Source organism: Accipiter gentilis, chromosome 3, assembly GCF_929443795.1.
Source record: "Accipiter gentilis chromosome 3, bAccGen1.1, whole genome shotgun sequence".
NCBI lineage: Eukaryota > Metazoa > Chordata > Aves > Accipitriformes > Accipitridae > Astur > Astur gentilis.
Window position 1 is genome coordinate 39657468 of NC_064882.1, and position 264389 is coordinate 39921856.

General features: G+C 41.6%; 4 protein-coding genes and 1 non-coding gene across 12 annotated transcripts; 3 read left to right on the top strand and 2 right to left on the bottom strand.

The window, feature by feature from the left end:
* The first annotated feature begins 3487 nt into the window (after positions 1 to 3487).
* NELFA (negative elongation factor complex member A) lies at positions 3488 to 28711 on the top strand. The gene is made up of 11 exons (XM_049797472.1): positions 3488 to 3871; positions 11359 to 11530; positions 12697 to 12858; positions 13786 to 13875; positions 15775 to 15905; positions 16091 to 16160; positions 17010 to 17098; positions 20590 to 20701; positions 23000 to 23256; positions 24341 to 24440; positions 25959 to 28711. Exons 1-11 carry the CDS (start codon positions 3620 to 3622, stop codon positions 26141 to 26143), a joined length of 1620 nt encoding a protein of 539 aa, XP_049653429.1. The 5' UTR covers positions 3488 to 3619; the 3' UTR covers positions 26144 to 28711.
* A 7244-nt stretch (positions 28712 to 35955) lies between these two features.
* On the top strand, positions 35956 to 53228 carry LOC126037215 (multiple epidermal growth factor-like domains protein 9). Of its 3 annotated transcripts, XM_049797489.1 has the most exons (11): positions 35956 to 36199; positions 36742 to 37060; positions 37158 to 37218; positions 40943 to 41428; positions 42811 to 42946; positions 45306 to 45394; positions 47188 to 47251; positions 48336 to 48424; positions 49530 to 49642; positions 50105 to 50261; positions 52449 to 53228. In XM_049797489.1, exons 3-11 carry the CDS (start codon positions 37164 to 37166, stop codon positions 52598 to 52600), a joined length of 1341 nt encoding a protein of 446 aa, XP_049653446.1. In that variant the 5' UTR covers positions 35956 to 36199; positions 36742 to 37060; positions 37158 to 37163; the 3' UTR covers positions 52601 to 53228. The 3 variants fall into 3 exon arrangements, with proteins under 3 accessions (XP_049653446.1, XP_049653450.1, XP_049653440.1); XM_049797483.1 differs by having other exon boundaries at positions 35957 to 36199; positions 36742 to 37218; XM_049797493.1 differs by lacking the exons at positions 47188 to 47251; positions 48336 to 48424 and having other exon boundaries at positions 36742 to 37218.
* Positions 53229 to 55172: 1944 nt separating this feature from the next.
* On the bottom strand, positions 55173 to 160197 carry NSD2 (nuclear receptor binding SET domain protein 2). Of its 5 annotated transcripts, XM_049797427.1 has the most exons (24): positions 124885 to 125126; positions 124482 to 124670; positions 119549 to 120174; positions 103867 to 104032; positions 98210 to 98376; positions 97349 to 97840; positions 92225 to 92369; positions 91125 to 91202; positions 89528 to 89646; positions 86319 to 86400; positions 85179 to 85303; positions 71963 to 72094; positions 70789 to 70912; positions 69535 to 69735; positions 68661 to 68840; positions 67425 to 67581; positions 65901 to 66106; positions 65347 to 65450; positions 64809 to 65078; positions 64597 to 64713; positions 62646 to 62787; positions 61813 to 61919; positions 59986 to 60190; positions 55173 to 59066 (listed from the first exon to the last, which is right to left on the bottom strand). In XM_049797427.1, exons 3-24 carry the CDS (start codon positions 120143 to 120145, stop codon positions 58798 to 58800), a joined length of 4185 nt encoding a protein of 1394 aa, XP_049653384.1. In that variant the 5' UTR covers positions 120146 to 120174; positions 124482 to 124670; positions 124885 to 125126; the 3' UTR covers positions 55173 to 58797. The 5 variants fall into 5 exon arrangements, with proteins under 5 accessions (XP_049653384.1, XP_049653393.1, XP_049653378.1 ...); XM_049797436.1 differs by lacking the exons at positions 124482 to 124670; positions 124885 to 125126 and adding an exon at positions 160178 to 160197; XM_049797421.1 differs by lacking the exons at positions 124482 to 124670; positions 124885 to 125126 and adding an exon at positions 134557 to 134674.
* On the bottom strand, positions 62932 to 63062 carry LOC126037570 (small Cajal body-specific RNA 23). Its single transcript, XR_007505751.1, has one exon. It is a non-coding gene; the product is annotated as a small Cajal body-specific RNA 23 (non-coding RNA).
* A 19-nt stretch (positions 160198 to 160216) lies between the features above and the next one.
* Positions 160217 to 191728, top strand: LETM1 (leucine zipper and EF-hand containing transmembrane protein 1). 2 transcript variants are annotated; one of them, XM_049797453.1, is made up of 14 exons: positions 160217 to 160463; positions 164982 to 165039; positions 167672 to 168128; positions 172947 to 173090; positions 174089 to 174226; positions 177268 to 177471; positions 177967 to 178086; positions 178693 to 178824; positions 179447 to 179626; positions 180255 to 180410; positions 183267 to 183401; positions 183973 to 184163; positions 186183 to 186321; positions 187739 to 191728. In XM_049797453.1, the coding sequence occupies exons 1-14, from the start codon at positions 160385 to 160387 to the stop codon at positions 187886 to 187888; spliced, it is 2283 nt and encodes a 760-aa protein (XP_049653410.1). In that variant the 5' UTR covers positions 160217 to 160384; the 3' UTR covers positions 187889 to 191728. The 2 variants fall into 2 exon arrangements, with proteins under 2 accessions (XP_049653410.1, XP_049653418.1); XM_049797461.1 differs by lacking the exon at positions 160217 to 160463 and having other exon boundaries at positions 167784 to 168128.
* Positions 191729 to 264389: the final 72661 nt, after the last annotated feature.

A 264389-nucleotide genomic window follows, 5' to 3' on the forward strand; every position in this document is an offset into this window, starting at 1 on the left:
CAGGCTCTACCCCGGCAGTGTCCTTCTGAGTGTACGCAATTATTCTGAGACTGACAGGTAACACAGCACACTGCCCTCAGTAGTGCAGGACTAATTCGCCCAAGCATATATATTTTTCAACAGGTAATGAGGCAAACTGCAGGTTGGGAAATTCCTGGAGCAGTGGTTTTAGTGTAAGATAAAGTAATCTCTCTCTTAAAACAATTATAAAGTGGATTCAAAGAGATGAATCCTTGCCTATGTCTGTTTTTTATTTGAATACTGTCACAACTGGACCAGTGAATCTAGAGTGTCTCTCCCCAGTCTATCTTGCAGCATGCTCCAGCTTTTCTCAACAATTTGATATTCAACATCACCAACTTTGAAAAAGGTACTTGCAACTTAAGAGGACAAAAGATCTGCAGACAGTTAACTGTGGAATGCAACATCATGTGGGATATAAAGCACGTCCAGAGAAATCAAGTATACCTTTTCTAGCTCCAGGAATCCACGAGGAATGAGCACTTTTATATTTGCCATATTACTCTGAAAATTAGTACTCAAGCTAAACAAAGTGTAGGTAAAAAAAATAAATAAAGCTTTATTATATTCAAACAGAAAGTTAAAGTACTAGTAACTAGACAGGACAAAACCATGCTCTTACAGCTAGCTGGCACTTTGTCTTAATCTCTACAATGTCTGCATGCCCATTCAGTTAACAGCTGATAGGGACAAATTTCCAGGTGATAGGACTGGAGCCAAATTGACTAAGCAAAACCTTATTTTCCAGATACATATCACAGAATAGGCTCCCTTTTCAAGTCACGCTTCAGATAAGAACATAGAAGTGATTACAGTAGCTCAGACTAGACTGCCATGTGGCTCAGTGTCCAAAACAGTGTCCAAAAATAGATGCCTCAAGGAAGGCATAGGAACAAAGAAAGTATGTAATAATACTCCCTTAGCTTCCATCAGTGGGCAGTAGGCATTGCCTGAGAAAGTCTACCTAATCCCACACAAAGTTTACCGGAACAAAGTTACCACTTTGAACCATGGAGTTGTAGAGCATTTATCAGGTCTGATGCTTAAAAACCATTTGTGCCATGTTATGGAGCCAGGTTAACTCTCTGTGTTAGCTATTGCTTGAAAACAACCATCTGGGCAAACCGTTGCATGTTCTCTGATTTACTTCCTCCAACCCACCTTTAAAAGGCGTTTACTTTTCTCCTCACATTTGAAGGTGAGAACACTGCTAGTTTTCCTTGCTTCACTAGATTTTTTTGTAATTTTTTGTAAGGTCGTGGATGGTGCATTTTCAAAAGTAGCTGACAGCAGAAAGCAGAGTTAAGTGCAAAATACTAAGCTATGCCTCACCAACAGGTTTGGGGAATTTTGTCACAATTGTGCCACTTTGCACTTTTTTATTTTCAGAACACTTTCTTACAGCAGAGTCCATACCCTTAAGTGAAATCAGACCTAAATCTATCAGGGGCTACATAAGGTACAGGAACACATGCTCTCTGCCCCAGGTAACCTGCAATCCAAAGCTCAATCCTCTGCCATGAAACAAATAGTTCCAGTGAATTCAAGGGGATTTTGCACTAGTTAAGCACATACCTAAGTCTTACCAATATTGGTGCCTACTTTAAACAGCTGGGTACAATTAATGGAAGGTAAAGGTTATTAGTGAGAGTGACGTGTTCATTATATGTCTAAAATAATATGATTCCTTTACAGCTGTTTTTAAACCTTTTGCTTTAATTAATTTCCTATTCTGTTTCCAATTTAATCATTTATCCCAGTCTCTTATTTACAATTTTTTTTTCTGTACAAACTGACAGATAAATAGTTACTTGTGGATAAATAATTCTCCCACAACTATGTACTGAACTAACATTCTAGATAGAGGTCAACTGGAGTTCTGGACAGAACAATTTATGTGCTAGACAAACTGTCTCAACTCCGATTTTGCTGTTCTAAAATGTCAGCTGACTCTATACACAAGTTTTGTCTTAAATCACATTTGTTTTGAGTATGCATTGATAGTACCAACAAAGTGCATTTGTGTGCATTTGCACACCCATTTTAAATGATTAGCTGTGGGAAAAAAATCCCAATGTACTAATATATAATTTATTCACATAGGAACTCTTCGCTCTTAAAACACTTCCACACTGATAAAAGTCAGTGTTTCACAGCACCCGCGAGCTACAGGCACTCAGCATTTTGGGTATCAGTAAAAGTTGGGAACAAGAATAAAATGTAACACTCCACAACACCACATTGAGGAAATATAGAGCACCTCAGCAACAATTGCTCTGCTCTCCTGAAGAAGTCAGGTTGTAAACAACCTCCTTTAAAGAAAGAATGTTGTAAAGGAAACGTTTTCATTCAAAAGCTTCGAGGAAGAGAGAAGGTGAATTTGCTCGGCACTCCTACAACTGCCGCGCTTTAATTTCCATTGGAAAGACACTAAAATGAACCGTTTATGCCGCACTTGAGAAACCCCGAGTCTTCTGGGATTTAGGCAATTGATTAATTTTTCATATTTAAATAACAATGAGCTGAATCACGAGGGAATATCAATGTATGCCTACCAACCCCCAATTCCTGAGTGCCTACCGCTAGCGTTACAGACACTGAGGCAACCTCCCACATCTCTGAAGCACCCAGCACAAAAAATCTCTGGGGAAAACGATGAAAAAGACACTCGTGTCAAATCACAGCACTACCGGGGGTGGTGGGGTGTCACCATCTAGCACGGCGTCGGCAAGCTGCCCCAGAGCAGAGGAAAGCCAAGGGCTGACAGGACCTGAGGAAACCACGGACGCGGGTGCTCTTTAAGGTGCTATTAGCTCTAATAAGCTCCCCATGGTGGTGGGTAGGCAACAGGGACTGCCTTTTCAACGCAGGCCGACCAGAGAGAGAAAGAGAGAGCAGAATGGGTGCTGGGGGGGGCCCTGCTGTGCCCGAGCAGCCGCCGCTGAGGGAACCGGGTTACCCGCCTCCTCCGCCCCGGGCAGGCGGGGGCCGTGAGGAAAGGAGACGTGGTGCTCCGCCAAACGCCGTGTCGGGAGGCCCGGGGGTTGGCCCAGCCCTGGGGAGGCAGGGCGGGCTGGCAGCGGGGCCCTCAGCCCTTCTCCTCCCGCCTTCAGCGGCAGCCGCTCGGGGCGCCGGGCAGGGAGGGAACGCGGGAGCCGCCGGCTGGGGGAGGTCCAGCGTTCTCGGAAGGGAGGGGTGGGCTACGGCATGCCTCCGAGTTGTGCCGCCCGGCCCCGCGGTGGCTCGGCACCCCGCTCCTGCTTCTCGGGCCTTTTCTGCCCAGGAAAGCCCCGGAGAAGTTAGGGGGAACTGTGAGAAACAACGAGTCGGCATTGACAGAGAAGCTGCTCTGCGGTGTGGCGGCGCCATCTTGCAGTACGGCAGAAAGGCTGTGGCGGGCGCCATTTTGCACCTGAACGAGAGATGAGAGGAGCCCCGCTGTTTTTCGCCGATTGGGCGCCGCCATTTTAGGTTACGGCGGAATCTCCGCCTTCCCTAGCGGAACCTGATAGGGCGCCGCCATTTTGGCTTACGAACAGGACGGCGACCGGCAGGGGTCCTCACCCCCTCCCTTCCTCCCTTTAGGTGTCTTCATAAAATGCCCGTGGAGAATCCCCTCTTTTTTCGCCCCGCTCCCAAGATGGCGTCGATGCGGGAGAGTGACACTGGCCTGTGGCTGCACAACAAACTGGGCTCCACAGACGAGCTGTGGGCGCCGCCGAGCATTGCCTCGCTGCTCACGGCTTCGGTGATCGACAACATCCGCCTCTGTTTCCACGGCCTCTCCTCGGCCGTCAAGCTCAAGCTACTCCTGGGGATGCTGCACCTGCCCCGCCGGGCGGTGGATGAGGTGAGAGCTGGGCAGGAGCTCGCGCGGGAAGCTTAACCGAAGCGGGGTGCGTGTGTGTGAGGGGGGAGAGGTCGGTCGGAGATGGCGTGAGGGGAGAAAGGGGGGTGGGGGGGGCAGCGCCAGCCCACACCACCACCACCCCTCCGCCCTTTTCTTTTCACATGGAGTCTGTGGGGAGGGCAGACCCCGGGGCGAAGCGCTGTGCGGCCTCGCGTTGCCCCCTCCCGCCCGGCGGGCGGCTGGAGCGGCAGCTCTCGGGGTGGGTGGGGGGGGAAGAGAAGCAGCGGCTGCTCCTCAAGGGCAGGTGCCCCCCCGCACTCGGCGCGGGGTGTATAGCGAGGCCGGTCCCCCCCCCAGACATCCCCGCTTCTCCCTTGCAGCCTTTCTTGGACGGGGAGGGGGAGGAAGGTCTCGGCTGGCTGAGCGGTCCGTTTAGGCCCGGCTCGGAGGACTGGGTCCTTGGTGTGGGGAAAAGCGATCGGATTCCCCGTGATAAGGGAGTGGAGTAGAAGCTTTGCTGCTCCTCCTCCTGCTCTTTGGGGAATCTCTGGCTGGCGCTGGTCTTCTGAAAGCAGTTTTGACCCGAAACCCATCTTGCACATCCACATGGACTTGTAGTTGTAGGGCTGTGTTTTGATACGGTTTGGGTGCCTTTGGGGAAGAGGGCTTTTCTGAGGCAGTGGTCCTTCTAGGATTAGGACGGAGAGGCAGGATTGTTTAGGAACAGTTGTGTGTGTTAGGCTTCATTCACTCTCCTTCCTTAATACTGGCAGCTGTGTAGGTGTCCCAAGTCAAACATCTCGCCTTTAGGAAGGACAGCAGCAAGTGCTGAAACTTTGGGAATGGAAGATCTGGGGTCTGCACTGAACAGTGCTTTTCCCCACTTTCTTGCAGTCAGGTCTTGCTTGAGGAAAATTGCCATGCTTTTTTTTTTTTTTTTCTTTCTTCTCTTTACCTTTTTGGGAACAGCTGGTGCTTTTCTTTATTTTCCTACCCTAGCTAATAAGCTGGCTGGCTCTGAAAGCTTATTCACTTGGCCCTGGACCATACCTCATCTGCAGCTGGCTTATTCTTACCAGTAGGTGGCTACTGATGTTTGGGGCAGTAGTTAGAGAATGACTGGGAAACATTTAAGTTTCTTCAGCCAGGCTCAAGGAATTCCTTTCCTACTTCCACCATGTATGGTATTGGTTCCTGGTAACAATCTTGGAAGTGGTGCGTAGTTAATCCTTAGCTTTTTGTGTAGAGAATCCTCAGCTGTGCTTACACCAGTTTCTTTCTTGGTTAGGGCACAGCTGCTGCTTAGGCTTAATGTACATATATACTAGGCAGGGTTTGGGGAGATGGTATGTAACTTTGATTATTGTATGCTCAGTTTCTGTTTACTTCTAAGCTGAAAATGCACAAGCATCACACTTAAGCAATAGTTTAGTGCATGTCAGTGTCTGTCTTGCCACATGCAACTGTATGATTGTTCACTGTGTTACATGTAATTGGTGTCACTTTAAAAAAAAAATTCTTGTTCAGCACGCTTGCTGTAATTTTTAAAACATTATATTCATGTTTAGTGCCTGTTCAGTGCACAAGCTGTCTTCCTTGTGTGTGACAAATGCAGTTGTGTTTTGGACAAACAAAATAACCAAGGCCAGAAAGGGGGATGGGGAACTACGCATAAGCTCATGTGAACTCTTGAGTAAGCAAAATTCTTCTGAAGTTGTGTGAAAATCCAAGTAGCCTGGAAGAAATGAGTATTGCAATGTTTAGAAAAAGCTAACAAATTGGTGATGTTTTTAGATTGAAAAGAGCTTAAAAAAGCTTAGGGACCTTCATAAATAACACTCATGCCAGCTTATTGAGGGAGCAGAATTCAGGCTGGCTGAAATAATTTGTTGAAATGCTGTGAGAGTGTTCACTGGGCGGGTAAAAGAACTTTTTAAACTGATTCTGAGGAAGATGGTAACCAGTGACTTTACTTGATTAGTACTTTTGTTAGCCATGGAGATAAAGTGTATGTAAAGAAGAGCAAGTCAGTTGCTGTGCCTTTTAATATATTGTTAAAGTGATCAGTTGTGTTCCAAATATAAAGCTCTTGTTACTGCTGTAACAAAATTATTGTGGGATTTTTCACTTCTCTGGCAGAGTTTATGAATTCAATCAAACTTAATCTTTCATTGTAAACAGAGCACACTTCATCAAGATCTAGGGATTTAGCATATTTTCAGTCCTTTGCAAAGTACCTGTAACAGTTTAATTATTTCAGGGACTTGTGATTTATTTTTTTTTTTAACTGACAGAAAGGGCTTAAAAAAATGGTTAAAAATGAAACACTTATGAGGCAGACACCCTTAACACTGCAAGTAGGTCTGCTATTATCATTATAGACTTCCTTCTATAAATGGTAAAAATAGCCAGTGTAACCAAACAGCTGAGAGAAAGGGATGTTGTCTTATGAGATACTCATCATTTGTGGCAAGTTTGCTAACATAGGTTGTATTTGTGAAGATTTGTTAATGTAACTTACTGTAGAGATTTCAGATATTTTAACTGGCATTTGGCATCTTACATGTGATACCCAGAACATTTTTTATATATATTTAGTTATGTTCAATATATCTGCACTGTGCTGTGTACTTCTCTACAGTATTCTCTGCTCAGTGTTTTGTGGAGTGCTGAACATGGTGTCTTTTTGCTAGTGGAAATACACCAGTACAGGATACCTGTAGCTTCTTGGAAGTAAAATTCATCATTTGGAAATCACTCCTGTATCTGAAAACGATTAAACTTAACTGAAAGTCCTTCATTAGTCTCTTTGGAAAGTCATATCAGTGTTTTCCATGCCATGTGCCAGTCTGTATTGATCATGTATGAGAAGCACTGAGTTGGCATTTGGAAACTTAATAGTATTGGAAAATATATTGCATTAGCTCTGTAAAGCTTTGGGAATCTCGATAGTGGGTGCAGGATATGTTACTGGTTTGTTAAGTAACATGTTAAATGATATGCCCCTCTCTAGATAACAGATTGGACTTAGTTATTTTATCTTAAATTTTTTTTCCCCCATGTTTTCTGTATAATACCACTTTCACTGAGGCGTAGAATAAAATGGAAACTATTTGGGAGCAGACATCTGAGTAAAACGTTATGTGGGAATCAAGAAGTGTGGTGGTATTTGGTTTAGAACGGGTTTAATTGGCTGCTGGCCCTTTCTAAATCTCTGTGAAAGCTTCAGTCTAGACAAGTCAATCTTCAACGAGCCCTCTTGAAAGCTCAGTCCTTTGCTTAAGTGTTTTTTTTCTCAGATGTAATATCCTTCAATTTTCATAATGTTTTCATTCAACACTCCAAATATTGTATAGATATAAGTGACTTAATCCTCATAATACTCCTGTGGGATAGGTAATAAACCTAATTTTTTATCATGCTGTGAACCTCATTAGTACTTGTTTGTTCCCGCTGACTAATAAGAATAATTGGCTCCCATTTTCATTTTAAGTTGTGTGATTTGTAAGCAGTTATCAAAAATACCCTTTCCCGCTGTAATTCTCTGGACAGAACTTGCTAACTTTTGAATCTCCCTGCCCCCCAGCTTTTCATCTGCTAAATTTTTTCTAGATAATTGCACTTACTTGAAATGATGCCGAAAGCTCTGTGTCGTGCTGACCGGAGTTTCAGTTGTGATTTGGCAGAACAATTACTTCTGTTTATTTTGTGTGTTAAATTCTTGTTAACCTGATTCACAATGGCAAGTGCAAGTTTTCTTTTTGTGCCAATGTTTAATTTATTTGTTCAGGGTTAGACTGTGATGTTACAACCAAGTCTGTAATGAGGACTGTGTGCTTCTGTGCTCTCTGAATTATCTTGAGAGGAAGATGCTGCCTATCCTCGTGGTGGCCTGCCCTTTTATTACAGTAGCTGCAAGAGAGTGAAAGTCAATACTGTTTCTTCTTGCTTGTTTATGTGAAACAGGAGTCCTCTACTCATGCAAGTGTCAATTGTGGAGTACTAGTGCAAAGGAATAAAGAGAGCACCTGACACTTGCCTTTCCCTCTGTGTTCAGAACAGGCGGACTGCTATGCATCTTTCTGGCCTGCATTTAGTGTTCTTAATTTTTGTGATGTAATATGGTACATTTCAATCTAATATTACTCTTGGCCACTTCTACTCTTTTTCATGATTAAAATATAAAACATATACAATGGCGATATTTGATCCATCCTAGTTTTGTATCATGTAAATATTGATACTGTACTTTAAATCCAGTGCTTTTAGCTTAATGAAAATGCTCTATAAGAATACAGATACCTATTCAATATCACCTTCTGTATTGCCCCTGAAAGTCTGAAACTTGATTGGGTTTATTAGCCAACTGTTGATGCAATTGTCTAAAGGTATAGTAATGGATATTATTTATTTAGGCATACTATAAAGCAAATGAATGGGAATTCTTTGCAAGAAGTCATCTTGGAGCTATCACTTTGTGTGTTTCTAGTAACGTTTCCTTTTTTTACCCCTTCCCACGGTGCTGTTTGTGTATTCTTCCTGCACAACCATTATTAATCTCCTTTGTCTCTGTTCCCAGACTTTTTCCATCCTGCCTGATCCTTTCTTGTTAGATGTTTCTAGTTGTGCCCTATGCTTTTTTTTTTGTGCCAGTAGGCTGAGAAGAATACTTAAGATCTTTAAGTTTTACAAGAACCAGAACATGTTGCATCAGATTGACATTCATGCTTAACGAGACACTGGTTGGAGTGATGGGACTCTTACCCAGTGTTGCAATCTTATACAATTAAGAGCTCGGGATTATGGCTGTGCTCTGTAAAGTAACAGAAAAACTGTATGTAGGATTCTCTTGTTATTTTGAGTTGCATTTCATGCATTCTCAAACCACAAATGAAATTTTTTTTCAGCTGCCAGTTCAACAGTGAACTGGGAACATATATTTAAATTGCCATTCAAAGACAAACCTGAGTCAAAACTCAAATCCAGGCTTGTTAAATGCAAACCCGTATTCAGGCAAGGTCTCTGGTTAGCTTGCAGTACATGTTAGTGTGCTTCTCTTTCCTGTGTGTGACAGTGACTATTCTTTCACCATGTTCTTTCTGCCATGAGACCTTGTGATAATGTTATTTGCCTAGTGCTAGGCAAACAAGTTGTTTCTGGGCTCCTTTCTTGAAGGAACAAAAGTCATGTGAATCAGTGGGTTGTGGCATAAGTAGGTTGCCTGAACTCTAGCTGCCCTGAGAACAGTGTGGATGTGACATGCCCAGAAAAGAGCTCCATAGGAAAATACATAGTACACATATGTAGGTCTGAATTTTTGGGACAAATAGGAGTTTTGTGGAGCAGATATGAAGGGTAAATTTGGAGGATACAGGAGGCATCTTTCCTTCAACTATTGCCTGAGCTTGCTTTGATGGAGGAAATTGTATTCTATACGCTTAGGTGCATTATTGGTGTCTAGATAAAAGCTTGTAAAAGAGCTATAAATAAACCATAGCTTCATCAGCTTTCATGGCATGTTTTAAATTTTCAGGTGTTTTATGTAAATCGGTAGTGTAATTACTGTAGGATAAATAGAAGAATAAAGGACTTTGTTTCGATAGTATTCACGCTTGTCCTTATCCACTGTTGAAGTGACTTCTGATGAGCAGTTTAGGGTTAGAAGAGAGAGATTGACAGGTCTGTGTGGAGTCTAGGTGGGTTTGAAATGAGCAATAGAGAATAATAAAGACTAGAACCTTAGAAATTGAGTCTCTCCATTGGGTGAATGTTGGTTAAATTTGACACCACCTTAAACAATGTGTGGTCATGGTTATGTGGCCAGTTTAATCCAAAGCAAATCAATAGCGCTGCTGAAGATGCTTAAATGACTGTTGTAGTGTCTCCTTTCGGCTCCACTCCTTCTGTGGTTCTAGTGTTTGTGTGACTAGTCAGCCACACCAAGGGGCTGATCAAGCTTAAAGCTGTACAGAGATGCTAGTTTTAGGTTAGATGAGCTGATTCGGTTTGTTTCACAAGTACACTATGTGAGCGCTAAAACATGCAAGGGCTAAAGGACAAACTGCCCCCTATAGTGCACTTGTAAACCTTTCTAAAGTGAGAGGGTGATAACATTGTGTGGGTGAAAGGAATTGAGAAATGTCAATGTTTGTCTGCCTCTGAGCTTTAAAAGTGCTTGGGGAGAAAAATGGAGAGCAGAAATTTAACTTTTATTTCTTGGAGTTGCATGAGTAGAGTAAGCTTATTTTGTTAAACTTTTTCATATAAGAAAAGACTGGTTCTAAATAAAGGGAAAGAAATACAGCATAAAGGTGAAGATGGGTCTCTTGCTTGTCCCCCTGTGTTCAGAAACATGTAGACTGTAACTAAACTGTATGTGCCACTATGGGTTGTAAAAAATCATAATTCGAGTATTTCCTTATAGTTGTTTGTAAATTCCTGAGTGTTAATACCATACAGATAGAGTATGTCTGAAGACATAATTTTACTGTTACATTTTGTGGCTTGATAGATGAACAGTACACCTCAAATGTCTTAGTTCTGTGAAGTTAATGCTTTAATGGTTCCATGAAAGTTTACTTAGGAAAAAAAAAAGCAAGTGTTGAGTCTTATTTGGGGGATTTAAGCTTATCTGTGAATGAAGTAAAACAACTAATTTAAGAGATTCACTGTGTAAACCCCTGACTGTAGTCACCTTGATTTTTATTTCATAGTGCCAACAGACATGTTGATCAGTAACTAAAAAAAATTACTGTGACGATGAAATTTTTTAAGTTAATCTCATGCATTATTTCCCCATTTTCAAGATAGGTGCTTAAAGAAAAATAACTTTTTTCTGACTACAGAACCTTTGGGTAGATGGAAAATCTTGTTACTTGTGCCATATTAGAGGGCTGGGTCTACTTCTGTAATATGTAGTTTTTGTCAAACAATACAGTATTGATTAGCATGAAACACATTATTTTGGCCTAAGCTTAAGTAAAATTTTGAGGACTTGGTTTATGTTAATGTGATGCAGGTATGGTCTGTCTGCTTTATTATTCTGTAGCCCAGAAAGGGGCACATCTTCACTTAGATGCCTGTACTAAATAACTTGTATTCTAGTTGCATATTCTTATCACTGAATACAAGGTGTGGGTACACTGGGAGTATAACTGTAGAATGTAAGGAGACAGTAACGTAAGAATCTGGCCTGTTGCTTTTAGCAAAAATGTTCAGTGCTAAACAAAGCTTTGAGTTGCCAAAAGCTCAAAACAAACTTGGGTTAGATTGACCGAAAGCAATGTAAAAAAAATGTATCTTGGTTCATTCTTTACTTAGTCCTAGAGTTAATGTGTAACTGTATTGAAGCAGTCTCCCTCTTCCCTTCCCCAATAGTAAAATGTTGTGCATGTTTATGCTAGTGTCTTTTTAAAATAAAAATATCCAACTATAAGATGTTTAAAACTGTTTCCAATTGGCTGATTTTCTTTTTCTTTTTTTATTAGATGAAAGGGGCACTGACTGAAATTATCCAGCTCGCTACCTTGGATTCAGACCCCTGGGTCTTAATGGTAGCTGATATTTTAAAATCCTTTCCAGATACTGGGTCCCTTAACCTTGATCTTGAAGAACAGAATCCCAATGTTCAAGATATTTTAGGAGAGCTTAGAGAAAAAGGTAAGCCTTTTCTGTTGGTGAAAATTACAGAAATATGATGCCTGTTTTCAGAAATAACCTGTCATTTCACAGACAGTCTTGTTGTCTTGATAGTATTGGTATCAGGACAAGCAGTATGTCTTAACTACCACAGTTCATGACTTGGCATATTACTGGACTGGGAACTGTGATATTTGAGGAATAGTAACTTCTTAAATTATCTTTTCACACATCATCAGAACTTACATGTCAGGTATTACCCTGAATGTGAAGGGCAACCCATAAGTTAATGTGGATTCATCAGTATCGTAGACAGGCTGTATGTGCACTGATAGGTAATAACTGACTTACTGCATCTTAGTAAGTTGAGGTTTTTCATATATTGCTCTGTCTTCTATGTTGTAGTACCAAAGAAGACAGTAAGGCTCTGTTTCTGCAGTGCTTGTGTGAACAGCCTCGTGTGTGTGGAAGCACCACTGTTGTATCGGGCAGGTGGGGTGCATCTCTGCTGGAAGTTCTCTAGGCAGCAAATGATAGGTGCTGTGGGGGAGACTGATCACAAGAAGAGTTATGCTGCTGATGTTTGACTAGCTATGGATTGCCTAGAAGCTGAAAATACTGGCTCAGGCACTTGTACAGTTGCTGCTTTCAACAATGTAGTAAATGGTGATGCAAAGCTACTCCTACTTCAGTGGATTTGATTTAACACATTGCCTAGAAAAAGCCCTTGGGCATCAATGGACAGACATGGTCTTGGAGTTAGGATTGCAGCGGACCAATAATGAAATGACTTGGAGGTGGAAGCATTTTGTTTTCTTACAATAAACAAATGATCATTTGACTGTTCACGCTTTTGGTTTGGACTTTGGTTTAGTAGTTTCTTTTTTATGTGTAATTTTTTAAGGAATCTGAGAATTCAATCATTTTTATCTTCTTTGACAATAGTAGCATCTTTAAGATTCCTATGATTTGATTAGGTGTAATCAACATGGAAGCTGTTATGAAGCTAATGTAAAAAAACAAACATCTTAACAAAAATCCTAATAATTAGAACTAAGTTAGTCTTGGTGTTTAAACAAGTAATCTAAAGTTTTAAAACACCTGTACAGTCTAGTTGTAAAATGTTTTGTAATTAGCTATCAAAGAGGTGCTAATACCTGTCTGTACTGTGTTAACTCTTTATGCAGTTAGTGAATGTGAAACTTCAGCAATGTTGCCGTTGGAATGCCAATACTTAAACAAAAATGCCTTGACAACACTAGCTGGGCCACTTACTCCCCCAGTAAAACACTTCCAGCTGAAAAGGAAACCTAAAAGTGCCACACTCAGAGCTGAACTCTTGCAGAAGTGTAAGTAGTATTACAGCTAGTTGGTAGGATTGAGTAACAAATTAAATGGTGAAAGGAAACTTATATTCAGTCTTATTCTCTAGTATGTGGATATACATTAAAATTTTCTGTTATAAGAGCTTTGCTGGCTGATTTTTTTCTTTGATAGACTGATATGTGTGGAAAAGCAGGTACAAGTCATTCTGGCCATGATTACATTAAAATGCTAATTTTGTTTTAAATGCTGTTCAGATTTCAAGACATACAAAAAGCTGTAGCTTTTTAAAGCACAGATACATTCTCTCATGGGTATATTTAACAGTCAGTTGTGAAGACTTGTGAGGGACAGCTTTGGTTAAAGCTCCTGAAACAAAACTGAAATGAGAACCTAGTTTTATTTTGCCATATGTTTTTGCAACAGGGAGCAAGAGCTGCTAATTAATGCTCTCTTTTGCTCAGTATGGCTATATAGGGTGTTAAAGCCAAGAGGGTTTTTGCTAACAAAAGGCAACATGTATATATATGTATTAGTAGCTGCTTGAACTAAGCAATCTTAAAATAGTTTACTGTACCTGCTGTTCTGTTGCAGCAGCTTGCTTCTTTCTTGCATGTGACTTAAGTAGTTGGTCTGGTTAAATACAAGATTTGTAAAATTTTATGGTGTTCTATAGAACTTTAATTCAATCTCTATTGAGTAGACTGTCTACTCTGATAATTTCTTTTAGCTTAGACCATCTTATCAGTTGCATAGTCATCTTGATTTTGCATTTTCTCCAAATACTGTGTTTACATTGCATAAATGACCTGGATTTTAATTAAAATATAATTCGTTCTTTGTTGCTATTCCCATCTTTTTATGTATTAGTTAATAACATTTTATATAAGAAGCAATGTGTTGTATTTTTCCAGCACAGATTCTTTAATAACTAAAGCCCTTTTTCTTTTTAGCAACAGAAACTGCACAACAACTCAAGAAGACTGCAGGAGTGCCTTTCCATGCCAAAGGCAGGGGACTGGTCAAAAAGATAGATACGACAAGTATGACTCACTTTCATCACTTCCCAGAAAGAAAATCTGATTAAGTAGCCTTGATGAAGAATAAAATTACAGTCTAGTTTTTACAAAAACTTAATTTTTTTTTAAAGCAAAGTATTTCTTCCTTTCTGCCTCTTCTCTCCTGATATTTAAATGTTTCTGACATGTCTTGTCAGAAAGAACAAGAGTGTGGGGTTTTTCTTAAATGACAAGTATATCTGCTGTGCTTCTAAAATGTACACAGCTAGATCATGCTTATAGACTTCGGTAAGAATTTAATTTGCATCACTCCAGGAATAACTTCTGACTAAGCTGTGCTGCTCCAAAAGGGAGCAGAGTGGATCACAGTAATCTGCTGTGCTCTTTCAAGTGCTGTGAAGTAGACAAACTGTTGTGTATTTGTGTAATTTTGTGTGGAGAAAGAAGAGGGGACAGCATGCTCTCCACAGCCAAGGCTGTGCAGTGACTTCTAGTCAATGGGCATGATAAAGATGTATAATCATTCTTCAACTTTGCATTAGTAGATTTCACCTGTTTGCTGAAGTTCCTGAACTGCTTGAATTTTCAAATAAGTTTTTGACTAGGAGCAAGAGGAGGGTTCAAAATTAGTTACTTATTTTAAATCGCTGCACAGGTATAACTTTTCTGACCACCAGCATGATGCTGAGGTGTAAAACTTGAGTGATTTCTTGGTGTGGTGGCTAGAAGCTATGAAGTACTTTGATGCTATTTAAGATGTGGTTTTGAGCACCAAAGTTTGGCCAGATGTTCATGCAGGAAATGCAAAAAGTGTAGTTGTAATTTGAACTAAAAATTGTGCCAGTATAGAAATTGACCATTAAGTCTTCTTGGCATTCTTTTTAGCCATTGAACTAATAAAGCAAATTTTTAGACTTGGCCTTTAGAACCAGGTGGTCTCTAGAAATAGGAGTTATGGGACCAGCTGATGTTTACTCTGCTGAAACTTACTCACTGCTCAGAGAGGATTGTCCTATGGTGAAAAGGTTTTCAGTACAACATCTAGAGGGATACAGAGTATCTAACCTCAAAGTAAAATTCCGTGTTTATCTTCAAATTGTAGGGTATGATGAGATTGTCAGGAGGCTAAAAGACCTGATAGATAATGTATAGGTATCCCTAATTTTTTAGCAATTGGTGAAAGAATGCGGTCTTCAGCACTTTCATTAAGTGTGAAGTAGAAGGATAACAGTGTAAAGTTGGGGGAAAACAGCCTCTTACAGGTGTAACAGTTTCTACTGAGTACTGAGACAGCAGGTTTTCTGTTTGTAACAGTTTCTACTGAGTATTGAGACAGCAGGTTTTCTGTTTGCAATATGGACCCAAATTGGACCCTCCTCCTTGTGCAAACAGCAGCTCCACAATTTCAAGCCCCTTTGTGAAGCAGTAATTTACCTTTCCAGTAGATTGAGCCCTTAGCCCTGCAGGAGCTTGTCTAAGAATCTTTGATTGAATACAGTTTTACCAAGTAACTAGATTTTAAAGTTCAACGAGCAACTTTGGCAATAATTGGATTCAGAACATTCATGCCCAATACCTTTTTATGTGGTCAGAGTTTATGTGTTATAAGTAAGGAAAGCATCAATCTATATAGCAAAACATTATTTTGATAGCAGTGCACCTGTTTGATTACTTTGTGTAGAATAGGGTTGCAAGCATTAGCCTAGAGATTGGCTCTTACTCCTTGTTTGAAGGGTAAAACCTAATCTGACTTTTCAGGGACATGTTGTGTATTATAGACAGTTCCACATTATAAACATTTGAAGCTAAAGTGGAAGGGGTATGTGTGTTAAAAAGAGGAGAAACTGAAGAATTCCTTATTATTGTTTTTCATAACTAATTAAATGTATGTTACATTTGTTGCCTTTTTTGATCTTCCCTAAGCACCACTCAAAGGAATACCAAAACAAGCTCCATTCAGGAGTACTTCAGCACCTAGTGTGTTTAGTCCTTCTGGAAACAGAACTCCTATTCCTCCTTCAAGAACACCTTTGCGCAAAGAAAGAGGAGTGAAGGTGGGTACACTCTCTTGTAGTCTGTTGCTTTTCTGCTCGGTTCTCCTCCCTGATCTAAAGTGAATTTCTGATTCTGTTTTGAATCAAGTATCAATATATGAAAGAAAAAATAAAGGACAATATTTAGAGATCAACTACATAAATTTAACAACGGCTAGTAAGTTCTCTATGGTCTTTCTTTTTAGCTTCTTGATATCTCTGAGCTGGATATGGTGGGTGCTGGCCGTGAAGCAAAGAGAAGAAGAAAGACATTAGGTTAGTATAGCATGCTACTTACAAAGGCTGTTAATATACCTCTAGATAGGATCTAGATTTTTAGTACCATTTTGTTCTTTGTTTGTTAAAACTTACCTTCAGCTAAACTTTAAAAAATGAAAAGGTGGGGGGAACACAAACCAAAAATGCTTTAGTGCTCCTAATTGTATTGCCATGTACCTAGGTAATAACTTGACTCAGTTGCATAAAAGGATTGAACTAGTCAGTTGTGCTTTGGGCAGCACACAGGTGTGTGAGTGGCTTCAGTAGTGGAATTGTTCTGACATATTTTGGTATGCTTATTTCTACTGGCTCTATGGCCAAGTAAATTAATTGAAAGTAATGTTGAAAATATTTATAGTGCTCTCCAAAATTCTGACTGAGAGATCTTAACAAGTGAATAATATCTGATATACTGCTCTTAAGTCAAGTGACAGTGCAGTGTCTACTTAACTGTCTCTTGAAGATACACTAGGCAGCATATATGCCCCAAACCAACCTCTTTGTATTTGTCACCACAAAAATAAGTACCATTTCAGAACAAAATCATAATTGCAATTATATTTTTGCTTGGGTTTTGATGCTTTCTAATATCAAAAAATTAGCCAGTTCACCTAATTACTTGGTTACTGTGTCTTGATGGATATACATTGTAGTTCAGTTTGTAATTGGGTTGATTATAAACTTGTGTATGAAGATTACTGTATCTACCAACCTTTCAGCATATACCTCTTTAAGCATGTTTTAGTGGACTTTGAGAAATGCATTTTTATATCTTTGTTTGAAAAAGTATATCTAATTCAATATTTTAAAAACTTCCTTGAACTGACTTCTACTTTTATGCAATAGATACAGAAGTTGTGGAAAAGCAAGCCAAAGAAGAAACAGTAGTAGAAAATGCTACCCCAGATTATGCTGCTGGCCTTGTGTCTACACAGGTAAGACCAAACAAAACCAAAACAAACAAAACCCAACCAACCAAACAAACAAAAGGTAATGAAATCATTGTGTGTGATTATTCTAAAACACTTAAACATTGTAATGATATTTTATTAACTTGTTGAAACATGCCTCTTAATTTAAAAATCTTACATAATTACTTCAAAATTCCATTATATTTTCACCAAACTAGATAAAAAATTCAAAGCAGGATGGAAGTAAAGTTTTTGATTGTTTTCTTGTTGCTATTTTAAGTTTTTTATGGGGTATGACATTTCTGTAACTGAGGATTGTAGTCTTATGTCAGAGATGAAAAGGGTAGGAGGGCTTTCTGACTCTAGAGAGGTAGAATCATTTTTGGGAGTTTCTGCAGGTTTCACTCTGTGCCTGTGCATCCTTTGTGACTCTAGTGGAATAGTGTCCACAGAAGTCTCAGTGAGAAGCACCTATCATTGGCCTATTTCCAAGAGGGATAGCTGAATATAAGCAGCCAAGTAAGAAAGAAGTCTTTACAGTTCATCTGTCTTCTGACTTGAGAAAAGAACCTACATGCTAGTTCCCTTCTGTGATTCTTTCCTCCATTTTTAGCTTGTAATCTTTGAGAATTGGTGCTTAATCCAGAAGGCAGCTTTTTCTGAGGTCTCCAAACCTGTCTGTCACTAGGCTTAGCCAGTCTCATTACTATGGAAAGAGGAGGAGAAATACAGTGGAATTGATCTCTGTCGAAATTACTCCATGGCTTATAAATTTGTGCTTTTTAAAACTGTTGTGGTTTAACCCCAGCCACCAACTAAGCACCACGCAGCCGCTCACTCACTCCACCCCAACCCCCCCCATCCAGTGGGATGGGGGAGAAAATCGGGAAAAAGAAGTAAAAATCATGGGTTGAGATAAGAACGGTTTAATAGAACAGAAAAGAAGAAACTAATAATGATAACACTAATAAAATGACAACAGTAGTAATAAAAGGCTTGGAATGTACAAATGATGTACAGGGCAATTGCTCATCACCCGCCAACCGACACCCCGCCAGTCCCCGAGCGGTGATTCCCTGCCCCCCCTTCCCAGTTCCTATACTAGATGGGACGTCCCATGGTATGGAATACACCGTTGGCCAGTTTGGGTCAGGTGCCCTGGCTGTGTCCTGTGCCAACTTCTTGTGCCCTGGCTGGGCGTGAGAAGCTGAAAAATCCTTGACTATAGTCTAAGCGCTACTGAGCAACAACTGAAAACATCAGTGTTATCAACATTCTTCACATGCTGAACTCAAAACATAGCACTGTACCAGCTACTAGGAAGACAGTTAACTCTATCCCAGCTGAAACCAGGACAAAAACCTGTAAAGTTCAGAGGTGGCCTCTCCTTCTCTTAACAGTCTTTTTTTTTTTTTTTTTTGTGATATCCAAAATTGTTTAAGATCCTATGGAAAAAGCTAACCTGTTGCTAGAGGTAGTTCAGTTGGGGGCTGGGGGGGAGGGAAGGAGTTGTGTGTAGTGTTTTCTTCCTATTCTTTCAGATAGGGTGCATTGGAAAAGCTGTGATGCATCTTTGTTTTCTCAGTCAGGACATAGCTTTTACAAGAATGTTAGGTCCTGCCCCACTTCTGAATTAGAAACTGTCTGTTCTATTCCAGCAAGCCTTGGCCTGGAATTAATTTGGACAACTGGGTTCTTTAGATACTAACAGATAATTTGAGGCTGCTGCACCCAGTGTTTGCAAGCCTCTCAAGATGATAGAAATCCATCTCAAATCTTAACTGTCTTCTCTTGTTCCAAATTTAAAGTAGTCACAATTACTTCTGCCTCTTTAAGTGCATGTGTTGATATGCAACGCTTGCCTTTGGAGAGCGCTCAATTTAAGACCTGTGGTTTGATTGGTGAGCCAGGCATTTTTTCCTCTAGAGCCTAATGGTAAGCACACGCAATATTGGTCCCATGGTTATGGGGGTAGCAATCTATGGCATATGTGCTAAAAACAACATAGAGGCAGATGTTGGTGGGCCTGTGTCAGGAGTGAAGGTCATTGCCTATCTTTCTGCAGGATGCCGAGTACCTCTTTTGGCAAGCTCCACATTTTAAAGAATATCCATCTTGCTTTTGTCTAGTAAGGCTACCTGGCCTGGTTTCAGCTGGGATAGAGTTAATTGTGTCCCTAGTAGCTGGTACAGTGCTGTTTTGAGTTCAGTACGAGAAGAATGTTGATAACACTGATGTTTTCAGTTGTTGCTCAGTAGTGCTTAGACTATAGTCAAGGATTTTTCAGCTTCTCATGCCCAGCCAGTGAGAAAGCTGGAGGGGCACAAGAAGTTGAGACGGGACACAGCCAGGGCAGCTGACCCAAACTGGCCAACAGGGTATTCCATACCATGTGATGTCATGCCCAGTATTATTAACTGGGGGTAGTGGGGGTGGGGAATTGCTGCCTGGGGACTAACTGGGTGTTGGTCTGCAGGTGGTGAGCACTTGCACTGTGCATCATTTGTATATTCCAGTCCTTTTATTACTACTGTTGTCATTTTATTAGTATTATCATTATTAGTTTCTTCTTTTCTGTTCTATTAAACTGTTCTTATCTCAACCCATGAGTTTTACTTCTTTTCCTGATTTCCTCCCCCATCCCACTGGGTAGGAGGAGAGTGAGTGAGCGGCTGCGTGGTGCTTAGTTGCTGGCTGGGGTTAAACCATGACACTACCTTAAATAATTTGTCTTCTAGACTTATTCCCTCAAAACTTCTTTCCTTTGTCAACCCCTTATGTTTATAAGGCTGAATTGGACTAAAGTGAAGATGTTCACAGAGATACTAAGTTGTCTTTATGCTGTGTGTGCAATATTATGTATAGTTAAGTACAAAATGTGGCATTTTCTTTGGCTTGATTCTAGATGACATCCGTCATGTTGGTGTTAACTGCCTGTTTCAGTGGAAACCTGTGCTTTTACTGCTGCCTTCTGTGTGTTTGTCGCAGACACCTTTGTATTCCTCTGGGTGATATTTTAGTAGGCCTTTTGCCCATGGATGAACACAGGTTTCTGCTTGCTAATAGTGAAGAGCATGTTTGCTCAGGCAGAAGATCACTTATTTCTATAGTGTAGTTTTTCGGAGAGCACTATCTGTGCAAATTTCATCATCTGGTCTCCATGCTACCGGCTAAGGAATGAGACAAAGGAACAGCAGCTTGACTCTCTCCTTGCAGAAGTAGTACATTCTCCATAATAGTATTTTTCCCTGGCTTAGACTGTGCCTTTGGATGCAACTTTGATCTGAATTAGGGGAAATAAAGCTGCTTTTTCTCTCCTAGGCTAACTCTAACATCTGAAGTTTGTATAGGGAGTTAGGGTTGAAAGGGCAAACTTGCCCTAACAAAAGGAGACCATAATTAAGTTCCCAAAAGGAATATTGTAGCAGAACTAATGTTGAAATTGTATTTAAAATGCAGAAACAGCATACGAATATATGCAGTATGTCTATAACACTTTCTTTTCTGTTTTACAGAAGCTTGGCTCATTGAACAATGAGCCTGCACTACCTTCTACAAGTTATTTACCTGCTACCCCCAGTGTGGTGCCATCTTCCTCGTATATCCCAAGCTCTGAAACACAGCCAGGTAAAAGACACTTTTTTGCTTTTGGGACCTAATACCTCCCATTTCTATAGTTTTACTGTCTAGCTCTTCTTTTATTTGCAAACCTACTATCCCTCAACTGTAGTGAAAGAACCTTAGCAGTCTAAAAATCCATTGCAGGAACCCAGCCTTTGGGTTTGGGGTAACCAGACATGTCATTTAACCTAAATAAAGAAAATCCTTGTCGGTTTTCAGTCTTAAAATGACTGCTAGTTAAGTCAAGCAAGCAAGGCAATTTACTGGTGTGTTTTTTCTTACTCTGTAATAGAAAATCCAGTGGTTTTTTAAAGAGACACCAGTAACACACAGAAGTCTAGAGTATGTACTCCATACACACATCCATATGCATGCACTTACAAAACAGTTGCTTTCAAGAGTCAGATACATTTCTAGAGGCAAGTACATATTAGCTTTCACACAGGCTGGGATCAAGCTATCCCATTTTCCTTTTACCTTTTTATAACAGTCTGACAGATAATAGCTGAGCTTCTGCATATTTTGAAAAGTGCTACATTATTTTCAATTCTAGAAAATCTCCTATAGTAAAAAATAGCGTTTGTACAAATCCTTTCTTTCTACAGGTTTTATTTTAACACACTTGGTTTTACTTTTCCTTCTTTGCTGCATGTAAAGTCTTAAAGGAATGTAGCAGTTTGCACTAACAGATGTGCATGACTGGGATTCATTACCAGACCTCGTAGTTAACAGAGAACTAATGTTTCAGTTTAGTGCATTATTTTTATTCTTGCTTGTTGTGATTTGGTACTGTAAATGTTTGTCTTTATGTATGTGAGCTTTGGCATGTTGGTCACTATAGAAAAATGCATATGCAAAACCTGATCACTTGGCCCTGAAACAGTTCAGAATCTCTCTAAAGGTCCATGCAAATCTTTTTCTGGCAGAAAATTGGCATCCTTAGAAGGAACGCAGCCAAGAGCACATCAGTGTTAGCGGCTAGTATTATTTTCCAGAGCCTTGGCATTGTATTCAACAGCAGGAAAAGCCTAGTTTAGAATTCTCTATTGTCTTTGTTCTCTATTTTTTTCTAACTTATTTTTTCATTTTGGAGTATGGGGTATCTAGCTTTTCTTATGGACAAGGAATATAACACTTTCCTTAATACAAGATGCACACAGAAGATCCACAGATTTGGTGTCTCATAACCTGGGGTCACATAATTAAGACATGTTACTTTATGCAGGTCAATTATTCTGATGCGAGGAAGCCAGTAATAAAACTTAAGGGTTTTGTACAAATTAAGGGCTAAATAGTTACAAATGTTTGTCCTCCCGAGTGTTTACTGTCCTGTTCCACATCTTACTGAGTAATAGCCATGTTGTTAAAACCAGTGCTGTCTGTGCCTAGATGGAGAGTGGTAGACCTGTCATTCTCTAAAATCTGATCTGAAAGGCATCAGCATAGCTCTCATCTGTATCTACCTTTTAGTCTACTGTGAACACAATGTGAATAGATTAGCTTGAACCTCATGAGATTTGTGAAAGGTGCTTAAGCAGCTGTGCCTGCGTCTAAGAGCTACAAAAGAGTGTAACTGGCTAGAGTGTGTACTGGGTAATGACTTGTTTGCTGGACAGATGGTAACTTACGAAATCACAGTAACTTGATCATATGTGTAACCTCCACCTGCAGCCAGGTTTGGAATAGTAACTCCCTTAAGTGCAGGTGAATGGATCAACTTTGAGAAATAACAGAGTTAGGACTTGTCAATATTGTCGGGTTTTAACTCTCTTAGCAGTTAGTGTTTAAATACTGAGTGATTTGTAAAGACTGCATTTAATTCTGTCATCTGTTTAAGTATTTGTGTATTTTCAGTATTTGTTACTGGCTGAGACTTAATTACCATTTCCTTTGGAAGCTGCTGCTACATTAGGTAAAAACTGACGAAAATTTTTATGGTTTTGGCTTCTACTTAACAGTACAGCAATAATCCTGGTAGGGTCAGAGTACAGTTGTTATAGCAGTATGAGCTAAAAAGTAAATAGAACAGTTTCAATTTAATAAATCTGATATCCATTAAACATAAAACTTGATGCTAAATATGGTGTAATCCATATTGAACAGCTAGTCACTCATTTGTCTAATTATTGGTAAAGATAATTTGATAAAGCATTAGCTCTTCAGTTTTTCATATAGATATTAGATGGCATATTGAGTCATGGTGCTAAAATGGAATAATCAGAATTTTTAGTTTTCTTTAAAGGCCATTGGTGATGCTAAACCCTGTTTGTGGATTATGTTTTTAATCCTGATTGTTTTTTGCAGCTGGCTCTGCACGAGAGGCCTTGCAGACTAACAGACAGACTGAAGAGCCTGCAGCTCCAAATGCTACTACAACTCTGCCTGCACAATTCAAACAAAGAACACCCATGTACAATAGTAACTCTAATCCACCTGCAGCTACACCTACCTCACCCCTAACACCTACCACACCTCCTGCCATTTCACCTGCGGCACAAGCACCGCAAGTGGCCCCCCAAACTCAGCAACAGCCACCACCGAAAAAAAGCCTCTCTCTCACAGTAAGTAACTGTGACTGCTGGTTTTGATGTGGATTGGAAAACGCAAACTTTTATTATTGATCTCATTTAGTATGTTGGCAGTTCCTGGCCTTTGGATCATGGAGTGGTTGAGGCTGCTTTTTTTTTTTTTTTTTAATGACCAAAGATAATGGAAATGTTTTGTGGCTTTGTTGGCATTGCTGTCTTAATGTTAATCCCAACCTTTTAAGTTAAGTGTTAATGACACAGTAAGATGTCTCTTTTTAATACAGCAGTGTTTTACATAACAAATAGCAGTACTCATTATAAAGAATTTGGGAGAAAGGTGTATTTACAGCAGAGCTGTTGCCCAGCCAATTGCATTATAATGTAAGCTGCTAAAAACGATTCTGTCATTGCTGTGGTAGGAGAAAAGATATCTATATGTTATTTTAAGGCAAAAGCCTTTCTTGATCCCATCACCCCTCCATTACACATCTTGTTAAAGCCTGAGAGTGGGGAAGAAACTAAACTCAACATCAATTATATATGTCCTGAAGCTTCTTATTGCTGGTATGTTGGTATATATTATGTGCATGCTTGAAGTTAAGCAGGTAACTAATTCAAGATGCAACTGATTTGAAGACTTTGCTAAGCACATCTGTAAGCTTGACTTGCAAGATCTGAACTTTAAGAAGCTGGGTGACACTTTCTTTTCAGTACCTCTACTTCATTTATTAAAAAAAAAAAAAAAAATCCTCTGAAATTATTGCAAGCCTGGGTTTGTTGGACTGTAGAGGAAGCGTTGGGTTTTTTCTTCTGTCTTCCTAATGTCATAAAGAACACTAAATTGGTAATGTGCACATTAAGTCTTTTAGCACATGTTTCTGTAACTATTTAAAGGTGGGGTGTTTTTTTCTCTAGTTTCAGAATTCAGTTGTCACTGCTGTAAGTGTTAGGTGTAAGCATTAAAGAGGGAAAGCCTTGAGGTTAAGGCTATTTTTGTTACTTTTTGTAGGTCTACAAACTTCCACCTTACTCTTGTATGCTTGTCTGTGAGTACTAATGTGGTATCTGTTGGCACTGCTTCCTCCACTGGAATTTGTATTTGCTCTATCTATTGCAGAGGGAGCAAATGTATGCTGCACAGGAAATGTTCAAGACTGCAAACAAAGTTACAAGGCCAGAAAAGGCTCTTATACTTGGATTCATGGCAGGATCCAGAGGTATGTATTGAGATTAATTTAGCATGCTTTTGAATACCCAAATCTGAAATACAGCCTAGTGTTTATAAATGTGCATACGTGACTGCAAGACTCTTGCTTTAGATTTGCTCTGGATGTATTGCACTCTTTGCTTTACTCTGGACCTGGAAACGTGTCTTAAGGGTCTATTTCCAGTAAGTCAAGCATTCTGTCAGAACAGCTGCTAAGCACGATATATACGTAACTGAAAACATGTAATATCTTGGCTTAGGGGTTGAAGAGAAACAAGGCAGCCAGTTAGAACAGTGAACAGACTGGTTAGGTCCTAGTAGTCTCTCTAGAAGACCAATGAATGTAAGTTCTTTCATGGCAACTCGAGGTACAAGTTGGGTAGTACAGAGCCTCTTCGCTAACTCCCTTAGCCTTAGAAATGTAGCAACTGTTGTCTTGGAGACTTTTGGTAACTACAGGTGCTTGTGAATCACAGGGCGATAAGTTGTCTCATAGCTAGATTTGGTCACATATTGGCCTTGATAGACCAAGGCTGTTTTACCCAGAAGATTATCAGATGTAAGATGAGAAGGGGCTTAAGAGTCCTTAAGTGAACTCTCATCTGCACTAGCTCTGGTTTCTAATTTGGTATTTGAGGGCTCTTATCACTTAAGTGCTGGGGCCTAAATGTGGCTCATGCATTTGGATTAATGCAATACATTATTGAAGACAAACAGGGTGAAGTTACTGTGATGATCCCTGGGCTTTAAGAAAGTTTTGTGTATCTTGCATTAATGATGGTGCTCTTTATACTAGATGCTACTTCAAATTGCAGTAGGAGGGTGTACTTTAATATCTACACGGACAGTTTCTTGTAATGCAAAGTAAAATACTATTTTGGAAGCGTGTGTGTGTTCTATATATTCAGATATACATATATAGATAAGTATATAACAATATGAATTCCTTCAGTAATAATGTCAGCAACTTCTGGAGGTTGAGCAAATAACTTCCAACTGTGATATTCTTGAGCTTCTTCAGTGCCAATTCCAGGACCTTGATATGTAACATTTAATAATTTTACTGGCATGGAACTGAGTCTTGGATGAGTGATTTCAGTGAAGCTGTTTGGGCTTCCAGAACAGCTGAAAACTATTGAGGCTTTTAACTACAAAATGTATCCCAAATAAAGTAACTCTGGTCGTTCAAGTTTACCAACTCACATTTAAATATAAGCTTCTCTTAAGGCTCTTGAGGCAGACAGAAATGACACTGGTGTGCTTTACTCCCCCTTCTGTTACTCTTCCAGTTACTTTAGCCTTAAGGCTCATCTTTTTGAGGTCTGGTTTTGTTATGCTCAAAACTCTGTGATATATGGAGGGAGGAAGATCGTTGTGTGGCTATGTGTATTAGGGACATTACTTGCTCAGTTTTGGGTTTGGGATTTGTTTATTGTTTTTTTCAGCATAAGAATCTCCATCAAGTGTTCTTTACCTTTTCTAATACAGTGTTGAAATGTATAATTTGTTCCTATTCTTGTTTTCACAGAGAATCCTTGCCAAGAGCAAGGTGACATCATCCAAATTAAACTTAGTGAGCATACAGAAGATTTACCAAAGGCAGATGGCACTGGCAGCACCACTATGTTGGTTGATACGGTCTTCGAAATGAACTATGCTACTGGTGAATGGACCAGATTCAAGAAGTACAAACCTATAACTAATGTTTCCTAAGAGATGCAGCAACAGCAGACTGGACCAAATCAAGCTTTGAGTCAACCAGCTCATAGAGTATGTCAACTGTACAAAATGGCATTCATGTGTACATTTCTTATTACCCTCCAAAGTAGAAGTTGTGGCTCTTCAACCTAACTGGGCTCAGTGAACGCAGGAGATGATGGTGTCAAACTTGCTTTTTTTTTCTTTTTTTTTAAATCTTGGGAGAGGGAAAGGTGATCTTGGGGAAAGTTGTTGGTGTGTTTTTGTTTTCCCACAGTTCAAGATTCTGGAAAAGGAGATCACAACTGAAATATTACAGATGGGAGCAGTTTACTTCTGAGTACCAGAAGACAAGACTAATGCACAGTCATTCACGGTTTACCATTAAATGAGGGCACAGATCTTTATTGTAAAAATATTTTCTTTGGCTACATGGGTTCTATTGTAAGAATGGACATTTAAAGCACCACAAGTTGGTGCTTGATTATTTTGTAATTCAGCTGCAGTATAACTAAATATTGCAGCTGGTAGATGTCCAGTGTCTAATGGTACCCACTGTATGTTTAGCTTATTTATGCTTGGGTCATAGGATGAGATTGAGCAGCTTTGTTAACTCACTATATTGTCAGTGTCCATGCCCAGCATGAGTTAATCTATATTTGGCATTATTTGAGATAGAGAGAGACTGAGTATCATAACTTTGTGAAGAAAAAAACCCCATCAAAATCAAGAAAAAGTAATGGTGGCTTGTCACTGCCTGGAAGTGATAGCTCTTTGCCATATAAGTCTTAGGGTAGAAGTTGATCAACGGCTCTTGCATAGCAAGCCCTTTGAACAGCATAACTTACCTGGGAGGAAGTGAAACTATTACATCTCAAGATCAATCGCAGCTTAATTTAAAAATGGCCCTAGAAATGGTTGAGTGACACATATCTGAATATAGATGGTTGGGAAGATTTGTTGTCTTGAGGCAGTGTTAATTTTATGTTTGGTTGAGCAGTCATAACGCATTTGATTGCCAAGCCCTGATCCAAAAAGTTTTGAATGACTGTAGCTGTGGTTCTTACCAGTGTAGTTATATTAGTATAATCACTACTGTGGCCACAATTATACTGGCATATGAATGTGCCTTATACTTGTCCCCTTCTAGTAGAAGCACATTTTTATCTTTATAACTGTGTTCACATCACTGGTATAATCTGGCTTTAATAGTATAAATACAGCTTATATTTATTGAGAGCTTATGTACATAGTTCAGGATTCATCCTTTGGAGACTCGGTTTCATCATTTGAACAAGACTTGGATTAAACATCTGGTGTCTGCCAGTACTTGTGGAGCTGTGCTTGGTTGGGAATGGTTCTTAGAAGGAAGAAATACAAAGATGAGTAGCACAATTGTTGGCTGGAGGTACCTTGGGCAGACTAGAGGTTCATGTTAAAGTGGAGCTCTTAGGACAAAATGAGGCTTTTTCTTTTTTTCTGAAAAGAAAGCAGACCAAATCCCATAAGTACAGTTACATGCTAACAAAGACGTTTAGATGATGCATTAGAGCCCTTTTGTATTGGGAAATTTTTATTGCATTTTATTTTTAGTTTTTCAAACAAATTATCCAACAGGACAGGGCAAGTATAAATAGTAAGAAAATCTGTGTTCTACAGTGTTTTAAGATGTGACCAAAAATGTAAATTTCTTACCTTTATTTAAGCAAATATACACACTGTTCTAGGTCCTGTAGTGGGCAAGTAATTTGATGGTACCTGCTACTGTTATGGAGTGTTGTGCATGTATTAGTGTGAAAGTTACTTACGTTAACTGTCACACTGGGGGCTCTCCTCCACATAATTATCCCATTTCAGCAGCAATGTAGATTGTGATTCTGATTGCAATTTTTCTTTGAACAGCTAGAAACCAGCCTGGCAAGTGAGGATGAGTAGTGGGTTTTAGTTTTTAGGAGTTCAGTAGGATGCGTTTTCATGGTTAAAACTTATCTGATTATAGTATGTTACACAGTAAGGGCTAACAATAGAATATGAAAATATTCATCTTTTAAAAGAAACGTTTAAAGAAAAGTGACATTCCTTTTCTTGTCTGCATTCAGATTTTTAAAGTTTTCTTGTGATGACCAGTTTTCTGTAAACATGTATGATACTTCTGTCTTAACTGTTCCTGCTTGCTAGATGAGCTGCAAGTACCAAATGTAATTTTTAAGAAAGAACTTGTAGAAAATTGGCTGACTTGAGGGGTGTGTACTGTCACTATAAATTCTTGATGCAAGACTCTGCAATTCAGTAGTGATCAGGAGCTGCAATGTGATGGCTCTTTTGGCTTACTCGAGGTTAATGGGGGTCCCTCACTAAATTTCTTAGTCTGCAGAAGTCTGTATTTTGGACCTGTGCTGTTGGGATGGAGACAGCTGTACCTCTTCAAGAAGTCCTTCTAGAATGCAGTGGAGTCATTTGAGAGCAGTAGTGTGTAGGAAGCTTAACCATGCTGCTATTTGTATTTGCTGCATAACAAAGTTGGTCTCCAGGCCTGTTTGTGTACAGTCAGTCATATGCAATAAATTGAAATTTTAAGTAGAAGCAGAGTATATTTTTAATTCTCTTAAGTCATTAGGATGAGACAATTTAACACTGCAAAAATAATTTATTTTTTAAAGTGACTTTATGACCCTCAATACCAGAGCATTACTTCAACTTGATCTGTGAATCTAGAAAGCTTTTAAGATGCCTAAAGAAAGGGAAGTTTTTGCAACATTGTTAAAATGATAGGGTAAGAAGTAAAAACTACATTGAGCTCTCTCCTTCAGAGAACGAAATCAAGTCAGTGGACTGAAAGTAGGGACAATGCCAGACAATTCAGAAAGGGCAACTTCAACATTTAAATTCCAATATAATGGAATTGTTGCATACAGAACAAAAGCTGGCCTTGGAACTTGATATTTTTTGTCTTGAATATTCAGTCACTTGGATGCTAGCTGGATTCTATTCAGTGAGGCTCAATGTGTGCTGTAAGATTAAACAAAAACATTTGTTGACTCTAGAATGACTTGCAGATGTACTGACAGATTGACCAGAGAAGTAGTTCAGAGTTTTCTTAAAGCTTTGTTTGTGTCCTTTCCTCTTTCCCTTTATCCAAGCATGAAGTTTTAGGAAATGGCAGGCCCAAACTTCCAAAGTGTGTTATGGCACCTCAGCTGTCCCAGCTTCTCTTGCCCTTGCTTGTACAGAAGCACCTGTCTGTGCAAGCCTAGGCGTGATGCGAATTAGCTTTTCTTCATTTTTAGAGTATAGAATACTGGAGAAAGAAGTAATGAAAGTAGCTTGTGTTTTCCCTGTCCTGTCCAAACTTTTTATTCTTAGGGGGGAGAAAGAACACATACGTGCATACCCAGGCTTCTTTAACAATTTGCCCTACAGCAAAGTGCTGTGTTTCTTTAGGCTCCATTTTCTGTCATGAGTGCCATGAGGACCAGAAAGAGTGAAATGAGTGTAATGAAGCAGGTGAGCCCAAGGAGGATGCTGAGCAAGAGTTCGGATTGTAGATTCCATCTTCCTTTTTGACAGAACATTTTTTTTCCTACTCAAGTGCTCTGTAGTTATCTCTACAAAACAGTCTAGGGTTGCTATGGTTAACACTCCAGTATTGGGCCAGTATGTTGTGGGTTAACTTGATTTTCACTGGTGGCTTTGCCATTTAATCTTTCAGTTAATACCGTAGGATGCTGGATGCAATGGGGAGGAGCCTTTGGTAGTTACTTGACATCTCCATGTGAAATTGGTCACTTCTCTCACTAAGTTGTGTCAAAGTGCAGACCACTTGTCTAGATGAAAGAAGCTTGAGACTTTGACATTACACAGTTCAAGAGTGAATCACATTTTCATAGTAAGATCTGACTGGGAAAAAAAAGACTAAAAAATGTTAAGCCAGAGCCCTCTGGGAATCTGGTGCCTTTAACAAGAACTGTCATTTTGTAAAATGTTTCATCTATAGCATAGCCCGTATGTTTTCTATTGTTTTTTGTACAGTTGTAAATTCAAAATATTCTGTCTTTGGGTACGTATTTTCAGTGTAATACAGTATGTATAATAAAAATTTAGATTTTCTAAGGAAATGGACTGATACTCTTTTTAATAACCAAGTTGTGTTGTGTACTAACAGTTGAATTGGTAATGAGTACCACTAGCTTGAGACCAAACAGCCAAATTGCATGATAACGTGTATCCATTTTAGATTCATGTCACATTGCTTCTGTAGATGCATTTCAAAGTTGACATTTCAAAGTTGACATGTGCTAGTTTTGCTGGTTAAGATATTTGTGAGTAGGAGGCTTACCAAAATACCTGCGCTTGCTTTCTGGGTGGATTTGCTGAAAGGTGATTAACCTTGTGTGATGTGTCTCCACAATGTGTGGGCATGCATATACTTGAAGCACTCAAGTCACAGTCTAGACCTGATGGTACGAGGAAGGTATGCCAAGCATGGGTTCTGTGGATGGCCCACATCGTATGAAAGTGTGGAATAAACCCTGTTTGGTTTTGGTTTTTTTGTTTGTTTGGTTGGGTTTTTTAATGCTGCCTTTAGCTGAATTTATAGCAATGGTGGTTTCTCTCAATTTTATAGTGCTGTGGAAGGTGGGTGTTTTTTGGTTTGGGGTTGGTGTTGGGGTTTGGTTCTTTTTGTGGGTTGGTTTGTTTTAGAAACTATTTTTATGCTCTGAGATATCGTTTCTGTGGTCTAGTTTATCCTGTGATAAACATTAAGGCTTATCTTACAATGTTGAGTTACATGGATGTGTGTGGCTGGCCTCCTTCCAATTTTTTTATGTACAGCCGTGTGACATGGTTCTGTTACACTTGCCTGTGCTGGTGCAGTGCCAGACATAGTCTGAGGGGTTTTTTTTCCTGTGTTGGATCGACCTTATCAAATAGCTGGGAAGGGAATTCTGTTCCAGGTCAACTGCTCTGGTAGAATGCTGGGGACAAAACTTTGAGAATAGGTTGAGACACACATTTTGTTTGTTATTTCATAGGGCACTTGCTCTGTCAGAGAGATTTCCTGGTGCCCAAATGAGTGACTCACTGATACATTTTATATGAGTAAGTATGTGCTAGTTTGCATGTCTTCTGAGAATGGCCTATGCAGAAACAGGCCCACCTATTTTTAGCGATCTCTGTGTCACTGGACATTTTGGTCGGGCTTAGCTGGTACAAGCACATACACACATGGGTTTTTTTTTAAATGTTCAGGGTGCTGCTCTAATACTAACTCCCGTGACTAATGATTAACCAAACATTGACCTCTTTTAAGACTCACACAAACTAGTGTTAGATACCGTCCTAAAGCTGTCCTGTATTCCTAATGCCTTTAGACAGAACCTAAAACATCTCACATGTCGCTCTTCTCACTGCCCCTGTGCATGCAGGTGTGCAGGTGTGCATATATATATGGGTGCTGAGAGCAGGAAAGGAAAAATAAGGCAAGAAGCAAAAACCCAATTGTTCTAAAGTAGATGAGGTAACTTTTCCTTTCAGAACCTGCCATGTTTCAAGGTACTTGCATGGCAGTAGACCTTATTCCGAGGAACTTGGAGATTCCTTCATCTGGCTCTCAGAACGTAGTTCTTGAGTAGCACAGTATTAAAATACACTTACTCCTTTCACGTAGAAATTTCATGAACAACAGAAAACAATCCATTTCTCTGAGTTGTGGATTCAAACCCTCAGTAGCATGTATGTTTGGTTCTAGTGTCTGATCCATCATTTGGTGTCATTAAAGTCCACAGTCTCTCTTATTTTTCCTCTTCATCTTTTAGTAAAAATTATTTTATTATTGGCTGTTTCTTCATGTAGGACAGTAGAGCTGGAGCGCTGTAGAAAGGCCCCATCCTTTTATTCATGCTGGTTTTTCATGAAGGAGGCAGGTTGTGGGCATTCCCTGGGAGTTGCTGCTAGAAAACCTGACATCTTCAGCTTGGATCTTCAGGGGTTTAAATCCCCACAGGACCTACAAAAATACAGGCGGTGTGTTACAGGTTCTCTGGTTGCTGATGAGTGACCTTCATGACTTGGTGATGCTCTTGGTGTCCCAGCTGTGTTTGATCCTAGAAAGTTGCATTTCAGATAACCACACTTACTCCTTTTTACCTTTATTTCATAAATCATGCTTTTCTACTGTGTATTCTGCTCTAAGGGAGCTGAGCAATTTGTGTAATTTTCCTGCCTGAAGCATTAGATGGGTTTGACCTGGATCCTTAACACTGTAAGACCCTCTTCTTAACTCATGGGGACTAATTAAGAATTAGATGGTCAGTGCTGCTTGTGAGAAAATAAACTTCTGGACTCAGTTCATATATTATCATGCCTTTGGCTGGATAAACCATCAGATCTCTGCTGCAGTACCACACCTTTACTTTGGTTAACTCTACTTTTTTTAATTATTATTCCTTCTAAATCCAAGGCCAGACAAAGCACATTTTTATAAAGAGTTTTTGAGTTATTTGTTTCAAAGTGACTGTAATAACTTTTTATTACTTAAGTTCCTTCAGTTCCCTTTTGTGGGTTTTGTTACTCCATCTACATAATACTGATGATGGAGGTTTCTGTTGGTGCAGTTTGACAAGAGCAGCACTAGCTTTTTTTGGTGAAGAGGGTTTTAGTCTTGACTCTGAAGTGTAGTGATGTGTCATCGCTCCCCAAAGCTGTGGTGCCACCATGTGGCCGTTTGGTCAGGTACAGGTTTTAACACGCACATTTTTGTGCTCTGAATGGACGTTTCTTCAGGAGCGCTGACGGCTTTGCCTTGCTTGCTTTTCTTCTTTCTCACCTGTGTAGAAGTGTCTTGGTCCTCCTCTTGGGCACAGAGCTGGTTTCAGTATCGTTCAGGAACAGCAACAGTATGGCAGAACTTCTCTCCTTTACCTGAAATGAAGGAAACTTGTGGTGGTCTCCTTCCTGCTCATGGAGTTCAACATCTACCTAGAGCTGTTGAGTCGTCTGGTCATAATTCTGTAGCAGAGGTCCTCCTCTTTGGGTGGCTCATCCACTGCATATGCTCGTAATGGTTTTGCAGGTAAGCTGCTGTAGAGCCTTCAGAAGAGAAGCTGCATTTACATTGCTGACTTGCAGACTGTTGGCTGGCTGTTGGACTTGTTTTCCTAAAGCCCGAGCTCCCGTGCTGTTTTATGAGAGTCAATTTATATACCAGGGACTTGGAAGAACCTTGCATCTGAAAGGGCATTCTGGGTTCCCGGTTGCTTCCCAACCCAGCCCATGGGGTAGCGCATCCCATGGGTGTTAGGGATCTTCAGTGCTTTTTTTTTTTCATCTGCAAAGGAGGAAGTGGTACCTGCTGGCTGGTACCTCTTCTATATGCAGCTCGGTTTTGGTATGACTTGCAAGCTGCATTGCTTGAAGAAAGGTTGTTTTCCAAGAAAAGTACCTGTCAGAAGCCAGCCTGCAGTTTTAATATCTTTCAAATATTCTGAATATTCATTCCCAGGCAATAGGTGCAGCCTAGCTGCAGCCCAGCCCCCCAGGTACTAGCTCAGTAATAGGGTGCAAATCAGGAACACACAGCCAAAGGACCGCAGTCGTCTTAAATAGCTGGATATGCAGTACATCGAGGACCATAGTTTCCACTGGTGTAACAAGATAGTTTTGCAGTAGCTTGCTTGGCTTGGAGTGTGACAGTCATTTGGCACTAGAAGAAGTGTCTGTTAAGCCTAGGACCCTAGCAGTAACAGTGGAGTGGTGGATAATCATAGGAAGAGCCTAAGGATACAACAATAAAGTGACTTTTCTGTTTTTATCTGCTGGCAGTTAATAGGGACTTTCTGACCTTAGAGGTTCAACCAGTGACTGTTAACATTTTCAGGCTGATGGATATGTCCATCTACCCTCAGCTTATGTGTACCTCTCCTTTTTACTATCCTCGCTGTAGGTGGGACCTCACCTGGGGATTGTCACCTCCACAGCACTTACTGTTGCATCCCAGTTAACAAAAGCGGAGGTGATGGCAGCTGATGCTTGATATTGTAAAGAGGGCTGCTGTTTGAGAGATTTTTTTCATGCTTGGTGTTTCTAATTAAATAAGTAGCTCTCCTTGTAAACAGACAGGTCACTTGGCTATCTAACACCCAGGTGACTTGCAGCCAATTGATGCACGGTCCTGTGGTGGCCCTCAGGTTTGTAATGCCTGGGTAGCTCAGAAAACCAAGTCTTCCCTCAGCAGATGAAATCTCTAATAGCACTTCCTTTACTTGCCCAGCTTGGCCAGAGGTGTGGTTCCAGGCAGCCGTGGACAACAGCCGTCCTCTCCAGGATAGGCAACACGTGAGCGCTGATACGAACTGCTGGCGTGTTTGAGCAGGATGCTGTGTTCTCGGGAGAAACGCCACCGCTGCTGCCTCTGCCCCGTAAGGAGCCAGCCAAGGTTTGAGGGTGGAGAGCAGTGTCTGGTTTATTTGGGGACACAAGGTTCACCACCCATGGAGGAGTAACCGAACTGACAAGAAGAGGCCCCTCTGCTAGCCTAGGACATTGCTTTTGATCAGCCATGACACTGGTTTTTATTCTCTGTGAACCAACTAGCAAAAGCGTTTAATCTCAACAGAGACAAGCCACGGCAGGTCAGGAGTTTATACATTAACCTATTTGTACTTCTTTGCCCTGAAGTGGCATCAGACTTTTCCTGTTGGAAGAGTATTTCCAACTCGCCCAGTTGCTAAAACAATTGAGAGAAAAGCAGCCTGCCTCAGCTCCCAGCTGGGCTCTGAAAGCTCATCCAAAAAGGGAGCTTTGAGGGCACAGGAAGGGGTTTAAGATGCAATTTCCCCTTCTCCATGCATTAGGCTGAAACTCAAAAGTGAAAGTCCTGTCACAGTGGTGAGTGTCAACATCCAGTTCTTAAGTGCTTTTCTGGGGGGGGGGGTGTGTGTGTGTGTGTGTGTACGTGTGTGCTGTAGCTGCTCAGGAAACGTGTGACTTGCTCCTGGGACTTGGGGGTGTAGGGAAGGCTCTTCCCAAATGAGGGGTGCCGTTCATGGTATGGAGGGGACTGATCTGCCATCAGCTCCTCTAACAGAGTAAATCTCGGTGGGTAGTTGCTGGCAGGGTTTTATCAGCGCACAGGGCTGCTTCATCCCGCAAAGCTGCTTGTGCAGAAGTTGTCTGCCACTGCAGATCCTCAGCCCCCTGGCTGGGCTGCTGAACGAATGGCCCCATACAGGTCTGAGTGGACCAGGTTGTCTTTCCTACACAGACGGAGATCAAACGTCCTGCGCTGAGACTTGTAAAACCTATAAAACCAAAGTGAGAAACGTCACGTTGAGAGCTTGCCCACCTGCAGGGAAAGGGCAGACCTCCGTTGCTGCCTTGCCCTGAGTGGTTGGGCAGCGTCTCTGTGAGGGGCTGCTGGGGCTGAGCGCTGGGCCTGGGGCTGTGTCTTTAAGTCTGATATTTTGCTTGCTAGCTGTAAGCAATTCGGGTTAAGGTTCTATTTGGCTGTGGGAAGCCAGCTGGCCACTGACTGACCCTATACCCACCCAAACTGGTGATACCAGAGTTGGGGAAACTGCCCTGTGTCCCTGCAGCTACCATGAGGCATGTTGGCATCAACAGACTGTTGCTGCTGGAGACAGGAGGACAAGGGAGAGTCCCCAGCAGAGCCATGGGTATCGGAGACTGGTGGGTGCTTGCGTCTCCCATAGCAGGGGCTGTGCAGCTCGTGCAGGAGGCACTGCTGGGCTGCGGTGGCTGGGATTGCGTGAGAAGTTTCCCCTCGTGCAACCTCCCAGCCCCTGCGGCGGCCACGCAACACGGGGGAGCAACCACCCGTGCAGCACGGTGCTGTCAGGGCACTACGTCTGATGCCAAACTGACCCTACCTGGGCCACTGTGGGCCAAGCTTGGGGGTTTGGGTTTAGAGCGCGTTAACTGTTGGCTCGCCGTGTAGAGCTCTGTGGAAGATCTTGCAGTACAAAAGACACGGACAGCATGTGACAGTGCCTGGTCTGCTCACTGGACACGTGGCTGGGGGCGTCTCTGCATGTGAAGCATCCTCAGTCCTGCGTGAGTAGCCAGCTGTTCCCTGAATTTGGGGGAAGATGTGACGTACGCGAGATGTGGCATTCAGCTGTACGCAAAAGGAAATCCTCTATCGCAGTGGAGGGTCGGCAATGCTGATTGCTAACCGAAGGGGGCAGAGGGAAATGGGGGGGGATCTTTCGAAGCAGGGCTGCAAGGTGAGGAAACCCTGGGGACATCGGTGTCCTTTGGCAGCATGGGCACAGGCAGGAGGACCTGGCCTCAGGGCACGAACAGCAAGCAGGATAGTCACCGGATAACATGTGGAAAATGGGATGGGGCCTCGCTGGACTTAACGCCCTCACCTCCAAGTCATCATCAGGATTGTCGAGTTTGGTCCTGATCACAACAACCACATTTGACACCTTGGGGGCAACGAGGGAGGAGTTAAACGCTGACTGGGAAAGCTCCAGACTCACTAGAGGGTGAATTTTGGTTACGGCATGGTTGGTCTCAGTTAAAGTGGAAGCTGCTTTGAACAATGGACTCTTCTGGGGTTATTTTTCTTCTTGTTTTTCTTCTTGCAGGAAATCCTGGGTGTCTAAAAAATGAAGTCCTTTCACTCGATGAGGTCACGGGGGGCTGGCCAGCAGCCAGGCACAGGGCTCCCAGTGCGGCTCTGCCCGTTCCTCTCTACGAGCTCGTCGCTTCCTCCGGGACGCTTCTCCTGTGTGTATTTCTGCACGCCACGAGAAGAGGCTTAGATTTGCTTTTCTGCTCAGTATTTAGTTTGCGCTACGCTTTGAGAAGGCCAGTAACGTCTTAAGACCTGTTGCAGCCTCCGAATATAAGCCACCCCTTTGCTGGGAGGAGGTTGACTTGACTGAGCCGCATGATCAGAGTCAGGTGACAATATTGGGCACAAAACCGGAGGAGAATAAACAGTCGGGTGTAGGAGATTAGCTGCTGATCTTGCCTTCTGACAAGCTGTGTTATTCCTCAGGGAAAAATGGGTGCATGGCCCTCTCCTCTGCTTTGGAGCTTAACCACAGCGTGTTTAACAGGTAAGTCCTCCTGAAGCGGCGTTTCTCTTCGCTGGCTGAGCACAGAGGTGGGTAAAGCTGTAATGGGCTTGTGAAAGCACTGGGCTCCACCATCTCAGGGTGCTGCAGAAGGGCAGGGGGAAGGCAGGAAAGGATGTAAGTGTTGGAAGATAGGCAGCGTTGGAAGTGGGCTGAATAAGGTAAATATAAAACCAGGTTTTTACAAGAAAAAAAAAAAAAAAGGGAGGAAAAGTAGAGCCCTATTACTCTGCATATTGAAGATTTGTAGTGACCTCTTCGTGGCTTTATCTTAAACCCCAAGGAACAGGATGCCCCAGTATGTTTGCTTCCTTGGGGTGTTTTGGTAACTGGGTCTTTATAAGAGAAAGAGCTTATATAAAAATGCCTGAACATTTTTGTAATCATGCCTCTATCTGCTCCTATCCTTGTTCTTCTCGTCCTTTTGTCCTGCTTAGCTATCGAGAAAAAAATCCGCGTTCTTATAGTTAATATTTTTGCTATGTGGGATCTGCAAAACTTGTTGCACTTCAGATCGTGCGCCTTCCAGGGCAAGTCTGGCCACGTGCAAGTGAAAGCTCCTTGGGGTGAGGTGCTGCCCTGCTCTCCTCTCACTGTGGTCCACCTGCATTCGGGGGGTCAGAGGCTGCCAGGGGCCCTGTGGCCGCCTCCAGTTTTGGAGTATGAACCCATTAGCCCTGCTAGAACAATTTGCATTTTACAGAGTTCCTTGGCAAGGGGCAAAACCGCTCAGAGCAATTACCTGCCGAGCCTCATCTTAGGTGCATGCATCCAGGGCAGCCTAAGCACGTAACAAGTTATGAGCCGTGGTCTGGCACTCTCATGAAATTAAGCGGTTTGGGGAAACTCTCCATTTCAGGAGCCAATTATTTACCTGTTGAATTCGCCAAAGATTATTATCTTCACCTAGGTCTATAACTGTTGACTTGGTTGTGTTTTGTTTGGCTTGAAGGGTTAGTTTTTCAGAATGGCAGGCTGCGCAGTTGTGCAAGGTGAAAGGGAAGAAAAATAAGGGAGTGTCCACCCTATTTCTGCATTTTGTGAGTTCCTGGCCAATGTCCGTGTGCCACCCAAGTCAGCAGGGCTGCCTGCCTTGTCAGGAAGGATTAGCACTGTAGATAAGACTCCAGTAACCTTCCCTGACATCCTTAAGGCTTTTGGAGTGCAACATCATGCCAGGGCATCACACAAAATGACCCATCCTTGAAGTGTCCCTGGAGATACTTTTGTTGACTCACAGTGCCCCTAAAAAAAGCGAAAGCGAAATCCTTGGTATAGGCAGCGTAAGTGCAGTGCAGAAGAGAAAATGCTCTGATGAAGCTAAGGGTATTTGAGTATTGTTTTTTCACACTTGTGATGTTTTAGCTGGTAAAACAAAACGTCACCCATTTTTTACTAGATGCTCAAAACTATTTTTTTCCAGCCTGCCTACTTCTGTTTGTTTGTTGGTTTTTTTTCCAGAAGTTGTTTAAATGAATTTATGAAGTACTGGCTACTGAAGGCTGTTGATGGCTACTGAAGTTTTGCAAGCAACTCTTCAATGACTGTTTTAGTTACATGTTATGAAAAGATATTTTCCATTAAAAAGAAAAAAATCCATCTTAACAATACTATCATTTAACACCAGAACCAACCAACCAATGAAAGGTTACAAAGAGGCAATATTCAACTAAAACCATACTGTTAAAAAACAACAAAACCAAACCAAACCAACAAAATTCATCCAGTTGTGTGCAGTCCAAAGTGTTTAAATCCCCTGCAGTGTCTCTGGCTGGCAGAACTGAGCAAATGCTGGGGACAGGCTGCCCCGTGGGAGACCAGACTCTGATCCCAGTGGTCCTTCTGAGAGCTTTTCCCACGAGAACCTGATGGTGCCCTTGACTTGCTGCTCGTGTTTACTTTGCGATCAGTTTAATAAAACTCTGGACTGACTCGGCTCGTTGCCAGACGTGGGGAAAGAGAAGCAGACTGACTTCAGCCCTTAAGGCAGGTGAATCAGACAAGGGCAACTGTGCATCTCGGTCCCGGGTTGAGGCATGGCCAAGGTAGCAGTGTCCTCTGTGGGTACTGCCGAGCCGCTCTCCCTGCCTAGGACCAACGCTGCTGTCTCCAGTCGCTTGCATTTGGGCCTGGGGCAAACAAATATGCCACAAAATGATCACTGTTAAATTCAGCGTCTCCGTTTTGGGGGCCACAGCAAGAAAATGTGGGCAGTGGCCCAGACGGCTGGGTGCTCATCTGCTGCTTTACTCAAGAGTTACAGAAAGATGGGTTTTTCGCAGGCAGTGGAGTACAAAGCAGGCAGTATGGAGTAGGAGGGAGCACTCCCAGCCAGCTCTCTCCATGTGATCGCAACTTTCTATGGACTCTTTTATTCAGTGTCCTGATCTTGCTGTAGAAATTTAACTAGAGTTACTAGTCAGCTTGGTCTGCATATTGTTGTTGTTCGTACCGTGGCGGTGCTAAGCACTGGTACCCGTGGTGCCCAGCCTCGCGTAGTGTAGCCAAAATTGAGAGAGAAGTCAAAGGCTGGGGGAAAAGCGGGCTTGGGAAAAAGCCTGCAGGGACCCGTGGGTCTGCAGCCGCCTGGCCCTCGTGCTGTCGCCATTCCCAGCTTCTCATCCTCCTCCTGTCCTTCCTCATCCACGTTCCACCGTCAGGTGTCAGCTGCGCTCTTTGGGCTCCTTAAAACCCATAAAGCGCCTTCTTAAAATAGTCCTTTCACTTTCCATGCCAATGGCCAGTTGATTTTGGCAGGCCCTCTTGCTGTGATGGCTTAGCAGATGTGTGATGGTTGGAAGAGCGTGTAAACACCACGTTATCAGCCACAGTTGCATACTGATGCTGTATGAACTTTTCAGAAGCTGCAGTTATTTTAGAGTAAATCCCTGCCCTCCCTTTCTGACCCAAGCTGCTGCAGCAGGAGCTGGCTCTTTTGTTTTTGCTTTGCTTAGTACCACACTGCTAAATTAAAACCAACTAGCTACTTTTCGTGTTTAGTTTTACTGATGTCACCTGTGTTCAGACTGGAAGACAACCCCTGTGCTTGTGTGCTGAGAGATGGCTTTCATCAGCAGGCAACGTTTCAGTCCACTACGTATCGCAGCAGAATGACGTGAACTGCAGTAATACCCTTTTTCCCTGAAGATTACAGCTGTCTCCGCTCTGATGGGGGGATTTCAGAATCAAAGCAAATCTTGGCCTGCAGGTTCCCTTCTGGTTACTGGATGTAACTTCAGAACAGCTTAAAAAAAAATCCCAAATCTATGACTTTTCTTTGCTGATCCCTTTAACGGAGATGGCATAAAACTGCCAGCTACTTGACACGCATCTTAAATCAGGTTGTTGTGAGATCTCAGGGTAAACCGTCTCAAGAAGCTGTCGCTGACAAAATTGAGTGTTTCAGGCAATTCTCACACCCTTTTATCTAGGAGAGTCAGACCTCCTGGACCTTGGCATCTACTGAGTTATGGCCTTGTGAACCTGCTTATTTCCTTGATAAGTCTCTTGTGTGCCAGGGATGCTCAGATGCTGCCAACGTTTGCCTCTTTGCTTCTGTATTGCTCTGTAGTGGAACATAGCGGGAGGGAGTTTCTGGACATCAAACAAGGATACACAGGTTAAGCAGTTGATAAAGACCTAATGGGAAGCCTCCGTTAAAGGGAGAACACTACCTGGCCACTAATGATGTTTTTTCTTCTCTTAGGTATTGCTTTAGGTCAGACAACCACCACCCAGGTCCCCATTGCATCAACCCCAGCACCTCCCAGCGCAACCACCACCCGGATCCCCATCGTATCAACCCCAGCACCTCCCAGCGCAACCACTACCGCTGCCTCTGCTCCCCCGAGTGCCGCTGCAACACGCTCAGCTGGAGCGGTGTCAACCACCGCAAACCTTGCCGTGTCCACAGCAGCACCGTCTGCCGATCCAAGCACAAAAAACCCCGCTCAGACTCTGCCCACCACCACAGACGTGACCGTCCTCGCCTCTGGCAGCACGGCCACCTCTCAAGCGTCTACAGGAGCGATGGCCGCATCCACCGGTGCCCCACCATCCCCTTCAGGTGTGACCACGTCTCCTGGGGTTCCGTCAGCAGCTCCGTTCCTCACCACTGCCAAGCCCTCGAACTGCAGCGGAGTGAACGTGACGGCCTGTGCCCGCTGCTCACCGGGGACGTTTCCCAACGAAGGTGAGTCCCTGCTCGACCCAGCTCTCGTGCTAGATGGAAAAGTGACTTGTCGAGGGAGGTGAAACCAGCACACGTCCTCATGTTGGAGGCTTGGACAGGCAGCAGGAGTGGGAGTTAATTTGTTGCACCCTTCTGAAGTTAAAGGCTTGGCCTTTGCTGGCCTCGTGCTGTGTATTGGTCTTCCCGAGGCTTCGCCAGTAGGATAAAGCAGCAGTAGGGTTGTGGCACAAAGCATAACACAAGTGCAACCCGATTTATTGGCAGGAGGTTGTTCTGAGGTACACTGCCAAATAAAAGAACAGCTTCCATCTATCTGTCTCGAGTGTTTGAAAGAGAATCTCTGCTGTAGAAACAACCTTTTTAGTTGGGCTTGAGAAACTACTCGATCAACCCCTGTTGTGGTCAGGAGGGCATAATATTACCTTTTCCAGGAGTTAGTTATGTTGTAAATATAACTGGCTGCTTTTGGTTTGGGTGTTGGTGGGTGTTTTTGTTTGTGGTTTTTTGGGGGGTTTTCTGTTTGTGGGTTGTTTTTTTTTTTTTTTTTTTATAAACACCACTACCCTACCCCCTAAAAAATCCCAAATAAAAAAAAAACCCTAAAACACAAGCCATGTACTTTTTGCTTACTCCCATCACTGCAGGGCACTTTTAAAAAGAAGACTAAGCAGCTCTGATGTTTCAGGGTAAATCTGCAGAGGACAGGATTTAATTCCCACCTCCCTCATGTGCAGGATGATCATCCGCAGGGTCTTTTCCTCTTGCCTGTGCTTGGTTGCTGCAGCACCAAGGACTGGTTCCTGCAAGCAGTGGGATGGCAGGTCTGATGTGTGCAGCTACAGCAAATCCCACATACTTACTCTGCGTAGCTCGGATTTGTTTTGTGGAGTAGAGAGGGCTAGAGCTTGTGTCTGGTGGGAATGCCACAGTACCCACGCTCAAAGAAAAGCTGTTGCTGCTTAAGGCAGATCCTCTGCTCTGGGGTTTTGCTTTTCAGTTCTGATTCCTGTAAGCCTAAATTATCAGTAATCCAAAGGACTATGTTGGGTCTTTTTTCTTTTTTGTGTGTGTTGGAGGGAAAACAAGGAAAATCCTCCTGGCCCCTCAAATTAAAAGTGAAAAAAGCAGTCATCTTAATTACCAGAAATCCACATTGATAGACTTGAGACCTTAGATCATCTTATGGAGGTTCTTCAGCTTGCTAACGGTGCACAGCAGCATAATTAGCATTAAAATTACAGTTTCTACCCTTTGAGACTGTCTTGCTGGAGGGATTGCATCCCAACGCTTCTGCATTCGTGGTAGTGACCTGTCCTGACAAGCACAGCGGTTTAAGTCGAGTCTTGCAATCCCGATCCTGACTTTTTTTTGTTCCAATTTAGGCACCTTGAGCTGCTCGTGCTGTGCGGGGGGCTCGTGCACAGACCCCAGTGCCTGCACCTCCTGCCCGCTGGGCCAGTACCAGCCCGAAAGTGGGCAACCGTCGTGCCTGCCTTGTGCGGAGGGGCGTTATGCCAAGTAAGTGACTGAGCTCCTGGGCATGGGGTGGTGGATGCTTTTCCTCAAAACTCTTCCCAGCTGGCAAAATCTCCTCCTTTGGGCTATAGGAAAAGTGCTGCTGGGGTTGTTTCTCAGTGGGAAATGTAGGATTTTGCCTCCCTGAGGGAAAAAGGGCAGCTCAGGGCTCGCTGCCCCAGCACCCACCCATGGTGCAAAACACTCAGGGGTGGCAGCAGCGAGAGGCCGTGTGCTCCCTGGCTTCTTGCAGGGCTTTGTGGCAAATTGGGTCAGGGAGCTCTTTCACTGCAAAGCCGAAATAGCTATGTGCCTGCTAAACTAACCTACAAACAGTCCAACCTCTGGAGAAAAACCCAGACTGCCTTTGGTCTGCGCTTCAAACGAGCTTCCCGTGGGGCAGGCGGAGGCGTGAAGGTGTGTGCCTCTTCAGCACTGCTAAATTCTTCTCACCAGGAGTGGATATCCTTGTGCCGAGGGCTTCCCGGTGGCAGCTCCAGCTCCCTGTGGGCTGCCCTTTTTTTTTTTAATCCCGTGGTCTTTTTTATGTATTAGGGGGGGAACAGGGCTTCTTTTGTGACGGGGGACACTTGGGAGTGAGGTGTGGGTTCATCTCCTCAGCTTTTCTCTAGGATACCTCTGGCCAACTGGGTTCATCTCTGTGCTTTGCCCAATTACTTTCTCAATCCCTCTTTTGTTGCCTCCAAGGGATCTCACTACATTTAAGTCGCTGGCATCTAAAGCAATATACTTAGCTGATACAGCGTGCAAAAGCGAACAAGACATCCCAGCCAGAAGCCCAGCCTTACAATTTCACCAGGCTGCCTCATCCCGGGGACGCTGCACAAGCGTCCTCCGGCAGCGGGGACACACGCCTGTGCCGCTCTCACCATTTCCCACTGGGTTTTTCCCTTGCGGTATCCGACGGGGGCTTTGTCCCTTGGGTGACTGCAAGGACAGGAGGGGTGGCGGCAGCTTCCCAGGACCGTGTCCCTCGCAGAGCGGCTCCGTTTGGACCAGCCTGGGGAGAGGGGAAAAAACCCCACCTGGCCGTGAAGAAGGTTTTGTTTGCAGCAGCCCCTGAATTTGAGGGGCTGCCGGCTTCTTCTTCCATGCTCCCCCCTTGCTGTTTGTGCTGTGAGGACCTGCCTTGCCTTATTTACCCCTACAAGGACTTTAAAAGAAGATCGGGGAGCAGTCTCGAGGGCACCACACAAATACTGCTGTTGGGATGTAGGAGAGGGCAACGCAGAGCCGGGTACCAGCAAGAACCAGAGAACAGCGGCTGGTTTACGTACGCGTGCTGGAGGGGGGACCAGAAGAAGGGGGGGTCCGCAGGGAAGCGGGTCCGGCGGGAGCAGCGTGTGCGTGGCCATCTCCATGGCAGCTGCCAGGCCCCAGGGCTCTGATGGGATCATTTAAGATTTTTGTGGTATTTGGAGAATCCATCATGCCCTGAGCTTTGAGCGGCTCTGGCTGGCGCAGGCTCTGTATTGGTTTGTTTTAAGCAAAGCTTTTGCTATGTTTCCAATTGATTTTTTTTTTTATTATTTTTTTTTCCCCACAAATCTTGCTCAGCCCTGGGGTTTCCAGAGGAATTACAGAGCGTGTCCTTGTTTTCCTCCGAATCATCCCCAAGTATGTTAACAAATTCTTATGCCCACATGCTTGTTGTTGGGGATTTGGCTCTGTTGGCGATGAATGCAATAGCTTTCCTTTTTCTGTGCCTTTCCCTCCTTTCCTCTCCTTCTTCCTGGAGGTCTAACATATTACATCCCCTTTCCCACAGTCCCAGTTATTTAAGGTCAGGACTCTCACACATCAGTGCCTTTTTTCAACTCCTAAGTGACCTGACTTTCAACAATGGAGCAGCTCCTTTTAAAATTACTGATGGATGCTGAACATCAAACACCTCTCCAATTCCATTCAATTTCCAAGTGTGGATTTAAAAGCCTGACTTGTAGCCAGGCTTATTGGTTTAAACACATTTTTCAAGACCCAGATTTCAGACTCGGAAACCTGTCCGTTTCCATATAGCCCACAGGCACAGGATATCTTTAGTGTTAACCATAGAATCATTTAGGTTGGAAAAGACCTTTAAGATCATTGAGTCCAACCGTAAACGTAACACTGCCATGTCCACTAGAGTTCTGTAATAATACAGAAATTCTATTTTTTTTCACTGGACCCTTAACATTCAGGCGAGTTCAAGTTGTTTTTCTGCCTGAACTCTTTCATTATAATTATGCTATTTCTAGACTTGTTAGTGAAACAAAGAGTTGTGCTCTGCCCCCTCCTCTTAAAGCCGGTAGAGGCTTGGGTGACCTAAAATAGCACTCGCCTCTGCTCCCTTCTCTCCTAGCTTCACAAGGAGCACCACATGCCTTCCCTGCCCGCCTGGCCATTACGCTAATGAATCTGGGGCTGCAGTCTGCAGAGCATGTGACAAAGGTAGGTTTTGATTTGTATTCAACCCAAATGCATTTTCATCAGACTATGCGAGGCTTTTTTTTTTTCCCCGTGGCCAGATGCAATTACCAGGTAACTCAAAAGCACCGAGGAGTAAACAGGTTATTTTGTTCAGGCTAAAAATAGAATAGCAGATCTCTTCCCACTCTGTTATTGACATTTTTATTAAAATGAAAAGAACAGATCTCCGAGTCACGCTTCTGTTTGCAACAAGCTAATACTAACGCTGCAATGAAAGCCTTTTCCAGAAAGTCAGGAAAGAAGGTTTATGAAATTCAGTTATAGCACAAGGGGGAGGATGGTGTCAGGAAAATAAAGTATTCCCCTATTTTTGATGGCAAAAATGTGTCTAAACCATCCTTGTTTTCAGTTAGACAGTCTTCTGCAGTCTGAATATTAAGTGTAATACTCTCCTCGTTCCCCAGACATTAAAAACTGGGTTTTCAGGGAGCTACTTTGCACCTGGCTAATGCAATATAAGCCTGGTACAATGTGTTCACAGACAGTGTGACAACATGTTCAAAACAGACTAGCATTTACTTATGCAAAAACCTAATTAACACATGCAATGCAGCAACTATTCTGTACACAAATTAAGTGCTCCTCATACGTGCACAACTGTTCTTTTGAAAATCCGCCCACCAAACTGTTTGGCTGGTCCCTAAATCTTGGCTATCACTTGCTAAGTTTGGGAGGAAAAAAGTCTAACTGGTGACAGCGCTGTGGCATGTCACTCCCTTTACTGAGCAAATTTGAACACCGTGTTAGACCACAGAGGAGTCTGTGGGGGTGGCCCTTAAATCACGCAATTATAAATCTAAAAAGTTCCTTTTTCCTTGCAGGGAGGGGGAGGTTGTTTTGTTTTCATCCTGCTCTGCCGCAGCCTCTGCTGCCCGTTGCAAATCTCGGCCGGTTTGAAGGGCGTAAGGCAGATCTTACCCACACCGCTTCCAGCTCCTCTCTGAACACAGGCACCGTAATTCTGTCCCACGCGGACCCACGGCAGTGCCCAGTGTCGTGCATCCTCAGGCACCTTCCCAAAACCACCTGAACTCCCAAGTCTTGTTCTCCTGCCTTTAGAGGCTCCTGTTGGGGTGGCAGGGACTCGCAAGCCGGGTCCTGCCTGTCCCCCTGCCCACGCCGTGGGCATCTCGGGGCGTTTCGCTCCTTGTTGGGCTTTGGGGAAGGGTCTGCACGTGTCCTCCTGCCCTTCGTGGTCCTGGTGGTGCAGGGAGGGAGAGCGGACAGCAGATTGCTGTTGTCAGAGCCGTCCTGGTTGGCAGGTCTTGTGTCCTTCTCTTTGGGGGAAGGAGATGGACCCCAGAATTAATTCCTGAGGTGGGGGAACCCCAGGAGGGGCTGGGGGTGACCGCAAGGGTTTCCCCTGGCCAGAGACCTGCTCCAGCTGAATAAACCCAGGAGTCGGCACTAGGATCACCTATTTCGGCTTCATTCCAGTTCAACCCGTTGTGCTGGGAAGGTTGACGTGTCTGTCTGTCACCCTGGCAGGATTTCGGATGCAAGAGTGACACCAGGGAAATCTGCCCGAGCGCCCCACGCTTCCCTCAGCATGGCAGAGGTCATTAGGAAACTTCTATTGCTCTTTCAAGGCTTTTGACAAGTAGAAAACAAACATCCTGAATTAGCCCCTGAAATGCCACCCGAAGCGTGTTGTGGAGAGTTGATTTGGTTGTAAAGAGATGAGTAAATATACAGTGATGTGGGGCAGTGACAGTGGAGGAAAGATCCTGAAGCCTTGCTCTTCTTTCTTTCAGGCTATTTTAGCCCCAAGCAAAATGCAGCTTTTTGTGTGCCTTGCCTGCCTGGATCATTTTGCAAGTAAGAAGTCTACTTGTGATGCTGGCCGTCAGGCAGTCGCGGGGGGGGGGTGGTGGTGGTGGTGTGGTTTTCTTTTAGCCCCAGAGCTAGAAGACCCAATGTAGCGGCCAAAGGCAAGTCACCTGCCATTTCAACTGTAGGGACGTCGGTGCCGAGCCCTGGCGAGAGAGGGATGGTATGGTGGAGGGGAGGATCCTGGTGGGATGTGGAGGTACCCTGGGATGAGGTGGGAAGAGCATCAGCTCGCAGCCCACCTCTGCCATCCCCTCTCGCCGACGTCGCGGCGTTGCACGCCACTGATAAACAGATGCCGACACGGGGATCGAGCTGAGCGTTGCTCCGTGTTTTGTAGAGTTAAGCTGAGCTGATGGTTTGTTTATCCTGAGTTGAGATGTGCGGAAAGCAGTAGTTTAACTTCCCTGGCTGAGCTGTCACCCCTGGGGTGGGGAAGAGGGCCTGGGAGAGGTGCTGGGGGGGTACCTTGGGATGGGCTCTGCACCCTGCCGTGTAGGGATGCCTGCACAGAGGTTGTGGGGTTTATATCCAAAGCAGGTGAATTGGCACGTTAATACTCACCTTCCTTCTCACCTCGCCTTGAGGCTCGTTAGTCCCACGTTATGCAGCAGATCTCTGCTGAACCTTGATTAAGTTGCAACAAGACTGGACCCAGGACTTACCCGGCTGTATCGCGGGTGTCTCTCTCGACTCCCTTCAGTATCCATTGACCAGTTCCAGCCAAGTTCGTTAAGGAACAGCGACTTCTGGGATAGCTAGTTCTGACAGGTTTCATGCAAATAAGCAACCAAAGAGAGGTCAGAAATGCCATCACGTGCCCAGCCCCAATCAGACATGTGAGAAACCACACTCGAGAAAGACACGGTGAATAGCCACCGAATGGCAAAAGCTTCGTTCCTGGTAGACCCTGGAGACTTCAGTCTGTGCATACGTGAGAGAGCTGCCTTTTGGTGGGCTGGGCTGGTGTCCCGGTTTTGGCTGGGATAGCGTTTATTTTCTTTCCAGAAGCTGGTACAGTGTTGTGTTTTGGATTTAGTGCTTGTCCTACAGCGTTGTCTCCCTTCCCCAGCACCACCGCCTGCACGGCGTGTCTGCCTTGCCCTGGGGGGCAAGAGTCTCTTCAGGAGGGTTCGGAGGAGTGCGTGCCCTGCCTGCCAGGTAAATTCTGCAGCGGAGGGGGGGGGGGGTCTGCGATAGCCCGGCTGGGAACGCACGGCTTCAGCACCAGCAGGAATGATTCATTCCTGAGACTCGTCTCATCTGACCCAGAGGATGCTGCTCCCTGCCAGCACGAATGCCCTGGCTGACACCTGCAGAGCAAACCATCGCCCTCACCGTGATGGGAAGGTGCTGGGGGTTTTTGGCCCTTGCTAGTTTGCTAGGACCTGCTGTTGGAGGCTGTGCCTATGCCATACCTTCTTGCCAGCATGGTTAATGGCTTGGAGGAAGGCTGGTCACCTGCGTGCCAGGGCTGCCGAAAGCCGTGGCTAGACACAGTTCTAGCAAAAAAGCATCTCCATCAGTGGTGGCTGCTTTGCTGATGAAACCACAGGCTGACCAGCAGAGGCAGGGGATGCTCTGTACCCGGCAAGAGTTAGCCTGAAGCAAAAGGGACAGTCATGAGGGGAAGCGAGGAAATTACTCTGCTCCTTGCATCGCCGACTTAAATAACATCAAACGGCAGTGGGTGAGTCAGTGGGAAGGCAGAGTGCTCCAGCCGCCCCCACAAGCATCGCTGGCGAGACTCCTCTCCGGAGACAGCACCAGGGATTTCTCGGCGTCAAGTTGCATTTTAAACATGCAGAAAAGAATTTACCACTTCGAGACCTGGGACTTCTGTGGCCCATCGTTCCCACAAAGCTTAGGAAAGTGAGCCGTGCTTTAAACTTTGCTCAGCAAGTTTCAAGCAGCTGGAAAAGGTGTTTGAATTCGGAATTAGAGAGGATGAAACGCTGCTGACCTCCGGCTCCAACCTTCTCTCTGCTTTAAAGCCAGAGCTCACTACTAAACCCATCTCCCACCGCACTCCTACTCGTACTTCTGTTTGCTAAGATCTAACCCCAGATACCCTGTAGTCCCTCTGTCCTGCCCCTCTGCCACAGAGCAAGGACCAAAGTCCAGGCTCAGCTTTTGTTATGCACATGAAGTATTTAATGGTCTTTCTCCTTGTGGCTTTGACAGCCGAACCATCCCTATGTGCTTGCAAAGACCCTCCACGGAGTCTAGTGCCAGATCTTAATTTTGTGCTTATTTGCTATTTTAGGTATGTTCAAAGGTCCCAGCGACAACAAATGCAAGCTCTGCAGGACAGGAGAATACCAATTACAGCGAGGCAAGGAGAGCTGTGACCTGTGCCCAGAAAATCACTACTGCCCTGTGAGTCTCCATCAGCTGGTTTGACAGCCTGGATGAACAAATATAGCTGTCTCATGACGGGCTACATACGCTTCAATTAACACCATTTTTAGCTGAGCTTCTTTCCTTTTCTTAAACGTAGAGCTCTGATGGAGGGAGATGGTTAAAGTTACGACACCAGGAGCCTGGGGAGCTTCAGCCTTGGAGCTGCCCGGTCTCACTGGGCCATCAGGGGAACATCAGAGGATGGGGTGTCCATTAATGAGGGGGTTTGATATATGGACATGCTGTATAACGACACCTTCTGCTCTTCCCCCTCCTCTGAGCAACACCATAGGGGCAGACAGGGCCGATTTAATGATGGCAGCTTCACTTCTTGGTTATTTTTCTTCTGATGCTGAAGCGTCACCTCCCTTTGCACTAGTTACCTTCCGCAGTCCTCTCCCCGTTTGCTGGTGCTGAGTTACTTCTTCTCTTGGGCAGAGCCCAGATGTGAGCCCGGTCAAGTGCCCTCCCGATGCCTTCTGCCCGGCGGGCAGCGCTGAGCCGGCGTACTGCATGGAGGCCTTTCTGTACAAGGCGGGGGATTCCTGCCAGCTGACTCCCCTGATGGTCATTCTCCTGGCTGTCCTCTCAGCAGGTAAGTGTCGGTCTTCTCTGGTAAAACTAGACACCCCTCTGCAGCTGGGCGCCTTCACGTTAAGCCAACAGCCTTCTCTGGATGGTGTATTTTACGTTTCCGGAAACCTGGACTTCTAATAAAGGTCTTTCTGGCTGCTTTCAATGCAAATCACGATCCGTTCCCCATTTGTAATTAGGGATACTGCTGTATTTGCTCTGACAGAAGGCTACTGTAATGCTGAATGTTTATTGTTTGTCCTTGGGAAGCAGGTGTGCCTATGGACCCCAAACCAGGAATTTTTTTGGCTGCTGAAAAGTAGGAAAAAGGACAATTTCCTTTTGATATGAGACTGCAAGTTTCCTAAAAGCATTTCCCCCCTGTAACTCTTGCTGCAGCAGCCAGCAGGACAGGGTGCAGTGTTGGCTGTATTGATGCTGTAGTGCACCTTGTAGCCAACAGAATAGACAACCAGCACCTACTATGTGGAGCATCCTTCATCCCGGGTGCTGCCTGCTGTAATTAGCTCATTAGGCAAGCCAATGGGTGGGTGAGCTTTGCCACCTGGAAGCTACACCGTGCATACTCATTCCAAAACAATGAATGTGAATTTGTAGCCTCGGCAAAGGGAAAAATGAGTTCTGTAGCTTTTAGACGAAGTTTGGAGTAGGTTTAATCAGAGAGAACAGTTATGATGCAAACGAGCAACTGTTACTGCTGTGGATTGCAAAGGCAGCAGACGAGCAAGGTGGGAGGAGGGACTTGTCTCCTGTGCCCAGGCAGATGAACAGAAACCCCACTGTAAGTGCCACTTCTGCTACCAGCTCTCTTGGACACAGGATTTTCATCTCTAAGTCACAGAGATAACTAAATCATCAGAGGATAAGGAATTTTAGCCTCAGATCCCTGGGTTTCTGTGTTTTAAGCACAACAGTTACGTGCCTCCTTGAAGACCCATTCTCCAGTCCGGCTCACTGTTGTTAAAAGACAGAGGGGAGATAAAAATAGATGTGTTGGTCCCCGCAACGAACCAGAGAGAGCAGAGCTGCTTCTCCAACAACAAAGCAGGGCCAGTCGTTCCCACGAAACTCTCCTCTCGGCACCTGAGGACTCCAGGGATACACAGGAGGGGAAAAGGGCAGCAGGGCTGGAGAAGCCGTAGCTCTGGCAGGGCTGGTTGGTGGCTTGTCCCAGAGGGCTGAAGGGTCCTGGTGGGAGCAGACGAGGGTTGTTCTCACAAGCTGTGGCTTGGAACCGCATGAAAGCTCCTCCGCTGGCCCATATCCCCTTGTGCCAGGCTGTAGGCCAAAAATCTGCCAAAACAGATGCCATCTGAAGCGGGTATTAATTAGAAAAACGTAGATTAAAATGAAGTGTATGAAAAGCCTGTCCATGCAGGGACAACACCGGCCCATTAGCCAGCATTTCTGATAAAACAAGTCTGGGGTCACAGGACAGCATTCCTCAGCGAAGTCCTGCCTGTCACAGAGCTTGCTACGAAGAGGGGTAAAGGAAAATGGCCCACACGGGAACCTGCGAGTATTTCACGGCTGGTCTAACAGATCAACTGTTTTACCATGAGACTGTCTGCTCATGCAACCTAAATTTGGATGTATTTGTCTGGCCATATTGCATCACAGCGACAGATTTGTGCTCTTCTGTTAAGATCAATTTTCCCCGATTACGCTTCTGCCAGAAACAAACAAACAGAATGTCGCAGTCCTTGATATTTGCCAATTATTTCCATGTCTATGCTCAATCTAAAAGTAATTTTTCCTGACAGCCCTGATCTCAGTCTAGACTCAAAGTTAACCTAGGTCAGTTACTTCTTGTGCTTCAGTGTAAAAGCTGCACAGAGCAAACTCGTTGCTCAACAAGAACCTTGGGTGGGGTCTGCAATGGATAAGATGCCAAGTGGAAGATAATAGTTCCACAGAGCAGAGAGTAAATGGGAGTAGGAAAGTGAGTTACTGAATTATTTCATTAAAACCTGCTGTTATTCTCCACAGCTTCCAGAGTAAAGTTGAAAGGCTGGGGTATTTATTATTATAGCTAGCCAACCCTTTTTTTTTTTTTGTGCAGAGTATGTAGAATACCCCCCCCTTTATTTTACCAGAAGAGAATACTTCAGTTAGGAAGTTCTAGAGCAAACAGCACCTGATACTTTACCTTCCCATCTGAAAATAACTACCCTTCCTTACCTTCCAGGTGGAATCCTTGCTGTCTTTCTAATAATTCTGAGAAGAAGGCAAGAATATAGCAAGAAATCGTTAAAGTCTCTATTGCTCCCCAGAGGCTCAGGACGACACACAACTTACGGGGGGACTGAACACACAGAACCAGTCTATGCTGGCTGGTAACACAGGACACGCTATCAGCAAGCACCCTCTTCTTTTTCCCCGTGTGTGTGTATGGGGAAAATGTTTAACCACGTGCAACCTATTTCTGTATAGCTGAAATAAGTGCTGAGACTTTAAACTCAATTTTTGAGCTGTGGCTACTTGTGCTAACCAACCGAGCTACTTGCTGTACTAAAATGGACTGATGGAAAAAGTCTTCCCCTTTCAATTCCTGGCTTCGTTTGCAAGTAAATACTTTTCTCCTTTCCTCGGGGGGGGGGGGGAAGACACCAGCAAACAATTACGTGCCTCTCCATTTCAGCAGTCAGCTCAACAAACCGAGTGAGGATTGATGACTGCTCCAGTTAGTGAGGTTCCTGTGATACAACAGTCACTTCCACCTGAGCAGGAACTAACATAAATGTGTGTCTTTTTAAGACTATGCCTTCCCCCCACCCTCTTCTCAAAACTTTACCATTACTCTAAGTAAGTCAAGGGAAGGGATCCCAAAGCTTCCCCCTTCCTCTCAGCTGTGGGAAAACACGTGCAACTAAAATAATGGTTGATTCCTGGACAAATATGTCCCGTTTGCTTCCTGCTATAAGGTGGTGCTTCATACTAGAGCTACAAAAGCAACTCAAAACTTCTAGCAAACCTCACAGGAATTGTTTCTTTCTCTACCGAGCCACACCAGTAAGACACAAAACTGGAGCAATCCTTTGGAGCCAAACAGAACAGCACACCACAGCAGATGTCTTGCATGTTTTTGCATGCTTAGGAGATGTGCCCGTACTAGACCCGTTGCTTAAATGTCCGTGCAAAGTTCTTGCCCTGATCCCTGACACTTGATTCATCTCCCACCCCTGAGAGGAGTATGTGTGGTTTGTACCTGAGCGCCCTGCGTGGAGCTGGGGCACTCCTGCTTTTCCCTGTACAGCTGGTCCAGTTTAACCGTCTGGTTAAAAAGATGTGATTTCTATTTTATAGGTATTATTTCAAATTGTGTAGGTGTTTGTAGTTGACTCTTCTCTTTCTAAACTCATTGTTTGCTGTATTTTCCCTATCACGTTTTTTTCTCACAGTGATGTTTAGCTTTTTGCACCTAGTCCTCATGGCCATTTGAGGTCTCGCCAGCATACCAGGCACTCAGAAACGCCCATCAACCGCACTGGAGCCAGCTTCAACTGCTCCATGAAATCAGTACCTGTGGTCTCTTAACCTTCCCACGTTGTTGCCTTCCTCCTTCTCCTACAGTGACATTCATACACATAGTAGGTGTGCTGTGTTGTAAGCCCAGACGGACCAGCCAACTGTGACCCTTCATCACAGCACTGTGCTTTACCAGCTCTACCAGTGCTAGTAAAAATAGTATTTAGTGTTAAAAGACCTATGCTTTTAAATGAATGTGCACTGAGGTGGAAGCAGGTGTTACTCCTCCCCTTAGTTCTTCCCCCGGGGTAGTGCAGCAGCAGAGTCAGCTGAAGTAATCCAACTGGTGGGGGGTTAAGTGGTTACTGCCCCCAGCTGCTCATTCTTCTCTCCCCAGGGGAGGTGTAATAATATATAAAAATAATAAAATGTATCAGTTCTCTGATCTCTCTCAACTATGTCAGGTGAATAAACGCACGGGGAGCGAGGTACATCATCCTCTGTGGTCAGACAGGTCGGCCAGAGAGGTTGTGGATGCCCCAGCCCTGGCAGTGTTCAAGGCCAGGTTGGACGGGGCTTTGAGCGACCTGGTGTAGTGGAAGGTGTCCCTGCCCACGGTGGGGCAGGGGGAGCATGGACTAGATGATCTTTACGGTCCCTTCCAACCCAAACCATTCTAGGACTACTACTCTGGGTCAGCAGCAACACGGACAGCACCTCTAACCATACCCAACCACAACCCTACTGCACAGCACGGGCAGAGCTCCCCCCATCCTCCCCACTAGTCTCTCTTACGTTGTCGTTTAGTAGACAGGCATTAAGTAGGTTTCTCAACTGGCAAAACCCTGTGGCTTTTCACAGGAGCAGCGAAAGGACACAATCCCGATGCAGAGCACGAGAGGATCTCAGCAGAACAGTAATCCATTCGTATCAAAGCAATTTTCTGAAATGCTCTTAAAAAAAAATTAATAATAAGGTAGCTGCTGTCAGACATAGGAGATTCCACCCATGAAGTCAAACCAGACCCAAAGAAAAACCCATCTGGAAAAGCAAAACACAGTCAAATTCAGACCTGACCAAGCAGGAACAGCACCAGTGACAGCTGAACGAACCCAAGGGAACAGAACTGGTAGGACTGCATGACTCCAGCTCAAAGTCGTTAAAGCCTGTAAAATTACAAGCAACAGAAAACAGCGCTGTAACAGGAAAAGCCGTGCTGCAAAAAAAGTCCGTATTTTCGCGAGAAGCAATGCTGTGAAAACAAGCCAAAGCACAATTGTTATCACCTCCATATAAGCCTAAAACATCATTTCCACGGGGTCTCTTAGGAAGTCTTGGAGTGTAAGTTTTCACTATGGAAGAACAACATACCCAGTTCCCTCGCTGCCAAACCACTCTTCCTTAGTATGTCTCATTTCACTTTTTTTCTTTAAAGAAAAAAAATTGTCCCCAAAATAACTATATAGAGCTGTTTTACAAAAAAAGAATTAGCAACTTTTTAAATAACTAGGAATAAATTTTAATATTTAATAAGACACTGAAGTTTCTCAAGCAGTCAGACATGGAATAATGTGACTCAACAATGTGGAAAAATCCCATTAATACTTCTTTCAAGATACTTCGCTTTTCCAAATAATTAAAAAAAACCAACTAAAAACTGACCATGAACACAAAGCTATTGAACAAAACAGACATTTAATTTGATTATTCTTCCTAGATTGTATGAAAATACATCTAACATATTCAACTGAAAATTGTTTCCATGCTTGCTCATGTGATAAAACAACAACAAATTCTGAATTTGGCTATTGTGTACCAGCTTTGAAGAGTTTGCTGGAAAAGGAAAGACATCTTTCTACTTCGACGGGCAAGCACTAAGTACATAATTTAATGCCACATAATATGCCATACTTAGATGTTATTTAGATGAATTTATAACAGAAAATTTTTCAAGCTGCTGAATGCTAAAAAGTATTGAGTTGCACCATGAGAAAGCTTAATTTTTCAAGATTGTTTTCCCTTCTATTTGAACAGTGGGAGAAGGAAAACCGTGAAACAACCTTCCTTTTGTTGTCTTTTTTTTTTTAACAAAACTTCAGCCTATATTCCCAGTGCTGCGGAGAAAGGTACAGAAGCCTTCATTGAAAAAAACACGTAAACCCCACCTTTCCTGACTCAGATACTAAAATTCTACCAGATCACCACCTGCGTGACTTAGCTGAGCTCATGGGGTTACATGGTCAGTACATATTAAGGGAGAACATGATCCACATTTCTTTTAAAGATCAATCTCCGAGGTATGCGATCAGCAGAAGAAATGAATTCCTAGCAACTCAAAAGCAAACTCCCAGTTTGCAGTCTCACTGATGCAAGCCTTCACTGGCCCAAAGAGTTGAGCAGTAAAAAGCAGAGAAGAGGTAGAAGGAAGCAGAAAGTCCAACAGCCACTTGCTAAGATCTGTTTGTGTAAGTTTAACGTTACGAAAAGAGCGCCGAGAGGGATTGCTTTGAACGCCGAAGTCTTTATTTACCCACAGACAGATATAAAACGGGTGGCTGTCCTGCATCCTGCCATACTAAATGTGCTTGTGAGCCCACCCGAGAGGCAGGCAGGGAGTTGTAGGCTCCGCGACCGATCTTAAAACGCATGGTGTTACTGCAGCAGTACCGACCAGTAACTATTGGAGATGGTGGCTTCTGGAAGTGGGTATCTGCCTCTTAGGACCTGGGGCATAACTGTTCCAGGGTGCCAGAGCTGTTACACCTATATATGAAGAGGGAAAAGCAACAAAACAACTAAAAAAATTAACAAATTATAAAAGCAATGGAATGTAAAGGTAAAATTTTATAATAACTTATTTAAAGGTATTCTTATAAAGCCTTCCTTACATGGTATAGTATTCAAAGAATGGTCCCAATGACATCAAATTCCTTCATTTTGTTTAAAAGCAATGAGGAAAATCTTTCTGCTTTACTACCTGATTCTCACTTTCCTCCCCTCACAAACGAATATTAGAGAAACATACATAATATCGTATTTTGGTTTTGATTTTAGGCACAGGCCTATGCTTAAGTCCTGGTATAACAAGTATCCAGAGCAGAGGGAAAGTTTCCCTCAAAATCAATTAAAAAAATCTTGATTTTTAGCTCGAGTGCAAGGCTTGGCATACCACTTCAAAAAATGCAAACATGTAACACTTCCCCCTATTTTGAACTGTGCTATTTTTTCAAAATTATTTGAAAAAAATTAACCTTCCAACAGTGTTTATAAAAATTGACTAGAAGAACAAAGCAGTTTGGTCACAAAATGGAAACCAAGGAGTTCAGGATAAGGCAATGCTACATTTAGAACCTCTTTAAATTAATATCTTCTAATAAAACCAAAGTTTTTACGCGTTGGGAACAAATGGGGATTTCGATAATTCAAAAAACTAAATCTGCAATCAAATCCTGAAGAAATATTTTGGAAAAAAACATACACTCTCATGATAATAGCAAGGCTTCATTTTCAAAAGGGCTACACAGAGTTTCTGCACTATTAAAGGCAAACTAAGCTAGAACATACACAAATTACTAAATGGACATGAAGGCGCACATTGTGTTTACATAGGCTAGATAACAATGGCACAAGTCAAAACTTACTTGTAACACTGCCTAATCACACACCAATGACATGCACTGGGAAGAAAACAGGTAAAGACATTTTTCTTTACCGTTTTTTCCTAGTTCTAATATTATTTCCATCAATACTAAATCTTGTATAATTATCTCACTGCAAGTGTGAGAACCTAACGGGAGCAAAGAATTCAAAACAGCTTTGCTGACACAACACAGTGGCAATAAGAGAGTCGAGAGCAGAGCTCCTAAAAAAGTAAAGAATAATTTCAGTCTGCCAAGTCGAGTAGCCAGTTTCATACAAACTTTATCAAAAGGAAGAGAGTCAGGCTAAATTTCACATTAAAATTGTTCCTTACATGCTGCTTAAAAAAATCTATTTAACTTTTAATTAGTTGTTTTGAATTAGTTTTTGCACTTTAGTCAAGTTTCACCTTCTGTTTCATTCATGGTGGGTTTTTTTTGTTCCTTGTTGGGCATTTTTTGCATTCTCACAAAGTTGTAACGCTTGGACTCCAAGCATTCCAAAGAAATGTTTGCCTCTGTGTTTTGCTTGACATTAAGGGGAAAAAAAAAAAAATCGAGTAATTTTTTCAAATGATCGGTTTTGTAAGATTTATTTTTATTAAGACACAAAAATCCTGGAGTATTGGGCCTAGATTGCAAGACAATATCCCCTTTAAATCCGGACTTGTACAGCTCTGCAAGATCAAGCGACTTTGATTTTGCTGGAATGAAATACAGGAAAAAACAGTATAGAAAAAAATCTCTTACAAAGTAAGATTTCCCCTCTCTGATACAGGGTGTGCCTCTCCCACCATGCACTATATTTCTTGGTGGAAGGATATTTAAAAACATGTTTGTTTAAGAATCATTGGAGAGCTATTTTATAAGAGCACAAACAAATCGTTATGTGTGTGGTTATAGTGAGATACGCACCTGGATCATGAATGGCATTCAAGCACTTGCTCAAAAACACACAAGGCAAGCAAATCTCATTGGGACCACAGATGAAGCCATTTCTTACTTAAAAGGACTCGAGAGCTAATAACTTCTTTCAAGGATATACTTACTATTTTAAACATCTGTTGGTTGACAAATACTACCTCAAAAACCTATGGTTACGCCTACCTGGTTTGATTTTACCCTACCTCCAACGTGAAAGTATTTTGGAGGGAACCTTTTACATTCGTAACAATTCAAGTGTAACTGTAATGCTGAGTAATAAGTTTGGTTTGTCCTGAAATATTCTGAACTATGCAGTTCGTTATCAGTGCAGAAGCAGCAGAAGACTGCTGTGGTTGGCTCAGTGGATTTATAAAAACAAAACAAAACAAAACAAAACAATCCCCCCCATGTAACCTTTACAGAATATATGTAAAATTGTGTCCTTCCCTGGTCATATTCACAACTTATCTACAAGATAGTGTTGGCAGTAGAAACTGCAGTCCATGACTATTTGCATTCAGCTCTCATCCATCTGTTCCTCTGCTTTCTCTTAGGCTTCAACTTGTTCAGTTTTTTGCGGGGTCTCTCAGTCTTCTGAGTTTCAACAGAATCCACCCCGAGAACATGTTCAGAGCAGCATAACTGTCCATTCAACATAGAATTTAGTACTGTCCCGTCTTGGTGTTCCTTGCAGAAAGAATTTGGGCAGAAGTGGCAGAAAGAAACAGACGGTTTGCCACACACATCACAGTGGTGCCAAGGACACTCCCACTTTCCTGCCATCAAAAACAAAGAGCGCATTAGCGGGGAGGAAAACTCGTCACCGTCTTTTAAAGAAGTTTTGTGTTACGGCAGCTGAACCACGCGTGACTTTCCTGACAAAGGAAGATGAGACAGCAACTACTGGGGCTAATCTCAAAATCAAAATGCTACAACATACTTCTAGAGCTCAACTGACAGCAGTAAGTAGCAGACTTGACATCCTCTCATTTAAGTACAGCAGTCAAGTCCAGCTAGAAGAAATTATTCAGGCTTTACTCAATAGCTTTTTACAGAACTTGTAGGCTGGTAGAGTATCCAAACACCCAGGCAACTGCTGCCTACCATTACAACGCTCACCTGTTTGTTGCAAGTTTTGCTCAGGGACGGCTGGTGTGCTTTACCTGTGGACGCTCATTTGTCCCAGCATATCTTACCAGTCATTGTTTCGCTTGTTTCTGGGATAACAGGCTTTGCCTGCTTCACTTCTTCATATCCCACCTGACATGACTGACTGGAACCAGGTATCTCCTGTGGTATCTGGAACTGCAGCAATGTGTGCTGCCTTTAACATTTTCCTGCTCGCCTTGTTCCAGATGCCACTGCTATTCTTTTGGCTTGAACTCAACTGGCTTCATGCGTTTCTTAGATATAATCAACTTTACTGTGACAGGGCCACAGTGCTCTTACGGAGTGGTGTGCTCAATTACCTACATTTGTAAAACAAAAGGCTCATTTTGCCAGAGAGGCAGGAGGAAGGCTATAATTTTCTCTCCATACTCAAGAAGAGCTCCTACATGATGCACGAACGAAGTTTTCACCATACGAAAACAATGTTTTCAAGATGGCACTCTTGACAAGGTTTCAGTGCAATAAGAAGTGAGGTACCTGCACAAGTTATTTATTTACGTAAGTTTAAGCGGCAAGCTGACTCACCAAAAGGACGTTTCACCAAACCAAGACAGGAGAGATGATAAGCTTTAGTACAAGACTTCCTGTCGCACAATACCAGCTGGCCTCCATCACCACAACGGAAACAATCATCTTCAGATTCTTTCTTCCCTTCATTTTTCGTTCTGCGTCTCCGTGTTCTCTTTTTGGTCTTTTTGCCTTTTTCTTCTGAGGCATTAGTGGAAGAATTCTAAAAGAGTAAGATGCAAATCTGTAAATGCCAGTTTTGCAATGGAAAAAAATTGGACAGCCTAGCAAAACTGCTGGCATGTCTGGCAGACTGTGCCAGGCAAAAATTTGACTTGGTGCAGCCATGTCCAATGCCTCACCACACCTATCTGTGTTGACAATGAAACCACACTGCCCCTTGGGAATAGTCATCTGAAACCAGATCTTGTCCCTACAATCCCTTCCTACTGAAAAGCTCTTCTACTTTCTTAGCACTGAGAAAAGGTTTTCCAATTTCCAGTCTAATCTACTTGTGGCCAATTTACCCTCATTTTGTTTTTGCACCACCAATCACTTCACTTCAACATCCATTTTTCTCTTCCAGTTGTGTATACTCATGCTGGAATTACTAAAACCAGCCTCTACTTCTCTTTGAGGAACAGACAGCAGAATTTCAGGAACTGTAGCTGTGCCCATAATGCTAGAAAAAAAATATACCAAACCTTATCCCTATTTCAGTCTGACATTCTGCTGCTTGCACTTCCAACTCTCCTTCACCAAATTATATAAAATTCATTCTGGGTGTTTTTTCAACATCCCTACCATCATTCCCTCCCCCTTACCCCAGTGATCATTGCCTACTTTCTTTAAAATTAGCCCATTCTATCTACCAATGCAGACAGCTCTGCAAAACTGAACTGTAACATTTCATTTCTTCATGGCTGTCTGCGGAAATTGATCACCAGCTTATGTGAAACCTCACTGAGCCCATCCCTTAACAAAAACCTGCTATGCGAATTCTGGAAATTTTAAGTCTACCCTCTGAAGTGCCTGATACTGAGCAGTGTGAAAGACAGCATGAAGGTGCAGCCTTTCTACATCCACAGGTGAGATTTTTTTTCTCTTGGCAATGTACTTGTGCCTTCCCTCACACTCCCATGCCAGCCCTTCAGGAAGCCCCATCAACTTCTGCTGGATTATGGGTTTTACATTAACCTGACATGAATCATACAGGTCATTTCTTGATGTAATTTGGTATCATTCAAAACTCACCATTTTTTATTCTTCAGTTCAACTGATTTTTTTTTAACAAATCTTAACGAAAGAATCATACTTTACGGTTTAGATGGGGGAAATATAAACTGCAATGTCAGAACAATCTCACTGACTATAGTTAGGCTCGTTATTAGTCAGTTCCTAGCTCCTGTGACCCTTCCCCCTCCCCATACTTCAAACAGGACAGGGAAGGTTATTCCTTCTGCAACCCCTTTTTTAATACGCTTTTGATTCCAGAAGCTAGCACCAGTAGCTAGCAGTATTTCTTATTCAGGACCCAAAGTAATTAATTTCTCATAGGAGAAAGCGGGAGAAAATATTTTAGGGTGTTCCCAAACCCAGTATCACCTGCTTACTATTACAGCATAAAAATGTATTGTTTAGCACCGAGGTTATATTTGGCAAAAGAATGTTTCCATCTTCCCAGCAAGGCAAACAGTAAGCTTTTTCCTCAGAGGACAGCTAGCCTCCGTTCAAGCAGCATTAACCCTTATCATAACATAAAACTGGTCCACCAACACATACTCCAAAAGAAAAAACAAGGCTAGTCGACAAGACACCTTCAAAATCTCTTGATATATTACTTGCCTTTGGTCTGTCCCCAAGAAATCCACTGCAGTTTGGGGCACCACATTTGCAGACTGTTTTTTCATTGCCCAGACAGTCGAGGTTGTAATTAAAAGTCAGCTCTGTCCCTGAGTGAGAGAAGACATACCCTTTCATTATGAAGGACAAGGTAACAAAGTCTATCAAAATTATTACAGACAAAAAAAGGTTTCATTATCTGTCTTCTGGTTTTGTACTTGCTTGCTGATCTATTATCGTAAGATTTTCCCCCTCCCCTCTTTACTGCTCATAAGCACCGACAATGATAAACTAGATGCCAGCACAGCATGATGTCTATGCAATTACATTTTAAAATAAATTGGTTTGACTTCACAAAGCTGTGCATGTGTCTGGTCTACACACACATGTTATATATATATCTATGTATCTATACAGCTAGAAAGAGCTACAGATAGATAGATACATGTGTGTGCATGTGTGTACACAAACCAGAACATACATACTTTTAAACAGCCTCCTACATCCACTCCTTAAGCTTATTATCTTCACTTGAAAAGATGCATTAGCACTATTAGAGATCTCTAAACCAAAAACTATGCTCTACAACATGAAGTGAATGCAAGGATACTAACTAAGGGGCTCTTTGGTGTTCCCTTAGAAGCAAGCAAGAAAAAGCAGCCATGGGACTCACTATTAAGAAACATTAAAGGCAGATCACAAAGCATCTCTTCCGTGTGCTGAGTTCTCTACAAAAATATTTGCACTGAATCAGTTAATCCATGACCATCCCACTCATAACTGTGCAAAAGGTTTAACTTAGGGTATTAAACCAAAACCAACATAAGCTGATATACCTGCAGGAATATCGCACACAGCAAACAGGCCGACACGAGTGTCTCCATTTACTGTCCATTTTAGAGTTTCACAATTTGGTTGGCAGCTGTGATTCATAAATCGAGAATAGTTTCCTTTGGGGCCAGCATCAATAATACGGTCCTGGGGATCAAACGAGCAACAGAATGAATGTTTTTTCTCCCCCTCTCACACACACACAAAAATTTCCATAAATTCTTTCAGTGGTTGCGTTCAAAACAGACATGGTGTTGCTACCCAGAAGCACACAAGCAAACCGATGGTATATGTTGTATTGAAAACTGTAGTGTCTCATGTGGCCTGGAATGTGACACTCCCAAAGCAATACTTGTGCTCTAGCTCACATTTTCCCAGAACCCATCGTAGCCACACGGCAGGATAAGTGTTCTTGTGAGCACTGTGGTGGTCATATTAAAGAACCCCCTCCCTCCAGAAAGCCTCAGAACTCAAACTCAGTCCATTTACCTTTTACTTTGCATTCACAAAGCTGTGACGCATTTACAAATACCGTGCTTTACAATATTTACCAAGTCACTGCATGATTACTTGCAGATATTACCAGTTTCTCACCAGCTTGCTTTCCCCAAATCAGCCTGGTTTAAACAAAAACAAGCTCTTGGTAAACTAAAAAATCCCATCCCTACACACAATTGCCTTTTAATTTCTATCTCCATTAAACATATCAGACATTAACAAAATAAAATAAAGTCTTGAAATAGCCAGAACTGCGTTCCTTTGCAGAGCTGCTTAAGAAAGCTTTGCTTATTTATGAAATAGTATCATAGTTTCCTTCTAACTCATTTTTATAACGCACATGTATGATTGTCATGACTATGTGGACATACATCTAGCCACTCTAACTGCACGTGCAGCTCAGCCTCATAATTTTTGCAAGATAGAACCACAATGAGCATTTATTAACTACGGCAAGTCAAACACGTTCAGTTCAGATATTTAACGCACTGACATTGTATGTCAGTTTAGCAGAGGGGTGAGAAACTTAAGTATTCAGAGGAACACGGTTTCATCATTCTCAGGTGATAACTCCTGTGCAGGAGCTCCCGTGTTACAGGACTAATGAAAACAGTAGCTGTGGAAATACGGAGCAGTACAGTCTCAGGCAAAAGAAAGGTGATTAGGACTGAAAAAATATGCAGGACTGACAGCCAACTCTTGTTTTTCTCCTAAGTAGCTGTTTGGGGAATGAAGCAATATAATATATATTATCAATACCCCCTGCTGTCTGGGTTCTCCCCTTTCTTCCCCTTCTCAGGAACAAAATACTCAGAGGTGTGCACACAGAACCACAGATGCTGGATTAATATGCTGCATTAATTAATGTGCTGGATTAATTTGCTGCAGAATCAATTTGTGGAGTACTGGCTGGCTACTAATGCAGACAGTGCTTTCAGAAAAGAGTTTCTACAAAAGCACAAGCCCAGTCTTGCAGTAAAACAAAGAAAGGGACAGATAGTTGCAAAAAAGATTAAATGCCCAATGTAGGACACAGCCTCACAACTACATTCCACACCACTCTCAAGTGACAATTGTTTTGTTGTTGTTGAAATTTTAGTAAAAGGACTGCTAACAGTAATTCCTTCACCTGTATCATTACCATTTCCCAAAACTTCATACTTCCTTTTAAGACTAGGCAGTTAAATACTTTTGCCGTACTTGATTTCAAGCAACAAAGCACAATTTATAGGCCTTAATATATACTTTATTACGTCACGCAGTTAGAACTAATAAGAGGCATTTTATATATATATATATATAGAATGGAGCAAGCAGGCACAGAAGATACAACAATGCGAATATTTAAAACTGGAATTTCAAAGGTAGCAGAGTGTCATACAAAGGTGATCAACAGAAGGAAAAGAGATCAAAATAATGTTATAATTAAACAATGGGGAAAAAAGTAACATACTCTACCTTATCAATAGTAAGCATATAGAAGTGGGTAATGTCATTTTCATGTGCATATTTGATTCTTGCCATACATTCCTCTTCATCAATCAGCTCACCAACATACTCATTCACAAACTCTCCCTGAAAGATACCAGGTATCACTAGTAAAGTATATACCAAACCCACAAACAACATCACAAGTCACCAATTCTTTTCTAGGCAAGAATGATTCATACCTTTTTAATGTCCCTCTTAGCGACCAGACCCCAACCTTTCCCATCAGTTTTGATGATCTTTGTCTCAGGGTATTGACGTTTTGTAAAGCACTGATTTTGGCACCGTTCTCCCGCTGGACAAACTTGTGGATGGCATTCGTACATCAGCATCCTATTTAGGCACTCAGAATCAAAGCCACAAGGGTTTTCATCCGTGGGTTTGCAGTTGCACTTGGGAATCTCAGAAATGTCAGCAGTATATATCTGCACTTTACCACAAGGTTTGTTCACCTGCACAATACGTTAAAATTGTTCAAATATCACTTTAAAACATTTGAATTTATTCTAAGAGTTAGTGCAGTGGTTACTGTAATACTGTTAATTTGTTTTTGCAACGCTAGATGTTCCAATGGAAGCAAAATTTCATCATCTCATGCCTGTAAAAGCACAGTCACCAGCACATCATTACAACCTCTCCTCCCCATCTCACCACTCGGCTCTTCCTCTCCAGTGCTGGCTTAGACCTTTGAGTATCCAATGTAATTTCCTCAAACTTTACCTTAATATGCTTGTATGGTGGAGGTTTACGTTCACTTTCTTGGGTTTCTTTGGCTTCTCGCTGTAGCTTTATTTCTCGAAATCGAGCTTCAGCTTCTTGCAAAGCTAAAAAAGATTGTTGTATCAACAGAAATTCTAGCAAGAGGATTACTTCCTCAAGTTGACTTGCTCATTCCCATGTGTGTTAAACAAAGAATAGCCTTCTACCTCCTAGTCCCACCATTCAATTTTCTTGCAAAGAATGCTTCTGGAGTGTTAATGCTCTTAACAAATGTATCAATCCTACCCTTTCTGTCTCCCAGTTACACCCATCATTTCCTTTCTGGAAATGAAAAAGCATCAGAAATAATTCCCATTAGATGCTAGGCTTCTACAAGCCATGAAAATAATGCTTTCATTCGAAGTTAGTAATAGTGACTGCTGCCCAGGACACCAAAACATTTTTTTAAGTTCAATCTTGTAAAACAAATGTACAAAACCAGACCCAAGGCTATGTGTGAAGAAAGTAAAGCATGCATATCACAAGATTATTTTTGTTTACTTATAGCTACGTACCATTTTTGAAGACTTTTCCAATTCCTTTGATCCCCTGGTATCTACTCCCTCTGTCTCCCTCCATATAAGGGAACACCCGTGCTTGGTGCGTCCAATAGTAATCCTTAGAACCAAAGAAAAACACAGGAAATTCTCCGATTTCATGCTTCATTTTCTGGATATTTGGGGGAACGTTTTTCGGATGGCAAACTTCTGCAGGCCACCATCTAGCACAGAAGTACAAATAAAAAAAATACAGCGTTTCAGTCAAGCTCTTTTTGCAAGAGGGACTTTAACAAAATCACCCTAAATAGCTGTTCTGGTTCCAACTGGGATAGAGTTAATTGTTCCCTAGTAGCTGGTACAGTGCTATGTTTTTGAGCTAGGTATGAGAAGAATGTTGATAACACACTGACGTTTTCAGTTGTTGCCAAGTAGTGTTTAGATTAAGGGATTTTTCAGCTTCTGATGCCCAGCCAGCGAGAAGGCTGGAGGGGCACAAGAAGCTGGGAGGGGACACAGCCAGGGCAGCTGACCCCAACTGGCCAAAGGGGTATTCCATACCATGGGATGTCATGCCCAGTATATAAACTGGGGGGAGTGGGGGCGGGGGGATCGCTGCTTGGGGACTAACTGGGTGTCAGTCGGCGGGTGGTGAGCAATGGCACTGTGCATCATTTGCATATTCCAATCCTTTTATTATTACTGCTGTCATTTTATTAGTGATATCATTATTAGTTTCTTCTTTTCTTATTAAACTGTTCTTATCTCAACCCAGAGTTTTACTTCTTTTCCTGATTTTCTCCTCCATCCCACTGGGTGGGGGGGAAGTGAGCGAGCGGCTGCGTGGTGCTTAGTTGCTGGCTGGGGTTAAACCATGACAACAGCAGTAACTGATTATTATTTCCAAGACCCAAGTGGATTTAAAATCCTTTCCTCCCCCCACTCACTAGACAATGCGAGAAGACAGGACTAGGAAAGGAAAGCCTGACACTCAAATCTGTGGGACTTTTGACAGCCTGCAAAATAAGCACAGACATAAAGCTCCTTGCATCTGGTTAGCAAAAACATCTTTAACAAGGCCTGCAATCACTGTAATCGTCAAAGATCAAGAGACAGCAGATAATAGCTATTAATGCTTTCTAGGGTAAACCCCACCCACCTTTATCTCACTCAAATCTCAATGAAGTGTAAAACACTGACAACCTGAGTGACTTATCTCCCAGCCTGCAAGGTAGTAATTTAGCCAATTACAAGTTATACCAGCTTAATTATTTGAAGAGATCTCTGAAACAAAAGGGGTTGAAGGCTCACACACTGGAAGCAGATGTCAGAAGACTAGGAGGAGTCCTGTATGGGTAATGCCTTGGCCGAAAGCAACAGTGAAGCTATGAGTCTTTGAACCTGAATTTTGCAAGGGGTCCCTAGTTCACAGAGGAATGAGAAATATACGTGCAGCAGGAAGGGCCGACAGAAGAAACCAATTGTATGATCCTTAATTAAACATGTCAGTATCGTAAAACAGAATAAATCCCTTCATCAGACCTGTAATTTCCCAGTTTAACCCAAATAATATCCTGGAAATGGAGCTTCTTTCCCGCCCTGCAGTCATTGCAGTACCAGCTCCCATCTGGCATTTCAATGTTTAAACAGTCTGGGTGAAACGCTGCAGGACATGACTCGCAGCATAACAAGCTTCCTCCTTCAGAGAAAAAAAAAAGAAAGAAAAAAAGAAAGAAAGAAAAAAAAGGTTGAAAAACATCAAGACAAAAATAAAAGTTTTGCATTCCAACCAGGTTCAAAGCAGTGCGATACACATGTGGTAGGTTCAGTTAGAAAATAAATAGTTAAAACATGCTGGCCTGCAACAAATACATGTCGTTTCATTGTGTACAAAACCCAAAAGATCCTTACTAATTTGAATGCCTGGCAGACTCAGATTAGTAATACATACAACATAACAAGCAAGCTAGCGATAAAAAAGCCAGAATAGTGCACCGCAAATTATAATTACTTTGTTTTACTTTAATGACTACAATATATTTAACATAGTTTAATATATATTAATATTTCACTGTATGCAAAATTTTAACAGCAGATTTCTCTTTTTTTTTTTTTTTTTTTTTTTTTTTCCTGGAGGGAGAAGGAATGAGGCTGTTGGTTTGTTCCATGAATTACCAAGTGGAATGTTTGCTGCAGCTTAAAAGCTGCTATGCTGCATGTTAATTTGTTAACAAATCAGGTAAACTTTCACTGCTACAGTTTAATCAGCACTATGCATTTTGTGGTTCTCAGTAAGAAATAAATTTATTGTACAATATAAACCAAAACACCCTTAATTAGTGGCACTCCCAGCAACAACTAATACTGATTCAATTTACTGTCTGCTGCTAAACTAAAAGCAACTCTTAAAATATTTATGTTTTAATATTATGTATTAACAATAAAGAAATACAAAAAGCTTCAGTATATTCAACATGGGAAAGAATAGAGAAATGCTTCTCATTACTTGTCTCTGGTAAAGAATTAAATCAGGCTTCTGGTTGCTGGACAAAGTCCAAGTAAAAACGTTTCTTAATAAATTATATCTGCAAAAAAAGGATACTCAAAAACTTGAAGCAGCAGGAGCCAACCTGAAGTTATTTCTATATCTAACAGAATCTGACTTAATATGCCACATTTCTAATTATTTTCTATAAACAGATTAGTAAAATAAAATGTAAATTGAAGAATAAAACGTTTTGATGCTGCATTTATGAAAAGAGTTTTACATCAGTTTACCTTTTGAACACACAAAGCACCAGCTCACATTGACATGCGCATGATGACTTTTTCCTTTCATGGCAGTGAAATGATTCGTACAAACAATGCTGTTGGAAGCGATGACTGCACATCCCGCAGCAATGCAAACGTCTCCAGCATGGTATGCAACAGGACAGCGAACACAACGCATCATCTTTCCTAGCAAAAGCAGAACACTGCCATGTTATTTTTGAACAAAACTGATTTATTATTTGACCTAAAAAATGGTAGTACTGCCTGAGGTAGCCTATAAACACTCAAAAATATATCAATTATGTTTTCAGTCTGCATATATGCATTTAGCAACAACACTGAATTAACAAAGGTTTTTAAAGAACCCTACGCTGAATTTAAAGCACTATAGTATTTATAATAAGAATATTTATATAATATAATGTGAAGGCTTTAACTATGTACACCGGGGTAGACAAGCTTTCCTCAGTCATGCAATTTTGTCTACAGATGTTGCCCAAAGCTAAAAATATGCACAGAATCAAATGTCTCCACATTCGGCGAGCTTTGCTGCAGTATTTGTACATTCACAGGTCTTGCCCTCACTGTGCTCAGCCCGTCTCTCCTCATCATACATGCATTTGAGATTTCATCCTCTTTGGAGAAGAAAACATGGTTAACTATAGGTAATTGAAAGCTAGTTAAAAAACAAGAACACAAGTAAATACTAATGTTGACTAAAATGATTCAATTATTATTTTTTTAAAAATTCTGAATCAATCAGTAGTCCATGCATGCCTGAAAAATTGCAGCTAGCAGCTATTAAATGGACAGATTCCTTACCTTAACATATCATACACAGACTTAATTGATCAGTCATAGAAACGTAAAATGAAACTACCTTTTGAAATTCGTGGATGTGAGGGGTTACTGACATGACAACTTAGGCAGCTGTGGAGAGGACATCGAAACCCCCTGTTCTCAAACACAGTAAGATGAAATTTTTTCACACAAGCTTCATGGTAGAATTTTCCGCAGTGGGATACGACACAGCGTTTCACATCTGCCTTTCTCTCTTTACACACAAAACACGTATGCACACCTAGTGGCAAAAAGTAATAAAAATAATGTAACTGATTTTTCATCCAAACACGTGAATTTAAAATGCTTCTCTTGTGAGTTTTTATTATGCATGGGGGAGTTGCTTTTGTTGTGTTTTTGGGTTTTTTTGAAACAAACTCAAATCAGATTCTATGATTTGATGCAGCAATCTTTTTTGCTTTAACTCTTTAGTGTCACATACTAATCTGCTCAGATACAGATGAAATAAAGTTACAATGCAAACCCATTGCAGTTGAAGTGTACACAACACCCAAAGCCTCACTGATCTGCTTTTACGTTCTTATTTATAAGCCTCAGTACGCCAGGATGACTCTGAATTTCTTCTTTTTTTTTTTTTTTTTTTAAAGCAATGAAATGGGGTGACGGGTTGTCTGTGATCCTGTGAAATTTGAAGTAGGTCCACAAACCAAAGACAAGCATCCTCTAATCTTCTCTCTGGACCGCTTGGAACAGCTTTACTTTGAAGCAGCCTTGCTCCAACAAGGTCTACCACGTGTACTGGACCGAGCTTATAAGCAAGAACGCAAATCTTTTATGTAAAGTTTTAAGATGAAGAACTTCCAAGCAGTTATTATAGGATTAAAAGCAAATGAAATTAATAGCAATAAGGTAGTCTTTTAATAGGAAAAGCAAAAGATTGATACAGACACACAAAGGACGGAAAAAGGACTTAAACGTTTCAGTTGCTGTTTTTTTTCCCTAGGATTTCTTAATTCTTTGTGACGGACTTAAAATCTAATCTGTAATTGTACTCAGAGAACAAATATTCTGCAATTATTAAGGCAATGGAATTCAGACTAAATCAGCCAAGTTGCAAGAGAGTTCTCACTGAAAACAGAGTCAGCTTTCTAAAACATGGCACGCTTAATAGTACTACATGAACTCCCACCCTGCCAGGCACCATAGGATAAACATGGTTTCTCCAAAGATAAATACTTTGTCCAGGAGGATCTTCTAGAATAACGTATGGGAAAACTACAACTTTTTTTGTTTTTTTTTTTTTTTTTTTATTAATAGAAAGCGACAAACTTGCCTGATGTACATTCACTACAAATGAATTTTCCTGCAGGTCTTCCAGAGAGCCCAAGGCAGCTTACATGAAATGCTCGATAGCAAAGTCCTTCACACAGCAGGAGATCACCTGTTTTTTCACACAGCTTTTACAACACAAAGGCATTGAATGTTAAAGAAAAGTTCATATGTGGAAAAAACTGTTTTCTTTATTCCTTTTCATATATTGCTCCTCAAAATCTCTTTTCCCGTTGTTGAAATCAAATTTAACAAGATAATTTTACGAACACCATCACACGCCCTAGCTTCCAGTCGAAACAGGTAATAAGAATCATTAAACCGCTAGAAATATCACTCATAGAACCACCGTTCTTGAGTAAATACAATCTGACAGAAAAAAAGGAAAAGAAAAAAGCTTTAAGAAATTTTCCCTGAGCACACTGATGCATCTGAGTAGGGTTAAAAAGCATCCTTATTTTCCTTTTCCTTGGCAAACGGGAATTAATCTAGGTGGCACAATGATACTTCTGAGTGGTTAGCAATGACACATGCATAACTAAAAACGAACCAAACAATAATGCTGGCGGAATTTAAGGGATTAGCCAACATTTAAAGATAGACATAACCTCATCATCACTATGTACAAGAAATGGAAATATAACTGCTCACCCAGCCTCATGGAAACAAATCTGATCTGTCCATTTGTACTGTGTTATCATTTCATAATCTAAGAAATCTTCTAGAATAGTTTGAGAAAGCTTTTTGCTTTCAGTTAGCATGCCACACGCACGCTGCTACCAATGCACCCCTGCAATCTCTGCGGCACGCAGAAGCACAAAACCCACTGGGTTTTACTTCCTGCTCTTTATTAACAGATAAGCGAGCAGCTCTGCTCAATCATTTAACTAGTTACCTGGCAACACTCATGCACTTAATTCTGAGGTACAAATTCTGCTTGTCTTGGAGATCTAGAAACTCAAGCAGAAAGGCTAAGTCACTTATTGGAGGTCAAGGAAAAAAATAATTAGGAATGAAGAATTCCATTTACTGGCATCGCACCCTCATCGCTAACGGACACCTCAGACACACACGAGAAACCTGTTTCTGGCCTAATACTGCCATTTTCATATTTAAAAAGACCTTTTACTAGGAAACCTCAGAAAACATGGCTTGCTGCCCCAGCTAACATCTCTCACCTGACACACATATTCTTTTTTTGTTCCTGCTCCTCGCTCAGATTTTTTGGATGATATAGACACTTCAGTCTGAGTTTCATCAGCACTTTCATAGGGAGACTCTGACCGCTCATCTCCTTGGCCATCGGAGATCTGAAGATTAAACATACGTGTTAGAGAAAGCAGTCATGTATGGTCAATTTTGTACAGAATAGCAACTGAAGGAAGCAAACAGACTGCAATTCAGACTAGCAGATTTAGGCACGCTCTTTCGGTTTTGTTTCGCCCACCTTTAAAAAAAGCTTGGTTAAAACCAGAGTATGCATTTGTGGAAGTCTCATCAAAAAGACTAGATAACAATCAGCCACACCAACTCAACAACAGCCAAACCAAAACACCAGAATTTTGTAATGTGGCGTTTTATTTCTACTCAGTTCTGTAATGCAGTTAGCTAGAAGTGCCTAGCCAGTCACACAGGGATATCCTCAAATCCCTTGATTAAAGTTTGAATATGTGTTTTATGAGAGACTAACAGTTAGTATTGGAAAGAAATTTGGTAAACGTCAAGCTGCATATGAAAGCCTCTGACCCAAATATTCTCCAAGAAAGTGGAAACAGTACATAGAAGAGAGGAAGAAAGAAAAATGTGGCTTTCTGATTATGTTTAAGGAACATTATAGCCAACAATGAATTCAAAATACTACAGAAGATAGCCCTGTTATGGATAAATCTTATATAACAGATCTAGATGTATGGAAGAGGGAGGATTTTTTAAAAGATTCATAATTTACTTTAAAAAACCCAACCCAAGTAACATATTTAAAGGAAAATACAGGGCAGTTTTCAGTTCAATAGAATTTAGGGAGGGAATACACAATGGAGTCATTTATCTTATCTCATGTTACACCAGAAGATGCAGAATTTCATATTGTTGCCCCCAGCTGTGTTTCACTAAGTACATTCTCCAGGAAAGCATCACAATTCAGAATTGCAAAAGAAACCCTTCACTTCTCTTTGAGCTTGTTCTAATGGTTATTCACATGTACCATCAAAAATACTGCCTTATGTCCCTTTGAATTGTCTAGCTGCAGCTCACAGTTGATGTTGCATTCTCCAGGTATTTCAGCTATATTAAAAGTCCTCTGGAATCAGACATTTTCCTCCTGTGGAAGCATGCTGCAATTAAGCCCGTTACAATCCTTTCTGGTAAGCAAGAACGTCCTCTAATTTTCTCCCTAAGGAACTTTTTCCAGCATCAAGAGAATTTTGGTGGGTTTTCTCTAAACCTTATCTGTACTTTAAAAAGGTTGTTTAAAAATCAGGGATGAGAACTGGAGGCAATAGCCCTTTACAAGTCTCATAATTACAATAGCCAAAGCAAAGCAAACCAACGTGGTGCTCTTCTTCACCGCTTCTGTTCCGCCGTGTAAGGATCTCCCTAAGTCTTTTCAATACAGCACGGAAAGTCACTGTAAATTGCCGCAATACTCAAGAGATCATTTTGCCAACAGCTGTTTGTCAGGGTACAGACACCCCACTTTATATGAAGAATTTGCTTTCTGTTTTCAGACATACGATCTCATATTTATCTACAGTAAAACATATTTCACTAAAAATGGCCCAGCTTACCAAGTAATGGAGACTGCTACGTGCAACCTCCCTATCAGCCAATCTCCACGTAATGTGCACAGTTATTAGAATGGATTTATTTTGAAATCAGAAAGAAAAATGTAAAGCCGAACCAGGCCTAGCATTAGTCTTTAAAAAATCCCTTTAGAAACACTGGTTTTGAGCGATTACTTCTCATTGTTGCTGCCAGCTAACTTGCATTCCTCCATTTAACATTTGCTTCCCTTGACCATGTCTAAAAATATTTTGTAAATTGGATCAGATTGACAGCTGTTGGCTGCTTGGGGTTTTTCTTCCAGATTATTTGCAAGGGTGTAAATGCATTTCCTCTGTGCAAATGCATACTATCAAAGTGATTTGTACCTACAATTCACATATGAATATTCCTACAACTGGAGTGATTTGGAGGTTCGGCCCAACTGTTTTAGAAGTGATTAAAAGAAACTGCATGCAAAATCATTGCTTTGTTCAGGTACCAGGAAATCTGTCCCCTGGAAGGAGCTGTGAAATAGTAAACTGCAAATGCAACCTGAGTGCATGGCCAGGAGCAGCCAGTTCTTGCTGGGAAGGGGCAGATAAAGAAAGGTACTGTGGGAGTTTGGCAAACACACAAAAACATTTTCCCTTATGGCTTAAGTAGACTTACACACATGCTTATTTCTGTTTAAACTATTCCCACAGAAACATTAATTAGTATAAGCAGCACGCTGCTCTAACATTTTTTTTGTACCTCATTATGTTCCTGTTTCAACTAGCCAAAATTAGTCATGTTTAGAAAAGAAAGAAAGAAAAAAATAAGCAGGAAGGCCTTAGATCATTATTTCTTTTCTACTTAAGCAGCCTTATGTTAACTTGACACTACGGTTGTCCCCCATCTTTTCCCCACACCAAAAGTACACCTAAAATCCTGAGAAAAACTATCTGTGCGGTACGCCTGAAGAGCTAAGATAGCCTTCTTTCCAGCAGCAAAACTATCCAGTCTTGCCCTTGAGGAAAGCACTCTTCTTCCCCCAGCTCACTACTTTTGAAGGCAGAGCAGAGAAACGGAACGTATCCCGTGACAAATACATTCAGTCACAAGAGAATCAGGTTTGTTTCAAAGCAATGGTTTCCTAGCTTTTCTTGGGTTTATATACTTGTAAAATGTTCAAAGGAAGGATGCAGGCCTCTATATGGAAAGGTAACCCTATTGGCAGATGACAATTTTTCAGAAACCCCCTAGATATAGGTCACAAAATCCCAGCCATTTGTGAACCACAGGTTGACAGCCATTTTCCTACAGAACTGAGATTTTACTGCCTCGGAATTAATGCACCAGCCATTCATTCAAATTAAACGGTTACTGAGCCAAAAAGGAGCAGCGCTGGCAAGAATCAAACTCTACATCACAAATGCAACCGCAAAACCCAAATTCTATCAGCCCATTCAAGATAAAACTTGGCAATTTACACCCACCTATAGATTAATGCCAGATTTCAAGCATGAATACCAACACACATAGCGTGAACGAAATACCTTTAGTTCATCAACCGTATGGCTACCAGACTGAGAGCATCTTTCAAGATCTCTCCTTCACGGCTGTCAGAAGCCTCGCACACTTCACAAATCAAATGCTCTATTAACCACCGGTTTTGTGCTAGACAGACGAGCCTGGATACCCGCCGACGGCGGCTGCGACTCCCAAGAATCAATACGTTTGTAGGAAGCTCAGCGATACGCTTCTACTGCCTGATGGAGGCTGCTGCCCGCTGCAGACCGCATCTCCCGACCCCTGCCACCGCCACCAAGGTTTAGCCATCCCGTCCAACAGCCGTGTCACGGGTAACTCGCGCACGGCTCCCATCCGCTCCGCCACCACCTGGGATTTCACACTGGCTAATTTTAGGGGGCTAATAAAGGGGGAGGCTAGCAGATTACCTCTTACAAGAGAGGGAAGCCTTTCTTCAGGATAATGCAAAGTTTGACCCTAATCTTCTCTTATTTTTATCTTGCAGAAGGCAAGACACTCTCCACCAGCCATCTCCCTTTGCAAATAACCCCTGTTCTACGCAGCCATCTTTTGGGAAAGCTCCCCTCTGTGAAGAGGGCCAGAATTCAACACCTCAGCTCCTGAAGTTATCCCAGAACAGCTGATGGAAACACCAGGGAAGCAAAACGAACGTCCGTCCCTTCAGGCCCGTGTAGAAGAGGCGGGAGACAACCTTCATCTAACGTTTCTCAGAGAGGACTTACAACCTAATGACAGGTACAGCACGAGACGGTTGGGAAAACTCTATTTGTACCCCAAGCAAGCTGTAGCGGCACGAACAGGTTCTGATTCACCAAGGGGACAGTTGAGTTCTGCAATAAAAATACCTTTTAACAGTCACTAACTAAAGATGATTTACAAGACGATTGCTAGAAATCAGTTCATGCTGACGTGAAACACAGCCACCTCTAAAATTAAACATAACGCTTCTGTGGTTTAACACAACTTTCCATAATGGAAGGTCTAATACTTCACATACAAGTGCCCAAATCACAGCATTCAATAAAAATCAGCACAGGTTCTTGGGGGCTTTTTTTCCTTAATTCTTAAGTTACAGACATAAACCTTTCCCTTGTGATCGTGCCAGAGCTTGTCTTGTCCTTTTGTAATATAATCTCCATAGCAAAGTAAATTGCATGTAATTAACTCTTCTGATATTCAGGCCAAGGTTCAAAGTAATCAACATTTAGATTAGTGGCAAAACCTGTTAATTTGCAATTTGCAGCGACTGCCCATTTGCTATTTTATTCTGTTTTACATTTTGAGTAATTTCTTATTTCTCATAAAGGCAAAGTACTATTTTTAAGAGTGCAAAGTTAGGGGAAAAAAAGCAAGGCTTCAGATTTATAGCAAGTGACAAGTTTCTGCAACGAAATGGTACCCAAACTCTATAATCACTTCCACTTTTCATTAGCAATTACCAATGCATGGAAGATACCCTTCTTCTGCTGAAGTTAGTATCATTGCAAGCACCATCAAACTTTACATTTTGCACATCAGTCAGGCTTTCCTTCCCATTTCCTGCAATTATTGAACGTCAACATTATTTGGCGAGTACTTGCCTGTAGAGGCTTTCACAACGCACTGCCTGAGCACTGAGCAACCGGGTGGTATTTCAGAAATCAAATCCAGCTCTTTTTACTGGAAACGGCACATCTGCATACACAAGTGAAAGGGAAAAAAACTGGCCTAAAAACCAAAGCACGAGGAGCTTTGCTCTTCACTTGGGCTGGGCCAGAATTTACTTCAGGGATTAATGAGGTTTAGAATACAGTTGCTCGCAGAAGCGACAACTTTATGGGCAGATTCCCAAGGCAACCTTTCCTTTCCCACAGGTACCAGTTATTATTCACTACTCGCACATGTACGACTTGAAGGGAACATGTAAGGACATGTGACTGCATTTTTCCAAGTTCTCTGTAGCTTTGTTATTGGAAAACCAGTTAGTGAGTCAAACTGGGACAAAATTTTGGCATCTCTGTAAATTCTTTGCGTTCAGTATTATATTTTTACCTGTGAAAAGATACAAATCGTGGCAATGTGTCATTAGTTTAAGAATTGGGTCTACTCATCTCAACGTATTTTGATCATACATCTTATGCTACTACAACTTTTTTTTGGCAATAGTTACTCAGACCCACAATGGTACAGGAATCAGCATATCGAGACTTCATATCCCCAAAGTATTTTTAATTTTCTTTTGAACTATATGATAAAATTCCCTGTTCACAGTAACAAAAAAGAGCGTTTAACGGGTTCTTTCAAACATTGACCTATTTTTAGAAAGACTATGTAAGAACGCTTATAAAAGCAATCTTCAGCATTAATTCTTAACTGAATGAAGATGCTTTGCATACTGCAATACTTGACGTATAAAGCCAGATTACACCAGCAACCACCACTGAATACTGGGTAATTGTTTATTTGCTAAATATAAGGATGAGATTTACTTTTTTTTTTTACTGCTTCCTAAACTACTTCCACCTGTTTTGTGTAAAAGGGATATACAATGTGCAAACAGATGCAAGGACTGTTTGTGGAATAATGGAGTTTCCTTCTCATGATTATGTTGAGTAAATAAGAATTTGGTTTTGATGGAGGCTGCTAGGCAGTCTAAGAAAAGAGGAGGAAATGTGTGCAACTCCATACATTTAAAATAAGACTTAAGACACTAGAGTATTAAAAGGAATTAAATTGAGTCAGCTATGTGCATTTTGTAAGTTTATATATTCTTAATTTTGTCTTTTGATTGAAGCTCTCAAAAGATTAAGTGGGGGGCAGGAAGATGATTTGACAGAAGCATCGTGTACAAAAGCTCTTCTCAGATGTTTTTCTTACTGCAAGATTTTCCTCAGCTGTAACACTGTGTTTCAGTTAACTGCATAGTTCACTGCACCACCAGTTCAAGCATTCAAAGGGGAAAGGATAAGCACTAACATAGGGAAACATTTCTCATGCCATTTAGTACATCTAAATGTTGAGTTCAAGTCTGCAACTTTTTAAGCATTTTTTTGCAACCAGGTACCTGATTCCAGTCTCAGCCACACACCTCAGCAGAAATGCGAGCCAATTCTTCATTCCCTCTGGCTTAAAAAAAAAAAAAAAAAAAAAAAAAAAAATTCGATGCAAGCTGGTACGTACCCTCAGCTTGCGTATTTCTAGAACCACGTGGGTGAACTTTGCAAATGGTATTGTTAGTTCCACATATGGATGGTTGAAATTTCACTTATAACAACAACAAAAAAGATAGGTACTGACATATTCTCAGTTGGCATCCAATCATACTGATGCACAATACAAGATAGGATAACCTGGAATTTAAAAATTCAAATGATGCTGTGTTTCAAAGAAGTAGGTGAAGATGAAGTGAAATACTTATGTGGACATTTGCTCCATCCACTCACCCACTTGAGGAAAGTATTTTTTTTTCCATTTAAAATTTTCTACTTCCTTTCAGACAGCTCTGAAATCAAATAGTAAATACCAGTGCCAGCAAAACCATTACAATTCCAAGGAAAAAGAGGTTCAGAAAATCTAGGTCCAAAAATAAATGGCTGTACTCATCCAATCTGCAGCCCATGAATTGAAGAAATTACCACAGTAAAAACATAAAATGCAACTGTTCTCCTTGTCAAGACTGGCACTCGATCAGCTGTTGACCTGGCCATTAAGCATGCTTTTTGTTTTAGGCTTTTAGGATTAAGTCTACACTTTTAAAAGATGATCTATAAAAGGATCTTTGCTGGCTCAATGTTATCCTGGGGGTGGGGTGGCAGTGTCTTCTTCCTTCCCTGTAAGTACCTCCTGGCTAAAGGATGTCCTAAAGGACTAGAACATCAGTATTTGTTACGGCAAAAACTCACGCCTCATGGAGCAGAAGCAAGCTTCAAATACTATTCACTGTGTGTTAGCAATTGCAGTGAACAACATTCACGCTTCTGTGCTTATCAGCTTCGCTAGGACTTCTCCTCTCCTAGATCCAATTCAGACAAGCTTTCCCTGCCCAGTGTTGGAAGGTTCAAAATGAGTTTGGAAATTTTGAGTGAAAAAGTTGCTAATATTTATGCATCTACGGTGCTCACACTGGAATGGGCTCCAACAGTTACTACTCCACCAGTCGCATACCTTTTCAGACTTTTCTGGCTACCAAAGTGCTATTTTCATTAAAAAAAATTTCTTCCTCAGAAAACTCACTGTATTAACTAATTCAGTCTTATAAAACCATGTCTTATATATGCTTGCTTAACAGCACTTCTTAAGCATTAAGAATACAACCTTTGGTCTTAGTCATATTCAAGACAATGGTGTTCTTCTGTCACATCGTGCTTAAACAGTTATAAAAACAACTAAAGGGCAAATTTTTCCAGAGACAAAAAAATTAACCCTCCCTCTTCCCCTGTTTTACTCAAGCATCTCGTTTTATAATCCCAGCTGTAGAACATCAAATTGAAACAAAATCCACTAAGTATACTTATTTTAAAGCTAGCAGTAAATACAATGAAAACAAAGCATGGCAAAAAATTATTTTGTTCTGCTCTTTTGTGTGGTAGGCAAGTCACCTCCACAGCAGGATCAGTGGGATCCATAAAAGAAAGGGCCCACAAAGAGTGACCTACCACCTTTTCAGTTGTCATAAGACACTCACTGGTAAGGTAGCATCCTCTCTCAGGTCATCCGCTATCTTTAACAGATACATTGCACCTTTTTAGAAGCATTTCAGAAGCATGTTTCCATGACTTCTGAATGCTGTCGGCTGTTGAGTTCCACTTTGCTTAAAACTAAGGACACTGCTACAAGCTCAGACTTCCTGACATGACTTCAGAGTCAGTGATTGCTACACCACCGTCATCCAGGAGGAAGTGGTCTGGTCTGGCTAAGAGCTTTCTCTAGAAACCTTGGAGTATGCACGTTCTGATAAGCAAACTCTTCAGTCTTTCCACAAACCCCAACTGCATTTTTTTTTCTTATTAACAAAATCTCAGCGGCTAGAGCGCTGTGTGTTTTTTTTTTTTTTTTTTTTTTTTTTTTTTTTTTTTTTTTTTTTTTAATCTAAGCACAACTTATGTAAGAGTAAGTCAATAAGCAACATACAAACAACAGATCAGACTGTATTCAAAAGACAATCTATCGTGCACCCACACGGAGACAGAAAAACTGACAGAGCCAATTGAGTTACAGTTAACATTTCCTTTATTTCAGTATAAGAATTCCTGAACTGAATGAAGAATGATATTTTGGCCCATACTGCTAGACTAGATAAATTCTTTAAGTATGCGGTGCCACAAGTGTACACAGTACTATAATAGCAAAAAAGACGGCCTGGGACAAGTTTCATTTTTATTATTAGCAGGAGTTAGACGTTTCAGATAAGGTTATTATGCATTTCTGAATTTGCCTGGAAAGTTAATTAAAACTCTGAGAACATTTTAAAACATTATAAAATTGCCTACAGAAACTCACGATAGTTTGGTAGGGGATCTGGAATAAAAACCTACATCATGTAAACATTCAGTAAACAGATTCTCTGCACTCTGAAGCCTAAGTAATACACAAGATGAGAATCATTACATAAGAAACTTAATTTTCTACACAGAACGTGCTGCCAAAGAACAAGAGTCAAGCCTAGAACTTTCTTCCATGTGAAAGTAGAAGCATCGTGACAAAACTGTATGATCTGGTGGGCAATGCAGGTCATTTCAATTGTTAGAGGCTTTAGCAGAGATTTAACAAGAAACGAGTCCAATTACTTGCAGTGATCCACAAAAATGTACCCCTGACTGCTTACTGGTGCTTTGAAACAGGAAAAAACCCCCACCCAACCAAAAAACCAAAAAATCCCCTATAGGCATACAGAAAGAAACACAGGAAACAACTGTCTGCTAAGTCAGAGGATTTAAAGTGGCACTATGTATTATATTATCCGTAAGTATTGTTTTGAAGAGAAAATTACCTTCGAAGAAAGCTAGAATAAAACACTAGAAACACACTGATTTTGTTTAACAACCTGCAAGGTTAGCTTCAACTGTTTTTTCTTTAGGGCAGTAGTTTGTTTAAAATAACGTGAATTCCTTTCTTCCTTCCTGTTCCTAGGATCTCAAAGACAGTTATTTTTACCTTCAGTAAGCGTGTCTATAATATTTTGGTTGTATACTGTAGGACAACTAGACTCCAGGGTCGATAAGTGGAGCTGATGTACTTTTTTAGTTGCACGTTGTATGTGTCTCATGGCTGCCTTCTCAATCAAATACCTTACCTTTTAAGAATTGTATGTGTTTTCTCCACTGTGTATACATGCTAATACCCATTAAAAAATGCAGATAAAACAAATCTGCCTCAAATCGGTAATGAGAAAAAAATATACTGTTTAATATGCAGAAAAAGAGCAAAACTTAAGGCTTGCATTATTATAACTTGCATTATTAGGCCTTGGAAACACAAGAACTTGTAGCTATAACCAGCAACTGAGCTTGTTTTGACACTGGATGTTACAGAAAGAATTCCCTCTAGGGAAGATACAAGGAACTTACGATAAAAGCAACACCTTCAAAATCTTTCACAGGCTTCTTTAAACTGCCATCTGCTGGTCAGCTCATGCTTCATGAGGATATGATGAATGACAGGCTAGCTAAGAATTTAGAGTATTACATGTTCTTTATTTTGTCCTCTCTCAGAAAAAAAAATTACAGTTTCTTTCACAAAGTTCAGAAGTAGTATCTAGACTCTGCAGGATACTATGACACTTATCTGCTGTCAACAAATCCATCCAATTTAATGAAGCCAGCCAAAACCCACAAAAATTGATAGAAAAGCTAAAGCAGATATGTTTCATGCAAACACGCGAAGTGTGCCAATAATCCAGCAGTAATGGTAATGCCTCTTTTATTTATTAAAGAAATACTGGTTACACTCTACTGGCACCTACTACATTATTGGGGGGTGGAGGGCCAAGGTAAAAAAAGAAACAAGAATAGACCACTTGTATCTCTTCTCACAAATATAATGAGCTTTTGGATGGTTACATCAAGTCTTACACAGGCAGTAAAAAAACTGCTCCAAGCTTTTCCAGACTCCAAAGTGTTGAGTATCTTTCTCACATCTGGCCCTACCAGTTGCTCATTAAGAATTTGATTTTAAACAAAATCATATTTCACATGAAGTACTGGAGAATATGACTACTGATGTCAAGTGCCTAGAAGTAAAATTAAGTACTTTGTTTCAAGATTAAATGCAGGTATAGAATTTATTTATTCACGTATAAACAACTTGCTGCTTCTCTCTATCCATCTTAAAACAACTTCAAAGCCCAATTTTTTGAAGGGAGTGAAAGCCTATCTTTTAGTCTCTGATATGTCAGGTCTATAAATGCTTGTTTGTTCTTAAGGCAGAAGTCCATACCCCCACCCCTATCTCTTTCCCCTGTAAATTACATACCCGAAGTAACTTATCAATTGAAAATTTGGCCTCGACTAATTTTAGATTTCAAGTAAACCCCATTAAAAAAAATACCCCCAATAGCAACAAAAAGCATCCAAAATCTTTTTTAAAAATGTCAAGTAAGATGCATCTTTCGAACAAGAAACTGAGCACACCCCTCATACTGAACACACCTTTCCTAGAACTTAGTTGCAATGGACTGACATTTAAGAGGTGTGCAGCTAGCAACAGTCCTTGAGAAATAACAGTCATATCCAGGTTCCATTCTGGAACCAGCTGTCCACAAATGGCAGGGGTGGGGGGAGGTGGGGGGCACGGCATGGAAAGAAAGGAGAGAAAAAAACAAAAAGGCCAGAATCCACTTAGTATTGCTTGTGGAGGTGTATGTGCTTGTGAAATATAGAGAACTTTTTCTATCTTTGTTAAGACAGCAACTAAGCCAACATTTAGAAGTATTATAGTGAACACAGAAATATAAAAGTTAATCACGTAAATGTATTTAATGTTGAGAAGAATTACATCCTATTCAATTAGCTGTGCAAGGCTTTCATCATTGCATGACTGTGTTTATTTTTTAAACTCTTTCCCTTAACACTCTGGAGAAGGTTTCTCTTTGGATGAACGTTCCCTGGGCAAACACATATTTAGCCATTTAGACAAATGCTAAGTAATAATAAAAAAGGGAAAAAAGTTTTTAAAGCCACCCACACAATCCAAAATTTATATCTTTCCTTGTTTTGTAGAATAGATCAATAGTAAGTTCAGAAACACAGGCCTGCCATTTTTGTTTTATTTAAAGGCAAAATATATCTGATATCATAGGAATCAAACTGAGTCCAATCCTTAGTTGGTACAAGTTCAGGTCAGCATAGCTTTAAACCATCTAAGGATCTATCCCACTAATCTACTCCCCCCCCCTGCACCCAGCCCCGCAAAATCTCTGTTACTTGACAGGGTGTATTTTCTCTTATGTTGATTGGGATTGATTTGATATTTTAAAACCTTTTAAACCCTTGAAAACAATTAATTCACTTTCTAGTTTGTGTATCTGTGTTCTGTGAGCAGTGTATGATGTTAATTTTTCTCACATCTGCTGTTTAGCAGTAGCTGAGTACAATAAAGTTTTAATTAAATTAAAATTAAGTTTGGAAACTTCCATCTCAGCCTATATAACATACGCTTTTTTTACATGTGAACTGTTAAGTCACAACCCAAAAATCCTATAAAAATGAGCCTTTTGTCAAGAAAGATTTATCGAGATCTCATTTTATAAACACAGTATCTAGAAATAGAAGAAATCTTTCTCCTGAGATTACAACATTTAGAGATGCATATTTAGAGCCCAAATGACAGTATGTTCCTTACACTAATCTGGCTGAATAGATGGTCCCAAACACAAACAGCCATTACACAGCAAGTCCCAGCAGTAAAGCCAAAACAACAGAAGCTGGTAAGCCAATAGATGGGAGTCTCTCAATTGAGAGAACAAAAAGAGAACAAGTATTACTTTACTTGACTGCTGCTATGGACATTATTTCCTGTGGGACTTCCTTTGCTTGTTTTATTGGGGTACAGGAGGCAGAATTTGTTGGGGTTTTTTGTTAAAATATTTTTCCAGTTACAGTAAGATATACAGTCATTAACATGCAATCTTTTTTCCCCAACCAAAGGTAAACCATTTACTGAACATTGTCTAGATATTTATTTTAACTGCATTCATTATAGTGTCTAAGCACCTCATGCGTTTGTTAGGGGAGATGAAAGAGTCTCTAGGATAGCTGGAAGCCCTACTCCCTTGTTAGCAGGCAAGTATTTTCTCTACAGCTTTTGTAATACAAACTGCTTGAAGCTGTTTGTCTATGGATATTTTACTAAATCCTACCAACTACATTTCTGAATCCACCTGCAAAACAGCATGCATACTTCACCCTCATGCTGCCACTCTTTGGCTGATAGGTTTTAACAGTGTAGATGACTTGGGGAATGGTTTAATGGATTGTATGAATACAATTGTGGTACATACATTTCATTTATTGTATGTCAATTGAGAAGAATTACAGTTCCAAATATGCAGAGCTAAGACTATGATTAGTAAGTATCAAAAAGATACACCCTTCACTGCCTGTTTAATTCTACTGGGGATGAAGCTATTTGCATCACAGAGAAATAGCACTTAAACAGCCTGAAAACTAATTGAGCTTAAAGGGGCTCTGCTCAGAAAACTGTCCAGTTCTAGATCAAACAGAGGATTAGGAAACTTGCTTCAATATAAAAGCTATGGCAACATGACAATATTGAGTTACATAATGTAACTAATGTAGTACACTTACATAAAGTCTGTAGAAGAAAATACAGAACACACTGGCATTTTACTTTGTCTCTAATAGAAGGTTACAATTCTAAAACTTTGTTGGTAAATACATTAAAAACCACAATAATATCTCGACGTCCCCAAATCAGACGTTCGTATTACAATAAATGAATTTGCAATGCACACATTAACAGGTTTCACAGAGGCCAAAACTGTAACTTGTCTAGAGCACCAACGTTAGAGAATTCGCCTTTGATTTTTGTTTTTTAAACAAGATTCACACCTGAAAATTTCTGTAATTAAATGGCTGTGTGCAAACACCACTTTTTTTTTACCTCATTCTCAGTTAAGGAAGCTGAAGGAGATGAACTCTTGCTAAAAGCAAGAGTTGAAGATTCTGCTGCTGAAGCCCGATTTCGCTTCTTCAGAGGTTTACATGCATCAGACAGATTTTTCGTTGCTGTAAAATAATTTTGGTTTACAAAGTGAAGTTTGGAACTTTAAAACGTTATCTCCCTGAAGCCATTTAAAATATTCCTTCAAATAAAGGAAGGAATGATTTAGGTAGGTCTTCTGGGCACCTACGTAGGGCTGAGAGAACACGAAGTAAGTTTCTGAAACCATGTGTTCTGGATAAAAATAAAGAGGTTTCTATTAAATCCAATACGTACTACAAACAGCTAAGAAATGCTTTCCCAGTGTTTTTTGGCTCATTTCTATTAAAATCAAAGTATCTTGTCACTTATGACCTCTTTAAAGCAGAGGTAACAGTTATCTCCTCAGATAAACATTAGAAGGCCTAAGTGATCTCATCACAATCTGAGTACCACTAACACTTTGTTAAGAGAAAGGTTATATACAGGAGCCAGGTGCCAGACATTATCTATGTTATGTCACCACTTCTGCATTGCGCAGAACTTGCTGAAGCTTACTTGTCTTTGGCATATCATTATAATACCTAAAGAGACATGCTGCTACAGAAGTTACCTTAAACTTGAGCATCATTAACAAGTCTGACTTTTGGATTTTGGTCCATGGTTATTTAGAATTCCCTCCCACGGTCCACACTGCCTCCCATCAAGCATCATTTAGAAGGACTAAAATCACATAGTAACTGATTACATTGATGGTCACTGCACTTGTTTTATTGGGCTAATGCACAATGACAAATTGGAGCAGTAGGATTTGTATCACTGCTCGCCAAGATCACAGGGCAATAGCTTTAATTTGGTGCCATCAAATGGTGAACTTGTGAACTGCTGCTCTAAATCAGCAATACACAATTTCAGTCAAGTATAATGTTGCAAAATGGTGGTAGTGAAGGAAGAGGGCATGCTCCCCCCCCCAGTCTGTGGCATAGTGGCTGTAACTGGTTATTGCGTCAGCAAAATTTAACTGGCTGCCTCAGACAACCTGTTTATTTTAAAATTATTTAATTGAAAAAGTTACATTAAAACTTATTCTGACCACATTACCTGACTGGTTCTTTTGTGAAGAGGAGGTTTCTGTGACCTTAGAAGAGTTTGTTTTTGCTGTTTTGTCATTGCTTGTCTCCCTCTGTCACAAAAAAAAATATGAAAAAATAAAAAAACTCCTAATTTATGAGTGGTTGGATAAAACTGGCAATTACTTCTGGATTTATGTTATTAAAAAGAAAGTGTCTTTACAAATATCTGAATGGTAATGTAGTTAAGCTAGCCCCATTTAAGTGATTTTTAAAACTCATTTACAGCACAGGGTACAAACCCATAAACAAATGAGAAAAATTAAAGAACACAGTATTCCAGCATCCCACTTATCCATCCCAAACTCAGCATATCAAAAAGGGGAGCTCTAAATGAACAGAAAACATGTAAATTATCCTTACTATTCTTTGTCTAAACTGGTCAAATTAAAACCTTTAATTATTAAAGGTAAACTGCAGAATTAGTATATAAATTTGAGAATAAACCCTGTGCAGAATTTTAAGTCTCAGAAAGGCTTGCTTTCAACTCCACAACTTATAGCAGTGCCACTTTTTAAATTACTATGGTTAAGATTGTTTCAGCATTTCCAAAATAAAACCACTATTTTCAAGGGAGCACAAACAACACATAAATCTGCTCTGGATTGAGAATTTCTCATTAAAAGTTTAGGCCGAAAACTGGGGAAGTTTTCGTCAAACCTTTCTCAAAATTAGACACTGTTCCTTACACATGCCGCTACTTTTTTTTCTTTTTCTATGTTACAAATTCATTCAAGTAATAAGTCACTAAAATTGCAGCCAAGAATGCTTAACCCTGACAAATGCTCACCTGACCAATAAGAACAATTCTACTGAACAGAAGGTTTTACATACTTTTTCATATTCTTCATTCAGTTTTACAAAAGATGTGCAGGTGAACACCTCAAAGGCCAGAGAACTGGTTTCCTTTGTAAAAATAAATATGAATGGCTACTGCACTACAGATGTGCTACACCATGCTTTTACTGACTTCTAATTGAACTAAGATGCCCTACCACTAATGCCACTGGAGGCTCCCAATACCAGTTTTGTAATGTTACGCTTCTGTGTAAAAATGAAAGAAAATGTACAGTACAGTTCACTCTTAAATTTAAAGCATGCTTTACAGAACCCCCATTTTGTTAATGTGCATGTTATATATAAATCATGAAAGCACTGATGAATAAATTAGTTTTTCAAAACTTCCATATGGGTACTTGTGACTTAAGTTACTTTGTGCAAAAACATTCAGATTTCGTAAATAAGAATTAAGGACAAAAAGGAAAGGAAAATGCACAACACTCATGCAAGAAACAAAATGTCATGAAAGAAGGTCATTAAAGCTCCTCCTATCCAAAATGATCGTAACAAAAGCCTGCAGGTAAACTGGGAATAGCAGAAGGAAGGTATATGGTTAGTGTTTGGTTTTTTTTTAATCATTACATAGACATTTTCACTGTCGTTCATTAAATGCTTTGCTAAGCAGCATTACATACAGCTAGAAGTACCCTGGGCTGGTGAAGGCAGGAAAAAGACTAAGAGGTAATTCATAAAAGAAACCACAAAGCAACCATTCTACAATATCTGGCCCTTCTGTGAAGAGAAGGACAAACATTGCTATATGCATTTAGAGTTTCAATTACCTAATATTTACACACACCAGATTCCTCGTAACTAGTTCTGATAAACGGATCAGATAGAGGACACCACTTTTTAAATGCACACTACTAAGTCAGCGTTATTAGTGGTATGTACCTTATGGGAATCATTCATCTCATTTCTTTATTTTCCTGTTAGTATTCACATCTGCAACGGTGTCAAAGATACCAGAACCTCCTCTGCACGAACTATACTGCAACCACCTTTCATTCTACTTGTGATAATGTAGGCTAATTGTAGTGTCTAAATGCTGGTGAGACAGTAAAGCAGCAACTTTAGGGACAGTCAAAACAAGGACTTCATAGCAGGAATTAATTACATTAAGTAAACTTAATTATTCCATGGATCTAGTGTATTATAGTGAATTCAAATCAATTACACAACTTTTTAAAGGGTCTAAAAACTTCTCCTATAATGTAAGACGAATATTCAACAACTAACCCGTTAGAGCAAGAAGTGCAAAAACCAGTTTTGCCCTTCTTTCCACAAAGGTAACAATATTTCTCCAAGAACTATCTTTACCCTTTGCTAATAAGCTCATTAAGCCTGGCTATCTGAAATTCTATTTATTTTTTATATTGAACTCTAAACAAGTTGTCTGAATATCCACAGTATCAAGACATACTAGAATAACCAGCCTACCAAACTGACATCTACAAATGTGACCTCCATAATTCATTTAAAAAATATATCCACTACCTTTCCTTATATTAGGTTGTCCCATTTAATTGCCATACCACTGAATTCCTGAGATGAGGTCTGTGATACTCACACTACAGTATGATACTATAATAACATATCTGGAAACACTTGTGAGCTACACTTTCCACACAAGTAAAACCCATGAAGTTCACTGGTCTACGTGCACAACTAAGTAAACCTATGCTTACGAATCTGCAAGATTTGGGCTGTAATCATATACGTAGTTTTAGTGACCTATGTAAGGAAATTCCTCATTCTCACAAGCAAATTAAACTGAAAAGAAGTCTGTGATTTTTGCAATAAATATACTGTAATATTTACTGCCGTTTCCTAACTTAAGAAATGGGTCAGCATGCCACTCTAAAACGTCCTATAGGCTTCCAGTTCTTGACAAGTAGTTTTTTCTGTTTTGCTTTACTTGCTTTCCTCTCTCCCCACACTTTTGTCTAAATTAAGTATTGACTAAAGGTATTTTTTTTTACATTATTGTATACATCTATGAACTCCAATTCAGGAGGAAAGAAAAGGAACTACAAAGTGTAACAACATGGAAAGGTCATGCCTCTGCACATTCCTTTGGGAAACAGATTTTCTCAGCATACATTTTCACCACAATTTAAGTAGCAAGTGCAACTTGTCATACCTCCATCCTCAAAACCAAAGGGAAAAAACCCCCCACAGCAATAAGGTCACATGTATCTCTGAATATTTACAACAGTTTGGTTTGATATACAGACATTACTTTTTTAATCCTGAAAACGGAAATGCTGACAAACTTAACTACAGCAATGTGATTGGTGCTGCTATAAATCAACCCAAACAAACCAACGACATAATTACCTTCCGATTATTCTGTTTATCCATCCTGAGTCTTTTCCTAGGTGCTTCCTGAACTTCAAAATCTTCTGTAGGTTCCTTTGTCCTCTTTTTTTGGTTTCTTTTATTTCCATGTAAGTTACCTTGGGATGGGGGATGGGGGAAACTTACATGAAAAATAATCTAAAACCCACTTTCAAATTATTTTGAACTGATCTAGTTAAGTTACTTTTCTTTCAGTCATTATTTTTAAAACATGGTTAAACATTAACACAGTTTGATGACCTCTTAATGCATAAGGTCTGGTTTCTGGTGCTGAAGACCAACTCTAGAACATATCCAAATCAACTGCTTCATACTCAAGTTATTTTAGAAAGATGAGACTACCTGTATAAGCACTAGTTTAAGATCTGAGTATTACTGCTCAACATTTGTTTCATATGGTCAGACTGCACGATTGATCTATACAGCTTTAAACTCTCCTGACATTTTGTAACAGTGTCTTATCACTGAAATGAATTTTTAAGTCTCCTCCTTAAGTCTCCTTTAAGTTTTCCAAATGATACAGATGAAGATACTGGTGACATCTATTAAGGGGCCTCTGGAAAAGACAAGATATCACCAACCATACAGATTAATACTCTCTTTCTGGTATGGCAGTTCCAGACTCTCTCGAACATGCTTACTTACATTTTACAGGAGACCATAAGATCCCCTTCCTTTGTGAACCAAAATCCCAAGAACAGAATCACATTGGTCATTTTAAACCAACAGACTTATTCATGTATTTAGATGATCATTCACTGTAAAGTTCAAGCAGCTGCTAAGTTATAAAAAGGTCAGTGACTAACCTACACACCCCTTTCACAGGTTCAGCTATTGTTTGCACTTGCTCTACCTCAAAAAGATAGATGAAGGTTTAGGATGTGGTCTGTTTCATCAGGATGAAATAACAACATTATTACACTCTCCAGTACTCTCTAGTTTATGAAGCTACAGAGTATTATTAGTATGCAGATTGCAAGCTCCAGGGGCACAAATATGTTAACTGAAATCACCCTACAGCTACAAGCATTCTATTCCAGTGGGAACAAATAGCTGTGAATATTAAAAAAAAAATAGTAACTTGAAAATATGGATAATTTTCAAATTAATGTTCTTATCTAAACAATCTAGGACATATTCTATTATCAGACTCTGAATCCACAAAGCAGACTGAAATGGCTCCAGGAGAACCTGCTACTTAAAAAAAGCCAGCAAAAGAAATCCCACAATATTCTTCCAACTTTAAGATAAGAGGATTTGGGTAGGGGAACGATTGAACTGACATGTTTTCATCTGTAGATAACTATAAATGTACACAATATATGTACTAGAAACACCTGGTACAGGTACAATTTCAATTACATTTCTTGCAATATGACACTGAGGAAGGTGAACAAAATTCAGCACTACAGTGTTTAGATATTTAATTTGGGATCCATTAAAATTCTAATGTCAAGGAAGACAACATCTGAGATAAAATAAAGAGATTATGATACGTGGGCGATTACATAAAAAAATACACTCAATAGCTACTTATAATGATGAACTATTTGCACACAACACAAATTTCAATTACTTCTGGATCTTGATCTCCTTTTAGGTGAGTCTTGAAACACTTTACGTTTGGCCTCTCCAATATTCTTCAATGATGAACCTTGAGAGATACAGAATGTGTTTTTTTTTTAAACTGATATCCAAATATTTGACACTTAAAATTTAAAGTTAAAAACTTTTCAATTTTCCACAAAATGATGTTATTTCACACACACACAGATAGTTAACAAAACTGACTGCCATTTTTATACAAGTTTTTCCAAGTCTCACAAACTTTCAAACACTCCCTCTCATTCTTGTCATTGCCCAAAGCAGCACCTGTTGGCTTCTAGTACTTTCATAATAAGTCTTTTTACAGTGCTGTAAAGCTATTTAAATTTGAAAAATGATAGCTCATTAAATTTGATAAAGTTCATGCAAATGCCAAACTATCTTCCTCCTCCTTTCTCAAATAGGTGACTCCAAAACCCCTCAAATATTTTGCAAAATAATTGAGACTGTTTACGAAACCCAAACGCTAGACAACAGCAATAAAAACATAAAAGGAGAAAAAAAAGAAAAAGTATTTGCAATCTTGTACAATGTCCTAAAAACTTTTGAGTAGCACAATAAAATGCCAAATGGATGAAAGTTTCAGAATAAAGTTTGGAATACTTCTTCCTGAGTTGATGATGATATGAGGTATATACTTTAGGTATATATAAAGAAAAGGTGTAGCACTGATTAAACTTTTTAAACCACTTCCTAACTATTCTTAAAAAAACCCCTAAAATTTTACTAGTAGTAACACTTTTGTCTTCCCTTCCCACCATCCACTCATAACAGGCAGTGGATGCAATGGCAGCTGCTTATGGGCAGAAGAAGAATGAGAAATTGGCAATCTCTAAACAGTAGAAGGTTTACATATAACAACTTTTCAGAACAATGAGCAAGAAATGTAGACTTCATGGGTTGCGTTTATTGTAACCATTGGCATTCCTTTGCTATTGGCACAAACACCAAGAATTAAAACTGGAAAACAGTGAAAGCTGTTTTCCCTACAGGTCTCAAATATGTGCTTAGTTTAACACCACTATGTATATCAAATTTAGTTAGAGTACACTAGCACAGTTTTACGTTTACCAGAGTCTTCTTCAGATTTGGGAGAGGTCACTATGGCAAACTTTGTGTTATAGCGAGCTTTCTGTTTTTCACTAAGCATGTTCCACTGCGATTCGAGCAATTCTTCGATCTCCTCACTTGAAGCATCTGGATGTTCAGCAACCACCTATACATGCAGAAATAGGGTTGTATTAAAAAAAGTAACCATTGAAAAGAATGGCGTACATACTTCTATTGCTTTGGAAAACTGGATACAAACAAGTTATCTAACATTTCTGCTGCAGACAGAACTAGATTAAAACCTTCTGTATCCAGTTTTTCTTTGAATAACCTCTTCTCTCTCTGTGTGTCTCTCTCAAAAAAAAAATATCTATTAGCATATTCAGAAGTATTAAGAATAATTTTGGAATTATCTATTTGCCTTTTAACATTCAAAAAAATGGAGTAAATTTAAATCTTGTCTTGTGGTCATTCAAAAAAGTTTGTATTATTTCTTCATGAAGTTTAAACCTATACCACAAAAGACAGACAAGCAATATTAGAATATATGCTCACCTACAAAGACATCCATCAATTCATAGGAGAACTCATTAAACACAGAACTCATCACACCTATCTTAGCAGAGAGATTTACACAAGCTAGCACCTGATGCAACATCTTCCTGTATTAATTAATCATTTTATACTATGTATATGAATTATTAGGAACTCAAAAAGCTGTGCATCTTTTCTTAATAAATACGAGCATGACACATAATAGCCATCAACATGGAATTTAAGAGAGTTTCTAAAAGTTTATTCAACACAAACAGAAAATCCAGTATTAAAAACAAAGAAAAAATCCTCCCAAACTCCTTCAGTATTCCCATACTTCTAGTTAAGGAAAACCAGATTTAATTAATCATAGAAGTCAAAAAGCTCTAAGATTGTACAGTCTACAGAAATGGAAGAGTAGCTTTAAAAACAAGCCCTCTCATCTCATTACCCAGCATTCTCCAAAATCCTTTTACTGGAGTGATGCAACCAATACCCCAAAATTCTGGAGCAAAATAAAAACTAGGCCAACAAAGCCAAGCGTTCCAACAGTAACACCATTCGGCAGAACAGAAATACAAATTTTCTGTGGTAAGTGGAAATGATTAAACCTAATTTCTTAGGACTCAGTGTCTTAAAATTGCATTTCTTGTTGTCAAACAGGGTACAAGTGTGACTGAAGCTTCTCCAGGGGTTAGAACAGTTGTACTACCTTCCTTCCATTAGGATTATTCAGTGTCTACTAGGGAAATTCATGCTGTAATTTTTCCCCTAGTAGAGTACTGAGAGTTCTCTTGCTTCTGTCTGGCGTAACCCATCTGCATAAAGCTTGGAGAATACAGCTACCTTTGGAGGCCCCTACTCAAAGCTTGATTAAAATCCCACAATGTCAAAAAAGTTATTGAGAGTTATCTCACTTCTTTAGGAAAAGAAATTAGCATCAATTTTGACCATTGCCACTAAGTGTATATAGTTCATTGTGCCAAACTAGGGCACAGAGTTATTTAATTCTCTAAGAAATAACTAGCTTTGCTCACACAAATGAGATAGTTTAACAACACCTCCACTCCCACCAAAATACAAATAAAAACAAATTTCAACTAACTAGGAGCGCTGTGAAATGACAAGGAAAAAATAGTCATGGTTCTTAACAGTTGAAGGATCCTTGCAAAGAAGGCCTCTAAGGAAAATGCCCAGCAGTCTTCTCCGAAGTCTTCACACCGTAATACTCAATCCTGACATACATACTGGAAATGATGTATCGGGTATCTTGATGTACATGAAAATCATGCACCTCTCCCAGGTACTTAACTCTAAGTCTAACTATGCTACAGAACGCATGGAAGATCTTTTCTTGGATGCGGGAATAAATATCACTATAGGTGTGGAAAACATGGTAATTAGACCAGGCATGTCTTAGCTCATCCAAGCAAAGTGTATTACCTTCACTCTTATTTGTTTTGATGTTCAACAACTTATGCATGCAGAAATCTTCAATTGTAAACCCTACTAGTGAAATTATTTCTTAATTTACCTCAAAACACACTCAAGGCCCAAATCAATGCATTAGTATTAGCAATATAGCTATCTGCCTCTCATTGAATGATACCTTTACCTCAAGTCAGACGCTCCCTTCTAATGATTACTATGGTTATGTTTCACAGAGGAAGCACATAAGAATGCCAATAGTACAAAATATATCTTTACTCCTTTGGTAACAGCACAAAATACTTAAAGTGTCTCTACAACCATGAAAGTGGTCCAAGCTTTCAATGCCTCCCTCAGGGAAGCATGCCTCTTAAATCATTAAAAACATTTTCCAGCAGTTCACCCAGTCTTCCAGCAGGCATGATTCATTTCTAAAAATTTAACTATTCCTCATGCTCCTATGCCCAGAAAAAGTAAGACAAAAAGTAGTAATTAATAAAACCAAACCAAGATATGAATCCTACTACTGTACAAAGCTGGACTCCAAGCAAGACACAGCAGAAACGGCTATACTTTTAGGAGAAGCCATGATTATTAGAGGCCCCAGAAGAGAAGTCTTTGGTCATTCCTTTCCATTCACTTCTATCCCTTCCCAAGTCTGGGGACCAGAGATCCTCTTCTGGATCCATAGTATTCCTTTCTTCTAAGTTTCTACATGCAAATACTAAAGTAGCCATACACTAAACTCTCAGATGCCACCAAACCAAGTAGCTCAAAACCACGTCTGGTTTTTTAGCCAACATTAGCACTCCTTCTAAAGCATCAGAATATCTGCAACAGCAACAAACCAAAAGCAAACCATGCAAGTTGAACCAGATAAGACTAACAGAAGGGGAAACTCCGAGTACTCCTTTGGATGCGATCTCCCACCTTCCACCAAAGGCATAAAACTGCCATTTTAAAAGTGACATGACAGGCTGGAAGTGGTAACTAAACTCAGGTAACTTAGGTTCTGAGCAAGAAGCATGAATATCTGAAGTGGTATTTCCCCATTTTGCCAGTTAACTTCAAATCAAGAGAAAGGAAAGACAGGTTCTACTGTCCTGATCAGTTAGATGGACTGTTATCTGCAGTTTTCGTAACCTAGTTCTGTTCTACACACAGAAGTGCTTCTGTACATATTAGAATGGATCACACAGACAGATGGATTTGGGTTTTCATGATCTTATTAAAAGGTATCCTAGTCAGAAATGGTAGGATGTCCTCTCTCTAATTATATGCAATATTTTGAAACTTACTTCCTTCTACTTAGAACTCTGTGCAACATTAGCTGCTATCATCAGTGTGATTTTCAAGTTTACGCAAGTTTTTCAGTTTCCCGAAATGACTCCAAAGACAAAGCAATTCCTCAGAGTCAAATATTGTAATAGTCTTCATATTTTCCATCTATTAATTTGAGAATTACAGTATAACTGTAGTATGAAAGGAAGCTTGATAACTGGCATAGAAAATAGAAATTTAACATCAGAGACTCAGCATGTCTCCTCTGTGGTAAGATGTTTGGCTAAGAGTCCATAACACCAGTCATAATAATCTCATTTCTTCCAGAGAAATAATTCCATGTCCCTCAATACTGCACAAGACTTCTTGCTACCTATGTTAAAGGCCAAGGAAATTCCCCCTTGCCACTATACAAGACACAAGGTTACTTACAGAAGACCTAGAAATACAGCTCAGGTCTCTCTAAAATGAGACACATGATTTATCCATACAGCTTTTCATAATGAATATGTCAAAATCTATATTTAATAGTCTGGCTACGAAACCCTTTCCTTTCTGGAGGCAGCAAACTGAACTGCCAATGCTTTTCTCAATTTAACCAAAGGTACATGTAATGCTGTGTTCCTTTTCCTTCTTGATATTAGTTTAAGTTGCAATGATCTAAAAAGGTCCCAAGTTGAACCACAACTAATTAACTTCCATACAACAGAATCTGTTTTTCAATTTTTCTTTATGAAGTTCATATCTATTAATGTTTTCTAACACAAATATCCTATAACAAAGCCAACCATTCAGTGGCTCAACAGTGTGACAAAGTCACCACTAGCTTTCTGATCCTTTTATGGGTGTTATAGAATAGTACAACTACAAGAAAACATGAAGACTCATGCTTCTATGGGATGAGAAGAGATGGCCTCAAGTTGCGCCAGGGGAGGTTCAGACTGGGTATTAGAAAAAAATTTCTCTACTGAAAGGGTTGTCAGGCATTGGAACAGGCTGCCCAGGGAAGTGGTGGAGTCACCATCCCTGGAGGTGTTCAAAAAACATGTAGACATAGCACTTCAGGACATAAGTTTAGTGGGCACGGTGGTGTTGGGTTGATGGTTGGACTCGATGATCTTAAAGGTCTTTTCCAACCTAAATGATTCTATGATTCTTTCAGTGCATGGAATAGCACTGCAAATGGAGCAGAGGGTTGTAAGGAGGAAAAGTGATGGTCACGATTTTAAAGTAATGAGCTATAACAGCAGTACTGCTTTTATACTTCTAGCAGTCTTCCTAAGAAATGTTGATATTAAGTTATTTATTTATTCTACCTTGTCTTGAAGTGTAATCCTCTCAAGAGTACCTAGTTTCTGTCCCAGCAGATTGCACACTGACAGTGATTTTCACAAGCTTGGTTGGTAACTAGGCTCTTTTGAAGCTCAGCAAAAAGATTCTAGGTAGGTAAATGGAGTTTTTGAGGAGTTCAAAGATAAAGGAACACACCTAAGGAACTGAGTCACATCTTCAGAAAGAATGTACAAGCTAACTACAAGTAGATTGCCATAAACAGCATACCCTTTGTCATATTTTCCTGAGCATACGTGTACATGTCTACTATATTTTACATACATCAAAAAAAGTTATGGCTATTACAAAGGACTATTAGATTATGTAGGAAGACATTAACACAACTTATGCTTAAAGTACAATGACATTATTGCTATCTTGTTTATACTGCTCATCTACATTCCCTTTTTCTCTGTTCCTGTCTGGACAAAGATTTGATGCAGGCATACTTTGTCAAGCCCAGAAGATTATGGATTCTACAGTAACAACTAGTTTTTGTCAACTAAAGAAGTTTCTTTAAGTATAGAAATGAGAAGGGGCAATCAACTGTAACAGCTAAAAGAGACTAACCTCATCTCTGTGCTTCTGACAAAAGACCAAAAACTGAGATACTGCATCGCCCTTTCTGCTTCGTGGAGTAGATGCTGGAGTTTTCTTTCTATTGAGAGGGGAGCCTATCCCTCTTTTGGATTCTGCCTGTTCAGATGACTTTTGAGGAGTAGTATTCTTAGTCCCCGACTGACTGCTTTCTTGTGTATCATCAGCGGCAGACAATTTTGATGTCCTTCTCCTCCTCTTGTTAGGAATGCCAGACTCCTTCATTGATTTCAGATTTTGAGTGGTTTCTTCGTTTGAGTAGGATGACTCATCTATCTCCTCTAACGGTTCCACAGCAATGCCAACTTCCTTTGCCACTCGAGGATTAAGATGAGGTCTGTCCCTAACATAGATGAAGGTGTACTTGGCCTTCCGTTCTTCCACTGTCATGCCTACTGCTTCACTTGCTTGCTTAACACCCATCTCCCACTGTGGCCGCAGCTTCCCTGAAACAGGCTTTAACATCTGCAAGATAAGATGACAGTGTAAGAAATTTGCCCACTTTTGATTTCAAAATGCCAACATTAACACGAAACAATTCCAAGAGACTAAGTGTAATGCATAATTATAGTTCAGACTTTCAAATGGAATTGTATTTGATCATACTGATACCGTGGATGAATCAATGACAAAACAGAAGAGTACTGATTTTTAATAAGTAACAAACAGTGGTAAATCATCCCATTCTTGGCATCTCTAAGTGAAATATAAGACTACAAGCATCTGTAAAACAAGCTGTCTTTAAAGCTTTCTAGAATATCTATTCATGTCTGTACATACCTGTAACAGTAAAACAAAAAGCTGCACATCTTGTCTGACTTGGTAGCCTCTTACCTTTATTTTCTCTGCTTTAGTGAGGGCTTGTTTTGCACTTTCCTGGCATAATTGTTCAAACTGGTCTTTTTCTTTGAAGGGCACAAGGCTCTTCTCAAATATCCAGGCTCGCTCTGGGGCATCTCCAAAAAACTGAACATGATATTGACGAAAACTCTTTTTCTGTCCTGAAAATTAAAAACAAATGTATTTAAGATACAACTTAGGTTGTTCTCTGCACTTTCAGACTTGAAGTCTTTTGTAAGCTTCTATAACTACCATGACAAAAGCACAATACAATTGGTTAACCTTTTGAAAAACCACTTAATTGGCTTGTAAGTCTCTGCACTATAATCTGTGAAGTTTGACACAAAAGCCCAATAGTTTAATTCCAAACTAGAATATGCTTTGCTAAAGTAACTTAAGGTTACAATCAGTGCTTTCCATGTATATTCACTTACATGTAGGCCTAGATGTTTCTGAAAATGCTACATTTGAAAAAGTTTCCAAAGCTTCGATAGCTTGTGCACTCAGCCTCATCTCTGATTTGCCTAAACTTTATTTTTTAATATTCTTGAACAGAAACACATACTTCAGCTAGTTTTAACATCTGCAATCACAATTGCATCTTAACCAAGCTTTTAAGGAATCAAAGCAAGAAATGAAAAGGATTTGGGTGGTGGAAGGGAGAGCAGGAAGATGAGAGGACAATTCTGAAACGTAGACAAGAAACACTCATTCTTTTAAGATTGTAAAGAGGAATACTGTCTCACTGTAGTAAGATATAGGCATACATCCTTCCCCTTCTAAAGATCTCAGCTACGCTACAGTAAAGGGGGAAGACACCACCTTCAAAATTCACCAAGAAGTTCACAATTAACAACAAACTTTAAAAGGTAGAGGCAAGAGAATCAGACTTAAGACATCCTCTAGCATCTCCTTCATTAAAACTTGTAGATTTGTTGTCCAAGTGTTCAAATCAAGGTCTTATTTAAAAATAGAAAAGGTTTTAACTGTGATGACCTACACTTCTGTGTTTGTAAATTCAATCCTGCTAGAAAAGGATCAGTTAACCCCCCTACAGTATCTATGGTTTTTCAAGGTGTCACCACATTAGTACGTCTAACATGTAGTCTAGGAGGAAATCAGGTAACGATGTCTACACAGTAAGAACAAATAACAGTCACAGTTCTCCATTACAGATGTACCCAAACTAGGTCTAGATTTTGCTATGCTATTCATACACTGCAGGTCTTCTATCTTAATCAGCAAATACGTCTAGTTGATTGCTTCATGCACTATTATTACTGGGGTTTCTAGACTTAGAAAGAACTTTCTTTTTGCAATTACTCAGCCAATAGTTATTTTTAAAGGGGCTTGATTTTGTCTCAAGATGTGGTATCTGGAATGGTAATATGAAATCAACCTAATTAATGGTATGTGCCTAAGTTTTATTAGCCATTACATATATATATTTATTAACCATTACATACATACATATATACAAAACATACATGACAGCTACAAGAACAATAGTGACTCATTTGAGATCAGATATGAGAATCTAGAGGAATGGCATAGGGAAGGGTCTTGGGACTGTATGCATCACACTGGAACATGTATTAGACTACTGGATTGGATATGTGATGCATACAGTCCCAAGACCCTTCCCTGTGCCACACCATCAAATAAAATTTGTCTGTTGCACAGACAAAATAATTACTGTGCCAGAGAATTGCTCCTGAGACTGTTTTGTCCTCATCAAGAAAATGTTGCTTAACTAGGGACTACTGAGATCCAATGACTTAATCTGTCTATGATGAAATAAAGGATAGTTTTTGTATTTTGACCAGGACGTCCTAGCTGCAGACAGAGGGATGGCAAAGACTACATTTACAACCACCTGTAAAGATCTGCCTCTGAGCAGCCAGCAGACCAGTTCCAAACAGACACTCTATTCCTTTTACAATATAATGCAGGAAAGCTGTAACTGCCTAATTAAGGAGTCTAAATAATAGTGCCTACCACTAGAATCATTGAACTTATTTGTGAATCTTCAGATATCTTCTGTGGGCTGAATTCATATCAATACTCCTGGATAAAATAATGGAATTCATTAAGCATTGTTATATACAAAGACATAATTTTTGGCTCACAAAATCCTGGAACCCCTAATTATTGAAGGTTTAGGGGAGTGTTCTGGGCACCTACCACTATTACTTGCCTTTTTCTGTCTCTTAGCATCTGTGGTTGACCACAGTTAGAGACAGGATATTGAATGAGGTAGAACTTTAGTCTGACTCAGGATGCGCCTGCTTACACACATGTATGCATCCTGCAAGTTGAAGTTACAAGCTTTTCTGAAGCCTAACCAGCTGGAATGATGAAATCAGCTATTAGCATCCAGAAATTCAGATTGTTTATAAACACTGTTGATCCTAATCCTAGAAATGAGAAATACAGAGACCTAGCTGACTATTTCTACAACTCCCAGATAAAAGAACTCTTCTGTTTGGAACAGGAGACTTTTGACAGTGCCTCAATAGTAAACCGTAGGTAGAAGATAATACAAGACTGAAAATACGTACAGATGGGAATATGCACATCAGTGTGCATTTATCAGTTATGATGGCTGTCCAGACTTAGTCAAACCTCCTGAAGGAAAAGGCAACCCCAAAGCCAACTCCAGAGCAAACATCAGAAAAGACCATCATCCACATAACTTCAAAGAGATGGAAGTTAACATCTATAAGCACTTTGGCCCTTCTTTCTGTTAGAGGTCCACAGATTGCATTCAGACATGACACTGGTTTTTGCTAGACCCATTTCTATAGTTTCTTATAAAGAGCTAGCATAGAGATTCTTGATAACGAAGCATAAACCTTGCTCCTTTCGAGGAGCACAGTAATTCAGTTATGAACACATAAACAGCTTTATTTCTCTCAAAATCCAGCTCTATCTCATAATAGACTGAATAATACAAAGATTAAAATCACAGGGACTACCTGATCAAAACTCTGAAAGACTGCTACAAGAACAATTTGTCTGAGGAGTCTATAATAATCATTCTAGCAATTGTATGAATGCTTGAAAGGGTTCTCAAGAAGCCATTTTCTTTACTACCAACACTGAGTCTAGCTGTAATCCTACAGATCCTCATTCAATTTGTTCTTAAAAACCTCCTATGAATGAGATCACACCATTTCTCCAAGGCAATCCATCCCAGTGCTTCACTATCTTTATCCCTCCCAAGTTCTTCTTAATGTGTAGTCTAAATATTCATTGCCACTAAGTTGTCTTCGTCCCAGAACAAGAAGAGTTTATGCCTTTTCTTCTTTGCATGTAAATAACTGAAGTTATTAAAGGCCAGTTACTGGGTTCTCCTTTAGCTCCTCCTTGTCAGATTAAACAGCCCCAGTTCCTTCAGTCTGCCCATGCAGGTAGACTCGCAGATTTCTGTTCATGCTGTCCCCAGAACCCTCTCTCTTTGGTCCATGTTTCTTGAAATGAGATGGCCCTAACAGGATGAAATGAACAAAGTGCTCCCGCTGAGGCCATGCTACCATTGGAAAAGCAAAGAATCTCCTTCATGTTTTTTATAAGTAGCACCATTAACTTATGTCAGTGTGACTTTGGTCCTTCTGCAGAGAAAACTACAATGAGTTATTACAGCTCTCAGGTTCCTTTCCGTGAAAATGCAGCTTTCCACTCATTTCCCAGCTTGATCACCTACCATGGTAAAAATCTAACACTTACTCTCCTACTCAACTGCATTTTTTTTTTCAGACCACACCTCCAAAGCATCAAGATTACTCTGATTTCCAATCCTACATGTTTACAGTTCCTCCACATTGGAAATCTGTAATTCCAATGCAGATTTTAGATGTATATTCCAAGTTCTCACTGCAATCCCTGAAAAATACACAAAACCAAACCAACAAAACCACTGCTTTCCCAGGCTTGGAAATACGTAGTTCAAAGTTACTGAAATCTCTAGTGACAACTAAATGCCCTGCTCTGTTCATAACAACAGAAGCCAATACTTTTGCCTGATCTAATAAAATATATGAAAGTATTTAGAAGCATAAATATCAAAACATTAAGTTATGTGCTCTTACTTTGGGTTTGATATTCCTATTAACTTCTTCCTTTTCTCCTTAATCTGCAAGTTTTCTGGAGTCCGTTTTCATGTTTTTTTAAACTTTCAGTACAGTTTGGCATAAACATAGTAAAAAATAGTTTATAGTGCTCAGATTGAGTTAAAACTAGTGAGTGATGCAATGTGCAGCAAGAACATTTTCTGCCAATAGCAAAAGGAAGGCTAAGGAATGCTCACTGGAACAGGAGATTGAGTGACAAAGGACACAGGCTGGGGTACTCTATGCCTTCTCTGTCTCAGGGTTTTGTTTGTTTGTTTTTTAAACTGTAACATCTGCCCCCAAGGCTTCAGGTCCCTTAGCCTAGCAGTAACGGCTGCAAGACTGAGACACTACACACAGTGTATTAAGAAAAAGTCAGGGAGCACTTAATCAAATTGGACATCTATGAGATTATGGGATCAGAAGGGATGCCTCAGAAGGAGCTGAAGGTGTTGGCCAATGTGATAGCAAGAGTGATCTTTATAGTTTTTGAAAGGTCACAACCATCAGGGGAGATACCCAGTGACTGGAAAAAGGCAAACATCACACCTATCTTCAAGAAAAACAAGAACAACCTGGGGAACTACAAGCTAGGCTGACTACTGACTACATTACTCTCAATGCCTACAAAATTATGGGGCAAATTCTCCTGAAAGGTATATCCAAGCACATGAAAGACAAGAAGGTGTCTGGGAATAGACAGCACAGACTCACCAAGGGCAAATTGTACCTAATCGATCTGATTCATACAGTGCTAATACAAAAGGCAATGGACATAGGTTGAAACAAAGGAAATTTCAACTGGATGAAGGGAAGGGTCTTATTGCCATAATGGCTGCCAGTCACTGGAACAAGTTGCCCTGAAAGGCTGTAAAGCCTCCATCCTTGAAGACACTAAATATGTGACTGGACAAGACTCTGAGCAACCTGCTCTAACTTGGAGACCATATGACTTGTAGAGGTCCTTTCCAACCTACATACTTTATCATTCTACAACCAGTATAGGTTCTCAAAAGTTTCAGTTATCAGAACAGAGAACAAAGCTGCACATGAGATTCAGAAATTGTACAGATTCCTAGTCCTTGCATCTAGAATCAACTAATGTTTTCTGTAGATAACAGTATTGATTCTATGAATCACAGAAGATTTAGCTGCCTGAATTACAGATTGCTTTTGTAAAGCATAATCATCAGTATTTAATTCCTATTAGCTTTCAATGAAGTTTTTAGCCCATATCACTTCTCCAAGCATCTCCATAAAGACAATGGAAAGTGCCATCAGATAATCTTTTTAATAAGACTCCACAGTTTCATAGACCACAATTTTGATATCTTTTGGAGAATGTTCAGAGAGAAAAAAAGCTCTGTCTGCTATACGCCAAAGAATAGTGTTTACATGATTTTAACATTCCTCTTGACAACAAGGAGCTGATTCAGTTACTGATACAACTGAATAGATAAAACGAAGAACAGAATTTTCCCAAAATAACGGTTATGTATACCTTAAAAAACCTGGATGTTTGTAGTATCACTGACATACCTTTTAGTTTAGTGTAGGAATGGAGAACAGGATCAGCAGAAACCATACATGGCCACCATGGAAAACCAGATACTTTTGACCACACTAGATCTCCTATATTATACTTCAACAGATGGACTTTGTCTTCTTTGATGGTACTTTGAGTTGGATCTCTCTTAGCAGGAGCCTTAAAAGATAAAAAAAAAAGAAGAAAAAACCACCAAACTATCACCATATTTCTTCAGATAAGCACTAGGATTACTAAATAGCACACAAAAATAAACAACAAAACTACAGTTCGTATTAACATTCTCATTATATGTAAAAACACAGAGTGGTAATGGAAGGAGGGAAATAAATAGTTCAGAATAAAGAGCTATCATGTTTGCTAAAAAACAGTAATTATAGTTCATGCATAATAAAAACTTCAAGTCATAATTTTTGTTCTCTCACAGAAAAAAAAATTCCAAGTTCCGTTTATGTTTTTGTTTTTAGTTCGAAATATTGGCAAGTAAGCTGTGGTTTGCCTTTATCTTTTCAAATAACTGCTGGGAGACCATCAGGAAGGCTTACTTTCATTTCAAACACATTAACTGAGCAGTGGGTGTAGATGTGGAAGAGCTAACCTCCCTCTGTATTGATTATTATTAATCAAGTTAAGCACTACACACACAAATGTGTTCATAGATTTAAAAATATAAAATAAAAAAAAATACTGAACTAGAATAGACTGAAATACTGTCTTTATGTCCAAATAGAAACTGCATAAATAACCAGTTAAAAAACCCAAACTCTGCATCTTTCAGCTGTCTTTTTACATACTGAGAGTTTGTGACATGATCCCTTCCCCACACCCTTCTGCAAGATTTTTTTTCTGTTCCAGTTCTAGCAGTAAAAGTTTGTGAGAGCCCAGCTGGTGCTCTAAAGCTATTTTAGCTATTGAAAAACAATTACAGAACTATTTCCAGTTCAAAGGACAGATTTAACTAAAAGGGAGTTTTGTGCTCCCCTGTGATAGACACACGTTTTTACTGCATCGTAACAAAATTCAGCAACACAGACATTTATTCACCAACTAAACCCATTTCACAAAGTTAGTTACATTTTGTCTTTTTGGCTTAATCTGTTCTATTTGATATAAATAATGAACGCCTTAATCTAGGTAAGGACCTACTCTGGATGTAAGAAAGCACAGAATGTGTATCATTACAGATACCTGTGGACAAAAAATTTTTTTTTTTAATTTGCTTTTTTGTTTTGCTAGTACTAAATTTATATGCAACGTTATATTGTTCATCTTGTGTTCATCAGCTCAACATACAGAAGGCAGACTGGAGCTTCAGGCTTTCACTGAATTTAATGTTAGAGCTGGAGCAAAATTCTGTTTTAATTAATGGAAAGTGGCAAGAGGAAAGAAAGAACACTGTTTAGAAATTGTAACTCCAGAATGCAAAAACAAGTATTTGGAGCATTCTGTTGAATCAGAATAGATAAGGTTACCTTGTACAGATTTTTAAATCCAGAGAATACTACCATAACTAATAACATGTTATTTTCCAAACACAAACAACAAAAATCTTTGACGTGCTGCAACAGCATAGAGATTTTTTTGCAAATCAAACATACAGGTACATCCAATCAAAAAAAATAAAGCTTAATGTACTCAGAAACTCCTTTCCTCAAAGCTTTTAAAGCGATGTCTGGTAAACACACATGATGCTGTATCATCTGATTGTTAGGGACAGTTACTCATCCAGTGATTCAGCTTTTCTGATGAATTCAGACTTGGTTTATGAGCCTCCAGCTAGAGCCATGTTCCCATATCTCAAGGTTTTTGGCTCTCCAAGGATTCTATAAGACTGTCAGAAGAAAACCTGTCCCGCTGAGCTTGCCTCAAGTCCAGCACTTTTAATTGACCTAAAAGATTCCAAGTAGATGTGAAAAATCAAATGCTTCTTCTAGCAGTTAAACATGACATGAAAAGTTATGCTTAAAAGCTAAAAATTAAGAAATACATATGCCGAGAACAGATCCGGAAAAACATTAATCCTAACACACACAAACTGACTTCAGCCTTTAAACTAAATAGGTAGGCTGAAAATATTTTTCAGCGAGTTAACTTTTCAGAAATATGAAAGTTACTCAGCATTCTGAATCTCATTTTTAATTTATAAGTCCCTGTATTTTTCAGAAAGTGCACCTAAGCTACAAAGATTTACAACTACAGTCTGAGAAGGAGCTGGCTGGAATAATGAAAAGGCTCTAGCAGTGTTTTATTCCAGCATAATCTAAAAGGGGTGGCAGTACAGGGGTGAATATCACATTTCAATATATCTACAAGCACTTTGCAAATTTTAAAAATGCCCAGAATTCTTTTACTATACTGGATCATGATAAAAAACTTGAAAACGACACGCTCTGATAAAACCTGCAAGGTTTATCTATACAACGCTTGTTGTATTTATGTTTTCTTCTATGGATAAAGTGTGCATACTTTAAAAGAATGGCAAAATACAGCACTGAATTCTATATACATAGTTTTTTTAAGAGCTGTCATATGAGGTTATTTAAAAACCTATAGAAAATATCACCATGAACTCGCTCACTTCCATCTTACTTTCCCACATCATACTGGTTTAGTTTTATTTTCTCATTCTAGGAATTACTCGATCTATTTAATAGGTATCTCAACAGTAAACAGTGAGGTGAAATTCCTGGCATGTACTTCTGAGACAAACAGCTGTAGGCCATCAACAGTCTCTTCAATACTTCCTCTCAAAAACATTTTTGCAAACTGCCAGCATAGCATTAAATGTTTTTAAACAATTTAAATATTTAAGCATCAGAAAATGGTAAATACTGCAAGGCAGTCATATGCATAGATTTTACTTAAGTATCCAGGTTGGGTTTTTTAATTATTGGTGGGATGGGATGACCATTTCTAAACAAATTTGCCACCCAGTCCCCTGATGGCATCCATGTTCTCATGCAATGAGAGCTGGAGACACTTTATGAGACACTTGTACACTGCAATTTTTAAGAATAGGAAATCACCATTCAAGTTACTAAGTAGTATAGAAGAAAGTAATTTGACTTGCAGGTTTTTTTCCTCCAGAAGAAAACAGGAATTGTTGTTTAGGCAAATTTTGATTCCTAACAATATGTAGGCAGGCAACAGGGCATCTGACAGTGCACCCATGGAAGATGGAGAGGCAGGACTGGAAGCACACTTCTGGTGGTCTGGGTGAATGCACCAGAAGACAGGGAATACCTCCTCCTGCAATAGCTGATCAATTCTTTCTGTGATGATACTTAAGAAAGCAAATTAAGATGGGAGACTACTGGTTTAGGGCACAACTATAAAGCAAGGGAAGATCACACAAAATCAAACTATTTTAAAATATCTTCCCCTCATTTTTTGACCGTGTCTTTTGATGACTTTTTATTTCTTGAAATTGTTCTCATTTCTAATTAGATCTCCTACCCATAAATGTCAACAAAGTAAAGCCTGTCAGGCTTTCTGTGCTGCAGGGGAACATAGAACAGTCTGTGCTTGCCGTCATTACTAAATAAGTCTGGACTGCTCTGTGTATGCCCCATCCCACTACTTTTTACTGCAGTTTTGACAGAAGTAAACACATACACATTTAGTAGCATAATTTCCCCTCCCTCTCCTTCCTTAATTACAGGCAAGCTCTGCAGCCTCTGAGATAACTACCACCTCAATCACCTTAGCCCCAAACTTTAAACCAGTTATGCTAAAGAGAAGAAGGAAACAGCTTGTGATCGTATTTCTTTTCTACTTTGGGAAGGAATTCCAGGTGTTTGGTTTTTTTCCCCTTCAAACACTAGACTACAGAGAAGTTACGTAAATGGAATCAAAGCCTGCGTGAGGAGGTGATGACTCCCACACAGACCAGTCCTGACCCTGAATAAGCAGGCCATTTGACAGGCTCTGCACTACTCAGCATGGCAAACATCGAAATTCCCGACTTTCTGCATTAGTATCCTAATGAAAGACTTGCTCTGAAAGGCAGCTAGATGAATTTTAAGTTTATTTTGTCCAGGGGGGCACAGAGTGTGGAATGGAGTTATTCCCTTATTGCAACTGATTTTTTCTGTGAGAAATTTGCCTTGAAGCTTACCAGCATCCTTAAAAACTCATCTGGGCCAGCAGCTGCAATAGGCTGAAAAGGACCAAAAGAAGAAAATAATATTTAACATGCCTTTCCTCTTCCCTTAACATTTCACAGATTTGTCATTTCTCTCAACACTTTCATAGGCAATGAGTGACAGGCAGATTGACAAGAATTTATGACACTGCTGTCAGCATTCTACCAGCCCAAAGAAGTGGTTGGGCCATAGAAAACATCGGTATTTAATTAACTTTGCCTACACCTGATCAAAAGAATCCAATCAGTTTCCATTTAGTTCTGGTCTGACTAATGAATATCACAAGACAAGAACACACCATGAGTGACGGGTAATTTCAAAGCTTAAAACTATCTTAAAATGACCAAAGAAAAATGCATTTGAGGGCAGCATCTTTACTGCACTGAGAGCTTTAGGTTTGTTTGTAGACTCTGTTATGAAAACACCATGATGAGTGTTTAGTAAACAAGGGACAAAGGTATTTTTTAGAAAACACCTGGAAGAGTTACTAGGTAGTGTCAGACTGAGATAACTATCACTTTAAAGCGATCTCTGGTAGAGATACTAATATTATCATTATCTATTTTGTGTATATATGCACGTGTGCATACGTGTGCAAGGAATTATAGCCCCTCAAAATTATTGCAAATTACCTTAAGCGTCATAAAGCTACTATTTCACTATACAAATTTGGAAAGCTTTAGAAGTCATTAAAAAACCCTTCGTCTAACTGTAAATTGCCAAAAAGGGATTAGACAAAGAACAATGTTGAGAATTGGTGAAGAATATACCACCAGAATTTAGTATTGGACAAAAAAACCAAAAGAGAACAACTAAGACAAGCTAAGACAGTAAATGCTCTCCTCTGTGTAACATAATGGGGAAGTACATACTGAACAACTTGCAGATACCTGATATCTCCCTTTCTGTTCTCATTTTCAATTCAGTTCCATCCTGGATGAAAGAACTTCCACTGGACTGCACTATAACAGAAGGCCATGCTACAAAGACAGACTGCTAAAGGTCTGCTTGCACTCCAGAATAAAAAACACAACCTACTAGCATTACAAAGGAATTAAAACAGAATAATCAAGGCCCCAAACATAATATATGCAATTAAAATGTACTTTGAATCAGAGTCAGAACACACAAACTTCAGACAAATGCGTTTCTTTACTATGGAAAAGATAACATTGCTTGTTGAACAAAACCGTATATTTTTCTGGTCCTGCTATCTACTGGGGCTGTGTTTCATCCACTAATACTGCTATTTTCTATCATGGACTTGTGTAATAAAAATAAAAGCAAAAATGTTTCATCTCCTCTCGTCCATCAGGAAAGATAGAGAACTACGGAAGTGGCTGCAGAACAAACTTTATTCCTTTCAGAGGTTCAGGAGAGGTGGTAGATTTGTCTGGAGAAAAAAGGAGCAACAGAACAAAAAAGATTATTTTTGTAATGTTGTTCTGTCACTTGAATTCATCAATGATTAAGGACACTATAAACAAGCAAACAAACAAACCACACAATCAGACAATGGTTCCAAACGTTTCTTCCTTGAAAATACACCATCACAATTATGTTCTTAGGAAAGCTCTTACTTCCTGAAAAATTCAGGAATTTCACTCGATAAAAGGCAAATCACCATTCAGTCTTCAGGCAAAGAAATGGAGGGATGCAGCTATTTTCCCAATGAGTGATGCCCTATCACTCAGGACAGAGAAATGGCTTCTTCCCACTTGTGATTGAGGACAAAAATCTCATTAAGTCAAATCACTTCAAAACCGAAAATTACAACTACAGCCAATTAAAATCTATGCAAAACCCTCAATATACACTATTGCTTCAAATGAAAAGGGTGACAACTTAAGACTGTGAAGAAATGGCTAGCACTCATTCTAAATGATTCTGTCTGTAAAAATACAGTATCCTCACAAACGTAACTGCCTTAGTGCTGTGTTCTTTTTATTATTTTAAGTTTATAATTCATATGTTATAGTAAATCTGTTTATCCCAGAAGAACAAGTCCTTAGAGGCCCTATGCTTATCCAAATAGCTCCCACCTGCTGGGATGTGGGGGAGTACACTTAGATAGTAAGCCACAAGTAACTGAATGTATCATGATGAAAGATAAGTTCTTCCACTCTGTACTGTTATATTCTGTTTATTGTCTAATGGAAGAATGCTGTGTAATTACATATTCGGCAAACCACTGCCTACAGAGAATTTTTAAAGCAGAAGACTAAAGAGTAAACCAGACCCTTGCAAGAAGAGTAAGAGAAAATGCTGGATTATTACTACAAAATAGAGAAGGATGAGGAAACATGAAGAAAAAAGCAATGAGTTGGCAAAGTGTTCTATCTTCAGTAAAACAGAAGGGGACACTTCAGTAGAGCATCCAAAGACTACAGCCCTCAAAAAGCCATTGCATCAACCTCTGCACAATTAAATCCGCAACACCCTTGTAAAACATACATTATACGGTGCAGTACCGTAAAGACTGAGGGGAAAGTGGACATGAAAAGTCCAGATCAAAACAAAACAAAAAGAAAAAACTATACTGAGGGTTGGTTTGTTAGTTTTTCAGATTTCTAATTGTTTTATACCAAGCCAGAGATTTAACTAAAACCTTCCAAATTCAACTTCGAGAACAATTACATTAAATGTATTTCGTCAAGTTACCTTTTCTCTTCTTCTATTACTAACCACTAACTTCTTTTCTTCTATTACTAAAAAGGGGTCAAATCTGGCAGTGTGAAGAATTACATTTGCAGAAGACACTAAGTTTGAATCTTCCTGTCACAACCAGGATTTATTTATTTTTCTTCACGGTGCTTAGATGCTAATGCTATAAAACAAGAGGACAAAAAAGGCTGAAGAAAATCACTACTCACAGATCCCCTGAAAACTTTTCTTTTCTGTGCTGGCTGAGGCTCTTTGAAAGCAAATATAAATTTTGTTACAATAGGTTTGTTTCCTCCATTTCTTTCCACAGACTCATCTAAAGCAGCTCGTGGACAGCATGTTGAATATCACCACGCAGGACCCACCCCTCCAAGAGGGAAAGCAAGCTGAAGATAATAAAAATCAATTTAAGTTTAGACAGGGATTCATAATGTAGATCATGGATTTTAAAACATGATAAAAGCTCAAATTTGTATTTCAAATCAACCACTAAACTCCTGGTTACATTTCAATTCTTTTTTCTGGCTTTGGTTCCCTCATTAGCAAGTCTCCAGCTGATGAGAAATTTTTTGAAGATGCTTTTACATTTAAAAACAAATCTGTCTATCCAAATCCGCAATCTTCCTTTACACAAACACTATATGAGCAAGTATTTTAGAAATAAGCTTAACATGGTATTTTAGTAACTAGGATACAACCCTTTTTTCAGTGTAAAGAGTTGAAGAGAAACAGATTCAATCATTCACAGATAAATCCAGTAAGATGCGAGTTCTGGAACACTTCCCAACCCTCGATCTTTCTTAAAAATATGTAGAGCAGTTTCTTTCAGCTGCTTTACTGAATTTCTGCATTTACATTTAGATGACCTCTTAAATTGTAAGTTACTGGCTTATTATTGAAAGGTTCCATGTTTCAGAAATAGGTATTTAAATTAGATAAGGTTTGATCAGAATGAATGAAACCTTTTATACTGAGTATTAGAAAAAGATTTCTGCCTACATCCAACTTCTCTAACCTTTACCCACTCTCAAAAGTCTAAACTTTTGATGTAGTATCCTGGTATAGAAGACAGTGTGGATATGAGATGCTACAGAAGTCTGGAAAAGCAGAACTGTAGAGCCATTTGGCACAGGAAACAGTTATTTCTGAATAATTTCCATATGAATTTCACATAGGATAACAGAATGAAAGCTAAATCATCTCAGCATACCTACAGATTTTCAGAATGCCATATCCATATGTATTTTATCTGCATGTACAATGGTCTCACATACTTTCAAGATCAGAATCTTTATCAGGGCCTTACTTGCAGCACTCTCCTACACCCTTATAAAGTTCAGTAGGAAAAGGGTTTTCCTGAAACATTTTCTTAACAAATATCCTCTTCTTGGTAGCTCACAAACATCCAAGATAGCATGGGTAGATGTTCTGAATCCTAATATTCTTGATAGAAAACAGAAAAAAACAAGCCCAGATAATACTACCAACAGGCAACTAGATTTACAGAACATTGTCTTCTGGTGAAGGCAGATACTTATCACTATGCTTTTTTGCAACAAAAATGCTACTGAAAGAAGCTGTCTAGGCTTAAATAGAACAAATGCTGATTTGGCATAAAGGGGCTCTGTTAGTTAACTAATAATTCGACATAGTCCAAGTACTACTTTGCCTTTGAGATTAGACCTTTAAAATTAATCTCCATACCTAAAAGCAGGCACAAAAGGTTTCCATCCAGGTTGTGTTGTTACACATACCTGGTAGGTCCTCCTCTTCTAGAGATGAAATGAAAGAAACAGTATTAGTGATTAATCAGCCTAGGGACAAGTGGGGGACACACACAACACGACCCCCAAAACCTAAACAGAGAGACATTACCTTGATTTGGCAATGCTGAAGCATATTCCTGAAACATTCCTTATTTTCAGCAATAAGGATGTACAGAAAACCTGGGAAACCCCTACCAGAATTACCCCAACCCCAAATGAATAGGGCAGTTGTCGCAGTAAAACATCATGAAGCACATGATCAAAGTGGTACCAATTCCACAAGAACTAAGATACCAAGTTATTTTACTTCTTCACAAGCATCCTCAATGTACACTCGAGTTGACATATATTTACCAAAACAAACAAAACAACAACAAAAAAACCAACCCCAAGCTTTTCTAGCATTAGTTGCTGCTATGAGGCCACAGATTCACTTCCCTTCTTCATACAAGTGCAGCAGGTCTTCTTTAACAATGGTCTGTGCAAGATCCACTTTTCCCTCTTGCACTGAGCTTCCAAAGTAAAAGCATTTTTATGGACTGTCTTTCTGAGAAGGGAATTAATTCCTTATTATTAACAATTTACACTTTTAGCTACTGCCCATTTTATGATGCACAAGAGAACAACTCCTGTAGGTACTTCGAGTATTTGCAAAAAGCAGAAATATAAATGTTAGCCTGGTTGGACCTATTTATTTATAATAGGAGGATAACAAAACATGGTAATAGACAAACATAAAATTTGTGTCTGTGAACAAAGACCTCTTTTGGAGGTCCTAAAGTTCATGCGCTCTACATGAAATCCACGCCAGAACAAGGAAACTTGTAAAGGAGGCTGATAGCACTGTTCCAAGACAGATCAAAATATTTTGCTTTCGCTACTTTGCCTAAGGGTTACTACAAAGCATCTTTCTTTCTTGACAACAGGGGGCTTTAAGGGCCAGAAATGACATCTGGTACAGATCACTAAAGTTTCCCAAAAATCTGCCTGTAAATCCATCCAAGTAACATAACGCTGAACTGTAGATCTAACTCTCAGCTAAATACAAAAGTTAGAGATGCTTTACTTTGGTCAAGCAGAACACTGAGCAGAGCAACAGGAAGGTCTCCCCATATCTTGGACAGAAAAGCAGTGAGAACAAGCAAATTTCTTTCCACACCAACCAGTAATGGTCAATAAAATGTGAAGAGGAGATGCCAAGATGACAGTATTCATTTAAGTCATGACACTATCAGTGCAATGACTGAGAATAAGTCTGGTCAACATAAAAAACAATTAAACTAAAAATGTGTCATTAGCCTCTCAACTGTGTTATGGCACACAGTCTGTTGTTGAGATGTAAAGGGAAGCTAGTCCTTCCCAAAGATGGCCTGCTCACCACTTTATTTGATCTGTCATGTCCACCATAGTGCCCAAAAGACCCAATTAAAATTAGAGAAGTCCTGGAATGCACAAACCAAAGATGAGTATGAAACAAAGCAACAGTTGCTGACATTCTTTCAATTTGAGTTACATTACATCTGGTCAGCTCTTTTCCACAGAAAACTGGCTCAGTGTTCAGAAGCAGTCATGAATCAATCAAATGCTATGGATTTACAATGAAAAAAAGAATGAAATTGAGAATAATATAGAAAATCATTAACATGCCACTGTACGTATCCACAAGACATCTGTATCTTGAATGTCATGTATAGTTCTGGTCTCATTCTCAAAAAGACACAGCAGAACCCAAAGGTCATCACAGTTCAGATAAACGATGGTAACAAGAAATAACATTCTGGAATGGCTCCTGTATGTAGAACAATGCATGAGGACTCTTCAAGCTGAAATTAAAAACTGCACAGGTTTGTGAGAAATCTATAAAACTATCAGTAATAGAGAAGTTTGTTCATGATCCCTACTTCTAGTATTATGAGAAACTCAAATGAAACAAGTAGGTGGCAAATTGAAAAGAAAAAAGAGCTGCTCTGTTGCTCTGAGGTTGTCTTCCATTAATTTAGCCATCTACAGCTATTAAATACAAAGTCACCAGCTCTAGAAACCTCTGAGTCACAAACTGCTGGAGGCTGAATGTATTCAAAAAGAGCATCATTCCATGATTTACCATGTCTATACTCTCCATGATGCATCCTCTGCCGAACCTCACCCCTGAGCTGAGGTGCTGAGCTGAATCAAATGGCTCCTTGATTCAACTTAGTAGAGCTATTCTTATAGAGCGTTTTTTGTCATCACATCAAGATATTATTTCATATTTAATTTGGGTTCTTCCACCAATGTGTTTATGAAGAAGGAAAAAAAAATAATGTATTTACATATTACATGTTGAGACGACAGATTTACGCAGAAAGTGTACTTAATTCAGCCACTTTTACATACAAGAACAGGAAGTCTGGTATGGAGAGCCTTCAACAAATACTTAAGCTTTCTGTAATTAATTTTGTAGCCACTCTGAGAATAGTCATAGCTTCTAATCTCACCCCAAACCAGCATACTCTTGACGCTGTATGCTTTTTGGTGCTTCTTAACCTACAAGTAGCTCTTTAAGATACTTTTCCAATGAGGCGTTAAGAACAAACAATTTAAAGTTCCAAAGTAGCAATTACTGCTGCACATTGTGATCTGCTTAGCACAAACAAGTTTTCAAGGCGTAGCTAAACATAATCCTTTACTAATGGCTAACGCAAAACAGTAGCTCAGGAACCCTTCCAAAAAGGATAAGAAGTTATTTCTCTTGTTCCTGAAGGGATCACCCAGAAGAGATTTTTAGGGTTACTCCCACTCCTTTGGGATTCTGACAACATCAGCCAGACTGCCTGTGTTATCACTGACCTGAAATCAGGATCAGATACCTCAAGAACAGCCTATTAAAAAAGTAATCAAGTTCATTTTACCCTACAACTACAGATCCTGACTCACGTGGTAGCTTAGCTGCACATTTTATGACAAGTTCAGTAACCATACTTGACCACAAATTCCTAATAACTGATGATGCAAAACAATCAAGCAAGACCTCTTCCTGAAGAAGACACATTTGACTTTATTTTTTCTTTTTACTTTTTTGGAAATTAAAACAAAACAAGTCACCTCAGGATCTGGCTGTAACAGCTATAACAGGATAATCAAACATTTGATAAGCACAGCTTTCCAACCTTACAGAGGGAACTTGTTGGTTTCTGCTTATCTCCACCTTCCTGTATTTAGTTAGCACAGAAGCATAAAAAGCAGCAGATAATCCTCAGACTGCTTCTGTTCTACCCTTACTGGGTTTCCAAATCTTTGCCATTCACTGGGAAGGGCACTAGAACATTATTACGTAGATATCGGACATAATGGAGTTGGCCAGAACAGTTTTTCTGTGTGAAGACAAAACTGCAGCATAAATGCATGACAAGGACTAGTAGAGTTTCTCCAGTAACTTAAATTGCCCCACAGGTAGCTGCTGCAAAGTCATTATAAACTCAACTGAGCAGAAAGAGTACCAAACAGCCAAGTTTCTGGTGTAATATGAAAAGAGGGCTACAAGAAAACTGGACAGGAAGCTATGTGGAAGGTACATTTTGGATCATGTACATCTGACACAGCTGGAATCCCCAACTAGCAAGTATAACAGTGTGTGGACTTCCAGGTTTGTTCTGGACACAGCACTGCTGCTTTTCTGAGCTACTGCACCTGTGCTAGGAAGTCATGCCAGTAAGCCATGCCAAAAGGGCAAACTGCCACTTGTAGGCCCAAACCAGCTTATGTAGAACAAGCTCAAATGTGCCCATATCACATACTGAGCTGTTCTTAGGGTTACAGAGCTCAGACCTACTCTGGGACCACCGGTGTAAGAGCTGCAGATATATGTGCTCTCTATTTCCCATACAGAAACTCTGGATTGCTCTAGGCATCAAACTTGGATTACTTCATATTAGTATATGAAGTAAACCTCTACCATTCTCCTCCAAACAGGATTGTTCCACTTCTAACAAAAGCACTGAGTGAGAAAAATCTAGGAAAGTCCTCATTCCTAACTGGTCGTGTTGCAAGAAGTGACAAAAACAATTACTCAAAAAGCAGCCACCACAAAAACTAGTACTGAAGCATACTGCCCTCTCATGAGCAGCAATATCAAGTGGGCAGCTATCGGAGTCCATGGGTTTGGCATCGATTCAGACATCCAACACGTGATACCCACCACCTACCACCAATAGCAGAACATTCAGAGGTGGTGTCAGACCACTATCAGCGTGGTGCCTTGGCAAAAAAGTTGCTAAACCAGGCCTTATCAGAAGAGCCCTGGATTTGAAAGTTAATTCCTCAGGTGGAGAGATACCAGTGGTGAGGGGAAGAAGGGTGAAATGCAGGAGGGGAGAGAGCAAAAAGCCATAAGCTTACCCCACCCTTCCTCTCCTTTACCTTGGGAAAATGAAAGCAGTGCAGCTGTTTCTCTAAGGCCTGGAAAAGGTGGTGGTTATCAACAACAGAAATGTAACTCACGTCAGAGCTAGGCAGATCAAGTTTTGTCCCACTTGAAAACTGACTTGCAGATAAAGTTTTAAACAGCCTTCCTTTATGTTAACAAAAAACGCCCAAACAACAAGAAAACCCAACAACAGAGTACGGGAATATTTGTTAAACGATATGCCTCTCACCTCAGCAAGATAGTAATCTGCTATGTCCATCAAACAGAGATATAATTACCTTACACAAAAGGCAGTATTTGAAACATGGCGATTTTTGCTAAATCAAAAGAGTAAGAGCTTGGACAACAAGAAATTGAGAAAGAAACCGGACCAGAAATAAAACCAGACAAACAGGTTCTACATTAACTTGTAACCTACAATAAATAGATAGCCAAGTGCAAAATTAATCAGCTTTTACTCCAGTGATTTTTCTCTAACTTCCACTTTGCAGCCACAATCAGCTACATAAAACCACAGTATGATGCACTAACATTAAGGCTTTGGATGTTGGTGATGAAATAACAGCTAGAGCAGGGGCCTGAAACCAAAGAACACTGATATTAAGATAATTACAGTTATGGCCACAGAGAACACATATCACTAGTCTGCATGTGAACAAACATTTGAAAAATCTTCAGCGTGTTCCCTAGCATTATGTTTTTCTTCTTTTATTTTAAACCTGCACAGTTGCAAACCCTCCCTGTGAGAGAAAGAAAAGCCCCAGACTTTCTACAGTCAAGGAGTTATATCATAAACCAACACCTTGTGACCTTCAAATGCTTTTCCTTCTGCCCTTTGTGCTTAAAATGCAACTATGCAAGAAAAAAAAAAGCGAGAAGCATGACCCCCAGTTCCAAATGGTCTGAAAAGAATAGGGTTATAATATTGCAAAGTCTGAGATCAAGCAGGTGGTTGTCATGATTTGGTCGTTTGGTAGCTCACTGGTTTGGCAAATAAATAACCCTACCACTCTCCAGCCATCAAGTCTCAATCACTCTGGGAAACAGTGTAGACATGGTTTTCTCCTGACCATTTTTGGACAAAAAAACAACTCAGAGAAGCCAGACTAACCTTTCTTTTAATCTTAAATGAACCCATCACCAGGAAAAATTAAAGGCCACCCTTGACAACTGATGTGAAAGGCCTCAGAATAAACTGTGTAGATGGGCATAGTAAATATTTCCTCCTCTTTCTTAAAAAAAAAAAAAAAAAAAAAAAAAACCACACAAATATGCTAGAGTTGTTGATGCTAATAAATATACCAACTTTTAGTCCAATTTATCCTCATTAACAATGAGACAAAGCATTACTCCAACTATAGACCATGCCCATACTTTTTACCTCTGGGTAGTGATTCGGCAAAGTCTGAACCAATTAGTGTTAAAACATTCTGTTAAAATTAAAGAAAACAAAACTCTTTAATAAAATTCCTGAAAACATCAGTATTGATCATTCTAGGATGAATAATATATTCGAATCATAAATAAATTATAAGTATTTCTGGTACTTGGAAGAACGTTTACACAGTTCTGTAAACTCCTTCATTAAGCAGTTTTAATGAAAATAAGGGTAAATAAAATCAGTAATGCACCAGCTATATGTGTGGTTCTTCTCTGCACGCGTGACCCTGGAAGAAACTAAGAATCAACATTAACTAGTAAACCTACAGTTGACAGAAAACTGTAACATACATTTTACATTTAAGGTGTGTAAAAACAGGACCTGTTCACTAGCCAATGCATTCACTAATGTTTACCATTGTTATACAAGACTATTCTGAATCACTCACTGAGAAACATGATATACTTAGTAGTATCCCTGCTATGCACGTTTCTTCCTCGAAGAGAAAACGATTGCAAACCACATTCCTTTAAAAAGAGTCTAGCAACGAAATCTAGACGAAGGGGGAAAAGGGCTCCCAGCAGCATCCTTATTTACAATCTGGTAAAGCAAATTAAAAAAGGTGAAATTTCCATTTCTGCCCATGTTTAAAAGAAGCAAAAAGCAGATGAGCTTGACCACAAAAGTTAATGACATTTAACACAAGTATCTAGACCTTTTCAATGAATACAACTCATTAGGTTAGAGCAAGCAAAACCAGCTCTTTTCAGATGACAAAGAAGGGTAGGGACTATATTCCAACTGCCAAAATCTGAAGGTAAAGAGTCTAGTTTATCAGCCAACTGACAGCTGAGTACATTTTCTTTAATTCAGAACCGGGAATACAGAAATAATTATTTTTTTAAGAAACATCTGGTTATTAAGAAGCCAGAATACCTCATGCTCCAAGGCCATCTCTAATTTCAGAGGCCTCCCCAGCCACCTTGCCCAGGTGCACATCCTGGCTAGGTCTTGGCTGCATGTCTGGATGAAGTTTCTGTTTCATACATCCCATACTACCACATGCCCTGATTTGCTCTGGAGACTTACTTTACTTTACATGGAAACAGAATTTATGGGGTACTCCTAGCCTAGGCAAGAAACACAGACCAGAACTAGAGTGCATCTGTCCTTTGTTGAGACAAAGACAGAGTATCATAGAAAGTGTGGGAATCATCTACTGAAATACCTGAAATGAAGATTAACATTTTAACAAATGAAATCTCAGTATGAGTAACAGACCTAACAAAAGAAAGAATGTTAAAAAAGTACTACCTTCTTTTCAGTGGGGCTTGAAGTCTTTGATACCAATGCTGCTTCAACAAGACCCTGCTCAAGTAAGGAGTCATATTTTATGCTTCTTTTTCTGTTTCTCCTCTCTTTGTTTGCTGGCTTTTGTTCATTTTCCTCTGACTGAGACACATCTGCACCATTGTCTCCACAAATGGAAGATTCAAAAAGAGGCTTTCCATTCATGTAGGTTTTAGTGATTTTCAGCTTAATTTCTGGAGAGCCATTCTTGATAGGAGTAGTGTTGGGTGGTGTTCCAACTCCCTTTATTTCCTGGGGTTCAAAGCGCAGCTTGGCATCTTGGGCCCCAGACTCACCATTAAACACACGAGAGGTTAGATCTTTCAATTTATCAGCTGGAATAAATGGAAGAGCCTCATGGCCATTATATTTTTGCATGACACCTTCTTGTAGAGTGGCAGAAAGTTGTGCTTTGCCCAAGTAGACTGAACACTCACGATTCACTTCACAATTCTGAGTTTTCCCATTGGTATTTCCAAGGATCTCTGGTACCTGCTTCATTTTGATGTAGTTAATTTTTCGAGTTAACAGTTGAGAACTTCTTTTGATGCTAAAGTCCATTCAGCCCAGATGTTTCCAGTCTTACACTGCTATATTAAGACAAAAAGACAGAGAATGTTTTTTATAATACAGAAGTGTCAAAAGCTATCAAGTATTCAGATAGATATGTCCCCACTAATATAAACACTCAATGTACTTCATTCAAGTTTTACTAAAAAAAGTGTTGCTTACAATCTTCATAACCAAAATACTTCAATATCTATTAATATGCATTATGAAAAAGTCCTAGAAGAATAAATTAATGAATCATCAATTTTATTAAAACAAAAGTAGAGAGCAAAATTACAGCTTTCATTTTACCAATCTACAGCTGAGTCTTGCCCACACTAATTACTTAAAGGTATTGCACTGTTTAACACAAGTAAGAGTTAGACCTAAGATAATATCATTAATAACAATGTTAAAACAGATGAGTTTATGTCTAAGAGGTTGTGCCAGCATAAAAACCCCACAGGCTGTGTTACTATAGCACCTACACCATGGACAGCAGCATCAAGTTTCTCTTCCTCACTCTACAAACAGGCCCTCAATCTTCCAATAAAGCACACCTCCTGAGGAAACAACACAGCTCAGTGTTCAGACATATCCCAAAGCATTCTGGCTATGAGAACAAATAAAAGGTGAGCATTCTGTATCATGAACACCAGCCCACTGGGAAACAGCTGATCCTTCAGGCCTGTGCAAACTTTAAATGGTCAAAACAACTGCTGAAGCTTCAGCTTTTTAATAACAATAACATCACCTAACACTCGTTTTTCATACAGAAATTTGAAAACATCCAACAAGCTAAAACTGCACTATTATCTGCCCTAGACAGGTTTTCTGAGGCTTCTAAAAGCTAACCCTGCCCATTTCAACATTATACTATGGTACCAAAGAAATGAATCTGGCAGAATGACTCCTTTGTGCTCCTAGACCAGGCAAGATGACCATTTTCATTTTTAAAATTCATATGCATAGATTCTTCATATTACTAGGTCCAGTGTATACATGACAGAGAAATACACCTTCATAAATATTATGAAAGCTCAGCACAATAATCATCATATCTATGACCAAGGCAACCAATTTCATATATGATTAAGTCCAAGAACTGTCACATCGCATCAAAAATTCATCAAATCTAGTCTCCCATGCTTCCAAAAAAGTGCAGTAAAAACCATGATGAATAACTATTGAATTATCAGTTGCTATGGAAGAAATTTCTTCTGAATCTCTCCACCTTGTTTATTAATGTACACAGTTACAATGCTTACAACCAGCATATTCCTGAAACTTGCACATTTGCTACCTCTACATCAGAAGTAGCAATGTACAAATGCTTGTTACTGAACATTACCCTAGCCTGGCAAAGCTTCTTAAGGGTGTCAAGCCTGAACTCAAAGCAATTGGAAAACACGATACCTTTTCATGTACAAATATTGGGGGGGGGGGGGGGGGGGCGGAATCTAAAAATCATAACTCCATCACTCCTTAGCAAATGCTCCCATCTCCCTAACATGCTGCTCTAAGGTACCTACGAGATAAAAAGGTATCTCTCCATACAAGCTATATAGACTCATTTGAGAGATGAAAACCATTCTCCAGGGCCAAACAGCAGCCTGAAAAGCTGGCATTAAACAAGGTAAGAAGAGCAAGCATACCTGAACTCCAAGTTAATCTGCGACAGGGAAGGTTCTAATATTTCTTTATCCAGATGAAGTCTGAATTACCAATAAAATCTCTGATAAAATGAGTGGAAACCAGCCAACTGTATTAACCCTTTTGAAGAGGAGTCAGAGGTAAAACGAAACTCAAGTTTCCACCAGAACACAACAAAGAACTCGCTAAACCAAAAGAAAACTCATGTACTTTCACAAGATCTTCTCTGAAAATGTGGACATGACACAGACTCTCAACCCAATTAATAATATGACAATGTTTCAAGCTGTGATTCAGCAGATTTAACTGAAATCATATTTTAAGAAACAACTGATGACAAATTCTATAAATCTCTAGGCAAAAGGCAATCCCATTACAGAACACGTGATGCTTATGGTTACAGAGATGACACCAAAATTCCTTAAAAAAAACCCAAGCCACTGAACTGTTGCAAAATCTGTACTTCCTTTCCACAGATTCTCAACAGATTAAACTAGAATGCAAAACACAAGATCTGATTTGGGCATTTAAATTCCCTCTACCTAAAAATAAGCCTAAAAGCGGGCAGCTTTTCTGCGGCTGCACACGCCCTCCAGTGGTTGCCTGAACCAGCCAGAGCAGCAAACACCACAGCTCCCCACTTCCCTACATGACAGACTGCTGCTAACCACAGCTTCTCACAAGAGGACCAGCACGAAAAATGCCTTGTGTGACTTCCTCCTGTGCATCAACTACATGGTTAAGTTGAAAAACATTTTTTAATATGGCTCCATTAGCTGTTTATTAGAGTCTGGATTTCTGGATCAAGACATCTACATTTTGTAACTCTGTTTTAATCTGTAATTCTACTAGTATTTTTTTTGCAGCTTAATAATAACTCTTACTCTCATCACTTATTTCTTTAAGCTAGAAAGCCATCAAGCTTGACGCAGACCAGGACAACTCAAAAAAAGCAACAAATAATCAAATTAGACTATGCTACTGATGTACTCAATCTCAAAACACTGGATGCATTAAAGAAGTGATAGCTTTAGAGTTTCAAAACACAAAAATCATCTTAAGAGTCACAGAATAACTTCCTGAGATCATCTATTCCAGCCCCCTGCTTAAATCAGGGCCAATGCAGATCAGGCTGCTCAGGCCCTTGTCTGCACAATGACCAATAAATAAGTGAAAAGACATGGCTTAAAGAAATCAAGTTACTCTCTTTGTAGCTAATAAACCTAAGGGTAGTAATTCCATATCACAAAAATATGAAGATGAGTAAGACTATACAGTGAAAGACTCTGAACTTTAGGAGTTACCTTGATTTGCCTAATATGTCTGAAGATACACAGCATACAGATTTTAGAACTTCGGTGAGCAAAAGTTCAATTCATGATTCTCGCTAATACAAGTCACTAAAAACAGCTGAAACCACTGAAAAAGGCCCCTCAAATTGCTAGAGCCTAGAGAGACAACAAATCCTGCAGTATTACTGGTAAAAGGAAGTCAGTGTAGTCAGGCCAATAGTAAATGGGAAGATGAAGACAAAGGCAGTAACTTGAGACAGTAAGAGTATCAGAACCAGTACATACAGATTACAGAATATGGAAAATAGACCATGGTTGTACGAAGATTTAACGGAGCCAAATGAGAAGAGGCTTAAAGTAAGAGGCAGAATAACGGGCAAAGATAACAGATGTGAGTACCTATAAGCAAATATTGTCCCACTGGGGAGATGAGACTTGTAGAGAGCAATTTGCAGGTTAGTCACCATCTCTAGGACAACTAATGGAAGGAAATTGTCGATACGCATCTCAGTGCTCCTCATAAAAAATAAGCTATGTTGTGAGGTCCGGTTAAACGGAAGAAGCTAGCAAGTCTACCCATCGGAATAACAAAGGGTTTCAAGAAAGAAGGGCAAAATTGACACTAGTTAAAATTTCGCACAATCTTTGCTATCTAAAATTCATGGTAGCACAATACCGTAAGCAAGAAAAAGGACTAGGCTCTTTGTCAGAAGAGGACAATAGTGCAGAAAAGAAGAAAAGGGGCAAGGAAAGAAAATGGTCAGCAACAGATAACCAAGCAGTACTGTGAGCTTAGAATTGATGCAAGGAGGTCTAGAAGACAGGACGTGAAAGAATGAAGCGAGATAGAACACTGCCAAGATCTGGTTGATCAGAGTTGCAAGAGCAAGGTCCTGAAGCAGCTGAGCATATGATTAGATTTGGTAGTTAAATTAAGTGCACTCATGCCAGACCACCATATCACATAGAAGCAAAAGCAATCCCTTATCTTTTTCTAGATGACTCTCTATCTATAGAAAAGGAAACCGGGGGGGCGGGGGTGGTTAGGGGAAGGAAGGGGACAAAAGCACCATACACTAGTAGCAGCTAATAAACTTAAGCTAGTATCGTCCCATATTGACTGTCCGGTGACCCAACAAGTACCATTTTCACTTACAAAGAGGAAAAAACATGATAGCCAAGGAGTCTGCTGAATAAACATGATATTTTGGCTGGAGAACAAATAGCTTTCAGTAAGCAAAAGAAGATTTGCCTTACCAGAGAAAGGTCTCTAGATATTTTAATCGGACAATGACAATCGGACAATCCTTGCAATACCTTTGTACACATTTTCATACTAAAAAAACCAGGTTCTACATAAGGCAAATTATTTTGCGGACATTTTAAATAATGTTATTAATTACTTGAAGGTCCATCATCTGACAGGAGTCATGAGCCAAATACAGTTAGTCTGCATGTCAGATTCCTCCTTCACTGTCCAGGCCACTATCACTTATGTGATATTTATTATTCATTTCTTCCACATCTGCTGCAATTTCAGAGATGCTTTTCTTGTGTGTCAGAAATAATGGAGTAGTCCATTCCTTCCAATTCTGCCAAAGGGAGTGAACAGAGTAAGTAATCAACAAGCGTCACTATTAAAATACCACTTTTGTTTTCTCTAAGGGTTTTCTTAAAGCCATTTCTCAGGTGAATAACTTGGGATTGGGGTGGACGGGGCAGGGGGATGGGAAGAGGGGGAAGATGTCACACCTAAATACAAATTCACAGTAAGAGAACTTTATCCACAAAAGCTATTTTTATTACCTACAAATCAGGCTTTCAGCTGGCACTGAAAAAGCTAATAGATGGCTGCTGCTTTTTTCTGTAAAGATAGTTTTCAGATAAGTCTTCTCCATTCTCTCATCAATTTTAAGACCAAAGGTTATTCCTATTTTCAGATCAGAATGAGACAAAATACTTACAGAGATTAGTAAAGTTATAACACATTCTTGCTAATACATTTGAAAACCTGAGTATACTTATTCACATTATCTTGTACAAACCCCCTAAAATACAGGTAGAGACGAGACATGTTGACTATCATGCAGTACTGTTCTTCATTATATTAAAATGATGAAAAATTACTACAGGATGCAACCAGAATTTACTTTTAGAAGAAAACACATAACTGAAAATTGCATTCTGGATTTGCCAAAAATTCTTTTACAAACCAGCTCTAGCCAGCAAATTCAAAAACATTATCTCTCATGAAGAAAACCATTACTGTAGTAGCTGACAGAAAAGTGAAAATAATTATACCAAAACTTTCTAACAGTTTACCACTAGTCTTCAAAAAGACTTAGGAAAGGGGGGGGGGGGGGGGGGGGGGGGGGGGGGGGAAGGAAACTTTAGTCCAAAGGCACCAATTTTGAGTTTAAAAGCACCTGAAGTAGAGACTTCACTAGTCTTGCAGTAGATACACAATGATTTCAATTAACCAGTCAGCTGGCAAGGCTGACCTACAAAGTATTTTTAAGTGAGTAAATGAAAGTTTCCTTACAGTTATAGTACATAATAATGTTTATATGGAGACATAATAAACATTTGCACAAAAAGATCAAGCATATTTTGAAAAATGTGTGAAAAGGGTTAGTGTACTTACAGTTGCACTTATGCTTATTTGCCACCCAATTATTTTTGAAAAAAATTAGTATCAATCTTTTCTAATTTGTTCTGGGGTTGCTTTTTTTTTTTTGCCGCACTGGATAAAATTTTAGAACTTAATTGTTACAGCCTATTTTCATCAACTGAAACAATTATTTATTGCCTTCTCATGAAGGCAATAGGCAACACCAGCTTGTACAGCTAAGAACTGTAGAATGGCAAGCAAAGAATTTCTTCACTTTAAATATTACTTGCTACTGCAGAAAGCAAGCTTACAAAACTTATGGACTTGACTTTTTGTTCCTCCTCAGGAAAGGCTTTTGCAGCCAACCCTCGCTGCTGAGGATAAGGCTAGAAGATTCTGTAACAGGACTCCTCCCCATTAATTCATTTTCTTCAAAATCAGAAGAAATATTCTTCTCCACTGCTGCAGAAATTTAATTTTGTCAGTTCCACTCCTGCAGCTGAAGGTGGGTGGTGAAGAAAGGAGACAGATTTGAGTAAATTCAAATTCTTGCAAAACATTGTATTTCTGTCTGAAGACAGAATACAGATACTACTGTGGTGGGACCACAAATCAAATAGAAAAGAATTGCTTCTGCTCTGCAGATAAGCAGAGAGAAACACTGGTGCCTAAAATGGTAGGAATGACTGGATTTACCACCAGTATTTAATAAACACTGAAAGGTAGCCCTCAACAGTTGCTTAACAAATGGCTGAAAGTAAATTAAAAAAAGTTATGTTTTCAAATGCAAACCTGAGACTTTTCTGTCTCCTGGAGAGTTCCAAATGGTTCAGCTGAAGGGAATGGCCCCTTTCTAGCAAAACAGGACTCGACAATTCAGTACAGCCAGAATACTCATTCGGTCTAGGTCTTTACTCGCCAATGAAATGATGTCTGTCTTTCAGGTGGGCCAGAGTTGTGCATCTGGCTTCTACTTAGCTTGGGAATGAAGAACCAAATGCAAACTCAACTAGCTCAGCACTTAGGTGCAGAGTTCCTTCCTTATTTACGCTGCTTTTTCACCTGGTCCAAGCCTACTTCAATTTCCCACCCCTTCTTTAATCCCACTACTTTTTCTTTTCAGCATCCTACCTCCACTCCTTGCACATATCTTCAGGACCTGGATCCTCTGGTTCTACATAATACTCACTGCAGTAGATAAACGCACTATAATCTGTTTGTTTCCTCTTCACTGTGGCAAATGATTCTGCCCTTATTCCCGCATGTAGTCATGACAGCATAGCAATTGCCTGAAGCTTCACCGAGAGTATCATGAAAATTTCCGATCGTGCTAATTCTGAGAAGTGAAGATCAAATCTGGGATGACACCACAAAATAAGTTATCAATATAAGTAATAAATCAAAGTGTATTATTAACAAAACATTATCCGCTACACCTCTACAGAAATAAACAATGTTGCCCAGATCAGACCAGACAGCAACTAATTTTAATAGAGGATACAATCAGTTTGCCTAGACCCTTAAAACTCTGCTATCTTTTGTCTATCGTGACATTAAAACCTGTTCACCCAAGTGAGTGGATTTAGATTCCAGAAGCACACTTGGTGCACTGGAATCATTCTAAAAACCAGCGTTGTGACGTTGGTGATATATGAGGCCTTGTCAATTGTATGAAAGCCTAGCTATATGCATACATAGAAGAGTATCATAGTCTTTATCACAGAGCAGTATTTGGCCGTGTCTTCACATTGGACTGGTAACGTACCTCTCTAATGTGGACAGGTAACATGTAAAAAATATATATTTCTTTCACCCAGTACATTCAACTTCACATCCCAAAACATTAAGTAAAGAACTGGAAGGTAAAGTTCAGAGGTCATTAATACTGACTCAACAGCACTATGAAATTTTACTTATAGACTTGCACCTTTCATCAAGAACTGTATATATCCCTATCTGACCAATAACTATATCTAGAATGTAATCCTGCCCATACTGTGCTAATTCTCGTCTACTTTACACGTAGACTGTAACTATATACGTGAGACTATGTTAATTATTCCATCAATGTATTACCTTGAAACAAAACACACACACAACTGATGTATGCCAGGAACACTCAAACAGGGCTCAAGACTTGGAACACTAGACGCTCCCCAAACAAATCCAAACACTTGCTATTAAGTGGTCTTTCTGGTTCGGACATTATTTGAAGTATTTCCCTGGGCTGGGGCTTTAACATGCTCTTGCCAAAATGCATTACCACCATTTTCATGGTTCTTAACTCCCTTTCTGTTTCTTTTGCTATGTCTACATCAAGAATCTCTCCAGAAGAGCGATTAGCATAACTGTTACAGGTAAAAGGTCTGGAATCTGAGGCAAGTTTTAGGTTTCTGCAGATATAGTGTAGCTCACCCATTTAACTTGGAGACAGAAAGATAAAACACATTCCTGTCCAACAAACCAATTCCTTCTTGTCCACTTTCCAAAACTTCTGTGTTGAGAGGTTTCCAATGGGTATCTCTTACCATTTTTGCTGTCCTTTCTCTCAGCATAGCACTAGCTCTGTGGATTACTTCACTGCCTTATCAAATTTAGCTCTTCAGACAAATGCTGTTGTACCTACTTCTTATGGGAAAATCTAAAAAGTTTTGACTGTAGGAATAAGTCGCGTTAAGCAACTGTAGTTCCTATCCTTACTTGCAGAGTTTCTGAAGGCTCAGCTATCACTACCACTTTTGAACCAAGCATTCAGCTGATGAATTGATATTGTATGCACACTTTCTACTACACTTTTTAAGCCTAATACTTGTTTTTTGCACAATTGTTGAATTTCAGTCATGTTTCATATTTAATCACAGCATTTGTTTTTGTTCAGGAGTGCTACTATAAAACAGCTTCTGATGGTCTGCATTTTGCATCCACAGAAAAATCACAACATTAATTTCATTCCGAAGTACCTGATTGAAAGTTCTTGGCAACTACTCCATCCAGCAAAATGATCCATATTCATATCTTTCATCCTACACTGCTCTCCAAGGTTCATACTTTGGCTTAAATCCCTCTGGCTTTATTATCAGACTAGAATCTGTGCATTCTTTACTACAGAGATAACTCACCAATTTAGATGTTTCTGAGTGCCAGTGCAGTCAGGTTCTTTGCTCCAATGGCATCCCACCAAGGCTGGCAAGTTCCACGATTGATTTATCTGATACACGATCTTGGGAACCTCAGCTCCACAGACTAACCCATGCCACAGCACAAACATTTATTCAACCTCAACTTATTATAATGAATAAATAAACAAAATGGGTCCCAAACGCTATGCTAGGAGGCTGCATTAGTGCATCTCCTCCCTACCGCTTTTTTTATTCTTTTATCAGTAGCTTTTCAAAATATTTCAAATGGCATTTAGCTCATACTTCTAATAAAATCTTCCCTAACCTCAACCTTCTTTCTTGAAAATATTTTTGTCACAAAATATTTAATCTTCTGCTCCTTGATGTATCTCTTATTTAGTAAGGCAGAACTCAGAGAGCAAGCCAAGATTCACTCTCTATTATGTTTTTGACTATGGCAAAGAAAACATGGAATTCTGATGTTAGCCCTCAAGGCCAAATATGTTTAAAGATTATTATTATTTTAAAACACAGATTTTTTTAATGTGCGTTTTAGCACAGATGTGAGATATCAGTATTTTAGTATTTTGATATGAGGCACAGGCTAGAAGAAGTTTCACAAAAGACAGTTAAATGGCCAACTCTGCCAGCCAACAGAACAAGACCGCCCTGTGCTTCCCCAAAGAGCCACACAGAAAACTGACAGTATCCTTCACAGACAACAGAAGAAAAACGTTAAAGCTTCCATGAAAGTCTATTTCAAAAGCATATCATGCTATAGTTTTCCAGTCATTTGCCACATATGTATCCTTACCCCAAATATGGATGAATATAAAATAGCTCCAATTTGTACTAGGGAGCTGAATACCAAAGTTCAAAACAAGATCAAATTGCTATCTTGCACCAAGATAAAAATAGGACAAGTTAAAAGGATGGGGACAAAACTAGAAACTGAGCCATCACCTGTTGAGTAACCCTTGCAATTTAACACATGCTTTAAGTCACTTATATATTTTATCAGTTTCAAATTATGTCAAATACTAGAACCTACATCAATGGTGCCCCACAGCAAAGTAATTTTGCCCAACGTAAGAATACTCTGAAGTATGTATGGGCTTTTCCCTACTTAGTAAATTTAATTTGATTGCTACGAAACGTTCAAAAAGATTTTCAAACATCTACTTTCACATGTAGCTCATCACACCGTTGTACTATCAGAACAATTTCCACGTAATGGTATTATTTCTCAACATTAGCAAGAAGGATAGTAGACATCTTGCTTTTGGTTCAACCATGATTAACAGGTATTTGTCTACTGCACACAAAATGCATTTTAAAAAATTCAGTATATGGTATACTCTGTTACATGCTTCTGACAGAAGCGGCTTTTCAAATGTTCCAGAGTCAATAGATTACCTGTGCTAAAGTTTAAAGTTGCTTGTGAGCAAAGTAATACACAATGGACTATGCATTAACCTATCATCGCCATACACAAGGTATTAGTATATATGATCCGTTTTCCAGGAATCTTGTGAATTTTTGTAGTTTTCTATTCACCAGATGGGCAGCAGAATAGAGTATGGTCTAAGTTTCCCTTATAACGCATTCCAAAAACTTCCCTTCCTGTTGATGCTAAAAAAACCATAAAATAACTATGCTAGACACCATCAACTTGGTAAGAACATTAAAAATAGCACTTGATGTATCACTTTTGTCATTTCTGTCAGTGTAAACTGGAAGGAAAAAGGTAAATACGTTTACACAGCTGTCTTATTACCTCCAATGACTGCAGGTCATAGTGAAGCTAATTTGAAGGTACCGTGAAGGGGGAATTTAGGCAGTTTCTCTTTTCCTTCAAAAATGTTCTCAGAACCAAAGCGTTCCCAACAACCATTAATTTTATAAAAAAGCTAACCAACCCATTCAACCAGCTGTACAAATTTACAAGCTGCATGGTGACTACTGGCAGATCAACAAGGCTCTCCTCACCCACCCCCTTTCTCCCAAGTTCTCCACAATTATGCCCCAAAGGAAATTTGGACTCCCATGCCAAGCTCTGAAGGAAAATTATTTTCTCTCTCCACTTTACCACCTGACCACTTATCCTCGTGCCATATTCCATCTCTGCCTTCTCATTTACACCACTGAGGTTCCAAGCACATCCTCGGTGAAGACACTTCTGAAAGCTACAAAGTGGAAAGTGATGCTTCCTAGAAACAAGGACTTACTTATCCACTTAGATCCACTTCAGTATCTCCACTCTTCCTTCATCCAAAGGCTAGATTTGAGAATTATACCAGATCTATCATATTTACTCAACAGTAAGGTCATTTCATTTATCTCTGCAGAAAAGTAATGAAAGAGCTCAAATAGTATAGCCACAAACATAGTATTAAGTATGCAGTCATCATCATCTACTGCATTACTGTTAGTCCCACCAAGCATTTCTTTCCTGATGTTTGATTACTGAATGTTAGGGTATCTGTTCTTTTCAGCAATACCACTTAGTGGATGCTTCCCATTGTGCAGCACAGTGCTCTCAAGGAGAGGTGAATTTTTTTTTTTTTTCCTAGAAAAGGCTAGGCACTCTACCTCGTTCTACACAGAAAATACTTCCAGTTTTCATGCATTCAACCATCTTCTATACTTAAAACCTAAGAGGTGCCTTGTAGTTATGTAAGCAGCAATGACCAGAGGTGACTGAAATGCTTCAACAATTGTGCTTGTACCTTCTCCTCATCATAAACTACATCCTTGCTCCAGTAATTTGGCCAGAGCAGGTAAACCTTTACATACACATGGAGTCCCAACACATTCAATAGGTTTTAACTAACCACAAGGAAAGACACGCATTTACCAGTCTGTAGAAATAAGGCCTCGCTTGGGAAACATAGTGACACCGGTGGAACAAAAAGCAGGCTCAGTGCAAAAGTGAGAGGTGAATGGACCACAAAACAATAGGACACTGAAAAACAATCCCTTCTTGCCATTCCTTAGCTATTTTGTTAGCGCAATGTTTTGGACACAAACTTACATATATATAAAAATATCTATTCACACACTTATACGTGTATATGTACGTATACGCATACATATCAATTTCATCACCCAAACATTAGAAAGCAAGCCCCTCACTAATAATTTTTGCTCCCAGTCTAAAACAAAGTGGGGTTGTTTTGTTGGAATATCCAGTCTATTGCATGCAGGCAGTAATTTAAATGCAATAGTCTCATCTGCAAAACAACAACTGGCTTCAGAAAAAGCACACAGCCCTACAGATACTAAAACAGAATTTTTTTTATTCTTACTAGCCGTTTGTTGGATTCATATTGAACTAAAAAGAAATATATTTTAAATTTAATTTCCATTTTCTAAACTACTCCAAATCTACACCCTTAAAGTATAATGACCTAGTTTCTTCTGACATTTTCAAATAATATTTGATAAATTAGTAGGTTTTACTGCACTTCTAATACCTGCATTTTTCCAAGTATGTATGAGGGTGTATAGTCCTATAACATTGACAAGAACTAGCCATATAGTCTCCAGGAATATCCAGAGCTTTTATATTCAAATACTGAAAAATACTGTCACATTTTCTGACGGCTGCATACTAGATGAAAATCCCAGCATGTTTTAATATATGCGATATAGATGCTTACTGAAACAACCAAAAATTGCATATGCTGTAAGTATTGAGCCCTGAGTAGTCCTGCAAAACAGTGGTTTTATTCAATGATTACATCCAACAGTCAAATAATACCACACTGTGAAATTGAGGAGTTTATTAAGATTGATATGCTGCATTTCCTGAGCAAAATTCCCACAGCAAAACAAGCAAATAATAGCTTCAGCAATAAATTTACAGAGATTCTACTAACGTACGAACATTTTGGTGAAGAACCAATTTATGTTTGCAGCTGAAGCCACACATTCCATGTTTAAGGAATTTTAGTAAGCATATATATATATATATGTCCGCATAAACCACCAGCAAGGACTCTGCAAAATCTATTACAAACTTCATTGCCACCCTACAGTGTTTACAGTTACCTTCCTTAGATGTCTGAAAAGGCTAAACGCCAAACATATCTTGTTTTTTTTTAAAGCAGACCTCGTTTAGCTTACTCAGCATGGGCAGCACTAGCTCCTAAATTTAAGAATCATTATAAACCAATTTTAATGCAAATGCCAATAAGGAAACTATTCACGCACACGAAATGCATGGGCAATGACTGATACCAGCCTCTTGCTTGTTTAATGCCTGTTAGCAAGAGGCCCGTTTTCTGTGAAATCTGTTTAAATATGGTGTTTACGGTCTCTGTACTTTTACTAGTATTTACTCCTCCTCTCAGCCGACACATTTTAAAAAAAACAAAACCAAAAAGCAAGTATAAATATGTTCAAGAAGTGTGGCAAATTCCCTTCTCCACCCCCAGAGCGGTAAAGCCACAGCGGATGAGCTGTAACTATGGCCTTGGGAATACAAGTTCCCCAGGCTCTTTTACCACACAAATATCAATTCAAGTTACAAGAGCCCTATCCTCTTATACTTAATGAAGATTGAGCCAACGAGCCCACACGCCTTCGCAGGAATGTTTTCTTTCCGTTTTCCTAACAAGGCTCTCCTCCCATACAGGTCCAGGATGGACTGCAGAAGGGTGTAAGTAGAAGGATCATCACACCAGTGTTTAGTGGAGGAATAAATCAAACATGGCTTCCCCCTCCATACATTTCCAGAGTTACATTCACTCCTGCTGCCGTACAATCCCAGTCCTACCCGGAGGGAAGGGGCAGGAGCAGCCTCCACCTCCCCACACCCTCACCGCCACGGCGGGGTGGGGAGGGGGGGGCATTTGCAGCCACCCCACCCCTTCAGGAGGCGGTTTAAACCCTGGAGGAGGCTTTTTTTTTTTTTTTTTTTTTTTTTTTTCCTTCCCATCGGTCCCGTGTCGTCGTCTCCCCCCCCGCCGCCGCCTCCGGTTTTCTTTCTGATTTGCAGTGATTGATCCCCCCCCCCCCCCCCAGGGGAGGGGGGTGGGACGGGTGGGCACCTCTCCCTTACCCCTTTATGTTGCCCCCCGACCTCCCGCAGCGCCGAGGAGGAGGAGGGCGGCGGGGGGGGGGGGGGGAAGGATGAAGCTACAACAGCCGGGACTCCGGCTCGGCATCGCTGCTTTCCGCTCCTCCGCCACCCAAGAGTCAGGCCCAGCCAGCGGCAGAAATCCTGCGGCAGCCTCCGGGGCGGGCGGGGGCGGTGAGGGGGGGTCCGCGGCCCCTCAGCGAGGGCCAGGTAGCGGGGGGGGGGGGGGAAGGGAGAGGGGGAGCGAACAAAAAAAATCCTCCTCCGGGGAAGGGGGAAACGGGCGCTGCGGGCTGCCCGGGCAGGGGCGGGCGATGGAGACGGCGGGGAGACGGCGGTAAGTTTAAGGGGGAGCGGAGCTCCGGCGGAGGGGGGGCAGTCCCCGGGGGAAACGGATGCTCCGCGACGGGACCCCCGACCCCCACGCCGCCTCCACAGCGCTTTACCGGGCAGGGCCCGCGGTCCCAGCCGGGGAGGAGGTTCCCGGTGACGGCGGCGAGGCGCGGGGCCGGGCGGCAGCATCCCCGCCGACGAGGGAGCCTAGCCGCCGCCGCTCCCGCCTCCCGCCCGGGGCCTGCGGGAACGTGCCCCGGGTGCCTCCTCCCTTCCCCGGGGAGGCGGGAGTGGGGGGGGGGGGAAGCCAGCCGCGCTCCCGGCCTACTGACCTGTGCCCTAGCGCATCCTTCTCCCCCGGGAGCCGGGCGGAGGCGGCGGCGGTAGCTCGGTGCCGGGGAGCGGCGGCAGCGGCGGGAGCCGAAGCGACACGGCAACAGCAGCGGCGGCGGCGGCAACGGCGGCGGCGGCTCCGGCGATCCTGCGCGGCGGCCCCGCCTCCTCCTCCGGCCAGAACCAGCGCGAAAAATCCAGGCCGCTGATTGGGCGCCGCCGCTGCGCTGCCCCTGGAGCGGCTGTTTCAAATCCCCCCGCACGGAGCCGCCCGCACGCGCGGCCCAGCGGCCCGGCGGCGGCCGGGAGCAGCGCCAGCCGCCCCGCCGGCGGTGAGCGAGCGGGGACGGCGGGAGCGGGGCCCCGGCCCGCGCCGAGGGCCGCCCGCCCGCCCTGACAGGGCCGCCGGCGAGGAAGAGGAGGGCGGGCCGGGTGCCAGGGGAGGGAAGGCCGCGGGGCAAGGTGGGGCCAAAGGCGGGAGCTGTGTGGGGCCCGGCCCGCTCAGGGGGGGGGGGCTTGGTTCGCCGCGGTGGCGTCCCCAGGTGGGCGAGAGCGCGTCGAGGACCCGCCGGCCCCGCAGAGGTCGGTGGAAAACACTTGTGTCTTATAATTTATTTATTTATTTATTTTTAATATCGGTGTTTATCTCCCCCGCCTTGGGCGCAGGGACGCTCGCCGTGGGCCGCACTGCCTGGTGAACGTGCCCCCCTCACCCGCTGGCCCCAGCAACCGTACACGTGCGCTCTCTGAAAATCCTGATTCAAGCCAAATGTTTTGACTTTCCGTACAACTGCACACAATTTCGAGGCTGTCCGATGGTTGTAAGAACCCAAGTGCGCCTCGCTGCGAATTACCCGGGCTGTCTCTTCTGGAAGTATGGCCTGGTTTGGTTTGTTTCTTTTTTTTTTTTTTTTTTTTTAAAGCTTGCACCAAAATAAGTACATGTGCTTGCAATTTGCCAATTGAAAGCACAGCTATTTTTTTTAGGCCAAATCGTTAAATATCTGTCATGTTATGACAGGAACAAATATTCTCATGAACCGTCCCACCAGATAATGCAAAGCAGGTAATGGCCAACTTTTTCAAGCTTTCGATGGTTTGATAGAGGATTTGTGGAGCAGCGAGAACCTGTGTTTTCTGTACAAGGCTGAGAATATAGTTCCTCTGTGCTATGGATACTGCATTAACCTGGTAGCTAAGGGCCTCACCTAACTCCTCGGAAAGGTAAACAGATGATAATGGAGGAGGGGAACACACCAGCATCATACTTTCTGGAGAATGGTGAAATTACACCATCTGTTACAGAAAGGCTCAGATTTATTTATTTATTTAACATAATACTTAAATTACTTTTATATGTTAAAGTTTGTCAATGTTTTTACGTGTGCGTTTCATGATGGGTGCACCTTTCTTAGCATGGCAGTTAACAGTTGAACAGTGCAAACTTAGCGTTAATTACTTGGTAATGAAAAAGCATTGGCTGATTAAAACTTTAGTCTCAGGGTGGCTGAAGGAAATCCGTCTGTAGTGATAAAGATATCTTAACTCATTTTACAGCCTTTCTGTTAAAAAAATACACTATCTTTAAGGTGTTAGACAAACAAGATTTAGTTTCCAAATGTCATTATTTACAGCATTAAAGAAAAAGATAAAGTGACATCACTTTTTAAAATTGCTAATTTGAGTTAAGGCATGACAATTTTATCTTCCACCTTCCTTTTTAAAGTTTAGTTATATGCATTTACAGAAAAAAAATGCTTTCTAATTAAAAATAGAGGCACCATTATCAATACAAATAAATAGAAGTACAAATTTGTGAATCCTGTTGTTTTGCTACATAAAGGCATATATACAGGTGTGCTTTTCTTCCATAGTAGAACAATAATTCTAAAGTATTAAAAGTACAAAGCATGACATGTTTGCAGGGGTGCTTGCTGTTTCCCCTCCCCTAAAAACTTGCATAAGAAACCAGGTTAGTTATCAATAACTGGCATGCTACAAATGCATTATCTACTTTTCTGTCAGGAATAAATTCTGTGTTCAAGCTCAATGATATAAATTCATCTATGACTTTTTTAAAATGAGAAACGGATTTTTATTCTGTACTTAATTACGAATGCGTAAGATCCTCCAGATAATGCAGTCCTCATGCTTGCCTTCTGTGTCAGTTGTTTAAGATTTAAGTGGAAGGGTTTTCCTATCATGGTCAAGGTGACAACAAATCTTCCCTAGTCCTTTCAGCTCCTATAGATCACGGGCCTTGCCTATGCTACTAAGAGTTGCAACCATGTAATTACCTCCTGATAGACCTACCATGCGACTTTCCAGGAAAGCTTATGCTGGGAGTTAACACCTTTAACTGGAATAGCACCAGTTTATACTGTACATAGACACTGGTGCAAACTTCTCCAATGTCATGACCCTTTTAAGCAGAAACTGCGCATGCAGGTTTTTTAATTTCAAAACCAGCTGTGTTTTCTTGAGCTTATATCGTGATAATAAAAATCCCTCCATTTTTTCACTGCGGTATGCAAAGAGGCCGATTCTTTGAAAGTGGGTATAGTTATATTATGCCTCTGAAAACTGAGTTCAAAAAAAGTTTTAACTTCTCATGGTGTAAATGCACATGCAGTGCAGAATGAGCTTGTGCTGACAAATAACAGGCACGCTGCATTACACTTGAGTGATGGCTTCAAAAGAGTTGAATTAAATGTCCTCTGATCTGTTTCTAGTAGTTGCAAATTTCCAGACTGAATGTCTTGGAGGTTTTATTCTCTTCATTACATTTTCTTGCAATTTTGAATTAGCCAATAATTTTTTAACAGTTTGATGTTTCTTGCATAGCCAAACAGGTCATTGAAACCAAAAGATGCACAGCTAGAGCAGATAATAGTATTCATTTATTAATGACCCCTGTTTCATTTGGTATCTAAAATTTTATTGCTCCATACTTTCAACTTTTATGGATATACTGTGTCAAGAAGTAATCAAGATCAATATCCCTCTGTTCAACTCAATGAAGGAATTTAAATAAATGTAGCAGTTTCATATTGTTCTAGAAATATTTAAATATTTTAGAGATTATCAATTAGTTACTAGGCTGAAAGATAATTTACAATTTAAACACTTTTTCAAGATCATTTATTCAGCAATAATGGTAGTCAGTGCCCCTGACCTCAGGCATGTTAGGGTATACTGAAATTCTGAAGCTGAAGGAAGATTTTTGTTGTTGTTGTTGTTGTTGCCACCACAGGGACAGACAGTACCAGAAAAGCTAAGGCCTACATTGCAGTTGCTGTAGTTTCACTGCGTTAGGCAGAGCTCGGAAACAAATTCTACGTGTGTGGCACCACTCCATGCAACAGTGCAGAACTCTCTCCCCTGAGAGTTTGGTCAGCCCTGTTAACAAGGGGATGGGGCACGTTTTGGGGTACTTCTAACTATTAGAAATAATGGAGATGAGCAGTCCCTGCGCTAAAGCTTTGCCTTTCTCCTGGCAAAGGCCAATTGTAATGACGGTGCAGTTAGCAAGCACGTTTAATCTCATTGTAGATCTTTTGTGTCAGGAGCTTCGTGTTTGCGTTTCTCTCCTGTAGGGATCCTAAGGATTGATTACTTTCTGAATTCCTTTCTTGTATCCCTTTTTATTTGTGTTTCAGGATTTTATATAATCTTCTGTTTAGTAAATATTTTCCTGAATGCAGATTGTCTTGGTGGCAATGTAAACATAACTACAAGTAGAGTTGAACTGAAGTTACATGAGTGCAGTCGATGAGTTTATCAGATATTCCCAAGTTAATACAGCAGCACAGCATGTCCACAGTGTTTCCTGTACTATAGGTGTTTAATGAGATAAGGACTGAACTAGGCCATATAGAATCTACAAATGTAGGTTTTCTTGTTTCATAGACTTCCACCTGTTAGGGCTAAACACTGAAGGCATTGTAGTTCTACTTCAAAATGTGAATACACTGGAAAGGTTAATGCCCCCCATTGTTCTGTTTTGTTGTAGCACTGATGCAGAGATACCTTCCCAGTGTTGTCCCTCCTATCACCATTACCCTCTCCTTCATGCTGTCAGCTGGCAACCCATCACCTAAGTGCTGACTTTGGCCAGCAGTCCATGTTTTTCCTTCGGATTAACAGTGAGTAATCGTTGTTTCCAACCTGCCTGAACCCTGTCTGAACCTATCCTTAGCTATGTTAGGTATAGCTAGATAGAGCCACTGATCCTGGCACTTCAGTCCATGTGTCATCATGACTGTTAAGAAAAATCTTTATCGGCATGTATGCATTTATGTCTTTGGCCATGCAACACGTTGCATGCTGTTTAATATGGAGACAGCAAGCTGCTGATGCAGAAGAAAGAATGAAGTAAAAACTTAAATCAGCGTTTCAAAATATTTTATATTAAATGTAGCATAGTCATCCTAAAATTATAGTACTAAAAGCGTTCTTGAGAACCTACACGTATATTTGCTAATTAATTTGACTTAAGTTCATTGAAAATTCAGCATTGTGTATTAGAATTGTTTTTACTTTTAAATTCATTTGAAAATGAGAAGGTACAGGCTTTTCAGACTTTTCAAATGTTTTGTATAATCTCATATAAAAAGGGAGTAATAGTATTGTTTAATTGCAAGTTGATTCTTTGGGAAAAAGAAAATAATCTGCTTAGAGAATTTCAAACAGAATTAGTCTCTGTCTAAATGAGATGTCTTAAGTGGAACTATAGCTTAAATACTGTTCAGACTAAGAAATTATAACCTTGATGAAAATATACGGTTAAATGTCAATCTTCTTCATACTATGAGTTATACACCAGTCTGTTTACAAGATATGTTTTCACTTGGGGAAAAAAAGGGAGTAAATGTCACTTTTCTCGCAAATACGTATTTCTGTTTGCCTCACTTGTGCTGAGCAGAAGGAAGGGAAGTGTCATTGAGGGAGCAAAAGGAGAGGAAAGTTGAAGACCTGAGGGAGTGGGATACATCTTCAGGGGAAGGCAGAGGCCAAGAGAAAGGAAAGCTGAGGAGCATGTCCCTGCTGTTTCCCAGTGTTGGGATGATAAAAAACAGCTGTACACCAGTTCTAAGCAGCTAACATGCTCCAGCCTGGTATAAGTAACTTCAGTGCGCTAATAAATTTATCTATAGATGTTATATGTCTCTTATTATCTTCAACATCAATATGACTTAATTTAAACATTGCTGACATTCAGAATAAATCTAATCTATGTAGAAACACACAGCTTGAGGATTCAAAACACATTAACATATAATGTGTTTATAAACATAAATTTAATCTCATTTAGAAGTATAAATACTGAAGTACATTCTAATCAGAATTAATACTTAGCACTACAGAGCAAAATTACAGGTTTTTTTGCAAGATGTTTGGTATGCATTTCTAGATCTTTGCTTGTAAAGGCTAAAGCTTAACTCTATAACTCTTAGCTTTTGAGGAGCCGGAATGTAGGTTTGAATGTTAATTCTGCTGCATTTCAAATTACTGACTTATGCTTAATCTTCGTGTAATTATTGTTCAGCAACAAACACAATGTGTTAAGTTATATAGCAATGGAAGTCTTGAAGGTTTTTTTTTCTTTTTTTTTTTTCCCCTCCATTTTGGCAGAGAAGTGACTATTGATATTTCCACTCTATGCCAGTGCCAAAGAATAAAGTTTGTTAAGGGTTGAATAGGCCAGATAGATAATGCTACTTCTGTTTTCAGCAGACGCTAATGCAGTGTTTTATTTTGCACATATATTAATCTTTGCTGCCTCAGTACAGAATGGTGAGGGTAACTATGTCGGTCCTAAAGGTTAATTTCATTCTTTTTTAAGGCATGCCATTATTCTGTTAACAGTAATTGCTCTTTTTTGAATGATTAATTTGATCATATGAACTGTTTCTAATTATGTTGGTGGCTGGCAATTTCCTGTACTGAGAAACTGTAGCTGTGATCATATCCCATTTACGCAGTATATATGCCTTGAGAAAAATGCTCATTGACAGACTTTTTCAGAGATATCCACTAATTTTGAGAACTGTTTGGAGACTTTATATAAGATGCCTAGCACTTGTTTTATATTGGTGTTGAGTACGTGCCAAATACTTGACAAATGAGGGCTGAAACAACTGGATTTGAGGCATAGGATGAGCAGGTTTGCAAATGCAGGCCTAACTGCTGAATTATCACCTGTGCTGGTTTTTGCTGTGAAAACTGAAAGGAGTAGGACGTGTTTCTTGCACATTTTACCATGTTCTTACACTCTTCCTGAGCTTGATATGCTCGCTCCTCTAAGCTATATTTGTTCGCTTCAGTTACTGTTAATGAGCCAGAGCCTACACTTTGCAGATCAGTGCAGGCATTTTATGAGACACCCTTGCTTGGTGAAGGAGCCCTAGCAGGGAGTGAAAGGTGGCTGCTAAGCTGCCTGCAGGAGTTATACTGCGGTTCGCTGTCAGCAGCTCAACCCTATATGCAAGAGTGATCCCACTGTGGGATCTGCATCCAGTTTACGTACAGTAGAAAAACATTGGGCTGTCTCAGCTGCGCTTACAGCAGCTGAACAAAACTGTGATTCAAATGAAGAACGTACTCAGCACAGAAGAGGTGTTGGGCTTGGCCAGCGTGTAGGAGACGATCTACATGAAGATTCACCCACTCTACATTGTCTCACACTGAAGCTGGGCATGGTTGTAGTACCACTGTGCTAATAATAGCATAATTCCCATGGCCACAAGCCACCATGTGTTGGACACTCCTCCTTTTGCAATTGCTACAGTAACTGGGCACGTGGTATCTGCTGAAGGGCAAATGCATCTTCTGGGTTTCAGCTGGTTCTTCAAGTCAGGAATAAACTGTTTGCACTGGTCCAAAGGAGGGATAGGCACTTAAATGGCACTCAGAATTCGGGAGTCTAACCTGTGATTCAAAGCCCCAACTTCTGTCTCACCCCAGAAGGCCTTTATAAGGGCTAGAAGAGGTACTTTTGCATCTGACTAGAAGTACACTGCTCCCAGCACGCAGCTCACCTAAAACACCAGAATCCTGAAACCCAGCACTCCCTCTGGTCATCTGACACAGAGGCCTTCAAAGTGTGACTAAATGCTTTGCCACGCGTACCATCTTAAATGCACATTCAAGTGTGTTCCTTATTTCATGTATACTTGTAAAATTGTTACATTTGACTTGTATTTGGAGTCACTCTGGCAAATATATGTACTTAGCATTGCGCATGTGAGCTGTCTCTTTGTAGCCCCAATCCTACATGTTTCAATACAGCTGCAATCCCCAGTGCCTGCGGGGAGTCTGGTCTAGCCCACTCTAGACCTGCAGGAAGAAATAGCTGCAAGCCTTTTTGTGCTCCCTGGTTTGCCTGTAACCTGTCCCCAGGGATTTTTACAGGCAGGCAGCAGACAGCCTGTAGGCCTGGTATGGACATGTCCCTCACGATACGTTGAAGAACTTTATCAGACTTTAACTAGCTAGTTAAAACTGAACCTGTGGTCCCTGCCCCCTATACGCACACTGCCTCTCCAGCCACGTATCACCCTTCTCGATTACTGTTACTACCTCTGAGGCTGGGACGTATGATCGGTGCATGAATGAGCTTGGGCACTGCTGCTGCAGTTCTCAGCCTGGCATGCAAAGGTAAACTAAGTCCCTTCATGAACAGATCACAAGTTCCTGCTTCAGAGTTTTGGGCCAGAGAGCTTCTGCTGCTCAGCTACAGTCCACTGCTGCATGGCTGTCTGTCTTCATCTGACTGATGCCATCCTAAAAGTATAATAAATTAGGAGGCATGCTCTCAGTATTTACCAGTTTGCTGACTCTATGAACAGAAACAAAAAACTGAAGGATGCTTTGGAGATGCCTTTTACAATGCCATATAAACATAGTAACTAGGCCTTTTGAAAGGTCTATGGATATGCCCACGCTGGGACAGTTGCTGGGCCCAGCTGATGCAGTAAAGAACATAAAGAAGTCATTGATTCAGTGGGAAACATTTACCCAAGAGTAGTGTTTGAACAGCTCAGGTGTCGGAACAGAATTCCATTTTGATAGCAGTCAATATTCATTAAAAAATTTACTGTGGCTTCTGAGAATTAAATTCTAGGTCAGCTTAAATAATCAGTTATCCCATTCTTCCATTTCCTTTTCATGGCATTGTAGGCAAATTAATTGTATGTTAAGTCTTAAATAATTTTAAAGATTTGATTTATGACCCAACTATACTTGCCTTTTAAAAAGTCTCAAGGGCAGAGACTTCAAAGTCTTACATGTTTGTAGGGCACCAGTACAGGAGCCCTTGATATGCAGGTGTCCCGTAAGCAATAATGAAATATAAATGTTAAATAGTGGTGTCTTCTGAAGCTAAGAACCATGTTTTTTGCAAGCTTTTTGCGCACTCAAGTTTATGTGCCAGGTAGACAAGCACTCTGGAGTTTGAAAGATGAACCCCTTTTGAACTATAAGCATCCCATCTCAGTGTGATTCCTAGGGAGAAAATCTTCTCTTGTCCAAGCTTTTTGGATTTATGTAGACCCTGTGGAGTTCACTGGTGGGTTTATTTGGCAGGTGGGCCTTATTAACCTGCCAGCAAGGGACTATTTGACCTGCTTCGGTTTGTACAGCTTGTAAATAAAGATTCTGTCAGGGAAGGGAGATTCTCTTGTGCTTCGGACTATTTATATCTCTTATAACTGTGGCTGTTAAAGCTTATAAAGAAACAGAAGGTCTGGGATGTGAGACAGAAAGCCCCGAGGGAGTCTTACGTGTTGTATTTGGATTGCTGTGTTAATATCCTAAAATAAACACAGCATGCCAGAAAGTGGGGAATACTTTTATTGTAATTATTATTAACTCAAAGACCTAAATTATTGGTTATTGAATGGAGTATGGCTGAGCTTGGCTGCAGAGGACAATAAAGTAACCTCTTAATTTAACACTAGCAGCTATTGGCAATCAATGGGAGGCAGACATTTAATCAGCTTCATTTCCCTCTTTTTTTTTTGGTCTTTTTTTTTTTGCATTGTTCTCAAGTTTAATAATTACTAGTATTAATATTTTTACAGCTCAGGTTAATAATGAATACAATAAGCGTACAATAAATTGTAATCATAAACTATGATAGACTTTCCATCAATGGAATTACTTTAATCGGGAAGAAATACTACATTGAAAGATATGTTGTATTTCACATTAAAACAGAATCCCTTCAAGAAGTCTTTCCATCTGTCTAGTGCAGGTCTGACGATAGGGTCCTCTCTAAACCATGTAATTTTTAATAGATGTATCTGAATCAGTGAAAAGACTTTATGTTATTTTATTTATATTATATATAATACTTACAATGTAAGAAAATCTTTTTCTCTTATTCAGAAGCCACCAGTTTGGCCTAGTTGAACAAGAGTAATAATTTTTGAGAACATTTTTCTTCTGCTTCAGCTGACCTACTCAGACACTCAAGTACTACTGCAGATCAAATGACACTGGGTTCAGCATCTGCCAGAGTTCAGATTTTGAGTCTGTATTCCTTGTTCATTCATTTTAAAGTCAATTTTGCAATATTTCTGCCTTTTGTCCTGAAAGGGCTCAATAAATGTTCTTTGACCTTAGTCGGGTTAGACTGATCTGCGACTTAGGCATTCTAGTGATATTTTTAAATATTAACAGTCACCAGTTTATAAAGAATGTTGAATTTACCATGATAAACATACCGGCTGCAAAAGTACTTCACCCAAGAGTTGCTGCTGTGGCCCAAGAGAACTTGATATCAGGGAAAGACAAGTAGGGTATTACCACTGATGTGCACTGAGCAGAGAAAGGCTTCCAAATTCTACTAGTCACCAAAATTTTGCAAGTGGAAGCCACTCAGGAGAGATGCCAAGACAGGCAGGGCCCTTTCTTGTTTAGTTCCACCTCTTTTCCAAATGGGCATCTCTTTTATGAGCTGGATCCCCTGGCTCACAGCCCTGCTATGATGCGGGACTGCCAAACTGCCGTGCACCTGTTCCAGAGGGATTAGCCACCGGTGACAGCCCATGCCCAGAATTTCCTCCACAGATGCTAGTACCCTTCAACAAGTGAGTCAGAACCATTTGACTTGGAGCTTTTTATAGTTGTTGTTGAGGGTATTGATAATAATCCTAATAAAGTCTAGTTCTTAATCTCTTATACTTAATGGTTTGCCATTGGTTGAAGAAGAAGATACCATGCTGTTCTTCACTCCCATCCCTATCTGCTTTACCAGCATAGCAAAACACTGTTAAGCTTTTACGATCATCTGTCATTATATTGGAAAGTGAGTGTTATCTGGTGGATAAGATACCAGGCTGAGTCCAGAATTGACTCTGCTAATGAATTCACCATTGGGAAATCTAAGACTATATTACTTCCTCTGCTGTTTTGATTTTCCTACCGATAAATACATTCATTTGAGAATTCAATAAACAGCTCATGCTAAAAATCAAGCATGCCACGATTGGTTTGCAGAACTGGCTTTGCATTTAAGTTTTCTAGTCCAAAGATTCAAATATTGTCTGTATTGTATTCATATATGTTTATATGCACCATATATGGTTATGGTGCTAATTGATTATAAAAATAATATGCACTAGGGTTTTTTTTCTTTTGTCTACCACTTACAGTCCTTTATGTCATGCTAGTAGAAAACAGTTTTTGATATAAATTATTTTATTACTCTTGAAAACTGTCCATATAGCTGAGGGAATAAATGTCCTCAATTTGATTCCACCCAACTTTGGGATTTTTTTACTTTTTTTTTCTTTTCTTTTCTTTTTCCTTTCTACAAATACATAAAAAGAATCAGGCACTTCATGCTATCCCTAAGCACAAATTTAGTTCCTGGTATATCCACTCTAATGTATTCAGGAAGGAAGGAATAATCTCTCTGAGGCTGTAGTGCTTTTACAGTGGCTGCAGTAGCTGTAGCTCAGACTGTCCCTAAGTGCAAAATACTGGAGGAATTGTGTAATGTTTGATCTTTGGGAGTAATAAGGAACAGGCCCATTCATAGGTGGGAATAATATGCTTGGACTAGCATTGTACAATACAGTGAAGCAGACAAATGTTCCTGCATCTGCTAGAATTAAAGTATTCATACCAGCCACAAAATGCACTGAATAAAAAGAATTTTTTCTAAAATAAAACCCTCCATTTTCTGGCTAGGATAAAGTAAGATTGATTAGGTACCACTTGTAAAAGGTGGATTTTGTGAAAAAGGCAGATGTTAAGTGCTGTAGAGAAGAAGGATTTGTAAGAGAAGGGTGATAAGATAAAGATATGTCCAAAATAGGACTGGGAAGTGGCTAGGTGGGAACTGTGAGCTGAGTGTGTGGGAGGGAAGGAGGCAAGCATTCATTTCACCCAACACTAAGAACAGAAGAAAGGCGCGGGTGGGGGGCAGTTTTCTGTTTCTTAGTCCGCTTAAAATTAAATCGCCTGTTGATTTCAATTCTGGAAGGTATTAGAACTGTGTTCATCGGGCTTTTAACATACATACATTTATCAACCAGTTTGTTGTGAATAGTTTGTATCTGTCCCTTCTAATTGCTCCCTTTACCTCACCAAAAAATCCAAGAAGTGACAACCAACCTGATTCACCTTTCAATTCAATAAAATTCTACTTGATTTAGATCCAGCTGCTTTAAAGATATCAGCTATTTTATTTAAGCAGCACATTGTAGGGCTGCTCTAGCTTTTACCTACTAGCAGTCAGAGACACGTCCAGCATACCCTCACGCTATAGATAAGCTTTCTCCTGGCCCCCATGACAAGCAGATGTTAGGACAGAATAGCATAGAATAGATTATACTGCTGGTACTGGTACAGGAGGAAAACAGAGCTGCCTGGCAAAGGAGCCTTTTGTATAGTATATCAGGAATCAAGCTCTGACCCTGTTTTGCCATAAATTAGCTGTTTTAATAAACCTTTCCTGCAACTTTTATTAAACAGATTGGTTCATGCTTTAACTTATTAACATGTTCTTATCTTTGCTATAAAAATGTATATAATCAAGAGAGATTTCTTAGTGACGGAGTGGATTTGTGAAAACATCCGCATAATGTTTTTCCACTTGCTTTCAGCCCCGTTCTTGGATTTGCTGGCTGAGACAATGTTTGGAGTAAAGTCACATGATCAATCTGCATTTTCTTGCAGTCTTCCTGAGCTGTTGCACCACTCCTTTTCATGCTAGGTATTCTGTTGATCTATAGATCTAAGCTCCTTCTTTTAAGGGTAATAAATCAAAATTATACAGTGTTTAGGATTTCAGTCAGAGAGATTATGTCAGAATTAGAACATTCCTGAGTGAAGGTCATATAAATCAATCCTTCAGTTATTCCATTTTCAGTTTCATTGTAATGAACAGTACCCTGCTTGCAGTGAGAAAGCTTATGGTGCTAGAATACTGATAAGATGATATTGCATTCAGAGTACATTTTCTGCTATTGGATGAAATCTGCAATGCGATATATGGCATATATGCAAGGGTCTGTGTTGAAAAGCCTTGAAATTGTCAAATTATAACATTCTACGGATAAGGTTGGTTTGCAAAATCACTGAATCATCTTTATTGCAGGAAGAATTTTAATGAACAAAGTAATAACAAAGGTCTTGTAGTAGAAATGTAAAAAAACCCCCACATATCACACTTTCAAAGCTTTCATATTAAACAAGTGAATGGTATATTGTTGTGCATTCTTAACACTGGGGTGTAATTTTTACCTGCGTAGTAGTGCCTAACAATTAACATCACTTTTCATACTTAAAATACTTGACAAGTGATGTCGCTCATAATAACATAATGTAGCTAAGTAGCCATTTTAATTGCTTGTGAAATTGTAACACTGAGAAGTAAGGAATTTGGGATTGGGATCAGACTGATGGGATTTGGTGTATGCTGCTGATTATTCAGGTTGTTATCTAAATTCCTTGATCATTCACACATACAACCTCTAAATACTTCCTAACGTATACATTGAACCAGTGCTCGCAGGACAGTATAAAGCAAATATTACTCTTTGAACGCACTCCTACTCACTTTACCCTGGGGAAACAGCTAAAGCATGTGTATCTGTAGTCATTTATTTACTATACACAGCCCTCCACTGACATGCCAATATACCAGGGCCTGTATATTCCAGCCTATTTGCTCGCTTACTTCCCTTTCACTGACTCCGCTCTTCCCACCAGCTTCCCCCTGGGTTAGACATATTTGGTTACCACTCAACCCTGACTTGCATGTGGCTTACTCCAGTTTCTGTGCACCCCTGCCCTGCACAGAGGCGCAGCTGGAGGCTGCAGGGAGGAGGAGGAGGAGGAGGAGGAGCTCTCCAGGGTTCTGCTCAACCTGATTTGGGGAGATTTGGGGAGGATTTGGGGAGAAATACCTCAAATCTGCCCTTCGATCCAGCCAGCCTGAATCAGCTTGCAGGAATGAGGACATGCCCAATGGCTGTAGAGGGCAAGTAATGCATCGGACTGGTAAAGGCTCTCCATTGCAAGGTTAGAGATGGAAACAGGAATTCTGGCAACTCCCTATCTACCTGCCTGCAATGTCATGTTCTGCGTAGTGCCCTGACTGTGGAGCTTGCAGTCCTCCACGTCGTGTTTCTGGAAGGATAGTAGACCAGTGGAGGTGGGAACAATGGTTGCACTGGAAGAGACAGTTGAGGAGGAGGCGGCAGACTTTCAGGAGCAACGGTGAAGTTGTGAGCTCACCAGAAGTGGGCCTGCAGCTGATGGATTCAGTTTCTCAGGGTCCATGCGGGAGTGATCTCACGGTGCTGGGAATTGCAGTGTAGTCCTGAAGCAAGGTGGAGCATAGTTTTTAAACAAAATTTTTAACAGGAATTTTTAAGGAGGTGACAAACGTTATCCTTCTGGTTGTACTGGAAATCTAACAGCACACCTTTTTATTGGCAGCTTCAGCCGGGACATTTGAAAAAGTTGGCCTCTCCATGCTACCTGATAGATTGACCTTGACTCAGGCTACGCAGTCGGGGAAAACATTTGCAGAGTTTTTACACTGCACTGAGCCTGCTGTTCTAGAGTGTAAGAACTGAGGGATGACAAGCTTAAGACAAAGCACAAGGACCACAAAGACTGGTGATGATAACCACGTGAAAAATAGAGGAACCAGAAGGAATGGGGGAAAGATAAAGGGCCACAATAAGAAGTGCACCGGGATACTATGCAGCTCTTCAGGATGCAATCACAGATGTTAAGCAGCTCATTAGGGAGGAACAAATCTCTCCAAACCATAATACCAGACCTGGCCAACTACAGTGTGAATGCGACTGTGAGTACATAAGCGTGGGTTGTGTGTGCCTCTGCAGTGCGGAGGCTTGAACGCAGGTTTGCCACAAGCACACATGCACATGAGCTGGGACACAGCAATATACAAGTAACCTTGGTGACAGAGGCAAGACTGAAACACGCAGATTCATAGCTCCCAGCTCTGTGCTCAGACCACTAGACTACCTTCTGTATTTCTTTATCAGCAGCGATGAAATACCACAGTCACTGCTGCAGGCAGAGTAGGCTAATGGCAGGAACACTCTATGCTTGCCCTATTTCTCATACCCTTTCCCTAAGCACTCATTTCTGACTATGACCAGAGATTGGATAAAGGGACTCAGGCCCTTGGTTTAGCCCAGTGCAGTCGTTCTAGTTTCTGTAATGCCAAATGAAGCCCTGATCCAACCTAAATAAAGAACAGGATGTGGCACTGTAAGTTTCTTTGTTTACGGCGTCTTAATAAATTCTGGAACAAATGTACTCAATTTGGAAGCAAAAGAACATTTTCTTACTGTCAGCTTTACAAGCTGGTCTTGAAAGCTGATAGTACGTGGGTTCTTTTTGTCCTGTATATCAATGCAAGTAAAGCTCTGGAGACAAAATCTGTAAATTTCTTCTGCAGTACCTTCTCCCAGCCTCGACATCCTGTCTCAGCGCCATCTGCAATTCCTACCTTCAGCAGGTTTATGGAACATCTCAGCTGAATAAAAATATGTTGTTACTGATGTAGGAGAAGGATTGGAATTCATTCCATCTTTATTACAGTGAAATGAAATTAGTTATGTTGGCATCTCAGTTATAAAGGGAGCAAAAACTGCAGTATTTTTCTACCCATGTAAGTAAAATAACTCTCCTGATAATCCTGATATGCTGTATAGCAAAATTATTTTTGTACGATGCTGTTTCACAACATAATGTAAATACATGGATTGCATAGGTGTTAGTAGGAGCAGAATTTGCTCAGAACAAATAATCCATGATCTTACTTAGTTTCAGTTAAATTTCAGTTTATCTTCATTTCATTCATTCTCCTTGTGATACTTAAGTTTGCCATAATAAAGACTCTGTTGGGATTCTAATTATTGACTTTTGAGGAAGAACATTACCACAGTGAATTGAGAAAAACATCAGTGCCTCAAGGAACCTGGAAAATACTTGGACTGGAACTAAATGCCTTTCCTGTTGTTTTATTTAGATAATTCAAAGTTTTAAACAGAAAGATAACAGATAATGATTAATATGAAGCCTACTATAACTCAAGAAATGTATTACTATCAACGCCTGACCTAAAAATTTCTTTCAACCAGATCTGTCATTTTTCATTTGGACAATATTGGCTTGTTCATCTTGTTTTTTGAAATGTGCTTAACCAGAGAAAAAAAAATCAGAGTAGTCAGAGAAAGGAAACACCTTTGAGATTCATCCCTAATATATTTCCATTAATCTCAGTGGACTAACAGCAATAGTATCTAGCCTATATGCTCTGCAAAGGAGAGAAATGCAGTTCTATAGACAAAAGGCATGGTCTGGTTAAATCAATTTCTATAGCATCTTGTCTTGACATATTTGAGAGCACTATCTTTCTCAATTAACGTCAGCTCTGCTCTGGGAATACTCTTTGGTAGTTAACTGTTGCTGTTAGAGAGCTAACTTTAGATATAACACAGCTGGCTTATGTATTTTGCTGTTAATATTTTTGGTAATGGAACAACAAAAGCAAAGCGAATAAACTATTAAGCAGAATGCAGAAGATTTTCCACCTAAATAAATCAACTTTAAGGATAAGAAAACCCAACTGTAAATTTCTTTTGATTGACTCTGGATAGAAAAAATAAATTACAAACCTCAGGAACCCACTGAAGGTAGGTCTTAGGGTTTTCTTTTTCCCAGATTTCTAAGTCTCCAGCGCACTGAGGGTTGCACATGTGCCTTTGTGCAAACACCACCAATCTGTAGAATATTTCATTTAAAATTCATTCTTGGGCAGCTTCTTTACTTTCATTTCCACTTACATCAAAGTCAAATAGAAAACCCTCAAGCAGCCCAACTCCTCACATAGCACAAGAATGGAGGAAGAGCAGACATGATGTTTAAAGGGTATCAAGAAAACACAATGTGTTTGTGAGAAAGATCACAGAGGAAAGAATAAGCCAACTGAAGAAAGAAGGTAATGGAAAGCAAGTACAAGGCAAGTTTTTAATGTATGTCTGCTCCTGGCATTCATGGGTAATTACCCACTAGGGGGAGATAGACTGTAACTTGTTGCCAGGTGGATTATGGCAGAAGTTAAACTTTGTGAAGTCCAAAGAGGAAACACTGGTAAGAAAGCCAAAGAAGATGTTGAATTCCCTACGCTGGTAGAGTTGTGTGCTGCAAAGTTCTGTGGAAGTTACCAACTGGACTGAAAACCTTTCCCTTCCTGACCTGACTTTCATTTCACTTTTATGCAAAAAACCCCCACCTCCGTCAACCTGTTTGTTCTTCTGTTGGTGACAGCAACACCTGGAGTTGTAAGGATGGCAGAAACAGTGTTGTGCTTGTCTAGGACTAACTGAACTGCCATAGTCCCCCCCGCATGGGGCGAGCCATGCACACCTCAAGTCAAGTACCTTGAGACCCACCAATAGTGACCCTTCAGTCCACCTCAAACACCTCCTTGGTTCCAGTTAAGGACGTGCATCCTACAGTTTCAATTAGCTGCCTATGGGTAATCATTTATGGTCTCTTATTCTTACCTTTATTTGTGCAGAATGGAGAAGGATTTTAAAATTCAAAGCAGGCTCAGGTGTGTCCTTTCCTTAGGGGAAGCCAAGAAGGGAAGTAGTAATGGATGCTTAGAATTGGAAACAAGGCATAGGAAAAGTAGCTCTTACCTGCTTGTGTCATTCCTGGTTCTGAAAACCAGTAGTTTAGGAACTTCCTAACTTCCAAACCGGACACTGTATCTAGATGAGCATGTGTCAAGAGACTTCGTTAAGCCTAGCTCCCTCGAATCTGTCTATTTTCTTTTTGAACCTATGTATTTATATTTTGGGGTTTTAGAACATCCTGTGGCAACGAGTTCATATGAAAATGTATTTCCTTCTGTTCTTTTTAAAACCCTGCTCCCGGATAAACTGATTGAATTAATATGGTATCATGAGCAGTGATAATAACTATTTTCTATTCACTTTCCTCCCACCTTCATTATTTTCCAGACCTCTGTGTATCCCCTTCCTGTCGAAGTACAGAATGAAAACCCCAGTCAGGCTCCTGTTTATACTAGGATTTTTGAATGATATGAAGGCTTTTCAGAGTCAAGCTATTAGCAGTGACAACAGTCTTAACTCTAACCTTGCCTCTCTGCGTAAGAACTGTTGGATAAATAAGAACATAATGCAAACTCGGAAAAGATGCATAATTATTTCCACACAGGAAGTTTGCAGTTGATAGTTCAGTGTCACAGATAGAAATGACTAGTCTAACGTGCTGTGAACTAAATCAGAGCCAAAGCAATTATCTAATGCCTGTGAACCCTCAGGGTCAACTATACTCTCTGCTACCATGTGTAATGCCAGAAAAGTTCATTGACAAACACCAGCCATCAAAAACACTTCTTCCTCCCAAACTCCATGTCACTAGTTTCCAAAGTGGCCTGTGGTTATATCCTGCTCACCTTCAAATTCCCTCAAAAATAGTACAGGGGTTCTGGGCACTACTGTTTCAACAACTCTGGTTTAAGGATTACTGAAAACGTTGCATGACTCCATTTGTCAGTACCCCGATATGATCCTTCACACAAACCAGGTTAAGGTAAATGTAAAATAGCGTTATTTGCAAAAATCCAAATCTAAGCAACTCATTTGCATTGCTTATCCAAAGCAATACACAGAAATGAAAAGAAATGGGGTATACAGGACATTTGCAGACCTGGAAGAGCAGCTGGCTGCGCTCTGTAAGAAAACTAGGCACAGGTGCTGGGATTGAGCCCAGGGCCCTGATTCCCAGCTGGCACGCTGAAAGAGGCTTCCCGCTCAGGGAGAGTTAGATGTCTGTTCCTTGGGAGGAGAGGCCTCGGAAAGGGGAGGAGGTTGTTCCCTTGGCATGACAGGAAAGCACTGCTGGCTGAGCCAAAGGGGAATGGACTCTTTTTGTTGGTATCTGTTGGGTGTATTTCCTCTTTCGGCTGTTGGATTAGTGACTAAAAAAGAAAACGATCGATGTATGTTGTATTGGAATGACTGTGGGGCTTATCACCCTGGCTGATGAGCCATCTGGATGGCTTACTTTTACCTGTTTCTCAGATTAGTCCCAATGAGTTCCTCTCGCTCTATCCACATATACCTCGCTAGCCACGCTTTATACACTCACATAACCAGGATTAAAGCATGTAATGTGTTACTGAAAAAATAACTAATCCCTTTAAGGTAACAGGACGTTTGGGGGTGAATGCCTTCTAAATCTGTCTCTAGGGGATACTATAATGGTAATAAAGTGAATAGAGGCCTAAGACAGGCAGGAGAGAGGTTGCTGATTACATGGGAAAGCCCAGACAAAGCGGCTTCTGTTTCTGATGCCTGAAATTCAGCCACATAAGAAAAAGGCAGGGTACTGGCAAAGCACTACTGGGATGTACTTGTGCTGATGGCTCTTTGTTATTTTTTTATAGCTTCACATCACATTTTACCAGGTATTTCCCCTCAAGATTCTCATATACCTACAAATCAGTCTAAACCAAGTGCTGTCAACAGAGCTGCCGCTTCACTTGCCTTGGAGGTTGCCATTCTTTCTGTGTCACAAGAACAAAGATAAAAATGTTAATTTTTAGCCCTTTCCAACACTTCTATGATATTATCTGGCAAGCACCAGGATTTGACTTTACAAATACATAACTGCACTTGTTCCTTTACCACTCTGTGTCTGTGAATGTCACTGATAGCAAAGGGACATGGCATGAATATGCATGTGTAGGATTGGGGCCCAACAGCTTAGGTCCTGCTGAGGTCAAGGCACAGACATCCAGACAAACATTGATTTAGAAAATTTACAGTATAGAGGATGGTTGTAGAAAGGGAAAGCGCACTGACCATTCCAAAGGAACCAACTCCTTATTTAAATCTCTTAATCTGCTTTTCATTATCTCTGTGGGGAGGCCTCTTGAGAAAAGCAGTTCTTTGACTTGAATAAAGGAGGGGCTGTGGGCTTGCATGCTGGAATGGGGAGGTCATTGTACGGCAGCACGGAAGATGGGAGTGTGAGTCAGGTCAAGGAGAGCAGGATAAAAAAGTGTGAGATCTGTGCTGCAGGCTTGGTCTGGATTATGTAAGGTAGAAAGTTTAAAGCTGGAATGTAAACAAGAGACAGCCATTCAAAGGGTGGAAAGATATATTCTGGTAGGGTCATTCAGGCTTATTGTTAGGGAAAAATATGGGCCAGGACTGATAACATCATCAGCAAAACCAGCAAGAAAGAGGTAACAACAGCTGAGGCTCAAGAGCCCTAAATTCTGCACAGGAATGTTAAGCATCAGGCTTCGGCAAATCAACCTATCTGTCATCGATATCTTTCTTATCTGTTCTTGTAAAGGAAATGCTGAGTTCTCCTTCCCTCCTTAGAGACAGACAAAGCCCGAATATGCCTGGGGGACAATAGGGCTACATAGCATTTTGCCTGCTACCAAGTCATACAGCTGTGTGCATGTGCTGGCTATAATCCTCTCTCCTCTAAACCACTGCTTATCACAAGCAGCCTCAGCCTTGCCAAATTGCTAAAGAAAGTTATGTTATTGCCACTAAAATGGCCCTTGGATGCAGCCCATTTTTCTCTTTTTTGGAATACAAAGGTAAAAATTATCCTAAAATGGTGTGCTGACCTTCTGCTGTTTCTTTAATGGACACAAACAGAAAGGTATCTCTGGTTTGCAGGGACCTCCTATTTTTCCAGCACTCCTATAATACTGGCTGACTTCACCAGGAATTTGGAGATATACAAGGAGTGCAGGGTCAGGTCTACAAAATCTGGGATGGAGTGGGGGAGGGTTGCATACGCTTCTTGTCTTGCTTCTCGATGGGTTTGAAAAAGCAGAGGTGGCAGATTTAGGGCTTTATTGACAGTAACACAACATTTGGTGTTTTCTTAGAGACCTAACTTTGGGAGGCAGATGATGGCATAAGATTGTTGGCTTTCTGTGTTTCTAACTGCAGATAGAAACCTGCAAACCTTACAGACTTGAAAAAACCCTGGAGGCAAAGAATAACTCCAAATACATATTTTTAAAGCCTGTCATTCATAAAATCAAATTGACACATTTGGAGGCATAACAGGTTATCTTAAATACAGAATTGGTTAATTTTGCAGCAAAATCTCAGACCTTCTCATATCAGCTGGACCCAACAGGTGCATTTTTAATGCTAGTCACTCCTTTTGTCCTTTTCTTTTCCCTCCATATTTCTCAAGGTCTAAATCAGTTTACTCATTATAGCGACGTTCTTCCCTTTTTGCTATGTGTATAGCCTGAACACCACCTGCCCTCCCGCCTCTGCTTGATCCTGCCTTGGCCAGAACCTTCTAGCTTTTTCCCCATGCCCTCCTCCAGTCCTGTAGACAGCAGCGCCCCAAAACGCTGCTTTGTGTGATGATGATGATGCATCTTTTCCCCTGTTTGTTTCACATAAGCTCCATCTGCTGGTTAAAACTAGAATCTGTGTGATTTTCACTATGAAGTACAAACGCTACTGTTTCCTCAATTTGAAAGATTTTCAAAATTATCTGTTTGTACTCTCCCAGCTGTGTTCTCCTCATCTGCCCGCATGTCAAATTTAATGAATGACAACCTAATATGTTATTTTGTATTGCTAATTTGGGTCAAGCCCATGCAATCTTTTAAAACACCACTTTTTGACTAGAATTTGAGCAGGTAATTATCCTTGGATCTGGAATGACTGTTTACAGCACATTATTACTGTCAAGGAAATCTCTTGAGTAGCTTTTCGCTGCATTGTTTGAAAAGGCACCCAAGGCAGATTGTTTCTGTGCTGTTGCTAATGTGTAGCCACTGCTGCTTTTTTTTGGCACATTACAGACAGGAGTGAACTTCTGACCTGTATGCACATACAGAGCAAGTCTGTAATCCAGTGACCACTTGAACTTTTACCTTTGGGCTCTAACTTTTACAGAGCAAAAGGCTTCAATATCCCCCAGGTCTCTCCTAGAAATCTGTGATGATGAACGGGAGTATTTTTTAAAGAACTACTAATAATCTGTTGGTTTTCTCCCTCAGGTGGAAACTTAATGCAACTTGCTACACAGTAATGTCTTACCCCCCCCCCCCCCCCATTCTTCAGATTTACACTGAACAGTGGTGAATAAAGATGAGGTTAATCCCATATTGTTAAACCTATTCAGGGAGACAACCTGGGGATTGCCATGGAAACAGATTCTACAGACTAAAAGCGTAATCCTACTTTTAAATACTGTATATGGACCTGTACCACTTCGTAGCTTGTAGAATCACACTGTGTACACAAACATGATGTTGCAGCAGAGAAACGGCAAACCTGTCTCCCGTCTCATCGCATACTAAACATGCTCCCACCTCCTCCTGCTTACAGCCCAGAGCAGCAGGGATTGCACCTCCTTCCCCTCCAGGCACTGAATCTTACCTCCCCAGTCCCTTGCTGCCTTTGCTGCCAGCTCGGCTTGTCGTCTGGGCGTAAGGGGGAAGAGAGGCCGTGCCTGTGCAATGAACGTGGTGGTTCTGGCAGGAGGGTCATAGATTTGGTATTGCTACACAGCCACTTTCACAAGCTATAGGGCAACTGACCCAGGTGTGTGAAGCTGGGAGTGGGGGTCCTGCTCGCCATCCTCCAAAAAATCAGTAGGATCTAGGAAGTGCTTCCCGGGACATGTTCTCAGGGAAGGGGTGACAACCGTGGTGAGCATGGAGGGGTGCCCCCTCCAACTGCGCAGGTATTTTTGGCAGGCCACGGAGAAATCCTGCTCCCCGTACGCATCTGCCTACCACCTACGGGAGTCTCTGGATGGTGAAGAGGGAAGGGGTAAGGGGCAATAGCAGATAAAAATTTCATATAACTGTTTACTATGCCTGTGAAGTAGAGGTTTTCTGAAAGAGAATGCTGCATACATAGCTAGTTACCTTACAGTTTTGCTCTCTGTTCATATGGATATTTGCCCCCCTATTTCGACAGATCTCTAAACTTCCTCAACGAGAATTATAGGTTCATCTGCTCCTTTTTCATGTCTATGCAAGTAATGCACAGACATAGCCATATTCTGTGCTTTTAGAGGCCTTAACACATATACCTCTTTTAGACAAGTAAAACATTCTTGCTTTTTTCGTATCACTGGGCTGTGCTCATATATCAGTAAAACATATTTTGATAGTGCCACAGCCTATAACAGGAATCACAATTTCCTGTTACTTGGAGTTTGTTTTGTAATTGTTTAGACAACTCGCACCTTGCTTTTGCTTCTCTTTAACATTCAGGGGAAAAATCTTCATGTTTAATACTAAATAATCTTGTTTAAATATTACATTTATTTTAATCATTCTCACATCCTTATTAAATATTACATTTAATCATTCTCATATCCTTATTAAATCCATCTAGAAAGGTTTGTATTTCTTCCTTTTACTCTCTCACCCTATTCCTGCCAGAAAACACACTTTTCAACAAGATGGCTGACAACTTTTCCAAACAACATGGTTGCTTTAAGAACCAGGTCTAAAATGGCTGTAGCAGCTTAAGTTTTTTAAAAATAAAACCCTAGTGAAACTATGTGTATCATGTTTTATTCTGGAGATGTTTTCTTTGTGAACTCATAGGCTGTTGGTCTGGATGGAGTGAAAGATGTTTTTCTTTAAAACAAAAACTGATTTGCATGGAAGGCCCATGTATCACCTACAGTCACTGGGCCTTTTCATGTGGCAGCAATTTGTACGACTACTTGAAAATTATTAATACTTTGTCTTTTCTTAAGCGTCATTTCACAATGCTTGGTAAATGCACAAAATCAATTAGTATTTTGAAACTGTATCCATTTAGGAAATTTTCAGACTGTATTATCATTCCTTTTCATATATGGTAGAAAACCACGTAACTTCCAGGTATAAACAAATCTGGAACAAAAGACTGTACAAAAACATAACGGATTCAGCTCTGAAAAGGCTCATGCATCTACATTGTCTGCTACCCTGAATACTAATGAATTTAATGAAACTATTGAAAGACTGGTTACTTGTCTGCATAAATGTATTGAGACCTCTGTAATCATCTGTTTGCTGTCTGAAATCTCTTGTCAATAGTTTAATGACTTCAGAGCATATTATTCTTCTTGTATAGGCTTCATATAATGTTTCTACATAATTAAGCAGCTTTGTTAGAGGAACTGCCATTAGTTGCCCCATTTCATTTGGTTTTGTTATCAGCCAACCAGAAAGAAAAAAGAATAACAAGAGAAGGCTACAAACCCAGTCTAGTGAGAGAAATGTGTAGATTGGGAAGATTTTTGTGGTGGTGGTGGTGGTGGTGTTTGTGTTTTTTTAAGATTGCCATATTAACATAAAGCACTATTGTTAAGTTGCACATTTAAAATAATTTTAACCATTTAAATGCACTAAATATTTAACTACTCGTAAAGCAAACACAGCTGGCTAAAAATCTTGCAGTGCATTTGGGAGCCAAACATTTTAAAAGCAGCTCTAATAATAAGTACATAAATAACAATACTAATTAATTTTTTAATAATCAGTAAACAACACTAGTGTTTCTGTAGCCAACACAGGCAAAAGATGTGAGAAGAGCAGGTCTTGATTTTTTTTAAAAATTCAGTCAATTGAATATTCCATCTTCACATATTCTTTTGAATAAAAAATATTAGTATAAATTTAATCTTAATTTTTCATACTTAGGAGAAACCCAGAGGATTTTCTTTAAAGACATAAAATTAAAAAGGAATTAAAATATTACTAATTAATTTCTTGCCTTTGCCAAGTCTCAAGCATGAAAGGATGCCTGCAGACACATTTGCTTTTTCCTGGTATGAGATGCTGTTTCAGTCATGTTTTGGGTCAAACCTGACACTTCTGCTACCTTCACATATAAAGTTAAATAGCACCTGTTTTGTTTGGGGCTTAGGTAGGTGTATAGGTGAACAAGTGCCTGGCATTATAAATAACCTGTGAAATATACGAGGTCTGAAACGACAGTATCCTTGTGACTTTTGAGCCCTGTCCTTGAGGCAGCCATCTTGTTGACAGGGGGTGTCAGCCATCTTGTTGAAAAACAGTTCCAGCAGCTTTCCCCCCATTTTTTACAACAAGGCAGGCATTAACACCCAAACCTCATATATGTAGTTTTTAAAATTTCACTATTCTCAGATTAAATTATTATAATTTCTGCAGTTTGATTCTGGTTACTCCCTGCATCTGTCTATACAGTTAAAACCCAAGCAAAATTAATGGTACTATTTAATACTGTATTTATTAACCAAGTATTGAAACATTTGCCAAAAGATCCTAACGCTGGTCAGGAGGAGACTGGTATTTGAAGAATAATGCGCTACCTGTAGCCCAACTATTAACCAGCACTAGCGAAGCACATCTGTCGGCTGCCTAACGTATGAGCTATTTTATATCAGAAGCATCTTGGCTCCACAAGAAAGGTGTTTTTTCTGTCACATCCCGAGTCCACAAGCAACACGCGTGCACGCAGCGAAGCGACTGCTGCCAGGCGTGCTCAACACCAGCAGAAACGCCAGGTTTTGGCCCCAAACGCGGGGGAACGTTGTCGCAGGCGCGCTCTGGTATCGGTGTACTGCTGTACTCGGGGCTACGGTTACGTGCTCGTTGGCCACACCGGCCTAAACCGCTCAGGACGGCTTTCGTGAGGCACCAGCGCCCTCCCCTTCGGCAGCCATCCCTCAGCGGCACACGGCCGGCCTGACCTTGCCGCCGCGGCGGGCGATGAGGGGGCTGCCAGCCACGGCCCCACGGCACGCCGTTTTACCGCGGTCCCCTCGGGTGAACGAGCCCCGCGCTGCCTGCGGGGCGGCCCTCTGCAGCCCCGACCCCCGGTGCCCGTAGCAGGTCCCCGATAACCCGCCCGCCCTCCGCTCCCCTGCTACCGGCTGCCGGAGCCGAGAAACGCTGACCCGCCGGAGGCGTGCCTACACCTCCCAGCATGCCCCGCGCCTCCCCTTCCTCCGAGCCCCTCCGCCAACGTCACGCCACCACCCCTTAGGACTACAGATCCCGGCATGCTGCGCGCCCCGCGCCCGCAGGCGGCTTACCGTGCGCCCCCGAGGACTACACTTCCCGGCGTGCCCAGCTCCGCGGGGGCGGCGCTATGCAAACGCGGCCGGCGGCGGCGGCTCGGCGCTCCTGGGCGTGTGGGGATCGCAGCGCCGGGGCCCGGGCGGCGGGACATGAGCAGGCCGGCAGCCCGCCGCCGCCGCCGCTAGCCCGCTGCCGCCGCCCAGCCGCGCGCGAGCGCCAAGATGGCGTCCATGCTGCTACAGACCTGCGGCCGGCGGGCCTGCCGTCTGCCCCGAGCGCTCCGCCGCCAGCCCCAGCCGGGTGAGGCTCCCCGCGGGCCGTCAGGGGGTTCCGGCGGCGAGGAAGGGAAGCGCAGCCGCCCCGCGGCCCCGGGCCCGGCCTTGGGGGTGCGGGTGCGGCCGCGCTGCCGCCCGGCCCGCGAGGCCTGTGCTGCCGGCGGCGCTGAAGGGCCTGGGGCGGGAGGAGGGGGAAGGGAGGGAGGGCGGAGGCGGCGACGACGTCTGGGGGCTCCCGGTGTGGGCGGAGAGGTCGTTGCTGGAGGGAAGGGCCGCGGCGGGGGCCCCGGCTGGCTCCCCGCCGTCCTCCGGAGCCGGCGAGCCGGGGCTGGGCACGGCGCTTCTCCCCTGCCGCCCTCGGCCGCCTCCCGCTGCGCCTTCTGGCGGGGAGCGGCTGTGGGCTGGGCGGCGGGGCCCTCGCTCCCTCGGCGGCTCGTCTCCTGGCGTTCGCTTCCCTGCCAGGGTGGTTTACGGGGATGCTTTCCCCTCACGGCAGTTAGGACACATGCGTCTCTTCAAGGCCAGCTGGGCGGGGAAGCAAAAAACGTGGGGTTGGTTAAGGTACAGGAGCGCGTTACCGCGTTTCAGTCCTGCCTGCCTTGTGCTCAGTGTAGCTTGGCCGTGGAGTCGCGTTGTCACTAGTTAAACGCTGCTCGGTACCCTTTAAGAAAGTACAAGAGGTTATTTTCTTGGACTACATTAGGAAGGAAATGTAAATTTGCCTTTTTCCAGGCGGCTTTGAAAGCTTGGGAAAACGAAAAGGGAACGCAGTGTGTGATACTGTTTTCATTAATAATCAAGATAATCTGGCAGTTTAAGTATCTTTGGGTGGTGAAATTTAATGACATGAAACAGCTGATAAACTTGTGACGTACGTGAGGCCTGTGGTTGCTTTTTGCGTCTGTGAGTTGGAAGGGCAGGGGTTTAGTGAGGAATGAGCGAAAGCTTAACAGGCAGTGGTTTGTCATTGACACCGAGCCCTGACTTGTCACTGAAGTGCTGTCAGTGAGAACAGGGTATCTGCACGTTCAGATTCTGGCAGACCTGATCAACCGTATGGGTGCTTTTTCATTCTGATAAACAAGCTGTCGTCTTGGTTACCAGTAATCACTCAAGTGTGGTACCTTCTTCTAGTAAAGACATTTATTCTTGTAAAGACATTTATTTAGGTTGAGCTTGTACAGTGACCTGAACAAAAACCTGGGGTATCTTAGCCATTTAGTTTACTTAAAACAGGGAAGCAACACATCCATGTACCTTCAAATTAGATGGGAGCTTTGATTCTTCTTGTGGCATAGCATAAGAAGAAATGCTAATGATCGCTATAGTTTTGCTACCCCACGTGAAAATTCTCATTTGCTGAAATACTGTGATATAATCAAATCATTTCTGTGCAGTGATGCACTATGCTTATACTTGGAGTGTTAATCTATTATGAACACATTATTGTAAGGTGTCATTTTTTTGTATAGTGTTTTGCTTTACTTAGCTCATCTTCTTTGCTTTACGTGTAAGTAGTCTAAGATTAAGTTAAAGCTAAGTGCTTCTAAGAATCCTAAATGTTCTTCCTGTGAAGATCAGGCTGTTAAGTACTGCAGGCTTATACTTCTGTAGGGACTTACTTCATGTTAGCCGTTTCTTTTGAAAAACTCTAAACATAGTAACAGTATGCAGCTATTCTACATTTAAAACTTCATTAAATTTAAAAATAAAGATTCTCATGACTTCTTTTCCGTGAGGAATATGTTAACATACAGCTTTTCTGGCACTGCTGCCTTTTTTTTACTTTTAAACCAAGTAATCCTAATCCAGGTTTCTTAAATGAAGAGTGTTGAGTATGGTAAGCTACATTCACCTTGTTCAGACACTTCTGGATGTCTGCATTATCCTAGAAGCAAGGAGTATGGACTTTGCTCCTTTCTGAAGAAAGTATGTATTTTATTTCAGGGCTGGCTTGCTCTTAGGTATGTGGTTAGAACAGACACTGCAAAACATAAAGAGCTCTTGTCAGAACTGACAAAGTTGAAATTAACAGTTATTCTGCAGAATCTTTTGGTGAAATGATGTTTCTGTGTGCCTATTCACACTCTGAATGGCTGTATGACAAGAAGTGTTTGAATCGGCATGTTTTCTTACAGTAGCCTTTGGAATTTCGTTCTTTGGCCCCTTCCTTAGCATTAATGAGTCTGGTTTGAAAAAAAAAAATAAAGGTAAGCAAAGTGAAAGTGTGTTGCTGTTAGAGTTTTATCTAAGAAACTCCAAGCCAGTTTTGACTTCCAGATCATCCCTCTTTGTTCTAGGGGCACCTATCCATAACAGGTAATGTCCTGCACTAGCAGGACTCTCCTTTTTGGCACATTTTGGCTTTGTGTGCTTCCTGGCACTCAGGTGAGAGAAACAGATGACCATCCTGCAACTTATCCCTTGAGACTTTGGGTACTGCTCTGCTTTGCTCAGCTGTTACTTAAACTCAGGGACATCTTTCTGAGATGGCTAGCCTCTTGGGTCAAGAAATTCAGCTACTGATCTTTCTGTAAATGTTGGAGAGTATCAGAATGCCTTCACAGATTCTCAGGGCTTGATTTTTGAGCCAGAAAGAGACAGGTTTTTTCCCCTGGCTCTACTTGCAGTGGCAGTGAGTACCTGTTAGAGTTTGATATAATGTGAGATGGGTAAATCCTTTTCCTTTGACTTGATAATGCCATAGCTTTTGCTGTGATTATATCAAAGCCCACTTAACATGGGATATCCCTTGATTATTGAGATTTTTCTTTGATAAGTTAACTTACCTTTTTTTTCCCCCCTCATCCTCCTTCCCATACCTTCTGATTTCCCCACCCGACTTTGGAGGTATGTCTTTTCCTCTGATAATTAGGATATTTTGTTGGGGAAGGCTTTTGGTGATCAGCATTGGGCACTGTGTTTTCTCAGATGCGGTGTCTTACTTCAGGATCTGTCATGGGCTATCTCTTAGCTTCGGTGGTGGAAAAGTTTACCCCTAACCTCTAAAATGACCTTTCTATCCTGCTGTCTCTTAGGATTGACCAGAAAGAGTAGGTTCCAGGTAGGAGAAACAAACCACAGCATGCCTACTCCATCCAGCCTTCCATTTGTGTTTTGGTTACAGTGAATTCTGAAAAAAGATTGGCCAAAAAGAGTGAAGGCATTTGGAGCCTTGTTCATACGATCTTCCTTTGTTCTGTCCAGGAGTCTTTTTGCACTTGGTATTGGCTAGCTAATTGAGTTATAGCAGCTAGGTATGGATACAAGATTTTTTAAAATTGCTTTAGGGAGATTCTTTTCTAGTGGGCTCGGGGATGATTTTCAGTGATTGCAGATTGCATACAGCCACTAGGTAGCATTTTATGTAGCTGATGGTGCTTCCACGGTGTTGGATGGTCGGAAGGTTTTCAAGCATGGTCCTTTATTGAAGATGTGAACTGACTTAGATAGTTTATCATTCAGTGGTCTCCTCAATTTATTTCCAGAATGGATGCTGCTTGTCTCTGTACCTGGATAGAGGATGCCTGTATGTAGGTGCCAGTCCTCCTTGTGGACCTTATTAGTTATTATTAGGACTGATTCTCAGTTAGCGTTTCAAACAAAATTCATTTTGCAGAACACAGCATTTGCTGGAAAGCTAACCTTTCATATTCTTTGGATCAGTCTCTTGCCCTTCAAGAGAATTTGTATCCTTTGCAGTGGGATCCAGGGGTAGAGCTATTTTTACCAGGTGCTAATCAAAATGGACAGCAATGTATTGAAATGGTGCTGTGGTTCTACCTCTCTAGTGAAGTGTGTCTAGATTCCTACTCATGTTTTATTTGTTGTGCTTAAAAAAACCAACCGTTTTCATATTGGACACCAGGCAAGTGCTCCATTTGGATCATCTAATACTGTGTTGTCAGGCAGCCATTCAAAAATTACATTTGCTTTCAGTGAAGTTTTTCTGCCATATAGTTGCTTGTCTGAGGGACTTGGAAACCTGTCTTCAGGCAATTGAACAACTTCAAGCAGTACCTCACACGTCCACGGAGTTCGACTGTACGCACGGACAGTTTGCTTGAGTGCTTATGGAGGTGTCAGCTGTGTTACGGAATTGCTCCCCACCTGTTTTGTCTTTTTTTTATCCTATAAATTGGGATCACAGGTTGAGATAAATAAGAACAAGGTATGTGCTTTGACTCATGTTGGAAGAGGATGAGGTATTTGGGCTTCAGTATTTCACATGGTTATTGTCAAAGCAAAGAAATTTTCGGAGGATGAGGTATTTGGGCTTCAGTACTTCACATGGTTATTGTCAAAGCAAAGAAATTTTCGGTCTTGGCTGTTTGTGATGCACAATCATCCAAAATGTAAATGTGCTTACAAACAGTGCACCATAAGGAAGTTGCTGTTAAGCAGCATCTTTTTTGTGCTTTCAGTAGTAGCTATTCCTAAGTAAAGGTCAGTCTTTTAAATCACGTATTTTTGTACAATTCACTATGTGGATAAATGTATTTCTGAATTTCAGAATTAATGCTAATTATTGGTATTTTTCTAGGTAACTTGGGAGATCGGGCATGTCTTAGCTGTACATCCCTGGGGCTGGCAAACAAAATGTGAGTAAATATGAACTTTTTTCCTAAACTTAAAACTGCACAAAACTATCAGAGAATATGGGTTTAAATCTTCTAGACCAAGCGTGAAAATAGTAGCTTCAGCTTGTGTTATTGACAGATCAAAGGAAGTCTGAGTATTATTACTCTCTTCACCTGCTTGTTTGTGCGTGGAAGAAAGTGAGATCTTCCTTTTTTTCACCCACTTCCTGCCTCTTTGTTATGATGTGAAAGCAGTAGAATATTAATCTTGTTCTTGAGTGATTCCAGGTGATATCATGGGCTTCTGGCATACTTTCTCTGTGGAGTTCCATAGAGTAAATGTTCAGTCACAGCTAGCTTGAAAAACATAGTTGGCAGTTAGGGATGTAGATCATTCAGAGATCATCAGGCAGATAGAGTTGTATTTTTATTAAACCAAAGTAGTTTACTGTATGTTACAGCCTTGGGTGAGACTCTGCTAGGAGGTGGTGTCCTCTTCTGAAAATGAATCCAGTTGCTGTGTGCTTTTATGGAACTTAAGGAGTTGGATGGTCGCAGAATCCATTCTCTGTTCCTGACTTGGCTGACAAGGCATACTGGTGGATATGAATTACCTAACGCCTTTCCTTGGAATGTTAAAATATGTATTCTCTAGTTATTTATAGTATGACTGCTCAGGAAACCATGGCTGTTCTTCAATTTCCTAAGTTTCCATTTTAACATAAGGATATGTCTCTAGACATAACCCCCTAATACGAAACAAAGTAATTCCTTTCTTTTTAAAGTCATGTTAGTTCTAGACCACTTACTGCATAATTAGTTGTGAGAGTTTTTTAATACATAAAGCATTTTCAAATCTTTGTTTGCTTTTTAGTAGATTATTAGATGGGTCCTCTCTCTTGGAAAATTGGAATCTTACAGTTTGAAGTCTGTTATATGAGCAGTTGAATATTGGGACAGAAATTCTTGTTATTTTTTTGAGAAGTTTTTTTTTACCAAAAGCTTCTGTTAACATAATGTTTCTGTTCAAAATAAAACTGGTGCCTGCACCCCAGATGACCCAGATCCAAAACCAAGGGACTCTAATGATACAAGTACTGAGTACAGCTTGTGATCTGACATCCTGCAAGTGAAAGTGTGTTCAGAGAGGCATATTTCTTGTGAAAATTTTTTTCCCTGCAGACTCAGAACCAGTTCTGCTGGCAGAGCTCCCTTCCTTTCTGCATGCAGAAGCATGTAGATGGATGTAACTGGAACTTGGTCTGTAGGCTTGGAGCTCTGCTTTTGGGAAATGACTTAGAGTCAGGATGGGTTAATCTATGCAAGTGTTTTAATTTGTTTTTTGAATATGTACTTATTTTCTTAAAGGAACTGTAATTCTCATTAGTTAATATCTGTGCAAGTGTGTAGTTTTCTAGCTAATCAAAGAAATGTTTTGTGTAGCTGTGTATGTTTTGGCAGTCATCTGACTATTGAATGGTCAGATGCTTAAAATTTTAGTTTAAGCTAGAAATTAATAATGCATCTTTAAAAAGTAATAATTTAGTCAATTGTTTTGTACAAGGCTCTATTTGAATAACATTAAATAGATAAAACCATTAAAGTAATTTAAATTCATTGGATGCATGTGATGATTAAGTTTAAAAAGTACTTCTGGCTGAAAACTGAGTGAGTGAGTTTAATATTTGTAAGTGTTCAACAAACTTTTTTTTCCTTAAAGTGATAATTCAGAGCTGTAGAGCCACTTGCACCTCTTTTGTGTTCACTGACTGAAGACAAATACACATTCAGATTTTGTTTTGATAGTACAAGGGCCTAGTGAAGAAACACCTCAGTCATTTCTGTCCTGTAGATGACTTAATGTTGGCATTTCAGTTTGAGGGACAGCTAGTGGAACTCATTTATATAAAATATTGTATCTACTATTTTAATTTTGTCATACCCTTTTATAAAAGTGTGTACAATCCTACTTGCGTATAATGAGTAGTTCTTCTGTGTGTATAGTGAGTGTTTGGGGTGTTTGAGCAATGCTTTCCTTCTAACTTCAGGTTATATTTAATTAAAGAAAAGAACAAAATTCTGAATAAGGTAGAAGAGTATTGGTTCTGTCTGTCCCAGCTCAGCACCATGATGGAAGTTTGTGCAAAATTTCCTGCTGAAAAAGGAAAACTACATGCATGGAAATAGTAAATGAAGAACTCTAATGAAATCTGATTTCTCTGATACTAATTCTCTTCCTCTAACTCAGCACCTATCCCAAGTCTACAACTTCTGGTTTTTTTCCCTTGAGTGTTTTGTTCAAACAGGAAAAGTAATAGAAGGGGCTTTATGTTACTTCTGGATTTACAGATTTATTTTCAAATATAGTTTTCTAAATGGAAAGCACTTCTGGCTGTTACTAAGCTACCTTTTCCAAACTATTTAATGGAAAATTCCTTGCAGGTTATTTTTTTGTCGTGAAGTAAAGCCAAGCATTCTTTTCGGGTATAAACATTGATTGTGAGAGTCACAAGTTTGTTTGTTTTTTTCTTAAATATGTGGTAGATATTTCTCAAATGGTGCATTTTATAAATACATATATTTAAAGCTATACAAATATATATAAATAGCATATGATCTATTGCTAATTCTTGAATGCTTTTTTCTTTTGAAGGACCGTACACTTTAAATATTGCACTAGTGTCCCTCCTGTTTACGCATACTCCAAAAAAGATCACTATTGTTGTTGGACTAAAGGATCTGAACAAATACACTTTCCTCTTCAGAGCTCTTCTGGCTCGTGGACGCCACTAGCAACAATGGGTGGTTTAGGTCCCCAGTATCTTCCAGTTAGATGGTGGCATTCTTCACATCCCCTTCAAGATGACTCCATAGTTGAAAAGTCACTGAAGTCCTTAAAGGACAAAAACAAGAAGTTGGAAGAAGGAGGTCCTGTATATAGTCCAACAGAAGTGGAAGTTGTGAAAAAATCTATTGGACAGAGGATTGTGGATGAACTGAAGCACTATTACCATGGTTTTCGATTACTGTGGATTGACACAAAAATAGCTGCAAGGATGCTCTGGCGAATACTTCATGGAAACACTTTGTCTCGTCGAGAACGGAGACAGGTACTGAGTAAATACCAATGTTGTTTGAGTATCCTTAGCAATTGCTCCATTTTATTTGAACCGAGTTGGTCTTCTGTTCACAGAATTAAAATTGCTAGGTGTATTTCCCTCCTCCTCCCTACGTGGACACTAAAAATTTTGGATATGACTCCGGAACACTTTAGTCTTGTTCCCATTATTGAAGATCAATTTGGTATTTTGTAGTTGGAACAGCAGAGGATTCTTCTGTTTTGTCATGTGGACAGCAGTTGTGGTTTGTTCTCAAGTTCCCATCCATGTGCTACATGTGTGTACATGGTCACTTCCTCTGCTTTTTCACTCCAGCTGGAAAAATAGAGGGAAAACACTTTTAGTAAAGGTTGGATTGGTGCCAATTCTGTTGTATGGTTTGGTTTTGGTTTTTTTAAACAGAAGAAAAGCTGCAGGCTGAAATGTATGATTGATAATCAGATATAAGTACTTTCTCAGTTGTAATTTTAGTTCAAATAAGATAATTTGAGGAAAGTTTTTGTTTTATACTTTTGTTTTTCTTTATGGCATGTAGCTTACATTTATGGAATTGTAAAAATGCAACTGATAATTTTAAAGAAAAGGGAAGGGGGATGGAGATGAAATCTGGAGTAAAAAATGAGAGTGCTTTCAAATTAGGATAACATACATGCATTTGGATAGTAATTTCAGTTTGTGGATGAAGTAAATGTGCTTATTCAACTAGAATTAAAAGATATATGGCTATTTAAAAACATTTGACGTGAGCTCTTATATGGAAAGACTGCAAAATAATAAGCTGTTTCAAAACTGGTATAGTTAAAATTTTTTTTGAAAGAATGCATTGGTACTCAACATCACCAGTTCATTAGCAATATATCAAACACATTGATTTAATAGTTCTCATTTTACTGTTTTTAAAGACAAGTTGTTTAAGAGTTTTATACAGATAAAATGTTCAAGTCTATCTTCCTGCCTTTTTTTTCTTAAAAAAAGACATTTCAGATGTTGCTGAAAAAAAATGTGCTGGAAGGAATGTTGGAAAGTGAAAAGTGCATGTACTGTGGCAGCAGGAGTATATAGTGCTGCTTGCAATCACGGTCCGGTTCTCTGCAGTTTGTACTCTGTACATGCAATGTGTTAGGTTCACATCTCTGGCTTCAAAAATTTTGTTAAATTATCAAAAAAATGAATATTTGCTCATTGTTTTAATAATTTCCTGATAAATTAGGTACATCGTTGAACGTTTTCATGTGTAATTAAAGAACATCACAGCTTAATGCCGTATGCAAAAGGTTTTTTTCCTATATTTGCAAGGTTAGCCAGATAACAAAAATTGTTAAATGCCCATGTAGCAGTTTTCATCTCTGATTACATTTGGTCTCTTTCTACAAGAGCACTGATTGATGGTATTTGGTCTCAGCATCTTCATGCTACTTACTTTTGCCCTCTTCCTTCTGCTGGTACAAGAGTATGTTTGGCAGCTGATCCAGCTGAAACATTGCTCAGCAATAAATATAACAGTCTGTGCTGACGTAGGAGAGGGGATTATGCAGTGCCAAGAAAGAGTAACTGAGGATAAGGGGGGAATGAGTACTGCAGGACTTCTTGAAGTAGCAGTTCTGGCTTGTGCTGGCTTATTGAGAGGTTTGGGAAACTTGGAAAACCATGTGAGACAAATTAATTCATGGTTTGAAACTGAATCGGAAATCCTCCAGAGGCAAAATTGGAACCGTTGGTTTTCCTGCCTGTTTCATGTTCACTGAGGCATACTTCTGAGAAATTATGCAAACAACAGTAAAATATGGATATCATGGAAATATTTCTGCTGAAAAATCAGGACTGTACTCTATCTAGAAGGCATGAATGTTTAGAAGTAATACGTTATCTTTGGAAACATGCATTATTCCATCAATAGATAGATTTATTCATTCGATTGCGGTTTAGTTTCGTCATCTAGTGATGATAGAGCTGTCTTTCTCATATTTATGTAGTGGTCTGGCATTTGGCCTCCCTGAATTCTTTTTTTTGTGCAGATGTGTGATTTCAGTATCAATTCCTGTATTTTAAATAAACTAGAAATTTATTGTGCAGGTATAAATTAGTGTTTACATTGATGTAGCCTGTCTCTTACCTAATGATGTGTGTGTGTATGTATGCATGCAATCCGGTGTAGGTGATGTAGAGAAAATAGTTTTAAGAACTCCAGTAATGTTATTTTCTCAACCTAGGTTTTGTGTTTTCTTTATATGGAGGTAGAGGGCATCCTGTCTCTTGAGTTGAGTCATGGTAGGCTTAGAACCCAGGGTCAGTGGAAAGCAAACCAGCCTACAGCAGAACAAAACCCTTTACATATGCTTTTTTTAAACCTTATTTTAAGTTTGTTTCAACACAGTTAATTTTATGTCAGTTCAGCCTTAAATTGTAGTATACTACTGATTTAAAGAAGTCTTAAAGCTTTAATGCCAGGTTAGCTACAACTTTGCAGAAGTTGGTCCTGAACTTAAAAAAAAAAAAAAAATAGTAGTACATACTGCTTTAAATTTATTAAACTGTATATGAACTGACAGTCTAGAGAAATCTTATCTTCACGCAGGCTGACAAATGAGTTATTTCTGCCTGCCCTTTCCTTCCTCTTTGGAGGCAATTATGGAAGGATATCCAAGTAATCTAACCACATTAACAAGCAATTGCAGCATGGCTAATGCAAGGAAGCTATTGCTCATGTAAACCAAAAGTTGGTTCCAAAATTCTGCTTGTACAGTTGCTGGTAGGGTTTGGATTCAACAGGATCACGTATCTACACTTAGAAGAAAAGGCAGGAAGAAGTAAAACATAGGAAATATGATACTGCTGTTAAGAACTAATTGCTGTAGTGCTGCCGCCTACTGCTGGATGATTCAGGTCGTGGAAGTGAAATGAACACTATGGAATTTGTGGCAAGTTTATCAGCTTTACAAACTCTTCAACCCTGCAGAGGAGGGAAAAGGGGAAGACATGAAACTGGCAGCAGATGCAGAGTAGTCACAAGTTTTTCATGCTGTGCTGCCAAATAACATGCGTGTAATCATGCACCATTGTATTAGGTTCCTGTGCAAAGTTGTTTTCCGTAAGTTAGTGGGGGGTGCAGTTTCGTGATTTATGTAAGCTGTTCCAGGACAGTAGTGCTGCTGTGAAAAAGGCCAGTCCTGCTTGGTGCTTAAACCAAATTTTCCAGCTCTCCCTGCCCATTTGATTAGTACCCTTTTTCTCTTGTCTGTGTATGTATTTATGGGTTAGGTTTAGCCGGATCAGTCGTGTACCTTCACATTGTGACTGCTAGTGCACGTTCATGACTTTTTATACATTGTCTCAAGTTAGCATTAGGTTAGCTTAATCTGGCTGTAAAACTGCTTCCGTAGATACGGATTTTGCCATGTACAAATACTCGCATGCGATGTCTAAAAATAGATACTGGGTAAAAATAGGAACACTATACAGCACTCTATAGAAATTTTTGAGGGTTTTTTTTCAGGGAAAATATCTTGTTCTTCTGACTTCTGAAATTTTCTTCCAAACTTTCTTACATCTTTTTGAACTCCTAGTAGTCATTTATCTTCTACTGTTGGAATGAATGGAAAAATCTTTGAGCCTGTAAACAATGGACCAAAGCATCCCTTCTGGGAAACTGAATTTTTTATATACAAAGAAAAATGTCGAACATTGGATCTGTGGAGTTTGTGCATTCCTCAAACAGTACTGAAGATTTTGGCTGGTTTTATGCTAAGAAAATTATGGTTGAAGTATTTGGTTTTGTATTCTAGCCAAGCAGTCCTAGTGACATGCAATTTACACTGGTTGCTGCTGTTCCCCTGGATTCACAGGAGGTGCGGGGAGGGGATGGAGGGGGAAGCACGTGTTTACTTCTGTAAGAGCATTTATGTTGCCAGTTTTTGCCAGTCATAGCTGTGTTTATCAAATCATGTTGTTGAAAGACACTACTGTGGCAGTAGTGTACCATAGTGTACATCTGACCTTCAGTCTCTGATTTAGGAACTGACAATATTCCTAATCACCAGCTTTGTAAAATGAGGTAGAGTCAAGCAATATCTGCACTCGCCAATATAAACCAAGTTATTAAGCTTCCAACGAGTACTGAAAGATTCAGTTATAGACTGTACAGCCTAATATATACATTTGTGGGTGTACAGAAGTGAGAAGGACAATATTTGTTTTATGCAGTTCAAGATTCGGTAACTAATGCATCGGCCTGCTTCAGAGGATTACTGGTCTAGAAAAGCAGTGATTTTAAAAAAAAAAAAAAAAAAAAAAAAAAATCTACCAAGCTGGGCTCATTACCCTGGATTTAAATGTACATTACAATTGTTATAAGGCAGAGGGGGAGGGAGCTTTCATTTTATTCTTGATTACTTAGTCCATAGTAGCTCATGCATGTAAGAAGTGGTGGAGCACAAATAAAGATGAATAAAAGAAGTTAAGCAGCTTTAACGACAACAAATGACCACCTCCTGTTTTCAGGTGCTTTTAAGAGGTTTAAATGAGATACTTGTTCAATAATCCTATTGAGACACAGTGAGGCTTTTGAAGTACTTTCTATAGTGTTGAAAACTGGTGAAACTCTGGCACTCTAGTATAGAGCAACTTGAAGAAAAAGATACGAAAAACTGACTTTATCACATCCTTTTTCTGTCTTATTTTAAAATTCCTTTGTAGCAAATATATATATGTGAGCATAAGTGATAATGTGGATGATCATATCAAGTATTTTTTAAATAAATATTTAAAATTTTGCTTATCAGTAAATTTTGTTCTTGGTTTTTTTTCTTCCAGTTTCTTCGAATATGTGCCGATCTCTTCCGTTTGGTCCCTTTCCTAGTTTTTCTTGTTGTCCCATTTATGGAATTTTTGCTTCCAGTAGCTCTTAAGTTGTTCCCCAATATGCTTCCCTCTACATTTGAGACAAAGTCTAAAAAGGTAAGCAGGTCTGAATATATAATCCAGCAATACATTTTGAAAAAATTAGAACTTTACTTGGTAAAGAAAGAAACTAGAAAAATTCTAAAAATTAGATATTTTTTTTTCTGTATTAGGGGAATGCTTTTGTCTTCTTTATGTTATTTTGATGATCTTGCTGTTAACATATAATAATGAACCAGCGCCATCCTGGATTACCTTTTTATATGTGCAGGTGCTTAGCTGTCATGGCTGGAAACTTCTCTTGTCTTATTTGCTATCCTCATCTCCATTTTCTATGACTCTTACAAAGCAGAAATGAAAGCTCTGAAACTTTATTTCTCTAGTTTGTATTAAAATACACAGACTTTGTTTTGGCATTTGTAGTTCTTACTCTTGATGCAAGGTTTTTTGTATGTATACTTAATATTTAAAATAGCTTCTTATGCATTGTTTTGTTTAAACTTTATTTCTTTTAGTTAAGTTTTCTTGGAATTGTTTAGAGCTTTGTAAAAACACACCAAAAAGCCCCACAAGTTCTCGCTTTCAGAGCACAAAAGACTTACATGACTTTTGTACATAGTGTACATATAATCAATCATGATTTTAAACCTGGATCTAAGTAACCATTGATTTCTAATGTTGTGATAAATTCTTTTTTATTTGGATGAGATATAGCGTAGGATTTCTGTGCTGGATACAAGAGTTGGGAATTACCCTAACCAGTTGGTTAGTTTCTATTTTTTATTACTAATTCAGAGGGTGCAGGTTAGTTTTAGCAGGCCACTCATGCTGCACTTCACTCTGTTGGCATTGCATCTTGCGCTTCATGGAGCTTGAGCTGATCAACCTATTTTTCAGTGTGATTTGGGGATCTTTGGTAAGAGTGAATGTCCTCTTGTGATATGTGTATTACAGCAGAAGTCCAGAAGTACTCTACAACTTGTCTGCGGGCAGAAGTGGTATTTAGTGTGCATATTTCTGGAAAGAACTTTTAAAACCAAATATTTTGTTAACAGGAGGAAAGATTGAAGAAAGAATTGAGAGTAAAGCTTGAATTGGCTAAATTCCTTCAAGACACAATTGAGGAGATGGCCTTAAAAAATAAAGCAGCCAAAGGGAATGTTACAAAAGATTTTTCAACGTTCTTTCAAAAGGTAATTTTTTTTTAAAAAAACTATTTTCTCTTCCTACCAAAAAAATAGATTTGTGTTTTGTTTGGTTTATGGTAATTGTCAGATACTTTTATTCTGTTGGATTTGAAGAAGCAGGATATAATAGGTTTTTTAGGATAGATTTCTTTTTTGCAAATACTTCAGTGTGCTGAAGTTTTACTGTTTGCTTTGGTGTTCTAGCTGGTACTTTCACACTCTGATTCTAGAAGCAATATATTTCTGCTCATTTGCTTTCTTGTTCTCTTATTTTGTTAATAAGTCACTTCTAACATTAGAAAAAATTATGCACTCAGTGATTAGTCATGTAGTTTTTGACCTCTTTTTTTGAACATTGGGTGTAAAAAGGGGGAGAGAAGACTTATTTCCTAATTAACTGATTAAATCTTAGTGGGGCAAAAGTAAAAATTTCTTGTCAAATTTCATTCTGCTTGTAAAAACAGTTTTTAAATGCACAGTTGCTATACTGCTGAAATCCTTTTGGATACTGACTGGAATGTGGTATAATTGGGGTTTGCTAGAATGCAAGTGCTGTGTTTTGTGCAAAATTTTTCTATTCGCAAGCAGTTGCTGACACAGAGACTAAATGTCAGATATCTGCCTCCTACACTGATGGCCTTTAGGTTTGACAAGTTGTAGGTAAGGGTAAGGTGTTCCCTGGAGAGATGAAAAATACCTTCTTAAATCTTCTGAGGATAGGATTTATCTCAGTTTGCTTGCACTTACGATTTCTCTTAATGGTGGGGCTGTTGAATAAGAGATCAAGCCAACAACCATCATCAGGTGCTTTGTTGAAAGTAAGAGTGTAGTCCCCTCCTTTGGGGAGAGTATGTATTTGCACAGAAAAAGGCACATAAGCCTGGGGATTTCAGACCTGAACTTTACAAGTCCTGTGAGCTAGCTGGAGCTTTTCCTGCTTGTCAGTGGTGAGAATAAAGTTTTAAAGGGTGGGGTAATAAGATCATGTTGATTGTGCTGAGTAGGTTACCTCAGATACTGATATTGGCAAGTTTTGCCAGTCAGTATCTGTTTGCAAAGTCCATGTACTCTGAAGCTTCTATGCAATCATCTCTTTCTGTTCTTTTTCATCTGCAGAAAATTTTAAATGGTTAGTTACAGCAGTTAGTAGCTGAAGCACTGACGCTGCAGACTCTGGGAGCATGCCACTGCCATGCTTCATGTTTGGAACATTTTATTTTCTTCTGAAAGAACTGCTACTGAGAATTTACATTTGGCGGTTAATTTTTGTGGAAATAAATGACGTATCACTCCACATTTGCTGGAGGAAGTCCCAGGTTCCTCTCATGACTGACTAAAAAGAAGTTTCAAGCCCTGCATTTCTTATATGTGGGTGTGCTTTTTACAGCTATATATTTCTCATTTTTGCCATGGAGACAAACTTTATTGATGTCATATCACTGTACTAGATAATAAATGTCAGAGCAAGAACCAGCCTAAATGTTTCCCACCTTTTTGCTGTTCTTTTATAGCTGCTTCTGCAGTGAAGTAGTTGATGCTGCAAGAACCATTGATGACAGAGTTTGCTGCAGAATTCCAGAATTTATCTGTGTTGCTTTGTATCTAGTGACATACTAAAAAGTTTAAGTTTGCACTTTCAAGAAACACATGCTTGGGTTTGCTAAAATTCAGCTTTAAACAAGGAAGAAAATACTTTCTGTATTTTTGAAGTTCCATTTGTGGCTCCTGTAGTAAAGGAGCTATTGAAGTGGAACAACAAGGCCTTTGACCTTTCTTTCTCTGAGTTGGTTTCTCTGCTACACAAGTATGCTGGAGGTTAATGGACTCAAGACTATCTTGTCTTCCAAATTTTTCTATTTTCCTGTACTCAGGAGATGTTCATTAAAAAATTTGAGTTGGCAAGTAAAATAGGCATAATAAATCGGGCTGTATAGGAAATGTTAGATTTTCAGACTGTACTTATGTCACGTAGCTTATATTTTTTTTACAGGGCTTAAAAAAAGGTAGAGGGATTGGGAAAAGTGTTTTTTTGATATCTATTTACTTACTGATAGTAAGTTTAGACTATTTAGACTTCAGTTTAGACTGAAGGTGTTAAGTGGGAGTACTTAATTGTTAAGTTCTATAGATTTTGGATTCAGTAATATCACTAATAAGCACTTGATGGTGTACTTAAAATAGAAAAATCAACATTTATACAGGTGATAATGTTCTACTCCGACCTGATGATAATAGGGAATGATTTTTTTTCTACTTTGAACTGTTATTTCTGCTTCCAGTATTTGAATCTTAATTACTGTGAAGTGCCATTTGGCAACGCATAACTTAAAAGCTTAACTTTGCGTTTGTACAAGCAGTTACATAGAACCCTCTATCAAGAAGGATGCAGAGTCCTTTCCCAAACAGCAGTTTATATTTTGGAATAACTTCAGGTACAAGTGCATTTGCATTGAAGTGCTGCAGAACAGCTAGGAGCTGGAAGCAAAACCGTGTTGTAACAAATGCGGTTGTGGAGAGAATGTAGGTGGGTAAGTTTCCAAATCCATGTTTCATAGGGACACCAATGTGGCAAAATTTTTGCTGTTGGATGTACTGCTCCTTTATCTTCACAGGGTGATGCTTTTAATGTGCTTTTATGTTTAATAAGTATGGTACCAGAAGGAATACTTGCCAGTGTGACTTCTGTAGAAACTATTTATTTGCTTAGATATATATGTGTTAGGTTTCTTGGAGGTATCTCGTGGCGGTGCCAACTCAGACAGACCTGCTCATTAATATGCCTATGCATCTAATTTTTGGTTTTGTTAGTTTTATCTTAAGTAAGTTATGCAATCTTGTTGGAACTATCAAGACCATCAATTCTTTTGCCTTTTATAGCAAGTAAGTTGGGTTTTTAAAAATTTTTTTCATGTCTTCCGTGTGTTCTATTTCCTATCCCAAAATTGATGCGAAGTACTTGACAAAGAGAATATTTTTATTGTTCAAAATAATGCCCAACCATAACATTTGCTTTGAAAAGCTTTCTGTGTGTTTGTTTTTTCTTACAGATCAGGGAAACTGGTGAAAGACCCAGTAATGAGGAAATCTTAAGGTTCTCTAAACTGTTTGAAGATGAGTTGACTCTGGACAATCTAACCAGGCCTCAGTTGGTGGCACTTTGTAAATTGTTGGAACTTCAGTCAATTGGGACAAATAACTTTCTCCGTTTCCAGCTGACTATGAGGTTGAGAAGCATTAAAGCAGATGACAAAGTGAGTCATTCTAAATAGGCACTGGTTAATAATTTTGACATGTAAGAGTAGTGAGTGTGTGTTGGATATATGTATGTCTTCTTAGGCACTTTCCTTTTTTGTCTTAATTGTCTCATTTTTGAACTAACGTAGAACAAAAAGGCTTGAAGAGCTTAAAACCAGAAGTGTCCTTATTTGTAGAGAAAAAGCTGACCTTTTTTTAATCTACCATTAATTGCAATGGAAGTAATTGTTACAAAGAAAAGCATTTCTATGAAACTATAATTTTAAGGGAGCTGATAGAAGCATTAACTTAGAGAGAGATATTGACATTACTATTATGGAGCTTTTAAGACTACAGTATAATGGTCACTGTTTAAAAAGTGGAGGCTATTTTGTGTTACCACAGCAGCCTCTAGTGGCCGTTGTGAAAATACGGACTTCTGTGTGCGTGTTGATGGTGGTTCTTCAGTTTTGGGTTGTTACATGTTAAAGTTTGTTTTATGCTTTGTGCAGCTGATTGCTGAAGAAGGAGTTGATAGCCTGACTGTTAAAGAACTTCAGGCAGCTTGTCGTGCCCGAGGTATGAGAGCTCTTGGTGTGACAGAGGAGCGTCTCAAAGAACAGCTTAAACAGGTATGTTTTTGCAAGACTGAATACACAGACCTAACTTCAGTTGCTAGCTCTGATTTTTGTTATCATTCTGAGAAATCGTTTTGCTTCTGTTCTCATTAAAGGCTTGGCTAAAACAGTCTTTCTCCTTAATAAGCTTTTGTCACGTGTACTTTGTGAGTATGTAGCAGCAGTGGGTTTCTGGCTTTTGACTAGGCCATGATGTTTTGTTGATGCTAATAGATAATTAAACATATCCAAAATATGTTTGCAGTTTTGGCACTTTGTCTTGTTAAGTATTTGTATTATTCTGTAAAGAACTTTTCTTCAAGTAGATCAGTTCTTTCTCTTTTGGTGTTGCCTGGTTTAGAGGAAGAGGCATGTGAAACTAAATGCTTTTTCAAATATTCATACAATATTTCTTGAAATACTTCTTCAAACAAAATACTTCTTCATATATTTCAGTACAATTGCTGTAATTCTTAGCTGCTTATAGCCTGTAGTTCCTGTGCTAGGATACCGACTGATAAGCAGAGGTAAAAAAAATTACTGTTTTGTGTATGCTTGACTTGATCTGTAAAAAAGAAAAAAATTCCAGAAGTTAATTTGTTATATGTATTGCATTTATAGTGGTTAGACCTGCACCTGAACCAGGAAATCCCTACTTCGTTGCTTATCTTATCCAGAGCCATGTATCTTCCAGATACCCTTTCTCCAGCTGATCAGCTTAAAACAACGCTTCAGACACTACCAGAGAGTGTTGTAAGTATTGATATACAGAGTCTGCAACCAGCTTTCAGTATCATCACTGAAAATCCGTTCAGGGAGGTAGATGTTCTTCTTGGTTCCTTTCCTTTCCTTGAAAAGCTAAACCATGAATAGGTTTGAGTGACCTCTGAACACAGAAGAAGTTGGCTTATATGTGGAGGGGTCTGAGAATAAAGCAAATAAAAGGCAATATTTCATTGCATGACAGTAGACAGTAATAGCATAAGAAGATTTAGAATACCCTTTTTACTGATATATATTAAAAAAAAAAAATAACTCTACGCTCCAGGCAACTTAAAGACATTAATACATGAAAATGTTGATGATGATGTGTAGAGAGAGGAATTATCTGACTAGATTATTGGTAGTCTTGAGATAAAGAGAATGAAAAACTTGTACAATTTCAGGGTGAAAAGTTCTTGTTCTCAAAGAAAGAAAATTATCTTTTTCTGAGAAGTGCAAAAATAGGGTAACTTTTGGGGTTTTTAACTACATTTGTTAGCATACCTGTACTACCTATCTTAATAAGGATATATAAATTTCTTATATTATGTAGACATACATATATATATAGACACATATATAGACTTTAATAGACTTCCTGCATTATTTATAGGCCAAAGAGGCTCAAGTCAAAGTGGCAGAAGTTGAAGGTGAAAAAGTAGATAACAAAGCACGGCTGGAAGCAACACTTCAGGAAGAGGAAGCCATCAGAAAAGAAAATGAAGAAAAAGAGATGGAAAGATTGTCTGAAGCTGCAGAGAAAGCCAAAGAAACCCTTCAAGTTGCAGCCATGGTAAGTTCTGCTCTCAACTATTCCGAAATAAATGTCAGTGATGTAGAAACTAGCATGTTATGAGTTACTGGCCCTGCTCTGGGTGTTGCCTGCAAGAAACTGGACTTTAGGCTCACATATGCAGGATGAGGGAGAGTATTAAAACAGACTGCAACACAGAAGAATTGGCTGTGAAACATAAAAGATTGTCTGTCTTACGTAACTTTGATTTCTCTTTCCTCTTAAAGTAATAAGAGAAGCCTTTTATTTCTGTAGCAAAGGTGATGGTTCATTTTGTTGTTTTTTTTTATTTCCCCCACCCTATACTTTAAACGTTCTTATCTTTGACTCTTTCTTTTTGTCATTAACCTGATAATGTCATTGTATAATACTTGACTATAAAAGTTGCTGGCCTACTTTACTGGTGAATTAAGCCACAGGAGCTCACAGGCATAGTTCATTAAGTGCAAGTGGGTATTTTAATGCAAAACCATTCAATATGTTGCAGTTTTTTAAAGTTGTCTTCTCATTAAAATGTCTGTGTCTACTTCAGCAACTGTTTCTATTTTGAGAAGTCATTCTTTACTGATGCTAATACGGATAATGTTATCTTTGTTTTATTTAAACCTCATGGGTCTTTCACATTTAGAAAGAGGTGGAATCAGCAGTAGATCCTGAAGCAGCTGCTCTGCAAGTTAAAAAAAGTGAGATGGCTATGGATACTGAACAAGAACTGGCAAGGGCAGATATGGCGATGCACTCAGAGACACTGAAAGATACAGCACCAGTATTGGAAGGCATTAAGGTAATCTGGATAACTGTATGTTTTTATACTTTTTAATATAAAGATTCAGAACATTTAGGTAAGAGCCATGATAAATTTCCTGGCTGTCCTTCATTTTTCACCCTCTCACTGCATTCTATCAGTTAAAACCAGCTAATTAGTAGCTTGCAAATTCTTAACCACCAATGCAGAAATTGAAGTCAGCACAAAACATCTCTGAGTGAGTACCTCCTTTATCTATCTGTGTTACTGAAACTAATATACCTATTTTGGGGGGGCATTTGCACTGGCTATAGACATACTGGTTCTGTGCATGTCTAATCTATGTATAGTTAACACAGGAGGAGGGAGAGGGCAAGTGTAGGTAAAGATGAGTGTTCCCTTCTTTTGAAGGGTGTAGCTAAGGCCAAAGGATTAAGTAAGAAACTAAGTTTGGACTATACTAGATTTGTATCAACTTCCTCTTCTAAAATTATATGAGCAGTGTATGTACGCTATAAAAACTTTTTAGGGTATTCTTTCACTATTTCTGTAGTATGATGTTGAACGTAGTTTATAGCCCTGTTAAAGTAACGGATTAATTTCTAGGATTAGCATACTTTGTTACAGTCAAAGCATGCTGGTTTTAATCATTTGCTACCTAGCTGGCCTGTAGCTCCCCAGAGTCTCCTCCTTGCCCTTACTGAAGATAGGAGTCATATCTGCTTTCTTCCAGTCCTCAGAAATCTTTTCTGATGACCATGTCCTTTCAAAGATAATGGAGAGTGGCCTCTCAGTGACATCAAACAACTCCCTCAGCTCTTGTGGTTGTATCCCATTAAGTCTCATGGACTTGTGTGTGTTAGTTTGTTTAAATGTTCTCTGATGTGATCCTCCTCCACTGATGGTAGATATTCCTTGCTCCAGACTTCCCCATTAGTCTTGAAGACCTGGGATTCCTGAAGGCCAGTCTTATCAGTAAAGACTGAGGAAGGCAGTGACTACCTCTGCCTTTTCCATGTCCTTTTGTACCAGGTTCCTTGTCCCATTTAGCAGCAGGGCCATGTTTTCTCTTGTTTTCCTTTTCCCAATGTACTTGTAGAAGCCCTTCTTGTTGCCCTTCATGTCCTTCACCAGATTCAACTTGAGGTGGGCTTTGGCTTTCCTGAACCCATCCATGCATGCTGGGACAGTGTCTCTGTATTCCTCCTGGGTCACCTGTCCCTGCTTCTACCTCTTGTATGCTTCCTTTTCATGTTTCAGTTGTACCTTGAGTTATATTTGTAGCTGAGCACTTTATCTTTGTCCATGAAGTTTGATAACAGGATTTTTGTCAGTCCCAGTGTTACTTTGCAGAATAACAACATTAATTTAAAATGGATGTTTTTAAGTAGAAAAAATATTTTCAATTTTCCTGGACAGCATCATTCTCTACCTGCTATTATTATAACATTGTTTACTTTAGAATGCTGCCAAGAAGGTTTCAGTGGTAATAACAAAATGGAACTAATCCACATTGAAATCGTGCATTGTTGTGTGATGAGTTAACTGACTCAGCTGACTGTGTAGCTGGGTGCATGATAGTGCAGCCATGAGGAATGCTGTGGGAGGGAGGCAGGCAAGGCTGGGATCATCATCTCATTTGGAAACAGCAAGGATGTGTGATGTCACAGCTAGCTTACACTGCCACATCTGGCATAGCATTCGCATTGCTGCCTGCCACGCCACCAACGCTGTGAGAATGTATGACACCAGGCCACAAACAAGACTTCTTCAACAGCCCTAAGTGATACGAGCAAACAAGAAGTAAAGTTAGCGTGACATTTCTTAACCAAGGTGACAGTGCGACCTGTCCCCTAAAGATGCTTTCAGAGATTTTAAATGCTGTGGAATACATTCTTGCCTCTTAGAGGAAAAATGTAAGACTCCCAGCTTCTTGAAGATGACTGATTTTATTTGAGGCAGAGGAATTTGTTTTCAAACTGCGTTGTTTGGGTTTTTTGGGTTGGGTTTTTGGGGGAGGGGTAAAGTGAACTATAGATGTATTAAAATCAGAAGCAAGATTGATACCTAGATATTAACAGTACACTGAAACTCTTTCTGAGTTGAGAAAGGAGCTGGATGCCTAGTTTGTGAAGTGTTCTGTAGTTGTTTCTTGGAAGCATATCATCCTTCTGCTCTGTGTTTCTGGCATCCTTGTTTGCACAAGTCTTTCTGTACTCTACTTGTGTGGCTGTTCAGTTTAGCTGTTCAAAATAAAAGCTGGTGTCTGGGTAAGACTAATGTGCCAACTGTAGCTAGTATTATGGGATTTTAGCACTTTTAATGAGTTGTCTTGAAGTTTTACTCTTTAAGTATTCAGTTGGCAGTTAGATTTTTATTCTCAGCTTTTCAAGAGACAGGTATACTTCACAAACTGTGGATGTTCATCCTCATTCTCACAAAGGTTGTTGAAAATAACTTTGCTCCAGCTCAACTTCCTGAACTTAGCTCTGCAAATTTTTTTTGAGTAATCTGTCTTTCCTGTATGTAATGAATCATTTCTCAATCGTTTGGATTTTTCACCCAGCAAAGAAGGAAGTAAAACATTCTTAAATGAGACAATCAGGTACAGAATTTCAAATAGCCAAAACTCACATAATGAATCACATTAGCTGAACTTACTACCAATGCACTTAAAAAGTACATACCATAGCAAACTAATTGCCTTAGCATTTATGATCTTTGCATTAGCATCAAAATGCAGATTCTCTGCATTAGCCTCAAAATGGCTATGAACAATACTGACTCCAAACATGGAAAAAGAATTTTGAGTCTGTCTTTTCTGTTAAAAGACCTGAAATCTTTGAGGAAAATCACAAATGTGTCTTTCACTAATTTGTATATATTTTGTTACAGGGTGAGGAAATCACTAAGGAGGAGATTGACATGCTGAGTGATGCTTGCACCAAGCTGCAGGAACAGAAAAAATCATTAACAAAGGAGAAGGAGGAGCTTGAGGAATTGAAGGGTGATATCCAGGAGTATAGTGAGGTGAAGAATGGGGCATGGAAGTTCTGTTTTTATTTCTGTTCATGTTTAGTTCTAGCATAAATGATCTACAAATTTAAAGATTATCTTGCTTGGATGTCTGTGAGCTTGTAGTTGGTAGCTGAGTGAATGAACTTTGTATGGGACAATGCAGAGCCTCATTTGTATAATGTGTTTAAAGCCTAGTTAAAAACATTGGAGTAGTTCCCACCAGATGAGAATCCTGTTCCTGCTCTTATTCCCAGGGAGACTAGACTAACAGGTGCTAACTGCTGTGTGCTGCAGTTCTTTCTTATCAAGCATAGATGTCAGTATTACAGATACTTCAAGTTAAGTAGAATGAATCTTACCCAATCTTATGAAGGATGTGGAAAATAACATTTAAGGGGTACATTAAAAAGGCAGCAGTGTTATAATTTATTGTTCTAATCCCAGTTTGGCTTTATATGTCTATATATTTGCATTTCATTTATGAATGGCTCCTATCTCAGAATGCTAGTCGAAGTTAGTAGTGTCTGTCGTTGAGAATTTACACCGACAAAAGCTTTTTTTCTCTCTTGACCGTTTCTTTTAGGATTTGCAAGAGATAAAAGAGCTCTCTAAAACTGGCCAGGAAGAAGCAGTGGAAGAGTCAAAGGCAAGCAAGCGATTGACCAAGAGGGTGAACCGAATGATTGGTCAGATAGACAAAATTATTGATGAATTAGAGACAAATCAAAAGACGGTGGATGTAAAGCTGGACGGTGGTGATAGTCCTCCTGCTGGGTGAGTGACTTGAGAGCACTCAGTGTCTCATGACTGTTCATCTTCAGTCTTGCTTTTGTCTGAGGTGTGTTAGATAAGAATTAGCAAATAAGTTGTTGTTTGGAATGTTAAGATAATTTATTTTAAAAATGAAATTAATAAAATTGTGCTGTAGATTTTCTGTCTTCTGAGGTATGTTACATATGGTTGAAATGAGGAAGGAAAAAAGCAGGCATAATTCCCCAGATGCTAGTCCTGTGCGGGTTCTGAAGGTCAAAGCATCAATTAATATCTTACCATCTTGTTCATGCTTCTAGCACTAATGGTGTTGCAGGTGAAATCATGCCTTTAGTCATGCTCCTCATGCAGTAGGTTTGCCCTGTGTCATTGATTGAAAAGGTGTGCAGCAGTATGGTAAGCATACTCATGTTTGTTGTTCTTTAGCAGTGAAGATGTCAGTGAGGAGAAAAATTGCAAAAAAGTCTATTCTTTCTCTGGAGGGAAATGAGGAAACAGGTCTAATGGAAGTAAGGAGATAATTTTACATTGTCCCTTTCTGAAAATTTGCTTCATTTCAACTTTAACACACTTGCAAGTTTTCAAGGAAAAATCTTTCTTCATAGTTTCATTGCAAAATTCATCTATTAACACTTTTCCAGGTCTTAATGTTACTGGAGATTCTTTCAGCCAGTCATATGCTGAATGGTCATAGGTTGCATATTAGAGGCACTGAAATACCTAAAAACTGTGACTGTAATTCTCACAGCTTGTGATTGTGAATGCTGTATTTACCTAGCTTATGCTTGCACCATTTTGTGTAATTCATGAAGAGAGCTTCCCAGTTCCCATAGAGCATACCTAAGCAGGATTCTGCTTTTGTTCCTTCCGAACTTTGTTTTTTCCAGTCCCCAGGGCAAAAGGTTATTTGATTCAAATTTTGTGTAACAAGATTTAGGTGGCCATATGAATAGTGCTATAGAGAAGTCGTTGATCAAAATGATCTGAATTTGTAAATTGAAAATACAATACAGAATCTGTTTGTACTGAACATAATTATACTTTATGTAGTGGACAGTTTTGTGGATAATTTTAAGTGATTGTGGATGACTGAAAATTATTAGTTTAAATATTGCTTAATTGTTGAAGGCTTGCTTTTTAACCTTCCAGTTGGTGCAGTCATTACCAGGCCATCAAGAGTCATAGAAATGACACGAGTCTGGGACATTTAGTGACAGATTAAGAAATGCTTCTTGAACAAAAGTCAGTCTGTGCCCAGAGGTTAGGCCAGGTATGGAACTGGGACTATACTGATAAAGCCCTTGTGGTTAATATTTACTGAGTTCATGGTCTCCTGCATTTCAACTTGACCTGTGCTGGAAGATGGTTCTTCAAACCAACAAACTACATAGGCAAGCAGAGGCTTTAGGTTGCAGAAGACAGACACCTTCAGCTTCATGAGATCAGTAAGCAGACAGTGGAAATATGTGAAACCTGCTAGTCACAATGTCAAGTTTAGTCCTTTCTTCTACAAAGTCTGTTCCTTGATATGAGTAAATGAAGCCTTTTTGAACAAAACAGCTAAATTGCTAAAGCGATTAGTTCTCAGCTTTTGTTTTCCTGTGACTTTCATTAATTTTGTGTAGGCCAGCCTCTCTAAATCTAGAAGGATGACAGGTGCATGGCACTGCATCTTTGGTAAATGGGGCAGGGGGGGCAAAGGGCATTAGGTACACAGTCTGGGAAGCACAGAAACTGTGCTGAACTTCATTTCAAATGCTACTGGATAACTATATTTGTGCAATAAAGCATGTGGAAACCAGAAGTGTGAGATTTGATGGTAAGATAAAGATTAATTTGAAATCTGCTTGCTGATCAGTAACTAGTTTTTGCTTTTTTGCATTCTGTTTAGGATTATAAGTATATAAATAAATAATGTTTTTACAAATGACGTGCAATATAGTGACTTTCAGTACAGCCTTTTGTCGACTTTACTTCTTTGGAGTAGCTGCTTGCCATCTACCCATTGTGCTTCCTCTCCAGGGAGAATCTCATCAGTATTGCTGAGCTAATTAATGCGATGAAACAAATCCAGAAGATTCCAGAGGAGAAGCTAACTAGGATTGCAGAGGCACTAGATGAAAATAAGGATGGCAAGATTGATATAGATAATGTTGTTAAGGTAAGTCTCCGGACTACTTAAAAAAAATAAGGCTAGCCATCCTTCAAACATTGTACCTGTTTTGACTTAAATTCATATTGCTGTCTTTTGCGAGAGTCTTTACTTGATGCCAGTGAGGTTTTTGGTAACGTATTGTGAATAGATCTTATAATACATGTTAGCATCTTCAGAATTTATATGGCTATTTTGGGGGATGAGGGGAGGGGAAATCTTTATCCTGTGTCTGTTACCCACGTTACCGTTAAAGCTGTAGGTTTTCCTGTGTGCCTATGTCAAGTTCTGTAAAATATGGTAATTCTGTTGTGCTACTTATGATTGAGAGGGAGGATGAGAAGGAGCTTTGGAAGAACGACTTTCAGAATACCACTATTAGCCAAAGTCTTGACATGACATATAGATACACTTTATGTCAACACAAGAGAATAGCTTCTCTTGCCTACTTGTATACCTTAGATATTTCATTGAGACCTGTATTTCCTTTGCTTGAAAGACATCAGACCATCAGTTGTCCTTTAGGTCCCTTGTAAATGACCTGTGTTCTTTGCCTGATGTGTCCTGTTTTCTCATTTTGTGGAACATTCTCAGGTTTTCCCTGCATTTCTCCTTCATTTTCTTGTTTCCTTTTTACTTGCTAAAATTAGAGATGTCCTGAAACTAACTTCCTTGCAAGTAATTTTCCTACTCAATACAGAAATAGCACTTAAACTGTGGCCAGCTAGAAAATACAGCATCAGCCTTTTGAAACTTAATTTTTCCTCTCTACTGAAGTTGTCCCAGTGGTGATTATCTTCCCTGTTGCTCTAAACAACCATTGTACATTTAGCAAGACGGGTAAAATATACTTCTGAATTTTGCGTATAATGCAGAATAATTCTAGGGACTTGAGGAGTTATGCCAAGAATGTATTTGTACAAAAAGCTATATAAAGGAATTTGGAATCACTTGCTAAATTATTTTTTCCTTTTACTTTCTGAAAGACCTACCCTCTCAACTTTTGAGTTTTTGTAAATTTGTGCCTATTTAGTACAGTAGGTCTTTTTGATAAAATTAAGCCTATAAAATAAGTGTTGTCTTAAATACTATTTCAGCAGGTACTGAATCTGAGCTTTCCATTGGACCAGATACAATAAATGGGTCTGTTTTACTAATGCTTTAGAATGGGAGGTTTTGCGTGCTGAGGTTAAAAGTTCTAGAACATTTGATTTAAGTTCTAGCTTTTTTTTTTTAATATGCTGGATATGTTTGAGACACTGGTTGTAGTTTAAGTTTGTGTTTTGTGTAAGAAAAAACACTGGTTTTCTTGAATATGAGAGAACCAATAAATTTTTTTTTTTGTCTTGAGAAAATTTATGATAGGAAAATGCCCCAATCGTATAAAAACTAAATGGTGTCTCAATTTCATTTTATGTTCTTGTAGGTAGTAGAATTGATTGACAAAGAAGATATCGATATTGGCACCAGTCAGGTTGCTGAGATTATGGCACTGCTTCAAAAAGAAGAAAAACTGGAAGAAAAAGAGAAAGCAAAGGAAAAGCACGATAAAGAAGCTGCAGAAGCAAAGAATTGAGCTTCAGAATCTGAAGCTAATCCCAACTGTAACCAAAACCTTGTATATCTTTCTGTGTCTAATGGCTACGTATTACTTGAGCTTTGTGATTATGGGAAGTGTTTTGAGCTGATTCTAGTAATAAATTATAGATATGTTTTCTGACATATGGAATGAAATTTCCGTTCATGAAAGAAGTGATTTACTGTCATTCCGTATAGATGAAAACAAAATATGCTTTTTTAGCAGTGCTCCTGCCCACAAAATCATGTATTTGCACTCATTGTTGTGGTACAGTGATCCATTAAACATGCAGGTTTGCTGTTTAAATTAAGTGTATCATGGAAAAATGTTTCTCATTTGTTTTCTTTCGTCATTATCTGGGGCCCAACCTTGCTCTGCTTCTACCTTTTAGCTTTTTCAGAATTTAATACAAACTTTCCCTTCTGTCACAATATTACATGTTTTTAACCTGGTAGTGAAGATTCTCTGGCTTCAGTAGTAGCAACTTAGATTGAGTTTTATTTAAGCTAAATATCACTAAGCTGTTGCCTCACTGACAGAGAATGTGACATTCTAATCACTTTTATGAATTCATGATTATTATTTTTTTTCTGTTGAAGGGAAAGTCAGACTTATTTTTCCCTAGAATGGAAACTTCCCATGAAGTTTTCTTCTTATGGGTGCCTTAAATTTCTTAAGACTGGAGTAGAGGATGTCAGTTCTACTCAAAATTCCATGAATTACTAAAGCATTAGAATCACAGGAGCCTTCAAAATAGTTTCAGAACACAATCTGTCACACAGTAAAGTGAGTTAAAGTGTTGTCTAAATAGCAAAATGAAAATAATCATAAGGGGAAAATGTCAGTTGTGATCTTTTTGCATAGTTTTTTTTTTTTAAAAAAATGCAGTTATCTCTGCTTGTTTGTTGTTTTTCATCTGACAATTATTTACACCATAACTAGTTCTCTTACCTCTCAGTTTTCATCTCAGGTATAAAATCACTAACCAGATATAGTCAAAGTACATAAATACTTTCATCTCATGGCCTTGCTTACTGTGCAGTCAACAAGTCACGTCTGGTATTGCCAGTGCTTTGATTACATCATTGGCTTTCTAATTAATTGCTTATAGTTACTGTCCTTAACTGTGAGATTAAATACTGACAGTAGGTCAAGGTTTTCTCATTAGTGTCTGTCCTTAGTAAATTTTTAAGCTTAAAAACTAAAATACCAACTCTGGGATGTTCCATAATTCCTGGTAGCCCAAATTTTCCACTCTTTCTTAAAATCTGTGAAGAAATACACAGTGTGACTTGAACCAGCAGGGCTGTGGTTTGGTTTTTTTATTTTTTTTTTCACCCACTATTATAAAATATATGAACATTCTTGATTTTCTGTACACTATAGAGAGCACATCTTACAATGGTGCTGTACACAGTGATATCGAGGTGGGCAGTTAGCGCTTAATGCTTTTAGTCATAGTTGCATATTTTTGTAGAAAATGTTGACTCCCAAGCATATTTTGGCATAATTCCATGTTCAGTATTTATCTAGATTGGCTAAATTATTTGTGAAGACTTATTTGAAGTTAGTGGAACAAAAAAAGTTTTGACAGTCTCATGGCTTGCATGATGGACCATTGTATTTAGTTGTTTCCAAAGCAAGATGTACAGTAAGATGTACAGTACAATTAATTATAGAAAAAGGATCAGTGTTTAGTTCAAGTATCGAGTTCATATTCTGTACAGTTTGCAAAGAAAGCTGCTTACAGTAAGATCTTCCTGAGAATTAATGTAATTGTATCTGAAGTGTAAAATAGCTGTGACAAAACTGAAATTTCAAATCAGTACAGTCTTTGTAGTTAATGTACCCTTAAACAAGGGGACTGTTCTCTTTCTTGTAAATTGAGATTAACTTGCAGATTTCAGCATGAAGGTCAGTTTGTAGATTTTGAAGATAGGATTTCAGTAGGTGCTTTTTTAGGCCAAAATTCCTTAGATGAAAATGCAAGAGTAAAACTTATTTCACAAAAACACAATTTAAAAACTAATTTTACATTGAATAATTTACAATTAGAATTAATGGGCTTTGGAGTATGCAAAATTTTGTAGTTGCATATCTTCAACTTGAAAATGATGTATAACAATCTTACTTGACATTCCTGAAACATGATAAAGATACTCTAAAATTGTCTGCTACCTTTCATGGAATATCGAAAACCTAAGAATTGTATGCACTTTAATGCATGCAAGTTTAAAACAGGGAAGTAGCAGAATAAGCTGTTTTCAAAGATTTATTGATTAAAGTTTTACAGAGCTTTAACTGTCCTTACAGTAAATTATCTGATTGTAGCATTGGGGAGTTTAAGACACTTTGCTGCTGTTCTTTTTCTGTGTTTACTGTTCACTTAAATTTTCTGTGGATTAAAAAAGAAGGGAGTCAAAACTAGCTGATTTCTTTTTTTTTTTAATGAAGAATGTCCTGATTAAAATAATTGTGATACATTTATTGAACATTTTTAGCTTTTGGCCTTGTTTGAAATTTGGCATATTGTGAAATTTTAGCAGGTTAAATGTCAATCACAAATGTCAGTTTTCCCCTGTTACCTAAAGTGTTTAAAGGACGTACGCATCAACCATAGCGAAGCATTTTCGCAGGGAATATTTTCCTTCTGATGTTGAAAGTAGGCAAACCCATGACAGCTGGACTTGAACACCACATGTTCTGCAAGCTTAAAAAGCTTAGAAAGCCCTCGGTGATTCCCATTTACCCAGTTTTGAACCTTCCCGAGCAGCTCTCTCCAGTCGATACCGTCAACTCCAGCACAAATTGGTGGCTTGAGGACTAGCTTCAGGCAACATGCTGTGTTGTCTTCTGTGTTGACCAAAAGAACAGAAGCTGCAGTACTTTCAGAGAAAGGATGACTTCAGAGTGTACAGTAACTGGTCAGAACTTATTCCTGAATGAATATTTAATCAGGAGATGTAAATATTTGTTTAAATAATTAAAGGATGTGTGAGATGTCGGTGACCTTGTGACTTACACAGGCAAAGCCTCTAAGCTCAGAGTTAGGTGATCAGTAAGACTGTTGTTGGGGTTGTTTCAGATTCAAGTAAGATCAGATTTTGATTATAAACTATTCAGGGGAAAAAATGTAAAACATTTTAAAAGCTTTTAAAAAAATCCATTTAGCAACAGGGAAGAGAAGTAAAGTAGGATGTAATTTCTTCCCCCCTCCCCCCCCCCCCCCCCCCCTTCAAAACAAGCAGGTTATAGGACCTATTTTATTGAAAAACTTGTTTCCATTTTGTGTTGGCTCAAAAGATGTTTTTTACTGAGATTTTCATCATTCACTGCATGCTGCAAGAGTAAATCTGCCTGCAAGTTAAGTACCAGAACGCAAATACCTCCTTTGTCAGCGGGACTGCATGCAGGTAGAGAATACTCTCTTGACAGGATAGTACCTTACACTTAGGTAGGCGTTGTCTGGGGGAAAAAGTTACATCTTTTATACAACTCAAAAATACTTCTTGTAACTTTATATCTACATACCTTGCTAATCATTTAAACTTTAGCTACTTTAGCATGTATTTAAATACTTTTAAATTGTTTATATCAAATTATTGGGTATATTTAATTAAAAGAATAATCCCATATTCTGTTCTTTGTATATATTTCAAGTTTTGCTTTTTCAGTTGAAGAATTTCAGCCCATGTTACAAATTTAGGTTAAAAATCTTTCGTCTGTGCTCTGAGCATACTGGTCCTGTGTTTGCCATAATGCAGTATAAAATTTTTAAGTTAATTGGAGCTTGTGTCCTTTGTTTAGTTATAATAAATGTATCATTTTGAAACCTAATCTCTCCATTATGTTTTTGTTGCTTTGGTTTATTTAGAGCTGTTCAGATGAGATGCCAGTCAGAGCTGGACACTGACGAGCTGAGTATTATAACTGAAATGTTTGGGGTAAAAGAGGGCAAGTGAAGGACAAATCTTTAAACTGGGTGGGTGGTGAGGTGGGGTGGGTTGTGTGGGATTGGGGGGGTGGTGGTGGTGTTAATTCTTGCAGAAATTCTCCTGATGAATGTGAGACTGCTTGCCTGGTGTAGTGAATTGTGCTAAACCATTCTTTCCAACTATTGTATTTTAGGTATGAAAGTGGGGAGCAGTGTACTCTTTACTTTAAGGAACGAATGGAAAGGTTAAGATCTGTTCCATGTAGAAATAAGTCTCCTTAGGAAAGATCCATGTTTGGTCTTTGTCCAAGTTAGGGGAGAAAACACATCTGAAATGGTTCTAAAGATTGATTATTTTATGCCATGCCATGCCCCTTGCCCCTGTTTTTGCAAAATAATATGTATTCCTCTGTAATGCTAATATTCCTCACAAAGTTCACCCCGGCGTACAGCAGACTTTTAAGTCTTGGGCATATCCAACAATATGCTTTTTTAATTAAAAGCTGTTAATGATTTATTGCTACCTCTCCTCTTGAAGCTTTGGCAGCCTGGGTGGGAAGGCAGAGAGAGCCCAGGCCAGCAAGGTGTTCCAGTCCACATCTGGTCCCTTGGAAATAACCGAGCTATCTCAAACTTAACTTGCATTGCTGCTGTTTTGGGAGCTTCAGCGCTCGTCTTGGCCCAGCTGTGGTCAGCACCTACAGAAATGCATAGCAAAGAAGATCCAGACCCAAAAGATGCAGAGGTCCTGTTGCATGGGCCTGTGTTGACAAAAGCAGTCTCCTGGCTGCTTTCAAACAGGATTTGGGAATGTGCAAACATTGGATCTACTTTCTAGTGTCAAAGTATTTCAACAGATGGCTGAAAAGAACCTCCTGCCTTGAGATACTTTTAATATACCAGATAAGCTAGATTGGGTTGCAGTTTTTCCTTCTTTTCCTTAAAGCCAAGTATCAAATAAATGGCTTAAAAAGTGGCTGAACTTGTTCCTTTTAAGCTTTTGCATTAAAAATTTCCTTTAATGACAGACTTACTTAGGGTGAATAGGACTGTTGTGCAGCAGTGTGGTAAAACAGACTAGCAGAGAATTTGTGGCTTTGAGTTTGTAAATTAAATGTGGACATTGGCGAGTGCAGTTGATCATAGTTGCCCATGTCCTGAATGCCCAAGAAAGAGACCGACTTCTGGATCCGGTGTTGTTTTTGCTGAGATATATTGGTTATATCAAAGAAATTACATTCTTTTCTAAATCTTTATTACACATTCATAACAATTATGTGCAGTTATTGTTACAATCTGAAGAAAAAATGGGGAGTTTTTGGACTCTCTTGCCTTGATAAAAGGGGGAAACAAAACAGTGGTACCCGCGACCAAGCAGAGTGCCTGGCCAGTCTGGCTGGTGCGTAGGTGGTAGGCCCCAGCCGAATTCCAGTCTCAGAAAAGCTGAGGCTGGAAGGGAGCTCTGGAGGTCGTGTAGTCCAGCCCCCTGCTCAGAGCTGGTTTCCCAGGGCCGTGTCCCGTCAGGGTTTGAGTCTCTCCAAGGATGGAGACTCCGACACCTCTCTGCATCCTCTCTGGATGGACCGCTCCAGGACCTGTGCCAGTGTTTGATCGCTCTCAGAAATAAAAGAGGTTTTTTCTTCTGTTTCCCTTGTGACAGATGAGGATAATCTCTTATTACAGATGCGAATTTATGCATTGCCCACAAATAGACACAGAGGGAATGGTAACTGGCTTCACTAATTAGAAATAACAGATAATGGAGACATTGCTGTAAGTTCACTGGATGGAATCTTCTTTTACATTAGGCTGGTAATGCAGGTGTGCAGAAAGCTGGTTGGAAAAACCTCTGACTTCATGAAAGCACAGTCTTAAAAACATTAATATAGAGGGATTTTTATTGCAAACTATTTTGGTGAAATGTCATTTAAAGGGTGAATGCGTATGCATAGCGGTAGGGGGACAGATGGATAGTCTTGTGGTTGTTTCATCGACCTGAGGCTCTGGAAATCTGTGTTCCGTTAATGCCTATTCTTTCAATAATGCATTGCTTGGCTCTTGTGCCACTGTAACATAAAACCTCCTTGACAGTGACTGGGCAGACAACAAATTCTCCAGAGCAGAGTGTCCCCGTGCAAGGACCTATATTACAGTATTCTGTAGCAATAAGGCTTTTAAATACTGAATGCAGACAGTGATGGACCATACCAAACAGCTTCTCTGGCTAAGGAATCTTATTTTTCTCTCTGCTTATATATTGAAAAGCGTTTCTGGTATTTTCTTGAATTATTCCTCAACTGATGAGAGCAGGAGGATGTTTGTAGTATGTTTCTAATTCCCTATACTCTGCGCTCACTTCCATTTTTGTGTATTATTGGATATAAATCTTTCTCAGTAGTTAAATATCCTTCACAGGTCAAAATTCTTTGGGGGCTCATTAGCATGTAAAATTTTACTCTTGCCAAACCTTCTGTGGTTTTCAAACATCAGTTTCTCTCATCTAACTGGCGTAAAGGATTTCTGCTATGCAAGAGATGGATCTAATTCAGATTTGCCTCTTTCCGTCTAGTATTTCTCTTTATGTATATTGGCAGAGCAGACCCCTTCATGAATGGCCTGATTTATGTCTCAGTGAATGCTGCAGCCAGCGGTTCAAGATGTCAGGTCTCCCGTGCGTGTGGGGAGCGGCTGTGGCTTCTCCCTCCCCCTCCTTTTGTCCTAGCTCCAGCCCGAGACCCGTCCAAGTTCTTTCCTTGTATTTTCTAACCGTGTTTTCACATCCTTGGTTAAGTGAGATCTTTAGACTCCCATCTGAAGGAGAGCTTCTGCAAGGAGCTGAAGGGCAACTGGGGGATGAGCAACAACACCAAAAACATTTAGAAAAAGAAGTCTTAAGAATCTAACTAAATTAAGATAGGAATTAACAACCTGTTATGCAGAAAACCCAGGGATCTTTGCAGCCTACTCCAGACTTGTAAGATTACTTTTCCCCCAGATTTAATCAGGTAATATATCCCAAAGTAGTAAGCAAATCAGCAGGGTTTTTTTCCTCCATGCTTCTTATCCCCCAACCTTCCCCTTTTCTCTATCCCTTATTTAACGTGCAGGACTAAGTAGGAAAAGATTTATGGAGGCCTTGTTGCGCTTTGGTTTCTCAGTACCTTGCTTTGCACTGGTGGAAGTAGAGTTGAAATACAGCGACCATTAATCTTTCCAATGAATGTCTCCTCACGAGATGGTTTTCAGTGCTTGGTCTCTCTAAACTCAGTCATTAGTCACCTTCATCAAGCTCTCTTCTCACCTTCCTCTGCCGTAATTACACCAGCTCCACCGTGGTCCCTGTGCAGCCTCTGCATGCAATGCTCCTAAGAGCAGAAGACTTTTATCCTTAACTTTGAACCCTGTGTGCTCTTAGCACAGGGAACTGTGTATGCCCTTCCGTAGGCCACAACATCTGAACGAGAAATATGTTCTTAGGATGAGTCTTCAAAATCAAGAGTGATGATGAAAGGAAGGCACATGCATCCCTATTTTTAGACCTACCTTCTGCAGCCAGTTACCCATCCAAATTCTATGATTCAGCTAACACTCTGGTCCCTTAGTGACTCAGTATGATTTCATTTGAGGTGTACCTAAACCACTTGGGTCCTCTTTTTCCCCAGAAAATCCTTTGTACCCACGCTGAAAATGAGATCCTTCTGGGTAGCTAGGTTTTGGACTTGCAAATTCAGGAGTTGACTGGTGTCGACCCAAAAAACCTCTTCAAATAAATGAATGGGGAGAAAGCATTAAGAGAAGAACCTTATTTGTACCTCCTAATACTTTTGTACTCAAGAGAAATCTGACGTGGAAAATAGCTCAGCTAGCCAGGCTCATCCAAGATCTGTAGCAGTGAAGGAAAATAAATGGAGGGGGAGATCTGATGGTGTTAGCATTCTGGTTGTGCTTTCTTCCCTGTAATTTGCCCTTGAATGAGCGGGGTGCTATAGTACTTAATTTTGTACGCATGAAGATATCCTCAGTCAAGAGAAATATATGGTACCACAAAGCTTGATACTCTCCCTGAAGTCCTTGGGGAAAGTGGGGGACTTAAAGGAAATGGGATAAAGTCTTCTGAAACTTTTTTTATATATATTAAGCAATAACACAGTGGCTGATAAAGCGGGTATGTGTCACCTGGACTAGAGGGAGAGCAAATTTGCCACTCTGAGCACAGGGACCGGCATCACCCCGGGATTTCCACCCCGGGCACCACATCCACACTGCAAAACAAGACACCCTCCTCCAAAAAAAACCCAAACCAACCCCAGAACCCCCAACCCCCAACCCCAGACGTGATGACCCGTGGATCCAAGCCCGCAGGAGCAGCTCCATCCAGCGGGAACACCTCACTAGATGGCGTGCCCCGACCGCCCAGCGCTCCCCGGCACCAGCCCGGCCTCCGGGCCCGGCTTTCATCCTCTTCCAAATTCCTCCCCAGCTCATCTTTTACGCCCTGTTTCTCGTTCTGCACTCGCAGGCTCTGTTTCCCAACTTCTTGTTTGGCCAATCGTTCTTTTCTGCCCCTGAGGATGCTGTTAACGCAAGGGGACGGGTGGCTGTTTCTGCACCCCGTGCTTGGTCCCCCTTCATCTTTGTCAACAGGATAACCCTTGCTCGCAAACCAGAATAAACCGTTCCTCTCCGGCCACATGACCGGTATAACCAGCCGCTGGACTTCCCCAAACTAATCCCTCTTTAAAATACAGCATCATTTCGAGAAGTTCTCCTATCTCGGTTTAAAATTGGACAGTGAAAGAGAATCCACCGCAATCCTTTGGTGAGCTCTTGCGCTCGGTTATTGCTATCGCTCTGTGGTCTGGGAGGGTTTTCTTGCAGAGGCAGGGAGAAGGAAAAGAGTCTGTAAAAATAGAAAAATGAATTAACTCCCCACCCTTGGAAAATCAAGCAACAAAAAGCCAACCTGTCTCTAGCGAATTTGTCTAACACCGGTTTCTATTCATTTGACTTCAGTTGGCTCAGTGGAAAAGCCCCCAACAATGTTTTCTTTGTGGGGCTGCTTATAGGCTGCATTAAGGCGGGTAACTCCGGATCTGCACAGCTCGTCCAAAAGTTCCCCGACTCCCTCATGAGTGACCTGTGTCCTGCCCTACCCAGAGCCCTTCCCTCTGGGCTGAGGAATTGTGGCATTTGCTTATTGACTCTTCAATATTAACACTGCAATCAAGGTGTTCAAACGTGCCTTGTGGGTTTTTTGCCTACCTTGCTTGCAGAGCATTCAATTTGACTCTACGTCTAGAGGTGACATCCAAACACCCTTGAAGATACAGTCCTTTTGTGATGGTTTAAATTGCTGATCGGGGCTCGCATCTTCCCACAGAGCCCGGCACTTTCCCATTGCTATAAAAGCAGCGGTGCTGGTGTGCTCTCCTGTGCAAACGAAGGCAGATTCAACTCGTCTCAAGGGCGTAACAAATTTATTACTCAGTGCTATAAACACTTGGTTAACAAAAACTGAAAGTCCACTCTCATTTCTTTGGTATGAGGCATTTTTAGGATCAAATGCTAGGTCAGGTTAGAGTGGGTTACGCACGTGTGATTCAGCAGTTTGGATGCAATGCTTCAAATGACTCGGGCACGTTTTAGAAAAATGTAGCTTGGTGAAAAGGTATGAATCAGAGAATCAGAATAATTCAGGCTGGAAGGGACCCCTGGGGTCATCCAACCTTCTGCTCAGAGCAGGGCCGAATTTAGATCAGGTTGCTCCCAGCCTTGTCCAGGCATGTTTTGCTTGTCTCTAGCGACGGAGATTACACAGATCCCTGCGCCCTGTGTCTGACCACCTTCATGGTGAAAATTTTTTCCTAAAATCTGGTGCATATGTCCCATGTCACAGCTAGTGTCTGCTGCCTCTTGCCTTGTTGCTGTGCATGCCCCAGGAAGAGCTCCATCTTCTCCGCACCTTCTCATCAGGTAGTGGCAGATTGCAATGAGGTCCCCCTGAAGCCTCTTCTCCAGGCTCCGCAGGTGCAGCTGGCTCAGCCTCTCCTCATACACTATGTGCTCCAGCCCCGGCCATCCCAGTGGCCTCTGCTGGATCCACTACAGTATGTCCATGTCTGCCTTGTGCTGAGGAGCCCAGAACTGGACCCAGGACTCAAGGATTGTCTCACCAGTGCTGAGCAGAGGGCAAGGACCATCTCCCTCGACTTGCAGGCAACGTCCTTCCTAATGCAGCCCAGGACGCTGCTGGTCTTCCTTGCTGCAAGGGCTCATTGCTGGCTCATCGTCAACTTCTCTGCAAGGACCTTTTCTGCAAAGATGCTGTCCAACTGGTCAATGACCATCCTGTACTGGTGCGTGGGGTTATTCCTTCTGGGACCAGGGTTTTGCATTTGCCTTTGTACCACGTTCCCATCAGCCGTTTTCTCCAGCCTGTTGAGCTCCTCTGCATGCAGCCCTCCCTCCCCTCCAGCGTCAGGACCGCTCTGAACACAACACTCAACACACCACTGAACAAGAAGGGTTGAAATGGAAACAAGGAGGTCGCACGGTTAATGTACGACGTGGAATAGTTGAGTCTCACTTGTCAAATCCAAGAGGTTATTCAGGGTAAAAACAGTTTAATGCCAGGCATGGAATTGATGACAATTTACGCAATTATTATTAAGTGAGCAAACTACCATGTGGTGTTATAGAAGGTCTGAAAAAAAAAAAAAATAATAGGCTGTTCGTTCAAATGTGAAGGTGCTAAACTCATTGACTATGATCTGTTCTAAAAATAGACTTGAGCCTCTGCATCAAAAAAAAATAATGCTTCCCTTAGGAAGACTTAACCAGGTCTAAACAGAAAGCTTTCTGGCTGATGTCCAACTAACTGTTTTTTGTTTAAGTCAAGTCCTGTAATTAACTTTCTTTTCATTACTATCAGGTGGGAAGTTTTCTTTTTTCTTTTCCCCATTTCTGTTAATCAGTGGTGCGTGCGTGTTCAGTTGCTACGATGATGAGAATAACGGCATTCCTATCACCATGAATTGTTATAAGTTGAAAAGTTTATGTGATTTTTGTGCATACTGGTCTTACAAGTTGTAAATGACCCATTCATTATTTACACTACGTGGGGTAAAACTGTAAACAAAAGGTTGTTCTTCAATTCACCTTCGAAGCGCATGTTTTCTGCCCTACATGTTTTCCGGATGTGAACTATAGCAGTATAGATTTTTTTTTCAGCTTATTAACAGTGCTGGTAGCTGCAGTTTAGAAGCTGCTGTGTAGCAGAGCTGGAACTCTCTAGATCTTTGCCAAAGTCAATGGGTTATGGGGTTTCTGTTCAATCTATAGATATCTATGCTGTTTGCCCCAGGTCTCCCTGCCCTACAGCAGTGATTAAAATGCTGCCTCGATAGTTTGGAGCTACTGTTTGCTAAAAAGTGCTCCACAGCTATAGGGACTATTCAGTTGGTTGTTTCCCTATGGTGTTTAAGGGTTATAAAAAAAACAGATTAAAACCCTGGACTGCCTGTTTCTAAGTCCAGGCAGGTCCTGAATCCAGGCAAGGATTCCTTTGGGATCAGTGTCACAAGGCAATCGGGTGACTGCAGATCGCCCTGAGAGCAGTGGATTAAAAAGTATTTCCAGCCTGTAATGAAACGGAATATAAAATATAATGATATCAACAAAAAATACAGTGATATCTTCCATATTGAGTTCCATATTCTCTGGCTCCCAGCCCCAGAAGGCTTGGTTTATGCAGTGATTTTTGCCTGTAGCTGCTGTCTAACTACCAATTCTTTACATCATGCTGTAGGCTTGCCCACATAGAAACCTCCTGAGTATCCAGTGTGAGCTGAAAAGTGGTTAGCTGGAAGTTAACTATTGAAATAACCCCCAGGCAGCGGTGGAGTCTCCCTGCCTTGCTGTCTTCCAACCAAGGTCTAGTCATCATTCCTTGCACAGGATGCTCAGCTCCTTGGGAGGGGGGAAATTACTTTTCAGAAGGAGTTAACCACAAACCTGCAATCAGCAAGACAAATTTCAGCAAAGGCGTAAGCAAGAAGGTGTGATCCAGTGCACGAATTCCTAAAGAGGAGGCAACAGCTGGAGAGGCTGCAGCGCGATGGAGAAACATCTGGAAGCTATGGGAGACTCTAATCCAAGTGGGACAGTGTGACGCCGTTTGTCTGCCTCGTAAGAGCTTTCTGGGCCAGCTTCATAGGAAAGCTGCATATGAGATAAGGGAGGTGGCTACACCGGGCGTTGATGAGGTCTGAAGCACAGTATATTGAAGCCAGGTTTGGGTATTGCTCTTCACCACTAATGCTCATGAACTGGAGCGGGTCCAAGGTTAACGAGAATAACGAGCGGCTGGTTGCTGTGAGGAACAGTTAACGGCATTGCATGGCTTTAATCTAGAAAATGCGGGACTGAAGGCAGGGAACACCCAAGTTCGGAAACATTTGCTGCATGGGGCTCTGTTCTTCTCCACAGCTGCCGGGTTAGACGAGAGCAATCAACTAAATTTTCAGTGAAATTACCGGAACAGTGGGGTTTCTGCAGACTCTCACTAGCGCAACTCAAGGCCTCGTAGTTTCTGGTGTCGGCTGGAGGTTGCTAGGCCTGTAGCTAACAGCTGTGACAGCTGCTGCAACTCAGAAGTTGATGTGTTAATTTAAACCAATACCACTCATGCTTTAAGTTATTGCACCAGACTATGGCATAGAAGAATTTGGGATGGGACCGCAGGATGTCTTTCATCCAACACCCTGCACAAAGCAGGTCCCAAACAGACCGGGTTGCTCAGGGCTTCATCCAGCCGAGTTCAAGGGTTCAGTCCCAGGATGGAGATGCCACAACCCCTGTTGGACAACCTATTTGTGATATCTAACTACCGTTACAGTGAATTCTTTTTCCTTATATTTAATTATAATTTCCTGCCTGTGTTGCAACTCGTGTCCATTGCCTCTCCCCTATCGTGGTGCAATCAATAATGTTAGTTATTACTTAATAAATCCCTCAATTAATAGCATGTTTCTTTGTAACCGCCTACTGGGCTCTAATTTCATGATGCTGCAGAAGTGGAGGACATGCACCATTCCCGCCTTGGCTGGGTTTGAGCATCACAACAGGGTAACTGTACCGGCCGAGCTGCAGAGATGCTGCTCTCCCCTCGCATCGGCGCCTGTCCCGCACAGCCCTGCTCGGTGCGTGCCCTGGGGACAGCTGCCTTTTCGCAGGGCGATGAATTCATCCCTGCCCGCAGTTGGTGCGCAGTGGTTGAAAGCACTCTGGGATCCTTGGGGATAAAAAGCTTTGTAAAGACTGGAGTCGTTTATTACGATGATTACTAAAATAAAACTTTAAAATGCCTTAATGTAAGGAGTTCATTGGAAGGTTTACAATTTCGGGTGTTTTATGAGGGGAGAAATTATTTCCAAGAAGCAAGTTAGAGCAAGTCCCCCTTAGGACAATGCAAAAGGAGAGTTCCAGTGTATTACAAAATTAGCATGGCTATAGATTTCTAAGCTTTTAAGATCCCTTAGTATCAGGGGGAAAGGGGAAAGGAGAGTCAGGCAGCCAGAACAGGAATCTGTCTCTATTGGGAAACCGTCAGAAAGATGCAATGTGGTGGCTGGGACCCAGGCAGAATTTGAATGTCATCCCTTTTCTATAAATAATGCATAAGCAGCATCATATTTTTGAATGCAGAGCCCAGAGGGAAATAATTTCTCTTGATTTAATCGGGATGTAACATTTTGGACTGGAATTCAGAGGTCCCGAGTTCAGGGGTGCCGGTTGGTGTGTCCCAGCTGCTGGGTGCTCTCTTCTCCTGCTTGAGCATCTCGGGAGCGAAGGGATGAGGATGCTGCACCAGAAGCAGACCAGAGGGCTGCAGCCCCTCGCTTTGAGGGTTGTCCCAGATGTGCTGCAACCCCCATCAGGAAAATAGGATGTTTACAGTGAATAATTTTTCATCTCTGGACCATGAGTGGAGTATTTACCACCTAAATCCAAAGTCACGGGGTTGTAGCTGTGTCAGGTCAGTGTGATGCAACTTTAACAGAAAGCTTTTGGGGCAAATTTGGGAGTTTCCTGGGGGAATTCAGTGTGGACGAAGAGCAGAGGACACATCCCATCCAGCTTTCAGGAGTAATGCTGCTCTGTGTCTGGGACATTTACGTGGTGCTCAGTCACTCTGCTGTCCGAATCGCTCAGGTATTACTGTCATGATACCCTACACTGTCCCATTACTGTCATGATACCCTACGCACTGTCCCATAGGTGATGGGACAATGGAGTAAGGCCTTGGCGGTCTATGCTTTTGAAGTTTTGTGAACCTGGCTCCAAGGAGGTGTGCAATCCTGGTTTTAGCGATAAAATTATGCTAACGAAAGTGCTGCTGTTTCATGCCACATCAGCTTAACCAGCACGCCCTTGTGGCTTAGAGCACAAGGTCTGGTTTTGCCCTCATTCCCTTTCAAAGCCCGTTCACATTGTCTTTGTATGAGTTTGTGCTGGGCGTGGGAATTTGGCTGTGACTTGACGTTGCTCAGCTCTGCTCCATTGCAAGCAAGGAAGGAGAAACTGCTGTAAGGTTTTGCCCTGTTACAGTCTCCCAGGATGGTAGGAAATATCAGCCCGTTTCTGGTAAGCACTGAAATCAGAGAAACGCCCCTTGTTTAGTGTTTATGATGTGACCAGACCAGGCATGAGCAAGGGTTTGAGACCAAAATACAGGAGGGTTAAGCAACTTGGCAAGTCAACAGATGTGCAAAGTGGCAAATGAAGTGTCCCACATCCCTGTCAAGTGTCCCATCTGGTTAGAGTCACTGTCTTGCTCACCTCCTACCTTGCTGCCTTTGACTTGCTCGATGTGCAATACATTTCTGTGGGGACTGGCTTATTTACACTCTCTGTGCCTGAACTAGAGAAGAAAACTGATGGAAGAGAAATGAAGTGATTACTAATTAGCAATTAGTTCATTAATAGAAGACATCTGCTTCTCATTAGGCAGGGACAGATGAAGAAGGCTGAATCTCATGTCCCCAGCGACTGGCTGTTTATGGACTCTGCATTAAACTAGAAATCAGGCTTTTTTTAAGGTTGCTTTTTTTCCACCCTGGAGATGCCCATGGGTTGAGGGCCGGATGATGGTGAATACCACTGATGAGAAAGGGCATCACGCAGCACAGGGGACTTGCCTGTGCAGGATCCCTGATGTGATCCACCCTGCCCTGCATCCCTCTTCATTGCCGGCTCTGCCTTGTCCAAATTCCTAACCTTGGTATGGGCCAAAAAGGGAAGGAGGCTTCTGGTTTTGGAAGGAGAAACTGGGATTGCCCCTACAGAGAATTCAATCAGGGTTGAGCCCGGGCTTTGAGGTACCAATGAGAGCAGTATCCTGTACCAGGCGCCCAAAACCCATCCCAGGACAGACAGCCTGCTCCGGGGAGGTGATGGAACTGAGGATTAGTTTGCTCTTGTGAGCTCTGGGTGCAAAATCCGAATTACTGGAAGAACACCAACAGCTTAACGAACAGACCAGTTTTTAAAGCGCTTTGAACAATCGGCTTCCCCAGCCACCCGGGTGCTTTGGGAAATGCCCATCACTGCACTGGGTGAATATTTCAAAGCAGGAGCAGGACAAGGTAGCAGCTCCTCTGCAGCAGCCGTGGTTTTCTTCTAGAAGACAGGGAGGAGGAGGGTGAAGAGTTTCACATGGGATGCTGTACAAGTGAAATGCCACAAAGTCTAAAGGTGAGCTCCTTGTATGCAGCCTGAAGAACGCTGGGCAGGAGATGCCAGGAAAGTTCTTGTAGTTTTATTTTCTGCTGGAGAATTTGGAAACTGTGTGTGTAAAGAAGCAGGGCTGTCAAAGAAAAGAATTATCAACAGTGGTTGGGAAAATGCAAGCTATCTTTCCTTGGCCATATTTCTTTAAACGTGTCCCCCTCCCCAACATTTTCCCAAACTCTTTTCTGTGATCTTTCTGTCCAAATTTCCTTCCCTTCCAAAGCTGAAACACTTTCATTGTATTGAAATGAAACGGAAAAAGAAATCCCCAACTAAACCTGAAAGCAATTAAAAAAATTCAATATAAAAAGCCATTTTTCCTTGAAAACCATGCAGCTGGCCATAATCGAACCCTCTCCTATCAAAGCCGCAAAGTTCCCCTAGATTTCAGGAGCGGTGGGATGGGCACTCCGCAGATTTTGATGCCGACAAGGGCAGCAAACTCCTGATTGCATCACCTATGGAACTCCTTTCCCTGGTCACCACATGGATTTTGTGCCTATGGATCAAGGGTATTTGGATTTTGGGGCTTGTCTGTGAGGCAAAATTATCCAGAATAATCTATTTTGCAAGTGCTGCTCTGGAGCTGCTGTTCTTCTGAACCCTGTTGAGGGAGTCTATTCCAGAGCAATTGAAGAGACCATTAATTATTCCACCGTAAAATGGCTCTTATTGTAGAAGACAGGGGTATGAGCAGGGAGCTATTCCAGAATGGTGATTGTAGAATAGCTTATTATTCTGCAATAGCTGCTCTGGTCAAGTTCCTCATGTCGGGAAGCCGTGAATCCTTGCTGCAGCACGGGTGGGAACGCACCCAGCTCACGCAGCTCTGGCTTTACAGATGGCTGTGTGGCTGCGAGCTGATGAATCCAATAACATTATTACCGTGCTTGCCTTTGAGCGAGAAAGAAAGTTCTTTTTTACCGCCACGGCCTCCTGGACTTTTCCCCTCCTTTGAGTGTTATGCACTCATCTATCTCCGCACAGGTACACAGGGTTGCTCGACCCTTCTCCCCCTCCCTTCCCACTGAAAAGTTGACTCGTTTTATCAACGTTTCGTAACTCTCTCGATCTCGTGGGGTTTATCCCTCTGCCCAAATGGATGCAATGCCCTTTTATTTTAACTGCATCTGGGACTTTTTGTTAGTGCTCCTTGGATTCCTTCCCCCCCCCCCCCCCCCCCGGGTGGCCGATGAGGTTAAATCACAGCAGGCAGCTCTCTGGCCCTGCAGTGCCCACAGCGAGAGCATCGCCGCGTGTCATTGCCCCGTGTTTACAGGCTTCTCAGGCAGCTTTCAATTGGCATGACAGTGTTTTCCTGCCCGAGCCAACTTGAATTAATTTGGAGCATAAGATTTCAGGAGACAGGATCAAGTCCTTCAGTGAAATCCAAATAGATTGCAGCTGCTCTGCACTCTATTAACCCCATCCTTTTGTAATTCTGTCCAAAAAAACTGGGGGGAAGGACAAAGAAAGCTGGAGTCTGGCAGGATTTTGATTCCACAAAATCAAATGCGAGTTGGACGGAGTGTAAGAAATGCTTCTTGGAGCAGGGTAGCAGGTTGGTGTGGCGGATTTCCTTGTCTATAACATGGAGTTCTTTCTTTACCTCTGCATGCCCTTTTTATCCATAATTAATGATTGGTGTATTCCGGAAAGTGCAAGTATTTGTGTCCCTCATGGCTACTATAAAATTTTCTGAAGCATCTCATGATTTTGGCTCTTAACTTCCTAGCTGCTATCAGCTTCCAGGGGGATTTCTGTTCCTCAGGGCTGGGTTCTTCAAAGTAGTTAAGTGTAAAAAGTAATAATAATTAAAAATACCCTCTCCTCCCATTCCTTGTTAACAAAAACTTCCAGAGACCTAATACTGGCAAAACCACTGGATGCTCTTTGGGACTTTGCAAGCCACTGACCTCAGTAGTGCTGTGGGACACAAATCAAAGTGAGAATCTTGCACAAAATGCTGTATGATCCTTTTTTTTTCAGTTTACATTATACTGGCTATCTGGCAGCCTCCTAAAGGGTCCTGGTTCTGTTGTCCTCCAGGTGTTTAATGGTTTCTTTTCACTCAGTCGTTGCTGTGTTTCTTCTCCCCTCACCCCCTTTATGTGGCTTCTATCCTTGTAATGATCTTTGGTATTTCCTGATCACCACATATAAGAGTGTCCTGGTCTTCAAGCTCCTGATGAGAAACCAAACCAGAAACAAACATCTTGATGGTGTAAAAACTAGCCAGTTCGTTCCCTCACTGGGCTAAAAGAAGAGGACCTGGGCAAGCTTATTTGTGTATGTTCACTTTTTCCAGCAAGGAAGAGATTTCTCTTCCCTAGCTATGAAGCTGGCTGGCAGTTGCCCTTTCCTGCTAAAACATCGCACTTTCACCCTCCCCACCAGAGGAACCCGCAGCCCAAAGCGGGTATTTCCGTGCACGGTGTCTGTGGCTTGGCGGCAATGAAGACAGAACTAAAGCCGGGAGCCTGCTCAAGCTCTTGTAGAAAATGAGACATTTGCTATCGCTTCTGCCGTGCGGGGCTGGCGCGTGGTTACACGCTTTGGCATCGGCACGGGCTGTTTTGTGATCTCAGGGTTTTCTCAATAGAGTTCCTATCAGAGTATGGAGGGGAAGGGATTAAAGATGAAATCTTGGGAGATGATTCCTGGGAAGCTGCATTCATTTTGCTTTCCTCCCAACCACAATATCTCACCAAAATGTCACACGGGAGCACTGAGGCATCTTTGCCACCTACTGTCGTGAGATACTCTCAACAGCCAAATCCCTCTCTGCTGCTCATTCTCTCTTTCTCTAAAAAAAAAAGAAAAGAAAAAAACCACCAAAAAATCAGATTTCCTCTTTATTTTCCCAGCTCCAACATATAGTTTTCAAAGGAAAGGCTCCTTCTGTATATTACTTTCCAAGAAAGTAGTTTCTGTTAGGACACTTCTTTATTAATACCTGTAATGAATCTTAACAGAGATTTCTTTTTATCTTCAAAAAGAACAGCAGAAGTTCAAAAAGAAATTGTTCCTGTAGAAGTACTTCTGATATATTTGAATAGTAAAGGATGAAATAAATTCCCATGCTATTGTCAGAAGAGGAGAATCTGGGATGCCTTTACGCTGTCTCTAGCTCTGCCAACCTTGCTGAGACAAGACCCTGTACCAGGAGAGGGTGCCTTGTTCCCCTGAAGCTCTTGGAAAACTCAAGCTTCACTTCTCTGTGTCTTATTTTTCCTGTTTCTAATGCACAGATTGTACCACAAACACAGCTCATCTCCATGAGTTCAACTGATGCCAACCAAAGCAGCTCCAGCACAGCTGGTGCTGGCCATGGACTCATCTGCTTGTATCGTTTATAGCTCTTATCCTTCCTCACGTCACCTCTCCCCCCGGTGATTTATTTATCCCTTCATGCTGTCACACCTTGATTTCTGCCATTGCTGCTGATGGCAGGGTCTTGCCTGGATGTTCTGTGCCTGGAGCGCTCTACTCTGTGGCAAAGGTAATTACCAGTAGCAGAGAGCAAGAGGTTAATTCCAGGCTCCTTTCCTCTGCCTGGACCAAGCATTAATTCCCACTAGAAACAACTGTGCAAGCAGCTGCCACTCACTACAGAAATTAATAACTGCAGTTTTAAGAAAGCAAAATTTTTATGCAGTGCATACCTGGGGGGGGGGGTGGTGGTGGTGGTAATATTTAAGGCTATTTTTGTGGGTTTGGAATTAAACCTTCTATGTAGAGGTTTAAATACTGATTATCTCAGTCTATTTTCATTCAAAACCCAGCATGCATGATCTGAAGGGAGCATATATTTCTAAAAGTGTCTAAACCAATACGTCTGATTTTCAGACTGATGGAGAAATGTTAAATATATGTTTTCCTCTTTCACTATCCGTGCTTTAATTAGTATTATGCTTCTAGTAAGGGGACTGAATAATATTTCCCTGTCTGGCACTCCATTTCATTAAGCAAACTGCTTGCTGCTAAATCAACCTTAGTTAGCTCCTTCTTTGATTTAAAGATTTTAGCTGTAGCCCATGAAACAGGCTGACAACTGGTACTATCAGAAGTGTATGCATGATGACGAGGTTTTTCCTTATACCCACAATAGTTTCAGTCCATCAGCATGATCAGATTAGTTTGTACACGGGTATATGTGGAATGCAGAATCTTGCACAGGGTGCAAGAGCTGCATTTCTGTCCCACTGGCTTGAACCCCAGAAGTCAAAGAGGACAGGGGCCAACACACACCCTGCAAGCAGAAGATGCAGGTGCATTCCCAGTATTTGTAGAAGATCTCACCGATGCTGTAGGATCACTGCTTGTGGTGCAGCTGTGGTGCCTTTTATTCAGTTTGTCTTACCTGGCAGTCACCTCTTGCAGTAGCTCATCAATTAGTGAGAATTTTGCATAATTTGGTGCAGCTGGTTATTTAGTAGGCACCATGAAGGGAACCAGAAGATGGGCTGCATAGTCCATGGCTTACATCTGATGGTCCAAAGCCAAGGTTAGGGTGCAAGTGCAGCTCCAATGATCGGATTCCTGCTGTGGAGCTGGAGGAAAGCCCAGAGCAATAGCCACAGGTCTCAGGTAGCATTCAACAGGCCTGCAGCTCTCAGCAGCAGAGAGGCTGGGGGACTACCCAGCTGAAATGTCTTATTCATCCAGTAGCTGCAACTGGGCTCACCTGGAGACAGCTCCGCTCCAAACCCCAGAGCCCTGAGGGGTGTAGGCAGGACAGTTTGCTTCTGTGGTGCAACCCTTAATTGGAAAGGCTCTAAAGCAGCGGAAAATGGGGATCAAAAGCACGTGGGAGATTGCACCAGGCAGCTGGCTAGGCAGAGCGTGGGTTGGCACTGCCAGATTCTTGTAAGTACAGGAATTGTGACAGCGATGTGGGAAATTTAAGATGTGAAAGATGGATTTGGTGGCAGACCTGGGGAGTCAATCAGAAGCAGCTGCTGGCGATGCAGCAGCAGCAGGAGATAAGGGAAAGTGCCTGACTGAAGAGGTTTTGCAAAAGGAGCTGCTTAAGGAAGACATCTTTTATAAATTGTTTCCTTAATGGTCTTGGCATGGAAAGCTGCAGTTTGCTGGTGGGAATTCCTCCTGTGCGTTTCCCACTGCCGTGCCTGCTTGTTGTTCTGTCTGTGACTTGCAGTCATTAGTGAACAACCTCAGGTGGGGGTTTTGTCCGAGCTGCAGAGGGAACAGGACATGGCTGAACAAAGCATAGGAGAGGTATGTTCTCAGTAGAGAGCAAGAAGCTGTTTCTTGACGCACAGGAACCACTGTACCAGGCAGGTCATCTTGGAGATAACGTGAAGATCTCCTCTTCCCAATGGCTGGGTTAATGGGAGGGGCTCAGGTGAACAAGCATATCATTAACAAAATGTTAACTTCATGTTTATACTTATTCGTCCTTTGGGCTGCAAGAAAAAAACAGTGAGATGCGTAGGTAAAAAATTTTTAGCACCTTTGGCTGAAACTTCAAGTTTGGGACTAATGCAGAGGTGGCGGGAGGGGCTCAGGTCAGGAGGAGAACGGTGTAAAGTCTGGTGGAGGAAAGTCACTTCTTCAGAAAGGATTTGGGGCTGAGGAGGGACTAGGTAAAGAATCAACAGGAGGATCCTAAAAAGTGACTTTTCTAATCAGCTTTATTCTGTGCATGTGTGCCCAGGCAGCTCACATTGATTTGAGGCTGAACAATTTTTCTGGTTTAAAACCTGCAACAAATTGCAAGCAATTGCACATATGCTTACCTTTAAACACTCACGTAGCTGCATGTCTGATTATAATTATACTCCTGTGAAAATGTTTGGTGGACCCGAGGACTTAATCCCACAAACCTCACCGATCACATCACCGTACAATGTGAATTTATGCTTGCAGGATTAAACCCTGCCTTCAGCTATGAAGCAATTAATTGTTATAAGCAGAAAACATGCAGGGGTGGGAGAAGAAGGGCCAGGTTAAAACACAGTGTAAGTGAAAGAACCTTCACCGCTGGCAGGTATGTATTTCTGTCGCTAAGGCTTATTGCTGGGGAAGCCGCTGTCCCAGGCTCCCTGCTTACAATGCAAAAGATGATTTACTCGGTTTGACACAAGAGGGGGAAATGAAACCTGATTTTAATTCCAGCTGCGTAAGCACGCATGTGCCAGAAGCACTCTCCCTGGAGAGTCCCTACAGTTCATGGCTCTCGTTTGCAAATTCCCTGATAGCCACCAAGCTGCCGGAGCTGTGCCTGCTGCATCAAGCAGCTCGCACCGCTGCAGGGATGGGAGCAAACAGCTGCTGCAGCTGGAAAGTGACCCCCCCACCCGAGACTGCCATGGACCAAATCAGCTGGGAATGCTGTGTGAATGTGCGAGGAGAAAGCTCGGGAAAGGAGGCTTGACTCTGGGTCAAAGACTGGGCAAAAAAAAAAAAAAAAAAAAAAAAAAAAGACGAGTTGGTTCAAATGCCCAGCTCTGAGTACAGCTCCATGGGAGGCGTTTCTGCTGAGGCTGGATTGGAAGAGCGTGGTAGTGTGTGAGTGCTTAGGAAAGGGATTGCAGCGCCAAAAAGAAGTTGCCCAGTTACCTCCAATGACCTTCACCATCTCAGCTGCAGACGTTAACGTGCTTTCCACTAGTGTGGGGCTGTGCTCAAAGCCCTGCTCCCGTAGAGAGGATCTTTGCTCTGTTCTTCTCCTGGAAACCTTCCAGGATGCTTCACCCAATCCCTCAGCACACACAGCCACGTAAAGATGAGGTTTTGCAGAGGAGCATATCTTCTCCTGTTACTCTGGTGTACATGTGAGGTTCGTAAGTAAACCTGGTTATTGAGGAGGTCTCATCCACACCCTGACGGTTTGCCTGATGATGGTGAATTTCATCCCTCTCTGGTGTAAATCGGGAAAAACACTACTTCACCTGTTGGTGGCATTATCCCGTTGTAAGTGATCACTATCCTATTGAAATTGACTGGAGATTTAGATTGAACTGTTTATCCCTTTCCTTCCTCAACGGTGAGAGGATATACTGAGATTTCCAAGAGGCAAGAGAAGCAGTTTGGAGCTGGCCCACAGTCCTCACTGCTGAGCAGAAGGCGATCCTTTGCCTTCGGTAGGTTTTAGAGTAGTGAAAAGGTTTGGTATTGGCATCGCAAATGTACGGAGCAGCATTAAACTGCTGCAGCCATGATGGTCTAAGGGTACGTGTGAAGTAAAACTGGATTTTTCCTGATTAATTTCATCTGAATATTTAGGGGTAGGGGGCAACAAGAAACTCTTGGACACCTGGGCTTTTCTTCCCATCTGCATCTGCCTGCGTCTTCAGAAATGGTCTGTGAGCCCTTCTAGAGAGGGAGGGATGGAGCTGGAGCAACCACAGCTCCTGGGACATGAGGATGGGCATCTCTGATAGCAAATAGCTCTGGAAAAAAGCTATGGAATTTATCTTACCTGTTTTCAATTTCTCTGCCGTTGCTGTCTTGGAGCTGAAGTGGGCAAGCTAACGTGTGAGGGCAGGAGGAGGCAGCGGCTGTCCCGTAGTCTGGTGTCACCGCTGACCTGCGTGGGGTGTCTCCACTAAGATATTTGACGCCTGTATTTGAACGAGTAGATCGCAGACGTTCAGGATGTTCTGCCAGAAGCCCCAATGGTTTGGCAGATTTCCTGAAGCTCATGCCCCTTCTTGCTTTCATTGATGTCCGTCTTAATTATTTTATATATACACCGTTCCTTGCTGCATGAAAGAGTGTTTCCACAGTTCTGAATGTGTGAGAAGGAGGCTTTGTTGTCTGTTATTACTCATGTAATTAGGCAGTACTGGTAACTTTATGTAAAAGAATATGAAAATAATTAGATTGCTTTTGGCCAAGCTCATTGCAAACATCAGAAGCCCCAGAATTCAGATTAATTTCATGTTTTTTCTAGGGGTTGCTGTAGTCTTTAGATGAGTTTAGCTAGCTAGGTTGATGGCACAGCCAGTCTCTTTAGGGCTTTCTGTCCCTTCGTTGTTCTATATCAACCTCTTAAATCATGAATTAAGCCACTACCATTAATAATGGCTGGGAAACATTCTCATAGTTTAAACTAGCCCCCACGCTTTAACAATCTGCAGTGAAAATGCTTGTCACCGGCTCTGCTAACAGTGGAGCATGTAAACCTTAAACAGAAATGGCTCCTTAGGACTAAAGAAACAAATGGAAGGCTTGCTGTTTTATTAGCTCCACAAACTATGTTTTGCTCCTGTCTCTATTTCCCTTTCTACATAGCAATACATGCGCCTTTTCCAAAATGCTCATGTAAACAATGGGGAGGAAAGCCTTTTGTGTGGCTTTCGCTAAGATTGCAAGTTGTGTGGGCAATGCAACTCAACGGAATTTCAATGAGATTTGCAAGCCTGTATGCTTATGCACAGGGAAATATTTCATAACTCATATTCTCTCTTAATTGACTTATTTTTTTCACACACAGTAATTTATATGAAGGTGAAAAGGGAAAGTGCTTTGACAAAACAGTCAAAACTGTCTTTGAAGAACCCAAGGAAATTTTGCCTGGGTAGATTTATTCATTCTGTAATTAAAACACTTTGATGCAAACATGGCATACTCCAAAATGTGTAAACCACTGCTCTGCTGAGTGCTCCAAAGGCGTCTTCTCTTTCCATTACTCAGTGTTCTGCTCTGAATTGTACATTATGCATTGTTTTGGGGACCACTTGATTTTTTAAAAAATTTGATTTTGATGTTAAGTCTTCACCATTTGGCTCTACATGTTACTGAAGTTCAAGTTCCTGTTGTCTGTGTTGTACTCTCATTTGTTCTTGATGTCTCTACAGCCATCACGTTATTATGGCAGCGAAGAGGGACTAAGGGACCGCTTGCAGCATCCAAATTGGTGTGCATAATGAACAATGCAAACCGCTACCTACTTTATGTTATGCAAAGAATATGCTAGGCAAAGTGTGTGTGTGTGTGTGTGTGTGAAACATTCTGACAGCTCTGGTTGGTAAGGTCTGAACTTAAACTTAGTGTAGCCCTACTACTTTGCTTACGCTGGGTGCTCCAGGAGACTGCGAATGTGGCTTTCCATCTCCCTCTCTGCAGACAGCTCTTTGCAGGGCTGAACGCTTGCACATTTTTGGTTTGGCTTTCTTTTTCCCCATCTCCCTCAGCAGTGCAGTGTCTGGTTTTTATGTATTGGTGGCAGCTTCAGAAAAATGCAGATCCTACCATGGTTGATAAAACCTCACATTGCATAGATGGCAAGACAGAAAAAAAAAAAACAACCAAAACCAAAACAAAACACAAAAAACCCTCAAGAAAAAGCACTTGGGCCATCTCCTCCTACTAGGTGTGACCTTTATGCTTTTACATTAAGAAGTTTCAACACTATATGAGATTGGGTTGGAGGCTGAGTAAAATCTTTCCCTCCCAACTTTTTCCCTCCCAATATCTGTGGAGTTTTGAAGCAGTCAGTGGACTTTCTATAAGAAAGGGGTAAGACTGTTGTCTTGCCTCCTCTCTACCTTTACTTACAGAGGCAATGATGTGAAACTACAGTCCTCATTTTGATTACAAGACTGTGGGAGCACGGTGTACGGTAGAAGGCAGAGGCCAAACTGTACTGTGTGGGTCAAAGCTGACACATGAGGGTCAGATAGGCAGACTGGGGAAATGGAAAGCAAAACCATCTCAGCCACAACCTATTAGTAAAACAAAAGTAAGAGGTGCGTATACCATGTGAAAAAGAAGCTAAGTTGCATGGGTGTGGTTAATGGGCTACGTTGGAGTGATGGTGGTTAGGCTGGACAAGCCTGGTCCTTGGGAGTGGTGGATTTACATATGTTGGAGTAGGTGGTTATGGTCAGAGTAAGCAGTTGTGTCTCAGAGGGCTGAGAGTGACTGAGGTCCCCAGAGTGGTGGTGGTGGTGACTTGTGGAAAATGCAGACCCTTGGGAAGGGCGACCGGTCTGTTGCCAGTGAAATGGCTATCCTGGATCTCCAGGGGCTTTGTTCTAACTTCAACACCATCTACTTACCTGATGTGCTGACAGTGGAGGGGTGGCTTCATGAAACCTGTTCTGGGAGTGAGGGCCATGTTTATTCTTTGGCATCCCCTTGAAACAGGCAAGAGCATCACTAATGTTTCTAGTCCACCAGTGAAGAACAGGGCCACAAAGCTTGGATGTGGGACCCTTGGGGAGTTTCCTAAAGGGAAACCTAGACACCAAGCCTGGCATGGGGAACTCCCTTTTCTTGGGAAGATACTTGCAAGTAATGGGAAAGATGGGCCCTGAGAATCTGGACTCTCTTTCCCCTGGCCTGTTAAGAACAGCTCGAGGTGCTTCATCCTCTGTCTGAAATCTCAGGTATGAACTTTCTTGAAGCCCATTAGTCAAAATTTTTGTGGCGTAAAGTGTGAAACCCTCCACTTCTGTCCACAAAAGGAGGACTTGGAGAAGCCCCAGTGGGCAGAAAGGTGACTGCCCCAGGAATCCCCGCCAGCGGTAACGCAGGCACCTCTGCTGCCTTTTGTTTTGATTTTGGCAAACACCAGCGGTGCCGCTCTCCTGGGTTAGGGGGTGCGAAGGGGAGCTGTGCAAAGTGGGATGTGGGGCTGGGGTCCCCTCAAGCCCAGAGTGATTCCTGCCGGGGAAAGCCTCTGTGCTGAGCCTTGTTCCCATCCACGCTACAGTAGTCGCTGCTCCAGAGCATCAGGCGAAAATACCGCTTTCAATCTTGTAATGTGCTGCCCAAGCAAATGTAAAATATTTAATCTGGCATTGCCAAAGGGGTGCTTGATGACTTATGCCAAATTACATTATATAAACATAATTAAAGGGTTAGCTTTGTTTGAATCTGTCATTCTAAGCAATAAAGATGTCAGATAATTTAGTGTTACATTTTGATACTCACCCTATTAGGCTAATAAGTGTTTTTGTGTGTGCATGTATGTATACGCGAGCAGTGTTCACGGAGTTAGGTGTTTTTTTTAAAGGTGACCGAGTCTGAAGATGTTGCTGATGGAGTCCAGGAACATTGTCTGCTACAAAAGCAGCTTCCAGTGCTTGCTTTTGAGCCTGGATGCCTGTGGTTCCCAAAACTGTTTTTGGAGGCTGTGAGAGGCAGGAGTCCCTCCCCGTGCATGTGTGGCAGCGAGGGTCTGGGGAGGGGAGCAGGGAGATGCTGGCACTGCTACTGGGGCAGAGCTGGGTTTGTGCTGGGGGCAGCTGTGTGCATTAAAGGTGGGACATGACTCCTGCAGATCAAAAATTGTCAAGCTGCAATGTGCAAGGATTTAACAACGTGAAACATTAAAAACGCATGATGCTTCTCACGGAAAAGAAGGATTTTTAATGCGTCGTATCTTCTGCCCTGTAGACCCTTCACGCCTGATACATTTCATTTTGCGTAGTAACAGGTAGCATCCATTTATCCAATGTTCTTCACTGAAGGTCCATCACTTTAGCCAAGTCTTGTCCTTGTTTTTGAGGTGGGGGAACGGAGGTGTGGTTGACTGGCTTACTGAAGATTGGGGAGGATTTGGGTGGGTACCTGCTTGTGCTGGGGGTACCAGCCGTGAGCAGCCCCTGCACGGTGTGGGATGGAGCAGAGGAGTCACCAGAGCCCAGGCCATGTCCATCCTTAGCTGGCGGGCAGCTGGGGTGATTTCGGCTCGTGATGGTGAGTGCTTCGTACACCAGGGCTGGTGCAGGCTGACGTGCTGGGTATACACTCAGCTTCTGGAGCAGAAAAACACCCTCCCTCCCTCGGGTACTCTATTTTGAGACCTGTGTTACAACCACTAAATCAGTGGAAAAACAAACCCGAATCCTGTCAAGTACTAGGACAAATATTTTTGAGGTTATTTAAAGGTTTATAAAAAATATTAAACTAGAGAGTAAAATACACTTTACGTGATTAAACTGTCTTAATTTTACAGTCACGCATGTGGACTCTTTACTGGGATATGGAAAATAAAGATGCCTCTGAGTCTGAGACTTGCATTATCAGTGACTGAGACTATTTATGAATTAGTAGGTGCAATTAGCCTCTTGAAATCTGTTGTCGAGATAGGCTTTGTTTAAAGTTGGCTTTCCTTTTGGCTGCCGTTGAGTAAATGCACCAAGCCATAATGTGCTGTTTGTTCACCTCTCCTGAACAGCGGGTGCACACAGAGCTGAGTTTGTCATTTGTTCACCATTCATATAGCATAAAGCCTCCTATTTAATATTGAGAAGTTGCTGTTGGATGCCTGAACAGCCAGGGCATACTAGAGGATTAAAAAGAAAAAAGTTCAATTAAAGACCAGGGCAAAAATAGATTCATGAGTTTTCTGTTTCAAATTAAACTCTTAAAAGCCTCTTTCCCAAATTTCTTCCATTCGAGTTTTGGATCCAGGCCTAAATGCTGGGTCTGAAACCCCAAGTTACACCACAGTTTGTGCCCACGTCAGTGACAGGCTGGATCCACAGAGCAGATATAGCCTCACCAAAACCTGGGGAAGCTTTGGGTCTCCTGCCCAGGTTCAGCAGACCCCCCTTGCCTCGTGGAACCTCTCTGCCATGCCGGACCCCCATCTGTCCCCCCCACAGCCTGTCCACTCCCGTCTAACCCACCCAGGGCCAGTCTGGGTAAATATAACCTATTATATAAATATAGTAGGATCTGTGTTAGCTGTGAGGACGGGTAGGGGTTAAGTCAGTCATTTGTAATTTCAAATAATGAACTAAACTCGGTGGGAGACCTGCAACCTTTCCCAGTTGCTCTCCAAGTATCACAACAAACGTCCTCATTTTGCGAATGGTATCTAGGGGGGTATCTGGCTTTCTAATCTAAGGTTTGGTTTGGGCTCATCTCTACCCAAAATATTATTTTAACCACTCTTTGTATTTCATTTTCATACTTTTCCTTCAGTATGCTTTGAGAAAAGATTCTGCCAAAGACAGAAATGCTTTGAGCCCTGGAAAACATTTTTTTGCCATGTATATGGAAGGCGGTGTTTTGCTTGGCTTAGCTTGTGAAATACATGGCACAACCTGCATGAAATATTTGAGGCTGTGAGGAGACATGAGCAATTCTTGAAGAAAAAAAAAAAAGAAGAAAGAAAGAAAAAAGTTAATTTTCATTCAATGGTCTCATTTGCTTATAGCCACACCCAGACAGGAGGTGTGGGGCAGAGCAAGGAAGAAGAGTTGATTTATGAACTTGTAAAATTAAAGTTGTTATGAAGTTAAAAAGAAACAATCCCCCCCCCCCCCCCCCCAAAAAAAAAAAAAAAAAAAAAGCTCAGGCTCATGGCAAGGTTTCTACATATGTGAGCAGGAATTAAACCATTAGTGTTTGATAAAAATTCATGAGGCTGAGGCTTTCGAAGCACCAGGGGTTGAGTTGAAAGCTCTGCCTCATGTGCCCAGGTTGTGGGGAAAAGGGCTGCCAAGTGCCCCCATCACCTGGGTGGGCTTCTCCTGCGGAGGGTTGCAGTATGGGGTGGAAGGGTAATGGGGAATTAATAGGGTTGTAGGATAATTTAGGCTGGCAGGGACCACCAGAGGTTTCCAGTCCAATTGCTGCCTCCATGGGCTCCTCTTCTGCCCTTGGAGTTGCCAAGTGGCTCCCAATAAAGGCATGGAGAAGAGATGGCAGAAGCAACTGAATCTGGCTCGACCTGCTCTTTAGCACTGAGCCCAAACTAGAGCAGCCCCTGGGTTGCCCTGTTTCAGGCTGGTGCTCCTTGGAGGTCCCAGCATGACAGGGGGCTTGGGGGTAAAACAGAGTTGTGGCCGCTCAGCCTGCAGCCCATGCCTGTTCCTCCACGGTGTGGTGCAAAAGGGCTGTTTGATCTTGTGTCTGAAATGCATGACTTTGACCCCCATCCATCAGTTCTGCCCATGCCCAGATTTTGGCTACAAGAAGAACCTGTGATAGCGAGCAATGTGTTGTCATGCTGCCTGCCAGCACACATTGGGTCGGGGCAAGGGGAATTGGCCATCGTTTGTACCCTAATACTCCCAGGGCCCTGTGTTACCACACCAGAGCAAACCAAGACGATAATCCTACATGTCAGATTTCTAAATCCAAGCCACAGAGGGGTAAGATGTGGGCAGAAGAAGGCAGTGCACCGGCAGAGGAGGAGATGAGATTCCTGCAAGATGCAGCAGCCGTGGGACATTAGCTGGCTCCTCAGCACCACTCCCGCCTGCAGCTGGTGGGCACTTTGCACTCTAGTTTTCTTGTAGTTTATTGCTTAACGCCTTGCCTGGCAGTTTTCCTGACATGCCTCCACCTGCAAGTGAATGTCTTCTCCTGCAGCCCCTGGCAAAGCAGACTGTGCCCCAGTTGGGAAAGTTTCTTGGCGAGATGCTGGAGGGCTTGGGATGGAGAACTGGGGCTTGGAGGGGCCAACTGGTCCCCTGACCACCCCCCTTGCTCCATCCAGGCACCTTTCTACTTGTCAGGGGAGCTTTTATTTCTCCGGAGCAGATAAAATTATTAGGATGGCAATAAAATAGTAAGGCTGAGGCTCTGTGGGCAGCTCGTGGGGTGCTGCTTGTTCACTTCTGAAAAGCACTGATTTTTTTTTCTTAAATTGCGAAGTGTCCTTTGGAGGCATCTGGAGGTGCAGTCAAGGGCAGTTTCTTCAGCTCAGGGGAAAGTGTGCGGATCTCTGGTAGCTGTGGGACAGATGGGATCAGCAACCTGGCAAGATGCTGGTTTTGGGAGGTTTGCACAGCCAGTGATGGTGTGGGCCACCTCGTTCCAGTGGCCTCTTTGTCCACAGCATGGCGTGGGCTCCACACCAGCAGTTCAGTTGTTTCCCATGTCTCTTCAACGCCTCTTCATTTTGCTGGTTGTTTGCAAGGGTCTGATAGGCAAAAATGGTGTTTTGGAGGGGGAAGAGGAGATTTATAGACTTATAAATTTAAGAAGAAGTGTTACAATGAGTCTGACACTGGCCAAAATGCCTTGACGCCACCATTCCTGCCAGTAACCCATGCTGGCTGGAGCTGCAGCTTGTCCTTCACAGCATGCTGGTGTGTGGTCCTTAGCATGTCCATGTGTTATTTCTGAAGGCTTCCAAGACTTTCCTCTGCAGGCCTCCCACAACCCAGGTGAAAATCTAGTCAATAAACCAAAAAAAGCTAGAAACTGCACTTCTGGCAGGCAGTGTTGGAGACCAGATGATGCCCACAGTTGTTCCTATGGCTTCCTTCCTCAAACCCATCTTTTCCTGCAGCTGGAGCAAATCTCGGCAGAGACACAGATGTTGCACTGAGATGAATGGGAGCAAAACCACCAAGAAGCCCCCAGAGGATGGCTGGTTCCTGATAGAGTCTGTCTGCGCTAGTTCCTCCCAGGTTCCTTGCAGCAGAAGCAGCTCCTTTAATCTATCAGCCCTTGAACCATCCAGCCCGATGTCTGTAGCTCATCTCCAGCTTGAGCTTTTATCATAATTGACGGGAAAAAATGGCCTTTTGAGTGGAAGAGAGGTTCTCCCCATTAGGCTCCAGAAGCACAGGGCCCTGACACTTTTGCTGCAGGAATCATTAAATCTGTTTAATTTGGCCGTATCGGTGTGCCCGCTGCGTGGCAGGTGAGCAAGCACTGACGCACCAACACTTGCGCGCCCTCCTGCAGAAAGACCTGGGCATCAGGAAGGGGAAGAAGGGAAATGGGAAAACCGCTTTTGGGGAGTGATGACTTGCCATCACATGATTAGGATGATTTAAATAACCCATTGGGGAGCAGGCGGGAGGAAGGAGCATTGCCTTCCGTGCTCTGCCACTGAGAGCGATTCGTCGCTGTTATCAGGCGAGCAGCCGCTTTTTTTGGAGCTGTGCACAGAAGCCGCGAGGCCCACTGGAGGATGGGCTCAGGGGATTGAAAAGGATGTTTTTGCTTAGGAGAGGGGAAGGGTTGAGCAGCTGAGACAAGTGCAGCTGGTCTCAATCAGCCGAGCCGTGAGGGAAGGGCAAGGAATCCGACCTGCTCCCGGTGGGGGAAGAAGAGCGTTCGAGGAGGCAATAAAACTCGTTGAGATGGGGAAAGGTTGCCCAGTGCATCCCAGAAATGCTGCATGCGATGCTCAGCTCTCCCCAGGCTTTGGGTGGGATTTGGGAGGAGCAGGGCTGGAAACAGATGGAGCTGTGGCGGGCATGTCCCAAAACACCAACCACTCAGTCAGAGGGGTGTTTCCATCTTCCTCATCCTCACCGTGGTGCAGTGTCCTTGCAATTTCTCTTGTTTTAGGGCATGGTGTAGACATAAGATGATTGGTGGCTGGAGCACCTCCCCTGTGAAGAAACGTTGAGAGAGTTGGGGTTGTTCATCCTGGAGAAGAGAAGGCTCCAGGGAGACCTTATTTCAGCCTTCCAGTACCTAAAGGGGGCTTATAAGAAAGATGGGGAGAGACTTTTTAGCAGGGCCTGTAGCGATAGGACAAGGGGTAATGGTTTTAAACCAAAAGAGGGTAGATTTAGATTAGATATTAGGAAGAAATTATTTACTGGGAGGGTGGCGAGACGCTGGCAATGGTTGGCCAGAGAGGTTGTGGATGCCCCATCCCTGGCAGTGTTCAAGGCCAGGTTGGATGGGGCTTTGAGCGACCTGGTGTAGTGGAAGGTGTCCCTGCCCATGGCAGGGGGTTGGAACCACATGATCTTTAAGGTCCCTTCCAACCCAAACCATTCTAGGATTCTATCATTCTATAACTTGGAAGAATGAAAAATTGGGGAAAAAATCCCCTATCCAAGAGCTTCAGCATAGTGAGCCTGAGTCCCAAATGGGTGCTCTTTTTAGTCAGACAGGTTCTGCCATCCATGCTTGGTTTGATCTTCCAAAATAACAGGGTGTGAACTTTGATATTTCCATGTTGTATGGCAAGAAATAACGTGTCTGTAACAGTTTTAATCCTAGGTATTACCTCTCCTCCAAACTTCAGAGATATACTGATATACACACCCTGCCTTCCTGCATGCGGGAGGATAATTAGGAAGAAAAAATCCTGTTTTCTGTATGTTGGTACATGTCCTTCTGAGCAATCCCATTTTCCATAGGGATCACGTGCGGCTGAAACGCAGCCGTTATTGGGTATCCTGTGTGCTTTGCAGTGCGTTGTGCTCATAAACAAAAAGTGAAATAAATTTCAGTACCTAATCATATTACACAAGAGAACTAACTGTGATCTTCAGAGCCCTGTGCCAATATAGGAATGAATAACACATCTGACTTTTATTAAAGGAAATTTTAGGATGGTATAAATTGAATATATTGGATTGAATGATCATGTGGATTGTTACCTTTGATTTTTTAAAATGTCTTTTCATGATAAAGGCAAAACCAACAAATTAAATCCTCTAATTAAAATCCTCTTGGCTGGGGATATGAATAGTATGTAAATGTTTCCATTTGCTAGCTACACTTCAAAAATGGGGATACAGAAATGCGTTGCCTATACCTCCAAAAGGTAATATTTCTTCTACTATCCTGACATCAGCCTGGTCCAGTTGTCTGCATCTCCCCACGTCATGCTGCCGTGAGCCAGGAAAAAAACCCCTTAAATCTAAGGCAGTTATAGAGAATCTTGTTTCTTGGGGGTTTGTTTGTTTCTTTGTTTTAAAGGAATTCATAAATGCCTCTTTTTTAAAAGAAAGAAGGAAAGAAAAGCCTTGCACCTTCCTCCAGGTGAATATCAACTATTGACTGAGACAAGACAGTGGCAATGCCTCTGTTTCTGCTATAAATTCTAATATAACTGAGTTTTTATGACATTAATTGAGTTATGAAGAGTGCTGGACACAGGGTGAAGTCTGAGTGCATAACAGGAATCTGTACAGTGGTTAAAGAGATGGGGTAAAATTATACTTGGAGTTATAATGAAATAATTCCAAAGTATCTTCACTGAAATTAATGAGTTTATTTTGGATTCATTCTCTTGTAAGTAGGAGGTTGGCAGCAGCAGGGATAAGAAAGTTGCTTTCTCTGACATAGGAGAGAGAAAGGAAAGAATACAAGCTAGGAAATGATGCAGAATTGGTTTCTTAAGAAAACCGTCTCTTTCTATAACTTTTTTGCCTTATTGGACATTTTTGGGGAAAAACAGTTGTAAAAATTAAGTGGAGTGGTAGAGAGGTGTGTGTGAGGGAGATGGGACTGCTTTGATTTAAAATATGAGGTTATTCACATGGTCTTCTCTGGTTGAATCAAATTAAAAAAAAAAAAAAAAAAAAAAAAAAAGATGACTAGGGACTGGACAGGACACCCTAGTGGTCCTCAGCAAGGCAAATCTTTCTCCTGGGGTCAGGCATCCCCTCAGATCCTCTCCCCTTCCTTGTGCCACGTGGCGGTGGGTTGTATACAAGTTAAAGACTAACAAGCAGTGCCATTCCCAGCTTGGGCTTGGGGTCTCTCTTTCATTAAGAAGTTCAAACCCTGCCGTTACAAAGAATTGCTGCAAATTCAAGTGCAGCCCAGTCGTTTCATGTGAATAAATCGGGACAAATTCCCAGGATTACTGTGATTACAACATGTTTATCTCATGTTACATCCTAGACTTCAGGGCTGGATGGTCCCCGTGCCCCGCTACACATGCAGCTGTGCCCTGCTGAAGACCCAAAGGTCTGAGGTTCCTGGGGATGATGATGTCTTTGAGGTGAAGCACTGCTTTTTCTGCCCCCCTGACACCAGGAGACATTGGATTAAATGTGGACCACCGTGGCTGGAGATGCCAGCTGCAGGGCTGAGTTTGTCCTCTGCCAGGCTCCCAGCTTCCACGTTTCCTATGAAACGTTGTTTGCCAGTCCACAGATATAACCCAATTTCACAGTTGTGGGGATACTACTCTTCATGTTGCTGCTGAAGCATTTGTTAACCCAGACATTCCTGTAACCAATTTGCAACTTCCACCTATTTCCATCATTGCACAGGAGATTTACAGAAACAACTGAGTCGTCGGGTCAATTGGATTATCTCATCGCTCTTTTGAATAACCCCCAGGCAGGCTGGGGTGCCTTATGAGACCATCTGCAACCTGCCCTCTGTCTTCAGAGGCTTAAATATAGAAATCCAGTCTTGCAGAGAGACCTCTGCAGGCACAGCACATGCTCCATTATAATGGGAATCATAATGTTCTCAGGCATGGCTGTGAAGTATTTGCAAGGTGACAGTATAGTAGATAGCATAGTGCTATAATTTTTGTCCAACTGCATCCAAATGGCTTTGAAGGAAAAAAGAAAGCACCTCAACAGATCTCAGCCCTGAATTGGTCAGGCAGTTGGACTAGATGATTGTTGTAGGTTCCTTCTAACTGAAATAGTCTATTCTATTCCAAATATCTAGGATTTGCTGTTTTGTCATTTAATCCCAAACACACGCGGATATGTTTGTGCTTATCACAGGAGTAGTGTGAAAAAATGTAGGTCAGTTTTAAGTCTTCATTCATTGCTTCAAGGTGTGTGTAGTCCCAAATGTTGCCATTATTGTGGCATTATCACAGGAGATGTTGTCATTTAGGGGTCCTGGGTAGGTCTCTGAAATGAGGGTAGATAGAACAACCCAACCCTTTCCCTAGCATCAGGCACTGAATACTGAGCAGAGAAAGCTTCATTTAAAGGTCTTTGACAGGTATCTGTGTACTCAGGGGGTTTAATTAGAGCGATGAGGTGTGGATGAGCAATAGCTGGCTGCCACCTTGGCGGCAGCATTATTCAGGGGCAACCTCTAGCAAGAGGAATCAGATGGACGATGTACTGGTTTGCACCTACAGCTCATGCGAAGGGGGAAAAAAGGGTTATGCTTCAGCTTAAGGGAAGAGGGGAGCCGCGGGAAGAAATATTCAGCATACAGGGTGCAAGAGGTATTGGCTGGAGTGATGCTGCATGCATGTGGGCTGGATTTTGTGCACGTGGGTTTGCAAACAGATGGGGTCAGGCACAGCTGGTAACTCGCCAGCTGAGCAGCTGCACATAGGGAATAACTCTCTTGTGTTCAACAGGCAGGAAAAAAGGGTGGAAAATAAGTTAAATTGCTCTCAAAGATTCAACCTGACATTTATGTAACAGCGAATGGTTATTTTAAAGGCCAGTGAGGGATGTCCTTAGAGCAGGGAGTGGGTTATGAGATAAGAGTTAAATCTTGATATGTATGAAGTCCTGGAAAGGGAAGGATAAGCTTTCAAAGCGAGCATGTACAGCTGCTCACACTTGTTCACTAACCCTTCCAAGACGTGTCCCGTGGGCATTCCCACACAGCATCAAGCGAATCGCTGATTCAGGAGGAAGCCACATTGCTGAATGGCAAATGTTCAAGTTACCACTCGCCCTTTGCCCTCTCGGATGGCGAGGCTGATGGGGCTTTGCTCCAAATCTGCCCTTCCCTCCCCCTCTTCCAGTCCCCTCACCCACCCCGTGCTTGATATGGACGCTTTGATTCATTTTTCATAAATACAACCGCATGCGCATTAATGTGCATGGTGAGAAAAGACAGAGCTTAGAAATACCTGGTGGATGCTGCTGGGGTAGAAACACCTTCAAGAAGGTGAACCTGGAGGATTTTTGCCTCTGCCACACACCAGATCATGGGCACAAGGCTGAAGGTGGTGCTGGGGGCTGTGCATCACTGTTACACCCTCCATCTGGAGCAAATTACCTTCAACTTAGAGGCGTAAAGCACTCCAGCTAGAGAAGGGAGGAACAGAGGGTGGGACAGGAGTCCTCTGGGCCCGTGCCCCCCCTGGGAGGGTGGCAAGGGAAGAGGAGCCCGGCAGATGCATGTGGGAAATGTCCTGCCGGGAAGGGTGTTGTGGATAAGCCTTTGGGATGGCACCAGTAGGGTTGTGATGAACCAGGGTTTGCTTTTCCCCATGAACGTGGCACCTTGGGTGGGTTCAGCCTGCTCCCTTTTCCCCTCATTGTAATTTTTGTCATGAGATTGAGCTATTAAAATGTTAATGCAAAATACATAGTTAGTCTGTAGCATGCTGTATGCTTCTGACGTGTACAATTTTTCCTCTCTGTATGCAGACCCCCATATCATGCCCCATTGTGCCTGCGCATTTATTCAAGGCTCATGAATTCGGGGAAAGGCAACTTTTGTGTAACGTCAGTCTGAAGGCTCTTGCTCTTCTAAAACACAGTACAGAAAGAGGAGTTGAAGACACGGGGTTACAAAATTGAACCAAAATTCACAGTATCTCTTTTGCATAATATTTTAATATGAGACCACATGATCCTCTTGTCCTAGGGAAAGATTGATAAGAGACTAGAGTTTGGCATTATACTAGGCCTAAGGGAATAGTAGCTGTAAATTAGCATAACAAAGATAAAGTTGCATAATGGTTTCCATTTTAATTCGTTTTCAGGTAGCAATTTGTTACGATTTTCAGCTTTTGGGCTGAAATTTTTGGGGCTTGTTTTCCATCTGGAAAAAAGCATACATTTATGTGTATACTTATTTAAGCCAAATATTACTAAGTCATCTCTGCATCTAAGGAGAGATAGGAAAGTTTTCTCCCATTATTATTTCTTATAATTCCTTCAAAGAATGTTGATAGAGCAGACACAGCTGGTTTTACATGTTGAAATGTGGCCTGGGAACGGTCCCTGCAAAGCAGTGTCTTTGTTAGAAGAGTGCCGTAAATCTGTTATAACATTGTAAGTTTGTGGCGCCGTAAAGTTACTGTCAGGGAGCTGAGCTGCAAATGACTTCTGGAGCACAGCTCTTTACTTAAAGGTGTCCGCAAAAAGCTCCTCTGCAGAGCAAAAGTAATAAATAACTTGTTCTGTGCTGGGCCTGTGAAGGCTTCAGCTAAGGAAGGCTTGGTATTGATGCCTAATGAAAAGCATAATAATAAATGCCATTGCTATATATTGCTTAGAAACATCTGAGGTGGAGGGAAGAGGTTCCTGCAAGGAGCTGAAGCTGAGCCCACATTCCTGAGACTTTATATAGGGTAGTTTGGGGCTGTGACAAAATCCTTGTGTAAGCCCTTGCATCGAGCACCTTCCGCTGTCTGCAAGGTGAGGAGGAGCATTATCTCGTCTCCCAAACCTGTCTCGTGGGGGTCATTCTCTGCCACGTGAGGTAACCTATGTGCAGGGTGGATGTTGCGATAGCGTGGCCAAACACGTCCCACGCGCGGGGCCTGATTTCATTTGAGCTATTGCTGTTCTTTTTGGTTTGGGGGTTTCTTGAAGGTTTTCTTTTATTATTTTTTTTCTTTTTTTCAGGTCTGCAAAGCTAGCAAGTTCAATCGGCCAAAAGTCTGGTTTCGGAATTGCATCAATTGCTCAGGAATTTTTTGTTATTTTATAGAAAGAGTAACTCCAGGAAATTCTTCCCCAAATCCCCAGTGCCTCTGCTCCCTCTCCTTTGGATCCATCTCGGACAGGAGCTGGTCTGTGGTGCCCCAGCGAGGGCAGTCAGCTTAGGTCTGGCAGCCCTATGGCGCTCGGCCAGTAATGCTCATTTCTGTCAGCGCAACCCAAAATTTTGCTTTATAACTGCCAGTAGCACGTCAGCAGGGCTGAAGAGACCTAGAACTGAACTTGATCACTGGGGCTGGTGAATTCGGATCATGTGGTGCAAGAAGCCATATAATAGACATTTGAACCCCAAAACGTGTCTCTCCAGGTCACAGATCCACTGGTGCGCGTCAGGAGAGCTGACTGGAGAGGTGCAGGGTAGGAACATTGACAAAGCCTCCAATTCTCATGTATGGTAGTTAAAAACCCTTTTGCTGGTAAAAGTGTTCACCAAAAGCCCTGTACATTATGTATACAGGCCATGCACAGAGCATGTCTGATTTAGGAGGTTTTCGTCCAAAGTCTGGCACTTTCTCAGTGTGCACAGTGCAGCACGTGTTTCTGTCCAGAAAATCTCAGAAAAAAATAAGTTATTCTGGAGACGGGAGAGGTCATCAGGCAGCCACTGGATGTCCTTCGGCTGCCTTGCAGTGCTTGCACTGAGCCGCAGCCCGCACAGGGACATTCCGTGGGTGTCTGTCCATGCAAATGCACGTAAAACTGATTTGAGTAGCTGCAAAGTTCAGTGAGATTGTCAAAGTGGAAAGGCACGCAGCGCTGATAACCGCAGCAACGGGGGCTTTTGCAGGGATGCTCCCGCTGGCTGGAACATCCCCACCAGCTGGGCTCTGCCGCAGCCCGTCGCACCCCAGCTCTGCGCAATGGAAACCCCCCCGCTGCACCCACAGCCAAGGCTTGCTAATACTGACCTGCTCATTCTGCATGTGATTTTAAGCACAGAATTTTTATAAAAAGCACTGGTGTGAGTTAATCTTCGATCTGACCGTTTGGGGACCCACCTCCCCATCCCAAGCGAGCAGTTAGGCTGCAGCTCTGCTTGCCTGTGTGCCCGGGTGCAGCCAAACTGGCATTAACCATGATCTCCTGCACTGAGGATCAGCAAGGCACTGAGGGAGTGTGCGGTGCGTTAATATAGAGTTAATGTCCTTAAGCTCCTATAATAAAACAGATTTATGTCTACACCAGGTATATTTTCTAGTGCATCAAAGCCAGACAGAATGAATTTCATGGGTTTATTGTACTCTTAGTGCCGTAGTTTTAAATCCAATATAAGATGTTTAAACGGCGATGGTAAAAACGGTGAAAGTGGGTTTGAAAATCAGCCCCTTATTGCTTAAATTGCATTTAAATGCGGATCTTGACATTTGAGCTGGTGAAATTTTCCAGTGATACATAAAATTAGATCTTTGTATTTGTTTTTATTTGCTATCTGCCATTCATTTTGTTTGCCTTGGTTAAGTTTCCAATTTTCCTCTTATACAGTCTCTGCATACTGATTAAACATACTTGGTGGGAACATTCTTGCTCGGTGCCTGGTTTGTAGGAAGATGCCTTGCTAAGCAGGACCTGCATAGATCCCAGACAGCTGCCTTCACTGGAAACTTGAGATATTTTTCCCTCTTGAAATCAGGTCTACTAGCAAATATCACAGCCTAGCTATCACACCATATAGAGACAGGGTAATAGCCTGAGTGCTTTATTTTATGGCTAAGAATGCAGAGCTGGAAACTGTATTCTTGCCTCTGCCAGTGACAGTTTCAGGAGTTTCAACACATCACGTATCTCCCCTCTGCTCATTTAGAGTAACGGTGATTTGCCTCTGCATGCTGTCATGTACCTCATTTAGCTCAGCCTTGTGAAACTTAAAATCCTCAGACAACTCAAAAAGCTGCTTCAGCACAGATCATGCTCCTAAACTAGTGTTTTGATCTTCAGCTCTTCGTTTGCTATTGATGAAGATACTTTTTTTCATAAGCAGAAACTTTTTATCAGCTTGAAATTTTTGCTGTGTGCTCAAGAAATGGATTCTTAACCCCCACCATAATCTATAGCAAAGCCACTGACACTGCAGGTGCAACCCTTCTCCTGGGCTTAGAAGCTCTGTTGGCACAAGAAAATTAACTTTGAGGAGTAAAATTCTTGCTTCAGTTGCAATTATCTCATGTTCAAAGCCCAGAACTATCACAGGAGTTCTTTTGATTGATCTTTGTAGATTAGATGAAGCTGATCTTGGTTGCAATTCGTGTGTACACTGTGGTAACTGGATATCAAGGCACATCTTGAATATCAAGGATATCCCCAAGTGCTTGTATGTTCCAGTGACTTTCCATTTAATTTGAGGGTGCTTTTCTGGCTTGTGCTGACTCGGAAACTTGTCCCCTTTCCACTCTGAAAATTAGTATTCATGCAGTTTAAGGTTTTATACAGGTTGTGCCATCCATTCCTAAAAATAACACATAAATGTGCAAGGTCCTGCACACGGGTCGGGGCAATCCCAAGCATAAGTACAGGCTGGGCAATGAGTGGACCGAAAGCAGCCCTGAGGAGAAGGACTTGAGGGTGTTGGTAGATGAAAAACTGAATACGAGTCAGCAATGTACGCCTGCAGCCCAGAAAGCCAATGGTATCCTGGGCTGCATCAAAAGAAACATGACCAGCAGGTTGAGGGAGGTGATTCTGCCCCTCTACTCCGCTCTGGTGAAACCCCACCTGCAGTACTGTGTCCAGCTCTGGGATTTCCAACATAAGAAGGGCATGGACCTGTTGGAGCAAGTCCAGAGGCGGGCCACCAAGATGATCAGGGGGCTGGAGCACCTCTCCTATGAAGACAGGCTGAAAGAGCTGAGGTTGTTCATCCTGGAGAAGAGAAGGCTCCAGGGACTCCTTACAGCAGCCTTCCAGTACCTAAAGGGGGCTTATAAGAAAGATGGAGAATGTAGTGATAGGACAAGGGGTAATGATTTTAAACTAAAAGAGGGTAGATTTAGATTAGATATTAGGAAGGAGTTCTTGACTATGGGGGTGGTGAGGCACTAGAACCAGTTGCCCAGAGAAGTTGTGGATGCCCCAGCCCTGGCAGTGTTCAAGGCCAGGTTGGATGGGGCTTGGAGCAACCTGGTGTAGTGGAAGGTGTCCCTGCCCATGGCGGGGGGTTGGAACTAGATGATGTTTAAGGTCCCTTCCAACCCAAAACATTCTATGAGTCTATGATTCTATGAAATGTGTTTAATAGAAAGCTAATATGTCATTCTGGAAGGTTACAACTATCCTAATACTTTAGAGAACATGAACAGTTTTTGTGAACAGTTAAAAGCAAACAAGCATTTTCCCCATTAAGGCAGGCAACCTGCTGCTCAAGGCAAATGTACAATTTGTCCCTCAAAACCAGCCCTGAAGACATCATGGTAAGCTATAATTTCATTGTTAGAGGATGTCAAATGACCAAATGAGCCACTTGTCTGCTTTAGTAAGCGTCCAATGTTAAGGGGAGCTGGGCAGTAGGGCACTTGCCTGGGTTGGACACAGCACCTTCTCCTAGCTGGGAGACTGATGCTTTCCATAGAACACAGATTTTAATAAATAAATTGGCAGACTTCGGGCAGGGAGCATGTAGAAAAGAGCTCCCAGCTCCCACTGAGCAGAGGCAGTGAGAACAGGTCTGCACCCAGCTCTCAGCATGCAATGGGACATTTGCTTTTCACAACCGGCTCGCCTTTCCCCTGCCAGCCATGGAAGTCATTTGGTGCGAATAAATAGCTGGAAGCAAGAATGGGAGGGAGGGGATGAGGTCAACTGATGGAGAGATGCAAGTTTTCGTGGTAAAAGACATCAGAAGTAACTTCCTTGCAGGCAGCAGTGCTGAGAAGTGCCTGACACGAGTATTCCCAAGGGATTTGTGGTTGAGAGTCCTGGTTTCCCAGCTCTGTTTCAGCCAGTCACCCCAAATGGCACCTTGTGACTGCAACCTGGGGCACAGCATGGAGACATGGCAACAAAGCAGAAGGGGAGCACAAAGCAGATGCTTTTCTAGTCAGCTTCTTGCAGCTGTTTGTAGAAGGATGGTGTTATTTATAGGTGTAGTCAGAGTGTGATAAGGAGGTCATCTCGCCATGATAAGGGAGTGACTGTCACATCCATGTGGTATGACTCTATTCTTCTCCAGCATAAAGTAGATTTTAGTATTTGCTTGATGTTAGGGTATTGCCCTTATAAACCTTTAGCGTGTATTGAACTTGCTGAAGGGACAGGGGACTCATGGTTACATGGCTTCAATCCTTAGAGGCTTTGAATCATGTGTTTAGTAGGAGGTGTCCATACAATATAATGAATCTGCAGTCATGAGATTTGTCCAGCACAGGACATTAGGTCTGTGGAAGGGAGGTGCACCTGGGATATCTTTCCATGCGATGGCCTTTCAGCCCACTGGAATGAAATGGATTGAAAAGCTCCTGGACAGCTGGAAGTTCCCAGGGGAGCTGAGAGTGAGATGCCAACAGCAGTGCGGCTGTGTGGGTCTTCACCGTGCCACCCCAGGGCAGCAAAGTATAGCTCAAACTGCACTGCAGTATAAAAAGGCCACAAGGATGGTTAGGGAATGAATGAACCAGTCAGCCATGTCTCCATACGTGCAAAGTGGTGAAACAACAATGAAAAAGTGACTAAAGCCACAGGAATGAAAAAGGTGAATATGATGATATGAGAAGGTCTGGTTAGTGCAGGTCATGAAAAGTGTTTTCAATAAACTGCTTTAACCAGGAAAGGGTTGTAGGCAAGGAAAAGCTTTGCTCTGCGCATTTCATCAGTTGAGAAAACAAATAGAGGTGAGGGAAAGGAATGAGGTGGAGACTAAACAGGGAGAATATTGTATTGCTTGCTATGATGAGTGGCATGGCCTCATATAGCACACAGCCCAAAATGCTGGCCACCACACCCTGGAGGGGGGGCTGGGATAAGCTACCCTGGTAAGAAGATGAAGGAAAGGGAGCATCATGGTCATGAGAGAGCTTTTGTTTTTCCTTTCAGTGCAGGCAAAGAGAAGCAAGGAAAGACTCAGTAAAATTAAATAGTAAGGAATTAAAAAACAGTAGGAAATTGGATGCTTTCATGCAGCACAAGCCTGGTGGGCCACAAATACATACCCCTGCCCCTCAGCCTGGCCCGGTGACCGTGGGATAAAGCGAATCAGGAGCTGGACTGAGTGTACTTTGTTTGCTCATATTCTGTATTCGTTAATTCACTCATTCATTCATGAGGTGTTGCCAGAGTTAAATGCTGAAAGGGATGCAGAGCACTTCCTCTCCAGGCTGCGCAGCAAGCAAGCCCCCAGGGAATGCCCAGAGGAATGCAGCAATCAGGGCATAACTCACTCTGTTAGTAACTTTTTGCCTCTATCTAGTGGAGAGTTTATTTTGGCAACTGTGGAGCATGAAGAGAAAACGAATGTTCCAGTTGTAAGTATCGCATATCTTTCCTGATCTGGAGAGAGCAGTCTAGATGGGATAGGACAGGGTCACTTGCTGACAGCAATGGATGGAGTCCACAGATGGAAGGACAAGACTTTCCTGCTAAAACCAAGTAAAAACTCTCTTGGATGCCCGGTCTAGCTTGACAGCAGACAGAAAATTGCAGACTGATATTTCTAAGTGGAATTAATCCTGGTGGAAGATTTAGGTAGAGCTTAACAGTGGATGTGGACCTATATTCAGTTCCAGAAAGGCCAGAGTTGTTTCTCCAGTGTGATAACTTCTGCATGTCAGAAATATTGCTGTAAGATTCTTTGGGAGACAAAGCACAGGTGTGTTTTTTTGCAAAGCAGCAAGGTAAGGCAATTGTGGGTTGGGCGATGGTTGACAACAACTATCTACTCACCTACCTATCAGGTGGGAAAACCTGCAGAACCTGGTACAGCTTCCACCATCCTTAGGTGCACACGGGGGAAAAATATCAAGCTCAAAGAGAAGTGCAACACCAAAATAATCCTCCTCTTGCCACTCTCTATTGATGTGTAGAGAATGAGCATCTTACAAAGGTCTTTTGAAGAACTAATCCAAACTAATAGCATTTTGTTGCAAAAGCTTGTGGGAGTGCTGTGTAAGCAGCATTATCTGTTCTTCTGTTTTCGTGTGCCTTTATGTGGCAAAGGAGTTGAGAGGGTGTCTCTGTATCAGTCTTCCTTGCTTGGGCCACAGTAGCAAAGAAGATGCAGCAGGAAGCCTCTGACAGCCCTGTAGATACCCTCAGTGCATTTGTGTCCCTTGAGCAGGCAGGACAGGCCAGACCATCCTTTGGTGCAGGGACCAAATTATGAGCAAACCCCAGATTGTTTCTTCCCCTGGATATGCACCTCCATACTTCTGTCCACGCTATATGTGTTTGCACCCTGGAACTTTTGCTCATCTGAATGTGAGCTGGAATCTGTGCAATTAAGACAACTAGGGAGCTTGGTCTTGTATGAGCTTCAGCCTGTGCTTGGTACCCAGCTGAAACATTGATGTAGAACCTGACTAAAGGTACAGTGAAGCTAATGAAAATATAGATACCACTGATACTAGTGTCCCCAGAAAAGACCCAAGGGGTAGGCCCTCAGAGGAGAAGTTGGTTTAAGCAACTGTCTCCTCATTCTTCTGGCATCAAACTCCACCATTCTGGGCCTAAGGTCAAAAGTTGAAATACATCAAACCTACTAGGTATCCCATGACAGTTAGAGGCATTACTTTACCTTAAGCTTTGGTCAGTGTGGAGAGCAGCTCCCACGATCATCTTGTTTGTCTCAAGCCCTCTTGCTCACATTGCTCCACAGCCCTTTGAACCCTCAGACTTGTAAGGCACATCATCTATAAACAAGGAATCAATAATCTCTACAGGCCAAATGTTTTCAGCCGAACCTGAATAACTGTTTAGTTACAGTTCTCTGTTCAACTGGGGTATTTTCTTCTACAGATGATCAGAAAATTTGTCCCCTTAGAGGAGATCTTCTCTGAGCTCATAAGTCATTTTAATTCTTATGAGTGTAGAATAATCTTTTGTTTTGGCAGCTGCAGTGTCCAGCCTTGTTAATTTATTTCTTTGGTAGTTCTGAAGAGCTTGGATTAAGCTCCAAGAAATGGTGACCATAGCAAACATGAGAGAAGAGCAAATCTCTTGCTTTTCTCTTCCCTGTCTCCCCGAGGCTGGGTGTTGTTGCATCGGGGTTTGGTACTGCAGAAACACCTCCTGCCTCCATGCAGGTGTTCAAGCACTAAACCTTTCCTATCTCTTGTCCATGCAGCATCTGAGGGTGGATGGAGATCTCCCATAGGGTCAAACATACCGGCATTTTAGTCCTGCAAACTTCTTTCTGATTTTGGAGGGTTGTGGTAGGATGAATAGTACAGGCACACATCAGAAGAGTAGGCTGCAAGAGGAATATAAAACACAACAGTTCTGGTGGGTTTGTTCTGTTTACCTTTCTATAAAACACGTGCTTCTTTTCAACAGTGGTAACAGGCTAGATGTCGCCTTGATCCGTCATTGCAATTCTTATTTGTATTATTGTAAGATCTAACTTAACGGCGACGTCTCTCCTGATAGCTGTACAAATTGTTGTTATCTGGCACTGACACAAGCAGCAAACCCATTCTCATTTGACTGGCAGATCCACCTGATCTCCATAGTTCACAAAGTGGCTCTGAAAGCTGCTGTCCCCTGGGAACGCCCATGTGCTTGAGTTTATGAGGCTGCCTTGAGTAAAGGCCTAGAAATGCTGCTGTTGAGAGGAAAGCCTTAGTGCTACCACACGTGTTTTGTGGTCCTAGACTTTTTTTCAGTAAGACAAATTCTGCAAACCTCTTCTTATCATTTCTTTCCCCAGTGACTATGTTATTTTGGTAGGAACTTTCATTTTTCCATTTGTTGGCAACATTATCATGATACTAATGTCATAAGCAAAGACTTTGATTGAGAGCCATGGGAGCACTGACATTATACCAGCAGTGGCCAGTGAATGGTTAAATATACTTAATTGGCTTGTATGTTTTATATCAGAATAACAAGTTAACTGCCAAATAACTAATACTCCATGGACTACTCCAATTGCACACAAAAGCTATAAGAATGCCTCTGATAAGCTTTATCTTGGTCAGTGTTTATGCAAAGAAAGCTACTTCAAATAAATTATTTTAAGTTTCCTCCTTCCCTGAGTAAATTACTACATTCATTGTAAATTATGTCCTTGCGAATTCTGAATTATTTGTGTTCCTGTGAAAAGGTTTTTCCTCTGTACACTCTGTGCACTTCCTATTATTCCATGTCCAGAGAATTTCTTTCTAGTGACTGGGCTCCCTCCAAACGTATCTGTGGCCTATGCCGAAAACTGATCATAGTAAATACTCAGATTGTTTCAGCTGTGTCTCTGTGTGTGTATTTATCCTGAGCTTGGCTGAACATTAATACAGATGAAACGGGGATGGTTTGTTTTCCTGTGACTGCATCCATTCCATGGATACTTCCATGTCTCGTAGATTTTACTCTGGTTGAATACTTTATTGAAGTAAGGACTGATGAATGTGCTTTTTTTAGAAGAATCTGCCAAAATAATAGATCATTGCACACACCCACATATGAAATAAAACCTGTGTTGTAAATAACACCTGTGATTATCAGAAACAAAAACATTTTACAAATGCAATTAATTTGTTGCTATTTAATGCTGTCATAATAATGTATGTTTCTATTCCTGATTTTTGCTGATTATTGTGAACACCACAATATTTTGGCTTTGTACAGTACAAGGAAATAGTAAAACGGAAAGCTATACAGTTTCTAAAAGCTGTCATGAAAATACTTCCACTAGTGGGTGGCCAAATAAAAAGATATTTAGTAAACATGAAAACAGGCATATAAGGGCATGCCTGCATGGATGGATGCAAACAGATGTGAGCTCCTCTCTTGCTCTCCAAGCCAACTGGGCACAAGCCAGCTTCATCCAGAAGCCATGAAGCCATGTTCATCAGTGATGGGCTTAAATATTACACCCTGTCTGTTAGGAGCATGTTTTAGTTCCCCTCAAGTAGCCAGATAGCTCATGCGAGCACGACGTGATGCTGAAGCCAGCTCGAGTCAAGCTGGCTTGGAAGGCAGACAGAGGAGCCCGCGTGTGTCTGCGCCCATCTGTGTAGACATGCCCTAAGCCAGGCTGGGTGAAATTTGGAACCTCAATTAAAAACGATGTTAATTAATTCAATAGGCCAAAATTTTGCCTGCTGTCGGCATGAATCTGTATTGGACAAGAAGAAGGTTTTTCCACTTCCTGAGCAGACAAAATAATGGAGCTTGTACCTTTGAAGCTGGAGATGGCAAAATTGACTTAGATTGCTTCTGTTTGAAAATGCCTTTCTTCATGTTTTCAGCTCAGATTGGGTGCTCATGTGGTTCCCGTCCCCACAGCACCCAGACACCCAGTGGTCTTTGATGTACAACTGCAACAACACCCCTGCAAGAAGGGAACGAGCAGTTTTTCCCATTGGGTGGATGGGGAACAGAGGCCCAGACACAAAAGGGAGCTTTCCCAAGGCTACGTGCTTCTGCATGCAGTGGCATCCTGAACCAGCTCCTCCAAGGAGGAGTCCGTGAAGTGTCTCAAGCCTCCTTCAGAACTTCCCTTTGGGCCTTTTTCATACAGCAAATTTGGTGCCTTTGCTTTCTTAAACCCTGTGTCTAACAAGTCATGCACTGACCTGGCATCATGAGGTCGGTATGGGCAGATCCCTCTGCTCCATGGCCACTAGTAGACATGCATGGCCAACGCATGGTCTTGTGCCCTGGCCTGTGACCATCCACACGGTTGCAGTGTTAACAATTGCCTTGGCACAGATTTGGCCTGCATTAACTCACGCTCTCCGAGCTGGTGTTGTGGCACCGTCCGGGGAAACACGTGAGCGCGGGGCTGTTCCCAAAACTCATCCTCTTGGGATGGGGAGAACGTGCACTCGGCCAACCTCTCCTGTGTGCCCAGGGCTGGGGAATGGCCCCTCACCCTGTTTTCTTTGGCCTTTTAGGCATTGTATCACTTCATTTGCAAAATTTATTCATGGACTTCCTGGGGAAATGGGGGTGCTGCTTGGCCTCACATTTGGGTGGGACAGGATGGGGGGAGGAACACCGCACCGTGGGAAAACATCTGAATTATGAGCCCCTTTGGGGGTGAGTGACTTCATACTGATGACCTGCAACAGCAAAGCAGGCCGAATTAGTGCAATAAAGTATTAATTAAGAAGGAGATTGCCATAATGCTACAAAAATATTTCTGTGCTGTTTTTCTACCACTGCTGTCAGGGAAGCTGACCTATCAAGTCATGCATCCTAGACAGGATTATACCTTTGCTCATTTGATGATGGGTGTTTGACTCAGGTAAAGCCTTTGGGCTGTCGCAGCTTTTGTGGCAGTACACAGTGGGAAGAGCTGGGATGTGATGTGAAATAGCAGGGACTCAGACGTTTGAGGTCCGTGCAGTTGACAAGTAGGGTACGGGCATTCATCTCATCTCAGGCGGTGCGAAAGGGTCGCCAGCACTTTGCAGGTGCAGAGGGGAGGCGTGTTTTTTAGGGTGCTTCTTGATTCCCAAGGTAGGCAGATGTGCTTTGAAGCAGCTGAGCTTTCTGAGCTGTTCTCATGGCTCCCCCACTTGCCTAAGGACAGGGAACGGGGCTGGGTTTCAAACGATGAGTTGAATCCTGCCCTCTTTGAAGTCATTGGCAGAAATTCCTGGTACCAGCTACAAGGTCTGTGTGTCTGAAGGAGCTACAGCAGAGCAAAAATCCTTGTCTTCAGCCAGCCAGTTTAACTGGAGACCCTGGGACTGCTTGGTCTGGGAGGACCCTACGGAGCACACAAGCTACCTTGGTTGGGCTGAGGTGCAGAGTGCTTCATGGACCTGTGCCCAGAGGCCTCGTTAAAGCACCCTGTTAGTATTTATTAGAACCCATCCTTATTTCCTCCCTCCCTTCAGAGCCCATACTTAACTGCTGTGGACAGCCCTGAGTCCTGGGGTGTGTGGACACAGTTTAATGGGCTCCAGGCAGGGTTTGCAGTGTTGAAAATTAGAAAAATAAAATATCTTATAGAAACAGAGCCAATTGAGCCAATGGGATCTGGAAGCCCTGGAAGAGAGAGAAACATTGTTATCAGCTTCTTGGCATGGGGATGTTTGTGTGTGTGTTTGCTTGGCCGTGCTTCTGATAGGTGCCTCAAGCTTCTACACATGGTGCCTGGCACAGCCAGAGTGGTGAGATGCAACAGTCAGAGGAGCTTATGTGACTGATGGTGGTTGGCCTTGATGTTTTATACAGATAAAGTGGCCCTGAATTCTCTACCCACTCCTTTAGGCTTGTCCTGTGCTCCAGTTAGCATGGTCTGACACAAAGATATAGGTGTTAATACACACTTACCAGTGGGCTGCAGCCATGCAGGAGGCAGGACTGTGGAGCATCACAGCTCTGGATACATTGCACTGGCCCAAACATATGAAAACAACTGCAAAATTCACTTTAATGTGTAGTCACCAATGATGCGGAGCAAGCACATCAGATATTGAGCTTGTCCTCTGGCTGTCCCCATGCCCTCTAATGTCAACAGCACCGACAGGGTCCGGAAAACCAGAATCAGATGCTACCCAAGTTTGCCTTCATTACTCATGGCTGCGATGGCACAAGCTGCCTTGGGTCACTGCTGCCCAGCATCTGCTCCAACAGCAGCTGTGTGCAGCGCTGCTCCCAAGGAGTCGATGGTCCCAGCTGGGTTGAAAGGCAGCACCATGTCTCCGTGATGTGTCCACTTCTTTTTAATTTGTTTCCCATTATGCAAAATATCAGGCTCGTCTGATGCCATCTTACATTTAGACCGATACAGTAGATATTTGCAGGACTGCAAAACCTCTGAGGCTGAGCAGCCACTTATTTGCCCTTTGCTTATTTGACTGCTGTTGCTCTCTGTAGTCTACTCCTCCCCCCGCCAAGACAGATCTGCTGCTATCAAAGTCCTGCAGCTGACATATTTCTAATCATCCCTTCATTACAGTCTATCTTCTGTAAACAATTAGTGAACCCTCTTTGGGATTTGGAGTTATTGTGCTAACTTCCTAATTACTTAGCTTTTTTTGGCTCTTTTATTGCTTGGCAAGAAAGATTTAGTGGCCAGAAGACATTAATACGCTTGCTCTCCAAGTTCCTGGGCTTTGGTTAATCACTCCAGCTGAAAACTGTTGATATTGGATGATTTCTGGAACTTTATTGTGTGAGTCTTTATAGTACATTTAACAAAGGAGCAATAAATGAGCTAGGTGGCAGGCATATTTCTGTGACGGAAATTGCTTTCCCCTTTGGGACAGGATCCAAAGACCACTGAAGTGAGTGGGATTCTTTCCACCAACTCAGTGGGTGTTTGGTCTGGTTGCTGATGAAGGGTATCAGGAGGACTGTTACGCAGTCACTTATGGTTGGCACCCCTTTGCTCTCATTACACCCTGAGCTGCCCTTGGTTGCATGATGGTCCTGGGCAAGAGCTGCTGCTGAGAAGCTTGAGTTACTGAGTCTAGATCTCCTTTTGGGGGTTTAGAGATACCTAACCAATGTGAGCTGTGCTCAGTAGTTTTGCTTAAGAAAGCCTTTTCCCTGAGGAACCTCAGTATTTATGTTGTTCTAGACTAACTTGTACAAAGCAAAATGTTTTTTAATGATTTTTCCACCTGATGCAATGGTGACTATGAATTACAATTTACACAAAACCAGAGCACAGCCATTAGCTAGGTTTGCTGCATAAGATTACTTAAGGAATCTCAAAATCATCTTTGGGTGAGCTCAGATACATCCACCATAATAAACTGACTCAGGCTAGCCTGTTTTGACTGTGAACGTTGGCCCTGTCCTTTTATCTCCTCGGGTTGTGCCATCATTATATCTACATGCTGAAAGCTTTCTTTGTTAAACTGGTGAAAACTAGTTACTCATCAGACTTGGAAGGGGTCTGCCGGCCTGGCCCGGCAGGCTGCCCCTCCCAGCTAGTCCAGGGCACCACGTTCTTCTGAACTCTGAGGAAAAGGGATTCCTCCCACCATTGTTCAGGCATTTCGATGTCAGCATTACATAATTCATGTACTGTTCAAGCCATGTTAGCATTGCTCTTTTTCTTGATTACTCCATATTATAGGGCTATGTCAGCATATTAGTTTGTTTTCTTTCCCGTTAGCTTCCAAGAGCTTGGCTCAATCCTTTACATATGTTAGTGCTCCATCCAGCCAAAGTTATGGGTCACTGTGTGAATAACCTTTATGCAGGGAAACTGAACATCCACGCAGTGCACCAGGCACCGTACAGAATGCGATTAATGAATTTCAGGAGGGGAAGGGCTGAGCACACCCTGAGGTTTGGTGCCCAGATTGCCCATGGCAGAGGGGTTGGAACTAGATAGTCTTTAAGGTCCCTTCCGAGCCAAACCATTCTAGGATTCTGTGATCCATCCCATCTCGTTTCGGCACCAGAGAAGGTTCCTTGCCTTAGGACTTTGGTGGCCAGGGATCCCTCCTCCTTCAGTGGGAAGAGACAGACCCATCTAGGGGGAAATCTGCATCTTCAGTGATTGTGTTGGCCTTCTGGAGAAGGCCATCTCTGGCCACTGGCCACAAGGGAAGCTGAGTGGGACCCTTATCACCCTCACCACCACAGAGAAGAGTCCACTATTGCCTTTGGTTTTTACTTCTACGTGGACTAGAGGTGCCTTGTTATGACTGGAGGCCCGAAGCTTGGACTTGGTCTGGTGCCCAGGAAGGGTTAATCACTTCTGTCAGTTGAAGAACTGGAGAAAGCAGTAATGCTGTGCTTCCCCCCCCCCCCCCGCTCCTCCCTGTGCCCAGGCCAATAATTAAAGTATTCATCTGGGATACGGGAGACTCCCATGAGTGATTTTCCTCTGCTTGATGGGACTTGAACTTGCTTTCTCCAAAGAAATGTCCGAACACAGCTCTCAAAGCCTCTCCCAGACTCTAAAACTTTTAAAGATGTTCCCATTTGTATAAAATAATTAAATTGCCACTGGAACAGTCCAGGTCTCTCCCCTTCCCAGCTGAAAACCCTAATAACAGGGTGTAATGATTCAGGAAACCTGCCCACACAATTTGTGGCTTCTGTTTGAAGGTCTGAGATCTCAAAGCCTACCTCCACCAAGAAACCCTCTCTGGCTGGGTTACCAACCCCCACCAGGGTCTTTCATCAAACGACAGGGCGTGTTAAGTGGAGATGGTCCTCTCTTCAGATGCAAGTATCATGGACAGGACGTTAGGTCCTACAGAGAAGGACTTTATTCAGGGAACTCACCTTGCCTGTGGGGACACCAGGCAGCTCTCCACAGTGGATGGCACCCATTTGAGGGGAAAGCTTAAAAAAAAAAGAGCTGGTGTGGAGGGCAGGCTTTTCCCCGGCTCAGGCTCAGAGCAAACTGCCTGGCTCAGGAGGGCAAAAGGGCCCCACCAGGAGGGTGAAGTTTATGTGCTCCAGTTCAGTTTTGATTTTCAAGCTTGCATTCAGCGAGGCCATGACTTTTCCAGACCCTCTGTACCATAGGTTTGCTGCTGAGGACAGCTTGGTGGGCCATGAAGACTTAGGCCCCTCTATAGCAAGGGTAATATTTCACTCCAAATGAGATTTTCCTATTAGCAGTGATATAAATAAACAGTAAAAATTTTTCATGCAGTCAGTAAGAAGCACTGTATTTCATCAGCATTTGAACAGGGATTCATTAATGTTCTAGTTTTATTTTAACACGTTTTTCTAAGCATTAAAAAAATCCATTCACTTTGCAGTAAAATATTTTATTTTCTGGTTGGGGCGTTCTATTTTAAACACACACATTGTGTGTGAGTTTATATATTTTTATATACATATGTATATGTATATACATAAAATATGTGTAAGTGTGTGTGTGTATTTTATATAATATAGGCCTGTGTGTGTCTATATTATATTTGGCCTGTATCCACTCTGGCCTGACTGCCCTGAGCTTAGAAACTAAACAGTTGCAGGCTTGGCTGGTGCTGGGACGGGGGACCACCTGGGAACCTGGGTGCTGCGGGGACCAGCCAAGGAGTCGCGGTTAAACACGTGGTGAATTTTAGACCGCAAAAATTGCATGAGTGGAAAGACTTCATTTGGCACCATTGTTGCTGTTGAGCTGATGGATGGGAGTTTAAAAAAAAAAAAAAAAAAAAAAATTAAAAAAATCTCTGCTCCTCATGGCTGGGTGTGGTGCCTTAGATGTCTGAACAGCAGAGCCTCCCTACCCTCCGGAGCTTACACTCCGAGGCCTTGAACCTGAAAAAACAAAAACAAATATGCTTAATAGTATGCATGTGAGAACTTGCATAACTGTTTGCAGGTCTGGAGCCCGGGGGGGAGCTCTGCACAGGGAGGCAGAGCAAAACTTGCACTGGGCATCGGGGGAGGCTTCAGTGCGGAGCGGTGTGACCGTGGGCTGTCCCTCCCCGCGTTTTGCCTTGCTGGTTTGAGTATGGTGAGGATGGCGCTGGTGTTGGCAGTGGGGAAGAAAGATGTGGCCTTGGAACTCCTCTTCTTTTAAGGACTGAAGCTGGTTTTACTTTTTTATGTTTATGTGCATATAGGAGTGTGTCTGAAGAGCAGCGTGCCCGTCTTTCCTGCCATCTCGTCCCCTCACAGGCACCAGGGGAGGAGCATGCAGAAGGGGTGAGAACATCATCCCAGGAGGTTCGGTACAGGGTTTTGTTTTGGTTCCTGTCACTCCTGGAACCCCTTTTTCTTGGCCTTCCCTGTGGATAGGAGTGTATGTGCGCTTAAAGAAGCCCAGGGGACCGCAGTATGTGGCCGTGGGACAGCCTTGGGAAGACGCTCGTCCTGACCGAGCTTTGGGATGCTGCTCCTCACCCCGTCACCTCTGCGGTCGGTGGGGTGCGTTCTTGGGGATGCTTTGCGGAGCTGGGATGCATCTTCTGTATCTTTGCGAAACCTTTTGCATCTACCGTATCTTTGTGAAACCTTCTGCATTTACCGTACCTTTGTGAAACCTTTTGCACAACCTGCCGCCAATACCCCGACAAGGATGATTTCATGCTGTATAACTCACAACTAGTTATTTATAGCTGTATATATAGCAGGGGCTGGCCCTGGTGCTGTGTCTGGCGGGCTTCACCCCCAGCGCATCGCCTACAAAGGCCCCCGGACAAAAGCAGAGATATGAATAAGGGCCAAGGATCATTACCTTGGGCAACAAAAGCCGTCCTGGAGAACAAAAATAGCACAGAAAGAGCCCACAAAAGGCAGAAAATCCTTCCTTCCTGCCAGCTCCTCTCCAGGCCTTGCCTCCAGCGCAGGGGAGTGCAAGGGCAGGCGATACCCTGGGCCAAGGAGCTGCAACAAAGAGCGCATCAGCACGTCCCGGGCCGCGGGCTACCTTTGCAGCCCCGGCGTGCCCTTCCCTGAATGCTGCCCCATTGTGCGGGGACACAATGGCGGAGAACCCCGCGGTGACACTGAATGAGTTACAATGCCAACATCTGTGGGACAGTTTCTTTGCCGGGTGATGGAGAAGAGGCAATAAATTCCTGATAGGCTGACTCGGGAGAGCAGTCACCCATGGCAGGGCCGGGGCACGCAGGGACGGAGTCGCCTATTTAACGCTGCTGCATGTGTCCCCCGCTCCCTGCCTGCGCCTGGAAACGGGGGGTCAAATGCTGCAGCCCCCCTCTGACAAGGCGCTGGCGAAAGTCAACAGAGAATTAGGGACAGGCAGCAGCCACCGAGCCATTTATCTCATCTTCTTCTTGCCGTCTGCTCTTTGTTCAGCTTAATGTGAATTGACCCGGCGATTGTTGGACTGTCTAATTCTTCAAGCGGGAGCCTAGATGCCTGCTTTTTTTTTTTTTTTTCTGTGGGGTTTTTTTTTGTGTTTTTATTTTAATGAAATGACTTTCTCCAGCTGCCTCATCTCCTCTAGAGGGGTGAAGCAGCCTGCAGGGGCGATAGGAAGTAATGACAATTTGAAGTTTGAGGAATGTGGGTTGAAATAAAATTGAATACAACTTACGGCTGGCCAGTGCAGACATTCGAGCTCCCCTCTGCTTGTTCACTTGGATATGGAGCGACAGGGAATGGATAGTTTCTGTTTAAAACCCAGCTACTTGTGACCTTAAAACTGACTATTTCTGCCCCTTATACAGCCTTGCTCTTTATCTGATGCCAGCTGCGTGGTATGACCCGGTGACTCTTGCAGCAGGACAATCCCACCTGGCTGAGATACAGTAGCTCTTTAATAAGAATCTAAAATTTCAACTTTGGGCTAAGATTGTATTTTCTTTTCCTGCCAAGTGTCCACCTATTCGTTATCAAAGACGAGTTGCCTACTAAAAATAAGCCCTGGCATTTACATTTACCAGTTTCCTGAGGATCTCTTAAGAACATTGAAGTGCTGATTAACGATCTTGTCGCTGATTGATTATCAGAGTTTTAAGAGGCCACGTCTATCTGCACGGCTGCATGATCCCATGTATGTTTAAACATTCTTTATGCTGCATTATACATCATCCTCTTGGGACTACTCCCCATCTGACTTGGGAAGCGTTACAACTTTCAGCTCTTGTTTTTTGTGAAGACCAACCTCCCTTTTAATGGTTGAACCTGTATAAACTTGTGGGTGAGCTAAAGCAAGTTTCCCTTCTGATTTCAAACGTCAGTATTTAGTGATGTGCAAAATTGTTTTTGGCAAAGTTCCTGTCCAGTCAACATGCTATCTCAAGTTAATTATTATAATTTGACCTAAAACTGTTACATGTTCTGGAAACTCTCTGAGATTGAAGGGAAATCCTTTGAGTTCTTAATCCCTTAGCGTGCCATCTAAAACCAACTAAAAGCTGATGCATTGATCTGTCTTTTGATCTTTTCTCTCTGAGACTATAATAAAACTGCTGATCCATGATACCCTCAATTTGTCAGCAAAAACACTGCATATTTATTTATTTGTTGTTATATGGATCTTTAATTCAACTTGGTCTCCCTAAAACTCTTATCTCCTAGTAAAGGTGCAAAAAGAATTGCATAGTATCCAAAAATAAAAATAAAAGTCATTCATTGACGGAGTTACAACCAGTAGGACTCATTAGATCATCTAGTCTCATCCCCTATAAAATACAGAGGTCACAGAACTTCACCCGTTTACTTTTGTATTAAGCTCAATACTTTGTGTTTCACTGAATTGTATCTTTCAAAGAAGCATGCAGTCTTAATGTTAACATGTTAAGAGACAGATAATCCCCCCGGGTAAAAGGTTGAGCATGCACAGAAATTAGAGATGAAAAAAAAAGAAAAAGACCCCTCCATTCCTTTCTATTAACATAGGATTTTATGGAAAATATATTTTGTCTTCTTTCATCCAATATCCACAAAAACTTCTGAAATGTGTCTTCTTTATTTTCCTTTGACAAATTACTCCATTACTAAAGGAATTCTGGAAACAGCAACTGATATCCAACCTAAATGTATTATATTTCATTCAGTTTCCTTAAAACGACCATAGCTGTTGTTATTATTCTCATTTTATTGCACAAGTGCTTATATTTGCCAGTCAGGAACTGCGGTCCTCTGTACGGTACAATGAAAAGGAAAAAGACAATTCTTGCTTTGAACAACATATGGTCCATCGTGTTCCCCATTTGACTCCCCTCATTTTCCTTTGCCTCGTTAATGACAAGATCCCCAGTCCACTTGCTTTGGCTCCATCATGTCGAGACTGGACATGACTTCGAGACTTCGAGACAGCCCAGAGTGTCTGAAGGGCTTGCTCAGTTATACCCTAGGAGGTATAACTTCTTCAGTTATGCCCTAGGAGGTTTTTTCCTGCACCTGGGATAACTGGGTGTAGTAGCAAGGTTTGTCCCTTCTCACTTCCCAAAGCGGTGGACAAGCTGCTTTGCCTCGACACATAGCCACAGAGATGACACACTGGCTTTGTTTTGCCTCTTCCACATATCTTAAATCTGTCCCTAGACATCTCAGAAGAACTGTTTGTCTCAGGGGAGGAAGCTCCTTTTATCTGCTTGAGTCTGCTTGGACTTCTGGAGGACCAGTGTGACCTCCTGGATGGGATTTGGTGTTCGGCCTGACTAACGTAGCCTTCCACCATGGACCTGCCATGCCTCACGGTGTGAAGCTCACCCTTTGTATGGTGCATTTAGGCTAAAAACTCCTTGAAAACAGGGGTTGCCTCCTACTGAGAATACATTTAGTGTGTTTCAGGCTGCCTGGACATCCTGAACTAATGCAGGAGGTCGGAGTATCTGATCACACTCAAAGCACTGCAAAAAGAGCTGAGGTCAGGAGGCTTGGTAGGGATGTGGTATGGATCTCCTATTATCATGGATATATTGATGGGTTGGTGTCCGTGATCAGGGCTCAGATCTTTCTCCTGTAAGGTCATGCCTGTTGGCCTGGGTCCGTGTCTGATCTTGCATTGTCATATTATTTCACCTGGGCTCAGGCATGCTATGCCATTTCCCCCAAACTGATGAGAATTTTCCTATGTGGAGAGAAAGCAATTTTGGCCCAGGGGTAACCATTAGCTTTTTTCTCCTCTCCTTCAGAGTGTCAGTAATGACCTGTCCAGAGCTCTCAGGGGATCCCATTGCCAGCTGCAGGCTGTGGGCAGAGAAAAACCAGTGTTCCCAGCCTGGCCCTGCTCTGCTGGTCCCCATGGCCACCCTGTCCTGCTGCTGCAGTGACACTGCCAGCACTGCACGGCTGTTCGTGTCAGCCCTGCCTGGTGCCAGGAAACAGGGTTTTTTTGGACGTGGTTTCATTTGTCTCTAAAACCTACTTTTTGCTCCTAAAAGAAGTGGACATCAGAACTGGTGGAAAGGGTTAAACTCCCGGTACAGTCGCTGCCTGCTCTTTGAAAACTGCTTCTCTATGGATCACCTTTAAAAAATATTTCAGGGGATTTTGGTGTCTGAGGCACTTGAAGTATCTGAGTCATTCCATTAAAATCACGGGAGATAAAGAATTGAGGCTGTCTTGTACTTCCCAAAGGGCTGATTTTTTAAATTATTTTGATCTCCCCTTTCTTCAGGGCTGAGTGCTGCAGCCAGGAGTTTAAAGTCAGCTCTTCCTTTTCTGGTCTCATTTTTGACTGTCACTTAGCGCTTCTTGGCTGCAGAGAGATCAACTCCCGTGCTGGAGGTTTCTCCTTTAGGCTTTTCCTCAGGATAGTGGTCGAGGCAGGCTCATGGGAGCAATGTCTTTGAGTCCCCTCACCCTGAGGAAGGAGCTGAATCCAAGTTTGCTGTTTTTTGGCCCGGTGCCGTGGCTGCCATGGTGCTGAGAGCTTCTACCTCCCCCTCGGGATGTGTTTTCGGTGAAGGTGCCAGTGACTGCTGTGCATCATGCCAGCACACCACGTTCGATTGGCCCTGACACTATGTGATGGTGGAAGTCCCCGCTCAGGGGACTTGTGTATCCCAAGTGGATTTGGGCAGGAAATTGTTTTTTCTTGTTTTATCCAAGGAGGAGGTAGCTCTGGTCAAGCACATAACAGAACTTTGATCACTCACTTAAATATGATGAAAATTAGTTGATTTCAGCAACTATTTTTTCCTCAAATAGGAAATGAACAACATGATGTACCTTCAGACTCACCGTGTTGTTAATCCAATATTGTGGCAACACAATTACAGCTGCCCCAGCGCAGGGTCGGCACAGCAGGATCTGGATACCCATGGCAGAGCGTGGAGAGGAAGGTTAGGAGACCTGGCAGGGCTGTGCAGCAAGGCAGTGAAGGCTGAAATGCTTTTGCTCGGGAAACTGTGAGCTAATGTACAGACCTGGAGGAACAGGCTGGAGTGAAAGCTGCAGTGATGGTAATTAGTGCTGATGTTAATAGTCAGAGGACCATCAGTATTAATATTCTCATAGTTCTGCTCACCCTGTACAAGGGTTAAATATTTCTTTCTGCAACCTGTGGACTGGGATATAGCTCTAGATATCTGTCCTGGATACTGAGGCATTGGCACTGTCCATTTATTATTTATAACTCCATTCAGACCTCATGAATATGTTTAATAATCCTTTAGAGCCATTCAGGGGGACACTCCACTTGATGTGTTACACTGGATTTGTTGGGATGGGAGAGGAACCATGATGTGCCTGGGAAACAGGATAGACATCTGAGCATCCCAATTCACATTGTCCTTGCTGCTGTTAGGTGTCTCTGTGGCTTGGGTTTATACCAACTTGTTTGTGCCAAAGAGAGAGGTGGCTCAAAATACAAAATCTGATTGCAAGCAGCAAGTTGGAAGCTGGCTTCAAAACTGGCCGTTGAGGCATATCTGCACAGAGGGAGTGTGGATCCAAGGGATGAGGGCTGTTCTTGTCTTAGAATAGGAGCCCTCACAACACTGTCAGGAAAATAAATATCTTTGTGTTCCTCAGGGATCAGATTAATTGGTCCCTCATTCCACATTAAATTGAATTTGTACATTCCCCCAGCCTTTTTATTGTGTCTCTTCGGGACTGTATCAGCAGCTGCTTGGGCAAACGCCAAGCAAATAGGACTGTGCAGCTACTTTGCATGGAGAAAAATAAGCCAAGCGACCCCTGTGCTTGAAGCCCTGCTATGGATATTGATGGAAGGACACAAAGATGCCTAGGCTGGGTTTTGCTCTGAGCACACAGGATCCAAAGTGCTAACTTGGATGCCAAAGCAGCTATAGCAGCAGGGGCTAGCACAAGAGCTTGAGTTCTTGGGAGGTGACCCCTTTCCTCTCTGGCTCTGTCCATCTGGGTCTGGTTTCTGTAGTGGTCCCACTGCTGCTAAACCTGGTTTAGCTCCCACAACAGCATTAGCCTCAGGAATCCTAATACAGAAAAGACTCCATGTGGCCACAGCTGCCTCAGACTTTGCTAGGAGCAGGTGTAAAATGCTGGCTGTTGCAAACTCCTTTCCTAAACCCCTTGGTTTTAAAGCGTTCCTGTTAGAGGATAGTTGTTTTCTCTCCCCTACTCAAAGTACTGCAGCACTGGGATGCCCTCAGAGCAAGTTCTAACTCCCTTTCCTTGCTAGTTCAGCCCTTGTCCTCCTCCAGCGCTTGTCCAGACTTGGCGCGAAGCTGCTAACACACTTGTACTGACAAATTTCCAAATGAATGATGACATATTTTCAACTGAGCAGCTTTATCTCTTCCTGCTAACACCTGCTAAAAAGCAGCTCCTTCTGTCCACACTGGGATTTGAAAACCTGCTCGTTCAAATATTTTAGCTGACATGTTTCAGAAATGGTCTTTTTGCTGCCGTCAGGGTAGGCAGGACAGAGGGGGCTGTGTTTCCTCCCCACCTGTGAACGTGGGGTTAATGACAAAGCCTGGCTGATTTGAATGGTGCAGAATCAGGTTTAAAATGAGTGAAAAGCCTTGTTTGCTTTCACTCAGCATCCGGGTTGGGGTGGGAGAGGAAGGCTTCACAGGCCAGGCTGTTAGCTGCAAAGACTGATCTGCTGCAGTTCAACACCTCTTTTCATCTGAGCTTCCAAATGAGAACAATTTGTCCCGACACTTACCGTTCCTCTTCCACTCCTTTCTGATGGTGTCTTCAGCTTTGAATCGTTTCTCCTTGCCCATCTAAGGGTATCTAAACTTAATCAGAAAGATGATTAATTCTTTATTTTCAAAGGTACTGGCATCAGGCACCTCTGGCAAGATGAACCGCCTCCCAAGCCAGTTGGATTGAACTCCTTCCTCCCCCTTCGTGAGTCAGGTCAGGTCAGGATTACCTGAGGTCTCATCCTGAAAATCCTCCAACCTCATCCACACGTGGAGCTGCTTGTGTAAGTCAAGGAAGAGCCGTGGGAGTGATGATTACAGGGCTGGGCTCACGGGTTTCAGGCCTTTTGGGGAAGGAATCATCGTTCACTGTTTTCTTCACTAGTTACGCAGGAGTGAACCGGCAGAACGGCTCTGCTAACGGAAGGGGCAAGTTAAGGCTCAATAACGATGTCCTGTCTGGGCCAAGTCCTGCCGGCAGTGAGCTCACTCGCAGCGCCTCGATCCTTGGGTGCTCATCTTGAATGTACCAGGACCCCTCTTGGGAAGAAGGAACAACTCCATGTGAAGGAGATTGGCAGAGCCCTGCCGTTAGTTAGTGAATGAATAATGAGATACTCACGGCTCCTCCAGACGCATAAGGAGCGTAAGATACAAAGCTGGACCCTGGGTCTGAAATTTTAGGCAGGACTACAGCAAGATTTATTTCAGGGCAAAATCTGGTAGAAGCCAGATTTGAAGGGTGAACCACCCTTCGTGTGACAGTGCCTCGCAAGTCTTGTGCAGTCTCCCAGATTGAGCAACACCACCTCTTACCTTCTCCTCTTTCACACCACGCCTCAACCTGCGTCTGCCCAGGCCTTGCTTTGCCAGCCTGGAGCTGCGTAGCACCTTGCTTTGGTGGGAGCTCTGCTGAAGATGGTGGGCTCTGCTGGGAGGGGATCCTGGCCAATGGGAAGTCCACGGGGGATTTTCACAGGTCTCAGGGAAGGTGACGGAAAAATGTTTTGGGTGGTGGGGCCAGGTGGGGTTAGCTGGCATGTTGCTTATCATTGCAAAAATACAAGAAACTTGGTGAACATATATCCTCCTTAAGACCACCCCTAGGCTCTTATATCCATGTGTTCAGTGGTGGCAGAAAAAAGTTCACTGTGTGTAATCTGGAAAGAGAACTTTGCTTCCCGATACATTTCCTTGAAGTTACTAGTGTTCAATAATATTAATAGGGAAAGGAATGAGGAAAAAACCTCTATTTACAACTGCAGTGAGAGCTAACTTGCATTAGCTGGGTTTCTTGGTCTAGGATGGGTTTTCTAAAGCCAAACATTGTCCCCTAGGGCTATTGATGTACACAGATAATTCTGTTTGTGACAGCTTTCATAGCTTCAAAGCTAGTTTTCATTTTTCATAGGAACAGGACAGAATTGTTTTAGAATGGTATCCTAAAAAGGAATTTCTTAACATTACTGGTTTGGGGTCAAAAAGCTCGTTTTTAAAAAATCCACTGTACCATGATGCCTCTCTTGACTAGAGATTCCTCAAACTTCCAGGAAATCGTCCCCACATACATTGTCAAACCCAAATACCTTCACAGGGTGGCTGTGCTTTGATGTGGTGACACATTTTGACAAAAATGGAGATTTTCAGAGTGTTTCCCTTGCTGCCTTGAAGTCCCTCTGTACACAATATTTGAAATCTCAGTTCACAAACCTCTATTTCTAACAAACTTGTCCATGGCTCAGCGCTCCCCAGTACATCCCCTCACTGGTTTCACTAATTCCCTCACTGAGAAACTGAACCTCTTCTCCTAAACGTATCTGTAAGGCTGTAAATCCAGTTCAGTCATTAAAAGTGGATCTACTTAGAGAATATGTGCATTTTCCAAGCAGATAAATCTTAGGGGGCTGATTGTGCTCTAGTCAGTGGAGCTAAGCCAGTTTGCCCCAGTTGGCCCCTTTTTTTTAAATGAAGTGATGAAAATGGGTCACACAAATGGTAATTGCCTGATGATTTTCATTGCCCTGAGCTCACTGGTTGTTCAGTGTGTTTTATGATCAAAGTATGGCATGGATGGGAATGGTCGGCTGTTTCTCAGGTACATTCCTTTTTCCAGTTCTTGTGTTTGGCTGGTTTGTTACAGATGCATCTTTGACTATTCACACCTCATTTCAGATGCGACGTAACTAGCAGTTTTTATTTGATGTGAAAAAGAGAAGCAATCACAGCCTTTGGAAGGAAAAGGCACTGTTTGTTTTCCGATGCACACAGGGATTCCTGTTTTGCAGCTATGATGTGCATATTTCATAGTGCTGTAGACAGCTTCTGTCAATTAATGTGAATTATGGCTCCAGAAGCATTCATTTACCATAAACCTGCAGTACATTAACTCCTGAGTTTCAACCCCTGCCAGTGGCAAATTCATTGCAATGCAAATAGAAATCATTTTTAAACTTGTGACTGGAAAGACATTTCTCTTGCGGGACTGCTGTTTCTGATGCTGTGGGGGAGCTGTCTTGGTACAGCTCACGACTCTTTGGGGACACTTTGCGTATCAGATTCAGGCTGCAAGGTCCTCCTGGAGCATGGGACTTCTTGCCTCCCATTCTGTCCCCAGCTAGAAAGGGAAAACCCTTGCCCCTGGCATGGAGATAGTGGCACAGGACGGTAAACCTGGCCTACCCATTCGTATGGAGAAAAGCTGAAGGACGAGGAGAGTCCCTCCTGGGACAACCCAGGATTCCCTCCTAGGGGAACCCTAGGGCCCATCCAAGGACAACCCAAGAGCTCACCTAGGACAACCCCTTAGCCCAATCCTCTCCTTCCTCCCACCTCTGCCCCAGTCTATGTTGTCTCATGGCCCCTCCTGAGCTCTGGGGTTTGCCAGCCCCTCTCTGAGCTGTTGACTACTAGCCCAGCAGTGAGCTGCCCCTTTCTTTAAGAGGTAGGTTAGTCTTCTGTTGGTCAAGTGTGTTGAATTGGCTCATGGAAGAGTCTGATAGGGACTAGAGCTAGGCTGTGTGGCTAGGAGATGGGAGATGGGGTGGTGATGCCCCAGGGTTTCAAAGATCATGAGTTAAATTGGCTTCGTCTTCTGGCATTGCAACCTGGGAACTCAGGTTTCTTGAGAACTCTGTAGACCTCCTGGTAATGTTCGATACCTGTCATGGGGAAAAAGACTTCCAGGTGTAAACATGAGTTAATCTTAGATAGAAAAGGGAGACGACTGTCTGCAGGGGCTGTATCCATGCAGGCAACCAACCAAGTCTCGTCTTTTAATAGCAAGGAAAGCAGGGTTTACTGATTTTTATAGGCAGAAGGAGTCCACAAAGATTTGTCGAGGACTTTCTTTCCTTTTGGGTCTACAGATGGGATGCTGTATTTAGGCAGTGTGCTCAGGCACTCCACTGTGGAGGATAGATAGATTTTGGGTGGGAGTCCTGAAATGGTGCTCAGCTGAGCTCCCATCTCCCGTCTGCTACAGGCTCCTTTAGTCTTTGGTCCTTTATCTAGTCTAGCCTGTGTTTCAATTAGCCATCTTTAAAACGAAGGCAAGAGAAAGCACTAACCCAAGCATATCTATGCAGCGTGCAGATCTTCTGCTGAGGGGATCCATAAAAGCACCTAGGCTGGCAGATAAGGCAAGGATCAGAAGTCTCTCCTGACCACGAGGAAAAAGTAACTTCTGCTGTGTGGACTTTTCAGGCTGTTGGCCCAGGCTCTTTGCAACACGAGCTCTCTGGCTTTTCTCAAGCTAGGGCAAATCTTTCTGAAACATTGACTTTCATGTCTGCTTCTGTGGTAGAGTTTTCCTAGGCTCCTGGGTAGGAGTCAGTCAGCCAGAGTAGCCATACCAGCTGCTCTCTTCCACTACAGCAATGCAAAGCAAACCAGAAAAACTCGCTAAACTGCTAAGGGAAAGAGTTCCCATGGACTAGGGAATCCTCTGGTGGGACAGAGTCAGTGCAGGACAATTCCCACTGCCAGCACCTGGACTGGATTACAGCAGGGGAAAGTGCCAGTGGTGCCTGTATCCTGATGCATGACAAGTAAGCTTACATAGATGTAGTTCAGATGGTGACAGCAGCCTTCAGAGACCTCTGATGCTGGCCTATGCATTGGTGGAGTTGGCTTAGCATAGTCTGTAGCATACTGAGTGAAGCCCAAATGGTTGTGATGCTCACTGGCCGGGTCTCCGGTGCTGCTCTAATGCTGCTGTGTTGACCAACCTATGCTGACCTCTGCCGTGGCTGAAGAGTAGTTTCTTTGCTGCAATAATGCATTGTTGTGATCTTTTATGTCTCTCTACATGTCCTGTATGGGTTACAGGGGGCGTGTGTTTATTTTTGACCTAACAGACACTTTTCACTTGTCCCTCTGTGTGTAAGGCATCAGGAGCAACTTGAGCAAACATTTTACAGGCACATCAAGGTTTGTTAGCTCTATCAGACCAAGAAACTATTTCTGAGTATGTTGGATATTCAACTAGACCATTTGCATCTCAACTGCCTGTTTGCAAAGATAGAGTGCCTGTAACCACCGAAGAGGGAGCGTTTGAAACATTCTTATGTTGTTTGAGTGAATAAAGTGAGACAGCATTTGCAACTCAAACCTTCACAACATCAGCTTTGAGACAGCATGACCAGAGTGGGAGCACAGTTTGATGGAAACCAGGGTGCCTTCAGGTCTAGGGAAGTGCACAGAGAGGAAGGCCGTGCTTGTGAGTGCGGCTGTGGCAAGTGCCTGGACACAGACTGATCTGGTGTCCAAGAAGCCTTCTGTAGCTGGTATGCCTTGCCAATTAGCTGGAAACCAACTTCCAAGAGCTCCCAAGCCAGGCTAGAGCTCCCAGCAATGCCCAATTCTGTATTTCAAACTTTGCTGGGAGCATGCAGAGCTTCTGTTGATGCCAGTGGCATGGTGCTCTAGGGCTTGTTCCTATAGGCTGCCATTGCTTAGGACTGCCTCTGCTATGGGAGGTTCCTACTGGGGTGGGTGTTGACCCATCCCATATATATAACCTCAGAAAGACTTTTATTTATTCAGTGACCACCGAAACTGGTTCCTTGGCTATGGCTTGTCTGTTGTGGGAGACTGCCTCATGTTGGAGAGTATATTATCTGACATGCCTTAACTAGCATCATGTTTAATGCTGCTTTGCCCAGCTGTCCTTGCTGCTGCCAAAGGCAAAGTAATATTGAATACTGTGGTGGTGTTGATCTAATCATGCTAACGAATATATTTTCTAAGATGAACTTTTCCACTGTAGACATAATCTGTAGTTCCAGACAAGTAAAAAGTACATAACTGATTCATCTCTAGTTTGTGCTCATTATAGTTGTAATTACCATCCACTTTTACGGAGAATTTTGTTAGCCAGGAGAACATTCACACATTTATCTCAACAACATTGTTAGTGGGAACAGCAGGAGAATTTAGAGAAAATCTTGCTGCTCCCTCAGTTTCTCTTCCAACATCAGGGCAGGTGGGATGCAGGCATTAAGAAGGTGGTGAAGGCCATTGTGGGCATAACATGAGGAGCTGAGAAGTGTGTGCTTGGCCTCTCATTCTTTGCTTTTGCTGGCCTAACCTTGTCCAATGCATACACTTCTAAGGGACTTGGCAAATCTTCTAGTTGTGTCAGGAAAATGGGTTTTGAAGATTGTTTCACCAAACTCTTTCCCTAACCAAAGCCAACATGGGTGAAAGGGGCCCTACATACACCTGCAGCCTGTACCTGGATGGCAGTTATCAACTGGTCATCCCTGTTCACACCTGAAATGCCAGCATTACCATCATGATACCAGGGAAGCCAGAGAGCACAATGCATAACCAGCCATCTTACAGAGGAATTAAGTGATTTATGGAAGTTATTAAACATGGCAGAATGAAGCTGGAACTGGGTTCAAAGAACTTGGTAAGAGTTGTTCAGCCTGAACTTTCTCCTGCAAACTAAAATCAGCACATTGCTTCCTATGGGAACCACTTCTGAGAGTCACAGGGGAAAAGTGTGGCTGATAAGACGCACGGCTCTAAGGGTGGTTTAATAGGGCTTCCCTGCGTGTGGAGCTGTTGCAGGGCAGCCCTTGTGATCACAAAAGGCTTTTCATGACACAATCTGGAATTTGAGGGAGAAATACCCTCACTCAGCTTCTGGCAGCCACCTGGAGTGTTTTAGGAGCCGAAGATGATGAAACAGTGAGTAAGGCAGTCCAGTGAGATCTGAGGTACCGACATCACTTATGCGTGGATGTACTAATTGGTAGGAGACTGGAGGCAAATTTGAATAAAAACACACTGCACAATTATGAGAGATTAAATCAAGTCGGATTAATTGAAACTGCAGAAGCGAAGGGAAGAAGCGCGCTGCTGCAGTTTGAACTGGTTTTACAGAACCTTTGTCCACCAAAAATCCCTGGCCATTGAACATCCAACCAGAGGCAACTCTTAAGTAACCAGCTGGCTTAAAGGCAACTCCCAAAAGTGACCCCTTTTGCTTAACACTAGGACCAATTGGGTAACTTTGCAAAGGACTAAGTAAAGGGGCTTGCAGGGATGTAAGCAGAGGTTTCCTGGAGTTCAGGGCTGGGCTTTTTGGGTGCTGGAGGCTCTATGCTCTTTGCCTGACTTACTTTGGTGCTGACTACAGCTTGGTTTTCCATCTCAGCCCCTGCCAGAGCAGCCGTTTGGAGGGCAGGTGTCGGGTGCCATGCATTTGTGCCCTGCCCGATGTCATGAGATCTCAGTCTTGTAACACTTAAATACAATAGTGAGACTAAACCCAAGAAACCCAGGAAATGTTTTCTGGCCATGTCTGTTCAGAGAGAGACTGTTGTTTGCATTCTGATGAGAAAAATGCGCAGAAACTGCAAACTCAAAATGAAGCTCCAAAGAACACTGGGCTATCTAAGAGAAGAAGTTCTAGCAACAAATCAGCACAACTAGCCATAAAATATTAAAGTATTACTCACTTGCTTTCATATGGCTGAAGATCAAGTGCAAAGCACAGGCGTGACTGAAATACAAGCTCTCACAGAGGTTTTAGTGGCCAGTCACCACCACACATCTAAAAGGCTGTTCTACTCCAGGCAATGCCTGCCTTAGAGTGAGGGAAAGGGGGGAAAGTGCAGTCAGAATGGAACCATGGGCTGGTTTTGCAAAACTTATAGATATTCTCATGTCTGAAAATTGTCTTTAAAAAAATAAAATATTACACTATCTAAAATGAGAGTGAAAAACAGAGTTAGTAACTATTATATTTGCTTCCTTTCTTTGAAACCTCAGATGCTGCGGTCATGATACTTAGTGACATTTAGATTTTATAGTTGCAAAGAAAAGCTGTAAACAGTCCTTGGAAAGTACCCTCCAAATTCAACGATGAAAAGTCAAATATAAAGAGCTCCAGCTGGTTCATTAGACTGAAAAGTAATAAGAATTGAAAGTCCTGCTTCTTTGGGCTGGAATTGTGAATAGGGGGGTCTATTAGTATAGAAAACTGCTATAAACCCCATATCCTGCATTTGTCTGGCACAGCACAGTGTCTTCTCCCATGACCACCAGAGCAGGACTCTCGCTCTTCCATGCAAATTCAGTCTTTGGTGTCAGGTATGGATCACCACCAGGGAGGTAAGGAAAGGTAGTTGTCCTAGTTGGCCAGAAACCAGCCCCAAATTCACAGCCCATTTCACGGAAGCCAAGGTGGAAGCACAGGTAGAAATCCATTCCTGGTTTCTCACCGAGCATGGATTCACATGGGAGGAGTGCGGTTCCCAGGGTGTTGTACAGCCTCTCGGTCACTTAGTCCAGTAGTGATCTGAGTAAATTACCATAAACGCTTTTTGAAGCATATTGTGGAGAGGGAATGGCAGGTATTTCACTTTAACTGACTCAGTTAAGCTCCTTTCCTTTTGCGAATGGGTTTCCTAAAGTACAGCAGTATTAGTTTGCTCCTCTTCATCCTGCAGTGAGAATAATTTATGAGGAACACACTTTCCCTTCTGTTAAATACTTTTTCTTAGCATGTCAAATGCGTACATTGCTGCTGGCAAAAAGCAACCAGACCTGTAGAAAGAGAAATTTCTGAAGAATGTGTGGGGTGTTTGGGTGGAGCACAAATGAGCAGATGTTCCCACAGAACAACAGGGTTTTATGGTGAATGAGCAGAGGTAAAGCCCTGGCTCCAGGGCAGCTGGATGTGTTAGGCGTACTCCAGCGTAAGAGTCACAGATGCGGCAGGACTGCAGGAAAAATAACTGCTGGGATGTGCCTGAACCCTTGAAATACTGTGTATGGAGGTTTCCCGCTGAGGGAGCTGGTTGGGATGGTTGTGCATGGGATTACTGGGATAATCTGTGTCCAGTTTGTAACCTCCCTCAAACAACAGTGTTTGGCTTTCTGAAGCAAACACAGAGAAACGTGAGGTTTAATGTCAGGCAGAAAAATGCCTGTAAAAAGAAAAGGCAAGAAGTTTCAAACCTGAGAATTTGAAGATGAGCCAGCTAAATCCACATATTAGTTGGCAATAGTAAAATGCCATTTTTTTGGCTTGTAATTCTTTTATTTTTTTAAGGGCATGGTCAAAAACTATGAAATACAACTGCCATCTCACCCAGGCAAGGTTGAGGAGCCCAGAAGCTAATCCTCCACTGCATGCCAGTGTGGTCCCTGGTTCCTAGGGCTACTGCTGCAATGTGTTGCATGTTGGATCCGATAGTTAACGAAACTATTGCTTTAATTTGCAGCATACTGGGAACCTGTGCTTTCAGCCTTTCTGAAAATATGCACCTTAGCTTCAGTGTCTGTAAACTGTGGGTAATTAGCTGTAGGAACTCATCTCTCAAGTTTGGCAACCTTGGCACCATCCTAGACGATGACATGAAGATCTGAAAAGCCCTTCTTGTGCCCTCACTTGTCTCTGGACCTTGTCTGCCTCTGTGTACCTGGGAGACGTGCCACCAACTCACCCCATTCCTTGAGCTTCCATTGCTTTTGCTCTCCTAAATTTGCAAAAGTCTTTCTTGCTTCAGCATCTTTAAGACATGAAAATAGAGAGATCGATGATTAATAATTTATTTCACTGCTGAAATTCTCACTCTCTGCACATTAGATGTCCCACCCGAAATCTGCTTCATTGGTGCCTGAACTTCAAGGTACCTAAGACGAATGGCGTGGGTTACGCTCCTTGAGTGTTACTGAGAGCTTCGTGATATCTGATTTCCTCTGTCTTGGTTGTATCTTGCTCATGCGTGCATTCTGCACAGAAATCTGACAAATGTATAGCCAGACTAAATTGAGATGTTTCGCCTCATCTGATATTTAATGTGAACCATTGGCTCCTTTGAGGCTGGAATTAAGTATTAAGTTTCAGGCCCTGTAATTAGCAATTGTTTGAAATGATAGTTAAATCCATTTTCTGAGTCGAAAGAATCACTCAGACATTGAGGAAAGAAAAATAAACAAAAGTCATATCAGCATTAGATTTGATCATTTGCAATTATATGCAAAATAAGCTGGGAAGTTTGAAAAGCACAGGGACGCGGAATATCTGTCCCTTTGTAGCCACAGATTCTCATTTCTCAAAGGAAGAAAAAAGGTCTCATCATAAGCCATGGCACTCTGCTTGCCCTGGCTGCCTTGCACAGCTGAATCCTGAGAGGTGATGTGGATTTTGTAAAGAGAGTATCATCTACAGCACCATTTTCAGGTGCTCCTGTGCTTGCAGAAAGGGGCAGTTGGCTTGATATGTGTCAGCTATGAGGAGCATCCTAGATCAAGAGCCACAAAACAGCTGATTACTGAGTGAATAATGAAAAATCAGGTACTGCAGTGCAGACACAGCTTCCCTAGGAGATGGTGAGTAGGAAAGGCCGGTCCTGCAATGTGCTGTGCGTGGGGCTGCATGGGCAGTGAAGGACACTCAGCTCCCCGGTGCCCATCCGCAGAGCAGGCAGGAGCTAAAACCAGCAGTGAGAGTTTTAGACTCTTTTTTGGAGACCAGCATCCAGCCTGAAACACTTTGCGGTCAGCTAAGTGACAGTCTTATTTTAGGCACAATTCTCTGCTGCTGAGAGTGTGGAGTGACCCCTGCACCAAGGCACGGCTCACACAGACCTGGAGATCGAGGACAAAGCGTGGGGTCATAAGGATGGTGAGGTCTCAGGTTAAAGTGTTGCTTTTTCGTTTCCCCTTGCAGGATGATCACAGGTTGACTTGTCACTGAACAACCCCAACTACAGCGTATTTCATAGCTCTTGCCTATTGAATGGAGTCATAGCAATGTGCAAAACCCACCGCTGCCGACACTTAAGTACTGGGAGGCAACATTACAGCTGAGCATTCAACCCTGACGCTGCATTGCTTGACTGCTTCATTTCTCAACTTTAATGTTGCATAAACAACTGTTTTTCTGCCCTGTTCTACACGCTCACACATGTACAGAGGCTTTACTTCTCCAGTCCCTCCCACACAAGCAAACCTCCCTTGGCTTTGCTACTGATTTTGCCTAACAACTAAGGTGATGGCCTTTTACATGGTTTCTTAAGATTGACTTTAATGGTGAGGATGAGTGTCTCCCTTTTGGAGAGCTGCCCGCTGTCCTTGGGCTCATACAGCTGTTACCTTCTTCCCTGTTCATAAAATCTATGTGACTGATACACTGATCTGGGCAAGGCAAATATGAGTTAGTACCACCTACATGAGGATTGTGGCACATTCAGAAAAATTAACTAGCTTTTGGTAGAGCCAACCAAAATTATTTTGGATTCTGTAACTTCAGAACCAACCCTTTTGCCAATAATTTCTTGCCCTTTCTCTACCTTCTAAAATTTCTTAAATTCTATATTTAAGTACAAGGCTGATGGAAAAGTCTTGACTATTTCTGTGCCAACATAGCGTTATAATGTTGTAATGAATACAGCACTTAAACTTTCTGTTTTCTGAATATCTAATAACAGCCTTGCTTTTGCAAACCTAATTCCTGAAAATGTCATTAAAATCACTTTCAAAGACTGAAAGTTGTTAGTGGGGCTTTGCGTGAAATGGACTTGGTATCCAAAGGCTCCCACTGGCTCAGGTTTCTTAACTCCTCTTTATTTTTAAAAAGAGAAAAAAAAGTGAACCTCACAAATAAATAATAATTCAGAATGAAAATAAAATGTGGTGCGAGCATGCACATATCTCCTATGCTCTGAGACCCTTTCAATGAAAAAATCTCATCACAAGCTAATTAGAGGGGGCATAGGTGGAGGTAGAAGAAGTGTATCTAAAATGTTTCAGCCCATATGAGACGTCCTTCAGTTTAAGGCAGAGTTACGATCTTAGTAGTAAACGTCAATGAAACTGGTAAAGCAATATTAAAAGCATCCATTTCCCCAGAATATTTACCTAACAGCAGAACTCTTCATATGGTGAAAATGTTACTAGCAAGCATACACATGTAACTATATATTAATAACTATATATTTGTTAACTAGCAGAAAAAAACACTTGCAGAGAAAAGGGTAGTGATGCCCACCTGGCATAGCCCCAGATACACAGGCCTGCCCTCTCCACAGACATTCATCTTAGCAGAAATACCAATTTTTTGCTATTATTGGGCTGGAGGAGGTCCAGAGCTTGGTCAGCTCCACTCACCCACCATAAACATCTTTGCCTAACCTGTACAAGGAGACCTGGAAGCTCCTTTGCCTTCCTCACTTGCACCCTGGGACCCACACCCCTGTCTGGATCTTGGTGTTTGTTCAGCATCGGCCTCACAATGGGTGCTGCATTTATCTGCAATTTTATCTAGCAGTCACTGTGCTGCTCAGAAGCCAAGTACGATGGTTCCAGACATAGGTCATTGCTTTGCCAGATGAAAGTCCCTGGTCATCAGGGGTATACTGCACAGCCTCTCCTTCTCTCTCCTGGGCTATTTGGAAGGTGGTAATATTTGCAAAGGCATTACCTCATTTTCAGGTATTTCTGTCATTTCTCCTGTTGGGGTATGAATATTTCCTTGGGTAGTTTGTAAAGGGTTGCTTGGCAGATGATTTTTATTAGTTGGGTGTTTATACACCCCAGGATGAGACAAGGGGTTATTCTGAGGGGAATGGCTTTTTTGAAGTGGAAGACTCTGCAGGATCTCATTAAGATGGTCCAATTCTGGATTTTCCTGGTGTTCTCCAAGAGTTTGACCATAAATGCCTTTGGGAGGTATTTGCAGAAGTTTTTCATGTGCAAGCCATAAACCTCCAGCAGAAGCATTAGGTAGGAATGTATATACTGACGAGGGTGTTTCCACAAACACATTTTACAATGCCCAGATCAATCAGTCCCAAAATTTACCTCCTCCATCTCTTTTGTAGATTGGAGTTGGCTGCAGGGTTTCTGTCCAAGGAAGAAGAATCACCAGAAATCTGAATTACTTGTATAACAAGAACTCTGAGATGACATTCAGACTGCCACGACTTTGAAATTCTCACATGCAGGCTGTAAATGAGTGCCCCTTTCTGACAGCAGCACATCCCCAGCATGTGGACTCATAAGTACCTGGAAAGGAATTGCATCTTTCTTAGGCAACCATCTGGCATCTTGGTCCTTCTCCTCCTCTTATGTAGATGACTCAGGTTTCGCCATCCACATGCCTGTCTTTTCTCTTCTCTTTTGGTTTCCATACTGCCCTCACCGGTCAAACATCTCAGTGCCTTTCTGCTGACGTGTTCAGCAGTGCCTATGCAACGATTTCCTAAGGGCTCAAGGTCCACAGTCACGTAGTTAACATTCTGCTGGAGTTCCCTTGGCTGGAGCAGGTGGTGTGCAGTGGAGGCCAGACTGGTGTCTGTTAAGACAAGACAAACTCCTCACTGACGTCAAATAAGAGAAGACATCCCTAGGAGGACTGTGTTAGGCAAAAACTTAAGACTGGCAGAGAACGAGGAGTTCTACGAAGCCACTGGCCAAACTGAATCAATTAGACACATTCAAGAGCTGATCCTGTCCAGCTGCTCATCCCTCGTGGTGGTGCACAATGAAGGTGTGGTGGGCATCACCCATGTAACATCAGCAGTTGACCGCGTGTTCTTCCCATGCGGAAGATGTGTACGTGTCACTCCAGGAGAGGAAGATGTTTGTTTTGGGACCCTGTAATGGAGGTGTGCAATGAGGCCCTATCAGTGCTCATTGAGTTTGTTCTTCCACAATGGCCTCAAGCACCATCACCTGTGAGTCTGCTGTCTTCTGCAGGACAGAAATGGCTGAAGGAGCTAAACGCTGCAGGGAGGCACGAAAGGATGAAAACAGATCTCTCTCTCCTGTAATAGCAAGAGATTACCTGCCAGTACTACTAAAGCAGGTTTAATTCCAGGGTCTGCTTGAAAACAACTTCTGCAAAGTCTAGCTGATTTTTACTTTGGGAGAATATTGTATTTATGTGCCTCCTCCATATTACTAGTGTGGAAGTGGAAGAATTGACATTGACTGCTAGAGCCAGTAAATGGGTTTTCTGCCTTGCTGAGCAGACTAGATAAGCATCTGATGGAAGGTCAGCACAAAGAATAATTTCCTGAACAAGTTATTTGCTGTATTGGGAAAAAAGATAGCTGTGGTGCTACGCAGGAAAGACATGAAATGATTTCTCTTGGATTGGGTTCAGGCTTTTTTAGTAGGACCAGAGCTATCTCACAGAGCAAACATGCTGGCTTCTGGGAAAGTGGGAAGCTGCTGGCTGGATCCTTGTTGTCCAGGCAGCCGTTTCGGGTGTGCACGAGCATGTCAGGAGTGCACAACAGCACTTCTCCACAGAGCTTTGTGCAATGGCTGTGCAGGCTGTGACAACTTTGCGTTTGCAAAGTTACTCTCCAGAGTGGAGAGTTCCTTGAGGCAGCTTCAGTGAGAGCTTGTAGGAATTTGTCTGGGTTTTTTGCCCAGTTCTACCAGTCTGGCAGAGTCTTCAGAGGATGCGCTATGTTTTATATTGCCTTTCTCAGCCTTGATTTTCTGCCATCAATACTTCAAGTTTTGCTCCTCTCCTATCAAGAGGTCTTGTCAGTATGAGTCAAAAGGTAACAAGTTTCACTACCCCTGCTTGCAGCCAGCTCTTTAATACAGTCTCTAACATCTGGAAGTCTCTGATTACCCTAACATCCACATTGACTTTGGCTCAGGGTGAACCGAACCAAAACGTAGTGCCTACCTTTGATGTAAGGCAGTCGTACCACCTTCCACCCCTGTCTCAGTCTAGTGCGCTCCGAGAGCACGCAGAGGGTGGTGAGGCAGCCCCAGAGGTGAGCGTGCGTGGCATATAGCTAAATGCTAGTAATAACAGCTAGACAAGGTGTGTTTTCACCAGAGAGGCCGTGTGTTAATTGTCCATGATGTTATCTTGTTCTGCCCAGCATCAGTTTTAGTTTGTGCTGCCTGATTTTCTGGCCAAATGCGTAGGGAGTGCATCCCAGTGCCATGGAGGTGTGGAAGTACCTAGCTCTGCTGGTGCCAAACTTTCCCTTGCTTTCACTGCTCAAGTTTGGAGCCCAGTGCCTTTTTGGATGTAGCCCTTGGTTGGAAGATGCACCCGTCTCTGTCCCATCTCCCTTCTCTCCCCTCCCAGCTGGTGTCCTTCCTCCTTGAAAGCCACTTTTGCCTGCACTGGTGAGGAACCTGGAGCAAGTCATGGCTGCTGGGTGATGCGTGCAGACTTTGGCCTTTAGCAAAATCATTCCTGGGCCAATCCCACTGGCACATTTGGAAAGGTACCTTTGTTCTGCTTGCATACTCTCCTTTCCCATCCTCTGGTCCTGCATGTTGCCAGACCCCCCCCGCCCTGCAAAGGGCCTGGGACAAGTGCAATGGTTATGGTCTGGTCTTTGGTGGGCACCAGCCAGGAGAGCTGATCGCACAGTGGTGCGTGTGGGCAGAAATGTCCCTGCAGGGCTCAGAGCCAATTGTATCACTGCATGCTAAGGCACCGATTTCTTTCCTGGTTTTAGATAATAAGCTCGTTGGGACAGGGCATGATGCTTCTTCTGCTTGACATGTTGCCTACACCCAAGATGTTGCTTGTGAAAAACAACATGATGGTGATGAAACAGAGAAAATAAATCAAAGCTAATGTGGCTGAGAAAGTGGAGGAAGAAGGGCGTACAAGCAAGAGTGACAAATCCCTGTCTCTTGGTGAGCCCATGGTCCTGGGCCATGAAGCCCTAAAAAGCACTTCAGCACCTGGCATCTCCTCTGGCCATTCCCTCATGTCCTCCCATTGTTAGTAGTTCTGCAGTGGTGAGCAAATCCATCATCCACCTTTTAGATGCCTTTTTCATATCAACACAACCCATGTCTCCATATTCCCTTTCTGCAGGTTATGTAGCCTCTGGGAGGGATGAACTTCTCAGAGGAGTCCACCAGCAGGAGACACCTCCTTCAAGAGTTTTAAATGGCACTGGCCTCAAGGAAACTTTGCTATTTTAGTTCTAGTTGCCATCTCTTACTGACACCTGCAGGGCTTCAGACTTTCTTCCTTTTGCCAAATCCTCCCTGTCTCACCATGGAGCTATGACCAATGGGAATAAATCACAATTTTAGTAATTTGTTTGAAAGTTGCCATGAAACAGGCCACGGTGGCCAGTGCGAGGCCCTATTTGTGTAGTCACTCACAGAGGAAAAAAGGCATTTGTTCTGCTTTGAAAAATACCTCTTTCATGTGGAAAGGGCGTACGGTTTGGGTGGAAGGCTGTGGCCACCGAAGGGGAGGATGAGCTGTGGTGGGACGTTCGCTCGGTGCCGCAGCCCAAGTGAGCAGCTTGGCAAACGCTCCTCAAGATTGTTTTGCACGTTGCTCAATGCACATCACACGCTGCAGCCAAATATCCCTCCTCGGCTAAGAACTGGCTGCATTGTAGAGCAATTAAAGT

Coding starts and splice junctions, on each gene's coding strand:
- NELFA (XM_049797472.1), top strand. CDS start 3,620: ATGCCCGTGGAGAATCCCCTCTTTTTTCGCCCCGCTCCCAAGATGGCG. Junction 3,872..11,358: donor CCCGCCGGGCGGTGGATGAG/GTGAGAGCTGGG, acceptor TTTTTTTATTAG/ATGAAAGGGGCACTGACTGA. Junction 23,257..24,340: donor AAAAAAGCCTCTCTCTCACA/GTAAGTAACTGT, acceptor TATCTATTGCAG/AGGGAGCAAATGTATGCTGC.
- LOC126037215 (XM_049797489.1), top strand. CDS start 37,164: ATGGGTGCATGGCCCTCTCCTCTGCTTTGGAGCTTAACCACAGCGTGT. Junction 42,947..45,305: donor GCGGAGGGGCGTTATGCCAA/GTAAGTGACTGA, acceptor CTTCTCTCCTAG/CTTCACAAGGAGCACCACAT. Junction 48,425..49,529: donor GTGCGTGCCCTGCCTGCCAG/GTAAATTCTGCA, acceptor TTGCTATTTTAG/GTATGTTCAAAGGTCCCAGC.
- NSD2 (XM_049797436.1), bottom strand. CDS start 120,145: ATGGACTTTAGCATCAAAAGAAGTTCTCAACTGTTAACTCGAAAAATT. Junction 89,647..91,124: donor AAGGAGATCAAGATCCAGAA/GTAATTGAAATT, acceptor CCCCATCCCAAG/GTAACTTACATGGAAATAAA. Junction 65,451..65,900: donor TGGAAAAGTCTTCAAAAATG/GTACGTAGCTAT, acceptor AATCTTTTTTAG/CTTTGCAAGAAGCTGAAGCT.
- LETM1 (XM_049797453.1), top strand. CDS start 160,385: ATGGCGTCCATGCTGCTACAGACCTGCGGCCGGCGGGCCTGCCGTCTG. Junction 177,472..177,966: donor GCATTAAAGCAGATGACAAA/GTGAGTCATTCT, acceptor TGCTTTGTGCAG/CTGATTGCTGAAGAAGGAGT. Junction 183,402..183,972: donor ATATCCAGGAGTATAGTGAG/GTGAAGAATGGG, acceptor CGTTTCTTTTAG/GATTTGCAAGAGATAAAAGA.